Source organism: Opisthocomus hoazin, chromosome Z (genome assembly GCF_030867145.1).
Source record: "Opisthocomus hoazin isolate bOpiHoa1 chromosome Z, bOpiHoa1.hap1, whole genome shotgun sequence".
NCBI classification, from domain to species: Eukaryota; Metazoa; Chordata; class Aves; order Opisthocomiformes; family Opisthocomidae; genus Opisthocomus; species Opisthocomus hoazin.
The window spans coordinates 60,958,734-61,247,091 of NC_134454.1; the positions used below are offsets into that span (position 1 = coordinate 60,958,734).

The following is a 288,358-nucleotide window of genomic DNA, read 5'->3' on the forward strand; positions in this document are numbered from 1 at the left end:
GATTTGAAGTGATTGTACACATACTTTGGCTATTTTCAGCACCAATAAACTGCAAATTGAAACAGAATATAAAGTTTTCATACCTTAACTCCATTTCAATACACATTTTCCCTTCTCATGCAGATTGGCCTTTGGTTGGTTTGACTTCTTCTTTGACCAGTATATGACAAATTGGAAAGCTGATAATCCATTTTGTGCAAATTTTAAAATATTTTTTAATTAAAAATCAAATAGAAATGAACTACATTTTCAGTCAGGCAGTTGTTCCTTGCCATAGTCTAAAACTCTCATAGCCCAGGTGAAATATTCACCATGTAAGTTTTAAAGAAGTCCTTTTCTGACTCAAAACACCCTCATCTGCTGCAGATTGAGCTGGCCAAATATACTGCTCTACCTAACCTTCTAGAATAAAAATAGGGTTTGGGAGGAAAGCAAAGCTCTGATGAAAATATTGTTTCCATCTCACAGCACTAGCAGAATTCCTCTTCCCTCTAAATACTGAAGGCTCAAGAAAGCACAGGCATTTGCCATCACTTGCTCCAGCCATTTATCTTTCTCAGATTTTCTTTCAGCTCCTATCTCAACCCCTCTGTAAAATCACCAGAGAAAGGCTGTAGCAGAGCTACCTTCAACAAGGAATATCCCAATGTAGGTGTAACCTTGTTTTACCTGAAGAGAGGAGAGACAGTTCGAGAGGGAGAATTAAAAATCTTGTTTGAGATTTTTTAACTGGGGCTGTTAATGCTTGCCTCAGACCTCCTGGGATGTCAATACACAGGACAGCATTGTGCCAGCATTTTCCAGTAGCCTTCATTGAAGTCCTGTTTTCAAGAGAGCTTTATGAGGCCTAGATCATCCATGGTACTTCTGGAAGAAAGTTAAATGAAGACATTAAAACTGACTTAGGACAAACAATGGTGAGTATCATTGCACCCAGATTTTCATTTAGAAGTTTAATATCTGTCCCAAGCACATAGTCTGTGCCTCCACTGCTGTCAATGAAGGATCGAGAGCTTGCAGTAGGGCTAATCATTGCATCCCAGGACAAGTGTCTGAGAAGTAGAACACTAATGCACCTCCGTAACTGAAGTGAGTTTTCACCAGAACCACCCATGATATGCCTTCTGATTTCTTCTTGTATTGTTCTCCTCTGGAGAATGTTTTACCTGACAAAGTGTACTTTTAAAGTGGAAAAATGTAGATTGCATCAGCTTCACCCCTGGAATTATCCTTCTGTATCTTTTTAATAAGAAGGCAGAAGCTGTTTGCAAAGAATAATTTACTTCCATTGCAAAACGAAGTTTGTCAAAATCACCTGCTTTCCTTCTTTGGTATCTGAACCCTATCCTCTGATCCCAGTGGTCTGACATGATTAGTCTGGTTCCCTTGGGCTGGCTGTTTCTTAGGTGAACCAGTGGAATATACTTCCTTGCCCTGTTATCTTCCTCAAACACAGGTGTTGCCTGGAACTTGGAGTAAATGAAGAGCCTGCCCTTGAGCTCACACGCTGTAGTAACACTAGTGTGTGTTGGCCTTGGTAGTGCTGGGATAAAAGTCCGAGTAGGTGTTACGGAATGTAAATAATAGGGGTTGATTACCTGTGACAGTCCTGTGGCTGCTTCTGTTAGATAAAAAAACCCCACCAAATCACCATGTAATGGTCCTAAGGAAGAGCTTTCCTAGCAGAAAGAGCATCAGCAATTCCTAGGAAATGTATGGTTATTTCTCTTTCTAACATTATGCAGTGTTTTTATGCTCAAAATAATAACTACTGATTTGTCCCTAATCAAGTAAAACAAGGTTTAGCTGTGTGCAGCTTGCCACCCGAAGAGTTTCATATATATCACAAATTCTGGATCCAGAGATATATTTGATGTCATTGCAAATCAGCTTTTTACCTTTTTTTAATTTAAGATCCAAACATATTCTCACTAAAAAATAGTTAGATGCCTGTGTTTCTTTAAAAGGAATGTAATTCTGCTCTTCCTAAGGAAAACTAATTCCTAACAGCAAAACTTACTTAAAATATAATAATCACCTGTAGATGTCAAACCTCATCAGTGTTTTTGACAAATGAAAGAATGAACAGATCTATTAAAACAATATCCACATTTCTCCTTGATTTTTTTACCATGCTATTTGTATATCAGCATCCATACTTTGATTTCCAAGTGTAGCCTGGTAGGAATTTCACAGGAAAGCATTGCAAAAAATGTATGAAATCACCGGGTATTTTATTGGCTGTGATTCCATTTCAGAAGAACATCATACCATTTACCCATATCATGCAGGAAGAAGTAGCAGGCAAGTAACAAATTAAATTCACATTCACAAAGTCTCTTTAAATCACCTTCTAGTTTCTTGGAGAGTATTGCATGCATCTGAAAGAAAGCTGGGGAGCATTTCTACTAGAAAATGCATGGCCAAGTTGAATTTTGCTCTGCGTGTGTGAGAAAGAGAGAAAACGACCGATTTTTTAATGACAGTACTGAAACATTTTACCAACTTAGTGCATGAAGAAACAGATCTCTTGATAACAAATATTCAGAACAGACACAGACAATTTTCATATACATAAGACATTACAGTGAGGTCACAACAGCTAATTTCTAACACTGCTTATTCTAGCACAGTAAGCTTGCCAAAAAGATGTATTCAGCAGCATTGGTATGGTCTTTCTTGATGAAGGAGAGGGGCTGGGAGGGACCTAAGCCAATGTATGGTACTGGGAAACACAGACAGAGGAACTCCAAAATGATTCAGCATACGATCTTATATTTTGTTTTATTTATTTTAAACACAAGAGTAGCATTTATAATTAATATTGCAGTTGGATTTCATATGGCTTTCTCTAAATATAAATGTTAGTTCACAAGGTCAATGGCAAACTAAATCATTTACCGTCCAAATGTGGAGGCCCTTTGACTGATTTTTACTAACCAGTAAGGTCTTGGAGCTGTGAAGGAAAGTGGCTGCAGTGTCTAGCCACCAACCTTTCTGTGTAAATAAAAACTAGTTAAAAAAAATCAGAAGACCTCATTTACCTGAGATTGAACAGACCAGTGATGGAAAAAAAACAATGGCATGGAAGTCAAAGAGATATTCAGAATCCAAACAATGAACCATGCTTCTCTTTGGTCTTGTTTACGTGCTTCAACACTGCTTGAGGGCTGAGGGGGAAAGTGTCTGAGACAATGCTTCTCACATCCACACATGAGCCAAAGGTGTCTGTGTCCCATGTTGCTAGTTCAGAGTGGGAAGGGAGCGGAGAGTGCCTGCTCTCAAGTCTGTTCAGCATGGCTTAGGCACTTTGGGGACAGTGGAATGACTGGAGGAGAGGTCCAGAAGTCATGCAAGGTGCCAAAAGTTACATGAGGCAAAACTAAGCAAAACCTGTCCAGTACCAGTGGTAGATCTTCTGTCATGTATCTTTACTGAAAGAAAAGGAAAATGAAAATAGAAACTACCAGCTCACACCTGGCTGAACTCTGCCGTCCACGGAGGAAGGGCTGCTGTGGATGCAGAGAGCTGAGGTACAGAAGAGATGGCATGGCTGGGCTGGGAAACTCCCACAATGAAAAAGACACAGCAAACATTATTTAATAAACCATCTTCCCTTTCCCTCCTGCTCTGTGAGCCTGGCAAGAGGCCTAAAAAACTCAGCAGACTTCTTATGGCCCTCTTCTGGGTTTGGATCCAGTTGTTCACACAGCTCAGGAGCTCAGCTCACAAAAGCAGTATTTTTAATGCTCTAAGTCCAGCGATAGCACTACCTGCTTGTGAAATTTGAGCACAGGCCACCCAAGATCCTGACTTTGACCAGCCATTCAGCGGCACAGCTGCTGAGGCACGCTTAGAAAAAATAATACCAAACACTCTTCCCTTCTCTCTTTTTTCCCTTTCTTTTCCCTTTTCCTCATCTTCTACACAGAAGTATACACAGATGCACATCCAGCTGACAGGGAGACTGTGAAAAATGACAAACAGTTGGCAGTACCATTCTGCAAAGAGGACACCAGGCCAAAAATTCTGATGCTATGTCAGAAAGAGTATTTGGCTGGATGAGGAAGTGAGTCCATGATGTGGGCTAGGGAAAGGTCAACAAGCAAGTGGCAGATAAAGGCCAAAGCAAAGTGGAATGAGCTCATCCTCTTTATTTATCTGTATGTATGCAGAGTTCTCCAGCACAAGACCAGGGGAAAATAAGAATGGATGTGTTTCTCTTAGCAGGGGCACATTTCTGGTGGTTCTACTCACATATTAAAGGGCACAGGCTACAGAGAGTTGTCAAAGTGTTTCAAAAGTATTGATGTCAGTGTGTCAGTGTGATCTGGGCTAAAAGATCTCACTACCAAAGAGTGGCTGAAGCAAAGAGCCAGCCTCTGCCTTTTAGCTTTCAGGGTTGTTGGATTTAGTTCCCTCTGTGGCAGAGCATCAAAAACAGCTGCTGCCTTTGTGACAGAAGAATTTTCAACTCTTTGAGGTTTACTTAAATAGGCTCAAATTACCAGTTGCTGAATTTGCATGGGGTGAGTAGGGTACTCTCCCTAGAAAATGGTAAATTGCTCAACATTGCTATGCTATACCCAAGCATTGATTCAGAGATAAAGAGTGCTCTGGGTCATTATAGTCTTAGAGGGGAGACACTCATCTTGCTTTAAATGAAAGTTACAGCAAAAAATCACTGACATTATCCAAAAGAGTAAAACCTGCCCTCTCTTTCCCCTGGGAAGCCCTTGGAAGCTTGTACTTTAATTGAATATATCTTGTTTGTACATACAGCCTGAAAAAACTTGCATCTTTATCAGGTAGTTCTGACTTGTAGGTCAGTCAAACTTTCTCAGTCTCCACCTTGGATTTGGTAGAAACTTATGGCTCAACTTTTTTGTGAAGAAGCAAAGACTATCATACTTCAATAAGAATTAGGTGAGGAAGGCAAAATAAATAGAAGTCTTCTCTTTTATGAAGGTGCTGCTAAAAGGCACAAAGTTCACAAGCTCACTGTCTTAACCATGGTGCAGATTTCTTCTGCTTACCTGAAAAGATGATAAATATTTTTAAAATTTCTTATTCAGGAAAGGACTGATATATTTACTTAGACTCAGTTCCACTGAGCAAATGCATCAAAGAAGTTCCATTGAAGTAAAATTCTTTATTTAGGTACATAATGAAGTGTTTGAGATTGCTTTCCTTTTTGTTGTCAGGTGAAAGCATGTACTTGCTTCCAAATCTCTTCCATGTACTTACAAAACTTTTATTGTTCCCATGATAGGGACAGGCAATGCTAGTTCTGCCAGACAAACCCTGATCCTCTTACAAGACAAACGGCACGATGCTCTCACTGCAGCAGCTACAGAGACCTAGCCACTATCAGCTCTTCAGATGACAAGCCAGATATCTGATCATGAGGGTCTGTATTCAAAGTATGTCTGTCTATAAGTCTGTGTATGTACTAGCAAGTTAACATTTTCATCAGAATTTGGTATATCTTGTGCAGTTACTCAATACCTACAGTGCTGTATTGAGAAGCCCTCTATCTGTGTCTGGGAAAGGCAACAAAGATAATGGTAAGAGAGAGTTTTCCTCCCACCCTATTAGCATCAAGGCATGCCACACACTGTTATAATATTAATTAGCTCCTGCACAGCACTGGAGAAGAATTCTCATGTCATGTCTTTTAAGTAGGTAGAGACTGCAAGCTACATTTTGCAGCTGGAGAAGCTGGTTGGGGCAGAAAAATAAATGACCTCCCCAAGGCAATGCAGTCATTTAGCATGATACATAGCAGGCATACTCTGAATTTCTGGATCTTCAGGGCCATGGCTAACATTAAGGCCATACGCTCTTCCACATACTGTTGGAAGGGGTGGGCAGGACACAGCCGCAGAAATACACTGGAAACCAGACATCCATCCTGCAAACACTGATGGGAATGGGACAGTTGAATATGGCACTGGGCTGAAAGATGGAGGTTAGTTAATCAGAGCAGCCTGTGCACTTGGCTTCAAAGCGGTTGAGGAGGTCCTCCACCAGAGCACCACGCACTCTCTTGTGGTTTCAGCTCCCTGTATGGCAATGGTCTGACTAAATCTGCTCTTTCAAGTGAAGTGTATGGCTAATTCCCAAAGTAACATAATTCTTGCTTAGATTCTGAGGCATTTAACTTCTATCAGCATATGAGGGCAGATGACTCACTGCTTCCACAGTTCTGAGTGATGTCAGATGTGACAGTCATGTGTGATTCTCCTTCCAAATGATCCCTTATTTATGCCAGTCACAGAATTAAAACAGAAAAGCTCTGCTTCCATGGGAGAACTGAGATATCCTTTCCAAGGGCAGTTATGCTCAACAAAAAATGGCTACTGTGAGCCAATCAACAAGAACATTAATAGTGATGACTAATAATTATTATCAGTAATCATAAAAACAGAATTAAAGAAAACTTAATAGGCCACTGTTCACACTTAGTGAACACTCTTTCATGCTTTGAATGGAAATGCATGTGAGATTGTTCCTTTTCTATGCTTAATGTACAGTTGCCTTATTTAACACACATAGTACTATGGCTTATAATAAAAGTTGTGTAGTCTGCAGCTTTTACATCTTTATATCCATTCAGAGGCATCTACTAGATGTGACTATGTACAAAAAAGGAATGGATGAGTCTTGCAGTGGTGGAAAGGGAAGGAGGCTGTCAGAAGGGAATGCGAAGCAAAGGGACTCCTACTGAGCAGTAGAGGGGCAGAGGTGGGGAGGGCTGCATGATGGATGGCAAGATTTTAAATCCCCATTGGGCAAAAGAGAAATCCTTTGCAGCACTGTTTATGCCCATCTAACAGTCTGCAGCTATTACTTCTTGAACATGTCCTGCAGGGGCCCTGGTAGGTATTTGATGACAGTGTCTAGAATGCTCTCTTCTTCCTCCTCCTCCTCATCCCCACAGCCAGGAGGGATTGCCTTCTTTGGGCGTGTCAGACTCCCTTCAGCGTGAGCTTCCAGTGCAGCCTGGGCCTCTGCTTCCTTTTCTTCTTTCTTCTTTATCCCATACTGTAGGGGAGAGAGAACACATTGTCAGTCACCCACTGAACAGGATGACTGATGAAGCCAGTCATCACACATGGTGCCTCATATTCTGCAGTATGAACATCACTGTCAATATTCTACTTTTGCTCTTTTACACAAGACATTCAGATTATCAATCCTAACAATTCCCCACTAAGTACAGCCCAGTGGATGGACAGGTCTCCCAAGACAAGACGGTCAGATGCTCAGATCACTCAGAAACAAGCACAAGGAAGAATCTAGGACTATACAGCTGGGGTCTAGCAAAGACCATATAATCTCTGTGTTAGTAAAGTTTTGGGGTGGTATTCTACTGATGGTGATCCTCCTCTTTCTTGTTAACAAGTCTGATGCTGAAGTCCATCACCCACAATGATTTTAAAGTTCCATCTGCAGCATTTTATAATAAAGGTTTATGGATGTGGCAAAACTTCAGCAAAAAATAATTACCAACAAAATAAAGCAAACTGGACAGGACAGACAGACAGACCTGAGTGAAAATTACAGCTTTAGATATTCTCCTGTGGGAGATATCCTACACAGCCTTATCCCTGTTCTCTTGGTATAAGTGGGACAGAAAGATGTCTTAGTGAAAACAAACCTTCACGAGAAACTCCGTCTGTTTTTGCACACTGACCTCTGCACTTCTGTGAGTAAAGCTGACTCTCTGAACAGAAACATCCTTAAGCCTGCGAGTAGAATGGATACCTGAAATTTGCTACTCTTGTAAAGAATTAAAGACATAGCACTAAGACTTTATATGAGTAACCAGAATCTCATTTTACAGTTTTGGATTCAAAATGCTAGATTTAACAGAGACACGCCTCAATGGATCAGACTGTGGAGAGAAGTGCAGCTCCCACAGTGACTAGGAATTTCTTTCCAACTCCTAGTTTGAAGGCATATCCAAGGAAAATAATTTCTGCACCACCAACCCCCATCAAACCTCTGCTTTCATACATTTAGTAACTCCCAGGTTTTGCTGTTATTTCCGTAAGTATTTGCACAGAAATTTTGGAGATTATGGTGATACATGATTAAAAAAAATGAACACAGACTGTCACATACAGCAACAAACATGCCTGCAAGCTACCCTCTTCATCACAGAATCATAGAATGTTTTGGGTTAGAAGGGCCCTTCAGAGGTCATCTAGTCCAACTGGCCTGCAACAAGCAGGGACATCTTCAACTAGATCAGGTTGCTCAGAAATCTGCTCTGTTTACTCAGACCAATTTAAGTTTCCCAGACTAATTCCACTTCTGGTGATAAATGGAGGTTAAACTCTCTTGGTTTTGTGATCATCGATGCACCTCAGGAGGTGTCCTGTTTCTTAGTGCCCAGCTGCACAATTCAAAGACGCCTCTGGTCCCCAAGCTCACAGGTCCCAGGCTGGCAGGAACATTCTTCTGCTCAGTCACCTCCCCTCCAAACCATCTGCCTTCATGGTTGTTCACACCTGCCTGCTCCTGCCCTGTCAGCTACTCAGCCACCAATGACCTCACAAGTATCTGCACAATTACTTAGAATCATTTCACTTCAGCCTCTTTAGGGAGGCATTTGACCTTTCTGAGGAAGAGGAAAGGCATTCAGGTTTGCTGTAGTAGCTATCAGCTTCAAAATTATTGCTCTGTTAAAGTGATTCTTTTACTTGTGCCTAAATTTTAATTAAAGCACCAAGTGGAATTAAGATTACTCTCTGTACATCAGAACCATAAAGTAACTAACCTAACCCCAAGCAAAAGCCATCAAAACATTTTGGATAAATAACCTTGAAAAGAACTCTGTAACGAAAATTCGATGTGATTTCAAAAATGTCGAAGAATTATGTTGGTACAAAGTACTCAGTATTTTTTAGTATCAGTAGTGCGGTACTGCTGAAGTGGACATGAAGACATGAAGTAGATGCTGTTTTGATGATTTTTACTTTTCTTTTTTTTCATTAAGAATAGACCAAATTGTTTACCGGTGAAGAAAAAAATGCAATGCTGCAGTTATGACTTTCTAATTTCAGGTTTGACAAGAAACTCCTAAACATTTCTGAACAGATGCAATATTATTTCTTCCTTTTTCTATCATCATTAGGATTTAGGATGACATCCTGCAAGGTTGAAACCAGTAACTTCAAAAAACCCTAGTTCTCATAAATCAAGTCTTTCAAGCCAAAATGTTCATTAAGGACAATTCTCTCATGATTTTTATACCTAGTGGATGCCAGTCATACAAGGTTTCACGGGAGAGATGTTTGAGACAAATGATATCTCCATTCACATCTGAGACAGAGGAAGCATTTGATCAACTTGTAGTTACAGGGCTGAACACCACAGGAAGATCAAACGAAGGACCAGTAAAAACTGCAGGGAGAATGACACACACTGCTAGGCTTTGAACAGTCTTTATGGCTGGCTGATACTCATTCTACCTCTCAAGTCCTAGGTAGATGTCTCTAAGTGATTCCCAGTGTAATTTATCTACAGACTTTACCTTCCTTTGCCAGCTAGAGGAGAAGAGCTGTAGTGGAGACAACACAAATCATACTAACACAAAGGTCCCCTGCATGCTTTCAAATATTCCATCTCAAAATAAGTTATCACCTCATGGTGGGTTGACTTTCTAGCTTGTGAACTTGTTGAACAAACGTCCAGGCCACGGGAAACTGTGGAACAAAAACCACCACTCAAGCGCTACTGTGTGTTTAGGACAGAGGGAAGCTCAAAGATTATATGAAAGAATTAGCACTGTACTTGTCAGCCTGTGCTGACACGTTTCCTTAGGAAGCCTCTACCTATTGCCCTCAGAGAATTGCACAGTGCTAGACAGACCATAGCTCTTACAAGATATGGCCAGTCTTATAGGGCAGCTGCAGAATGGGGCAATACATGTACTGGAAAGAGATTTTTCACTGTTAAAAAGCATTAGGGAAAACCAGATTCTATTGTTCTAGCTTACTGGCACAAATTGAAGTACAGAAATTAATTTTTCTTGGTTCCTACCCGTAGGGATGCTACAGCATGTAGAAACAAGCCATTTCCCCCTAGTACATGTGTAACATCCAAATACAAATTTATTTCGGACAAAAGCATTCTGTTCTTGGAGAAAGACAATATTGCATCAAAAGCAATTTTTGTAAGAAAGCATCAGTTTTGAGTATTCAGTGTCATTTAAACTTGGTGGTATTTTTTATTGCTTTACATTAATGAAAATGTAATGCTGTGATAATTCATAGGTGAATAAAATCACATTTTTCAGGTTTGAAATTGTCTCATAGGAAATCAAATTACAAAAAGGAAAGTCTTAATATGAACAAAATTTTAAAACAGCTTCTTAGTGTCTTCATAGGAAATCTTTTATGTGAAGTCAACAAATAATTTTAAAAAATATAACCGAAAATAATGAACATTTTTTGTGCTCTGGCTGTCCTGAGGATGGGAAATTATGCATTACCCCCAACAAATTTGAAGGATGAGAACAATGTCATTTTTTTTCAAGATCCAACCCCACAAAATTTAATACCAGACCTGCAGGGTCCTGCACCTGAGGACGAACAACCCCATGCATCAGTACAGGCTTGGGGTGGACCTGCTGGAGAGCAGCTCTGTGGAGAGGGACCTGGGAGTGCTGGTGGACAACGGGTTGACCGTGAGCCAGCAGTGTGCCCTGGCTGCCAAGAAGGCCAATGGCATTCTGGGGTGCATTAGGAGGAGTGTGGCCAGCAGGACGAGGGAGGTTCTCCTTCCCCTCTACACTGCCCTGGTGAGGCCTCATCTGGAGTACTGTGTCCAGTTCTGGGCTCCCCAGTTCAAGAAAGATGAGGAACTACTGGAGAGAGTCCAGCGGAGGGCTACGAGGATGATGAGGCGACTACAGCATCTCTCCTACGAGGAGAGGCTGAGGGAGCTGGGCTTGTTCAGCCTGAAGAAGAGAAGGCTGAGAGGGGACCTAATATATACTTACAAATATCTGAAGGGTGGGTGTCAGGAGGATGGGGCCAAGCTCTTTTCAGTAGTGCCCAGCGACAGGACAAGGGGCAATGGGCACAAACTGAGGCACAGGAAGTTCTGTCTGAACATAAGGAAGAATTTCTTCCCTCTGAGGGTGACAGAGCACTGGAACAGGCTGCCCAGGGAGGTTGTGGAGTCTCCTTCTCTGGAGATATTCAAGACCCGCCTGGACAAGGTCCTGTGCAGCCTGCTGTAGGTGACCCTGCTTCGGCAGGACGGTTGGACTAGATGATCCACAGAGGTCCCTTCCAACCCCTACCATTCTGTGATTCTGTGATTCTGTGATTTGTATTATTATCTGCTTGGCCTTCACTCCTGCAACCATATAGTTAATAAAGTAGAATTATGGACCTAACCTAGCAAGATACTGAAACATTTTATGTGAAGCACTTTGCTGCTCCTAAAGTCATTACCATTACTATTACATGAGGATTGTTTTCATTTGGTCATATGCTGGTGAAATACTAGCAGGCTGCAGTCAGCCATCAACTGGAAAAAGCAGGGAAAAAATACTGTGGCCCTTAGTTTACTGCGCACTCACTGACTGCACGTCAGGAAAAGACCAGACCAACAATGCTGCCATCATCAACTTCCTCCCCATCTCTTACGTTCGATATTCCTTCCCTATTCTGTATCCACAGGAAGTCAAAGTAAGTGCACGAAGTAAAAACATGCTAGAAGTTCAGTCGAAGTGTAATGGCAGTAAGGGTGTCAAGGAATAGGAGGACAGTTGAGCCAAGGTGGATCACCAGCTAAAATGTCAATCCACCACAAATATAGTTACATTTCTTATGGCAAGCTAAACATCACTCACTAAAAATGAACATATCTTTCTAGCAAATACCTAGGCCACAGAATGAATAAAGCAGTGGCATCACAATTACTACTTGCAGAAATAACTGCTTATCTCTGGGTCAGTTGTGGAACTGACTTTCCAGGAAGACAGCTGCAATCAAGGTGCAAGTGAGTGGTTATCTTTTGATCAGATTTGAAACTAACCTTTCAGGAACAACAAGTGATTTATCTGGAGAAGCTAAGGAAATACAGAAGGAGTTTTGTGGGGAATACAAAGACAACTCAAAGATTGCGTGTTGCGACCAGCAGAAGATATCAGTGCAGAGGATCCTGGAGTCTGAGAATAAACCGTTGTCAGGATGAATGTGTTTGCCATTGACAGGCCAGGCAGGATGCCCCTGGGACTCCCATACTTTGGATGGGGATTCAGAAGACCAACAGAGTGGTCTTGCTGATATTAGCAGGTTGGATTAACCATAACACAATAGTCAAAACATTATGCTACTAATATTTATCATGATTGTATGCTGCTAAGATTAGTACAGTTAAGATTATTATAGTTACTCACATAATTGTATCTGCTATTGCCATGGTTGAAGTACCATATTTTAGAGTCTCTATAAAATATTAAATATCACTATGTATATACTTCCTATATTCACAGCTTCTTTCATTACTGGATGTTTTCATTGCACACTTTTCTTCCCTTCTAATACATGGATAAGCAGGCAATAAGGACTGGTGATTTTGGTACTACACACCTGTCCTGCAGCCTAGAATTCTAGTATCAGCTGCTGGGAATATAAAGAAGATAAAAAAAGGCATGTTTCTGTCCTTGGAGCAGAGAAATGAACTGTGTTCCCTTGACTAACTTGACACGTCTACAACTCTGACTAACACAAGGTTCAGCTGACTTAGGGAGTGTGTGTGAAGCCTAGAGCAGGTAGTGAGATGCAAGTAAATGTAATGCCCTGTTAAGATAAACCCATGCAGGTCTGGATAGCACGAATTTTGCAATGGAACACCATGTCCTAGGTGGAACTGTCTGGCCAGTATTTTTCATGGCTGATAGCAGCTGTCAACCAAGTCTTCTCCATTGCATTTCAGTGATTGAAATCTGAAGGCCTATATATAGGAACCTCACAACACAGCCGTGCACCCATGGCACTAGGAACTGGTCATGGCTGATTGTTTTCACTGTGGACAACTGGCAAAGTTGCTCTTCTTTCACTCAGGAAACACCTCTCCCTCCAAAGGTGCTCTGAGAGCCTGAAATTTGTCTTCAGTCTGTATCCCAAGAAATAATACTGCATATCAGCCAACACTGCATTTTATTTTCTGGGAAAACATTGGCATACTGGTTACATTTCTCTTCAACGAATTATTCTACTCAGTGTTTTTGTGTAGCTGCAGGTGGTACTGAATCTATGTTTGAGCTGATGTGGCAGATGCAGACATCTCTGGAATTACTATTTTATTTACCAACTGAGCTTTTAAAAGCTACTGAGAGATTTCAATGCTTGTTCCTTATGTTGCTGCATATACAAACTAGGAGAGACCTTGTTCTCTTCTTACACATCCCTGTCTATTACATTTCATTCACATTCCCACCCACAACATGATAAAAAAAGAACACAATTATCTGCCAGACTTGAAAGCATATGGTTAGAGGAGATGCTGAGAGGGCAACTTGCCCACCCTTCCACATCAAGGCTTAACTTGACCTGAACCAGTCTTTTTCTCAGACACCTCAGCTGGTGAAGAACTCTCATCTGCTCTTGTAACTGTCCTTTACAATTTAAATATTTCTTGCCATGTCTAACCTGATTCTTTCTGAAACACCTTTTTCAAAGAAAAAAATCTGGAAAACTGAACAGACACAGCTACTGCAAAAAGATTTATCTTTCAACTGCCCTTTTAGGCTTCATTTACTATGTGTGCTAAGTTACTTTTTTCTCTTCCATTACCAAAGAGAACACCAGCCCAGTTAAGATCTTCCCATCATTACCTTGTGGAACCTTCTCCCAGAACCATATGTAGGACTGAAACAAATTGAGAGCCATAGGCAGAGTTTAGCACTGTCTTTTATCTCCACAACTGTGAGTGTCGGGGGTACAGAAAAAGACTCCATGTGTCTTTCATTTATACAAGTCTGAAGTTTTTCTACACAATTTCTTTGGTCTTTCTGTGAGTGGGCAGGCTGCTCAGCATACCTTTGCCTTTAGTTTTCAGGTGAAGATGAGGCAGTTTTCAGTCAGAGGCTTAGGAACATATCTGCCATTGTGATGGCCTGTGGTCTGGTTTTGTCTTTTTACTGATGCTACAGTATTGCTCACAGATCTTCCTGTGGTGGGAGTGCTGCTGTGTGTTTATGTGGCAATGGAAACAGCGTATTTTTCTTCCGCTACCTCTATTGTCTCCAAGCCCCTGAGTTGGGGATGATACAGAGTGAGAGAAGGGTTTTCCTACAGGAAGACAGGACTGAAACCCAGACCCTAAGTACTCTCTTCTCCACACACAAAGCCTGCTTTGACATGGATCTCATCCACCAATGTGCACTGGCTCTTCTTCCACCTCAACATTAGGAATCTCATGATTTCATTTTTGTGTGAGCTTTGGTTCTTGTCTGTTTGTTTAGATTTTTCTTTGTTTGTTTTTGTCGGTCTACTTGTCTTTCTGATCAGTTAATTTACCCCTGGCATGATGTCCAATGAGTTGCTATGGAGAGGGAGAGATGATTAGTCCCCAGAAAAATTCTGAGGAAGCCTTTTAGCACTTTTGAAAGGAGGACAGTATCTTTGTCCCTCAGTTTCTCCATTTGAATCTGAGCTCTGCCATGCACTGTCAGAATTACCCAGACTGCCTCAGGCACCTCAGCCATGCTGACCCTGGATAACCTCCATGCTTTGTGAGGAGTAATAAACAAAGAATATAAGGAACCCTGCATCTTTCAAGCTGTGGTAGAGGATGAAAGGTAAGAGAAAGAGTGCTGAGTATCTCAGTCCCTGCCACTCTATGGGTCGGGGGGTGTGTGTGTCTCTGAGTGTTCTTGTCACCACACACTGCTGCAAAGCTCTGCTGACCAGGACCCTGTCACTGTGTTAGTAGAAAAGGACTGATTAATAATAGAAAAGAACAAGGCAAAGTCTGGAAGCTGCAGTTCTAAACTACATTGTTCAATTGCGTGTGAGCCAAACAGGACCACAACTGAGGAGAGAGGTGACAAACAGAGAAAGCAGGACAAGAAAACTTTGGGAAGGGGTACTTAAAAGGCAAAGGCAAAGCTATGGATATATGAGCAGTTTCTGCTTCATGCCTTGTCTCTCCTGGAATAGATCTTCCCAAGCCATCTCCTTGGGGGCCATCAGAGTTTTTCAGCCAGCTTTCCTGCAGAGGTTATTTGTAGACATGGCTTCTGTCCTTTGAGTCCTTTACTTTATCCAAGGCTCCACCTCCCCAGAAGTTCTCTGTGGCTGCATGTGCCTTGCTTCTTTCTGCTAGCTCAGGCTTTCACCTCTGTCACAAGCACAGCTGGCAGAAACACAGAGGCCTTCAGTTTTCAGCTTGCATGATATGCACAGATCAGATGCAGATGTGGATTTCAAAGGTCTCATCTGATCTTTATCTGCCTCCTATCAGCATCTTCTGGTGACACCTGGGGGGGATATGGCAGCCACTTCCTTCTCCCCCATGGCAACACCACTGCCTGAGAACCACACACCTGTTTTCCATTCTGATTAGCTGTGGGATTGCCACACTTTCCTATGGGACTATCCATTGCCCCCAGCATCTAAGAGTAATACTGCCCAAGTCAATAGACATGAAAGTTGCCTTTCTGCTGCCACACAGTGGGGAGAGTGGAAGATAAAGGACTGGTCTCCTGAGCAGATCTGATAAGTACTCAAGCCTTGCTACTTCACCTTGATTGGAAGTGACATCGCATCTGTCCAATGTTTTCTCCTTATGTAAATGGAAGTGAAAAAGAGAGCTGCATCTGGCTCCTGGTTGCAGAGCACACTGTGAATTTGCTGCAAACTCAGATCAAGGAGAATCTTTCCACTGGTCTCAATGGAGGCAGGACAAGACATATGGTTAAAAGAGAGAGATAGGAAACACGTTTTGGCTTGATCCACTACGGTTGCTGACTCTATGCTGAAGCAAATTGGCCATTCTGCTCACTGCTCAACTGCCTGGACTGTGCTAGGTTGTCCCAGTCAAAATGCTTCTTTTCCATTACTACATGCAGGTGGTGTGAACTACAATTTGTGAACTAATGTACTTCTTTTTGGAAGCAGGACTCTATGAGAGAGAAAAGGCTTAGGTATCACATAACATGAATTTTTCAGAATACTCAGCAGAAAAACATGTTTTCTTTTTCTCTGTGTTTGCAAATATGTTAATTTGCTTCCTCTTGTGTACATAGCATCCATATTAAAACAATGTCTTACTGCATGATGGTAAGCCTCAGTGAGAGGGAATAAGGTTTAGAAAGTTTCAGGAGTGGAGGTAATTAAATCACTGCTGAATAACAAAGACTTCAATTTCGTAATCAGAGAAGAAATCTCCAGAGTAAGCAGAGAATACCTGACTTAAGAAGAAAAGCAGAGGATCAGCGGCTCCAAAATATTGATTTTAGGTACCTGGAGGGTTGACTGAAATCACCACACTGACTCATGACTACAGGGGCCAAGACAACTACTCTACATTTTGTACTCCTAAGCCTGTTAGGTCCTTTGGAAAAATCTCTCCCCCAGAACCTGACTTGCAGTTTCAGTTAGGAAAATCTGAGTCAATTCTATTCTTCAAAGCAGCTGAGACAGGATAAGCAGAACGAAAAGTTACAAATTCCATGCTAACAATTACAGTTTAATTGCTTATAGGTTACTGTGAAAATTTAGTTTTGCTACATGATCACCAGGATGGGATCAAGCTGTGGAAGGTTCCCATGAGAACAAAGGCATTTTCCAGTGATGCAGAGCAAGTGTGCTCCTAGCCAAAGTGGGATATGATTTCTTGTGTTTCCAATGTCTGCACTTAGATTTTTACAAGAAAAACTTCCCAGAAGCCAATGACAGGGACCCTGGAACTGCACAAATGCAGTCACTTGTATAAGTTTAGAAAAAATTATGTTACGGCTATGTATCTGACAGCATAAATAAATCCACAGGATATATCTGTGTCTATGTGGGCACTTTGCAAGATCAGAACACGGAGTATAAGCTGCTCATTCTCCTTCCTGCCTCCTGCAATTTTTTCCTTTGCCAAAGGAAAGTCTTCCTTTTAGTAAAAGGCTGGTAAAATTAATTCCCCACAACACTTCAGTAATTTAGATTATAGCTATTCATTTTCCATAGTCTCTGTTTATCATATGTGAAAAACTTTTTTTCTTCTTCTTTTTTTTTTTTTACTTTTTCTTCTTGTATTATTTAATCTTCTTTAGTCCAGTGAGTGAAGGTCTGCCCTTGTGTTTCTACAAGAACCTAACACAAGTGCTCCAGTGGATAAGGAGTTGTTCACTGCAGCATGAGCAGTCAGCTTTGTCTTACAGTGCAAAGTGCGGTGAAGATCCAGATAACTGCCAAAAGAAATGTTTGTCCTCTTCAGGGGCACAGGGAACTCATTGACTGTTCATGTGTCTTAGAAATTATTATCATCCTGCATTGCTTGGTTTGTGCTTGCTAGGTTTCACCATTTCATTGCCTAATAGATCACAAGCACTTTGACAGACTGGAGGTTGAAGCCAGCTGAAATTCAAAGCTGATTCATTTCAAGTTCAGCTTTTAGTAGATAAACCACATGAGGTCTCTGTATCCGACCTCTTTGCAAATCTCTGGGAGGCCAGTAAAAGTAGATTTTTTTAAAAAAAGTTTTGGAGTGCTAGTTTTGTTTCTAGAATGTTGCCTTCATTTCTCTGTGCACATAGCTCTTGCTATTATGAACTTTAGGTTGTCCTTGGCATCTTGTAGTACAGCAAAAAGTGCACTTCAATATGTAGCAGTGTGATACCAGCAAAGAAAAGCGGCAGGTAACAGAGCTCATCACAGCAGATCAAGAAGGAACTTAGAAAGCATTCTGGAAGTGACATTGTACATGACTGAAAGTAAGCTCCAGCTCAATTTATGTTCCCTACTGTACTTCAGCACTGTGAGGGATAGTTGCATTCAATCATACTCTTCTATTGGACAGCAGATTTGAGAGAAATTAAAAAGATTAAATTATATCTGAACAAAGACAACAGATCATATACATAGCTTAATTGTTACATAAGCTAAAACACAGAGAATCCAAAATATTAGAAGAGATCCAGCTAAGAGTCCCAGAAATAAAGTGAGCACTCATATCGCCACTGCTGAGAATCCTGGGGACTAACCTGGAAGGAAAATAGTCCCCTAGACTGACATTTACATATGTATCTGCACTTTCTTCCCAGCTCTCTGTGTGACTTGTATGGGAGAGAATTCATTTCTTTTTGGTGGATAGAGGGGCTATACTGAGAAAGTCTGCTCTGAAACACAGTCATTGCTTATAATGATGCCACACTTAAATATAACAAATTGCTTCCACGCCATTCTTATAAGGTTATTCTTTCCTCAGTAACACGCCTCGATTGATAGGGTGAATTTGACAGGACGTTAAGCTCCCTCAAATTTTTCACTAAGAATTTTTTTACCTTCAGGAGCCTACACCAATGTTTTTAATGCTGACTTTGATGACAGCACAAGACTATGTAATTCTGCAATAGTAAGAGCTCAAGAAAGATTAGTTACGTGATTTATCTTTAGTCTTTGCTGTGAGACTATTTTATTGTTGTCACCATCTCCTTGGAGATCCTTCTGTGTGGAATAAATCCTGCCATACCCCATTGTGGCTAAGGTTGAACTAACACACCCACCCTGACAGTACATCTGTGGAGACCAAGGCATCGCCACAAGCTCAGGGCCAAGACTGAGTAAAATCAAAGGTAGTTAATCAATTAGTTTCAAACCTTTGACATACACTTCCCTCTGAAGTACAAAAAGTACTTCTCAATCCCATTAGCTGGCAACAGAAAGAAGAACTCTGTCATCAAAATGCTTTTAAAATGGGAAGAAACACTTCTGACACCCAAAAAGAGGAAGTAAGAAAGTATGAGTGTTTGTTCACATGCTGTAGCCCTTTGAAGGGACCTGAAAAAGTTGCAGGGCAAACCAATTATCTTTCTCTAGCCTTTTTTGATCTGGCACACCAGTCTCTCCCTTTTGTAATTCAGGGTAGTTTTCTTGCTCCCCAAGAAGCTGTGGAAGTCATCTTTGTAGTGAATGAAAGTTGGTAAGGGAGAATATCTGATTCATCTTAACAACCCTATTGAATAGTATTAATGTTGTTACAGTGCCAGAGGGACCCACTGAGGCTCCACAGCACTGCAAGGCTGCATTGCTATTACAAATTTGGAGAACTGCTGTCACCTCTAAACATTCACTGCGTAATAAAGCTCCCATCATTGCAACAGCCTGCAACCAGCTTGGGCTGACAGGTCAAAACCCACACTAAAGACAAAGTACATGTTTCACAGTTCTTGCAGATGGAAACAGCTGTTAACCTTTTCTCAAGCTTTCTGTTGACTGGCCATGGTCAGGGAAAAAATATTTAAGCGTTGTCACTGATATGTGAGCAGGGGCAGATCCCATAAAGCTCACAACCCACATCAAGCTATGAGCTGTACAGCTAAAAGGAGAGACAAATCTTGTACACAAGACCTTGCTGACTCTACTGTATGTTTCCTATAGGCATGCCTTTCTTTTATAGCAACAGGATAAAAAAGTTTTACTCCTACCAGCTTCTATTTACAAAAGTAAGGAAAGAAGCCTTTTCAAGGGAGAACAGTTACTACCATAATTTTCAAAGGTCCTTTAGCTCTTGGTTGTGACCTGCAGTTTTTCTTGCTCTCTCAATATATGCAGGACCTCAGAGCAATTCAGACAAGATGGAATGGAACTGCTGAAATGTTAACCTCTTGCTGGGTGGAGGCATTCATGCTCCAGACAGTGAGTCACGAGAGGAGTCACAAGCCTATTTTCTTTCTCGGTCTGACTAAGTGCTTTTTTTCTGACACAGAAACAAATGGGTTCCTTTGCAGTGGCATGTTGGCTTTTTTTGTGTCCATTCAAAAAAGCAGCAGTTCTAAGTTCTCACTTCTAGGATAAGTCTGAGCACTTTGGCATCATTAATGAGACTTCCAGTACTCTTTGGCGGGGGCGGGGAGTGGGGAGAGGAGGATGCAGAAAGGGGTGAGAGAGCACCAAAATTTAGCCTTGGATGATGTGAAATGGCAAGGAATGTTGGAAGCAAACACATCAGTAACTGAGCCTGCACTTGCCTCTGACCACTCACATCAAAAGCAAGCTCAGCTGATCATACTGTTCTATGCCCCCAATCACTATTTAGCACCTTCCCATAATTTTCCCTTCATAAAACATCTGTGCATGCCTAACACAGCCATGAACCAGTGGCAATGCTATCACTTCAGAAATTTCCATCTCTACAGGCTATTAATGAACAGTTATTCTTCAAATGTAAAAGGAGTTATTAAAAAGAACAACTAAGAACACACTTCACTAAAACATACATGAGCTTCTTTGGATCAGATGGGTTGGTTTTTTTTTTTGCCAAAGCCTGAGCACATTTGGGCAAAGGCCCTAGTTATACAAATAGCTGCTAAAACCTGGAATCTTTTCATGCAATAACTTTTTCAGAGAAGCTGGGAGAAAACCCTTTTCAAATCTCAGTGTTTGCTGCCCTGAAAGAAGTCCTGTGTTAGTGGAAGTGTCTCTCACTAACAGTTGAGTACTTCAGGAATGACTACCATGCAAGTACACACAGAAGAAGCTAGCACAAATGCAGTGAAGAAAACAGAAACTCTGATACTGGTAGAAGGAATATTGTTGCCTCTGAAAAGCATGAGAAAGAAAGGGCTCTCTGTGTGCAAAACAGAGAAGCCAGCAATCAGTTCAGCCCAAGCTAAACCCAGGGCAGGACAAGCGAAAAGTAGAAATGATGATCTGTGTCTGAGGTGGCTGGGTTGCAGAACTGAAAGGATATATTGTGTCATGCCCACTGATGGGCAGCTCCTGGGACCATGTCAACAGGTAGAGCAGGTATATTACCTTGTGATTACCTTTCAGATCTTGCTTAGCAGATGCTGAGGTATGTGTTTGAGTTCTGGCACTTGCTTCTCTTGACCTGATGTGCTTTGAGGGTGGAAATACCCAATCTGCACTGCCCCAGGGGCTTGTAGAGTGTGGGAGCATAGGAAATTTGCACATTGGAAAAAACTTGTGTGCATATTTTTAAGCTGGGCACAAGCTTCTAATTCTGGAGTTCTTTCAAAGAGAGTGGGAAACATTGTGTGAGTTTTCTTGCTGATATAAAATTTCCCTCCTATTTACATATTCACACATTCTGGGCATCCTTACTGGTAACAGCTTGCCTTTCACTTTCCCAGTGTGACAGGTTTCTCAGCCCCAGTTCCTGCTCTTGTTTGACTTGGTTCTCTCTCCACAAAGAAACCAGCCCCTCCCTCAGGTGTGTCAGGAGAAAAAAGCAGCAGCCTTAGAGACACACAGTCTCTAATTGTCTGAAGATAGAACAACTCACTGACAGCATGATCATAGCTGGCTCTAAAAAGCACCTCCTTGCTCTCTACCCATTAATATTCCATCACACACCGGCTTCCCAGCACAGCACAGCAAGCGTCAGGAGATTGTGCTATTATTCAGTAATACTGTGTGGAAATGCTATTTACCTGGCTGTTCAGGCTTGTGTTTAGAAAATTACTTTTCTGTGGTGCTAACTTCAGCAGCCTTTACAAGAGCAGCTGTGGGGCTCCCAAAAGAAGAAGGTGCCAGCTCTTGCTGGAGGAGGGACAGCAGCGCTGCAGACAATCAAGAACACAGGAAGCAGGAAGCTACTTTGTTTCAGTAAAATTAATTAGAAGACATTAACAATATTTTTCCCACTTTGCTCTGTAGCTTTTCATGATGGGATATCGTCTGGAAAGTACAGTAAAAACAAAAAGCAAAACTTCAGACACTACAGCAACTCACCTCTGCACCACGCTTTAAAAACGCAGGGCATTTCTACAGCACAAAGGACAAGGCCTGGGAAGCCACACTGTGTTGGGTTTACATGTCCAGGTTCTGACATCAGGCGTCTACAGGGGTGGCCTCTGTGAGAGGAGGCCAGGCACTGCCCTGTGCCGCACACCGCCAGTTCCAGCAGCAGAGGGAGACATGGACTGCAAACTGGTAACTGGTTTAATGCCGTGATTACAGGAACTAAGTCGATTATTTAGCATGACCCATAGGATCATTCAATGGTTTGGGCTGGAAGGGACCTTAAAGATCACCTACTTCCAAATCCCCCTGCTATGGGCAGGGACACCTTCCACTAGACCAGGTTGCTCAAAGACCCATCCAACACGGCGTTGAACACTTCCAGGGAGGGGGCAGCCACAAATTCTCTAGGCAGCCTGTGCCAGTGCCTCACCACTGTCATAGTGAATAATTTTTTTCTTACATCTAGTTGAAATCTACCCTCCCTTAGTTTAAAGCCATTACCCCTTGTCCTATCATTACATGCCCTCGTAAAAAGAACCTCTCTAGCTTTCTTGTAGGCCCCCTTCATGTATTGAAAGGCTGCTATAAGGTTACCCATCAGCCTTCTCTTCTCCAGGCTGAACAAATCCAACTCTCTCAGCCTTTCCTCATAGGAGAGATCTTCCAGCCCTCTGACCATTTTTGTCCATGCCTCTGGACCTGCTCCAACAGGCCCATATCTTTCCTGTGCTGAGGGCTCCAGAGCTGGACACAGGACTTGAGGTACGCTCTCACCAGAGCAGAGTAGAGTGGCAGAATCACCTCCATTGACCTGCTGGCCATGCTTCTCTTGATGCAGTCCAGGATGTGGTTGGCTTTCTAGGTTGCAAGTGCACATTGTTGGGTCATGTTAAAATTCTCATCAACCAGCACTCCAAGTCCTTCTCCTCAGAACTGCTCTCAACCCGTTCTCTGTCCAGCCTGTATTGTGCTTGGGAGTGCCCTGACCCAGATTCAGGACCTTGCACTTGGCCTCGTCGAACTTCATGAGGTTTGCACAGGCTCACTTCTCAAGTCTATCAAGGTCCCTCTGAATGGCATCCCTTCCCTCCAGCGTGTCGACCGCACCACACAGCTTAGTGTCATCAGCAGACTTGCTGACAGTGCACTCAATTCCACTGTCTATGTCACCAACAAAGATGTTAAACAGCAGTGGACCCAATACTGACCCCTGAGGAATGTCACTCGTCACTGATCTCTACTTAGACATTGAGCCGCTGATGGCAACTTTTAAGTGCAACCATCCAGCCAAATCCTTATCCACCGAGTGGTCCATCCATCAAATCCATGTCTCTCCATTTGAGAAATAAGGATGTTGTGCAGGACAGAGTCAAATGCTTTGCTTATGAGCAGGTGCATGACATCAGTTGCTCTTCCCTTATCCACCAATCCATTGTAGAAGGCCACCAAACTTGTCAGGCACAATTTGCCCTCAGTGAAGCCATGTTGGCTGTCACCAATCACCTCCTTATTTTCCATGGGCCTTAGCATAGTTTCCAGGAGGAAACACTTCCACACACTGCAGGAGGATCTGCTCCATGATCTTGCCAGGTGACACTGACTGGGCTGTAGTTCACCGGGTCTTCCTTTTTACCTTTTTTAAAAATGGGGATTATGTTTCCCCTTTTGCAACCAGTGGGAGCTTCACTGGACTGCCAAGACTTCTCACATATGATGGATGGTGGCTTAGCAACTTCCTCTGCCAGTTCCCTCAAAACCCGCAAATGCAGCTCATCAGGTCCCACGGACATGTGTGTCTGCAGATTCTTTAGATAGCCTTGAACCTGATCTTCTCCTACAGTGGGCAGTTCATCATTTTCCCAGTCCCTGTCTATTCTGTCTCCGACTTAGGCAGTGTGCCTGGAGCACTTGCTGGTGAAGACTGAGACAAAATAGTCATTTAGTACCTCAGCCTTCCCCATATCCTGGGTAACCACGTCTCCTGTTTCCTTCCATAGAGGGCCCACATTTTCCCTAGTCTCTCTTTTATCATCAACATACCTATAGAAGCTTTTCTTGTTGCTCCTGACATTCCTGGCCAGATTAAATTCTATCAGGGCTTTAGCTTTCCTAACCCAATCCCTGGCTGCTTGGACAATTTCTCTATATTCCTCCAGGCTACCTGTCCTTGCTTCCACCTTCTGCAGGCTTCCTTTTTGTGCCTGAGTTTGTCCAGGAGCTCCTTGTTCATCCACACAGGCCTCCTGGCATTTTTGCCTGACTTCCTCTTTGTTGGAATGCATCACTCCTGAGCTTGAGGGAGGTGATCCTTGAGTATTAACTAGCTTTCTTGGGCCCCTCCTCCATCCAGGGCTTTACCCCATGGCACTCATACTGAGCAGATCCCTGCAGATGCCAGAGTCTTCTCTCCTGAAGTCCAGGGCAGTGAGCTTGCTGTGCACCCTCCTTGCTGCCCTAAGGATCCTGAACTCCATCATTTAATGGTCACTGTAGCCAATGCTGCCCTTGAGCTTCACGTTTCCCATCACAGAGTCACAGAATCACACAGAATGTTCAGGGTTGGAAGGGACCTCTGTGAGTCATCTAGTCCAACCCTCCTGCCGAAGCAGGGTCACCTACAGTAGGCTGCACAAGACCTTGTCCAGGCGGGTCTTGAATATCTCCAGAGAGGGAGACTCCACAACCTCCCTGGGCAGCCTGTTCCAGTGCTCCGTCACCCTCAGAGGGAAGAAGTTCTTTCTCCTGTTCAGATGGAACTTCCTGTGATTCAGTTTGTGCCCATTGCCCCTTGTCCTGTCGCTGGGCACCACTGAAGAGAGTCTGGCCCCATCCTCCTGACACCCACCCTTCAGATATTTATAAACGTTTATAAGGTCCCCTTGCAGCCTTCTCTTCTTCAGGCTGAACAAGCCCAGCTCCCTCAGCCTCTCTTCATAGGAGAGATACTCCAGTCCCCTCATCATCCTCGTAGCCCTCCGCTGGACTCTCTCCAGTAGCTCTTCATCTTTCTTGAACTGGGGAGCCCAGAACTGGAGAGTACTCCAGATGGGGCCTCACTAGGGCAGTGTAGAGGGGAAGGAGAACCTCCCTCGTCCTGCTGGCCACACTCCTCCTAATGCACCCCAGGATCCCATTAGCTTTCTTGGCAGCCAGGGCACACTGCTGGCTCATGGTCAACCCGTCATCCACCAGCACTCCCAGGTCCCCCTCTGCAGAGCTGCTCTCCAGCAGGTCCGCCCCAAGCCTGTACTGATGCATAGGGTTCCTCCCCAGGTGCAGGACCCTGCATTTGCCCATGTTGAACCTCATCAGGTTCCTCTCTGCCCAACTTTCCAGCCTGTCCAGGTCACGCTGAATGGCAGCAAGGCCTTCTGGTGTATCTACCACACCTCCCAGTTTTGTGTCATCAGCAAACTTGCTGAGGGTACATTCTAACTCTTCATCCAGGTCATTGATGAAGAAGTTAAACAAGACTGGGCCCAGTACTGACCCCTGGGGGACACCACTAGTTACCGGCCTCCAACTAGAATCAGCACCGCTGGTGACAACCCTCTGAGTTCTGCCATTCAGCCAGTTCTCAATCCACCTCACTGACCTCATCAGCCCCTCCCTGTTAGTGAGAACAAGGTCCAGCGTAGCATCTCTCCTCATGGGCTCCTCTATCACTTGGAGAAGGAAGTTATCATCAACTCAGTCCAGGAATGTCTGAGATTGTTTATGCCCTGCTGTGCTGTCCTGCCAACATATATCGGGTTGGCTGAATTCCCCAGTGAAGACCAGGGCTTGTGAACTTGAGGCTGCCCCTGTCTGTCTATAAAGGGCCTCATCCGCTCGGTCTTCCTGGCCAGGTGGCCTGTAGCAGACCCCCACTATAATGCCACTTGTCCTTGCTCTGCCTTTAATCCTGCCCCATAAGCTCTTGGTTGGCTGCTCATCCATATCCAGCCGGAGCTCCATGTACTCCAGCTGGTCACTAACATAGAGGGAGACACCGCCTCCAAATCTCCCCTGCCTATCCTTCCTCAGCAGCCTGTATGCTTCCATTCCAACACTCCAGTCACAGGAGCCACCTCACCACATCTCCATGATGCCAATGAGATCATAGCCCTGCAGGTATGCGCACATCTCTAACTCCTCTTGTTTATTCCCCATGCTGCATGCGTTTGAATAGCGGCATTTAAGTTGGGCCCCCTATGAAGCTGTGTTACTGTATCTAGTTCCTTTGAGCTGCCCTTAAGGTGCTCCCCTGCTGACCTGTGATCCTTCTCCAGGCTTTTGCCATCCATTGCTGGCACGGGTATCAGACTGGTAGCAGTGGGATGGACTGAGCTTCCTCTCCCGCAGTAACTTTAGTTTAAAGCCCTCTTCACCAGCTTGGCAAGCTTATGACCAAAGATGCTCTTCCATTTCTCTGTCAGATGGACCCCACCAGTCCCCAGTAAACCATTTTATTCAAAGCAATTCCTATGGCCTAAGTAACCAAATCCCTGTCTGTGGCACCAGTCCTGTAACCATTTGTTGATTTGCCCTTTCAAACCCCTTATGACATTAAGATGTTCTCCCATTTGGGGAACTCCTCTCCACAAAGGCTTTGCAATGAGTCTGGTAATAGAAGAAGAGGCTCTCCATGACCACCTTGCTCAGTTTGATAGCTACAAATTAAGTATCTGTTCTGAGCTTTTACAGCCAGTGAGGAGAGACATACCCTGTGGACAGCAATACATCCTGTCCCAAGGCAGGCACCTAGAACATCATCCTCTGAGGTATGCATTTCTACCAGCTGAGTACTGAGGAAGAGCTGGCCACCAGCTCAGGTGGGGGTAATGAACAGTTTGCTAGCTAAAGCTTGACACGGCAAACCCACTTCATGAACCCGGCTATCCCCCAAATGACAGCAAAATATTCCCAGGGCTCCCTCCTCAGCTGAATTAATTTCCCTCTTACTCTGAAATCTGTAGGTGCCCTTTGTGAAACTCTTTTTTTTTAAAAAATAGATATTTAATTACCTGTTCCCATTCTGATTCAGTAAAATCAGAAAGAAGTAAGGTTTCTCTTCCTTTTTCTCCCCCTCTCTCTCAACCTTCCTTCCTTTAGGCATAATCAATTTCTTCTGCAGAAATGGAAACAGCCTGGCAATACATTTTGGTTCTGCTAATCAAAGCTGGCAACAGCTGTGAGTTTCACCATAGCATGTCCCAACTAGTTCCAATGTCACCCACTATTATTTCACACCTAACAGCTAGTACAAAGAAAAAGATTCTTTTAAAATGAAGGCCAAACTACCTTCAATAACTGCTCACTGAATATACTTCTTGGCTTAGTGACACATGGATTCAATTTAGACCTAGTTTCAGGATAGGATAGTCTTCCTTTTGCTGCACGCCAGATCTTAGCTCTTTTTAAATGTGGGGCCTATCCCTCTGAGGAACCAAAGATCAGTTTCACTAGGTTCTGGTTTTGCTCTCTTTGAGAAAAGGAAGATACGTGTCCCCTGACAAATATGTAAGACCTTCCACAGAGTTAATGGCTTCTCAGTCAGGATGATAATACTTGCTACCTGCCCCCCAGTTGAGAGATCATGCACAAAATGATCATTTCGGCTTGGGAATGTGCAGCAGGAATAGATGAGCTCTTGTGACATCAAGCCTGATTCCCCACCTCACTAGCTATCCCTGTTTCCCTCAGTGACCTGTGGACCTTTTTGAGTTATGCTGCTAAGCTGGAGAGTTCATGCAGGCAAAAGTTCAGGGAATAAGCTTTGGCTGTTTTTCTCGGCACATCCTCAGCCACAGTGCAATAGGGTCATCTCCAACAGGTCTTTTCTTTTAGTACTGGTCTACCACCGCTACTTTCCTGACATTGGAGGCCCTCCCAAACTGACTCCTTGAAGGGAGCTAGAGGGACTTCAGCTTTGGCTGGTTGCAAGGTACTTCAATCTCACCAGCCAGTGGAGAATATTTTCAGCTTCTAGGGAGAATTAACATTTTGCCACAAGGATGAGGTTTCATCAGGTATCACTTTATGACAGTCTGAAGAAATGATGTCAGTAGCTGTGTGTTGGGACAATCTGTGAAATTGAACACTGTAGGTTTCTGGCAGCAGAGATGGAGAAATAGCAGGTAGGGGGACAAGACTGAAAGACAAAGGAGCCTTGGGCAGGGTGTGTGGAGGTCAATAGTTGGTGGAGTGAAGTGTAGAATGATAGAGCACCATGCTGTGCAAGTATCTCATCCCCATAGTATTTTTCTGGCATGTAGTATCTAGAAAACTACAGTGACTTTCTTTGTCCTCCAGCCAATAACTTTATATTTCTACAGCCCTATTCCAGTGTCCAAAGTTCTTCCCTACCCTGGCATTCTTCTAGCAACAGCCCCTTTCACTGCAGAATATTCAAATAACAATATAGCCTTCTGCTGGGCTTTGAGCAGAATAGTTGTGCTGTGGTTTGAACAAGAGACCCTGTTCAAGCTTTTTCCTTTCTGCCTTCCAGTACGACACAAGGCCCAGACATATCACCTAAAGTCAGAATGAATCAGGATGAAGTTTGAAGCAGAAAACATTTGTGGCAGAGTAATCTCTCTGCCCACCAAAAGCAGAACTTTTGTCTTTGAGTTTGTTCTTAAACAAATTTAAACAAATTTTGGGCAAAACTTCCAATGAGGATGATGAAAAATGCTAGGAGTCCACATCCCAGACTAAGAATGGGCAATGATTAGTATGAGCCAGGACGGAGACGAGAGGGGAAGGGGAAAGACACCACCATGAGTGCGAACAGCCCAGAGTTGCTCACTTCTTTGTATGTAGTAGAGAGAAGTCACAGCCTGGGCTTACATGCAAAAGAAAAAGAAATAAACCATTGAGCAAAATCAGTAGAAGGAATGCAATGTTACTGCAGACCTGTAATACTGTGTTAGGTCCAGTTAGCCAGCCAGAAGTAGCTGCTTTGAAAAGAACTGTAAAAATTAGGGTAAAATTAAGTGATCCTGACCATGGTATCAACTACTTTCAACTGTCAGCAGTTTAGGGTTATCATGAAACCAAGCTTGCATTTGGGCTGTCATATTTAGCTCTTCTTCATGAATGGATGTAATGTTTATGCTTTTTTACAGAATGACAGAATCACAGAATCACAGAATGGTAGGGGTTGCAAGGGACCTCTGTGGGTCATCTAGTCCAGCCCTCCTAAATCCTGCTATATTTGTTCATTTCCAATTCTGTTAAAAGACTCCAGGTATGATGCTTGAAAATGGATGCAACCTGCACATAGAGCACTGCAACACACCTGAAACTGTGGCAAGGATTTTGTAAGGCCTGCAAAACCCTACATCCCTTGTCCTTCTCTGATGAATTGCTGTGGTGACTTGCCAAATCCAACCCTTACTGGGCATCTCCGTGAGAATTTGTTGAGATGGATGCAAGCGTCATACATTCTTCTGAGCTTCCATGTTGCAACATCACATCTTGGGTTCTCTTTCAGTCACAGCTAGAGACTGAAGTACTGCATAGAGATTAAATTCCAGAGAGAGTGAATGCTGTGAGCAGACATGACCATTCTTTAGTCTGAAGAGGCACTTTTTCACTAAGAAAGTTATTATTCAACCAAACGCAGCACAGCTAGATACTCTGCTAACTGTTAGATATATTTAAAGCCTTGTGCATACAGGTAACTCTACAGCCACGTGGCAATCAGAGGTCTACCTTTATTTGGACTCAGCAAAGAAGTCTGAGTCCTGGAGAACATGCTTGCTAACTGGCTTCTCTTGTTCAAAGCTGTAGTGCAGATTTCAGACAACATATGCTTAGAGGAATACCTTTGTGCACAGTCTTGCCATTCTGTGTGTTTTCAGTTTTCAAGGCTTTTTAAAAAATCAAGCAACTCTTCAATAGTTAGTGAAATCACTTCTTCACAATCCCTCAGTTGGCTTCTGTGCCTCTTTTCTAGGCAACACTGAAATGTGCTATGAATGCTCTTCCAGTTTGTGCATGTCATAACTACTGGTAATTTACAATTGGCAAAGAGCTCAGAAATGTGTCAGCTCTTCATTATATTTTGAAGTGTACCATTAGAGAATAAAAAAAAAAGATCTTGAGACCTCATGAAATACATACCAGATAAAAATAAAATACATCCTGTATTTCACTATGCTGGTCTTTATGACAGAGATAAACCTGTTGTCATAATGAGACTTTACTGAGCTTACTTACAGTGATCTGAAGATACAGGTCAGACCTGAAAATTACAAAATATTCTATTCTGTGAATGTACTAGAAGTATTTATTTCTAATTGCTCTGCTTAGCCCTTTCTGAGTTAATCACATTCATGCCCTTTGCCAATTTACATTCTATAAAACTTAAAGGTACTGGGGTCATATTGTATTTTTTACTTTGTGTCCTCTGATCATAATATAAACTTACATTTCTTAATATAAGATTGCATTTTCAACTGTGATTTCTAGCAAACTTAATGATCCTGAAAAGATCAATCCATTCCAATTAACAGTAATAAAAGACTCTCACTGATCTCTCCAAGCAGGGGATCAGGCTTGGGACTGTCTTTTCTTCTCCTCATCTCTATTAAATTGAATAAATTTTACAAATATTACTCTGCTAATCACTTCAGAGCATTTGCACAAGGGAGTCTTTTGCCTATTCTGTCAGGGTCTAAATTACACGAGTGCTTTGTTTTTCTCCACAACACATGAACAGTGTCTCAGTCAGATTTCTTATCTTCTTACAGCATTGGAAATCAGTGGGATTACCTTCTCGTGCTGAAAAGCCAAGTTAAGCAGATAGAGGAAATCAATGAACATGGATTTTTACCAGCTTTGCCACTAAATTGCTGTGTCATCTTGATGATGTCACTTAACCCATTTTGCCTTCTTGTTCTTTGTCTTTTCTCTGCTATCCTGAGCTCTTTATGACCAGCTGTTTAGGTCTTAGCTATTTAGACCTTATCTGGCACTGCAGAAGACAATGGTGGTTCTCCTATTGGCTTTAACAAAAACTCAAAGGGCACAATACTTTTGCTGGTTTGGAAGAAGCTCCCCATGTTTGGTTATTATCTCCGTCACTGAAATTGTTTTTTATTTTATAAAAAAATGAAGCTGTACTACATGAAAATGCATTCCAAACAGAGGCTGATTTGTTCCATTTTTCTAAAATGAAGACATTCCACTTACACTGGTCTTCTCACTCACTCCCAACAATGAGTCCTTGTTTCAAGAGCTATTTCAATCTTAAAGAAAGATATTTCTTGAGATAGGGCTGTTTCATCAGGCCAGAAACATTTGGTTCTTCTGTTACCAGATGAAATCTCTTTCAAATTAATGTATTTTCTTCCAAGGTCCTCAACAACAGAAGTGTTTCAATGTGTTTTCAGCAACATTTTCTTCTCTGACAATCAGTTCATGGGACTTTCAGAGCTACCCAGAGCACACATTCTTCTCACTTAGCAGTGATTTTGCTTCAGGTCTATAATGCTCCACTGACTAAAACAGAGATAAACTTTTGGCAGTCAGCATAAATTTGCCTAAAATTCACCTTGCAGCTGTCTGTTTCTCTGGTTGAGGGGAAAGTTTTTGTCTAGGGAAGTTGCAAGCTTTTAGCTCCCTCCCTCTCCTCACTCCTTCCAGGAAAGGGGAAAGAAAGCAACCTGACATCCATTCAGATTTCAGATAACTTGGTGATTCAATTCTGCCAGCATCAGTGGCTTCGGGTTAGCTAAATGAAGCGGAGTCACTAGCAAGCAGAGCTGTGCTCCTACCCTAACATCATCCAAAGCACAATTAAGTGGATCATTCTTGCCTTTAATTGTCTTAGAGAATTCAAAGCAACTTCCAAATGTAGAAAACATATTTTTAACATCAAATGCTTTCTTTCTCTTTTCTTTCTTTTTAAAAAGAAGTATTATTTTAATAAGGTTCAACAACGTTTCTGAATAAAGTTGCAATTTTTGAAAGAATTGGATCTGCCTTTATTTCCATCACTGAACTACAGGCTTGATGGCTGAAATGAACTGTGCCTACAGCATTGTTATTCTCACATGATAAGTCATGTGAATTTTTTGTAGGATGTTATTTCTTGCTCTTAATCTGACCTGCAGAAAAGGAAACAGATTTTCTGTTCTTTCTATACACAACTGACTTTATCTCCTTAATAAAAACATTCATTAGGTCTAGGGCCAAGGAATAATAATTCACAACACTTCAAAGCTACCTATTTGACAAGGATTCTGTTTGCAAAACCTTTATCTCTTTAATATGTATTTAAGGCTAACTATTCAGAAGTGGTATTGTGCCAGCCCTAAAAATGTCCTGTTATATTATGAACCAAACTTCTAACTGCACACAAGAACCATTTTTGTCTTCCAGTCTCACATTGTCAAATGTAGGTCAACTGGTATGGTCTTACCAGTTTTTCTTTTTCTGACCTAATTAGCTCAGTCTTTAGTATCTACAGTACAAGTCACCTAAGTTCGCTCTTTCACGTTAGAGCTGTTATCTTGCATCATCTTTGGCTGTGAAAGACTTCTTAAAATTTTCATCTCATATAAATTGTTCATGTCTCCCATACCCAGAAAAAGTTTTTCAGCATTAGTAACTGTTGTGCGGAATTCATTTAATAGTAGATCAATATTATTGGAAGTATTCTTTCTTGGTCCATTAAAAAAATAATCATATTATTGTCTTTAATTCTTCCAGTTCTGAAGTCCTGGTTTTGCTTTTTTTCTTCTGGTATTTTTACCATCTTGATTGTGTTATTCTTCCGCAATCTCTTCATTCCAGTGTGTTTTCTATTTTTAATGACAACTTTTGTTCCCCCTTGGGATCATTTGCCTCGGACCTGCCTCAGAAAGTACAGGCAATGCACCATGTCAGAGGAAGGGTGGGGAATTCAGCACATGATGCTAAGGAAGGAGTGACCAGGATTTAACCTTACAGGCTCTCCACTTGCTATTAGGGAACATTGCTGTTCCCAGACAATCTAGATGACAGGCACAGCAAGTTGATAGCATGTTATCCAAGCTGATTCCTTGCACTAGAGCAGTGTGGACATCTGTATGTATAGAGCCCTGGAGAGGGGCCAAGCAAGGTGGAAATCCTCTGGCTAATACGGGACAAATTTGGCAGAGTACTGTTTTTACATTAGTTTATAAGTACTATTACTTTTCTATACAGATAACAAAGGAGACCCAGGAACTGCTCGCTAGCAGCCAGGAGACATGGAAGCATCTCATGTTCTTAACTTTACATGGAGTAAAGGAGACTATGGTAACATGCTCATGGTCTGAAGTACAATTGTGAAGTAAACATGTGATACTTCACATCGCAGGATTGTAGGGCTGAGAGGTGTCACCAGAGCCTCTGTAGTGTTTAAGCTCTCCCAGTAAGCACTTCACTTTGTCCAGAAATGTGCTGAGGGCTAGAGTGACAAGCAGCTGCACAACTGGCCTCAGGAATGGGTGGCAGAGATATACCACCATCTGCACACACATTTCAGTTCCTTTTTTATGGAGAAAATGCTTTTAAATCTTGGCCTGACTTTTGCATTTTGCTCCTTTATCTTGCACAAGTTAATGGTATAAGTTAAGCAAAATGTAAGTTATGACTCAGAGTCAAAGGACAGAGCAAATATTGTCAACTCGATTTCAAACATAGTGAATGTTTCTAGTCATGTAAGAAGATATTACATACAATATCAGGCATTCTTACCACTTGACATTCAGTGATACTGTTTCAAGAAAGAAAAACCACCTACAGGCTGTGTGAAAAGCAGTCATGGAGCAGGAAGGCTGACATGTAAACCACAAAAAACAATCCTATGCACACATATGCAAACAAAAAAAGGTTAACTAACCACAAATTGCAAAGCTTCCTCCCTTATATTTTGTGCAATATCCACAGCAAAACAACCTTACAGTTTTCCCAAAGAATACTTTTGTTGGTTCAGAACAAAGACTTAGAGCATGCCAGCTCTTGCAGAAGCAAAACAAAGGGAAAATCAGCTTTTAGTGGAACAGACGCAAAATGTTGTAATTAGCATAACAATATCATTGTTCCTGTATTAATCTGTATATTTGCATTCAAACAAGTTAAATACTGTGGGACATTTCTCTGCAGTTTAGAAGTTCTGAATAAAATTGTCTGTTACTTTAATTTGTAGCTAACATTTTGGGTGTTTTTTTAAGTGAAAAACAAAAAGCCATGCATCTATTATCTTGTTTAAGCTTATAACCAGCAACCTACTGTGACTTTGAATTAATTTGGTTTCTATTTTTTTTTTCTGGGGGTGGAAGGGAGAGGGTGGTGTGGAATCCAAATTCAGTAAGGGACATCGACTCAAAAGAAGCTTGCTATGCTCTCTGTTCACAGTGGGATGATCCTTAAATGAACAGTGTAGCACAAGGGATAGGAAGCATGATAAATTTAAGTTCTGCTGTCAACATTAGGATAGCAATCTACAGCAGAATCATTAACAACACTTCTCTACCCCAGTGTATTTTTCTCTTAGCTGTGGTATCATCTTCCTAAAATGTACTGCCTCCAGTTAAAGGCAACTGACTGAGTAAAGGAGCCAGACAAGAACCTGTAGTATCACAAACCAATTTTTCAAGCAGGATGGAGGAAACCACCCTGGAATATACCTAGTCCACACCACACCCCCTCTCTGCATCTGCATTTCCTTTCACTTTTGCACATCCGTCTAGCAGCGTCCTCAGGACAGGGATAAACCTGACACCAAGTGCGTGCTGCCCTCCCCATGCAGGACTGTGGAGACCAAACACCCATCTTATAGCCCTAACTCAGACAATGGCTGGAAATAGAAGCCAGGCTGCTTCTTGAGACTGACATCTTCTTCTCAAGGCTGTACTGGAGGTGAATTTATCCTTATTGTTATGTGTTACTTCACTTTTCACCCTGTCACAAGAGCATCACCGTAATTTCTGTTTTAAAAAGCATGAGGCTGCTTATTGAGTTTTGTAGATTCCCAGGCCACTGCAACTCGAATTTTCCCAAACACTACCCATAACTACAAATGAGGTTCTTGCCTTTGAGTTGTACTTTTGTAAACCAGGAACCATCACAAGTTTTAGCCACTGTGATCAGGACTATATTTCATGCAAAACAGGAAGTTTTTACAGGAAGGGAGCATCATTTAAGAGCATTATCACGAGAAAGTGCATAGATTACCCAGTTTCATCAGACTTGTGAAAAGCGTATTGTGTTTTATTAATCAAAATAATGATAAATAAATCATATGTAGCTTTTTGTTAGCTCTGCACCAACTTAGAAATTAGTCTGTTTCCACAAGCACCACATTGTGGAGCTTCCATTATGATTTTTCATTCATATTGTGAAGTTGTTCAGTGTGCTTTTGACTACAGTAAAGCCAGAGAAACCCAGCATCTCCTAGCAAGACCCAGGTGCTTTACTAACTATTACCTCACTTATCCAACACTTCAGAGCTTTCAGGTCTGATTTTAATTAGAGGAGATGTGACATTTTTAGTAGCTTTTAAACAACTGCCTTACTTCACAATCATGATGCTCTGATTACAAAAGAGTGGGGGAACTGTGCACTGTTGTTGCAAGGTAGCTGCACTAGGAAGAGCTATAGTTTTGTCCTGTGGGGTTGTTAGAAAACTCCTTCAAAGCTGTGCTTAACTAGTGTTGAAGCTTTCAACTTTTTATTTCTGACTTCTTTGTCAGAATCGTGTACAAACTTCTACGTGCACAACAGTGCAAGGCTTACCACATTGTTTCTGAGTCACCACTGAGCAAATGTCAAGAAATTCGCCTAAAAAATCCGAGCTACATTTTGTGTTAAAAGCTAGCAAGGTGCATGTGTGAGATATGCAAATGGATTTCATGCTGTTTGGTGCTATCAGGACAGACAAAGAACCTTTAGTGGTCTCTCCACTCTGAATTACCCCCACTCTCAGTAAATCAATAGCTGGTTCCTCAACTCCATTTCACATTAGACTTGGGAGAAACTGATGAATTTTTACACTTAGTTCCCGAACAAAAAATTCAAATTTCTTTCTAAACTACTTCAGGCCACTAGAGGAAAAGTCCATGTAAGTCAAACAAATCATTTCACTAATCCTGAAGTGTACTTTTTTATTTCTGGGCATCCTTACTGAAAGCAGAAAATAAATCACAGACATACAGTTACATCTATCACAAATGGTACACACAGACATCTAGCTTTTATAGAGCTATTGTGGTTATGCCGGTGCTCTTATTCACACTGCTTTGTGGTTAAAAAACTTGACAAGATATGTATTGTAGAAATAGGCAGGGAGGAACTTCAAACTACCATCTCCTGTCAGGATTTCCAATATTGTTTCTGCCTGCTTCAATAATATATACGAACAATACAGGAAAAACACAAGGGGTGCCAAAATTACTGTGACTGGAAACAAAGATGTCTCAAAACATCCAAATGGTGAGACTTCTTAAAAAATATAATGTCATCGAGCCTAAAATCTTTCACCAAAGAAGTTTTATCAAGGATATGGTTTCATAACTGTGTTAAGCAGATCTAAATTATTTTAATGGGTTCAAACTCTGTGCTACTGCTGGATATTTGCTCTTGTTACCTGTCATGTGGTACTTCTAATGCTTGTGTATCCATGTGAATCATTAAGTTGAAAAGAAGAAACAGAAAGCTTTTACGTAGGTCAGTTTCCAGTTCTAACACAATGCAGGAGTGCTGAATCTAAGGCAAGGCACCCTGCCTTCTCTCCTTTGCCTGATGCCTCTGTAAGTGCTCTCAGCATTCAAAAATCCCAGGTTTGCTCTTCAGAAGTAGCTGTATTTTGTAGGGAGAAGACACCTTTTGGAAACTCGGGACCTATCAGTGGAAGGAGAAAACAATCTTTTTGTTTGTTTTAAAATCTTTTTCTGCATTTTTGAGGGAAGCAGAGATAAAAAGCAGTACTGGGAACATGAACTGACCATTTTATTTAAACAGCCAGAAGGCGGAAGAGAAAAATCAATACAAATGTTGGTGTGTTGAGTTGTCCCATAATCTGTGGTTGCTTTTGCCCGATCACTGTGATTGTTTTCGACAACCAAATTCACTCAGAGATTCTTGCCAAAAAAGTCAGTGAACAGACCTGCCAGTCCAGCTTCTGGAAGGGCCTGGAGGGTGTAGAGTGCCTTTTACACATGCTCTAATGTCACATATCAGAGTGAGAGGCAGATTATGACTAGCATAAGTAACAGGCCTTTCTCCTTGACACTCACTGAGCCTGTCAGACGAGGTCAAGTCCTAAATCTCTGAGAAAATGGAAGCTTAAACAAGGGACCACACACACTTGTCAAGGGAAAGGGCCTCCACAGTAGTTCTGAGCCAGTCAGACACCCGCTCCTTACCTCACAATAGCAGATGACCTACAGGAGCAGGGATATCCCTATCTCTGGGAATACCTTGCCAGTTTCTCATTTGAGATTGTCCCACTACCTGTCGAAAGTGAAGCCCTGAAGCACCCCCCATCTCCCTCCATACGCAAATCCACACCTACAGCATATGACAGCGCAAAATCAGCTTAAACCACTTGCCAAACACACAGTCTGAATGACAGAAGAGTGGCTATTTATCCAAAAGCAGACCAGTGCTTTTCCATTTGATTCTGCTTGCAGCTCACACTTCCCTAGTAAATCTCTTGGAGGAGGAAGGCACTCTTTCACCATGCCTTGAAATTTAACAGCATGTTATTTTCCTTTGCAGCAATCTGTAAGAAATAGAACATATACTCTCACCCTACCCCTAAATTGAAAACCATTGGTTTGGGGATCGGATGACAGCTTTTCAGATGCTTGTAGAGGCATGAGTCCACAGCCCTCTCACTGTCCAAGTCAGACTTCCCCAGGAAGAATTCAACACAAAGCCTCCCTTGCAGCTCTCATCTTGATCTGTGGTCCTCAGTTCCTCTTCTGGAATCTGCCTCCTTTCTCAAGACATGGGAGAAAGGCAAATGAAGAGTGAAAGCACTCATCAAGACTGAGAGGCTGTTTCAAGAGCACATACAGGTTATTGCCTCTTTTATTGAAGGAGACAGCATAGTTGGGAGTGAGAACTGGTTCTCTAAATTAGAAAGGACGATTTGCAAAGGCTAGAAGTCCAGCTGGCACATGGATAGAAGGCATTTGTGTTGTACTTCCTAACTTATACAGCACTGTTAAGCTTTCAGGAGTGAACTAAAGTAAGTCTGCTTCTGTTAAATGGTGTCAGACTGGCAGGGCCCTGTGTGAAGTCAGGGAACTGTTCACTCAGAATTCAAGAATGCTCTCCATCGTGTCCAAGGCTTTGTGGAGATCCAAGCGTGGCTCAGAAACATCTTTTCCTGTGTCTGCTTTAAATATTCTCATTCATCTCTCCTATCAGAGCTGGTCAGGAGCAAAAACACTGTAGAGAAGAGCTCTAGTGGTAGCAATGAGGTATGGATGGAGAATATTGCAGAAGCCTTGCTCTCCTAAAACTCCCAGCCTCAATTCCAGATAAAATTCAACTAAATTCAAGCCACAGATTTGAATTCCCACCTTGAGCAAAAAAACTACATCATGTGAAAAAAGGTAGGCAGGGGCAGAAAATTCTTCCTTGTCATTCAGCTAGAGATTGACTGTAGAAAGTGGAGGTGCTGTCCTTCACCTCACTGAAGACAGTTTACTAGCTTCTTCCCTTCTAAACTAACCAAATACTCCCTGCAAAATACAGGGCATGGAAATCTGTAATTACAACATCTGAGCACAGGAAATATGAAGATAGCAAGAGAGAATTTTCTAGCCAGATACACAGCTGGACCTAGCACATAGACATGATGAAGCTGATCCTCTGCTTCTCTGCATCACCGTTTTGCCACTTTTGCCTTTGTTGGCCAGGTTCATAGTTTAAATTGGTAGGTTCTGCCTATAGCATCTTCAGTGGTACAAGCTGCTCATTAGAGAGAGGAAAGAAATGCTTTCCTCACCACCCATAAGTCAATAACCATGGATTCATCAGAAATATCAGAATATGACAAAATCTGGCATGGATTTTCAAGAAAACTACACTGGGATGTCTCTATGCCCAAAACTCCTTGGCAGTAGCTGGAATAAACTTCCAAGAAGGAAATCAGGCATACATGCTTTTGTTGCCGGCCGCAGCCAAACCATAACATCAGGTTACACAACTACCACAAGCAAAGCATGCTCCGAACTTTATCATCCTGCCCCATGAATGACCTCAGCTCTGGCCTTGTATCAGCTCTTCTTCTTTCAAGCATGTGGGGTGGCCAATTCTCCCTTACAGTCTTAAATCCCAGGCTGATGAAACTGAAAGTAACATCAGAACAGATGCAGGGCTTCATGGTGAGGTCAGCACAAAGTCACATCTCACTTCAAGGAAGTGGCAGCATTTCAAAGGCTGAGCTTGGCTCTGGTAACTTTTAACAGAAAAGAATGATGCTTCCCTTAGCTAATCCATGAAGGCATCAGGCTGCATTCTCAAGTAGAACTCCACTGGTCTCACTAAATCCTGGTGAATTATCTGATCGTTCAAGACTCATAACAAACCGCCAATATAAGAGACATAATGTGGCTAGTGCCCGATTTTAAGCAAAACGGGAAATCTTTGGCTGCAGCAAAAAGGGAACAGACCTTTAAATCCTGTTTGGTGACCTTCACAGTCCTTGAATTAGCTTAACATAAAAAAGAACCAACAACGGTACAAGCCCTCCCCTTGCATATGATTTGTAAGCTGGGGAAAAAAAAAACCAAGTTACATGAAAAAAAAGGTGTAGCTCTACTTATTACAGGCAATGGTACTGACCAAATTATTCTCATGCCATCGTCTGCATTTTGAGGCTGACACAGCAGCATGATCCACAACAGCACTGTCTATCTTTAAAGATGAGATGAATCAAAAGATTTGAAGAGAGTGTGCTGGAAAAAGCTCAGAGCTCCTCCAGCCACTTAGCCAAATTTTATACCATCCTAAGGGGTTTTTCCATTGAGGAATGAATATTTTAGTCCCCACAGCAGCAGAGCAGAAAATTAGCTATTCTGCCTTTTGATGCAGAGACATGCATTATGTCCTTCTTGGGATTTAGTCAAGAAATGATTCCATGTGGTCTTGGCTCTACTGGCTAAAGAAATTCCAGCCGGAAGCGTGTGGGCATGGCAGCCACTTCTAGAGATCACTGGCAATGGGAACATGGGTCATACAGGCCCTGGGATGGTCTCCACTTCTGTCTTAAACTTCTGCCATGGACTGCCACCTGTGGAGGTGCCCAGGTTCTCAGGAGGGACCCCCCATTTACCAAGGGGTCAGATTATCCCTAGGCCTCTAGCTCAGGAAATCAAGTCCTTCCTCATTCACTGCATGATTTTGGGCAAGTTGCTCAGTTTCTCTACCTGTAAATCTCCACCTGTAAATGCTAAGTAAAAATTAATAATAATAATTAAATTATGTCATTAACATATTAGCTAACATATAATACACATATGCATTATTTAATTAATATATAATGCATATAACATAAGTACTTAAATTAATTAACAATAATTTAAAAATTAGGTTTTGGAGTTGTCTTGGGAAAAATCCCTTCCTCTGTGCGGCTTGGTCTTGCTGGCTGATGTGAACAAGAAACATCATTTGGCCACACTCCCAATTGTGAAGAATCATTAAAAAGGCAGAAACAGAGCTAATTAGTATTTCAAAGGTGATTGCATGCTGTTACCTTTAGGTTTCTCACACGGAGTCCAGGCAGAAATCCACTGAAAAGACCTACTATTGTTTTCTTCATACAGGTTCTCAGTTCCAATCGTACAGACTTGGGCAGTTCCTGTGCTGCAGACCCAGCACAAATGATTCCAGCCAAAACTCGGGTAGACAGTGGGCTGTGCCTGCTCTGCTAAGGAAGTAGGCTAAGATAAGTCTGCAGCCTTTGTAAAAAGAGAATTTTGGATTGGCATGCATGTAGGTAGCTTTCCATCCTTCTTCATGTAGTGGATTTGAGTTGTCACCAGAGGGGTGACTGTGAATGTTACTGTCTAGTAAGCTATAACTCAATGGCCTCTTTATGAAGGTGTTAAACTTTGCTAGTCCCCTGAAGAGCAGGGCAGGTCCTTCACAGACTTCCTCAAGCTGTGGACTAGACATGGTGAAGAGTGAATGCAGACTGACACTGACACTGGAATGAAGTAAGGATTTGTCCATGATGCAGACATTCCCTTTGCATTCATCTTCTCCTATGTGTAAAGAAAAAAATCTTTCAAATTAAAGAAAATCTATTCATACTCTTTTTATCTACATTTCTCTGTGTGTAGGTGCACACAAACTTGGCAATATACAATGGCTGTGTATACTGTTTCCTACAGTTATGATGTTCTTTAGAAATAAAGCAGTGCTTCATAGATCACATATTCTTGCTCTGCAATGTAGTTAGACTATGCTGGCTCTGAAAAACAGGAAATCTCCTAAAACATCAGGTCTGCTAGGAAAAAATAAAGGCACAAGGGAAAGAGAGGGAGGATGTACTGTGTGATTAGACAATAAATTACAAATAGCTACTGCCTTCGCACCTTTCTTGTCCTCTGAATGATAACATAAATAAATAACTGATGGAGTGAAGGAGGGCTGTACTGAAGAGTTCCTTATTATGAATACAGAATAATTTGTCAATTAAAATTGTTGCGTTAGTTTCCAAACAGACCTTCTTGTAATGGCGCACCCTGGTATGAGGGCCGGAAGCGTAGACTGTGAGGGGCGAACAGCACCTCCAGCAGACTAGTAATGTCTGGCTGTTCAGAAACAGATTCTCAGTTGCAATGGTACTGGAAGAGAACTTGCAACAGGCCATTTGTAGGGGTCCATATTTCTTGGCTTTCCAAATACATGAGCCAAAGGCTTGGAGTTTCAATAAGTCACAGCCAGGAAGGCTTGAGACGCCATTCAAATGCCCTTCCTAGCTGAACTCCAGCTAATGTCATCTTCTTGAGTTTGTTTTGCACCCAGTCCTGAGTTGGTGAATCTGCTTAGCCCTGTGCCAGCAATGTACATAGGTTTTGCCAGCCATTTCAGTGAGACAGAAGTTGTTTAAGTAAGGATTTCAGCTGAATGACTCTACAAGACACCCGAGTCTGCACAATAGTAAAAAAACCTACATTTCAAGAGACATTGCAATCACTCCAGAAGCCTCACCCAGTGGGATCTCGTTAGCAAGTATCCAAAGTGACATCTACTGGTGTAGATTTGGATTAGCGTGAAACGAAGAAATGAAGTTAGAGCAAGGCAGAGCTGCACAAAGAAACTGACTAATGAGCCCCAAAAGGTATTAGTGAGGGAATCAGCAGCTGGAAACTGAACCTGCTGAGTGCTGCTAAATAATTGAACCTCAAACTATTACGGAAGCAGATGAAAAAGATGTACATTTGCTTCCAAGTTGCAATGATTTGCTAATGGTGCCTCCCTTTTCTGAATTTAAAAAAGTGCCTAAGGTTAGAGTACAGGAAGCAATCCACGCAGCTTTTCCCATCAGGGAAGCTCTGTTAGTCTAAAGCCAAGAGACAAGACCTGGCACACACACTTTCATTCAGACCACCTAGAGAATACTATACATGTAGGTGGCTAGACTCACAAAGACCAAGACATGCTAAAAGTGTTAAAGAAGTGGGTGATTTAGTAAAATTGCAAAGGGCTGTAGTCCAGAAATAGGTTTGGTGTTTAAGATCTGTAGCCTAAGCTATGGAGAAAACTGATACGGAAACTCAAGAATCTGGCTTAGAGGCAACACAGGCCAGTCAGGACATCCTTGCATACAATTGATTGGGGGACAAGTTCTGGCAGGAGGTCAGAAGTCTGATTCAGGTCAAATCACTTTATGAATCAATATGAAAATGACCTGCGGGGTTATGGTGCTCTTCAATCAACCTGCAAATGTCGTTTCTGACTCTTCTTGGGCTTACTCCAGGTTCTGCTGTCCTCATTAACCAATGAATCAAATGTGTCCAGAACACAGTAAACACTGCAGCACATTGCCCTTGCAGCCTTCTTCACCCAGAACAGCCCTTGATTTAATTGCTGCAAAGGGTGTAATTCTTCTCAGTTGTCATCATTCCCACGCAGCCCCAAGCCCACTTCTTGGAAGGCACAATATAATTTCTGTCTTGCAAAGCATCACACTGGGAGTGCCATAGCCAGGCCTATTCCTTCCTCACCGCCAAAGGGTCTATAGCACAAAGGGTATCTGCACTGAGCTAAACTAAGCAAGGAATTTTTTTCTTAGTTTTTTATCCTGAATTATCAAAAGCCACTGCAGAAGCAGGGGAAGAGTCAAATTAATGATAAGTCTCTGTTTGCGCAATACATATGCATCTTTGAAAATCTATTTTAAGGCCCACACACTGAACAGTAGCCACAGCTTCTTTAGATCACAAGTGCTGGATACGAATTCACATCACTGGTTTCAGTGTGAAATCAATTCTTTCAAAAGGAAGAGATCAGACAGAGTGTTTCTGTTCATTGTGATATGAATTTTATTATTTGAATTAAAGAACATGATTCATTGCTGAGGGAATTCTTTTCTTTGTTTGAGATCCTTCAGCTTTTGACACGCAAAGAATACAATTTCTGCACTTTTTTCAGTTGTCAAGTCTCCATTGAAAAACATATAGTATATTTCTTCTTCACAGGAAGACTGCACCTTCAAAATTGCATTTTCAGGCAGTGAAATTTCATTCCTTTATACAGGAATTTTTAAAACCCTTGGCAATATCTGCATCTGAAGTTAGACAAGAATGAACCACCCCCTAGATGTACTAACACTGAAGAGTTTAGCTAACATTGTGAAGCTGTTTTATAGCAACAAAGTTTTATCAAAGTTAAATTTGCACTCCTGAGCTTGGAGCTTAGTTTCAAAGGTCTGATATTGCTGGAGAACAGAGTCAATTCACATTCTGGTATTTCTCCATCCCTAAGACAGGATTCTCACAGTTATGCACCTTTTACTTATGGAAATATGCAAATGAAATATTAAATGTAAATAATTATATGATGTTGCATATTGATTATCCCACATAAGAATCTAGGACTGCAGCTATAAATCTTGATTGCCTTTTTGTCTGAGTGATTAGTGCCAAAAGGGAGTTCATCAATCAGATTTAAAAAAAAAAAAGGCAAAAGAAAAAAAAAGCAGCATTATGAGAACACTTTCCCACTGGCAAGAACAAAGGCCCAAACTTAGCACATCTCCCATTGCCAGCAACCTAAATGTTCTTACTTTTCTGGAAGTAAATTCTAATATCACCTACCTTAAAACATAGAAGATCTTGAAATTACGTCTTCAGTATCTACAGAGAACTGAATAGTTTTCATGGTTTTCCTGGAACATGGACAATTCTAAATATTGCAGAGAATCTTGCTGCCTAAACCACGGAGACCACTTAATGGCACAGTAAAAAAAATGGGAAGAATTAATTGCACACATCCAGAAACAGAAGGACTCGCCCTTAAACAGAATAAAGATTGCACATTCTCCTGCTGTGTGACCTGCTGCTTGTAGGAACAAACATCAAGCCCCAGACTTCACCATTTCACTATTGCCAGTAAAGGGACAAGAAAGCCCTGAGTATTTCTTACTGTGGCAGAGGCTCACTGATGCAACAAGATGTTAACATTCTTCTGCAACCAAGACTTTAATCACATAATGACCCTTCTGCTTTTGTACTTTGCAAATAGAAAAAACTCAACAAAACTCTTTGTCTGCCACCCACATAAATCCCAGAAGAAACCATGGTTGGAATGAACTTATCAATTACATTAGTGAAAGCATAACAATAATAACAACAAAGAATTAAACCCTCAAATGAGGACATACATTATATTGCCATTAGAATTTGGATACTGCATAGTAAATGATCTTGATAAGACATGTTGTAAGGTGTGGCAGAGATGAAATACTGAACATCTGCTTATTAAGAAAACAGTTGATGACATTTTGTGCAATGGGAGAGCTGAGGTTACTAGAAGAATAAACCTATGACCACGCAGCCAAGCACCGTGCCACAATCTTTACACAGCGCCCAGCAGGGTCAACTACAATTGTAGAGACAACCTTAATTCTTCCCCTTGAATTTTCCATTTGCCACCTTTCCATTTTTCTCATGCAGATTTCACGCTCGATTTGGAGGGTAGGAATCGTTATCAACATAACTAAACTTCTGCTTTGCTTCTCACAGCACATAAGGCTCATCAAAGACAAACTGAGTCAGAGGCACTTCCCCCTTTCACTAGGAGAAATGAGTATACAACAGCTAGCAAAGCAGTTCATGCTCTGTCTCAAGCATGGCCTAAATTCAAACCTAAATTCTATCTTGAAGCCAAGTGATTTGGACAGAGGAACATGCTTACATCTTTTTTGGTTGAAGTCCACCATTGTGAGGATAGCCTTGAGCTCTTGCTGCTTTTCAGAATGGGCTCAGCAATGACAACTCTCTAAAGCACGTGTGAGATTCGCAGGAAGCCAGGCTACAGACATTGTCTCATCAGCAGCCATGACAGGTAGCATGTTAATTACAGAGCACATACTAGGGCTCTCTCAGGCCTGGGTTCTACAACAGTGGCGGAAATAATTAATTATGTAAATAATTAATTATGGATCATTACATCAAGAAAGTAATTAGCTTTCACTGTTGAGGTGTGCAGGTATATAACACAAACAAAGTCAACTTGTAATAGAAGGCAATATTCCACACAAGAGCATTGGAGACAAGATGGCTGCTCTGGCACAGCAAGCGGATAGTACTTGGTATTAGCAAGGTAACAGGGATATTAGCTTTCCACAGCCTCATGACTGGGATGTTGGCAACAGCCTCTGACCCACCAAACACAGGGCACTGAAGGTCTCTTGGAAGTCTTGCCTGTGTTGGTCAGGTGTGGCACCTCTCCCCAGAGATAGCTGTGATAAGGTGCAGAAGATCTGTGAGGCAGTAGTGTTGAGATCAAGCCCAGATCAGGTCAGCAAGTAAGCTGCATTCATGCTTCCTGGGGTAGAAGGAAGCTGGAGTATACCCCAGTTATGTTCTTTACATTCCTTCAAACAATTTTCAGTATCAGATGCTGGACTTTAATATTGGGCAGGAGCTGGTAGACAATTGGTGGTCCAGTTATTTCAAAATGTCATGTCCGAATGTCATCCATAAAAATTCATGTCCAAATGAAAATGCTGCATGATTTTTATGAAAAAATATTTGATTGCTGCACAATTCATTCTACCCTTTCTGTAAGTCATTTCTGTGCCCAGCTGCCTTGCTGGGCTGAGGGCGTATGTATCTCAGTTTAACAGATTGGATTTAAAACCTGAAGTTAGCACATACTGGAACATATTTGTGGTATCTATCATCATTCCCTTCAAGCTCTGCCATATCTTCCACATTTTCTGAAGCCCTAAACAAGACACTGTGTTCATCACACTAGTTGAAGACCCAGGACAAAGAGTCCAAAACAATAAACAAGATGAGTCTGTCCTTTCTGTAGGCCTTAACTAGAGTCACATTAGCTAACCAGTGAAGCTGTGATCCCCTTGCTTGTTTCCCCAACATCCTGCAGCTCACAACAGTGGGTTTGAGACATAGGACACAGACTTTCAAACTTGTATTCTTCGTAAATAATCTGTTCCTACTCACTCACTCCACTCCGTGCTCACTCTTTTATGTGAGAAATGAGCAAACAGCATCAGGGAGATCTCTAATACATAAAGCTTCTTGAATTTAATTCATACCTGCTAACAACAACTTCTGTATATATACATACCAGACAGAATCTCTGTTTCGTCTTCTTTGTATTTCTGCTTTTACCGGAGTTGGCAAAGAAATTAAGTTAATTTACAAACAAACAACTAATAGAAGAAATAATCCAGCCCTTTTTTCTTTTCCTTCAACATTTGTTTCACATTTCCAGCCACCAATTCACAATACTTGGAGACAGTGTCTTGTATATCATCAAATCCACCTCTTTGTCAGGAAAAAGTAATCTCTCTCTTACACAGAACTCTCAAGCTTAAAAAAAAATAAAAAACATACAACTCCTTTCTACAGCTTTATCCATCTCTTCTGATTCTTCAGAAAACAGCTTTTTCTTTCAAATGCATGCCACCTGGGATTATCCCCAGGAGAAAGAAAACCCCTTGAAATTGAACTCTTGTGTTTTCACAGGCCGGGTGCACTCCCCAGTGCAGGACTTCCTGTTGCTAAACCCAAAGGTAACCTACCACATTACTGCAATTCTTTGGCTAAGGTGAAGTAACATTCCTCCAAGTATCCCTTACTCTCTCTGCAGAGATAGCCCTTTGTCATGTCACTCAGGAGTCAATGCATTTCCAAGAGACTTCACCACCCAGTACTTAGCCTCACTCAGCAAAGTCTAGATAGCTGACAGTACCTTAGGGAAATCCCCAGTGGCTGGATGCTTCATCCAAGATTAGTATGCATCCAACTCACGAACACATGAATTCTAGTCCAGATTGCCTTGGGTTTGTAACAGAGGGCATCTCAGATTTCTTAAATGCTTTTACAGCAGTTTTCCCAACAGCAGAAATACGCAATTCCCCCATCTACCTCTGGGAATACTTCAATGGTCTAGCAGAAGAGACAGCAACCAGTGAAAACAGGGCATTAGCTCATCTGCCTGCAACTCAGAAATTCATTACTCTTTCTTTTCCCTCATGTCTAATGCAGACCTATGTCATTACTTACAAACAGTTCTAGTTATAAACACACATTAAACATATACTACACACATTGATATGTTTATATTAATATATTACACTATCTAGATATATATATGCCTTAAGTACATCATAAAATAACGAATTTTGACCAGGTAGGCATTCTGAATCTGCCTGTCTGGTAACTAATAACCCCTTTTAAATGATCATATAATGACCTTTCTCTGGCAGTGTGACAGGTAGACAATTCCCTGTAAATACTTTCTTTTCTTAGAAGAATAATCCTAAATTTCTTTATTTACAGAACAATTCTCGATACCTCTTTACAAGCTGCACTATGCTACCACAATTCATCCTCATCCATGCTTCCCTCCTGAATTATAAAGATTGAGTCAGAAATTTGTCCCAGTACATAGTTGGTTTTTTTTATGGACAGCTGTTGTGATGAGACTTTGAAGCTTTACCCCAGACATGTTCTTAGGGCATTGTAACCTGCGCAGAGGAAGGCACTGCACAGTGAACACCTCTTATTCTGAGCAGGACTTCCTCATTCTGTCTACAGGTATTTTCTATTGTTCTTTGGCATGTGGTGTAAGTCAACACACAGGACTTCATTATCAGAAACCCCTCCTCCAACCAATACCCACATTTCTTTCCAAGTTATCTGAGCTCCAGGATCTTTAGTTATTCTGAAGAGACAATTTTGACACAGTCTTGACCGTGAGGCAGCAGAACTGCCTTCTCCCTCCACACATCAATCTCTAAAAGATAATATACAGTAACAATGGGTTCAGCTACCTCAAATCAAGTTCATTTCTCTACTAAAGTTTTGTTTTGTACATTTCTTTTCAACCTTTCTCTGAATCCTCACAATTATTTGTTTCCTTCTCATGCCAAATTGTATCACTACAAGAACCAATTTAAGTAGAAGAGAGTGCTTCCCAAAGGTCAAGGCCCTGAGATAAATGAAACCCTCTTTCTTTCAGATGAATCCCCTGTGAGTAGTGGAAGCCTAAATATGAAAAGCAGAGTAGATTTTTCACATTTCACCTGTCAACAAAAAGAAAGCCTTGGTAGCAATATAGAGCATACTTGGGATGTCTCTCTCAGAAACACACTGGATTATGACTCTTTTCACGAAGCACAAATGCGAGCTTGGAAAGCACTCACATACCGGCAGAGAAACCTCCAACATTAAAAATAATGTGAGCATGTAACAGATTATGAGAAAAATAGACATTCATATTTCAATTTTGCAGGGCTTTTCAGTGCGGGAGGTGTGTTTAAACAGGGACAGAGCTCGAGGGACAGTTCACAAGATTAGAAAATTCAGTGTGGCAAAGTAATTACCTGGCTCTATCCAGGTGCTCAGGGAACTGGTGACAAATCATCTGAAAACAATAGATCACTGAGCATTGAGATGCCCAGTATGTGACGAAAGCCAGATCCCTACCTTGTCTCGAATCCCTTGTCTCATAACTTCTCTTTCAGCCTCCATCTTGGCATATTTGGCTTTCCTCTCTTCCTCTTCTTGTCTGAGGGCTTCCTGTCGTTCCTCTTCTTTCTTGGCAGCATCTGGGTCTTTCTCCTCATCCCCACCCAGCATCTTCCCCATGTCTTTGGTAGCCCCTAGAGAAAGCACAAGAGAAAGTCAGCCCCGTAAGAATGTGGGAAAACCACCATGATGCCAACTTTCTCCTTCCCCACACTCAGGACCTCCTTCACTCCCTCTGCATCTGGAAAAGTTTCTTCTTCCACCAAGGAGAAGGTACTTTCCCCACAGATGCAGGAAGTGGGCAAAGCACCCAGCCTGACTGGGAGGGTTACTTGGCAGTAGTGGGAGAAGCATAGCAGCAAGAGGAAGAGATTACACTGTCAGACTTGCATGATGGCAAAACAATTGGTTTGCAGTTCTGAAGGGGGCAAGCTTCCATTCACACGTTGTTTTCAATCCATCAGCTCAGTCAAGTGACTGAAGATTGATTTTGGATAGTCTTTACTGCAACAGGCAGCTGATACATCCAGAAAGAAATGACACCAGGGGTAGCAAAGGAATTTCAAATCTCGATTGCAGGGATGAGTAATCACAGTCTTTATTGTTGAGAGAAATTAAACATTCTATGACAGATAGGAGCACAGAGCATTAGCAAACATTTGGAGTTGCTGATGATTTCTAGGCTCCTACCATGGATCAGAAAGAAGCAGCATTTTGGCATGTCTCTTACCTACCCTTGAACACCACTGCCTCTAATGCTTAGTATGCAGGTGGGATCCTGCCTCTGCCTAGTCCTTTTCCTACCCCTGCATGCACATTGGTCCCAAATTTTCATCCCCTGTGTGCTCCTGAGCCAGCTCTCTGTTATTGCGCAAAACCCTTTCACTACCATGGAAACGAGGAGACTTCTTGCATGCCCCTCTGTCCCCACAGGGCTGCATAAAGCCATTTACTCAGTATTTCAGAGGCACCTTTATTGGCAAATGACTGGCAATCATCCAGCTAGGAAAGTAGGCATGAGCTGGGGAAAGCAGAAGGTATTTACTATGACACTTTATCATCAAGGCACTGAAGGGCTGCAGCAGGATCAAGCCTGGTTACATGGATGAAGTGAAGACACACATCCTTTGGGAGTTGTGTTGGACTTTTCCCAGAACAGGAAAACACCCTGCGTTGTTTACTAAAAAAGGTACCTTCACCCTGGAACTGTAGAAGGCTGGCTACTGACCTTAGTTCCCAGGTCAGGACAGCTCCAGATTGGCTCCTTGCTGGCTGAGATTTAACTGAGTTAATCTGAGACAGCCTTGTTGTAACACACACTCGCATGCACACACACATATACATATTTAACTTCTCTTGCCTTGCATAAGGCAAAGTTATGTGGCCTTTTCAAAGGTTTAGGATGGAAGAAGATACTGTCAAAGTCCTTCCAAATAATTGCTTGTTGGCATTGTTAGAGGTGAAGTGAAGGGAAGAGGTTTTCACAACTTCTTATCAGTACCTTATAAATTACCTTTTCATTGTGTGAACAGTAGACAACTGAATTTGCTCTTGCTTTCCACATCAGTTCTTGGGATGGCGGTGGTGGAACATTGGTTCTTACAGGGAGAAGCATCTGCAACCTGTCAGGATGATATCTCCTGAATTGCCCCAGAGGTGACAGTTATCAGATTAACTATAGCTTCTAACAACCACCAAGGAACTGAGCAGATTCTGTGGCTTTTCCCCTCCACATACCTTTTCCAGGTCACATGTTTTCACAGAGCCCTGAATTGAAAACAGCCCTGAACCAAAAGCAACCCTCCAATTGGCCAAAATGTGACAGAGAAATGGATCCTTAACACCTCACATACAGAAGCATGAAGAAACTGATCATTTTAAGCCTGACGTGATCTGTTTGTTATAGTTTTTTTTTGCCAGGTTGGAAATAATAACAGTAAACTTGACTGTCTCCATTCACCTAGCTAACCACAAGCCTCTTGACACTTCCATCCTGTTGGGAAACCTGTGGATAAAAAGAGGAAGACACTCAGGGACCCCAAACGAACCCCAGCTGGAATATTCACGGTCCCTAGTTACTGTCAGCTTTCCTCGACTTTTGTTTTGCATCCTTCTCTGCAGGGTCAGAGTAATACAGGAATTCTTGCATTTTGAGGGAAAATTTACTCAAGCCATCTGGTGATTTCTTCCTGGTGATGCATGGAAGGCTAACTGAAATTGCAAGCAAGCTGGAGTTTCAAAGCAAGTGGGAAGGCAATGCAGACTAGTTGGGTCACATATCCCTATTGCAGGGACCTCCCTGTGCATAAATCATTGGTGACCAATGCCAGTAACACCATTAATTTCTTGATTCCCTTCAACAAATATTTCCACTGATGATCAAACTGATTTGGGTTCAATAATCTATCAAGTTTATCTCTTTTTAGCTTCTCTTCACTTAGAGCTACCCAGAGAGTGTACTATGCTATTTAATTATGAAGCAGAATTCAGCAACAGAAAGAGATATTTTTTCCCTCTAGGCACTACTTCTAAGCTGTCATTAAGTTATAATGTCAGCTCAGCTCATCATGTAAGGAATGAAATTGCGTAGACATTCTTTTATCTCTTAGACAAGGCCAAAATTTTGAATACTTTAGGTATTTGATTTTGCAGCTATTCAGCACACAGGACACCTACAAGACTAAGAATGTAGTTTCAGGATCCTCACAGACTCTCTTAATTCACCCCTGACTTCAAAGTCACCTTCTAAATGTGTGGAATGCTGCACTGTGGTACCACTTTGAACTAATTAGAAAGAAACGTATTCTGAGAAGCAAAATTTTACACTACATTTTAACCCCAATCTCTTGTGTTACTTTTGGTATAGAAAAGCTTTTTTTCTGTCTCATTTGTTCTTCATCCTAAACTTTAGGCTTTGTTGTGAATATTTCCTAGACTGCAGCTTCTAGTTTTAGCAGTTCAGCAGTGGAGACCCCAGATAAATCATCTGTGTGCAACTGAGATGCTTTGGTTACAGGCACAAGCAGAAGGAAAGAGCAGAAGTTCTGTCCTCAAGCCTAATTTTGAAGCTTCCAAAGATACAGAGAGGAAGGACACACTTACTGAATCTATTCATATGATAAACCTGGGTCTTTTTGTCTGCTTTCACATCCCAAGCATACTATCTACCTTGATATAAAGAGAAGTCAGAGAATCCTAAAGCAATCACTAACCAGTAACGAGCTTCAATCAATATTATTTCAACCCTCTTGAGACAAGGCCACAGGAAGAACACAGACACCTCCAGGACAACATGTGCAAACCATCACCTTTCTGGCTATAATAAATAGCCCTTCCCCCTGAAGGATAAAAAACTTCCATGAGGGAAGACATCTCAGAGGTGGTTTGTTTAAAAGACAAGTGGCATGGCAGACTTTCCAAACTAATAGTCATTCCCTTGATCAATATGGGCTAAAGATCTAGGCAATCAGGTGTTAAGCCAAATATTATGAGCACACTCAGATATACTTTCATGTGAGATTTGCTGGTGTAAGTTGTCATCACCTATCTGAAAAACAGTAATTCAGTTGTTCAGGACCACGTGGGAGACATTACCCAGTGAAGCAGTTGGAAAGCAGGTCAGTTGTCTGGAAAGCAGTTTTGCAGTAAAGGCCTTGGGGTCCTGGTGGATGACAAGCTGACCATGAGTCAGCAATGTGACCTTGCAGAGAAGAAGGTGAACAGCCTCCTGGGCTTCATTAGCAGGAGTGCTGTCAGCAGGCTGAGGGATCCTTCTCTTTTACTCAGCTGTGGTGAGACCTGGAGTGATGTGCCCAGGTCTAGGCTCCCAGATACAAGGGAGACACGGAGCTACTCGAGTGAGCCAGAAAAGGCTCATGAAGACGATTAGGAGACTCAGTCTCTCGTATGAGGAGAGGCTGAGAGAGGTGGAACTGTTTAGCGTGGAGAAGGTTCAGGAGGTTCTCAGTAGTGTGTGTAAGTACCTGATGAAGGCAACAAATAAGAGGGAGCCAGACTTTTCTCACTGGTGTCCAGTAACAGGAGAAGAGATAACGTGTACAAAATAAAATATGGAGAATCCCACTTAAACATAAGAAAAAAAATTTGGTGAGTTGCAGAAAGAGGCTGTGGAGTCTCTGTCTGTGGAGGTATTCTAAACTTCACAGGCTGCAGCCCCAAACAACCTGTTCCAGGTCACCCTGTTTAAGAACGCGACTGGACTAGACAACTTCTGTAGATCCCTGCCAACTTCACATGTTCTGTGACCTCACAAGTAAGTGGTTTAAATGATACCTGAATGTGATTGAAGTGAATTTTGCAAGGAAAAGGGTGAAGAGCACATATCCAAACAGATCCTGCATCTGAATGGAAGGAAAGGAAATTCTGAAACTGCCTGACCTTTGTCACAGGAGCACCACCTCCTATGACCTAACTCTTCAATTGCTGACTGACAGCAATCTGGCGTTCACACAAAAAAACATAAACTCACAGAATCAACTTGCAGAAGCAGTGCTCAATTTGTTACTTGTTAATAAAAAAAGAACAGAAAAATTATCCCATGCAAAGTTCTTTACTGCAAAAGTTATATGGAACATAGGATAAGGATATTTATGGATAACTTACAGTGAAAGAGATTAATAGGAACATCTTGGGCATTTCTAACTGAGCAAAGAATGATGGAAATTTGCACACACCACTGCTTCAGGGAAGGTAATTAAGTGAAAGCAGAAGAATCTTTCGCACAAATCTCCTTTCATATTGCAAATAGCACCCTATACCTGTCTTTCAAGAGTGCTGCATATGGGTGTGCTTAGGTCTCAGACGATGTTGCCGAAGTTCCCCTCTCAGTTACAGATAACAGAGGAAGCAGTGAGAGGTTTTACCTGAAACAGGCATGTCCTGAGGAAATTTCACAGGTGGTTTTTCGGTAGTATTATTTGTGGCTGAGCCATATTGAGATTGAACAGACAGGACAACTGACGCCTCAGAGTTTCTAAATCACAGCATGATTTTTATTTCATCACCCAAATATCTGGAGCTAATCACAGAGTACTGTCCTGGAGCAGGAATGGGTCACTCATTTTTGCAGTATCACTTCAGAAGCAGAACTAAGAATGTTTTACTGATATCATTGGAGAAAGACGTTTCTCATCAAGGCCATAATGCAAAGCTTTTGTCTGGTATACAAGAAGACCTTTCCCCATTTTAAAGCTCAAGAAAAAGGTGAATTTGCTATTAAGAAAAAAGCCTTATAGTGATCATTATGAGACTCCCTACTCTGTCGAGAAGTCAAGATACTCAATCACTGATTTGTCAGGAAAGTCTAGACTGGCATTTATATGAAGACTTCATTAAATAAAGGGCTTTCGTATGCAATTTTTCCTCCAATATGAATCCTATCTAAAGGAATCAAATCTTGTCCAAGTGTTTTTGTCCAAATCTCTTAGATGGTACAGAGATTCTTTTTAAATTATTCCCCTGGCTGCTCTGACATAAACTTCATCATCTGTTAAAGCCAAAATACATACCAGTAGGTGAGATTCTTTTAGACAAAATACAAACTGATTCTCTGTTCCCCCTGTCCTCAAAATACGGTGCTATATTTGCAACCCATTTACCTTCCTCCAGCAAAGTCATTACATCTACTGACTACACCTGAACAAACTAAACTGGCTGAGAGAGCAGTTCTCACCATCAGGGTGAAATCCAGTTCCCAACAGGGATTGTGAGATTCAGGTTTCTGCTCAGACAAGTGTCCATGTGTGCTGAGTATCTGCTTTTCTGTTACAGTAAATGGAAGGCCACTGTGACCTTCGGTTTGCCTTTGTCTACCACTTAAGAGTGAGGCTTTCTACAGAGCCTGCATCACAGTCCAGTAAATGGAGCCCAACGCTGCATTAAACTTCAGGTAAAGCACACTCCACCTTTGGTGAGTTTAGACACTTATTTGCCGTATCAATACTTCATGTAGATTCCTTGGCCTATGAGTCTTACACAGCAGGATGCATCTCCACCTGTTCTGATCTAGTAAATACTCAGGTAAGCATCATGCTGAGATCCAAATCTGTATATGTATCGTAGTCGGGGACAGAGTAAAAATCCAAAGCTACTGTCTACAGGAGCAGAATGCTGGGGAGAGGTGAGTGTAACTTCTCCCCAGGATAAAATACACACAGGAAACAGCAGGCTCCCAAAGATTTTATGCTGGACAGCAATCCCATTTTAATGTACATCCTTTCACCCTTAAAGAAGAAAAAGGTGATTCCAGCATGCCACCAACCTCCCCAGCAGCTAAGAAAAATTGATAGACAAATGATCACTAAAGAGCATTATAAGAAGAGGCTAGTTCAGTCTCCAGGAAAGTGGAAAGTAAGGAGCATGTATTCTACAGCCAGACCTAACCCACTGATTCTAGAAGCTGACTGGATTTTTTCGGTGCTGCTGCAACACACTTCTGTTCCACAATGCCTTGCAAAATCAGCCGAGTCATCCATGAGTTTTTGTGACTCCCAAAAATTAAACAGCCTTAAATAACACAAATAACTCCTGCAGCTTTGTTTAAACTCAGCAGGAATGTAAATTCTCCTTCTTAGGACTGGGTGAAAACAAAACAATGGGCCTTGGGACTTTTAGCAACCAGATGGTCCAAGCAGGAAGGAATAACGAGCAGTCGATGATCGATGAGCTGCACAACCTCATTTTTGTCTTTCACTCTGAGAGTTCTTGACGTTACAAGATAGTGTTGGTGATTTGCACGTTCCCGTAGTTTTTTGTCTCTCATTTCTTTGAAAATGACACTTGGAAATAATGCGTGAACTGAGCTCTTCAGGATTTCTACCTGGTAAGATCTCCTGTGCTCCTGTTTGGGTTCTTTTCTGAGACTTATGGTCTGTATATTGTGAGCTTTTCAGACATACCCTGCTGCATCATCTTTCTTCACACTCCCCATCTGTAAAGCAGCAAGAAATCTAGATGCCAATCTCGCTCCAAGACTTTGTGTTCCTCAGAAGTGCACAATGTTAGGCAGATCTTGATTTTTTTACATTTTTTGAGACAGCTTCCACCAGGCAACGCCTGTTGCAATGCAGAGTTTGGTATGACTCAATGGGAAAGCTACCAGAGTTCACATGAGCATAAGAGGTTACAAACTACGTAATCTAAAATCACTGTATTCAAACTAGGACAGTTCAAGAACCCTTAATTGCATGGACAAATTTTTTTCTTGTCAAGGATGAGATCAAAATAACTCATCCACAAAGAACCAGTACATACTGTCAGCTAATCAGAATAAAGCCTTTGACTTTCCCATACCACAGGGGCAGCCTGGTTGTCTGCCTGGTCTTTCTGTCCCATTGACAAAAAGGCAAAGGGAAGAGAAGGGCCTAGGACACAAGGATCCAGGCCATCACACCAGTTTTGGAAGCAAAAAAACTCCCTCATATCAGTACAATAAGACAATAGGAAGGAATGATTTTGTCGCCTGTGTCCACATTAACCTGCTGCTTTTTGCGAGTACAAAAGATAGACCTGCCTCTGCTCTTCATCCATTTTGGAGCAGAACACAGCAATGCTTTCAGGATTGTTTTGGAAACAAGAGTGCAGCTCCTTGCTTCCTGTAGAAAGCTGTTTTCCTGCAAATGTTCACACATTTCTTCTTTGACTCTACTGTCTGCCTCCTACTCCTCCCACTGAGAGACAAAGGTGAAGGGTCTTTTCCTTCTGCATTTTCCTTCTTTATTAGCCACCAGATTACTATTTTCCATCAAAAAATAAATGCCACACCAATCCTTTCAGCTGAAAAAAACCCTGACTGCCTCCTGTTCAAGTTTCAACAAAAATGTAAAAGCCCTTCAGGAGGGTATCACATGATATTCCAAAGTGGTGCTTGCATGAACGAAATACTGTGTTGATACATTAGTACTGAATAGCTCCAAAGGAACCATTCCAATTTATTAATTAACTATAACTAATACACCTACTGGAACGCATAGTGCTTCCTCTTTTGTAAACAAAGAACTGATACCAAGTTCACTTGAGAAGCTCACTTGAGAAATTGTAATATCTCTGAAAATGCCAGTTTCTGGTCTTTTTGGTACAGTGGGGATCTCTGACAAGGATCATTAACACTGTATTAAATGAAGAAATCCTTAATGAAATTCATACCTCAAAGTAGACATGGAACTCTGTTTACTTTTCCCGATCCACTCAGCACAAGTGGCTTACACAACCGAGAAGGGGCATATTTAGACGTATTTCTGCTCCCCGGGCCAATCTATGGTTTTAGGCTTATTTCCAGGTCAGTAAAATGCCTGTCCATTTCAGCATTAAGTTTTCTGAGATATCACAGAAAAATAATATCTTCCTCCCATCTGAGGTCCATCTGAACATATCACATGATAAGCCTTGGATTATGGGTACTGTGAAAGTTATGTAGTGGCAGAACACAGATCGGCATGATGAAGGAGTAGAAAAGGAGCACTCAAAGCTTCTGTTGACATTGTTTATAAATCAGCACTCTTGAGAAAAGCTGTATAGGAAAGTATGGATTTGTGTTTTTTTTTATTTTGTGCCTTTTCCCCACACAAAATAGTTAGATTATCTTCCAAATAAATGAGAATGCAAGACACCAGTCCGGTCTATCCCTTGCCCCAAGGATCAGCCTTACACCGTTCCTGTCAGCTCTTTTTCTGATCTTCAGTCAAAGAACTGTTGAGTTGAAGGCAAAGCAGTGACTACGACTGTGGTCAACAGCTAGCTGGCCACCGAAATTCTTACCAACACTGCAATACAGATTTGGTCTGTTTTTTCAGTCTTCTCATTTTTCCTTCCTCGCCATTTTCTAGGTTGATGGTCAGCTTGTTGTTTTCTCAGCATCTGTGGTAATTCTTATTCCTGAACCTAGTGGAACTCACTGACTCAGTCCCTTCTGTTCTCTGAGTGCTCATGCTGGAATCTAAAATATTCCTTACCATCAACTAACCAGGAAAGACATGGTCTGAGGATACCCAGTACCTAGAATAAAGGCTTCACTGAGATCTGTAACAGGTACCAAGACAGAGGTAATAGTGAGAAGTTATTCACAGAACCTGCACTGTGGCAAGACATCAGTTCATCATTTGGGTGATCAGGCCAAAAGGGTGATAATCAGCACAATAACTATTGTCCAGCTTTCTTTCTTCCAGATTCTCGGATTTTTTTTATCACACCTTGTACTGTGTTCATGGTGTAATGCCAAAAAACTCTCAAACCTTGCCATCCCCTGCTCCTTTTTCAGAATAGGGTCCTGAATAAGTAGGCATTTGTCCTGGGAGAACTCTATTTTACAGTTCCTGGGGACCTTTGCTTCAGCCATTCCCTCTTCCAGACTCAGTTTTCTCTATCTCTGGTATTCTATTTCAGTCTTTCTCTCTCCCTCTGTATCTAGCCAGAAAAACCGAATTGCTCAGAGGTCTTCTTGTTCAGAAACAAACTGGTAAGTTACGCAAACTCTGTGTGAAGGTACTTGAAATATTGATCGACATTTGGAGGTATTCGGAACTCTAGCCATTTGGAGACAAATGGCTCTTCTCACCACTACAGTAATGTTTCATTTCGCTTACGCACCCCAAGGCAGACTTTAAAGATTGAAAGGCCTTTTTAAAACTTGGTACAAATCCATGTGGCTTAGTACATACAGCTTTCCAGGAACGAATTTTCCCTCATTTTTCTGAGATAGCAGTAGGTTCCAACATGTGCAAGAGCAATGTTTTACTCTTTATATGGATATTGAAGCCAAAAACTGGATGATGTACATAGCCCTATTAGCAGAACGTAATGATTTTCCTAATTTACAAGCTGCTGGAGGGTCTCCTTTGGCAAACAAAAGAAAGTACTCTTTTTAGAGCAAGACCCTGCAGCCACATCAGCATCATTTCTTTGGCTAAAGTCATAGTCTCTCTGTTTTTATTTCTGCGAAGTCTCCATCTCTGCACAATGACAGTTTCTCTCTAGCTGTGTAGAACAGTATAGTATTTTCACACAAACCAACATCTAAAATCCGTGGTATTTGTGCAACAAATGGATGTTATAAGTCCCTCTTCTATTTTCGCTTTCTATCTTACAACTATCAACGCAAGTAGTTAAGTGAATTCTTCAGTTAAAATATGATTTATTCTTTTGTAGTGGTGCTAAGTCCTTTTTATACTGCTTGAACTAAAACAATAAAGTTGCCTGTGCAACACATGCAGAGAAATAATTCATCTGATCTGACCTCAGATCCACAGCAACACTATCCCGCACATACAGGGCACTCTTTTCTTGTTTTTCATAGAGTCATAGAATCATTTAGGCAGCAAAAGACCTTTAAGGTTATTGAGTCCAATCGCTAACCTAACACTGACAAGTACCTGATGAGGTTCAACAAGGGCAAGTGCAGGGTCCTGCACCTGGGGAGGAACAACCCAATGCATCAGTACAGGCTTGGGGCAGACCTGCTGGAGTGCAGCTCTGTGGAGAGGGACCTGGGTGTCCTGGTGGACGACGGGTTGACCATGAGACAGCAGTGTGCCCTGGCTGCCAAGAAAGCTAATGGGATCCTAGGATGCATTAGGAGGAGTGTGGCCAGTAGGTCGAGGGAGGTTCTCCTTCCCCTCTACACCACCCTAGTGAGGCCCCATCTGGAGTACTCTCCAGTTCTGGGCTCCCCAGTTCAAGAAAGATGAAGAGCTACTGGATAGTGTCCAGCGGAGGGCTACGAGGATGGTGAGGGGACTAGAGCATCTCTTCTATGAGGAGAGGCTGAGGAGGCTGGGCTTGTTCAGCCTGAAGAAGAGAAGGCTGAGAGGGAACCTAATATATGCTTATAAATATCTCAAGGGCGGGTGTCAGGAGGATGGGGCCAAACTCTTATCAGTAGTGCCCAGAGACAGGACAAAGGGCAACGGGCACAAACTGAAGCATAGGAAGTTCCATCTGAACATGAGGAAGAGCTTCTTCACTCTGAGGGTGACGGAGCACTGGAACAGGCTGCCCAGGGAGGTTGTGGAGTCTCCTTCTCTGGAGATATTCAGGACCCGCCTGGACAAGCTCCTGTGCAGCCTGCTGTAGGTGACCCTGCTTCGGCAGGAGGGTTGGACTAGATGACTCACAGAGGTCCCTTCCAACCCCTACCATTCTGTGATTCTGTAAACCATATCACTAACTGAAACAACTACACATCTTTTAAGTAGCTCCAGAGATGGTGACTCCGCCACTTCCCTGGGCAGTGTGTTCCAGTGCTTAATAACCCTTTTGGTAAATAAATTTTTCCTAATGTCCATTCTAAACCCCCCCCCCCCCCGGTGCAACCTGAGCCTGTGTCCTCTTGTTCTATCACTTCTTACTTAGGAAAAGAGACCAACACCCACTTCACTACAATCTCCTTTCAGGTAGTTGTAGAGAGTGATAAGATCTTCCCTCAGCCTCCTTTTTTCCAGAGTAAACAGCCCCAGTTCCCTCAGATACTCCTTATAAGACTTGTGGTCCAGAGCCTTCACCAGCTTCCTTGCCCTTCTTTGGACACGCTCCAGCACCTCAATGTCTTTCTTGTAGGGAGGTGCCCAAAACTGAACACAGTATTCAAGGTGCAGCCTCACCAGTACAGTACGGTACAGGGACATGATCACTGCCCTTCTCCTGCTGGCCACACCATTTCTAACACAAGCCAGGGTGCCGCTGGACTTCTTGGCCATGTGGGGACACTGCTGGCTCATGTTCAGCCAGCTGTCGACCAGCACCCCCACATCCTTTTCTGCTAGGCATGTTTTCAGGCACTTTTCCCCAAGCCTGTAGCATTGCATGGGGCTGTTGTGATGCAAGTACAGAACCCCACACTTTGTCTTGTTGTTTATTACTGATTTGTTTGGTTTTTGTAATTGCCAATCACAATTTCCATTTAATGACAAACTAGAAACAGCCACTGGGCTAATACGCATCTGTTATTCAGAATGATCTGATAGGGCTTTTTCCAGGTTGAAACAGGTACTCCATTTTATAATCAATTTGTGAAAGATGTCAAACACTGTTGATGGCTTATCAGTGGTATTTCATTTTTATGCATCAGAGTTGGTGTTCTTACCTCTTCTTGTGCCATAAACATTCAATTTAGTATACTTAGTATCTCTGAGCTGTGAAATGTTTGCTTCAGTTGATTCATCAGCTTGTAGACCTCCTCTGCTATAAAAAATAAGCACACTTCCTAGTTGAAATAGCTATATTCCCTACTGGGCTTTCATTCATTCTTTTTCTGCTCTGTGACCTCTTGTGAAACATCCAAGGCAGCATGAAAAATTATATTCTGATACATAAGCATATGGAATGCTAAACAGCTATTAATATAATAAGATGACTCCATTTCCTGTCTGGAACTACAAGATGGCGGTACATGATGAGATGATTGAGATGAATGTGTAACACATATGGAAAGACAGAAGCTGCAGAAAGGTTATCACCTATCTCTGACCTGGGGGTGAGGTCTTGTAGCAGAAAGAAACCTAAGGCTAGCAGAGTTACCTTGATACAGTGTGCTGCACTTTGATTTTGAAAGGTTAAAAAAAATCTCAGTTCCACACAAAACACACATCTTACATTCTGCAGGAGACTGGTTTCCTTTTCATGCGAGTGCATCATTCTGCAACACTGAAACCACAATGAAGCACTTCCATCATTGTCTTTGTAGACACACAGGCCTTTAGGAAAGGCTGACCATTGCTTCAATCACTGGTAAAAGTAATACTCCTGTTGATTGCAAGTAGACTATCTGGAAAAGTGAACTCACCAAAGCAGATCCTGTTGAAGATGAGACCAAAAAACCAGCTCAAAGAATAGAGTTTTTCTGCAATAGTTCAAACTATTTTATACTACTGATCCTATAATTTATATTCCAGTATTGTTACAAAAGGTTTCACTGCAATGTGCGTATGTGTGTTTAAGTAGCACACCTGCAACTCCAACCTTGTCATACAAGCGAACATCTGGTGATGTACATGCAAAGCTCAATGTAAGCAGGGCCAATGTGTCCCGGTCAGCCTGACCCAAAGAGACGCCTTGGTTTGGGGACACACTGTCAGACTAACCCAGCTCATCACCTTCCTGGCCCAGATCCCTCCAAAGGTGAAATTTCGGCTTTCACTCCCACATAATTTACCCAGACATTTTCACAAACAGGTATCTTGAAGGAGCATTCTTCCTTCCCCATCCCACACTGATGCCTGTATCCACTGCTGAAGAGCACCAAAAGAGCTGTCAAAGTCCTGCAAGTGTATATGCAGCTGCATTACACCACAATAACAAGCCATTCACTGTGTGAACTGTTCTTTAAAACTGTCATATTATACAACTCTTTTCCCTAAACGAAAAGACGGTGCCTTTTATGACTGGGCAAGGGATTAAGAGACAGATTAACAGAATTAACAGACATTAATCAACAGGAGGTTCTGTTGCTGTCTCTGTTTCAGAGCTGCTGTATGCACCTTTGGGAGGCACCCTCATTTCTCCTTCTTACAGAATTTGCTCATCTTCACTGTCTGCATTGTGAACCCTCTGGAGGCAGGCATTTTTGAGCCAGACTTCAAGGGTGCAATCCCATTCTCACGGTGCAGTCTCATTCTCAGGGGGACAATGCATGCAAACCCACAGTCAAAAAGCAGGGACAATTTCCTGTATTCCATAAATGCAGTGACTTCTCTTCCTGTCCACGGCAAATGCTTCTTGTCCTCCTGACCCCTATGACCCAGCTAGGGTGTAGCTATAAATAACCTCTGCTAGCCAGATGTCACAAAACAGCTGCCCAAGCTCCCTTCCTAGACCATGGATATCTGCTCCAGGTAGACATAGACCTTGGGATGAGATTCTTCTGGCCAAGTGGAAGCATCTACTTTAGAAGGCAAAAAATCCTCTGGACTTGCTGGCTGGATATCTACTGATGGAGAAGAGGACCTACACACCTGCTTCACATGAGTCCACCTACACTGCAGCATCCTGGCATTAGTCATACGCAGTTATTAGTTCCAACAGAAAAAAGAAGTTGAAAACAGTTCTGCTTGCCATAATATTTATTTGCCTGAGATTTATGATTGTTTCAGTCCCGTTCCCTTGCTTCACAGAAATTGTTCACTTTGGCACAGAAAGAACAGCTAATCAAAAAAAACATTGCTAAGTGTGCAGACCTCCGCTGCTCTAATAGATTTCCTAATTCGTGCTGGTGACAGATTCCAGACCTCCTCTGTTGCCTTGGAAAATGACAGTCTTCCCCGTGGTTTCTGATTGACGAGGATGATGAGCCTATCCAGGAAGCCCAGACAACATCAGCCTGTCAAACAATCCTGGTGACTGGAATCTCCCTGCTGTTTTAAAGAAAAGCTAACACTGGAGCAAACACCATACAACAGTAACTTTGGTGATATGTTTAATACATATACACACAGTGTTTCACAAATGGCAGCAGGCTCAAACCCATCTAAACAGAGCAGAGAGACCACAGCAGTCAGAACAACATGACTTCTCCCTCTGGTGGAAGGCAAGTCACCTATCTCCGCTGCCACATAGGTGCATTTAATGCTGCTCCCTATGTGGACTTCTGTGTTCCAGGTTACTCACATTACACCGGTTAGCTTCAAAACATTATGCTAGCACTGAAGTCAGACGAAGTTGCTTAATAGTATTAAGAGCAAGGAAACAAACAAAAAAAATTTACGTAAAAACAACAAAAAGACCAAACCAAACCAGAACAAATCAAAACTAGAAGACCAGACATTTTAGCAAGATGTTACGCCTGCCTCAGTTGCTTCCTCAGTGGCTGGGTGGGAGCTTGCAAACTGTTCCTGCCACTTCAGTAGATTCCCCAGGAAGGCATGTCTGCTTGAAGGAGACCCCTGTAGGAGCCTATTGGCAGGAAGACATGATATTGCATAAGGGCACTGAGACTAGCCATGAGATAAACCATCACTTAAGCACAACAGCCTCCCATGGCAAAGTTCTAAAGGGACTGCAGTCAGATCTTGAATAATCATTATGAGCCTTTCCCAAGTAGCTGAGCTCTTCTGATGATCATTGTGAACATCTTCATAGCAGCAAGAGATGTTTACACAGCTTTAACACACTAACTGGTGAAATAACTTACCTACCAGAAAATGTATGAACTCCTTAGAAATAATTAATGCATCTTCACTTATTCTCTTAATATACTTCAGGAAATGTATATTCTTGGTAACAGCAGCATAGCAATACACTGGTGCCATTATACTTCTTGGCATCTACAGTGGTGTCAGTGGGGTAGTACTATACCAGGCAGAGAAAAACGCTCTTTGCATGGGCTGTTACTCAAATTAGGTGCTTGTAAACCTCAGCTTACTGCATACAATCAGATTCTGCTTGAAGAAATGTTAACATCTTTTCTGTCAGTGATTTGTCATGTTCTCTCAAGCCTGAGGATTAATAGGTAGACTGTGAGTAGAGGAGACAGAGTTTTCATGAGAAGTTGTGGAACTTCCATAGCCAAGAAATAACAGTGATTGCAGACACACCAGTCCCAGAAAAACTCTTTAAATTTGGTTTGCTCTCAGCAGTTTCTCCACACACCCACAGTCAGAAACACAACATACACACTCACACACACACAAACATTGTATCTGCTAGCCAGAATAGCGCTCTCTTCTCTCTGCAGCTTAGGCTATTTCTGTTCTATGTGGGAGTTTCACCTACAATGCAGCACTGATGGAACATATATAAAACCCCAAACAGACAAATTTATCTGGAAGGAAAAAATTTGGATAGAAAAAGGCAAAACGTTCCTCCAGGACTTTCGGAATTAGAAGCTATCAAAAAACATCACCTTCTGTCAATTATTTAAAAAAAAAAAAAAAGGAAAATTACTTCAGAGATGTGACTCCTTCTGAAATCATCCATGCCACAACCCCAACAGGCTTCTTAACAGATTTGACGTCATTTGAGGTGACAGGATTCTTTGTCAATGCCTGAAAAGTTTGCTTGACAAAAGGAGTTGTGTGGTAACTTTCACAGTCCTTGTCCTTGCAGAGCACTGCCAAAGCTGGCCCAGAGTCAGCAAAGGGGTACACACACACATCCCTCCAGAACAGGAACCGTGTAATTTGAAATGTCTGTTGTACGGAGGTGCAAATGAGGAACCCCAGACTGCAAGGGCTTCCCTGGTGAAATGGAAGCTGAGAAGTGTGGTTTTGGCTTCACTTGAGAGGTGCTTCAAAGCCCTGCACTTGCACTGAGTGACTTCTGACCCAGAAGTCTCAGCGTCACCTGCTGCAGAGCCTTAGGCCATTCCCTCCTCTGGGGTCACTTGACGAGGCACTCCTGCCCGCATCCCTCCAGCAGCCATGCCCAGTCTAACCCTTCCCTGCCACTCATCCCTGGACTTGCCCATCACTGTGGCTTGAGGAAGCTATCTCTGTACTACCATTAGGCTATGCTGTCCCAGCCCATTCTCACCTCCTGACTCTCACAGTCTTTGAATCACACAGAAATTACACAGCGTGAATAGCCTCCTCTGTTTCCCCACAGACACAGACGCCTTGTAGCCTTTCCACTGGGTCAACAGTGAAACTTTAGCAGCAGGATTTCCTGAAACAAGTTCATGATGTGCTGCTACCTGCAGGCAAGCTTAGAATGCGGCACTGAGTATCCCAGTCTGCTGAAACAGACATGCAACGGATAAACTCGATTTTCTGTCCACCTGTCTCCATAATTTAGAGCTATTAGCAACTGCAGATGAATCAGTTCATGAAAGAAGTAGCACATTCTGTCCAGTGTTTTCTAAACACTGTTACCTGTCCAATGGCCTTGAGTCTGGTTGCTACTAAGGAACTTAGCAAGATGGTTGCCTGGCCTTTTCAAATATCCCATGCAGGTCACTAAGTAGACTGTTTTCAGACCGCTGCAAAAGCCAAAAAGATCCCCAAAAGGTGGAGAGGAAGCAATGCTGGAGGAGTTGGACCCTGTTGAGTTCAAAGCTTCCAAGAAATCTGAGATGTCAAAACTTTGCCATGAGAAACAAAGAACTGAAGTCTCTTTCAGCCTGAGACATAGGCTTCACTTGTAAAAACATAACAAAAAAAATCACAATGGCAAGCAGTCATTAACATATTACATTGTTTCATACCCTAAGAGACTGGAAATGCAAATGGAAGGCTGAAAATACATTTCAGAAAACTAGAGAATAAAAAAATAAAACGAGAAATAATTGTCTTAACGTCTAACTGTTGTTCATGCTTCAAGTCTGATAATTAGGTAAGATGTGTGATGTTATTTTCAAAACTGTCATTGCTGGATTATTCTGTGATGACTGTATCTCACCCAGAAACCTTAAAATCTTTGTCCTGGCAAGAAGCAGATTCAGTATGAAATGTTTGATCTGCAAGTCCTTTGAATTCTGTATCCATAGAAGTGAGACCTGAAGAAGTTGCCTTCACAAGCATGTAGCTAGAGAGACTCAGAATCTGGATCCCTATTCCTTCTATGCAGTAAATAGAGCTCCTGCATTTGGCCTGGCTTTTGTCTCTTTTCAGATGCACCACACTCTTGTTTAGCATTTAGTGTTCATTAACACAGCTCTGAACTCCAGATCACTATCTTCCCTTCTACCAAAGTAACCTTACACTTCTGTCACTGTCTGCAAATGCTTTTCAAGAATCTCATTGCACAGTCTGCAACTCAGACCTTTGACCACCTCAGCAATAAAACTTTGTCCATTTTTCCTGACAAATTATAAGCAGTAAATCTACTCTGACATCCAGAACAGCATCTCCAAGGAATAAGAACATTCCAAGGTAAGTAAAATACCTTCATATATCTGGAAAGAATAAGAAATATCTTCTATTCCCAAACCAACAAATGTAGAATTTCTGTTGCACATATTCCTACCCTGGAGGTACACCTTCTCTTTCACCCCAACATTTGTGATTCTGGGTCCTGCAGACCCCAGTGGGTAACACCCTCAAAACAAAGGCTGCTCTTTCTTTTTGTATTGACAGAAACAGATATGTGAGATAGTTCATAAGGTGGCTTTTGTCATTTGCTGGCAAATCTAAGGACATTCCAGCTATCTCACACTAGTTAAGTTTGTACTATAGGCTATTCTGAGAATGCCAAGATCAAGCTGTCTCCCTTTTTCAAAGCAAAAGTCACGAAAGTAGCTTGAGTGAGAAAGACCCATATGGCCACCTGAAGTACCACCAGAGCTTGGCCACATGTTAACCCAATACCAAAGACAATCCTTTCCTGTCCAAACAGCTCAAAAAAGGTAAGGGAAACACAGTAGTGCTGTTAATACATTCAAAAGAACTTCCATTTATACTTTAATCTAAACATTTACCACATCTGAAAGCAAGAACAAGGCAGGACTTCCTCCTGTCAGGCAGGACATCAAAGGACTCATTGAACTACCCCAAGGCAGGGCCATCAGGACGAGAGGCCACAATGGCTGCCCAGCCTGCCATCAACTTCTGTTAGTCTTCCATCAAGACCAGGCTACACAACCCTGTCTCATATAACACTGCCAGGCTGCATAACACTGAATCATATAAAATCCTGATTCAGCAGAACTCTTCATGCAGCACTCAGAATAGAACCCACACACATGGAGAACATATGAGAATAGTCTAATCAGCTTTGTTCTTGGTGCCTCTTTCATGTCCTGGTGTCTCCATCATAGTGAGACCTGCACAGCTCTTCTAGAACATGCAGATGTCAGCACAAATGTTCTCAAAAGAAGGGAGCTAAAGTTTCTTGCAGAATTTTATAGTAATTTACTTCAGAAGACAAAAGCCCCGCAGTGCTGTTAAACACCAAGGGAGTAAAAACCTCTTGCAAGTCATCTTACAGCCTTGATTGTCAAGATGTACTTGTGCTATTTTCAGTCTTCCATCAATAGCTCTTTCTCTCACCCTTTTTAACATATAGGCCATGCTTGCTATTGATCCATGCATTTTTCAGCATGGTATGGAGCTACCTCACTCTATAGAATTACTCAGAAAAGCTCAAGGGATCAGGAGATAATTGGGCAAGAAAAAGAATTGATGTCATTTCTGTACCTTCTTTTTACTGCAGGAGAGTCAAAAGAAAATTGAAGGGCATGAAACACTTCTGAACCAGAAGAAAATGTTTATTGGAAACTTTTCTATAGAATATTTTTAAGTGTTACCCAAATTGAGAATTTACATCCTCCTTTAGGGATGAAAGATGAGGATAGCAAGGCTTTAATGGCTCACAGCTCTAGATAAACCTCAACTCAGAGAAATATTACATAAATGAAAGAGCCAGCAATGCAGTCCTAAAACAAAATGTATTTTTGTAAATGCCTATCTATCTGGTGAATAAGACAAGGAAATTATTGTGTAACACCGTCGCTCTGACTGCTTGAATTCATCTGGATTTGCATGGGAACAGCTTACTATCTAAGCAGCACAGTTTCATTCACCCTACATTTGTTACTTGTCTGAATGTTACCTTCTCTTGGGCTCTAGAGCAAGTATTGCAAATGGTGGTCAGAATTGCTCAGATACCAACTATACCACACAGAAATGTAGTTTTTTCCTTTGGGAACTGCTGTCTGTTGTTGTAGGTCTACTAACCTGTTCCACAGTAACAACCTGCCTCTCTTGTTGTCCTGAAGAATGGAAGGTACAGCAGATGGGTACAAAGCAGCCCACCACAAGTCTTTTGCTGCATGGCCAGCAGGTCAAAGGAAGTGATACTACCCCTTTACTCCGCTCTCGTGAGACCCCACCTGGAGTACTGCATCCAGCTCTGGAGCCCCCAACATAAGGAGGACACGGATGTGTTGGAGTGGGTCCAGAGGAGGGCCACAAAGATGATCAGAGGGCTGGAGTATCTCTCCTACAAGGACAGGCTGAGGGAGTCGGGGCTGTTCAGCCTGGAGAAGAGAAGGCTCCGGGGTGACCTTCTGGCAGCCTTCCAGTACCTGAAGGGGGCCTACAGGAAGGATGGAGAGGGACTTTTCACAAGGGTGTGTAGTGATAGGATAAGAGGGAATGGCTGTAAACTAAAAGAGGGCAGATTTAGATTCGACATTAGGAAGAAATTCTTCACCACGAAGGTGGTGAAACACTGGAACAGATTGCCCAGAGAAGCTGTGGATGCCCCCTTCCTGAAAGTGTTCAAGGCCAGGTTGGATGGAGCTCTGACCAACCTGGTCTAGTGGAAGATGTCCCTGCTCATGGCAGGGGGGTTGGAATTAGATGATCTTTAAGGTCCCTTCCAACCCTTACCATTCTATGATTCTATGAAAGAGACTCTGAGGGGACAGCCATGTCCAAAAACTTGATTACTACACTATGGTACAGGTTTGCCCTGCGCAAGGTTGTAAACATCCTCGCAGCCAATCCAGCACTATCAATTGGGACTGCATCCTGCTCTTTAATCATTTTCTTAAAATGGGGAGAGAGGTATCACTCATAGCCATGAAGAAAGGACCGCTACATTCACTTGGTATATAAATTTACTGCTTCCTAATCTGATACTTCAATACCATCCTAAAAACCTGCATTTTTTTTTTCTTGTGGTAAACAGATATTCTGTGCAGGCACACTCTTTTCATTGGATTCTTGTATTCACAGATCTGCATCTGAATTGTTACCAAACTGTATCATATTAGAAGTGTGCAATATTCAATGGCTTGTTCAAGCAGCTTAATCCAGTCATGGAAGCGTCACAATGAGGTGTCTTACCTAGAGAAATGACAACCATTAAATTTTCCTATTCCATTTTTTTTTCCCAGTCCATCCCCTAAGGACTGTGCTGAATGCAAATATGACCCAGTATGTCATTACCACCAAAACAGAACCAGAAGTAGTCTGATGGCAGACTTACAAGTGGAGTAATTCGAAGGTAACATGAGCTGACTTTGAATGCAAAATTCTTCAGCTCTGAATTTGGTCCTAGTGTTTTTGCCTCCTCTCCTCTGGACTGAGGGAGAATCCACACACAGCTCATTAGCTACGCTGACCTCTCTTTGCTGTGAGCCTGAGCACCACAGTATTTGCTGTAGGCAAGAAGAGAGAAAACCGCCATCACGTCGGGCCAATATTTTTGGTCACAGCAGAGCTCATGTACCTGGTTAGATATGTGCTCATAACTGATGCACCTGGATGAACTCAGCTGGGATTTATTCAAGGTAGGTCTCGCACCACACGCCCTTCCAAGCTCTTGATGGTGTTAGCAGTGCTGCTGAATATAGGCAGTTCACAAGCTGTTCCCAGCCAGTTGGGAGACCTCCAGCCACCCGACCCCTCCATCAGAGGGCACAGGAATTCCTAAAAGTGTCTCAACACATCTGTGGCTATCTACAAAATGTCATCAGGATCCAGAACCAGAGTGTTTACTGTGCATTAAGAGTGCTGTTTTTCCCTACCCCAGGCCAAGAGAGAAAATGAGTGGCTTTTTACTACCTACTTGCTATGGTAGAATGGGGAATTAGCATCTCATAAAAACCCCTGATCCCCAGAGGGAGTACTGTTATTACACCACTGTGCCATTCCCCGTGCACACAAGCCCTGAGACCCAAGGGAGCTCAAGGACCAAACCTAAAGCTTTCAATACCAAAAAACATAGCCTGATACACAGACACCCCAAGTCCTCAAGCTTCAACTGGGGTAAGCTAGTGCTGGAGAAAGAGACTGTTTTTAACTCCATGGTCACCAATGCGGTAAAGATACACTTCTGCAGTGTAACCCAGTGCTGACAACCACATACATCATTTACTATGAGGGAACCAGTTCAGGCTAAGTCTTTTCTATCCTCAGTACTTGCTCTGGAATCAATAGTCACTAGAGGAAGGCTGACATGATAGCACTAACAGCATGCTTTCAAGACTGTAGCTTGCTTGCTGTTAAAGACATAATTTAATGTGTGGCTTGTTGTACTTGGCCCTGTGCTTGCTGATCCGTAATGCTGTAGTGATACACAGCAACCATATGCAGGGGAAAGGAGGGAAAGGCACAATTAAAAGCTTTAGAGAAACAAATATTGTTCACTTCAACAGCCAATCAAATACATTTAGGATCTTCATTTACAATTCAGAGCTGCAGGAGTAAGGAAGGACAGCAAAAGGACAGTTTCAGCATTGAGATATTTAACAAATGCACTCCAGAAGAATTAGTAGGAGGAACTTCTATTTTCAATCCATCTGCAACCTCAACTGCAACTGGATTCAGTCGCATTTTTTCAGACAGATGTGCTGCAATACTGAGAATCTGCCCGTTTTTTCCTGTGAAAAGCTGAGAGCTCACCACTCACTCTATGCATAGTAAAAAAAGGATAAAAAAAAGATTTTGAAAGAATATATTCTCAGCTATAGGAAGCAAACATCTTTTAAATAAGGTCAAAAGAAACTTGATAATCAAACGTTAGAAAGATCTTCTAGCAGTGAAACAATGTTTGTCGATGTCCACTAACAGAAATAGTCTGAAGTGGTAACCAGAGAGAAGTACAGTGCATTTTGTGCTCTGTGTATGCAGGCAGCATTTGTCGTGAATAGGTGTAGGTTCACATAAATATATAATTTAGACTCCACTTGCACTGCAGGAAAGGTCTGTGCAGCTTGTAAAGGTGAGGTGACATGAAAGTAGGTCATCAAAGATGATAGGTATGGGACAGCTTCAATTCAAGAAACTATTAATCGAGTGGAACTTTCCAGACAGGGAAAAAGACATGTTGCTGGAGGTGTACAGATTCAGAAATGACTGGGAAATGGAATGACTCTTCACTGTTTCTTTATATATAAGACTAAGTAAAGATAAAGACTAAGCAGGAACTAAGGAGGAAGCAAGTTTCAAACTAAGTTACTCTGAGGAAAACTCCAGAGAAGAAGAACATGGTTATCCATAAAGCAAATAACTGACCTGTGAAACTCTTTGACACAGGATATCCCACAAATTTTCATAGCATGGAGAGGAGAACAGAGAAGATCAAGAAGAAAAAGAGGACCGCTAACATAAAGAAACTACTTTCTGTTCAGGAAGTTCCTGAACCAGCATTGTTGGAAGCTGGCGAAATATTTGGGGAAACATGATTCTAAACTTCTTGTATTTTTCAACCTTCATTGGCTACTCTTGCAGCAACAGGATAGTGATGCACAGTGCAGTGCGTGATGTTGAGCCTAGATAGGATTAAGGTACAACTGGAGTTTATACCCATAGATTATTAGGTTTCAGCACTAGGCTGGGGGCAGGGGAATGAATGAAAATTGAGGCCTTTGTGCAAGAGTCCTTTAAAAACAAAGTCTACTACAATTCCCGGAAGCTGAGGCACATCACATTCCCTGATGTCCTATCAAGACATGATTTCCTTTGTTTCCTTTTATTCCACACAGTGAAAGCAGCACGTGGGTATTTCTATGTGTATTTTACAATGCTACTACATGGTATGGGTAATTTTTTTGGTGGCTGAAAGTTACCATTACAAGATTTAGACATACCAAGTCTGTTCCACCTGCAAGACCGTTTAGAAAGTAAAATGAGATATTCCTAATTATAACATACTAAATTATTGCACTCTCTTCCATTCCTTCCCTAGCTGGGGAAGAATTCCTTCAGGACACAAAAATGGACTCTGCCAAGGAAAGAATACCTGATCTCTTGCTGATACCACTTTCACAGATGAACCGAGTGCTGCAATGAAAGTCTCTTCCTAAAAGTTGAACTAGTCCTTCTTGCCCCCCAAATACACCCACTTCTAATGGAATGATTTTGTGCTTCCTGTTCAGGAAGAAACTGTAACCCAACACTTGGATGCAGTGTAAGGAAGATGTATTGACAGCCAGACTTTACATAGCTAAGATGGACCTCCATCTTTTCAGCATGATGAGAATAATCTTCCAGGTTTCTTTTTTCCCCTTCACATAAATGAATAGCATGTGTGGACAACGAAGCAGAGAAACAGGCTGTAAACCATGTACTAGTCACATAATGGTTACTGAAGGAGAAAATAGAGCTAGACCAAAAAGCATATCATCCTTTAACAGGTGGAGCGTGTCTAACTATTGGTTTCTGAGTTTAACAAGGTACAGCATACTGCTCAAGGTCAACAGCTCTTTGGTTGCAGACATTCAAAATAAGCATTTGGATATTTATTTCTGCTAGCAATTTAAGGGTACAAGCAACATATTCACTCTGGGAAGGCATTTGGGAGATAGTATCCCCAAAGCCAAATAGAGCCATTTTAAAAGTTCACATAATTTTGTTTTGCTTTGAGAACTCACACATCGTCTTTCTCTGTTACTTGAGCAATGTGCTTTTATCCAACTAGGAGCTTCGAAATAACTAGATCAACCAGATACCCAGTTATGATTCAAGCTTTTGGAGTTCAGTACACAGACTAACACGGCACTTCAGTGTAAAATTTAAAGTCACAATAGAAATTAAAAATGCCATCTGACTTTGCAGCAGGACAAGGAGATCTTTCCAAGCCCATCATCAAACACTTTCTTTATCATAACTAGAGACTTTATCCTGGAACAGAAAAAAGGTAAGTTGCTTATTCTTTACAACTTCATTCTTTTGCAAGAACATAAATGTATCCTCTTTAATCCCAAGAAGTTTGAAAACATTCCACTAAAAAAACCACCTCTCTTAATATAAACTTACTGTTTCAACACGCTACATTTTGCTTCATCAGTATTTTTCCATTAGCAGTTGTCAAACTTCAGCTGCGAGGGTTCATCTGTGATGTGCAACGTGCTATCTATATGAAATACAGCAAGCAATAATCCTTCATCTCCCCATCTGTTCAGTGACAGAATTACAGGGCACCCCGCTGGTCATGCTTTGTCAAACACTGACACAAGTACTTTTCCTTTGAATTGCAGATTCTGTGGAGCTATTTTTCTATCACAAGTTCTCTTCAAAGAGGCATTTGCAGCTAGTCTACTCTTGCTTGCAGAGGGAAGAAGGAAAATATGTATACTCAAGAATTTTACATTTTATTTAGGCCTCTGCCTAACTCCCAAGTTCTATCCATGAGCGTGTGTGTGACACTTGACTGCAGATCATGCTACTGTACTGAATGCTGCACCACAGTGCTGCTGAGATATATGGATGCAGAAGCACTTGCCATGACAGGGCCTGCTGCCTGCAACCTTCCTTCTGTTCTGGGAGCAGGTAAAGAGTCTCCTGCCAGACTAAAAATTTCTGCTGTTACTCATGAAATTATACACACAGGCTCAGATTTGGTCTTCAATCACAGAGTCGGACTAAGTGTTTTCAACCTCCTACTTCATTCCTCTTACTCTGTCTTCACACTGTAATCCCAAATGTCCCTGTGCAAATCTTTGCAAGGCTTCTCTGAAGATGGATAGCAATCTACAACAGAAGGAATTGCTACTTTGAGGACTGCCATCATCTACCATTCCTGGACCCACAGCTTATACTATTTGCTTCACAACATGTGATGCTGAACATAAAACCGGACCATTTTTCAAAAGCCTCAAGAATCCCACAGCCAATTAGCCCTTCGTTTCGTTTCAAAAAGCAAGCCTCTTTGCTGCGTACAGATGACATACATATTTCTAGGACTCACTATGTTCAGCCATTCATTCTTGACCCTTCTTTTTCCTACCAGAAATTATCTTCCTAAACTCTTCAATTCCATCCATGTGGCTGTGATCCAAAGTGAATCAATGCAACCATACTGGCCAATTTAATTGGTCTTAAAGGCCTGAAGTGTCAACAAAGCACACCAAGCAATACTTTTCTGACCCTTCAATAAATTCAGCTGTCAAGGAATCTCATCATGAAACAGACACTAGTATAAAGGTGTTTCCAATCGTCACTCGATCCCAGGCCAGGAAAAGATCAGATTAAAAGAGTATAAGGCACTTTTATACAAAGACTCATTGTGTCTTTGAGTGCAGTCATAACACCAGAGTAATTGTGCAAACATATAATTAGGTAATTACACTGGTATCCTCCCATAATCCTTGACCGATTTTTATTTGACACCACAGTCCAAGAGTACTAGGACTACACAAAAAACAGTTGCCTAATAATAGACTTTGAGTTACCTTTATTGTACAGTCCAGGCTACAATAATAAGAGACTCTAGGCTAGTATTAAGACCATCTCCCTCAGCCTCTCCTCATAGGAGAAATGTTCCAGTCCCCTCACCATCCTTGTAGCCCTCCGCTGGACTCTCTCCAGTAGCTCCTCATCTTTCTGGAACTGGGGAGCCCAGAACTGGACAGAGTACTCCAGATGAGGCCTCACTAGGGCAGTGTAGAGGGGAAGGAGAACCTCCCTCGACCTGCTGGCCACACTCTTCTTAATGCACCCCAGGATCCCATTGGCTTTCTTGGCAGCCAGGGCACACTGCTGTCTCATGGTTAACCTGTCGTCCACCAGGACACCCAAGTCCCTCTCTGCAGAGCTGCTCTCCAGCAGGTCCGCCCCAAGCCTGTAGTGGTGCATGGGGTTATTCCTCCCCAGGTGCAGGACCCTGCATTTGCCTTTGTTGAACCTCATCAAGTTCCTCTCTGCCCAACTCTCCAGCCTATCCAGGTCACGCTGAATGGTAGCACAGCCTTCCAGTGTGTCTACCACACCTCCCAGTTTGGTGTCATCAGCAAACTTGCTGATGGTACATTCCAACTCTTCATCCAGGTCGTTGACAAAGAAGTTGAACAACACTGGGCCCAGTACTGACCCCTGAGGGACACCACTAGTTACCAGCCTCCAATTAGACTCAGCGCCGCTGACGACAACCCTCTGAGTTCTGCCATTCAGCCAGTTCTCAATCCACTTCACCGACCACTCATCTAGCCCATACTTCCTGAGCTTCCCTAGGAGGATATTATGGGAGACTGTGTTGAAAGCCTTGCTGAAGTCTACGTAGACAACATCCACGGCTCTCCATTCGTCTACCCAGCCAGTGATGTCATTATAGAAAGCTATCAGATTGGTCATGCATGATTTCCCCTTGGTGAATCCATGCTGACTACTCCTGATAACTTTCTTTTCCTCCACTTGCTTGAGGATGGCCTCCAGGATAAGCTGCTCCATCACCTTTCCCGGGATGGAGGTGAGGCTGACCGGCCTGTAGTTCCCTGGGTCCTCCTTCTTGCCCTTTTTGAAGACTGGAGTGACACTGGCCTTTCTCCAGTCCTCGGGCACCTCTCCTGTCCTCCAGGGCCTCTCAAAGATGATAGAGAGTGGCTCAGCAATGACATCCGCCAGCTCCCTCAGCACTCGTGGGTGAATTCCATCAGGGCCCATGGATTTGTGGACGTCCAGATCGCTTAAGCGATCCCTCACACAGTCCTCCTCGACCAAGGGAAAGTCGTCCTCTCTGTAGGCTTCTTCTCTTACCTCCGGCGCCTGGGATTCCTGAGGGCCAGTCTTAGCACTGAAGACTGAAGCAAAGAAGGCATTCAGTAGCTCTGCCTTCTCTGCATCCTCCGTCACCAGGACACCCGCCTCATTCAGCAGCGGCCCCACGTTGTCCCTAGCCTTCCTTTTGCTGCTGATGTAGTTGAAGAAGCTCTTCTTGTTGTTTTTGACATCCCTTGCCAGCTTCAATTCCAGGTGGGCTTTGGCCTTCCTCGTTGCATCCCTGCACAATCTGACCATATTCCTGTACTCTTCCCAAGTGGCCTGCCCCTCTTTCCACATTCCATGGACCTTTCTCTTCCACCTGATCTCCACTAGAAGCTCCTTGTTTAACCATGCAGGTCTCCTGCCTCATTTGCTCGATTTCTTTCTCAGGGGTTGCATTGCTCCTGAGCATGGAGGAAGTGTCGTTTAAAGAGCAACCAGCACTCATGGACCCTCCTGCCTTCAAGAGCCCTAGCCCACGTGATTCCTCCCAGTAGCTCCTTGAAGAGGGCAAAGTCAGCCCTCCCGAGGTCCAAGGTTTTGATCCTGCTTATCGTCCTGCTTCCTCCACGCAGGATCCTGAACTCGACCATTTCATGGTCACTGCAGCCAAGTCTACCTCTGACCTTCACATCCTCCACCAGTCCCTCCTTGTTTGTTAACACAAGGTCCAGCAGAGTGCCTTTCCTTGTTGGTTCCTCCACCACTTGCATCAGAAAGTTATCATCGATGCTCTGTAGGAACCTCCTGGATTGCGCCTGCCTAGCTGTATGGTCTTCCCAGCTGATGTCAGGGTGGTGGAAGTCCCCCATGAGAACCAGGGCCTGTGATTGTGAGGCTGCTTGTAGCTGCCTGTAGAAGGCCTCATCAATTTCCTCCTCCTGGTCAGGTGGCCTGTACTACACACCCACCGTAATGTCACCTGTGTGAGCCTGTCCCTTAATTCTAATGCACAAGCTCTCAACTCGTTCCTCATTTGCCCCCAGGCCAAGCTCAATGCATTCCAGTTGCTGTCTCACATATAGAGCAACTCCACCACCTCTCCTTGTTGGCCTGTCTTTCCTAAAGAGTCTGTAGCCATCCATGACAGCATGCCAGTTGTGCGAGTTGTCCCACCATGTTTCTGTGATGGCGACCAAGTTGTAGCCGTCCTGCTGCATAATGGCTTCCAGCTCCTCCTGTTTATTGCCCATGCTACGTGCGTTGGTATAGACACACTTGAGCTGGGCTGTTAATCTCACCCCTGGCCCTGGCACGCCAAGCCTAGGCTCATCCCTAGTGAGCTGGGCAATGTTCTCTTCCCCCTTCGAACCTAGTTTAAAGCCCTCTCAATGAGCCCCGCCAGCTCATGGCCAAGAATCCTTTTTCCCCTTTGAGATAGCTGCAATGCACCTGTTGCCAGCAGGCCTGGTGCTGTGTACACCTCCCCATGATCAAAGAAGCCAAAATTTGACCAATGGCACCAGTCCCTGAGCCACCTGTTAACCAGGTGAGTTTTCCTGCCCCTTTCAGTGCTGTTCCCTGCCACTGATGGGATGGAGAAAAACACCACCTGCGCCCCTGATCCCTCAACCAGTCGCCCCAGTGCCCTGAAGTCCCTTTTGATGGCTTTGGGACTTCTCTCCACTATCTCGTCTGCACTAACCTGCATTACCAAGAGCGGGTAATAATAAGAAGAAGGCCGCACCAGACCAGGGAGTTTCTTCGCAACATCCCTAACCCGGGCCCCAGGGAGGCAGCAGACTTCCCTGCGGGATGGGTCCGGTCGGCAGATCGGGCCCTTTGTTCCCCTCAGAAGGGAATCACCTATGACAATTACCCTCCTTTTTTTCTTAGCCGAGGTAGTCGTAATACGTGGGGCTGACTGACTCATCCTGGGCAACCCCCTGGATGAAGCTTCACCTTCACCCACTTCCTCTGTGGCCGGTCCCTCACATTTCAGGGGCCCAAAACTGAACACAGTATCCGAGGCGTGCCCTCACCAGTGCTGAGTACAAGGGCACGATCACCTCCCTACTCCTGCTGGCCACACCATTCCTGACACAAGCCAGGATGCCGTTGGCCTTCTTGGCCACCTGGGCACACTGCTGGCTCATGTTCAGCTGGCTGTCGACCAACACCCCTAGGTCCTTTTCCACTAGGCAGCTTTCCAGCCTATAGTGTTGCATGTGGTTGTTGTGACCCAAGTGCAGGACCACGCACTTAGCCTTGTTGAACCTCATGCAAACAGCCTTGGCCCATTGTTCCAGCCTGCCCAGATGCCTCTGTAAAGCCTTTCTACCCTCAAGCAGATCAACACTTTTCTTCTGTTCCATCTCATTTGCTGCTACCAAAATACACAAAGCCTTGAACATCTTCTAGACTTGACACACAGGCTGTTTTCTTTTGCCTGACACTTCTCAGAACATATTTGTTCTTACCAAATTCAGCAAAAATCACAACTTTCATGCTTGTCCAATCACAACCTTCCTTCTTGTCCAAACTGCATAATGAAGGGATTCCCCCTGATATGCCCCAGCTCTCTTTTTACAAAATAAACATAATTTCTTGATCATTTCATTTAGCTGACAAACTCCATCAATCTTTCTGCTGATCTCCCTGCATTGTTAGCTTTCTTTTACTCCTTTATTGTACAAGCTCGAATTTTTCTTGTGCATAATATAAAAGAGAAATAAGGTCTCAGAGTGACTTGACAGCAGCTTTATTTACAGTGTAGGTAAGACTTGTATGCAGCCATCAAAGAAATCTACTCTGAATATTAATCTGATGTTGCTAAAAACTAAATCATGAGTACAGCCTATTTTAAAGCTGCGGTACATATTACACTCAAAAATCCATGCAATGAACTTGTCAACATTTATTACAGTAAATTAACCGTCAGAATAGTTCTAAATATAATCCTTTTGCTGGATTTTAGGCTGCATTCAATCAACAAACTACACTGGCCTGGCGCAGTCTGGTCTACCACTAGCCGGACTGTAGCTCACAACATGCAAAGGCCCAGCTTCTTTTCACAGAGCCCCTAGCTTCCACCAATATTTCTAGCCTTTCTTGTATACCCCTTCAGGTACCTTGAAATATATCAGTCAACAATGTTGGTCGGAGTTTAATGTTGATTGTGATGTAGTATCCAGGATAAGCAAGGAAAAGAGATCCCTTCTTACACACTTGCGCGGACTATCCCATCTTACTGCTAGCTCAAATCATAGGAAGCTGATAATATTTACTGTGATACTGATCAAGAACATCTTTCATCCTCAGGTTGCAGAAAGGTGAGCAAGGAGGCAGAGAGGATGGGCGATACTTATCTGCTGTCCTATTCTGAACATGCTGAAAGTACAATCTAACTCTAAATGAGGAGGTTTGTGAAATTTTTGGCTTAAACCTGAGTACAGAACTCAGTTGTTTCCACCACTAAGCATGGGCACACGGTTGACTACAGTTCAACCCTTGGGAAGAATACTAGGCCTGTTTAAGCTATTATCAAGTACACAGTCCATCCTGAAACATTCCTACAGAGTGATCATCTTGCTGCCTCTCCCAAATCTCAAAGCAGCCATTAGGAGGCTAACTACAGGTTCCCCTGCTGTTCTAGGCTGGGCAACAGTCGACCCCACCAGCAGCAAGATGAACACATGAATATGAACACAGAATCTGAGCTTTCTGTTACGGACTCCACTGTGCACCACTCCCAAGTTGTGTGCCTTTTCACCTCCAACACCCTAGCAAAGTTGCACGAACTTTCCTGGATAAATCACTCATTAAAAAGACTGGTTAAAAAGCAAATGGGCACCATGCATGTGGAAAGGATATTACCCATAATGTGCAGAGGGTCTTGGCATACAAGCATACAAGCAGCCTTAATCGTCTCTGAAAGCCATTACTCTATATCTGGAATCAGTGTGCCACCAGAATAATGCAGATTTCCTTATGATCTCTGAGGCACTTTACTGGGTCTTGGGGCCAGCTGGACACCCAGCAGGATGGTGATCTGGCCCACAGCATCTAATTCCCGTCAGTTCAGCACAGGCTCATCAGCCCTTGCCTTGCCAGCCACATAACAGCACACATTGTAAGCCCACGGTTTCTGTCTAAAAGGACATTCTGAGCCTGACATCGGACACAGCTTTAATCCATTCAGGATTATGCATGGCCAGAGTCACACAGGCTACAAAGAAGTCTTGATGGGCTCCCAGAACTGCTTTTAACTGCACTATTTCTCATCTATATACCAGCTCAACCATTTTTCTTCACACATCTCAAGAACAGGCAGAGGCTGAGTACACAGTCAGTACTCAGCAGGAGGTAATACAGAAGACATTAGCAGAAAATCTCCTTATGTTCCAGAACTTTTTAATGGTATTGGGGCTTTTGGAAAGCTCAATTAAAGACCGATACATCCAGTTTGCAAGTCCAAGCATAGAGCCTCTGACATATCAGACCATGAAGGTTTTTCAGTTTGGTACTGATAAACCTCTGCAGTCCCTTGACTTTCTGCTGTCTTTTGAGTGTGAATTCTTCTCAAAACATAAATCCAAATCCACATTCTATGTTTCTGCCTTCCTTACCTGGTAACATGTTGATTACAGCTCACTAAATGCAGAACTTCCTTTTCAGATAACCCCATTTTACATGTTTGGTCTGAGGTACTCTAGGCACTCTCAGCAGTCCATGAATTTCTGTGTAGCAAGGAGGAAAGTGTCTGCATTCATTATCCTGGCTCTGCACACTGGATCCACAAGACCATGTTCCTGGGAACCTCCCCAGGATCATCTGACAAAAGAGGGTAGTGTCTAGTTTGTAGGATGATATAGGCAGGGGGAAATGCAAGCACATGCAGCCAAGCTCTGCAGTGATGGACAGAGCTTTTCTCAAGGAGGAGAGGAAAGTGTAAAATGTCTTCAGCAGTATGGCAGAGAATAGAGTCAGATTGAAATCCAGGCTTGACAGACAACACATCTCATAAGGACAGAGGCAGGGGAGAGATATTTATAATGTTTTTTATTACCTATTCATTTTAAGTAGTGCTTTTGAAAGTCGTTCATTCAAGAGAAGGAAGCCATCTATTTTAAAGTCTTGTCGTCCACATCTGTGTCCTGGGTTTGGCCAGAACAGGGTTAATTTTCACCGGACTCCAGGAAGGGGCACAGCCGGGGGGTGTGGGGGCTGACCCCACCTGGCCAAACAAAGCCCGGTATTCCATACCATGTGTTGTCACGCTGGGTTCCGGTGGGGGGGGGGGGGGCGGTGCGGTGGGAACTCACTTGCGGCTTGGGAGGGCGCGGCGCCGGTCCTGTTCGGGAGAAAGGGTCTGTTGTGCGAGTTTGTTTCGTGTTTTCTCCTTATCTGTACCGTTGTTGTTACTGTTCCATTTGTGTGCTGTTCTGTTAAACTGCCCTTATCCCGACCCACCAGTTTCTGCCTGTTTCTTTCCATTCTCCTCTGCACGCCAGCGGGGGGAGGGGCGGCCGCGTGGCGCTTTTGTTCCCGGCCACAGACAAAACCAAAATATTAAATTTGGCGCCCAAGCGTGGGGCAGGGATAACGGCAGGGCTGAGCAGCGGGTGTTAAAACTGCTTTCTTACATTTTGTTAAATATTGTTATATGCATTTTTCTGTGTTAAAATAGTCGCCGGTAAAAATGTTTCTGTCTTTCATCAGATGGTTGTGGTTTTTGAATTCGTACTTGCTGTACTTGTTCCCTGTGGTGCTATTCATCGTCACGGGGAAAAGGATCAGGATTATGATTTTACTGTACTGTACGATATCGACTTATGACATGATAACGTCAATGTGCATGAAATTAGGCTTGTATTTGCATGCGGCACTGTGCTCATTTCCATACCTCAGACCCTATGTCTTGGAATTTGTTAATAATCGAACCCAGCCTGTGGGGAAAACCGGAGGGGATACCTTCCCCCACTCTTTCGCCCCCCCTCTCTCCTTCAGGCTAGTCCTAAGGGCTTTCGAGAATTTCGAGTACCCGAGTACCCGTGGGATGCTCAGGCCAGCACTCTTCTTTTGTTCTGCCTCCTGAATGGGTTTAAGCTTTTGTTTAGGGTTAAACAAGTCGTTAAGAACATCGTGCAGAGACCTGCCCCGGGGCTGGATAGCTGTGAGTGGCTGGGTGTTTGGGACAGCATGGGCAAGTACCTAGCGCAGTGGACACCCCCGGTGTGTTTTAAACTCACCCTTGAACAAATACAGAATCCGGACAAACTAGTAAAATATCTGCAAAAAGTGTGCTGCCACCCTGGGAACTCCAGAGAGACACAAATCACCGCAATGTGCTGGGGTCTGGCCCACACCTACCGAGCTTCCGTGTTCAACTCTGTTCAGCGCCTTAAAGGGGAAGGCGGGGGAAACGAAGCGGCAGGCACTGGCGCTGCCCCCCCAGCCGGCCCCGCAGGCCCTCCAGCCCAGCAGGCAGCCACAGCCCACCTCCCGACCAGCATCGCCGCTGCCACAGCTGCAGGGTCTGCCTCGGTTTCCCCGGCGGGCACGGCAGCTGCTCCAGCCCCAGCTCCAGCAGCAGGCATCACGGCTGAGCCCAATGACCAACCTGCGCAGGTAGCAGTCGCCCCCGTAAAACTAAAGAAAGATGCAAAGAGAGCAGATCGCTGCAGGAGGGATGACAATGAGCCGGGGTCATCGCGAGAGATAGAGACAGAGATCATCACCCGGTCCCTGTCCCTGGGCGAGCTGCGAGACATGCGGAAAGATTTCAGCTACCACCCAGGCGAGCACATTGCCACCTGGCTGCTGCGGTGCTGGGATAATGGGGCCAGCAGCTTGGAATTAGAGGGCAAGGAAGCCAAGCAGCTGGGATCCCTGGCCAGGGATGGGGGCATTGACAAAGCCACTGGGAAAAAGGAACAAGTCCTCAGCCTCTGGAGGAGACTTCTGTCGGGCGTGAGGGAGAGGTACCCCTTCAGTGACGATTTTGTATGCTATCCTGGCAAGTGAACCAATATGGAAAGGGGTATTCAGTACTTAAGGGAATTAGCTGTGCGGGAGCTGGTTTACTGTGACACAGACGATGAGCAGGTACCCACAGACCCAGATGAACTCCAGTGCTCACAATCCACATGGAGGTAGTTTGTGCGGAGCGCACCCTCCTCATATGCCAACTCACTGGCAGTTGTAAATTGGAAAGGTAAGGAGGCACCAACAGTGGATGAGGTGGCTGTCAGACTCCAGCAATATGAGGAAAGTCTCTCTTCCTCCCTTGTCTCAGCCATGGAGAAACTGGTCAAGCGACTAGAAAAGAATATGTCCTACTCCCCACCTGTACGGGCCAGTGTCTCAGCTATTACGGGCAAGCGTTTCTCTGCTCACGAGAGGGAATACAGAGGCTATACACCCCAGGGCACCCTGTGGTTCTACCTGTGTGACCACGGAGAGGACATGAGGAAGTGGGATGGAAAACCCACCTCAAGTCTTGAGGCACGAGTGCGTGAGTTGCGAGGTAAAACAATCACAAAAGGGGATTCTGTTAGGAAAAACGCTGCTCCAGTTTCCAGCAGCCAGCTCTCCAGACCAGGTAGACAGTTTGATCTTGATTCCGATCCTCTGGAGGGGACCTCCAAGTCATTTTTACAGCAGGTGAGCAGAAAAGTCTCTGACGAGGATTAGAGGGGCCCTGCCTCCAGCCAGGTGGAGGAAAGGGACAACCGTGTTTATTGGACGGTGTGGATTCGGTGACCTGGCACGTCAGATCCACAAGAGTATAAAGCTCTAGTGGACACTGGTGCACACTGTACTTTAATGCCATTAGAGTTCAAAGGGTCAGAGTCCATTTGCATTTCTGGACTGACAGGGGGGTCCTAAGAGCTGAGTGTACTGGAGGCTGAAGTAAGCCTCACAGGGCAGGACTGGCAAAAGCACCCCATTGTAACTGGCCCCAAGGCTCCATGCATCCTTGGCATAGACTATCTTAGGAGAGGGTATTTCAAGCACCCAAAGTGGTATCGGTGGGCTTTTGGCATAGCTGCTGTGGAGACAGAAGAAATTAAACAGCTGTCCATTTTGCCTGGTCTCTCGGAGGATCCTTCTGTTGTGTGGTTGCTGAGGGTTGAAGAACAACAGGTGCCAATCGCAACCACAACGGTGCACCAGCGACAGCATCGTATCAACCAAGACTCCCTTATTCCCATTCATCAGCTGATCCGCCAGCTAGAGAGTCAAGGAGTGATCACCAAAACTCGATCACCCTTTAATAGTCCCATATGGCCAGTGAGAAAATCTACTGGAGAGTGGAGACTGACTATAGACTACCGTGGCCCGAATGAAGTCACACCACCGCTGAGTGCTGCCGTGCCAGACATGCTAGAACTTCAGTATCAGCTGGAGTCAAAGGCAGCCAAGTCGTATGCTACAACTGACATCGCTAATGCATTCTTCTCCATCCCTTTGGCAGCAGAGTGCAGGCCACAGTTTGCTTTCACCTGGAGGGGCATCCAGTACACCTGGAATCGACTGCCCCAAGGGTGGAAACACAGTCCCACCATTTGCCATGGACTAATCCAGACTGCACTGGAAAAGGGTGAAGCTCCAGAACATCTGCAGTACATCGATGACATCATTGTCTGGGGTGACACAGTGGAGGAGGTTTTTGAGAAAGGGCAGAAAATAGTTCAGATCCTTCTGAAAGCTGGTTTCGCCATTAAGCGAAGTAAAGTCAAGGGACCTGTGCAAGAGATCCAGTTTTTGGGAATAAAATGGCAGGATGGGCGCCGTCAAATCCCAATGGATGTCATCAACAAAATAGCAGCCACGTCTCCACCAACCAGCAAAAAGGAAGCACAGGCCTTCTTAGGTGTTGTGGGTTTTTGGAGGATGCACATCCCAAATTACAGCCAAATTGTAAATCCCCTGTACCACGTGACCCAGAAGAAGAACGATTTTGAATGGGGCCCTGAGCAACGACACGCATTTGAACAGATTAAACGGGAGATAGTTCATGCCGTAGCCCTTGGTCCAGTCCGGTCAGGGCAAGATGTTAAAAACATACTCTACACTGCAGCCGGGGAGAATGGCCCAAACTGGAGTCTCTGGCAGAAAGCACCAGGGGAGACTCGAGGTCGACCCCTGGGGTTTTGGAGCCAGAGATACAAAGGATCTGAGGCCCGCTATATTCCCACTGAAAAAGAGATTCTGGTAGCATATGAAGGCGTTCGAGCTGCTTCAGAAGTGGTCGGCACTGAAGCACAGCTCCTCCTAGCTTCACAATTGCCGGTCCTGGGCTGGATGTTCAAAGAGAGGGTCCCCTCTACGCATCATGCCACCGATGCTACGTGGAGTAAGTGGGTCGCGCTGATCACCCAGCGCGCCCGAATGGGAAACCCCAGTCGCCCAGGAATTCTGGAGGTAATCATAGACTGGCCAGAAGGCAAAGATTTTGGAGCATCGCCAGAGGAGGAGGTGACACGTGCTGAGGAGGCCCCACTGTATAACAAGCTGCCAGAAGATAAGAAACAGTATGCCCTGTTCATGGATGGGACCTTTCACATTGTGGGGAAGCAGCGGAGGTGGAAGGCTGCTGTATGGAGCCCTACACGACAAGTCGCGGAAACTGCCGAAGAAGGTGGTGAGTCCAGACAGTTTGCAGAGGTGAAAGACATCCAGCTGGCTTTAGACATTGCCAGTCGAGAGAAGTGGCCAGTGCTCTATCTTTACACTGACTCTTGGATGGTGGCCAATGCCTTGTGGGGGTGGCTGCAGCAATGGAAGAAGAACAACTGGCAGCACAGAGGCAAACCTATCTGGGCTGCCCCATTGTGGAAAGATATTGCTGCCCGGCTGGAGCAGTTGGTTGTAAAAGTGCGTCACGTGGACGCCCACGTCCCTAAGAGTCGGGCCACTGAGGAACATCAAAACAACCACCAGCTAGATCAGGCTGCTAAGATTGAAGTGGCTCAGGTGGATCTGGACTGGCAACATAAGGGTGAACTCTTTATACCTCGGCGGGCCCATGTCACCTCGGGCCACCAAGGAAGAGACGCGACATACCAATGGGCTCGTGACCGGGGGGTGGACTTGACCATGGACACCATTGCACAGGTTATCCATGAATGTGAAGCATGTGCTGCGATCAAGCAAGCCAAGCGGGTAAAGCCTCAGTGGTATGGAGGACGATGGCTAAAATATAAATATGGGGAGGCTTGGCAGATTGACTACATCACACTGCCACAAACCCGCCAAGGCAAGTGCTATGTGCTCACAATGGTGGAGGCCACCACCGGATGGCTGGAAACCTACCCTGTGCCCCATGCCACCGCCCGGAATACCATCCTGGGCCTGGAAAAACAAGTCCTGTGGCGACATGGCACTCCCGAAAGAATCGAGTCAGACAACGGGACTCACTTTTGTAACAGCTTCATGGACACCTGGGCCAAAGAACACAGTATTGAGTGGGTGTATCACATCCCCTACCATGCACCAGCCTCTGAAAAGATCAAGGGGTACAATGGGCTGCTAAAAACCACTTTGAGGGCAATGGAGGGTGGGACTTTCAAAAACTGGGATACTCATTTAGCAAAGGCCACCTGGTTGGTTAACACCAGAGGGTCCACCAACCGGGCTGGTCCTGCCCAGTCAAAACCTCAGCGCCCCGAGGAAGGAGATAAAGTCCCCGTAGTAGACATGCGCAACATGTTAGGGAAGACAATTTGGGTTAATCCTGCCTCGGGCAAAGGCAAGCCTGTCCGCGGGATTGCTTTTTCTCAAGGACCTGGGTGTACCTGGTGGGTAATGCGGAAGGATGGGGAAGTCCGATGTGTACCTCATGGGGAATTAATTTTGGGCGAGAATAGTCCATAAATAAATTGTATAAAGTTAATTGTTAAATAACCCTGTCACTGTCTGTTAGCACTGTTATAATTGTTATATTTTGTACCAGTAGTAGCATGGTAAGAATCGTCCACATTAAAGAAGGATGGACTTTTTCGATGAAAACATAGCAGAGCACAGCGATGATGGGACTGGACCTGCTTTTCAACAACTGGCATCCAACAACTTCATCAAGATCAACATCTCCTGCAGACTGTGGGCACGGGCCGCACCAGATACATCAGCTGTGAGCTCCAGATGCAGCAAGTGACCGCCCATCACCACACATCACCTCTCCTGCCACGGAAGACCATTACGACAGATGGAGCCTGAAGTCATGGATTAAATGAACTCAATGGACACTTTAGAGTGATGATCCATAGAGTAAGGGAATGATATCTGGAGACAGGAGAAGTGGTGGTGATCAATTGGACAATGGGGGACCTGGGCATGACGTACATGGTATGGAATAAGGGGTGGATAATGTCCTGGGTTTGGCCAGGACAGGGTTAATTTTCACCGGACTCCAGGAAGGGGCACAGCGGGGGGGGTGGGGGCTGACCCCACCTGGCCAAACAGAGCCCGGTATTCCATACCATGTGTTGTCACGCTGGGTTCCGGTGGGGGGGGCGGTGCGGTGGGAACTCACTTGCGGCTTGGGAGGGCGCGGCGCCGGTCCTGTTCGGGAGAGAGGGTCTGTTGTGCGAGTTTGTGTCGTGTTTTCTCCTTATCTGTACCGTTGTTGTTACTGTTCCATTTGTGTGCTGTTCTGTTAAACTGCCCTTATCCCGACCCACCAGTTTCTGCCTGTTTCTTTCCATTCTCCTCTGCACGCCAGCGGGGGGAGGGGCGGCCGCGTGGCGCTTTTGTTGCCGGCCGCAGGCAAAAGCAAAACAATCTGAAATGAAGAAAACACACGTGCTCTCTATCCTGCATTCAAAGTCATCACATCAAACCTCCAGGACTGAAAAATATCCTCCAAAGGAGAATTTAAGTTTCAGTCTCTTGCTTTTGTGGCTCATAAACTGCCTGAGAGTGATCTGAACTCCTGCTGAAATCAAGGCCATGTCTTCATCAGAATAAAGTAGCATCTACCCAGTGTTTACAGTCAGAAGAGTAAATGACTGACAAAATCCGGGCTCCAGAAAAATAAAACCAAAAGGTTCCTTGTTGATGTTTTCAACTATAGAGCAATATTCACATCTTATGATATGCTTAGCTTTTGCCCTCTCCAAAATGCTTTACATTTTAGAAGCCTCCTATGCCCAGTTTATTAAGCAGGAGATAACACTGCAACGTAAAGTCATTAGAAGCAATGATTCAACACAGTCTTAAGTTTCTCTGACAACCCTGTTTCAGCACAAGTAAATCACTGCTGTGCTTAATAATTTAGTCTTCCATGTTAGCCTTGTAATTACCTCTGAACACGTACCTTACTACCCCATACCCTGAAAGCACTAGTTTTCCAATTTAGATAAAGGTACAGTTTGTACAACGATCAGTGCCCTGCAACCCACCTCTTTTCTCTGTGTTAGTATTTCAGCTCAGTTGTGGTGTGAGAGGAACTGCCCTTCAATATTCCCCTGTTGCACTTTGGGAGCTTCACAACTCATTCCTCTGCAGGTCCAGTGTTTTTTGTTTTTTAAAAATTGAGAAAGATATCCATGAGAAAGGCAGTGGCTTTCAAGCATGGTATCTAGCAGTAAGAGACCTATGAAAAAGTCCAGAATACTTTCAAATGCCTCTGATCAGCACCCCTCTTAACACTGTAAGCTGGAATGGATCTCTGGAGGTCTTTAGCACAGTCTTCTTCTCCAAGCAAGGCTAGCTACAAAGTTAAATCAGTCTGCTCACAGTCTTGTCCACTCACATTTTGGAAATCTCCAAGCAGGGGGATACCACAGCCTCTACATTTAAAGTTGTTTTCTAACTGAAGATGAGCAAGAACCATACAAGTACTAAGAGGGTGCTTACTCACCCAAAATAACTGAAGGGCAAGGCCTTTTCTTCATCCAGATATCTGGTATTCTCCAGTATTAAGGGTCATAACTTCCATGACCAAAACACAGAATCACAGCAAGATCCTCAAGAATGCTCAGAGATGCTCAGATCTGCAAACTTTGTATTATGTCCCCGGGAACCTTGAACAACTTTGACTCTCTTTGCAGAAGCAGTGTAAAGCGCTGTTTTGAAATTACAACAGACTGGCTGACTCTTAATCTTGGTTATTTCCAGATCTTCACCCTTCTGTGGAGCACTGCACTTGTACTGTTCCCACGATTTACTGATATTATTTGCCTCCAGTTTGATTTTATCCTATACAGCTGTCTATCATACTTAAGAAAACACTATCACCCAATGTGCCCCCAGCTCTGCCCCCTTATGTTTTGTGCTTAGATTAAGGACTCCAAAAAGAAGAGCTAGGAAAGGGATGAGGGTCTTTCTTTTCAACTTTCCCTCCTATTGCTGTCAGATCTGGTTTGATGCTGGCATATGCATTTTGGCACCCCCAAAACAATAAATAACAGCACACCACTAGCAGCACCATGTTGCTCACAGAGTCACTTAACTTCTTAATACCTCAGAGAAAATACTTGTTTGGGAACTGACAAAAAGTCTCAGCCGTGCAAGAGAGCTTCCACTGCTTCTGCAGGATGCTGGCTTCTTTGCAGGATTTTCTTTTCATGCTTGCATAAGTACTGCTAGTCTACGAACATAAAGACTACCTGACCTCCAATTTCATATTTCAGTATTGACAGAACAGTCATATTTGCTTCCCATTTTAAGATTCAGTATACTCCGGAAGGACAAAGTAAGATTATTTGACTTAATTGTATTTAAATAAACACGAGAATTTCTCAAAATTAGCAAGGTTGTTTGGGGTTTTTTTCGCATCCTATCATACAGGTATTGAGCTTTTGTAGAGCTAACCCTTAAAAACCCAGAAATTTGTTAGAGTCTTGTCTCTCTCTCTCTGAAATTCACTGAAGTTATACTTGGTGAAAATGTGTTCTGTGCTCCAGTGAGCTTCCAAAAGCTCTCACTATTTCACCATCCACACAAGAGTGATTTTGTGCACTACCAAAGTCTCCTTTCTTGGGTCTCAGTGGGTGGAAATACTACATTTTCTTGTATGGTTTCCAAGAAAGAATGTCTGAACAAGCAGTTAACCCCACATTGTGTCATACTGGTCATGAAGAGGGAAGCTCTTACAAGTTCACTGCAGGTCTCCCATCACATTGATGCTATTTCTAAAGCATTCTTGTAGTCGTGTGATGGGAGATGGGTGTTTTTTTTAATTGTGCACTGGGAAAAAGACATTCCAAGTAGCCCTTTAATGGCTTAGTAACTGGTAAGCACAATGAATCAAAAATTACCTTCATATGACTTCTACATTCCTTTCACAATAGGCTGAGACATATGATTCAGCCCTCTGAATCCTAAACTGCCTGCTGGAGTGACTTGGCTCAGGAGATCAGGAGCCATCTGCCCTGCTGCTGTCACAGCTTATTCCACAGCTTCGGTGGGACCCTAGAGGAGGACTAAGATTTTAAAGTGCTGTGGAGGCAGTAGCAGGCAGAATTGCTACCTTCCACCCCTTTCACATGTATCTTCTTTCTGCTGCAGAGCAGGCCCAGCTAACGTAGAGGTCAGCAAACACTTCTAACAAAGCTAGTGTCAAGCTTAATATAAGGATTTCTGCTCCATACGAGGAGCCATGCAGAAGTCTTGGGAGGGGCAAGGGTTCATCAAACCAACCACACCTCCCATCCTTACAGCAATCCGTCTTTTGGACAGACTGCTTTGCAGCCACGTATAACCTATGCAAAGGTGCATCTTAGATCTGGCAGTAGATAACATCTACTGACAAGGGACACGGCCAGTGCAATACCCTCTGCCCTCTTGAATTTGGCCACCAACAATAAAGCAGTAAAAGCAAATCCTGAACCCCTCAGTGTTCACCCAGTGAAGAAAGCCTTGCTTAAGAGCTTTTCTCATAAGTAATTTTTGCCCACATATTTTCCTCCCGCTACTCTCATTTATTCTTTATCTTGCACTTTTCTGGGGCATGACATGAGGCTACACAGACTTTGTTATACAAATAATACAAAATGGCCTTTAGCAGGGAGAAAATACAAGTGTTAAGGCAAAGGCGAGGATATCTGAGGTCCAAGCTTCAGCATCCAGTCTGCAAGCTGGGCCTGTGTCAATGTCTCATACATTTATACACTAAGTAAGCTGAGTGGATCATTCAGGCCTGCACACAGCTTAATGTGCAAGTCATCACAGTGGACTTATCCATACTTGCACTGCTTAGTCTTCTAAATACATGGAATTTACATCCTAGCTGTGAAATCCTAGATAGATGCAGGGTCAGAATGGAGAACAAGTTGCTTTTTTATCAATAGTGAATATCATGGGAGGTTTGATTTTGAGAAAAAGGGTTTCCAGAAAACAGCCTGCCTTTGGAGTGCCCTGTGATGATCAAAACTATGGCAAAAGAAGCTGAGCACTGCACTAGCTTTTTGCAGCAAGAACCTTGGTGTTCCCTTAGCTGCCAAGCAAGCAGGCTCATAACAGCTCTGTTCTCACTCAGCACACCTCCTTTAAACTCAGAAGGAAGATCCGCCATATTTTCCAAAAGGGTAGGAAATGGGTGGAAGGTATGACTCATTTGAGTCCTCAGCTTTGGCAGAGGTCTCCTGGTCTCTAGACAGCAGCACAAGCGGGTGAGCAGAGCAGTGTCCATATTACTGTGAGTATAAATGAACGCAGATACATTTCTACCCCGCAGAAAAGTCCAGACTGCCAATTCCTTCTAGTTCAAAACAGGATAAAATGACTTGGGTATGACACTAGGTCTGTTTGACTTCAGGTCTTACGGCTTATTGCAGAAACCAGCTTTAAGAATTTGAACCAGTGCTGTCTCTGGAGGTTGCAACAAGCACCTTCTGCAAGTTTTTCCAGACAGGAGGCTGATAAGGGCTTGCAAAGTAAATTGCCGTTCTATACATATAAAGAAACACACACACAATACAAAGACACAAGGCTACTATTTTTGCAGAATCTTATTTGTTCATTAATGCGGACAGAACAGGCCAACGGTATTTTGACATGCAAGTGGATGACCAGGCAGCCTATAGCTCATCTGTCTCCACCCTGCTTGTCTTCATATCTGCCAGTCCTCCTCTCTGGCTTATTAGCTGGGTAACACACCTGACACTTTCTCTTCTTCTGCCTCCACTTGAGAGAAGTCACACATGCCTCTCAAATGAGGCATCCATTCTCCACAACTTTTACATCTCAAGCACAAGAGTGTGCTCAAGTGGCTGTTTTTCTAATGGCTTGTGGTATTCTTCAACGACAAGCAAGTAGGTGTTAGGCAGACGATCTCTTTCCCACCAACAGACAAACGACCTTCAGCCCAGGTCTTCTGAGGATTTGGGATTAAAACCCATTTCTAGCAATGGAAGAATTTATCCACCAAAGTGCCATTTTGTGTCCCTGGAAGGGACCAGGAAGACAGGAGCACAGCATCACGCACAATGACAAATCCAGTCCTGTCTTGGGAGCTCATTTTTCCACAGTCATTTGTCTCTTAACTTCTGTGACAAAAAAACAAACCACTTGAAAGATTAACTCTGCAAGTTTTATGACTGGCAAAAATTATTCTTTATTTCCCTGATCATGCAGGCTGGGAACCTGGGCATTTCATGAAACGTAGTCTCTCTTTGAAATTCGGAAAAAAAGAAATTATAGTCTGGTAGAGTCCTTAAATTTCCCCATGGCAGGAGGGCTAGGATTCAGTGAACCTACTGACCGTGCTTGAAGTTTTGAGAAGACTCATTTGATTTTCTGGGTAGGGCCTGAGCCTCTAAAGCGTCTTTCTCATTGTCCTCCTACTTTGATTTCAGACTCTCCTATGGAAATCAGATCTGAGCAGGCCAGGAAAAAAATCTAACTTCATTCAAATTATCTATGACAATTTTTCTTTCCCCACTTTAAATGAGAACAAGTTGGAAAGCAAGCAGCAAGACTAATAAAGAAAACTTTGCAATCTAATCATAAAATATTTCTGTATATCCATATGTTCAAAGAACTGTGGCAAGGGCCCTGGTTACCAAAATACAGCAAACCCCTGCAACAAATAATAATATTTCAATCAGTGTTCCTTAACAAGATATTGACAAACTAGTTGGTTTACTCATCCAAAGGCTTTTTCCTATATCTTCAAGTGATTACTTGCTACTACAGAATTACTTTCTGGGGAATCCTGAGCAGCGGTCAAAAATGAGTACATATTCAGTAAAAATCTCTGGATTGGAGTATTCCCAAACTTTTTTGAAATACTTCCCTTGGCAGGGCTGGATAGGACATCTTTAAATCCTTGGAAAAATACAAACTGTATTACCTACTGCATCTCTTGGTTTGGGGTTTCTTTCCTGATTTTTAAGCTTGCTTCCTTGGAACACTATTTGTATGCCACCACATGTGGTATATAAATATGCCACACTGACCCTCTCTCTGCTTTCCTATTGACAGGAAGACATGCACAGTTTCAGCCCTGTTTCTAGTTGGAAACAGATTAGATGAAGCAGGCCAGCTTGAAAGCTCTTGACATGTTGCCTAAAAAGCTGAAGATAGGGAAAGATTGATGAACTGAAATTAGCACCCACAGGGACAGAGATGATGACCTTCCCTATCGCAAGGGGCAATGATCAGAAGATCAGACAGCATTTCTTTTGACACCAATGCTGGCCATATAGATGGCCAATATAAGCAAAAGCAAAGAAAACTGGAATGGGAGCAAAAAGGATATGAGAGGTAGCTGGAGTACTGTTAGAAAACTAGAGCCCGAGGTGGTGAACTGAGGGGATTGCAAGGAAGCAGAGATAGGTTAGCTACGAAATGAGAGAAAAACATGAGTTCACAGGAGGTAAGGCTTTATTCTGCTGATTCCCAAGCCATTTTGATGACCACATATACTCAAAAGGCACTGGTCTTTGCATATTATTTAAAGAGTTTTGTATCCTTCAGAATGACCAACTGTTCTTGGGAGTGTCACTGGTTTTCCTGAAGTGGGCAGAGGATCCCCAAACCTACAAGGAATTATTGATTCTAGCATTGCAGAACTTTTTGGGGTAGGGGCTACTCAGTCCGTGGAGTAAAGTCTTTTTAATATCCAGTCTTCAGCATTTTGTAAGTGCAAGAAAGGACAAGAAAAACACTGAACATAAATTGAAGTTGATTATTCCCTCCAATCACCTTTACATCATACTTAACTGTGGATATTTTTTCACTCCATCAAGCAAATTGCTTGATTATTTAAATGAATTACATGCTCCCCTTTTTTTTCAGAGGGATAATACAGGTGACCAAGATTCCCTTAACTTTGTAAGCTCCACTGTGGTTATCTCCTAGTCTATGTTATAGCAAGGAGCTGAGGCATAACAAACCTGAAAAGAAGCCAAAGCAGATAGGAAAGTTGTTCCAGGCAAGTCAGACTCTGCTCAGTGCAGGATGCAGTCTTGCTCAGGCAGTCTTCATCGTCTGGCTATAGCTTTACCTTGCTACAGACAGCCACAGACCTGCTACCCACAGATGTACGTGCAAGGGAAAGATTTACACCGGAAGAGAAGTTCAGAGTATGCATCCCTATCAACATTTTCAAAAGCAGGAACAATCCCTGAATCATTTACCAATCAACATCCCTCCATGATCTACTTCCAGTAGGAAGATTTTGCAGCCAAACTCACTCCCTTGCAAATCTCTGCAGGACCTGAAATATTCTTGAACAGCCAAGTAGTTACACACCGATTGCTTTCCCCAGTGCTCACTGTTGGCTCATGCTCCCTTGCAATTGGTTCAGACAGCAAAGATCTGAGGGGTAACTCATGTTACATCTTCTAAAGTTAACAATGACATAATTGAGCAGTATTACTATAACACGTGGAGGTCTTGTTTTGAACAACTGTACTTTGATCAGCAAGTACTTCCTAAGAATTTCAAGGAATTATGTGCTTGGTATTACCTCCCTGTCTGGGAATAAGGCAATGTGAAATCCATCCAGCAATGGAGCCAGGAAGTAATTCCACTCTCCTCATAATCGGCTGAGCTATGTCGCTGCCACAGAAACAACTACAGTAGGAGCTGAGCTGGACTCCTAATTTCACGTCATGACAGCTTACCAAACTTCACTGAATAACCCAAGCCATGTGTCTATGTACTGGGAACTCAAGAGCCTTGGAGATGACATGCCAAATCAACTCACAGAACACTGCAACCATTCCAGCAGAACAGCAGTATCCAAGGGAAAAAAACACAACCACCACCACCCCCAAAACCCTAAACCACTCCTTAAATACATTTGAAGATAACAAAAAACATGTGACACCAGGTGCATTTAATGGCATGACTCAGGCTAACTCTACACACAGGGTGAGAGGTTTCCCATTCACATGGCTCTTGCAGCAATGTTTGGAAGTCATTCCTCATTTTTACAGTCAGTCCATCATAGGTCCAGCCTCCTTCTTGCACCCATGACCCACTTACTCAGAAACAAACGAGCAGGGGGAAGAAACAGAGTGCAATTTCTATGTATCAGGTGAAAATGCATCACCCAAACTGCATAGTGAGAACAGGAAACACATCTGAAGGAAAAAAATCAATGGCAAACAAACAACTAGAAATAAAAGTACTATAATTCCCAAAGAACATCTTAATTATCACTAATAAAGTAATTAACATATTTTAAAACCTTTGAAAAATGAAATTGGCTATGCAAGTTCTAATTAATACTGTAATAATTTATCACAACCTAAAATGAGAAATCTGTGCTCCTCATTAAAGCAATAATTCAGCAGAATTTTTTCAGGGAAAAATAACCATAGAAAATAGGGCTAGAAAGGTCCCAAAAAAATCACACACTCCATCCTCCTACCATGACTAGGAAGCTGTTTCTGCATCAGTTTATCTGATGGATTATTTTCTCACCTGTTTCTAGTCCTTCAGAGGAAGAAATTCTATGCCAGCCCACCGCCAAAAAGGAATTTAGATTCTCTCTACTAGATATCTAGACCCTGGCCACTTTCTCCCTCGCCCTCCTGAAGTCAGTATAAACCAGTACTTTGTTATCATCACATGCATGGAGATCAATTTCTCTCTGCCTCCAAGTGCAGATATGAAGATATTCCAAACCTGCCTGTGCACAGTCCTGGGCACTGCAAGCTGACGCTCCCTGCTTGAGTGAGGGAGTTGGAGTAGAAGTCTCAAGAAGTCCCGTTCAATTTCAGCGATTCTGTGCTTCTAAGAGTACTCCTGCTAAGTGTAGGAGTCAAGATTCAAACCTGCAGACACTATCCTTCAGGTAAAGGTTTGCTCTAAGACATAGCGTTGTGATTTTCTGGGATGCAAAGAAGCTACTGAAGACTTAATTACTTCTCATTGCCTGACACTCCTGATAAATTCTGTCAGACAGATCTGTCTCTATGTATTCATAGACACCTCATCCTGGAAACTGCCTCAGTTCAAGATATTGTGACGATATGTCAGCAAAAACAGAGTTCCAAAAGGCAGCCATCATCTCCATGTCCACTTTGTGCAGCAAGGGACTGTGCTGTCATTGCTATGACACACCACCTCAGAAAATGAACATAGCACATGACCCAGCTGACAACTATGCTCACAGCTGAAAAGACAAGAGCCATAGAAGGACAAATAAAGATTCACAAAGCCTTTTCCTGAGTGCTAGGGAAATTCTGTACTGTTGGTTGTCTCACAAATGCCAGTTTGCTGTGTGCCTGCAATAACAGAATCACACAATCACAGAATGTTAGGGGTTGGAAGGGACCTCTGGGGATCATCTAGTCCAACCCCTCTGCCAAAGCAGGGTCACCTACAGCAGGCTGCACAAGACCTTGTCCAGGCAGGTCTTGAATATCTCCAGAGAAGGAGACTCCACAACCTCCCTCGGCAGCCTGTTCCAGTGCTCTGTCACCCTCAGAGGGAAGAAGTTCTTCCTCCTGTTCAGATGGAACTTCCTATGCTTCAGTTTGTGCCCATTGCCCCTTGTCCTGTCGCTGGGCACCACTGAAAAGAGTCTGGCCCCATCCTCTTGACACCCACCCTTCAGACATTTATAAGCATTTCTAAGGTCCCCTCTCAGCCTTCTCTTCTTCAGGCTAAACAAGCTCAGCTCCCTCAGCCCTTCCTCATAGGAGAGATGCTCCAGTCCCCTCATCATCCTCGTAGCCCTCCACTGGACTCTCTCCAGTAGCTCCTCATCTTTCTTGAACTGGGAAGCCCAGAACTGGACACAGTACTCCACATGGGGCCCTACTAGGGCAGAGTAGAGGGGGAAGGTAAAGCTATAGCCAGACCATAAAGACTGCCTGAGCAAGACTGCATACTGTTAGTCAGGACACTGTAGCCTGCAGAACAATGTGTCACTGATGGGATTTTCTCTGGGGGAGAATACCAGTTCAAAAGGCACATACAGCACAGGCCCCTGAGACTCTCGAACAGTTTGGCAATGACAAGTGTGGGCTACAGACTGAGGCTGTTTTACAAGGCAAACATCATCTGTGCTTACCCCAAAGAAGCTTGCTAGCACATCTGATGAACTAAATTTCACCCTGCAACATCTTCTCCATAGAACACATGTCTCAAATCTGGTGAATTTAACGCCATGAAATTCATTTAAACTGAAATATTTCTGCTCCCAATAGCAGGACCTACTACCATCTTGGTAAACTCTTTCTTACATACTTCGGCTAGAAGAAGGCAAGAGAAGCCAGTTCTACAACCTGCACAAAACACAGACTCCTGGCAAAAAAAAAAAAGTACATGTACATTAGACTTATAGGCAGAGTTTCTATTTTTAATGTCAGAAGTATTCCTACAGCTAGATCTGGCACAAAGCCAAGGCTTGGCACGTCCCAAACACCATCCTTATAGCAAATGATTTACAAGTGTCTGGCACTAAAACTGTTATACTGAGTTGAAGAAGAAAGGAAGTCTGAATTCCAAGCCCATGGAAGTGTTTAGTGGCTTAAGATACGATTTCACTAACTGGAGAGTTTCCTTGAACTTTTTTAGGTCTCACAGCAACCCACATTCCGTGTTGATATTTGTGCATAGTCATGAGTCTGATTTTACCAACCAAGGCAGGAGGTTATGAATAAATTTGTGCTGACAAAGGTGGGGGGTTGTGTTATACCATCCCCATTTTCTGAGTGCAGAGGTCCAGGTGTTTCTCAGCTACTACCTTTAACACTGCAGTCATTCAGTTGCAAAACTACGAATGGTCCAGAGCTTCAGCTCTCAGGCAAGTTAACACACAGTTTATCTGCACTGGAGCATAGGGTAGGAAAGCAAAAGGAAATTCAGTTAACCCATGCTAACCCTACAAAGCACAAGCACTCCTTCATGCAGAAGCGATTTGCAACATACAGATGGCTCTCACACAAAGCACTGCAGAGGGAAGATGAAACTTCCATTTTCTACTGTTTTGTAAACACTTTCCCTCCTCAGCATCAATCATTTGATTTACCCATCTGTTGTCAGCACAAGAGCTGATCCTTTTTCTCCATTTTTTCATTTATGCTAATTTCCCCAGACTAACTTAAAAACTTTAAGTAATAAGAATAATAGCAATAATAGTTTAAAATGACCAAGAGGGAACTGTACCTTTAATCCAAAGGCAAAAAAGATAGAGATAGCTAACGTATCTTTTTTTCTTTTCTTCAAGCACCTTCTTTCTAATCACACAGGTGGGGCTGTGACATGGGTTCTTACCTCAAGCCATGCTCAGACTTCTATGAAATCAGCTCACCCTACCTGAGCAAGTCAAGGAAAGAATAAACCAGTGAGCCCTAATCTAATTATTCGCAATACATCTTTTTTGCTGCAAGCTTAGCAGTATCACTCAGTCTTCCTTTTAATTTCTGAGGGTGCTGCTGTTAATTCTTCACATTGCCAGCAGACCATGGACAGAGAATTGACAGGTGATGGAATCTTCCGAACCTTTCATTCATACTTATGCTGCTTCTTTCTTGCATCAGAAAGCTAATTATTTTCTTCAGTCACACAGCATTTTCTATCACTCCTTAACTGACATATTGAATATTTAGAGACACCATTGCAGAAATAGAAAGGTTTATGGCAGTCAGACAAATATCATTGCAGAAATACAAAGGTTTATGGCAGTTAGAGAAATATCAATCCATTTCTTTATGAAGGATAAGCTTGCTTTTGTATAGCAATAAAACCGTACAGAGGTTGTGCTCTTGATTGATCAAATTCAGCCACTGCTCAGGATCAGAGCTAACGCTTTCAAGAGTCTGTTTACTACAAGAGACTTTCAAGTGTCTTTGCAATTTTGCTCCAATGGCACAACAGTGCTACCACTCCCAAGATTACCCTGTTCCTTTCACAAATCTTCTCAAACTGCTAGAAGACAATATAGACTTTGTCAGCATGTAATTTCCACTTTTGATTATGCAACTATCTTTAGCAACAAGTTCTTGAATGCTTGAGATGTGCACTGGGAACGACGCCTGTCAGAAGAATTTCTTTAGGTGTGGGGTCACAGGAAACAACAGACCTCCTCACTGCAGGAAAACACAATGCTTTTCTCCTGTCCCATAGACTTCAATAGCAGAAAATCAGCTGAGAGTGCAAATGAAGGCACAAGGAGCAAGATTCAAAGCCACCAGAATGAACTGGATCTTCCTGCAACATGTAGCAGGCTGGTGGAACATCTGCACTAAGGGCTGTGGACAGGAGAAGGTGCCACATGTTCAAAGATAAACTGGATATGCTCAAGGTGGATAATTCCACTGAGGATCATTACAGAAACTACTTCTAGCTCAGGAAGCCCCTGGATGAAAAATAGAGAATAACAGAGATGAGAGAATATTAGGGGAAGTTATTGTTTTGCCCTGTACTTACACTTTCATAACATATCTACCTTTGGCCAGTACTGGAGACTGGATAGTAAAAGAGGCAAACCATTGGTTTGATCCAATGTAGACCTGCCCTCCTACACATATTTCTGGCATACTGGATCCCAGAACAGTAAATAGGCCCTAGTGTGAGCAGATGATGTGAGACACTGGTAAAACAAACAGTGTGAGATGCCCACACCACATATAGGATCAGAAAGGTCTGTGGGTTTTTGCTCAGCCTTTTCAGAACTTAAAAAAAACCACGTTAAATTCAGGGGCGCAGGATGTAGGCAGAAATCTGCCTACCTCTTTGCAGAAAAGGACAGCCAATGCTAGCATCTAAATGACAGCAGGCAACAGCTTTTTGGTAAGATTTTCTAAATATTATGTATCCTAGTTACACAAATGGACAGCCAACGAGTTTTAGATTCTCCAGTAGAGTCTGCCCAGCACAAGACCTTTTAATTTCACTCTTCAAGTGAGTGATTTCCAGGAAATACGCTACAGATTTCAGTGCTGACTGCAATCAGGCCCTTTATCTTTACAATGAGAGTAATTTATAGCAATTTTAGGCTGATAGCCTTCACCCATCATTATCACAACAAGAGAGAGTATATGTCAAAATTCTTTATTCAGCCCAAATCATATATTACCCAGGTTTTCTGTCCAATAGCTTTGAGTCTTTGATTGGGACCTACAAAAGAAAAAGGTGTAGAGTGCTCCACACAATGACTTTCACAGCCTTTTAAACTCTGCTAATGCTATGAACAGCCTATAATATGGCAAAGCTTTGTTCTGAATGACAAATCCAGTTCAATACAAAATGCAGGTTTAGGGATGGATCCAGTTTTACAAGACCAATGAGTAACAAAATTTTCTCTCTATTCAAATACCATATAAAATTAATTTTTGATATAAACACTCCCTTGCACCCAAATAGAGAATCCTCATGTTTGTCAAATACATACAGAGATAACACGTCTGGATCTGAAAGCCACAGCTACTGGAGGCTAGACAGTGTTCTGGGGTAGATCCCCACTACGCTACCCAGTTGCTGTCTTCCCAACACATCCACTGTTGGAGCAAGACCGGCCTAGATGGTCCTTTGACTTCATCTGCTAGAGTCCCGACATCTAATATCCTCTTGAACTGACTATAAACAACAGTGACACTGATTCCACATACTTCTGCTGTGACCACTGTTTCAAAGAAAGGATTAAACTTACAGCATAAGGAAGTACAACAGGAACTGAATCTTCAGGGAATTTCAGTCATGGAAGGCACAAAGCAGTTGCTAGGAACTAACAGAAGCTAGGACACAGAACAAGACTTTGCTGTATTAAGATTTGTCTTCCCAGTGCTTATTCCAGTTGAATTTGTAGTGAAGATTTTCAGCTTACATTACTGCAACTGTGTTGGTTTCAATGATTCAGGCCCATCCCACTGCACAGTGAACAGCACTGAATGCCACAAGGCAGTATCTTTCTTGCTCAGCACTTTTTCAGTTCCTATCATGGTCCACTCTGTGTTCTTTCTAGGTTTACTTATAACAAATACCCACCCATAGGCCTGCTACGCCAAATACCAAAAACTGCTCCAAACCACTGCAAGGCAGAACCGTGTCCTGGGCTGCATCAAGAGAAGCGTGGCCAGCAGGTTGAGAGAGGTGATTCTGCCCCTCTACTCTGCTCTGGTGAGACCTCACCTGGAGTACTGCGTTCAGCTCTGGAGCCCTCAGCACAAGAAGGACATGGAACTGTTGGAGCGGATCCAAAGGAGGGCTACAAAAATGATCCGAGGGCTGGAGCACCTCTCCTATGAGGACAAGCTGAGAGAGTTGGGCTTGCGCAGCCTGGAGAAGAGAAGGCTGCGGGGAGACCTGATTGCAGCATTTCAGTACTTAAAGGGAGCCTATAGGAAAGATGGGGACAATCTTTTTAGTAGAGACAGAAGTGACAGGACGAGGGGTAATGGTTTTAAACTAAAACAGGGTAGGTTTAGGCTGGATATAAGGAAGAAATTCTTTACAATGAGGGTTGTGAAACACTGGAATGGGTTGCCCAGAGAGGTAGTGGAGGCCCCATCCCTGGAAACATTCAAGACCAGGTTGGACAGGGCTCTGAGCAACCTGATCTAGTTAGCGGTGTCCCTGCTCGCTGCTGGGGGGTCGGACTAGATGACCTCTAGGGGTCCCTTCCGATCCAAAACTTTCTATGATTCTATGATTCTATAAGGCAGAAGTTCTGTCTTAACATCTCTAACCTGGAGTACAGAGCAGATTCAACCATTTGCAACCTTTCACCATTTTCAGATACAGAATCATAGAGTCATATAATGTTTTGGGTTAGAAGAGCCCTTTAGAGGTCATCTAGTCCAAGCCTCCTGCAGTCACCAAGGACATCTTCAACTAGATTAGGTTGCTGAGAGCCCCATCCAACCCAACCTTGAATGTTTCCAGGGATGGGTCCTCCACTACCTCTCTGGGCAACTTGTGACAGTGTTTCACCACCTTCATTATAAAAATTTTCTTCCTTATATCCAGTCTAAATCCACCCTCCCTTAATTTAAAACAATTACTCCTGGGCCTGTCACAACAGGCCTTGCTAAAAAGATAGCATGTGTACCATACTAATATCCTCCCACATACATTAAGTCAGCTTGCATCACCAGTGTGTGTGTCAGGGACACTGCTGTTTCTGAGCCCTACAGGTGAAAGCTGAGTTCTTACATTCTGCAGTTCTGTGAAGCCAGTATCAATGCAGAATATGTCCTGGTGATTAAAGACCTGTGATCTATTTCGGTACATGTCAGAACAAGTGCAGGACAGGCAAACTACATGCACAGTGAGAGTAAAAATTGTAGTTCATCCTCAGAAAGAAACCCTGTCTTCAGACATGTGTCCTTGTTGCATAAAACTTTGGACTGGTTCTGGCTGATTGGTAACGTAATTAGTGTTTGATCAAGAGGCTATGTATATCCTTCCTGGGATAGCCTTCCTGGTCATTCATTACCAGTATTCATATCCATTTCATTACCCTCCACTTTTTCTTTTTAATCCTTTCCAGCTAGATTTTGGATGCTGCTTGCTCATGCATACATAAGTTTCCTTCTTCAATGCTCTAAGCTTCCACACCAGAACTGGGCTTTCTCTCAAATTCACAGATAGCTGCCTTAGGAGTCCCTACCACACGTCGCCTGAGATGAGGTTCTGCTGCATCTCACACGAAAACAAATGACAACAATAAGTCAATGCAATACACACATTTTGATTAATATGGCAAACACAGGATTCTGCAAATGCTACAGAACTCCATGTATTGTTTCCTACACAATATAATGCATTGTGCTTGTTCCATGTATGCTTGCTCCATAGCAAGATCTTGGTAACAAATACTGGCAGATTCAAGTTGCTGTTGATTATGGCTGTCATGGAATATTTACAATGTGCCTTTGCTAAGCATTAAAACAAGTGTCAAAAAAAAAAATCTGAGCCCTAGACCACATGTACATGGGTGTAATCCTCATCTGTATGAATGATAGGTCAGCATGGAGAAACCAAGTCATTAAAATGCAAATGAAATTAAATTTGTGGTAGATCTGAAATTTCCCTCAAGAGAGCTGAAGAAAAGAGCTGTTAATAACACTGTAAGAGTAAGATGTCCACATTGTATATTATGCTATACAAAGTGCAGCTGGCAACAGTAAACCTGAGAAAATGATCAGGTCCAAGCCATCTAGGTAGAAGGTGAGAGTCAGGCAGGTAGCCACAACAGCCAGAGACCATGCATCCCAGTTCACTCTGGCTAAAGACTTGTGGCTGACACAGGCAGTACCAGAGCATCAATTGTGTAGTGAGTCTGTGTGGCCTCAGGGCTGGGGCTTGGCAGGCCTTCTTTGTTTAAACTCGTTTTGATCCTCTTGGAGTTACAGTTATGCTAGGTTTAGCTCTAACAGCAGTTTTTCTAATGATCAGGTGTCTATAGCTAATTTGTCTTACTTTTGCTTATCCTTCTACAGCAAAAACACAATTTTTAAAAAGGTAGTAGAAGCAGGCAGCTATTCTGTGTAGTTGTATCTATGACTCTAGCATAATTTGGCATAGTTTAGCAGAGAACAGAAAGCAGGGGCTTTGAGAAGTGGAGACACAGGTTTTTGTAAAGAAGAGCTGATGTGAGCAGCCATAAAGGTAACCAAGTAAACCTACTGACAAAGACAGATATCTACTTAACCATGCTGCCCCACCCCAAGGCCTCCCTGACAAGCTCAGTGCTCTGGTGAACTCAGCAGGAGTCCGAGATATTCCTGATGAGCTTAGTGAGAGCCCAGGATATCCCTGACAAGCTCTCCAGGAGCTGAGACATACCTGATAGGGTACCGCTGGCAGAATAAAGAAACCATGAAGATGACAAAAGCTGGGAACCACGTCCCATGCCCACTTACATGTCTACACCAAAACAGTCTAGAAATTTAACTGGCTATCTACCCCCGATGAGCTTCTTTGTGGGAGCTTTCCTGCATGATCTTCTCTACAAAAGCTTCTCTGCATGACATCTCCCAGACTGGACCCTCACTGGTGATGCCCAGCTGACTCCAAACTCCGTGATGTGGATCATCTATGAAGAGACACTTCTCCATCATTGATTAGCCATACTCCTGGGAGTGCTTTGGCGAGTGTTGTACCAGTAAAATCTCTCATAAGTTATATAGGTGAGCATAAAGGTAAATGATCATAAGTATATACTTCGTCTTGTTAATTCTGTAACAAGAACAGGTTGCCCAAAGAAGCTGTGGACGCCCCACCATTAGAAGTGTTCAAAGTCAGGTTGGATGGGGCTTTGAGCAATCTGATGTAGTAGAAGGCAGAGAGGCTGGAAACAGATGATCTTTGAAGTTCCATTCAAATGCAAAACATTCTATGATTCTAAGAACTTGTTTTATACGTATATATACACACACTACCAATCATTTTGTACTAACTTTAATGTATACTTGGCTTTACTAGTAGTAATTTGTTGTAATCTATAATAAAGACATTCACAGAAACCCAAACCTCAATGTCCTTGCGTGTTACAGAATCCTGAGAACCCCAGAGTCGCTATCTTACATACTCGAAGGGCAGGTAAAGCCTTGTAAGTGATGTCTGTGACTGCTACAGGAGCATGCAACAGAAGATGTGGTACAGGTTAGGACTGGAGATACTGTAACTCACTAACAGTCGGGTAAGAAATGCAGACCTGGAGATCATAGAATCATAGAATGTTAAGGGTTGGAAGAAGCCTTAAAGATCATCTAGTTCCAACCCTCCTGCCATGAGCTGGGACATATTCCACTAGACTAGGTTGGCCAGAGCTCCATCCAACCTGGTATTGAACACTTTCAGGGAGGGGGCATGATAACAGAACAAAGCATGTACGTGTATGGCATCATACCTAGTTTATCTGAATATAGACTAAAAGCAAAAGATCTAAAAGCGTGCTAGGAAACACATAAAAATTACTCCAGCTGGATGCTTGAGTGAGGAGGAAGAAGTTAACATCACCATCATGTTTCTCCTGGTGAAGGACTCCCAGTACTGACAACTCAACACCACTCTCAACCACATTGAAGTTTTCCTCCTCAGGACCTCAGGAAGCAGTGGAACAGCAAGCATAGCATCACATAATGGGATAGGAAGATAGTCATGCTAGTATCTATTTTAACTGTATTGTTACTACAACTGAGAAATTTTCCGTATAGCAGTATTCTTTTCTGGTTTCCTTTTTCTGTAAGAATGAAACCTGCAGTAATAATACATCTTTGATTAGACAGTTAAGTTTTCAGTTGTACTAATAATACATTCTTGGCTTTAGATACGTAACATACAGTTCCTTTGTGCCCACAATAAGCTTTTGAGATTAATAGAAGGGCATGCTGTATTTCTACTCAGGCTGTAAAACAGCACATCAGACAAGAGGCAATTTCTCATCTCCAGTTTGTATTCATTGTGCTCTTTCCAGGCGGATTGACATGAACCAGCACTGGGCACACTTCACACACCACAGGATCACAAAATCACGTGGGTGGGAAGGGAACGTGAGAGCTCTCTAGTCGAATTTCTACTAAAAGCATGTCTGAAATCAGACCTGCATCCTACTAAAGCATATTTGCTGAATTTTAGTTTCTAGCCAGAGAAACTTCAGAATATCTCCATTCTTGTCTCCTTCGCTCATATGATGTTCCTTTTTCCTTCCCCACTCCTTTTTGCTGGCTGCAGACACTCCTATCATAGGGATGCTATCCCAGGTGTCTTGGTGACTAGTTCATTTCAAAGCCAGTCAGTCTACCAGCTGCTGTTTCAAAGGCTAATACCTAGGGCTGAATATAGGAGCAGAAGAAAATCATCTTCCAAGCCTGCGTCAGCCTCTATCACTTCACACATACAACAGGACAGAGAAGCACTGGGGGCACAGCTGGTTCTTAGTCAGGATGGCAAGTTTATTCCACTCACATCCCAGTGAGTGGGCTTTACCTTGAGCCTTAGCTCTTTCTTCTGTGAAAAGCAGTAAAGACCTTCTCACCCTCTGGAAAATACCTTGCAGTCCAATGAGTTCTAAAGAAGCAGGATCCATTGTTACTACTGAAGAGGTGTCCCAATACATGCCGGAAGGATAGAGAGGGTACCACCTCTATGGCTGCCAATGGCACAAGATATCTAGCTGCTTTCAAAACAAAGGGTTAATTTTGCTGCTGCTTGTCCGATGAGCAGAAAAGCAGTGGCTAGTCAGCCCCAGGAGGATGGAGAGCAGCCTTCAGACATTGTAACTACAGGGTATCATAAGCTTCCCTAAAATGCAAATGAAAATGTAAGTGTCTCTGTGAGCTAATGAACCCGTAAGCCTCAATACCAACTAGCAGCTGCTTATTACAGTTTTAAATCCGCTATGCAAAAGAACCCAGAAGCATAGCTGCATCTGAAGCAATACTGGAGACAGAGAACTGATGCAAAGAAAGATGACACATGACGTAAAAGAGTGGCTGGAAAAAATTTGTGACCGCACTCTTCAAATGGGCCAAACACCAAATGTTTAAAATGAGGGGCAAACAGGGCTTTCTGCTGCCAAGAATAAATGTCAGTGGCTGCAAGAAACAAGATTTAAAGACTGTCTTATAAAGGGAGGTAGCAATTGATGACTGTAGCATTGGTCTCCTCACAAGTCTCAACACGTCATGATTCTCACTGATGCTCTTGACGGCTGTCAATAGCTCTGTACTCCTGTTCAGCTTTCTGTTGTACACAGACCTCAGTCTAGGCCAAGACAACAAGGAAAGAGTGGCTATGAAGACTAAGTAAGTTTCAGTTTTCTCCTTGTGCACAAAAAATGATAGAGCACCAACCTAGCAAAGGAGCTATACATATGCTTAAATTTTAGCCCATGCTTTCTACTGTACTGATGACAAGGGTGAATTTTTGAAATGCTTCTTTCAGCTAGGGAATTGGATATAATGTGAAGCATCTCCAAATTAAAGCCGTAAATAATCAGCCAGGATCACAGGAATCCCATTGAACTTCATCTTCTTATGCCAAACGTCCCAGTTATTCAGACTGCAGAGAAAGTCATGCCTTAATGTTGAGTTAAAACTCACACTGTTAAGGCAAGAACCAATGCAACTTCTAAAAGCTGATGCTTTTTTTCCCCCACATTTGTAAGTCTGTGGCAAGGCTGACAGACAGTGACTTAGAGACAGACAGAGACATGGGGGTAGATGGGGAACAGGTAGCAGCACCAAAATAGCTCTTTGAAGTGTCTTTTTTGCTTAGAGCCAAAAAAAAACCAGCTTCAAACATGATGAAAAAAGAGAGAAGGCCACTGATAAAAAACAGTATGAATGCTCTTGAGGTAAACCTTTGCTGAGTGCCATGCCTCAACTATGACTACCAACACAAACAGGACAATCTGATTAATGCTTGAGCGACTTCTGTTTTTTTCCTGTTGTCAACAACAAATTTCCAGTTATCCAATTTTAAAAGAACAGAACAGGTTCACTTCCTTGTGAACTCAGTGCACTGTTCTCCAGTACAGAAAGAACTCTTCTCCCATCACCATGTAGGCAACCTACTCTTAAGAGGACTCTACATTGGCCACAACAGCTGGGAAATCACACGTCCTCCTATCAGCTGGCATGAAAAAAAAAAAAGATATTAAATGCCAAAGCTGCTAGAAGAACGCTCAGACATGGTCCCGAATCAGCACACACCTGAAGACTGCCATGGGTTTAGATGCTTTTGCAGAACAGAAGACATAATTAAGAAGAGCTTCCTGCCTCTTTAGGCTGCAAACTTGAAGTGCTGTTAGACTGGTGGGCATATTGAAAATGAATGTGTCACATACAAGTTTATGCCAGTTACTCCTATTCAAGGAAAGTGCAACTGTGATGGATAGTTAGAAAGAGGGGCAGCATATCTTATTCACAGCAGCTTCAGGCAACTGTTCAAGGGACCTACTCCTATTGCGAGCTACTGCACTCTTTTTTCAGCTCCTGTAAACGATACTTCTCTTGTGAACACGGCATCTCAGATACTTTACCCTATACCCTCACCTCTCACCTTCATTATGTTGCCCCTGTATAAGATCAGTCCCTTGTTGATTCTGACAAGGGTTCTGAACTTGTCCCAGAAGCACAGCTAATGATCCAGTTGGGAAGGAAAAAGGAAAAACAGGACTATCACCGTTGTTGCTCCCACAGACCAGCTACACAAACATCCATCCTATACTTGCCTTGTCAGATAACTTGCCTTTGCATTCACAAAGTTGACACAACCAAAAGAAGTCCAACACATGACATCTCATTTTCATTCCTGCCCTGGGGGGAGTTTCCAGTTGTGCTGCGCTGTGTCCTTGTGTGGCCACACTCTCAACGGGAAGGTGTAAGTACACAGAAAGGACAATGCAGATGATGAAAACGTAAACAGACTTGTAGGAAACATTTCCTTGAACTGCTTTCAGTTCAACAGCTTCAATTCTAACTTCTTGGTTAATTCTAACCTCTAATCTGGGCCTCTTGGACACACCATGGAGCATAAAATCTGCTGCATCTCTGTGCTTTCAGCTCATCACTGATTTGCCCAAACAGTGTGGCTGTGGAAGATGACTCCCATAAAAGAGACTGGAGGGAATTTGTCTGGTATCTGGCTAACATTCACAGACTTCCTTCCAGCTTTGGAAGAGAAAACTACATGAGGGGCCTTTTCCTCCCGCTTCACCTACCTTAACTTTATAAGATGTCTGCAGTGCAGAAACACTCCCTGTACTGTTTCAGGAAAAAACCTCCCCTGCTCGTTGCTATAATTTCTCCAGGTGACTGGTATATGTATGCAGCACTGAAAAAGTTAAAGGGAGCCACGGCACATAGAAATGGCTCATGCTGGCTATGTCTTCCTTTCTATTAAAATACAAAGCAATGTTCTTGACATATGTGAGTCCACATCCATGCTGCCTCTTGCATACAGAATTAAGGCTCAGATGCCTCCTGCTCTAAATGCTACACTATATAAACACAGTACTCCTTTGAAAGGACTTCCATGCTGATAGAAGGCTTTAGTTTTCTCAAGAAAAGAGGACCAACATCCACCAAACCAGACTGAAGAGCACACTGGGAGAGGTAACGGCAACGGTGCTAACATGCACTACCTGTTGGTTGAACCTGTAAAGGATGCAATACATTAGAAGACATAACACAGATAACAACTTGGTTTATTCGCTTGAGTATAACACCATTTACAAACCTTATAGATGCTTTGCCAGCATTATTATCTAAATTCTAGAAGATTAGGGGCATGTCTCAGTTGCAGGATACCCGCAGCTCTGAGGCAGATAATACAAGACCAGTAAAACTCCAAACTCTGCTGGCAGGATACCTCCTCATTCCTCTCAAAACTTTCTCTAGTCTCACAGCACCCCTCCTTGTTCCATTTGTCTACCAAGTTTTAACGGGAGCAAGAAAAAGAATAAAAGAGTAAACTGTTGCAATGAAGCTATAAAGCTGACTGTCGGTCAGCAGACATGAAAGTAAGAACAGACCCTCTTTTTTTGGCAAACATTTCGAGCCAAGCTAAATAGGGCCTGTAGCTGTGACCATTTAGGGCCTTCTCCCAGGAAGACAATCCTAATGGGATCCATCTTAGCGAATATGGATATCCAGAAGATATGGTGAAGGAACATGCCTGTGGTCTCTCTATTCTGCTAAAGGGAAGACAGTGCCTCTGGGAGGTCACTTAGAAGATCAGTCAGTGTTACTTCTTTGAGTGGACCTCAGAATCTGCTGGTTAGCTGTGTTAGTTTCATCCATTAGTATGTTTGCAGAAGCAACAACAAAAAGGCTCCCAGAGACCACTTCTAATGCTTTGTTAAGTCTGGAAGCTGATGCACAATTGATTTGCTGTCAGGTTGGAAGGATATGGTGTAGGGAAAGTGTTCTGCAAGGTCTATCCCTCATTTTAATTAATCACTTGAATGACAACATGGATGCTTATTCCATTGTTGCAGTAATGCAAGTGTAAATTAGGTAATGTAAGGAAGTAAGAGATGCATGGCTTGTCAGGGGACAGAATACTTTGCATTACCAGGGAAAAAAACTGACCAGCGTTGAAGCACACCAGCCTTTCTGCAGTTCTTTATCTGGATGACGGCAAGCTAAAAGGGGCTGCCATACAGGGCAAAATTAACATTACAAGTGCTCTCAAGTAATAGCATGAAAGAGCTGGGGTGTAAAATCAAAATTGTCTACAATACGAGGAATATTCAAATGCACAAGTACAAGTACACTCCCTGTACTTGGGACTGGGGACCCACCAGTAGTTCTGCTGAAAGGGAGACAACAGAGATCTAAACTACAGTCACAGCTAAGGCATGGAAGACATTAGAAAAACAAGAGTAGATTAAGTTTTGTCCTGCCTCTACAGTTATTACAAGATCACGATTAGACAAAAATCAATGCAATGTGCCAGGAAATAGTTCATATTGCAAATTAAAGAGAAGAGCTACTAAGTGCAGCTCTCCTTCATCCTGACGTTGAGTGTATCAGGCAGTAAATCATCCCAATGTTGTTCTGAGTGACTGTGTTCTGCTGAAAATGTTTAAATGACCTTCACCCTTTTCCTTTTATTGGTGACCGGAATATACACCAATGCTGTATTTCATCCTTCTCTGTGAAAGAACCACCACAGATCCTGTTAAAGACTTCATTATCACATTTTGAGCCAGAGAAGGAACATGCGCTTACTTATAGGAAGAATTTGTAAATGTTCCCCAGAGGTGCTCAGATCTGCTTGAGGAAAGCAGATTTTTAAAGTGTTACATAATGAAGCAGTCTCTAGTTAAAATGATATGTATTACTTCCCATTGTCAAGCTGGTCTGTCCATCTGAATGCTGTAATAAGCTTGTTCAGGAACGTCAATGCTTCAGCTGGAAAGTTACACAGACAAGCCTGTCACAAGTTAATTAAGCTGAAGTTTAGATAACGATGAACAGCTTTTAGTGACAAGTATATTCATCCAGCAAAACCAGTTCAACTCTCTGCATGCTTCAATGTCATGGTGGCTCACTGATTTGTCACACAGAGTCACATAACTGCTTGTACTTATCTGTCTGACATAGATCATGCAGTAGCCAAACCATAGCACCACTGTGTTTTCGATAGACCATCACAGCTGAACTCCAACCTACTTCTGACATGACACTGCACTGGCAAACTAAAGGCCACGCCCAAAAAAGCAGGAACAATGTCACTGCCTGTCCGATTGATTTCCTCTCACATATTTGCGGCTACAGACACAATCTGTAGAAAGGCACGTTGGGTTCAGACATACACTCTGCACTCATCAAATGACCAAACACAACCATACTGATACACATAAAGCTCAATGTAAGTACAAGCCAGACTGAGCCTGTTAAAACCCAGAGGCCTAGTGACAGTACATGGACAGTGTTGAGAGAATGTCTAACAATTAACTGTCACTTGGGACCAGAAGTCAATACACGCCAGGAATGAGAGCTAAAGGAGAAGTAGCTCTGCTTCTGATAGTGGGCTAAGGTTACGGTGGACAAGGAGAAGAAAGCTCTCTGCTCACAGCTTCTGTTCCCCAATATCCCTCAGGGGCCTAGAAGACACTGGGAAATGAATGGGACTTCTCATATTGCCTGTGAAAAATTACATTACCCAACAGGCCAGAGAGGGAGAAAAGTCCTTGGACAGGCAATTCTGCTTCATCTACCAAACCGTCATGTGCTCATGACCACAGAATCAGCCAAAAGTCAGCAAGGACTCCAAGTGGCTGATTACATGTGTTATACTGTCTATCCTTGCTCAACAAAGGCTGCAAGGGTAGGTCAAGCTCTCCAAGGAGAAGACAAATTATGCCAGTATTCCTCTCTCCTCTCACACTTGCCCTAGTGTGTGCTTGGTTTGTTTTTAGGGGTACAGGAGTGGATTTGAAAACGAGAAAAAAAAAAAAAAAGAACAAACCCAGCTCTGCCCAACACAATTTCTTCTTTTTCAGAGAGAAATTATTGCCAGTTTTAACACGTCTTAATAAAGACTGACTCATGAGTTGGATCCCTCATAAAAGCTTTGTAGTCAAAGAGAATGGGAATAGGGACCTTGTTAAAATTAAAGCTCTATTGAGTGTTTTGCATTTCAAGCCACTTACCTCTAATCACTTTCTTTATTTAGTTCTCTAATTAAAAGGTTAACTAACATGAACAGTGAGCATTTGCCAGAACATAAGTAACCTCAGGTCTTTCTGTTTGAACCCTGAACTGAATTTAACTACTCGGAGACTGTCAGTGATACAAGCATGGCAAGTCTCTTTGATTCCCTGGTACAAGCTTGCACATGGAATGAAAATTATGGGGAATGGTGGATAACAGGGATTGTACTCCTGCCTCTGAGTTTACTGTTCTCCTATAATCAATACAGTCATCGAAGGGTTTCTTCTTGCTCGTATTCAATGCCCTGTACAATGGTACTCTGCAGTTACTGTGTGCAAACACTAGTGGGAGGTACAGACAGATCACCTTCTCAGCGAGGCCAGCAGTTTAGTAAAGCCAGCCTAGTGTTTTTTCTGTGTGGCAACGAGGCCATCTAACAGACGGGTAGGGAGAGTGAACGCTCTCTCAGCACAGAATGGCTCTTCAAAGGGTGCCATGAGCTTTCTGAGAGGAGAGATCTGCTGGAATTGAGGTTGTAAGCAGGCTGCACCAGCTGTCATCCATGGTGCAGTACAACCAGCAGCAGTACATGGTATTCTGCCACCATGTGAACAAGGTCCTGTGCTTACTGCTGGGAGCTCTGAATCATGCCCCATGAATAAAGGATCTCATTCTCTCCACATCCTAGGTCAGGATGCACATTTCTGCCAAAGGTCACCATGCTTTCTCATTAAAGTCAAGGCCAGGTCTTTCTAAGGGAGATCTGCACTTATATAGCCCCAGTATAAACTGCTAGAATTCCAGTCTGAGTCCAGTTCATCACAAAATTACTGTGTCATCATGAGCAGAGACAGAACCGAAGCTCACTGGATGAAAGTCACTGATACCATTAACCGCTACAAGTACACTCCACAGACAGTACATGCCAGCTCTTTCACCAGCGCCGTGTGAATATTGGCCCTATAATCCAGACTGCTGAACTGTGTAAATTCATACGGTATCATTTATTTGTCTTTAACTTCACTGCTGGGACAAAGAAGAACCCAGCTTTAGATAACAGCAAGTACCACAATCTAGGCACATGGTTGTGGGAAAGAAGCTGCAGCAGTCTAAAGAAGGGTAGCAAGTTTATTGGTGGATAACTGGAGTGCTGAGCCCTGAAACAAGATTTGTTATTTGATTTTCTTCCTTCCATCATTGTCCTGATAAGAAGTCACCAGGAAGAATAGACCCCAGCATTCCTGTGTAACACAGACAGCAACTCTGGCCATACCAAACAGCATTAGGAAAATGTCAGTGGATTCATGGTGTTCAACCCTACCAGCTGCACCATCAAAAAATGTCTTCTCCTAAGGAGTACATGACAAGGGGATCCCCACCTGTGCCACGCAGGTAGACAAGGGTGATTTACTGCTCTGGGCAGGGTGACAACATGGGTATGAATCACTAGGTGCCTTTAGAAACAAGTTAGACAGGAGCTTGTGTAACAAGGAAGACAGGAAAGAAAGCATTATCAAGGCCAAGGCCTGCCAGTCTTTCTCACACGGACTATGTACAGCATTCCTGGTCTTGTGGGAGTGACTAAAACAGATCCACTCTGCGCATCAGAGCACAGCAACAGTCCTGAAGTAGCTGAAACAAGCAACACCAATGAGATCCTTCCACTAGGCACCACATATTAGACGAGGAATACCACACAGATAATCTGATCCTGGTGGATACATCTCAAGAAATGGTTCCTAAGCTCTCCTATTATATGATTTTAGAGCTATCTTAGCACCAAAGTAAAATGAAGACAGACAACATTCTGACAGGAAGGTTCATGAAATGAGGAAAAAAAGATGACCGTAAGATAGGCCAATGTTCATATCCTTGTATGTTAGCCATTGAAAGAGGACAGAAAATTAACCATGAAAGTCAATACAAAAGCACAGCATGGAGAAGATGCAGAAAGACATCTGAAATCACGTACAAGCATGTCTCAGATGCTTTAATTTCAAATGGCACTCAGACCATTTGAAATCAAGTGTGGCCTTCCCCTTGATGTCAGTCATCTTTAAGTCAAGGTCTTCTAGGGCCTTCAAGGCCTTCAATTTACACAACTGGCTTTATCATCTGTGGTATTTCTGATAAATCCTTCCCAATGGAGGGAAATTTCCCTGTAAAGATAACAGCGCTTCATTCTTACAAACTGTTTGAAGATAGAAGCGTGTAATCTTTCTCTTTCACTCTAAGGGAGCTGCACTTCGAGCTCTTGTCATAACCAATGAACTCAGCCATCAGCCTGGTATAGTGTCTCCCAGAATATTTGTATACTGCTGTCAGGGACAGAAATAAGAGCAGAATACTAGTTGCTTTTTCCCCTGGCAAAGCTGTCATGTTTGAATGTGCAGGTGGCAACAGTGTGAAGGCACACTGCTCAGCTGCAGGTGATGCGATAATACAGCAAGAAACCACACTAAGCATCCAGCCCAAAGAGACAGAAGGTACTCCTCCCACCACCTGGAGTCCATATATAAATTCGGTGCTGGGTTCCATCCACAGCTTCTTCCCTGCTGCAGATCTCTACCTAGAGATATCTACCTAGAGATACCTACCTAGGACTGCAGTTTGACTCTATATGTCTTCAGGAATTAAGAGGTCTCACTGGATCCTTTCCCTCCTTGAACTTCATGGGAAGAGGAATTCTACTTTCCAGGCTGTCCTGCACTGAACTAATTTGCTTTTGTTTTGTTCCCTGAGCTTTAAGTGAGACGAGAAAATGGATGAAGCAACAAACACAACACTGAGCCAATGTCAGTTTCTACTAAATACATTTTTTTTTAGCATGGACCACATGTTACCTGGCTGTCATGTCCTTAAACTAAAGGATAATTCTGTCACCAAACGTAAGATGTAGAACCCACTGTGTAGGATGGGTTTTTTTTAGCTGCGGTTTGGTCACCTGCTTTGCAAACTCTGCCTGGATGACTTATTTGCCCTCCTGATGCCTCTGATGATTTATTAGAAAATTTGCAGGTGCACTAAAAATATAAAAAAATGCACAAGTGTCAATGTGGTTTATGTATTCTCTTCAAACAAAATATGACCCATGCTGTCACTGCATGTGTTGACTTTGAGCTTACTGTGGATTTAAAACTTATTTCCAATCTTTTATGAATTCGACCATTACCTTTTTCTTCTTACCATTAAACGCACAACTACTCATTGAATCACTTTTGCATTCCCTACTGCCAGCCAAGGCTATTTTGAGATGTTTGTTATCCAAAAGAAACTAAAACTAATGCTTGTCACTTAATCCCAACCATAAATTCCAGCTAACCTGCAAGGCAAAAAATAAATTACTTTATCAACCCTAGTCTCTTTACATCTGCTTTATTCCCAGCTGTAACACAAGCAGTTCTAATTCAGTTGCATTTTAATCAACTAAGTGGGCCACCCCATGAGGAAACAGGAAAAAAGAAAACAGAAAAAGAGAAAAAGGAAAAGAGAATCTAGGTCACTGTGTTCTTAAGACAACAAAATACATAATTGCTTCACTCCAAAGGGCCCATGCTGCACTTGTGGTATGTTTGAGATCTGCTGTAACTAATACCATCTCCGGATTAGCCAGTCACAAATGCCTCTTCCATGCACATTCAGCAGTGGAGATGGTAGATCTAACCCATCCCTTTCAGACTGTGTAGAAACAAGAAATACTCCAACCCATGAGATTTTGAAGGGATTTTTGTGAATTTTTAAGAAGTGAAGAAAAATACTGTGATTATTTTACTTTTGTCTGCAAGAAACTAGTAGAAAACTTGGACTTCAACTGCTGTACATTGACAGATATCTGTCAAAAAAGACATGTTTAGAACAGATGAAAAGTGTAAATTACATTACGCTGTATCAGAGCAGTGCCCATGTGGGCTCAGGACCCTGTTGTCCAGAATCAAGCCCTGGGTTTCACCAGTCACACAGAGTTTATCTCTATTGGGCTAGATTAGCTCAGTTGCTGTCTTTTAATTAGGACTAAGTTTTTAAGCACATAATAAGGACCTACTCTTCTACAGTACAAAGCAAAATACACACCGAGCCTTAAATAAATATCAGACAAATAGCCACCTAAGAAGAAGCAATAAGACAGCATATCTACAACTGAGAGAAAAAATAATGGGTGTTCTTAACTCAGGGTGGCCAATTCAAAATAGTTGACTGCAGTTAAAACAGCATTGAAGATGACATACCCTGCACTTAACCATGGGAGAGGATCTAAGATGTGAAGCAGAGTTAAAACTGCAGCAGCTGTGTCTTCACTTTAGCTGGTGTGGAAGCAGAACACTCTCATCTGTGGTGGTGATTAAGAGGACGTGTTTTACCCACTATTTTAAGCAACTACTGGCACAGCTGCCAGCATAGCAGGAACACATGCATACTGTCTTAAAGGAGAGGAACTGAGGTCCAGGTGGAAGCAGTGCCACCTGAAGAGTTTTACCAGATAACAGTTAAAAAGCAAAAACAGAAGTCTCCATCAAGCATCTTAGCCAGGAGGCAAGTTAATTGTCTCCATGACAAGGAAAAACTCATGACCAGAAAAGCCACATAACAAGAAAAGGAAGCATCTTGACATGGTGTTCAGACACACATGAATTGCACTGGGGTCTCCACCTGGCAGAGCGCTCACTGGCACTACAAGAAGATGCACAGTGAGCATCAGTGACAGGGATGGCATGTTCCTGTTCTCTTCCATAAGCCAACACCTTGCTATGGCAGTAATCTGGTGTCCTACCCTCTGCCCTGGATGAAGGTTTCGTTTGGGTAGACAATCCTGAAGTAGTCAGGCAGTTTTAAGGAGACTCTGCTGGAAACTTAACAGCCATGGGGACAGAGGCTGACAATGCTACAGGAGACATTTGAGCTCAAGGGATTGAGTCCTGCATATAAAACATGTCTCTTTCCCTGGGTGCTAAGCCAGCATAAGGCACCCTCCTAAAGTGTCTATTTAGGTAGAGATTTAAGTCCTATTGCAATATGAGCCTGAGTCCAGGTTATTGCCAGGGTGGAGAGCAGGAGCATGAAGTGAGAAACATAAACTGAATCTAACAATTTGCCATCACAAGTGACATAGTAAATATTGGTACTGAAGAAGACAGAATAGCTTGTTGTCAGACAACTGTTCAAAACTGTGAGGGGATTCCAGGGAAACACTTAGCTCTGAAATTATTTATTTCTTCACTGTAGCATAAAATAAATGAACAAATATATTGAAAACAGCTTCTTCCATGTGAACGGCAGGTAGAAGTTACCATGGAGGGAATTTCAAGCTATGCTTGCTACGTGAAACTCAAAATCTCTGCCTGGGCTGAAGCACCACAGCTAGAAAAACATCCAGTGTAGCTGTGAGTTTGTGTTATTCAGAAGCAACCTGACCAGCTATTCTAGAAATTAGTTTGTAAACCCACCAGGTCCTTTGAAATAAAATCATTTTCATCCGATAGTTGATTTCAGATAATCCTTGAAGCAGTGAGATGATATAGCTGGCAGACCTCTCCTCCTCTCATAAGGTTACAATAGGGCTAAAAAGTTTTCAGAAAAGAGAAAATTAACCACAGCTCTGACAACCTCACCCAGAGGCACACACTGCTGGTTCCCACTGAGTTGGGATAGATCCCTGGATCCCTTCAGAGACTATGACATATTGTAACAGCATCAAAATTGAATGTAAAAACTAAACCTCTTTTAAAGGTGATTTTGTTATTATGAACATCTTACAAGTGAAGAGTCAAAGATGTTGTCTGCTTTCTGTAGATAGAATATTGTTTACTGCCTCACTGGCCCTGTCTCTCTGGGCACGCACAATTACACTGATAAGTTATCTGAAACCCACCTGAGACCCAGCCTCCATTTCTCCCTGTTTCCCCCAGCAGCAGGTTCTCCCAGCACCTCTCTCCTCTTCTGCTAGTCACTAATTCCTGACTCAAATCTGTTCATGGCTAATTTATTCACATTCTTTTATCAATATTGTCCTTCACTTTAAGAAGCAATTCCTGCACTGCGGAGTTTACCTTTCTCATGTATAGAGAGAGAGCAGTTGTGTCCCTTATTAACCTTTTTCCTCAGCATTTTAATGCATCTTTATGTAACTAAATTTCTTCTTTCGTGATCCTTTTCATATGTCACTGTGCAGCTTGGCTGACATGGAACAGGAACTGCTGATATTTAAACTGTGTAGTAAGACAAATACAGCAGAGATAGTTGCAATTGTCACACGAAAAGTGTTCTAAATATACAGAATGCAAAAAAAAACCCTAAAAAAAAAAAAAAAAAGAGTTGTGTATTTCTGATGGAGACTGGGGCTTTTCTATACACTCTCTCAAGCAGTTTTATTCCCAGCTAGAACTGTGCATAGTAGCAGCTATGATGTGCTGGCGGTTACCAAAACCTTTGAATATTTTCCCCTTCTCCTCAACTTTTTGTTATTATTTTGTCTGGTTTTTTTAAATAAAATTTATTTACCAAAAAATTAAATGTGAAGCAAACCACAAAGAGAAATTAGTTCACTCCCAAAAAACAAAACAATTTACTCAGAGTCACATATTGATTCAGGGAAGAGTAGCATGCATACACTTAACTCGAGCATAAAATAAATGGCTGTCATGGATTAAAAATACATCTGTCTGGATAGGATGTCTTAGTCTCATGCAGTCATTCAAGTTTGTGATGAGTCTTTCTCTTCTTGATTACGGAGAGAATACAAACTGTGTGTTTAAAAGCTTCTCGCGAAAAAAAAACCTGTGTTTTAGTAGAACCTTCCAAATTCCTCTTGCAAATTAAAATTATAGTTAACGCATGCATTTTCAATAAATTTAATGGACATATACACTAGGACAGGCACCGGAACAGAGACCAAGCAGTCCCACACACTTTCTGCCCCTGCAGGGGCACATAGAAAGTCTCACACTATATGCAATAACATACTAGAAGGGAGGCAGAATGAACAGGAAAGTATCACTGCCAATGTCAAGTTAAGGACAAAATTTTAAGTCCGTTAAGTATGCAAGTTCAGCTCTGCCAAGCATAATCAAGCAGAAAAAGCAGTGACAAAAGGGAAAAAGAATGCTATTCCCTTCCCATGAAGGGAAGGGCAATGTTCAGGTGCCCATGAGTCACACTTGACTGTCCTGCTCTTGGGCTAATGAAGCCATGTGCCACGTACTGCTTCCTATGCAAGGAGAATGGGAGAGATACCATCTAATCTAGAGAGCAAGTGACCTTCCCAAGCACACCCAGGGTTTGCCCATAGGTGAGGGCAGTAGTTGAGACAATGATCTCCCACTAAGTTACCTTGAAAACAAGGTTCAAAACTTCTTTTCCACTGGTCAACTTTGCCTGTGCTCACCAGCTAAAAAGAAAAGGTGGATCCAGGGGCACAGAGACATGGCAGTTCAGCTATCTGCCAGCCTAAGCATTGACATACATTTCTTTGCCATGCTTTTTCCTTCAATTGTTGTCTGCCTTCCCCTTCATTGCTCCCATTCTCTCAAGGGACGAGAGTTATCAGAACAGGTCCACCATTCCAGACTTGGGTTTCTCTGCTTCTTTCCTTATTTTCCACAGAAGATAATTCACAGCCATTTGAATCCCAAAATTCTTTTGATATTGCATGTTTGACATTCCTTCAAGGTCAGTCTCACTGCAAAAAAGCCACAAGACTCAAATCATGCTGGAAAACCATAAGTAGCTGCTAAGGAGCTTCATTTTTTGTAGGTAATGACAAATTCCAATTGTAAAAAGATGCACAAAGTCAGCAGATTAAATTTGTTTGTATTAATGCAATTCTGCAGTTACATCATCCACCCAATTTGAAATTAGGTCATTTAAAACCGCAGGGGGGAAAAAAGTCAATTCTGGAATTTCAGTGTGATCACTGATTTGTCCCTAGTAGAGACATGATTTGTTTAAAGTATTTTGTTTCTAATATGCACTGTGATTTGTACCAGTGATAGCAAGATCACTCGTAACCTTTGTCATGTCTGCAATTGCAGCTGTTACTCTTCAGCAAACCACACAATCATCTGCTCAGCAACCTGTGGAAATTCTCAGCCTCTCAAAGCTCTACATCCTTTGAGACACGTATTCCAGCCACTAAATACAGCCTGCAAGAAACTATATACAAGCTCTCATTATCAGTCTGCAGGTGAGAAAATAAGATGGCAACTAACATAGTCCTCAAAGCCATAACTTAGCAGATGTTTAAGGTTCCGTGTAGCCTTGAACAAGCACTTGATTTCAGCACATGGAATGAGCCTACAAAAGTAGTGCAAAGCTGTAACCTCCCAAAGACTGTTGTCCAGGTTAAGGCAGAGTGCTCTCTTCCCCTCCACTGAAAGAGGAGAGTCTAAGAACTTGGAAGAGGCTCAGCATGCTGCATCTGCAGCTGTTGGAAGTGGAAGTTGATATTCTGCAGCTTTTAGGGACTAACACCCTTTAGTCACCAGTTTATGAACTACATCCCCTCTCCAAAGGCCTTAAAAAATGTGGATTCCCATTCCAGAGAACACTAGAACATGTATCTGTCTCCAAGTTTCAGCACCAGCCTCTATTCCCTCTTTCCTCTCTAAGCACTATCACATGATGTTCGAAGAGGACACCATGGCATTCAGACAGAAGAGCATGCATTTGCATGTTGCCCTATGACATGAGACAAACCAGTGGCAATACACTAGAGATCTGTCGCTTTCTTTCTGCCAGCCTTTCCTGCTTACTGCCGTTCTTCTTCCAGGTGTCCTCCACAAATTGGTGGCCTTCAAAAACTGCTGGAGAACTTCTAATCTCCATGCAGCTGCCACAGATTTCATACTGCAATTTCCCATGCAAACATCTTGCTGCTAGAATGGATTCTGTGCTGTTGGCCTTGCGGGTGCTCCAGAATGAAAGAGACATTCCTATCCTCCATAAACGCAGGGTGCTTGTCTTCCCTTAAGAATGCAGAGCCTTTGCAGAGATTACTTAGGCCTTTTTGGAGCCCTGTACATTACTGGAGTGATAACAGCTTCAAATTGTCTGTACACTCTCAACCTAACTCATCAAGATTTCTAACCCCATGTTAGCCCTCATGGATTTGACTTCATAGTATTATCTTTGTTTCTAATCAAAGCACAAAGTCTTCCCATGTACATCAGCTTTCATATACACCAGCCTTCTCTAATGGCTGTCCTTTTGCCAGCACATGACCAAGTGAATAGGTCTCCACAGCTAACAGCTGAACTACAGTCTGAACTTCCCTCTAAGAACCAACACAAAAGCAAACCAATAGCTTATATTTTCAGAGTCCCATTTCACCCAAAAGGTCTGAATAACTGCAGTGCATCATGCATTAGACTCCTGCCCAGCTCCAAATTCATTGCTGCAGGTAGTGCTTCCTATGCAACACAGGCCAAAATTTCAGCACTGACACTCTATTCGTGCCAGAAGTATGCAGTGCGAAAAAACCCACCACTTTTCTTTGCCTCCATGAGGACCAACTTCAATTATGAAAGATACAAAAAAAAAGCCAGAAAGGTTCAGGTGTACAGCAATAGATATTAAAATGAAAAGTATGCAGACCTTCCTTCAAAGCGGACAGACAATTAAAGAGAAGCCTCTTTTGTTCTGCCATGAAGGAATCCTAGACAAACTCCTTACTGCATGTGAAATTTCCTTTTTTCTCCCTCTTAGAGAGAAAACTTCCTGCTTATCCATGTCACTCAGGCAGGCTTTTGGCAAGTAGATACTCAGCAGGAGAAATCTCAGTTAAGCTCTTTGTGGCGCACCTCTACAATCAGCAGGCTGAAGGTTGCTCATTTCCTCCAAGGATACTAAATAAGTACACTCTGCTCTCAGTGCCTGCTTACAAATAAGACAGAAGTAAGATGCCAGCAGACACAAGTGAAAGCATTTGTATGATTCTAACAGCAACACGCCCAACAGAGGCAAGAAAACATAATAGGAAGGTTTCTCAAGAAAGGCACAGGAAGGAAGAACCTGGCCAGTTATCCTCCTCCGGGTTTGGCTCACAGATGGAATAAATCAGCAGACCCTCATTGTACTTGTTTCACTGGTATGATCTCCACAGTCAATGGTCTGCTTCCTTGGAAGACATCTTGCTCCCTCATTTTAATGGGAATTCTTGAAGAACAAGCTAAGCCCTACAGGTTGCCATCTGAGGATCTGGCGTCAAATTAATGAACAAAGAGAATCAAAGGCAGGTATAGATTAACCAGCCTTGAACAGCTACAGAACCCATGTTTGTTCTGTCTTTCTGGAAGCACTGACACATCTACATGGCATTTTTCTTTTTGTCCTTGTCTCAGCAACAGACACCATGATTGCATGCAATTTAATCCAATTTCTTGAAGAAAACCTCTTTGCCAGCAGTACAGAAAAAAAAGTCCTCTAAAACCACTCCTTGTGAAAAATGTATCCAGCAGATATCAACACTATCTCTTCATCTTCAAAATGTCATTCAAATACATATACTCAAAGCATCAGACAAAGAAAAAACAATCAAGAAGACAATAGCTCAATAACACAACCATACCACAAACTGGAGCTGCAGAATTCATCTTCTACTCTTAAGAATTTATAGGACAGAATAGTTCAGTTGTTAGCAGGGACCTAAAACGATCATGTAGAACTGCCTGAGCACTTCAGGGCTGAACAAAAGTTAAAGCTTGCTATTAAGGGTATTGTCCAAAGGCTTCTGAAATACTGACAAGCATGGGGCATTTACCACCTGTCTAGAAACCCTGTTTCAGTGTTTAACCACCCTCCTAGTAAAAAAGTGTTTCCTAAGGTCAAGTGTGAACCTCCCCTGAAGCAATTTCGAATCATCCCCATGCATCCTGTCACTGGATCCCCGGGAGAAGAGATCAGCACCTCCCTTTCCACTTTCACCTCCTCAAGAAGCTGTAGAGAAGAATGAGGTCACCCCTCAGCCTCCTTTTCTCCAAACTAGACAAACCCAGAGTCCTCAGCCACTCCTCGTAGGACGTGCCTTCCAGGCCTTTCACCAGTTTTGTTGCCCTCGTCTGGATACATTCAAGCGCCTTAACAGTCTTTTTAAAATTGTTGGGCCCAGAATTTCACACAATACAGGCAGAAGTTATCTGAGAACAAAGGTAGATGGTCCCCCAACATCTACCACATGCTACAGTGAGCTGGAGACTGCCTGCCTCATCTCATATTCTTCAGTCTTTGTGATCTGGAAGCAACTGACTACAAAACAAAAGACTTAATGTGTCACAAGTTTCAGGGATTACAGGCAAAAGAGATCTCAGAAGTAAATACCAGAACTACTTGTTGGCACTACAACTTGCAGTTGTGTGTTACAGTTTCCCTCCTGCTCCAGGACTTCACATATTAACATAAGCAGTGGAGCACAGTCTAGCTGATGTATGAGGTCCCAGAGCAACTGCAATTGTGAGAAACAAGAAGCCAAGTTGGAGGAGGATAAGGCAGAAACCACTGCATTTAATTCACTCTGTTCCACCCTGGACTGGTTTGTACTGCCTCTAATTGCACTCAATCTCACTGACTTCTCCAGGGGAAATCAAGGACTTAGTCCCCACATCACAAGGAAGTAAAGTGAGGCAAATGCAGCAGCAAAATACACCCTTCATAAGTCACACAGAAGGCCGCTGCTAAGGTGTTGTTAAACACTAGTACAGTTTCCATTCAGGCTTATCTGGCATTCATACACACATCTTCACTAATGTAAGCTTAGCACAGGGGCTGTTTTTCAGAGCTGATGGACAGTGACTTAAATCCCATTATCTTCAGTAGTATTTAAATCTCTGCCCAGCTTCAAGAACAAGGGGACTCCCTCTGGACTGTGTTTTGTGGTATACCTAGCTGAACAAAAGCTGCTAGTAAGGGACATGAAGTAGGCAGTATCCTCCTGCTGATATACTGCAGATGGCAATCTGGTTGCATTTGTCTTCTGCCCACAGTATTTGAAGACTCCTTATGAACCAAAACAAGGCTCTGCTGAATCTTGACAGCAAAAAGTGAATGCCAAGCAGTGGTCTTCACTCCAAGCTGCTGCTAATAAAACAGAAAATCATGCCTGTAATATAACCTGATGAATATATATTCAGAAACTCAAATGTACCCTTCCTCCTGATGGGGATTGCACTATTTAAGGCAGGCATCCCAGCTAGACATTTCTCCTTTCCATAGTAATAAAAGGATTACATTAACAGAGCCCTTTGCAACACCATATAATACAGAGTTCAAGCTGTTGTGTTCAGCTGTGAACATCTCAACAGCTGTGTTGTTCTGTATGTCCATATCTTCACAGCATTCTGGTCTGCACACTGCTAGTTTCTGCAGTAACAAATCTCTTGCTCTTCAACCACATCATGAACCCACCTCAGACAAGTCCTCATCACCTTCCCATGGGCTTTCACCTTCTCTTTTTCCCATATGAAAATGCCCAAGACCCTTGGTCCTCAAGTCTCCCACTAGTAACATGACAACCAGCAAACTTCATGAAGTTCGTCGTCTTCCACTTCAGTCCAGTTTCCTTACTTGTCCAAGCCACCAGTGACAGAGGAAGTGAGACAGTGTAGTAGGACATGAGAGTCAGGTGTTAATGCATCCCTCACTTTCACACATACCTCTGAAGAAATAAACAATGCCCTCTGAAAAACAGTCTGGCTAAATTCCTCCAAGGGCCATTTCAGGTCCTTCACTTCCAGTTTTTTCCTGGGAAGTCATACACCTTGGTCATGATGACAGTGCTCCAGAGCTCTAACCTGGCTTGTTAAAGAGCACTCTAACATAAAATGCAATCATGAAATCACTTTGGTTGTCTACATCTAGTGAACTCTCATACGAACTGCGAAGTGACCAATCACACTGGCTACACACTTACGTCAATGCCTGCTGGTGTGACAGAGTCATAGGTACAAAATAGCCCTTTGCTGTCTCTGTTGCTTCTGTGGAAGAAGCAGCAATTTTAAGCCTCTAGGTTTCTCCTTGCTATTTATTTTATTTTTCTTCTCCTACACAGCTAATCAGCATTATGACTGCGTTTCATCTCTATGGCTTCTGTCACTGTCAGACAATAGAGTGACTTTCACACAGGGTGTTGAAAGGTCCGAGGAGCACAAAAAAAAGCCACAGAAGCAAATTGGTCAAATATGTTTATATTTTGTACTGCTTTTCCCAAACCACAGTCCCCACTGCTAATGAAAGGGTCAAGGGTCTCACACTGAAGAGGTCATGGATTTGCAAAGACACATTTCAAACTTGTCAACCATCAGACAAAGACTCTGCTGCCAACACCAGCATCAAAATCCCAGTGCTGGCAGGATAGCAGAGGATGGCTTTCCACTGCACAGAAACAGCAGGCTTCTGCAGACCCCCTTTAACAACAAGTCAGGGAAATGTTGCTATTCTACCTCATTCTACCTCAGCAACACAATCTGTCAAACTGATTTCACAAAACCTAAATCCCCTAGTCACACAGACTTCCAAACAAAGCAAGTTTACACAACATAGCTGCCTTTCCTTGCTTGCTAACTTAGGTCACCTACCTTACAAAACACCTTGCTGCCTTCTTCCCCTATGACTGATAAAACTCCAAGGAAAAACAAATCTGATTGTCCTGTGCCATTAGAGACAAAGGAAATGTCTTCATGGACTGCTTCCAAGGCAATGGGAAAAATCCCACAGGAGTGTTCTGCTAATGCTACTGTTCATCATTAATTAGGCAAAGTGTGAGACCTCCTATTCCTCAAGAAGGTGAGTGAGGGAGTGGGACAGCAATGACATTTTCCTTCCCAGTACATCTTCTGATCACTCCGGTATGATAAAACCTGGTCCCAAAGTCCTCATATGTTTCAAAGCCCTGCACGGCCCTGTCCAACAGCCAAAGAGCAAAAGCATCGCATTCGCAAACCGTTCTCAAATCCAGGCTCTTAGCTACCATAAGCTCTGGCCTAAGCCCCACTGTGGTGCTGTAAACTGTGAAGAGAAAATGCCATGTCCATAACACTCAAACAAGGAAACCCAATTGGCCCTTGGCCTTTGTGAAGTGGTTCCATCTGAGATAGTGAAAGGGTTAAGCTATCACAGCTGTAGGTCTGCAAGCAGTTTCTATAGCAAGTGTGATTCCCTATAAATTGGACAGGGCCTTACTGACAAAATGGCAATATTGTTTTTCTTTCTTCCAGGAGTGACAGAAGAAATTTTGAGGATAGGCTAAGCACTTCTGCCCCATTCAAAAAATCCCTAGCAAACAGCAAAATTAATTCAGAGGTGTTCTGGGAAAAACCACATAAAACTAAAATCAAGAAGCCATGAAATCCACAGGAAGATCTCCCTGAAACTGGGCATAACAGAAAAGCTCACAAGCAGATCACATCATGTATCCTAGACAAAGCAAGCCTGTCACCCACCAGAGGTTTGGTGGCTTGCTCAGTTTGGGCACCACGCTTTGGATGTCAGAATTGGCAGACAAAAAGGGTTCTGGCTACATAATTAAGGAAACAAACCGTAACCCTTAGTCCTTGGCTTGCTGTGCTCGTGCGGCCAGACTTCATGCTTGCATCAGTTTGGGCTTTAACTCCAGTGGGAAACAAGAGTCTAAAGCTACCTTTACTTCCCATGTTATATTTGTCCTGGGAGACCTTGTTTTTCTTCTTTGAAACTATTTCTAGTTCAAAGAAAGGTCTCTGCTTAATGAAATAAGACTTCCTGGACTTCACCATTCTGCAGAGACTTCTCCTTTATCAAGCAAGTGAACAAGTTACAAACACATTTTGCTAATACATTAAGTCAACTGGCAGAAAAGCTGGTGCCTTGGGCAGCACCTTGACAGACATCAGAAACTCAGGCTTCACCAAACAATGGTTTTAGAATTTGCCTTCTCAGCAACTTCTGTTATAATGCAAATCCTGACCCTGGCATGCAACATTATGTTAGAATGAATGTCTGCCCAGAGTGTTAGAGATTGGTTATAAAGATTGATTCTAGAATAGAATAAAATCATAGAACTAGAACGTAGATTCAGCTGTGTAAACACAGCTGTGTTAAGAAACCGTACAATTGGTATGTTGCAATTGGGACAGAAATCAAACAGAATTCACAAAAGAAGCCGAGACGACCCTGAAACCAAGCAAGGCCTGAAACCAGCGAGGGAGAATTCTACGAAGACAGAAGAATAGAAAGAACTTAATAAATGATGTACTTAAAGGAACGGAGCGGTTGCTTAGAAACTTATGAAGATTCTAGACTTGATGTAATTGGTTTAATACATGTATATAAACTGGTCTAGCGAGTTAAGCTTTGCCACTCACTGAGGTGATGGCCCAACTCTGAGTTGTGAATAAAGCAATACCTAGTGTAACCCATTTGTGTAATGATAAAATTTTTGACACAGAGTAAATGCTATTAAGCACAGGCAGGCACTGCTTCCAACTCAGGTCAGTCACTAAGCTGCAAGAAAAGGCATGCATCCCAGCTGTTAGTCCTTTGCTGCAGCCCTCCTCCCCCTGCCTTTAACTGCAGCCTTTAAGCAGTTATTTCCCTTTAGTGGATTCACAGATCTCTAGCTGCAGTGGCTAGGTCTCCAGTTTGCAGGGACACTTGTTCATTTCTGCACAAGCAACCTTATTCACACCGTAGCAAACAGTGCAAAATCTGCTCTTCTCAAAACTATTTCTCCTTCAAAACACGCACTGAAAAGTAATGAATTGTAACACTACTACCATACAAACTGCTATCTTCTCACATAGATATCTTCATATCTTGCTATTTTGTGCAGTAAAATTAGACCCTTTCTTCTCCAGTTTGATTTTCCATTCAAAACACTTCAACTAAAACTTTGGTTGCTTGCCCTATTCTTAACTGTGGGAATTTTGCTCCCTTGTTGAAAAAAAAAAAAAAAAAGAAACACCAAACCACAGTTCCTTTGCTTTCAAAGATGAAAATCATGTTTCCACGCCATGGCAAAGAGTCCTGTAAATGTTGAAGCTGCATATGATATCAACAACACCATGCATGAAACATTCCCACAGTCCCACGACTCTACAGTTTCTCCAAAGGAAAACGAATGGAAAACACACACATGAGATACAGTACAAGAGAGAATGATCAGAACCACCTTGTTGACTTCCTCTGAGGCCAACTATTCCAGTTCCCAACAACAGCCAGCATTCAACATCACCTCAGTGACAGCCTTGTTTTGCCTGAACGTTCAGGCCAAACATCCCAAAAATGCAGCATAACTGCAACAGAATGAAAAAAAACTCATGCCCAAATACTTCCACATCATTTTCAATTTCTCTCCCCCCACACCACGGCCTTTTCTATTTTCCACAATTAGGTTAAAACAATTCATCACACATGGAAGGAAATACATTGAAACCATATGAAACATTGGCCTCAAATCCAGGTAGGGAATGTGGGGGATACTTTATTACTGTTTCCCTGCTTATTGCAGCAATATTCTTATTAAAAATAACTCTCCAAATACTACGTGCAAAAATTTCTCCACTGTCTGTTTTTTGGTCAAGGTCTGGCCAACATTTGACAGGAGCATGAAAGAGGTGCTCATACACATACACAAAATGCTGCTTTTCCTCTGGCTAAATCTGTCTGCAGCCTTTGTAATACCTGCCACAGTGACATGGCACAGCATGAAGCAGAGCAAAACCCGCACACTGTACAGCAGGATATGCAGCCAGCTGGTACGCTGCCAGATTAGGCATCACCCAGGGCCTGCACACCTTGTGTGGGAGGTCTCTCCGCTGACATAGGTCTCTGGTTGTTGCTGCCCTCTCCTGCTCAGATTCTTCAAACACTTGGCTCTGGGATCATGAATCAGTGGCAGGCATGCCCTTCCGGGTCCCCAAACAGCTCTTCCAGCTGCAGACCCTACCAGAGCTTCATACCAGTCCATCTCATCTCTTGCCAGGTGCAAAGCAGAAGGGGGGGGGGGGAAGGGGTGCAAGGCCCCTCACGGGCCAACCGCACTTACCTCCAAGAGCTTGTTTCATGACAAAATCCATGGTAACGGCTTAGGGGTGCTGACCACCTCCACACCTCACATGCACAGAGACCAGGAATCCTTGTAGGACAGCCTGCAGAGAGGCACAACCAGAAGAGGAATGGTGTCTCTAGGAGCAGAAAAGGCTGATGCCTGGTCTTTCTTAGCTCTTTCCTCGCAGCTTTTCTCCCCTTGTCTGAGTGCGTGCAACTTTTCAATGCCCCATCCCTGCAGACCCTAGCTTTGCAGGACAAGGCACCTGGGGAGCAGAGCTGCATGCTGGCGGGCGGGGAACTGACAGAAGAAGAAGGAAGGAAGGGGACACGGTGGTTCACCCAGGCAGGGCAGGTGGCCCGGAGTGGAGGGAAGCAGACGGGCAGGAAGGCGTTAAACCTCTGAACTTTCATATTTCCCCGCCTGTTTCTCGCCCTCTCTGTTTTCGGAGAGCTAGCTCCGGAGCGGCAGCTCCGCCGGGGACCGCCGAGGGGCATTTGAAGGTGAAGCGCTCAGCAAGTGCCCGGGAGGGCAAGCGGGGGAACTCGGTTGCGGACGCAGCCCGGGTGGCGGGACGGGCAGCACGGAGTGGGGCAAGCCCCCCCCCACCCCAGCCCCTCAGAAACGTCGCCCAGAAAGCCCCCAGCGCAAAGACAGCGCGGGCTGCACCTCCTCGGAAGAGCCGGGACGGCTCAAGGTTGAGACAGGCCGGCCCCGGGCGCGGCCCCGGGCGCAGACCCACCGCGCGGGCTGCCACCTCCCGCTGCTGGCCCCGGCCGCGGGGACCGGCCCCGGGGCGGGCTGCCAGCCCCCGCCCGGCACCAGCTCGCAGCCGTGCCCGAGGCTGCGCGGCCCGCCAGCACCCCGTCCGCGCGTTCCCACACCTCGCCTCTCCTCGCTGCCCTTCCGCACTTCGGCCGGCACGGCCCGTCCGCCCCGGCGCCGGTACCGGTACCTCGCTCGGCGGCGGGCGCTGCGCCGGGCCGGGAGCAGGTGGCTGCGGCGGCGGCGGCTCCGCTCCGCTGCTAGAGGCCCCGGCCGGCGCCCATGTGCCTGAGGACTGCCAGGGAAGGTGCGCGGTGTGCGCAAAAGAACAAGTGCACAGCTTCTCCCTACTTTTCCCCCGCGCCCCTCTTTTTATCACAGGATTTCCGGACCATCCCACCGACAAGATCCCTCCTCCCTCCTCCCCTCGTTGCGGGAGCTGGGCTCTCCTCCTCCCCCCGCCTCCGGCTCCCCCGCCCCTTCCCTGCGCCGCCCTCGCCCCTCGATGCCCGCCACGGAGGAGGCCCCCGGCGCTCCCCAGCCCCTCGGAGGGGTGCGTGTGTTTGCGTGCGTGACCCCCATCCCGTCCCCGGCCGTCTGCAGCAGCCAGGTGTCCTTGCGCTTTGCTGCGGGGGGAGGAGGGGAGGCTGTCAGCCCGCTATTGGGTTCTGCAGTTGCTTCCGTGCATCTTCTCGGGAGTCAGTGTGCGTGTGACAGGGGAAATCTCTGCGAACACGGCTTCCTGTGAAAGGCGGAGGGCGGGAGAGCCATCCGCGTCCTCCGCTATGGTTCCTTCCCGGAGACCCCCTCTCGTCCCTTAGGCCCTGCAAGGAGTTGGAGAGGCAAGGATAGCGAGGGACCAGAGCCTTTTCCGCCCAGCTCCTTCGTCTCGGAAATTACTGTGGCCGGAGAAGAATCGCTGGCTGCTCGGCTCGGTTCTCGCTATCCCGTGGTGTTCGCAAGGGGGGAGGAGGCCCAGTCCCCTCCCGGCGGTTGCCGGCTGAAGGCGCCCAGGGAACACAGGGATCTGTTGTCCATCCCAGGTTCGGGACGGCATCTGCAGGTGAAGAGGAAGGAGCAGCGTGCGGTGCGAGCGCTGCGTGGTGCGGCAGAGTAATACCCCCACCACGGCACCGGCACCCACGCTTAGGGATGCCGGCAGCCGGTTTGGGGCTGGGTGCGGAGGGGAAGAGCTCTGCTATTGATCCGCCCTCCTGCCGCCAGCAAGGAGGGCTGGGAGATCAGCTCGCAAAGCAACCGATATGGGACTAAAAGGCGGGGGGGGGGGGGGGGGGGGGGGAGGGAGCAGAATGGTCCTGGCGGAAGTGGGATGCTGGGGCTCGGGGAGCAGCGGCACTGGCACCCCGGGAAGGCGCTGGGGCGGCCCATTGGGAGACCTCGTCTGAAGGTCAGGGCGGGCACCGGGACCGCAGCTGCATCGCGGGGAATGCGTGGAGGTCCCCCAGGCACGGCAGGTCAGCCGACTCCTCTCGGGTCAGTGATGCCGGCCCGCGGGGCTCCGCAGCCTGCAAAGCGCTCGGGTGCCGGCTGCAGATGTGGGAGGGCGTGCTTCTACGCTCAGGACAGTGTCTACCCACTTGGGTCTGCCTCAGTGCCCCAAGCCTGTCGGTGTTTAATTGGACAAAGCCGTTAATAACATACTGTAACTTTTGGTCAGCCCGGGAATGCTCAGGCAGTTGGAGCAGAGGATTATTGTAGGTCCCTTCCACCAAACCTATTCTATTCTATTCTATTCTATTCTGTTCTGTTCTGTTCTGTTCTGTTCTATGCTATGCTATGCTATGCTATGCTACGCTATGCTATTCAAAGAGCTCCCAGAAAGCCACTTTTCAAACAGACACTAGTGTCAGTCTTGGACACTCAGCTGGGTAGACATGTGCTGCACTTTTACCAACAAAATTCAGAAAGAAAAAGTTAGTACCAAGAGGGGGTGGGGAACCCTCTTGTTTTAAGCCTGGAGTCACCCCCAGCATTTCCAGTCCAAAGGGCATATTAGTACCTTTTGATGCTCTCTTTTCCATACATACCATAGCAGTGGCTCAGCAGAGATGGCTGTGCAAACCTTGCCCTTATATCTTGGAGTCTGGGAAGGAACAATTCAAATGCCCTCAAACACAAGGATCAGGGAAGTGTGGGATAACAGTTAAAACACCTAATGGCTTAAAACCAGGTTTCTCCTCCCTGCTTTGGGGATCCTGGAGCACAATTTGTCAAGGAACTCCCATAGCAGCCAAGAGTCAGCACATCCAAGTTGTATTTCTGAGAAATGTCATCCTTCTGTCCCATAGGTTCCTTACAAGCTTTGCAATGGCAAACGTCTTCATTTGTCCACAGAGAATAAAGTGATGTCATCCACAAGGGCTTTCACAAGCCAGGTGAAACAACAGGCACATCGAGCACACCCTGAGAAGTCCTTGAGCATCTCATTGACCTGTTTAGAGCTGCTGGTCTGTCCCCAGAGCCAGCTAACTTTCCAAAGGTCATGTACCCGTGGTTCTGCCCTAAACTACTCCCACTTTTTCCAAATTATATAGCTGCCATGGGAAATCTAGACACGTGAGGCAGTGCAACATGACCCCAACATCTGCTACTTCACAACTCCCTCTTCTTCAGGAGAACAAGGCACAGGATCACCTAATTACAAACGCCACTGAGATATTCCTAGTCCCAGCTTCAGCATCTCTTCCCTGCCCCAAGTGCCAGGATGGACCCACAGAATGTACCTTCAAAATAAAAACCCAGATGCTTGGAAACCTGATTTGGGTACCTCCTGTCTGGGTGGTACCCTGACCTATCAGTCAAGAAAGATCCCATCAGTACCCTCCCCACCACACAGGTTTCAGGCACACAGGCAAGAAAGGACATGGTCAAAAAGAGGTGATGTAGTCTATAGATCTGTGTCTGATAATGGTCTCAGAAAGGCTACCGAAGAAGGATTTTAGCATGGAAATTGAACAGAGGTGTTCTGACACAACTGTACCTCAATTTGCTGCGAAACTCAACTGGACAGATGGACTCAAGAGAATCTGTTAACTGAGTTACCTGAGATGCATGACTTCTGCTACGAGAGAAGTAACAGTTTGACCAGCCATGGTAACGTTATATGCAATACCCCAAGGGTCTTCTTTCTGCTGGCTTATAGCAATAGATTATGTCCAGAATACTTTACAAATATGAATCTGGCAGTAATGCAATTTGACAGCGTATTTACTGGACAGCAACAAATCTCAGAAAAAGCAATGTTTTCTGATTGGGGTGAGGGATAGAGATCAGTACACTCACACGTGGGCTATCTCAGAACCATGGACAGAGGAGAACCTCTGCACACACCGAGGCGACCACGGACAGCTCCAAAGCTCCCCAAAATATCAAAGCCAGTTCTTAGTGTGTCTTACACTGTGTGGCTGACGTACGCCTGCTCCTGGCTGTAGCAACAGGCTAATTCTTCCTTTGCAGAAGCAAAAAAATAGGAATCCACTCTGTGACCTTGCTTGGTGCAGATGAAGAATACAGAAAACTCAGAGCAAAGATATGCACCGTGGAGCTTTGTCCATGGAACTCAGAATCCTTGGCCACCAGCTGGTAATCTGTGCCTTTACTCACGTCTGTGTAAGAATCATAGAATCGTAGGTTGGAAAAGACCTAGAAAAGATCATCAAGTCCAACCATACGCCCAACACCACCATGCCTACTAAACCATTTCCCGAAATGCCACATCTACACATTTTTGTAAACACCTTCAGGGATGGTGACTCAACCACTTCCCTCGGTACCCTCTTCCAGTGTCTGACCACTCTTGCAGTAAAGAAACTTTTCCTAATATCCAATCTAAACCTCCCCTGACGCAACTTGAGGCCATTGCCTCACATTCTGTGGCTAGTTACCTAGGAGAACTGACCAACACCCGCCTCACTACAACCTCCTTTCTAGTCATAGAGAGCAATAAGGTCTACCCTCAGCCTCCTCTTCTCCACACTAAACAGCCCGAGTTCCCTCAGTCGCTACTTGTAAGACTTGTTCTCTAGAATCTTCACCAGCTTCATTGCCCTTCTCTGGACATGCTCCAGCAACTCAATGTCCTTCTTCTAGTGAGCGGCCCAAAATTGAACGCAGTACTCGAGGTGCAGCCTCACCAGTGCCAAGTACAGGGGCACGATCACCTGCCTGCTCCTGCTGGCCACACTGTTCCTGATACAAACCAGGATGCCGTTGACCTGCTTGGCCACTGGGGCACACTGCTGGCTTATGTTCAGCTGGCTGTCGACCAACATCCCAAGGTCCTTTGCAGCCAGGCAGCTTTCCAGCCACTCCTCCCCAAGCCTGTAGTGTTGCATGCAGTTGTTGTGACCAAAGTGCAGGACCTGGCATTTGGCCTTGTTGAACCTCGTACAGTTGGCCTTGGCCCATCTATCCAGCCAGTCCAGATCCCTCTGCAGGACCTTCCTACCCTCAAGCAGATCGACACTCATGCCCAACTTGGTGTCATCTGTAAACTTACCGAGTGAGCAATCATTCCCCTCATCCAGGTGTTAAACATGACCGGACCCAAAACTGAGCCCTGGGGAACACCACTCATGACTGGCCATCAGCTGGATTTAACTCCATTCACTACCACTATCTGCACTCAGCCATTCAGCCAGTTCTTTATCCAGAGAAGAGTACATCCATGCAAACCATGGGCAGCTAGTTTCTCCAGGAGGTTGCTGTGGGAAACAGTGTCAAAGGCCTTACTAAAGTCCAGATAGATAAGATCCACAACATTTCCCTCATCCACTAGGTGGGTCACCTAGTTGTAGAAGATCAGGTTGGTCAAGCAGGGACCTGCCTTTCATGAATCCATGCTGGCTGGGCCTGATCCACTGGTTGTCCTTCACATGCCTGGTGAGCTCGCTCAGGATAAATCGCTCCATAATCTTGCCCGGCACTGAGGTCAGGCTGACAGGCCTATAGTTCCCAGGATCCTCCTTCTGGTCCTGCTTGTAGATGGGTGTTACATCAGTGATCCTCCAGTCATCTGGGACCTCCCCTGTTAGCCAGGAGTGCTGATGGATGGTGGAGAGTGGCTTGGTCAGCTACTCCGCCAGTTCCCTCAGCACTCTTGTGTCGATCCCATCCAGCCCCATAGACTTGTAAGTGTCCAGGTAGCATAGCAGATTGTTAACTTCTTCCTCCAGTATTACGTTCCACTCTCCTTCCCCATCTTCCAGCACTGGGGGCTGACTACCCTGGGAATAACCAGTCTGACTACTGAAGGCTGAGGCAAAGAAGGAATGAAGTACCTCAGCCTTTTCCTCATCCTTGGTGGCAATATTCCCCCTAGCCTCCAGTAAAGGATGGAGACTGTCCTTGGCTCTCTTTTTGATGTTCATGTATTTGTAAAAACATGTAAGATGGTGGAATAAGCCAGTAATCATGTTTGGCCACAGGTCTCCAAAAGAAAGGAAAAGTGTCTGTTTCCAGGAAAAAAAAAACAGAGTCAAGATATTTCATTTCAACATCTTTAAATGCCATTTTTGTTTTTTCATTTCCACATGGTGTTTGACTGCTAAACTGAAATCAATGCCATGTAAAAAGCATGCTAAGAAGAAAGCTCGCAAACCAAGAATGAAGGTAACAGAAAATACTTAAGCAGTTGTCCAAAATGAACTACTTTGTTTCTTTTCCTCCCCCGCTTTTTTTTTTTTTTTTTTTTTGGTCACCTTGTTATTAACTGCAGCACTGTTCAGTGTCCTGCAGACAGTACCTGGACAGCAGCGTGATGATTAGCTTTTAATCAATACAGCTACTGAGACAGAGGAGTTGAACACTTGCTAGCAGTAGTTTGTGGACAGCAGTTGCAGTCCCTCCAGTGGTTCAGTTCACTGAACAAAAACCTACTGCATGTTTCTGCTTGCTCTTCAGCTGTCAATTCTAGCTATAAAAATATTTAAAAATTCAAGCTTTTTGTCTCTTCAAAAGCATGGCTTTGTTTATGGTTGTTCCATTCAACTTATGGCAGGCTTTGAGTAAGTCCTTTACTTTCCAACCAAATAGAAAAAATGCATATATATTCTTTTAAAGAAGTATGTATTTCCCAGAAATCAAAACAGTGACTTTTCAACTATTTCTGCTAGCTCTGAAGAACAAGTTACTTCAGATTTCTTGAAGATTGACTTTCTAGGTGAGAATTTGCTGCATTCACAAGACCAAATTTTAACTGCCTGCACTTATGAAACCTGAAACAAACATGTATTCATTGCCCTGTTTCCATGACGTTCAGACACAGGCATCCATATTATGTTTTCTTTTTTGTAAGCACACGTGTCCAAGCCCTTGGCAGGCTGCCATTTACAGCTACTAGCTCCTAAGCTGGTGGTTTCTTGTTTGTACCTTCTGTTTTCTACTCCGCTTGTCGCTGTAGCTCCATCCCTTTCTCTGTTTCTTGTTCTCCAAACAAGCTCTTGCCTTGCCAGACGGATTGAGAATCCTGTCGCAGGAAGGATGTGATTCCTGCAGATAGAGATGATGGGATAATGATCCTGTAGCATGTATCTCCAGGATTTACTGCTCCACATCATAAAGCTTCTTTGGCAGACAGAAGTTGTCCACAAAGCTGAGGATCCATCTTTATCACTCAGGTGATGAAATCATGATGTGTCTAACCAAAGCATATCAAGATTTTGTTGTGAGATTACTATTTCAAGTATTTTCAACAGGAATATTTCCGTCAGTATATAAGAGTCATCCAAATTGGTGCATTCTATGGAAATGTGTCAATTTCTACAGAAATTTGAAGACAAACAAGCTAATGAAAATATTTTTACTTTCTTATATTTGGTGCTGTTCAGATGTTCTACTTTGATATGGCAAAAATGCTGCACTTTGGCAATGACTGAGTCATCTTGCTTTCACTCTTTTCTTCTAGCAATACATGTCAGTATCAAAACTAAACACATAATCATATTGAAGTACCTCTTTTTTAACATTTTCCATGTCGTGGAGGGGGGGAAAGAGTTCACATTTTTCCTCTTTGTTGTAATTTAAAGTGGAGACAAGATTCAAAATGTCAGACATACTTTCAAACAAAATTTTCATTTTTCCCAGATAGTGTGCCTTGCCTTCTTTTATTAGTCCACTTCTTGGCAAAGAAAAGGAACAGAGAGGAACAGCACAGTCAGCTGAGATGCTAGCTTGGTATCAGATGCTTTGGCCTGTAGTTCTTTTCCTGCATAAGAAGAGTAGTCCCAAGTTCTGAACTCAATTTTGAAGGGAGCTATTCACCTCAGTAGGCATAGTTTGCCAGCCATCACAACCAACCTAATTGTTTATTATTTTTAACATTTCATTAGTCATGAAGTTTATGTGTTGTCAAGATGTAGCCTGGCTGGATGCCAGGTGCCCACCAAAGCCGCCCTATCGCTCCCCCTCCTCAACATTTTTTTTTTTTCCTTCAGCAGGGGAGAAAAAATACTATGAAAGGCTCGTGGGTCAAGATAAGGACAGGGGAAATCACTCACCAATTGCCATCACAGGCAAAACAGATTCAGCTTGAGGAAAGCAGTTTAATTTCTCACCAATCAAATCAGAGTAGGATAATGAGAAATATGACCAACTCTTCAAAGCAGTCCTTCAGGGACAGACTGCTCCAGTGTGGGTCCCCCACAGGGTCACAAGTCCTGCCAGCAAACCCACTCCATTGTGGTCTCCTTTTTCCATGGCTCCAGAGGTCCTGCCAGGAGCCTGCTGCAGTGTGGGCTCTCCATGGGGTCGCACCCTCCTTCAGGCATCCACCTGCTCTGGCATGGGGTTTTCCACGGACTGCAGGTGGATATCTGCTCCACTGTGGGCCTCCATGGGCTGCAGGGGGACAGCCTGACTCACCATGGTCTTCACTACAAGCTGCTGGAGAACGTCTGCTCCAGCTCCTGGAGCACCTCCTCCCCCGCCTCCTTCTTCACTGACCTTCGTGTCTGCAGAGTCATTTTCTCTCACATATTCTACTCCTCTCTCCTGCTGCAAATTGCCGTTATGCAGTTGTTCTTAATTCTTTAAAAAGTTATCACAGAGGTGCTACGACTATCACTGATTGGCTCAGCCTTGACCAGCAGTGGGTTTTGTCTTGGAGCTGGCTGGCACTGGCTCCGCCGGACGCAGGGGAAGCTTCTACCAGCACAGAAACCACCCCTGTATCCCCCCTGCTACCAAAACCTTGCCATGTGGTCCCAGTACATGTGTGCATGTCTCTTTCAATACTTCAGATACTTGTAGACCAATTACTCTTAGATGTGATGTGTGATACTGGCAAATTAAGCTGTTACAATATTAGGCTCTTTACAGTCAGGTGTCTCCAAAGAGACCATAATAGTTAGACACAATCCAACAGCTCAAAAATCCCCATACCTTCCTATTTCAGTCTTCAGTTTGCTCTCCACCACCTGACTTTGATAAGGAACATAAGCATGTGATGAAGTAATTTTCTAGGCAGAGAGTATTTGCTGATCAGGATGAGGGAAATAGCAGTACCTGGAAATAACAAGTCTCTGTAATCCACAAAATATAGACATACATTTCACCTTAGGATAAGCACATTTTTCCCTCAGTGGAACTGTAAAAAGTAATTTGTAAAGTCATATAAATAAATAAATGTTTCCAATCAACTCATTCCCTGCCTTTACTGGCATGGTGTTCCTTGCACTGGTCCATTCAGTGTCAGTTAGCCAGCAGCTCCACAGGTATGGAAACAAGGTTACATGCAGGCAGCAATGTTGGAGATTCTGTCCCTTTGGATTGCACAACCAAACACAAGGTCCACCATGTAGTGAGCAAGCCTACCTACGAGAATGACCACATGAGCCTTATACAACAGGCTGTTCTTTCATCAGCTTCTCTCCAAGACACTCCAAGGATATCCACTACCATCCCTCTTCCTGCTTCATCCTTGTCTTGCCAGTTGATCATATGTCTTAGTCCCTACAATGTTTTATTTGTTCCTCTGATATTTTCTAAGACACCCACACCCTCGTGACAATAATGCAAGTTTGTATTTCATCTCTCTTGCTCTGCAAGTATCCACATGTGTGCAAAACAATGCAAGAGGAGCTAAAATGTTGCATCTTATCTTGATTCTTCTCTTACTAACATGTTTTTTACACTACATCTATTAGGCCTATAATGTTGTCCCACTGTCTTCTTGGGTTATAGCTATTAGTAAGTCAGACCCCATGGATTTATTCTGATCCTGTAATAACTTTTACAGCTAAAATTGATCAAAAAAAGACAGCTACACTTTTTATTCTTCCATTTCCACATCCTCCCTATGCCCAGTGCATGCAAGTGAATTCCTTAGCAAAAAGGAAAAAAGTTAGCTATGCTATGTTAGTGTCTGTGGAACGCAACAGCTGTGACCCTGTTAAACAGTCACAAAATGGATGGCTGACTACTGACCGGCAGAAGTGAGACTTCAGCAGCCATAAAAAAGTTCTTACATCTACATAAAATGAGTGTTAGAACAGAATGGCTAAAACACAGATTCCAATTTAAGCCAAAGCACTAGCAAAGGAGTCTGACTTAAGCACCTCACCCAGCAAAGCTGAAATAACTGGACTTAAGCAGATACTTCCATTAGTGCAAGTGTGTAGGTGCTTTGCTGAATTCAGATTAGATCCTTTAGGCCCGAACATCTCAAATGATAAGTTTTCCTGAATACAAATGATGTGATCTAGAAGCATGATCTGCCAGTTTTTAACTCTTACACAAGGCCTCCCTTTATGATCAGTCTTTGCTAAAACTAGTCATAGAGTAAATGAGAAAATTCACTGCATTTAGTGAATCTTCAGGAGATGCAGATATAAAAAGGAAAATGTCCTGTGTTGAGAGTCAAAGTGTTTCAGAATTCAATAACTCAAATGCTTAATCATTAACGTGACTGAATCTCTGTGAAATACAAGCATTGTTCCGTACGCTTCTCTGCCTTTTAATTTCACGTTGCTTGCCACTAATTGGTTACATGCCTTTTCTCATCTAATCCCCTTTTGTAAAATTTAATCTTCAGATGACAGCATTTATCAAACACAAAGCAGCTGAGCCACATCAAGCAAAGCAGCTAATTATTCTTGCAAATAAAAATGAATGTCTCTCTGCAAGATCCCCCTTGATGTGCCGGTTACAGTTCAGCAGGGTGAGGTTGTTTACCCACTCTCTGAAATTCAACTATCATGCAGAGGCAGGGCAGGGGGAGCGGAGCTGAAGCAGTCTTGTTCATGTGGCACTTATGTGTGGCCCATACAGGTCTAAGAAATGTGTGTTCAATGCAATCTTATGCAACCACACAGAAAATTTTGTTTTCCTATTCCATTTGTGTTATTTCTGACCCAGGTTTCCAAGCTGCCTGGGAATAGTGGCAAGTCCCCTGCTGCAACTTCCTCTATAAATGTTATTTGTTTCAGTCCCAAACAGTCTGTAACACAATGATATTTTGGACTAAACTGCTCATTTTGGAGAGTTTCCTATTTCAGTGTCATGGTGGAACAGTGATAAACATCCAAATCATGTGTTAGGACTCGGTGGTTGAACACACACTTAAGCAACCTGCCTGAAAAAAAGCTGTGGCTTGGTTCAGACCCCAAAAAAATAAGAAGGAACCAAAGGTTTGAAAGTGAAAATAGAACTTATACAACCTAATTGTGTGCTCCTTTGGTATTCTTTATCATCTACTCCATAATTTTTCAATCCATCAGCAACTTTCAACCTCACATAACACTGGAGTAAAAGTCTCAAACTATGAGTTTTGATGAATTTCACAGAAATTGTTGGCTTGGTAGACTAGAGAGAGTCAAATTTTTTAAGTCTTCGTGAGGGAAAAAGTGTCGTAAGAATTCCTACTAGGCAACAGAGAATCTACTCAGGAGAGTTTTTAAGGATTTCACATTATATTAGCTTGGTGGTGTGTTGGCTTTGTTTTGCTCTTCAGTCTGAAATGGTGAGGGACTCTAATGAACCCATCTTTTCCACACTCCATTCTCCACTTAAAGCTACTTCAGTCACAAAATGACTTTATAAGCTAAATTTAAAAGAATGTCTGCACATTTGTGTTGTCTGAGATTTGCCTTCTACTCTGTGCTATGTGACACTGCACCGACACTAGAAAATTAAATACAAACTAGAAATTGCACTTTGAGAGGCTCTAGAAGTCTGCTGCCTGTTATCTGCATGGATTTCAAATTGCCTCACTTCTTTATTGAAAATTCATTGAACATGTGTCTCTTTCACTGTTGATAAGGACACAGCCCATGAAGCCATCCTCACTGCATGGAGAGAAAAGGTAAGTTAAACAAAAAAGGCATCAGTTCTCTGCAGAAGCAGAAGTTTCCAGGAATGAATATAGAGTGAACTCTTACTCCTAATACGAACCAGCATCTTTAGTATCAACTTTGCATGGCACCACAAATACAGACATCTGAAGTTTATCAGCAAAGTCAAATGGAAGAAGTGTCGTGACAGTTGACCCATAAGAACCATAATAGTGTATCCAGAGGAAAATCTGTCCCAAACCACCTTAGTGATGGAGGCAGGAACAATAGCAAAGGAGGGCTTCCAATCACAAGACCACGTTTCTCTGGAAGTGCCCTTTCAATTCCAATTGATAAGTGTGATGTTCAGTGTCCTAGCACTGGACAAGGTGGCAGGCCCATAGGTTCCCCTTAGGAGTTTGTTTAACAGAGCAGATTCTAAAATACTGATCACACATGGATGGAGTCTTCTTCATGCACAGTGACCTCCAGGAGCAAGTGGGATTCCACTGCATATATAAGGCCAGAAGAGCCAATCACTGGATTTTGACTTGTGTCCCAAGGGAACTTTTGTCCAGATTAATTCATGTTCATTCATTGGCTAGCACAACTGATGTGGCTAGAAGTGTCTTCCTGTAAACTCAGAAGTGTGTGGATACCCAGGAAAGACCTGTGGTCCCTAAGGAGCTGATCACACTTCCTGAGACCATGCAGGACAGGATGCTGAGAGAATCAATATTGGCTAAGGTGGACAGTGGTGCAGTGGGGTTAATTTGCAGATTAGAACTAGTTCCTTCTCAGGTAGCTTCATCTTTACAGAAGCTTGGAATTTTTCTAGTCAAAAGAATAAAAATAATTATTTTCTGTACTGTGTCTTATAAAGTGAGGACGTTGGAAAATACGTAGGTATGTTCTCTTCACCCTGCTGAGTATTTACTTCCTTCCCTTGGCCGCAGGTCAAGCTATAAATGTATAGACACCCCAATGATATTAAGACAGTCATCAGGGGAAGAAAGATTTTAGGAGCTTTCATGGAGAATGACTCTTCTACAATGATGAGTAATTGTATATAGGGTATACAGGGTAAATCTTCCCACATGCTTGTAAGATGCTGCCATATTCTTTTGATCCTTGTCTGTACCACATCAAGTAACCTAGCTCCTGACCTCAGACCTCATAGCACATCCTGAAGAGTGCAGGCCATCTGTCCCTGAGATCCTGGGAGCACCTTGTTCTTGTGGAGGCGAAAAAGGCTGAGGTTCTGAAAAAATTAATGGATTCAGTGGTGGAGTACTGGAAATCACTGGGCAAAGTCAGTTGATCCTAGTGGACCCAAGTGAGATCTCTGAGACATTATGATGGAGTGGGTTGGGAGATCAGGCAACTGTACTGAAAAGTGCAGTGCTCTTCGTGCTCAGCATTGTGCCACCACAGACCAAGTATTCCATGCTTTCCAATGCCTGATTTTACTGTCGCTTCCCCACTTTACTTTTAGCAGCTCTCTGCAGGCCTAGTAAAGGAGAAAAAGGAACAAACAGGTACAAAGCTTGCATTTACAGGGTCCACTCTTTCTGCAGGAAATACTACCCTATTTCTACTACTACTGTTTCTGTAGTCTTGCTAGATTAGTTTTTATGACCAGTTTGCATGCCCTACTATGCTCTTATCCAGAGGGAGTCCATATTTCCTCAGAAACTGGCCCTTTTCTCTGTAGAAGGTCTTCCCACTGAAGCTGAAGCCGTACAGAAAAAAATCATCGCTAGTTTCTTCGTGTTCATCTTCTGGCTTAATTTTCTCTGCGTGCTGCGTGCTGATTTGGGAGACAGTTATCCACAGAAGTTCTGAAGGAGAGAGACTGAGTCCGATGGGCCTGGTGAAAATGCCTCGTTCTGAAGTGAGCACTCTCAGAATATTCCTTGACTAGGAAAAGTTACTTTCTGATAATTACGGGAGTCTTTTTGTGAGTCTGTGTTCACCAGGAACTTGTCATGCAGCAGAGTGGCTTCATGCCTGTGTGTGCATGCACATTGTTGAGGGCCCATTCAATGTCCTGTAAAACACGAGCTGAGGTGTTATAGATGCAGGCTGTTTTTTGCCAGAGGGAAAAACACTTTCCAGTAGGAACAGTGCCAGGATGGAGGGGATACAAAACTCAGCTACATCCAGGAATCCCATCCATACATCCTTGCTCTGTGATAAGCAGGCAGTGCATTCGTTATGACTGATAGCTGTTCCCTTTGAACGTGAATGGCCTATTCCCTCACATCCTCAACAGAACAAGAAAAGCAGCATCGGGGATAAAAACTAGCCAGCATTAGGGTGGAAATGAAAAAATAAAAGAAATACCTTTAAATTTGAGAGCTCACGACAGAGGGTTTCTTGAGGTGTTGCATGTTGCAGCCCACAGAAAGTTTTGAGTTCTTCCAGTGCTTGGGCAGTCATTGCTTCCAGGCGCTCTGAATCAGAGAATCACACAAGCATTTAGGTTTGAAGGGATGTCTTGACATTATCTAGTCCAAGACATCTGCTCAAGCTGGATCATCTACACTAAGTTACCCAGGACTATGTGCAGTCAGATTTTGAATACCTCCACAGATGGAGACTCCACAACCTCTCTGGGCAACTGGTTCCATTTTCAGTGTGTTCCATGGTAAAAAAGTGCTTTCTTGATTTGAGAATTTTATGCTTTAATTTGTCACTAATGTCTCTTGTACTGTCACAGGGTACCACTGAGAACCATCTGGCTCCCTCTTCTTTATTCGCTCTCATCAGGTTTTTATACAAATCCCCCTCAGCATTCTCTGAAGAGGCCAATCCTCAGTCTCTCAGTCATCTTTACGGCCCTTTGCTGCATTTGCTCTCGTAAGACAATGTACTTTCTTGTATTGGGAGCTCAGCACTGGATCCAGCACTCCAGATGCCTTCTCAAAAGCGCTGAGCAGAGAGGAATGATCATGTCCCTCAGCAGGCTGGCAGCACTGTTTCTAATACAGCTCAGGATGCTGTTGACCTTCTTTACTGCAAGGGCAGACTGGTAGCTCATGGTTAGCCTGCAGTCCACCAGGACCCCAGGATCCTTCTCTGCTGAGCTATGTTCCATCTGGTGGTCCCCCAGCACTTACTGCTTCCTGTGGTTATTGACTCTTCAGGTGCAGAAGTTCACCCTTCTATTTCTTGCACTTTGTGAGGTTTCTTTCTGCCCACTTTTGCAGATTATTGAGGTCATCAACCAGCTGCATGACTTTGCTTCTCTCTAGAACAATATCCTTTGGGATTCTTCCATGCAGATCTTTGAAGATATTAATGTGTGATCTCCTGAAGTCCAAGTTATGGTTCAGCTTTTTGCCCTGTTCCCTCCCTGCAGAATCTTTCACCATCTTATGGTCACTACAGAAAATTCTGCCCCTGATCTTCACATTCCTGACTAGCACCTATTCATGGACATGTCTCCAAATGGCAGAGTCTACCTTTAAGAATTTATTTTCTTTGGCATCAATGTGGGGCTGCTGCTGAATGAGGCGGGTGTCCTGGTGACAGAGGATGCAGAGAAGGCAGAGCTACTGAATGCCTTCTTTGCTTCAGTCTTCAGTGCCAAGGCAGGCCCTCAGGAATCCCAGGCCCCGGAGGTAAGAGAAGAAGCCTACAGAGAGGACGACTTTCCCTTGGTCGAGGAGGACTGTGTGAGGGATCGCTTAAGCGATCTGGATGTCCACAAATCCATGGGCCCTGATAGAATTCACCCATGAGTGCTGAGGGAGCTGGCGGATGTCATTGCTGAGCCACTCTCCACCATCTTTGAGAGGTCCTGGAGGACAGGAGAGGTGCCCGAGGACTGGAGAAAGGCCAATGTCACTCCAGTCTTCACAAAGGGCAAGAAGGAGGATCCAGGGAACTACAGACCAGTCAGCCTCACCTCCATCCCGGGAAAGGTGATGCAGCAGCTCATCCTGGAGGTCATCCTCAAGCAAGTGGAAGAAAAGAAGATTATCAGGAGTAGTCAACATGGATTCACCAAGGGGAAATCATGCATGACCAATCTGATAGCTTTTTAAAATGGCATGACTGGCTGGGTAGATGAGGGGAGAGCAGTGGGTGTTGTCTACCTCAACTTCAGCAAGGCTTTTGACACTGTCTCCCACAACATCCTCGTAGGCAAGCTCAGGAAGTGTGGGCTAGGTGGGTGGTCAGTGAGGTGGATTGAGAACTGGCTGAATGGCAGAGCTCAGAGGGCTGTCATCAGCAATACTGAGTCTAGTTGGAGGCTGGTAACTAGTGGTGTCCCCAGGGGTCTGTACTGGGCCCAGTCTTATTTTAACTTCTTCATCAATGACCTGGATGAAGAGTTAGAATGTACCCTCAGCAAGTTTGCTGATGACACAAAACTGGGAGGAGTGGTGGAGACACTAGCAGGCTGTGCTGCCATTCAGCAAGACCTGGACAGGCTGGAGAGTTGGGCAGAGAGGAACCTGATGAGGTTCAACAAAGGCAAGTGCAGGGTCCTGCACCTGGGGAGGAACAACCCCATGCACCACTACAGGCTTGGGGTGGACCTGCTGGAGAGCAGCTCTGTGGAGAGGGACCTGGGAGTGCTGGTGGATGACAGATTGACCATGAGCCAGCAGCGTGCCCTGGCTGCCAAGATGGCCAATGGGATCCTGGGATGCATTAGGAGGAGTGAGGCCAGTAGGTCGAGGGAGGTTCTCCTTCCCCTCTACACTGCCCTAGTGAGGCCCCATCTGGAGTACTCTGTCCAATTCTGGGCTCCCCAATTCAAGAAAGATGAGGAGCTACTGGAGAGAGTCCAGCGGAGGGCTACAATGATGGTGAGGGGACTGGAGCATCTCTCCTATGAGGAGAGTCTGAGGGAGCTGGGCTTGTTCAGCCTGAAGAAGAGAAGGTTGCGAGGGGACCTAATAAATGCTTATAAATATCTGAAGGGTGGGTGTCAGGAGGATGGGGCCAAACTCTTTTCAGTGGTGGCCATCAACAGGACAAGGGGCAACGGGCACAGACTGAAGCACAGGAAGTTCCATCTGAACAGGAGGAAGAACTTCTTCACTCTGAGGGTGACAGAGCACTGGAACAGGCTGCCCAGAGAGGTTATGGAGTCTCCTTCTCTGGAGATATTCAAGACCTGCCTGGACAAGCTCCTGTGCAGCCTGCTGTATGTGACCCTGCTTCGGCAGGAGGGTTGGACTAGATGACCCACAGCGGTCCCTTCCAACCCTGAACATTCTGTGATTCTGTGATTCTGTGATCCCTGGAGACAGCGTGTGCTGACTGTTGTCACTTTGCACTTAAGCCCTGGTCAGAGAGCTGCCAGAGGATTTTATGAGGGAATGTGGTTACAGTGGAGGGATTTTCAAACAGTAGCTTATGCACCAGAAGAAAAGTCCAGTTGTGCAAAACAAAGGGGAGGTGGCAGTCAGGCGCTGTCACATCGGCACCCAGAGTGTAATCAATGGAGTATAGGAATCTGAGATGCCAACTGCACCCACTGTTGCATGTGAAAATATGTGTTTGACTAAACTGCCACTGGATTGTACCACTGTTTGAGTACTAGAGAAATACGTGATTTGACCAAGAGGACCAAGCTGCCTGGGGAAACAGAATAACCTTTTTCCCACTTGACCCCTTTGTACGTCTTGCCCATGGAGACTGAGTCAGGTTGTTGTGAAGCACCTGATACCAATGACTCCACACACATCTGATGTTCTCCCACAATGCCCAATGTTTGCCCATAGGTGCATCACTATTTCCTCACTAGTCCATGCAATTAAATGTGTTGTTTTGTTTGGCTAGTCTTTAAAAGCCCAGTGTCTCTAGGAAGCTTTACTGCTTCAGTCATCACTGACAGCTATGTCAAATGTTTCATGTTTCAGTCAGCAGTCCAACTGACTCTGCTTCAGTCTGTGGGGCACTTCAAGTTCCACTGCAACACTAATGACCACCTTCCATCATCACAGATTCAGAAGGAGGATTAAGGAGGATTTATTACCCTTCTCTTCCCCCCACAACCACCTTCCCATCACATCAAAAAGTCATGGCCTTGCAGAATTCTTAGACATCAAGCTGCCATCATTCCTTGAGCTCTAAATGACCTTTGCTTTCAGTCTTGCTTTGTGGACACCAAGGTATCTGGTTACCAGTCCACATGAAGAGCAGATTACATTGACTAGTGGAGACTGCTTGAGTTCCTTGCCTGGCTCTGCCAAATAAATCCTGAAAGACCTCAGGTGAACCACTTCTCTCCGTATGGACACTATTCCATCTTGTAGTGTCCCTTGGATTTGAAATGTGTTGTTTACAGACACATCATTTTTAGTACGACTTCTCAGCCCAACTGCTGATCAGCAGTTCTTCCTCAAGAGGAAAACGTACTACACCACCACTTTTATTGTTACCATGTTCGCAGCCACCCCCCAACCTGACAGGTCTGCATGTGAGCTGAATGTACTCCACTCAAAGCTCTTACACAGAGGTACATTTTGAGACAATGTCAGTGAGTTGCTTTTCAACTACAGGGCTACTTTTCTGCAACTGGCTATTCTGAGTATCCTGGGACATTATACAGTCATCACTTTGAGACCATAACCATAGTCTATGGGTGAGGAAGATTTCGGAGTTAGCTGTTACTTCACACCACTGCATTTCCTACACAAATTTTACCCTAAAAACTGACACATTGTAGTGATCAGGATTTTTTTTTGTTAGAAGTCGCGAGAAATTTCTGGCAGTCTGACCTCAGCATCATGAGTTACATCAGCAGGTTCACGTAAGATGTCTTCTAATTAGTCTTCATTATTATATTTAAATACTGGCCTCGGAAAACTGCCAAAAAAAGCCCTAGACCTCTTCCAGCAACCCTGGAGAAGTGACGCTACTCAGTGTCTCATGGAAGCAGAAAACACTTGATCAAAAGTCCTGATGTATGCTAATATTTTCCAAAGCATTAGGAGAGATTACTCCTATCAGAACATTTTCTGAGACCTGTTTCTCAAAGGTCTCAGTAGGAAGGCAGGAAGACACCTGTTCCTCACTGCATGGGACACAGAGGTTTTAAGCCTTTTTTCTCCCCTTTCTGGGCCACATCTTCCCCAGAGTGTGTGACCACCTGGTGTGGTGGCCATCATCAGAGTGTGGCGCCTAGCAGCTCTGATTCTTGTAGCAGTATGAAGAGCTTTTATCTTCTGACTATCATGACCCACACAGGGTGCTCCTGGCAACATAAGTGATGATAGAATAGGAAGAAGTGAATGTCAGAGCAGGAAGTGTAGCTATTTTAACCAGCCTCTTCGTGTTTGGTAAACTCTTCCCTCTAATGGGACACAGGCTCCTAAGCTGAACACACAGATCATAAGACCCCTTTGGAAACATAGCCTGAAAACGAATGCTTGCTTCTTCAGCCTCCTGCAGCAGCAGCAAAAACATAATATGACATACAAAGAGATTTCACTTGATCAGATAACATCAGTGTGAAGTATCAGGGCACCATTACTCTCCATGCCTCAGAGGCACTCACAGTGAGAGTCCAAGAACAATGCAGTCAGATATAACATGAGAGTGACCTGCGACAGCCTTGAATTGTACAGCTGTTGATGGATGATCAGGTTTTGAGATTGTTCTATAAAGATTTTTAACGGAAAATAATAACTGGTCTGAAAGAACAGCTGATGATAAGGTATGTATTTTTATGTGTGTGTGCATGCGCGCATGCACCTAAAAGCACCAGAGCAAAGTTTTACAACAACAGACTGTAGCAGTATCCAAGGACATAAGAGACAACAATCAAACTGCTAAACACTGGCAAACGGGCTTTTTGTGTTGATTCCATAAGGTAAGTGCCCTTGTAAGGTGACAGCCCATGACAAGTCACTGACATCTTTCTTAACAGGAAGATGGCAACATGATTATAGCACATCCTATGCTGGTTATCTTCCTTCGGTCTCAACAAGAAAACAGACTGCAGTCATAACATGATCGAAAAGTCAGGGCTGGTCTTCTTTAGTATTCATGGAGGATGGAGTAAGCAAGTCTCAATGTAAAACAGCTGATGATTCCTGAAGGGTATGAAAGACCTATCCAAAAGCCAGTTTGTCCAAGAACCTATGAAGACAAACCCAAGAGATGTAATGAAGACTCAGCAGGGAGCATCCCTTGTCCTCTGTGTCACACATAACTGATCTTAGCCAGAGCAGCTGGGCGTACTCATCTCAGTGGCTGGATGTGAAAGTGTAAGTGCATAGCTTTAACCTCCTTAGAGATTATTTAACTAGACTCCCTCCATTTCCATAAGGTCTTGCACTGAGTTTTGTTACATTTACCTCCTGCAGTATATATTAGTCAAAAAGTATAGAATAATCTGGTGTAGACTTCCTGAAGACCCAAGAATAAGATGAGTGGGACAAATCAAGTCACTTCAGGACAGGAAAACAGCAGAAATGTCATAATTAATAGTTGACCAGATCCCTCCTTGGCTCCCTGCATAGGATAGAACTTTGTAATAAGCAGACAAACAAGTTTGGGAAACCTTGTTACAGTTCTGGAACTGAATAATTTTCAGGCTAGAACGAAATGAGTATTCAGCAAGTAAGGGTCAAGGTTTCACAACTGTACATCAGTCCAGAGGGAATGGAGAAACCCATCCATTCAATTCACAAATCCCACATGAAAATTCAAGTCATGGGGATATATTTAGCTGGCTGAAAAGTGCACTCCCTGAGACGCAGCTGGGATAAGAACTCTTCTGACTTCATGGAGATAGCAGCTTAAAATATCACAGGAGGCAGAAACTGAAACAAATGAAGCAGCATTTACCAAGCAAACACTAATGAGAGCTTAACTCCAAGGAAAATAAAAGCAACTTGTGAGAACAGTGTTAACCTCCAACCCTAGAAAACAGGATTGAAATAAAACCCACAGGATGATAGTATGTTTCTTTAGAGTTTCTGCAGAAGGACTTTATTGCTTTAGTTTGCTGGTGCTTTTCTCCTTTGTTTTTGTCAGATTTTCATTCAAATTGGTTTTGCTCACGTTTTCAAAAAAGTTTGAGAAACATTGAACTGAAAAAAAAAAAACAAACCACCCCAAAAAAACCCCAAACACAACTTCTGTTTTTCAAAGCAAATTTTTAATTAAAAATAGTGGTAATTTAATTTCTGAAAACAGTTTTTGGTATAAAAAAAGAAATCAGCCCCATGCATTTCTGGCAAAACCACCTGAAAATAAAAGACTTCAGCAGAAAATGTTACAGACATAACCTGACATTTTTAAAAGTTATTACTCATTTCTGCTTCCAGTTTCTAGAAGAAAAAATACTTTCAACCACAAAAGAAAGTTTGCTTCACAAAATGTTTCTCTTAATCTTACAAGGGATTACTTTTATCACCAAGAAGTCTAAAATACCTTCACTTTTGTAAAGGGATTCTATGGAGCAAAAGGTAAAATTTTGATATCTTTTTTCCTAGGAAAGTTTGCTAAAATACAATTAACTTTTAGAGAGGAAAAAAGGATAGGAACACAGTGTTCTTCCTTTTAAACTAAAGGTGAAGACATGGATGCTGTCGGAAACCCAATTCTCGTGAGAGTTCAGGGGAGATAAAAATGTCTTCTACCAGTTCAACAGTAAGAATGGGCCTGAGACTTACCTGGAAAGTAGTTCTGTCTTCTGACAGGATATTTAAACCTTGCTTGTTTCTTCCCAGAAATTCCAAAATTGAGGGGCTTAATAACTGAACAACACTTTCCACGTGATTACCAAATTGTATGCAGGGCTGCGATTGAGTTATTGCTTGATCACACTACAGTTGCATGTGGGCCCCATTTTAGGCTGATTACTTGTATTGCTTAATTATAAGGTATATCACTGCTTGAACTGATTTACTCTTTTGATTATTTCATCATGTGATTGCCTGGTTCACAAAAACAATTACACTCAAATGAAATTACCACCAGAAGCCTGGAGGACTGAACCCGTGCAGGGAGCAAACTGTGTCTTCCCATGTGGGTTTTGCTTGTTGTGAAATTTTTTCTTTACCCTTTTCATTTTTAAGCCTTGTGTTTCTTAGGAAAGACAAATATGGAATAGCACATTGATAATTTTCTCTGAATTGATTGTGTGAGTTTATCTTTTATGATGCATAAAGCAGCACAGGTGAAAGATAACCTCTCAGCTGTCAGCTGAAATCAGACAGGTCTGACATTCTTGTCAGTGTGTCAGGAATGCGTGGTGCATGTCAGCACTTACAGACTGTCATGTTGCCACCCCTTCTCACAGGAATCTGCGGTGACATTTTCATCTGTGCACTCCTGCATGAGGTTAGAAGAGATTATGTACAAGAGAGGAATTGTCACATAACGTTCAAACACAGGTTTCCCTTATCGCAGTCTCCACTATAAATGTGCTAATTTTTAATTTAAAAGAGGAAATTCCAGGGACATTTTTGGCATAAAATTGTCATCCTCATGTGCACGCTCAACTTCCTGTAGGAACCATTCTGCTTTTTGTCTTCCTTTGTGTCATGGTTGCTGTCAGCAGTCAGCAACTAGGACCACACAATCCCTCACTCCTCTCACCCCCAGTGGGATGGGGAGGAGAATAGACAAATGGAAAAGAGTTCCTGCACCCCAGCCAACCCCTGTTTGTATACTGAGTGTGACGTCTATGGTATAGAATCTTTCCGTTGGCCAGCCTGGGCTAGCTGCCTGGCTGTGCTCCCTCCCAGCTCTTGTATACTTGCTCATTAGCCAAATGCGGGAAACAGAAAAAAGTCCTTGATTTCATAGCAACAACTAAAAACATCAGCATATTATGAACATTCTTCTCATACTAAATCCAAAATACAGCAGCTACTGGGAGGAAAATTAACTTTGCCCCAGCTGAAAAGAGGACACCTTAAAAAAGTTTTTCAGAACCTCAGGAAAGGTGCTAGTGTGATGCATGTTTTGTCCCTTTGTTTTTGAGAAAAAGGAATGAATGTTTCATGTTGGGGGAAGCAGGTAGAGGTAAACCAATTCTTCAGTACCAAACATTTATCGTGAGAAACTGCCTCCCCTTCTTCACCCCCCACCCCCCCCCCCAAGCAACAATACCCAATTTTCAAATGTAGAGAAGAGTCTACCATTTGGTAGGCTCCCTTTGAAGAGAGACTGGAGCATAGTCTGGGAAGAATTTGGCCTAAGAAAACTGAAGATGAAGTTACTACTAAAGCCAAATGTGATGTTGCACACTTCGGCTGTGGTGGACAGATGTCTGTATTGTCACACCAAAGGTTAAATCCAGTCTTAGGAGCAGATGCTGGCCTTTATCAGGGAAGACAGCCACAGTAGGGGAAGGAGGGAATGAATTGCTGAATCCTTTGATGTCACTGAAATTAAGCTACCTGCAGTACTAATCCTCAGGAAACTGCCTGTCTCCTACATCCCAGACTGTTCCATCTGCCTTGCGAGCAGCATTTCAACCAGGATTCACAAATGTATCACGCAGGGAGGCACAACACCAAAAAAATAATGCCAGTGGACAGGGGAGTAGGGTTTCAAACAATACATGCTACAAGCAGGGCTTTGTTTAATGAATCCCCCTTTGAATTTGCCATCCATGCAAAAAGTGGCAGGTGGCATGTGCTCAGGATGGATTATTTCTGGTACAGGCACAACCCTGAGTCTTTGTCGCATAAAGTTATCTGCTAGTAGGTTTTCCAACTGCAACTGTTAATGCTGACTCTGTGGTGAGAGTGCACCAGGCATCCGGAGAGAAGAAATTACAGTGCATTTAGATGTGGAGGAGTTGCGGAGAACAGAAAGACCCACCCCCTGTATTACTACCACATCCACAAGGAAGAAGAGAAGGGTCATAGCTGTAGGAGACCGTCTGCTGAAGGGCACAGAGGGTCCAATATGCTGGGCAGATCCTCCTCATAGGGAAGTCTGCTGCCTCCCTGAAGCCCGGGTGAGATATCACCAGGAAACTTCCTAGCCTAGTGCAGCCCTCAGACTACTACCCTTTACTGCTCTTCCACGCAGGTAAGGACAAAGTTGGAGTACATAGCCCAAGGGTGATCAAAAGAGACTTCAGGGCCTTGGGGCTGCTAGTGAGGGAATTTGGGGCACAGGTCATCTTTTCCTCACTCCTTCCAGTTGCAGGTGGTGAAGTTCCAAGGAACAGGCAGACCCAATCTATTAATACATGGCTCTGTGGGTGCTGTCACCGACACAGCCTTGGCGTTTTTGACAACAGGATGGCCTACACAGCACCAGACTTGCTGGCATCAGACAGGATTCACCTTTCTCAAAGGCGAAAGAGGAATTTTGCTCAGGAGCTTGTGGGGCTCATTGGTAGGTCTTTAAACTGGATGTGAAGGGGTAGGAAGAATACACTGGGCCTGCCAGTGACAAACTGTGGGGTGATACACAATGGTTGGAGGGATGGGGTGCTAGTACAGGCCCTCAGCCTGTTGCCCAGAAGAGTGCTGGGGACACTGCAGCGCAGTCAAAGTCTTGCAGAGATGAGCTGGGAGCTCCTGAGGTAGTAGGTGACGACGAGGAAGCTTCTGTGAAACATCCCAAGGGAAACAAGGGGTGTTCCTCTGTGAAGATGATGCAGCCAGCAGCCCAGATGAAGTGCTTCTACACAAATTCACGCTGCATGGGAAACAAACAGGAAGAGCTGGAAGCTACCGTGCTGCTAGAAAGCTACGATCTGATTGCCCTTACTGAAACTTGGTGGGACTGGAGCGTGGCTATCTACAGCTACAAGCTGTTTAGAAGGGACAGGTGGGGGAAGAGGGGTGGAGGCGTTGCCTTCTACATCAAGAAACGCGCACAGTGTGAAGAGCTGTCCCTGAAGAATAGCCACGAGCAGGTCAAATGCCTATGGGTGAGAATCAGAGACAGAGGCAACAAAGGGAACCTGGTTGTGGGTGCCAACTACAGGCCACCTGATCAAGGGGAGTCTGCCAAGGAAGTCTGCTTCCTCCAGCTCCAGCAGGCTTCGTGCTCATAGTCTGTCATCCTGCTGGGGGACTTCAACCACCCTGACATGTGCTGGAAAAGTAGTACGGCGAGTGGCAGGCAATCCAGAAGATTCCTAGAATGCATTGAGTATAACTTTTTAAGCCAGACAATTGACATGCCTACCTGAGGGAATGCAATACTGGACCTAATGGTCGCCAATGCAAGCGAGCTCATCGGTGGCATCAAGACTGGAGGCAGCCTGGGCTGCAGTAACCATGCATTGGTGGAGTTCACAGTCCTGAGGGATATGGGAAAAGAGAGGAGTATAGTCAGGACCCTAAACTTTAGGAACCCCAACTTCCAGCTCTTCAAGGAGTTAGCCAGCAGGGAAACATTTCCCCTGGGAAACGGTCCTCAGAGATGGGGGGGCAGAACAGAGCTGCCAGATCTTTAAGGACACTTTCCATAGAGCACAGGAGCTCTCAGTCCCCAGGTGTAAGAAGTCAGACAAGGAGGGCAAGAGACCTGCATGGCTCAGTCGAGACCTGCTGGTCAAACTAAAGGGCAAGAGGGAACTGCACAGAGAGTAGAAGCGGGGACAGGTATCCTGGGAAGAGTATAGGGATGCTGCCTGGTTGTGTAGGGATGAGGTCAGGAGGGCCAAGGTGTTGCTGGAGCTGAACTTGGCAAGGGATGTAAAGAATGACAAGAAGGGCTTCTACAGGTATGTCAGCCAGCAAAGGAAGGTTAAAGAAAGCATACACACGCCACCTCCCCCTCGATGAGCGAGAATGGCAACCTCATATCAACAGAGGAGGAGAAGGCTGAGGTACTCAACAACTTTTTTGCCTCAGTCTTCACTGGCAACCTTTCTCCTCACCCCACCCCAGTGGATGGACTGCAAGATGGGGTCCAGAGGGGCAAAGCCCTTCCCACTGTAACGGAAGACCAGGTTCAGGGCCACCTGAGGAACCTGAACATACATAAGTCTATGGGACCTCATGCAGTGCACCCCGGAGTCCTGAGGGAATTGGCTGATGTCATTGCCAAGCCATTCTCCATCATATTTGAAAGTCCTGGCAGTCAGGCAAAATCCCTGGTGACTGGAAGAGGAGAAACTTTGTGCCTATTTTTAAAAAGGGTAGGAAGGAGGATTCTGGGAACTACCAACCTGTCAGCCTCACCTCTGTGCCTGGGAAGTTCATGGAGCAAAGCCTCTGGGAAGCTATGCTAAGGTACATGGAGGACAGGGAGGTGATTTGAGACAGCCAGTATGGCTTCACCGAGGGTAAATCTTGCCTGACCAACCTAGTGGCTTTCTATGATGGCATGACTAGATCGGTGGACAAGGGGAGAGCTATAGATGTGATCTATCTGGAAATCCGTAAAGCCTTCGACACAGTCGCTCACAACACCCTTCTCTCTAAATTGGAGAAATATGGATTTCATGGGTGAGCTATTTGGTGGCTAAGGAATTGGTTGGAAGGTCGCAGCTAGAGGGTAGTGGTCAACAGCTCAATGTCCAAGTGAATGCCGGTGCGGAGTGGTGTCCCTCAGGGGTCCTTATGCTGTTTAACATTTTCATCAATGACTTACACAGCGAGACTGAGTGCACCCTCAGCAAGTTTGCAGACGAAACCAGGCTGAGTGGTGCAGTTGACACACCAGAGGACAGGATGCCATCCAGAGGGACCTGGACAAGCTCGAGAAATGGGCCTGTTTGAACATCATGAGGTTCAACAAGGCAAAGTGCAAGGTCCTGCACATGTGTCGGGGCAATCCGCTCTATCAGTAATACAGGCTGGGGTATGAGAGGATTGAGAGAAGCCTTGCTAAGAAGGACTTGGGTGTCCTGGTGGATGAACAGATGGACATGAGCCACCAATGTGCACTTACATCCCAGAAGGCCAACTGTATCCTGGGCTGCATCAAGAGAAGCGTGGCCAGCAGATCAAGGGAGGTGATTCTGCTACTCTGCTCTACTCTGGTGAGACCCCACCTCGAGTACTGCATCCAGCTCTGAAGTCCCCTGCACGAGAAGGACATGGAGCTGTTGGAGTGGGTCCAGAGGATGGCCACAAAGATGATCTGAGGGCTGGAGAACCTCTCCTGTGAAGAAAGGCTGAGAGAGTTGGGGCTGTTCAGCCTGGAGAAGAGAAGGCTGCAGGGAGACCTTCTGGCAGCCTTTCAGTACCTGAAGGGGGCCTATAGGAAAGATGGGGAAAGTATTTTCAGCAGCGCTTGCTGTGATAGGACAAGGAGCAATGGCTTTGAACTAAGGGAGGATAGATATAGACTAAATATAAGGAAGACATTTTTTGCCATGAGGGTGGTGAAACACTGGAACAGATTGCCCAGAGAGATAGTAGAGGCCCCATCCCTGGAAACATTCAATGCCAGTTTGCACAGGGCTCTGAGCAACCTGGTCTAGTTGAAGATATCTCTGCTCACTGCAGCAGGGTTGCACTACATGACCTCGAAAGGTCCCTTCCAACCCAAAGCATTCTATGATTCTATGATTCTGTGTCATAGGGGAAACATTTCGTGTTCCACTTGGGAGACTTTGCTGCAAGGCATACATTAAAGCATGTGCAAAAACCTGCTGAAATTTTCACAGCTAAGGTGATAAAAGGAAACACATGCTGAGGATGATGTTAAAGGGGAGAAGACTTGTCTATACTTTCAAGAAAACTCTATTCTTGCACTCTTGATACCTGGACTGAGTTCCAGATGGCCAGTGCTGGTGCACTGGTTTTCGGTGGGATGGAGTTAATTTTCCTCATAGCAGTGCATATGGATGTTTTGGATATGTTTTGGATTTGTGACTGAAAAAGTTTTGATAATATACAGGTGTTTTGGTTATCTCTGAACAGTGCTTACACAATGTCAAGACCTTCTCTTTTTCACATACTACACCACTGGAAGCAGGCTGGGGATGCACAAGAAGTTGGGAAGGAATACAGCTGGGACAGCTGACCCCGACTGACCAAAGGGATATTCCACACCATATGACATCACACTCTGCAATAAAAACTGAGGGAAAGAAGGAGGAAGGTGGGGATGTTTGCAGTTATGGAGTTTGTCTTCCCAAGTAACAGTGAAGTATGGTGGAGCCCTCCTTTCCTGGACATGGCTGAACACCTGCCTGCTACTGGGAAATAGAAACTGATTTCCTTATTTTGCTTTGCTTGTGCACACAGCTTTTATTTTACCTGTTAAAATGTCTTTATCTCAATCCATGAGTTTTCTCATGTCTACGCTTCTGATTCTCTTCCGCATCCCACTTAGAGGGGAGTGAGCAAATGGCTGTGTGGGGCTAACCACTACAACTGGTTATGTAAATGTGGGCATATCACCTAACCCTGATGTTGTGAGGTCCATGACTAACCCTGTTGCTTTTGTTACACACAGTGCCATTTGTCTAGGCTATGTATCACCTGCATGCATGGAGGTAGTCGTATGTTGGCAGTTTGTTGCAGGTTCAGGGCCAATGCATCTCCACATTTGCAAAATGATGTGATGCTGCATTCCTCCCCTTGTCTGTCTTCTGTGCTTCTGTAGAAACCTCTCATGTATAATCAAAGGAAAGCTCTCATGTGCCACATGACACAAGAGTGTACAGCTCCTGACACAGACAGCCAAGAGAAGCAAACTATGATGTCTTTTACCATGTACTAGAAGCAGCAGTCACAAGAGAAGAATCTTGTCTTATCAGTCTTGCTGAGTTGATCTTCACCCACTTCTGAGTTTTCCAGCACTGATGAAAACAAGAAATGACAGCATGGGGCTCTGTCCCCCTGCCTTGATGCAAAGAAAACCAGCTTACTACTTAGACAAGTTGGTGTTGCACACACAGGGCCTGTGCAAGCCACCCTTGTGCTAGTACCCATGGAAGTCAAGGTCCCTCTGAATAGCAGCACAACTATATTGGCTAGTCCCAGTTTTGTATTGTCTGAAAACTTGCTGAGGATTCGTTTAGCCCCTTAGTTGCAGACAGCATTGCAGATATTAGAGTGTCAGCCTCAGTAACACATTCACAAACACTTAAAATCAAACTTTTTCACAGTCACCAGGACAAATGAGTTGTCCTAGGCCAGCCATTCCCACCCTTGGGCCCACCCAGCTAGGACCTTGCTGATATGCAGAGACAGAGACACGCAGGCTGAAGACATTTGCTAGGCACACAGCTCTCAGGGATGTCACTGAACTTTACTGGTACCTCTTGTCTTTCCTGCCGAATCCTGTGTTCAGGACAATGGACCAGTTTTGCAGAGGTCTTCAAGTGAATCCTGATTAATCCTGAACCACACAGCTTCTCCCCGTGTGCCATGATAACACAGATCTGCTGCTGTTATTTAATTATTTCTGTACTCATCTACACAACAGTCAGGTCAAACATTGCCAGTTACGCTGACACACCAAGAGAAGATGGAGTAATCAGAAACACTAATTAATTTAAGAACTTTGCTACTAGTCCCTCCTCCAGAGACACAAAACTTCTCAAGGATTTGTGTCCAGACAAAATTCCTGAAAACAGTTTCTGGGGGAACACACAGTGTTACCAACTTATTGTTTCTTTGACAAAGCCTCTCTTTCTGACATAATGTGACCAAGAAGATTGAGAGGTGGATGTCTCTGTACACTTCCACTCTTAACATGACAGTGGGAAGCATGAAATCCATGCTTGATTCACCAAGACTGAAGAGAAAGAAGACTGTATGCTTCTGTGGTGTTCTTGTTTGGGACAAAGACTTGTGATGGGAGCAGCTAAAATTCCCTTTGTTTCTAACCCTTTCAAAACTTCAGTAGATCCCGTTTGATTTAGTGTTTCTTGCAACACTGTCTCCTCTGTAATCATAGATACCACTCTCATCAGCTTGCTTCTAATAAACAATTTGAAGTGGGTGGATTACTGAGATTACACATTTTCCCCTTCAAGCATTATAAAAGGAAAGTGACATATTCTTCCACCTTTGTGCAGATAAACCAATACCAAAGACCATCACCCGCTGCCCAGCTAGGCTGGGTCAGCTAAGACCACATCTAGGAAACCATATTCCAGTCAGTTCATTTCGTATTAACTGGATCTGGAGGATAAGCAAAGGAAAAGGGCAGTTCTTGTTAATTTTTTGATACTGCACTTTTAAGGAACTTCTGTATGAGTTATTCTACTGGGGAGCTTTAATATCCAATTAACTACAGTTGAAGAGCATTTTGAAATTAAAATCTCACCTTTTACAAAACAAACATGCAAAAATGCTTCAGAATTTTTCCACTCTTTAAAAGTTTATTAAATCTAAAAAGGACCATTTATTATAAAACTGGAGCAAGCAGAGAATAAATATATGAAGCTTTGATCACTGCCAAGTTGTTCAGGGTTATGTAAAGCTGACCTTTCCCCTCAATTTGAGTTTCCCAAAGTCTATATTAAAGCAAGGGTTTGGTACCTGTGAACTTAAAAGCTAATTAAAAAGAAAATAATTGTAGATGTAAAGACATTTGGCTTTGCCAAACAAATTGACAAGTCAGGTATTAACACAGCAGAAGAAAGCTGTCCCATGACTCATCCCCAGTTGCTTTACAAACTTTTACTTTTCTTTTTTTTCTAAAGCAAGTAGTTAACAATATTCTCTGTAAGTTTATCTCAATAAACTTCCTTGGGGTAATATCCATGGCATTCAACTGCATAGTGTAAGGGTACGAGGAAAAAGAATGTTCGTTCCTTCAGGGGTATCTGGTCAAAGGAGCCGTAAATAAGAATATACAGAGACAGAAACCTGACTGAAAAATTATAAGGGAGGTCACAGTAAGACCAGACCTGGTCAGTGACACCTGTAGAGCATGAGAATGTTTACTTTCTCGGCTGTGACAATAAGGAAAGGGAGGGAGACAACCAGAGTCATAAAATCTGAGCAATGAGTGTTACTGAAGACAACTACCAGAAACAAACCTGGTTAGTCACAACAGCTGCCAGGCTATTAAGAGACTGCAGCAAACTTGGAATGTTGCAACGGATAAGGATGCAAACCTGAGGGTCCAGGTTGTTGGGGGGGTCAGTGGGACTACGCCAGCCAAGGGGGCAATGTGCAGGGGAAGAGAGCAGGAAGGAATGAAGAGGTGATGTAGACACACAAGGGTACAAAAGGGGCCAGTGTCCTGTAAACTGTGGCCGGTCAGTATGCCTGTGCAGCTGAGCCTCGTGCCTGATCACCGCAGTCTGTCCTGTCTGCTCTTAACTGTGCGTCATCTCACTCTCTGTCCCATGAGCAGAGTGCTGCAGGGACCCAGTGCCAGCTGCTGGGGGACCAGCGTGAGAGGCGTGGGGGCCAGCGGCTGGAGTCAGACCACGGGTGTGGGCAGCTCTGGGCTGCGGTGTTGGCTGCTAGAGCAACTGGGGGTCTCAGTGCCAGCGATTGGAGCCAGGAGGAGTCTTTGTCTTTAACCTGCAGCCAGTGGGTTGGGAAGAGTTTGTGTCCTGAAGACCAGCTGCTGGCAGGACATGTGTGAGTGAGGGGCTCGGCACTGGCAGCTGAAGCGGGACCGTGGGTCACAGCCTGTGTGCCTGGTGCTGGCTGCTGGAGGGGACAAGTGTCTGCATCTTCCCCAAACCTGCTGTGCATGGCAGGGTGCGGTGTTTCTGCTGGAAATCTTGAAGCTGGATCAACCGGTGAGCAGGGGAGCCTCAGATCCAGACTGGGCTATCAGGTGGGTGAGGGGTCCATGCTGGTATTCGAGGGGACCTGCAGGTGTGGGGTGCCTGTAGGATGAGTGGTGGTGCCTGTGGGATGAGCATGTGAGTGCCGTGTGTCTGCAGCGAGCACCAAGCTGGACCAGCTGGCGAGTCAGGGACCTGTGGGGCAGGTAAGAGGGCCTGGGATTGGGACAGGGGTGCTGGGTGGGCAAAGAGACCATGATGGTACTTGGGATATCCATGAAGGTGTGTGTGTTTGTGAACCTGGAGAGTGCTATGTGCATGTGCCTGCACTAGTGACCTTCTGTCTCTGCCAGCCCATGAGGAGGAGGGGACTTGGCTGTCAACCCTTGTGTTTGTGTGTGTCCTGTATGTGGGTGCTGTTGCAGGCAGTGCCTTGTCCATGGCAGTGCGTGTGACCAGCTGTGTCAGTGTCCTCTGTGTGTGTGTCTGCATGCATCTGGGATATGTGTTGGTCTGTTTGAAAGTGCAAATGGGAAGCAGCAGCCACATGCCTTACTTACCCCGGGCAGAAACAGCTGCTGCAATGTCAACTGTATGGATTAGGTAACAGCAAGATTTGCATACTGTCTGAGGATTTCTGATTCAGAGTGCGCTGGAAGGAGGTAAGATTTTTCATGGTTTCTGGAGGAGATATGGTCACCCAGATTCAATCACTGAGACAACTGGAAAAATAGCTCTCTCTTAACTGGTGTGTGTCTGTACTTAGCTTGATTACACCAAGCCTCACCTACCTGTGCGGGCAAAGGGACCTTTGGCCAAATGGTCAATGAGAGAAAAGCAGACCCATTCTTGCCAGAAGTCATCTTAGTTCCAAGCCTCAGGCAGCATGCAGCGGAGACTCAGATCTTTTCATTCCCACAGTCATCTTCTTTCCGGAAACAGCTTTAGCAGCAGATCGAACAAGACACTGGGGTGAACTAAGTCAAAACAGTGAAGAGCCATCAACTTACCTCTTGTCTCATCTTGCAGTGCACTGCAGATCGTAGTCAGTAATTTCCAGCCTGTAAGTTGTTTCTGGCCTGTGGATCCTTTCCCATCAGTTTTTTTTTCCTCCAACGAAAGGGTGTTTTCCTTGGCACTTGTACCCTATGCTGCCCTGAATGGCAAGTCAGGACCCTGTCAGCAGATGAAGAGCCTGCTGATTTGGCTAGTTCATGGACGCCGGGCAACAGAATCAGCCTTGGACGGAGGCTTCTGTGTGCTGTGTAAAAGAGCTCCATCTCTACGGCAGGAGGAGACAGGATGCAGTGACATGTTCTTTCTCTTACTTCTCACCCATGTTTTTAACCTGTGAGGCTCTTTGTGATGAGAAAACATCTTCAGAGGCTCTTCACATCAAGCTCAAATTTTCAAGGCATCCTTGTTTTGGTTAAAACAGAACTGATTCTCTTTTAGTGAATCTTCCTTACAGCTAAGTTCTTCTAAGTAACAGCATTTTTCTGAAGCTGCATATTTTACAGACAGTGTTCGCTCCAGAGGTGATAACACCTAATGTTTACAGTTATACTGAGCTAACGGTGGGATTGGAATACAGAAAAAGGCCCCCGTTTAGAGTTATTACTATAGCAGCCAAAGTCACCGATAGACATTTTAGGTCCCATAAGTGAGGAATTGCAAAGGGTCGCACTTGCGGGGAGGGGCGGACAGGACAGGTGAGCCGATACTGACCAGTATGGCATTGCATGCCATGCACATCAGACTCAGTTTAAAGCTGGGGGATCACGAGGCTCTTGCTCTCTTTGTCCAAGGCTGCTTTCTGAAGAGGACCCTGCTCGTTCTTCTACCTGCAATACTCATCCACGTTCTGATCCGTGCACTCCTGAGTCCAGTTCCTGTCTACTGCTGAATCCAGTCTGGGACTTCCTGGTGCTACTCGGCAGCTGCAGGTGGGATGCCAGCGCCCAGCACCCATCTCCGGGAAACTCAGTGTTGATTATGTATATTTTGCATTATTTCTCTTACTACTAATATTATTAGTGTCTGTGAGCCTGGAGAGTGCCATGTGGGTGTGCCTGCACTAGTGACCTTCTGTCTCTGCCAGCCCATGAGGAGAAGGGGACTTGGCTGTCCACCCTTCTGTTTTTGTGTGTCTTGTATGTGGGTGTTGTATGTGTTGAGGGCAGTGCCTTGTCTTGGCAGCGTGTGTGACCAGCCATGTCAGTGTCCCCTCAATGTCTCTGTGTCTGTGGGCACCTGTGTATGTGTGTCTATGTCTCTGGTATATGTACTCAGCTTCACTATTGTTTGAACCTGCAAACAGGCAAGAAGCATCTGTATCCCTCAACCTGGGCAGAAAACCTTGTTCCCAGGTGCTGGGCTGGGCTCCAGCAAGGCTTTGGGCAGGAGGGTCCTGGGCCAGAGCAGCTGAAAGAGGCACCCCTTATAACATGCCTTAATATCTGGAGTAGTTCATGGGATCATCTTTAGCATTCCTCAGCAACTCTTAACACATACTAGAAAAGAAAACATATGATCGGTTTTATATTTTTACTAAATATTAATTTACAACTTCGTGTTAGGAAGCAACAAAGAGGCTGCTTTTCAAAAGAAAGTGACCTGAGAGCAGAGCACAATAACAAGGCAGACGTGAGCAAGTACCTCACCAACAAGGAGCCACGATGCAGAGGAGTAAGTCCAGGTCAGGACCAGGGCCAGAGACACTGGTGAAGGTCAAATACAGTCCAGATCAATTAGCATTTCTGTAGTGATGAGGCAGGTCTGACCTCAAATGAGGAAACCAAGCTGTTTGGTCTGTTTCAGGGTCAGGGCTGAGACCAGGCACAGATCTGGCTGTTGCACAGTTGTGGTGCAGAGGGCAGACAGGGGACTGCAGCTTCAGCTTAGAAGTAGAACCCAAGGAAGAAGTGGGGCAGGCCCTTGTTTCTAGCTTTTCTCACAAGAGCTCTGATCAGTGAAGGAGCTGACCTGGGATTCAGTCAGCTACGCTCTTTAAGTAGCCCAGCTAAACTAGAAGGCGGATGTGCTCACATCATTTTAGGTCACTCAGGTTTAGCCAGGCTTTGCAGACTTAAAATGTGCTGATGTACTGAATGTTGTCAGACAACACTTGGCACCAAACGGAAAGGACACTCTTCACACCTTGGAGACATGGCTGGCAAGGGCTCTAAACACTTTCTTCCTTGCATTTGCAAAGTTGCCTCCATGGAAAGCATTTGAGATCAGACCTAATCAGCTGGGTTCACCGTGCATTAAAAATTGGGTGTTGTGGTGCATTTACCTTTGCATTTACCTTTTGGTCAGAAGGCTTGTCTCTGGAGCATGTTCATCTTTGCCCAGCAGTAGATTTCTGACCCACCAGCATGTTGCCAACTCTGCTTCTTACAGAAGCACTTCCAAGGAGTAGCAAAGCAATCAGTAAGTGCTTGGGGATGATAGTATTTGACTAGCTCCATAGCACGAAACACAGGGAGAAACCATGTCTCTAATCCCTGCGCCAAAAAGCTATGGGTATGATTTTTTCTCAGCATGGTGGAAAGCATAGCAGGGACACAAAGTTGAACTAGGACTGCCACAGGCTTCTTGGGCCCAGCAATTCAAGGAGGCAAGGCACAGAAGTAGCTTTTCAAGGCCACCCATACAGCTAATAGCAGAAAATGGAGTTAACCTACTTGTTTTATGAATTGGCTACCTGCACCAGCTGATTTTTGAAACATTTAAGGGTCACCTCTCAGCTACAGGATAGGCCTGAGTAGCTCCACAGAACACAGGTCTTTGTCTTTGCCCCTTTTGTCCTACAAAGGACATAAAAATTCTTAGGCCACAAGATGAAAATGATGATAGATGCCCCATAGACAGCCCACAGCTCTCCAGATCAGCCAGATCTTTGGTCTCAGTAGGACCCCTCCCACATCCCTCCCAGTCCAAGAAGCCTTGCAGACAAGAAGCAGAGGAAAGAGACTAAGTGTATTAAAGCACAGTCTTCTCCCCATCTCCATTGTCTCCAACTATGGATTCTATACAAGTCCAGATGGTCCAAGGAATACAACTTCGAATAATGTACCAGCTTCTTCCCCTCTACTCAGTCTAAGCAATAGCCTTAGTGTGGGAGAGAAGCTCTACTTCACTCTAAAGACAGGCTGGACTCAAAGAAGCTCTTAGGCTAATCAATAAACTTTTTATATTCATCTCAGAAAAGATTTCAAAATTGCAAAGCAGTCCAAAAGCAAGAAGGGAAGTCCTAGCTGCTTTTCAGTGAGGTCCCACTGACTGATTCTGTAGCAAGGGCTGAAATTTCCCGCTGATGGCTTGTTTCTGTACCTGGATAGTACTGAGACAGCAAGGTGCAGAGCAGCTCAATAAATTGTTGTTTTGGTACCAGCAAACCTTATTTCTCCTTATTAAGAAAACTTTTTAAGCAGTGCTAAATGAAGTTGCAGGAGACAGACTAAGCACAGCAATGCTGCTGTAGACCTTGCTGACCCTCATCTCTTTCTCCAGCTGGTGATGAAAACAGATGCGACCAGATATAGGCTCTACGTCAGAGAGGCTATAATTAGTCAGTTCTCATTTGTGTGGTGAATTCACATTAATCTGGAATAATGACATTGCTTCTCTTCTGAGACTAAGAGGAGCAAGACAAGAGGTTGGAAAATTTCCAGTTCTAGAAGTCAACAAAAAGGAGAAGTACTTGCAGTAGAAATATTTTTAAAACTAAATTACATGGAAACTCCTCTAGATGACTATATGAATATCGCCAATACACATGTACTAATATTTATATTTATATTTTTATTTGTATTTATAATTCATTATATCTATTTGTATACTTACATATCTATTTATACATTTTCCACAAATATTTTCCACTTCTTGAAAATGAAGTGACAAGCTCAGAAAGCATCCTTAAAGGAGGTCAAATATGTCAACCAACTTTCAGGTAAACCCAGCTGAAAAGGGAGAACGGCTTAATACAAATTGACACTGGCCACAAAAGTATTTCTAACTCAGAGTAGTTGAAATGTCTAGTTTCACCTCTCAGAGAACAATGTAAGAAGAGGCATTTCTGTGTTGCTGCCATAACTGCCAGAAGTACTGCAGTGGCATAAACGATGTGTTCTACTAGCACAGAATGCTTTTCTTGCAGGCAGTTCAGTGTAAATCTGACCATGAGCACACTTGCTTTCAACTTGTGAGTTTTACGTTCCTCTTCATCTTATCTGGTTGCAATGTGTCAGACTCTTTACTGATGTCCTCTTTACCTACAGCTTTAGCTATGATTCATAGATATGCAAAGGAACTTATCTGAAGAAAGGATTCCCGGTGAAGCATTGTGATTATTTCTTTAGATGTGATTCCTGGTAACAAGGAGTGTCAAAAAGAACCTGTCCCCTTTACAGCATAGCAAAAATTCACTTATGGATTTCAGGAAAGCAAAATATCAGCCTATCCACTCAGACTGTTGCCTACTTCTCGTTCTAGTTTCCTAAGTATGGTTGTTGTGGTTGCATCAAGGTGGGTGGAAAGAGTACTCTGAGGATACTGTGTCTTTTTCTTACCTCTGCAAATGTGGGCTGCATGCCCTGCTTTGCCTTAATTTGTGTGAGCTTGGGAAAAACCCTTTGCTTATCCACTAACAAGACAATAACATCAAAGAGTATCTTCACCTCTATCAGGAGGATAAAAATGAAGTACTATAGAGCAGATTCACTCGCATGAAGTAACAGGAGTTATTAGGAAGAGAAGAGATAGGACGAGTTCTACAGGAAGGACTATTTTTCTCTGTTCCCTGCTGTTTAACTCTGCCTTTGATAGTAGCAGTACAGAAAGTTATTTTCCTCTCTGAGCCTTGTTGTATTTCTTGTTGCCCACCAGTAGTGAGGTACCAGTTCTTTTATTAGTGAAAACAGCTCTGAATCTCCACAAGCTGCACACATTTTTAATTGAGTGATGCACATCAGAAATCCACTCACATTTCCATGATATTTTTGATTCACTGTTTCATGGGGAGTGTGAAGCAGTTAACCCCAGAACTATGGATTCAGTAAAGACCCGAGAAAAAAACTGATAAAAATGTCATACACTGAGAAAGGAGACCAGCACACAAATTGAATTTTTTTACAACTGATATACAGCACAAAAGAAAGCGCTCAGTAATTCATCCATCTTGAAGGATGTAGCTAGTTCTAGCTGGAAACTGTTTCTTACAGTACCATGGTGTCACTCGTAACCTAAACTACCAAAAAAAATCTAAATAAAAATGACAGGTATTTCAAAATGCTCAGAGCAAATTAAGCTATTGTGTCTGTTTTGGAGAGCAAGGGCTCAGCCTTCAGCCAGTGTTTAAATTAATCCCGTCTGGTTTGTGAACTGCACATCAGAACCTTCACTGGACATTACCCACTCCCATTATGTCATTAATGGCAGATGAGCACTTGAATAGCTCCCTTGTATTCTGCACTTTCTTTCCCTTGATTGATTTCTTCTATGTTTTCAGGTGAACAGGTACTATCTCCAGTAATTTTGGCATTGCTGCAGGGCTTCAACTATTCTTTCCTAATCAATCCAGACAGGTAAAGCACCGACGTGTTTTGCAATCTTTTCGTTCTGAAGATGTCTGCAGCTGAGCCCTGCTCCATATCTTTCATACAACACTACTCAAAAAGAGACAGACTGAGCTTTACAGACAACTACATTACTAGTTTTGAAAAATCCAACAGCCTGGAGGACATAAACATAGTAACAGCAACAAGAGAAGAAATAATTTTCATACACATAAGAACAGTTCCAACTGTAGCTCAGCACCTTGGTTAACAAGCCTTTCAAATGTCACCATGAAGATATTAACTTCTTCATTTTACCATTAGAAAATAAACACTTCTTCCCAGCCTTATGTCCGGAAAAGGGAGTGCATATGTTGGCATCTGCAGTGTTCCTTTCTCTGCAGCAATGGGACGCCATTCAGCTACACAAAAATGCCTGAGTGCTTAGCTCTAAAACTCAGTGAAAGAGTTGCAGGAGGTCACCGTACCACACTGCATCAGAAAGAGTAAGAAAAAGAAGAGCTGGATCATGTCTAAGACACTCCAACTTCAAGAGCCTCAACGATCAGTGGAGCAGAAGGGCAGGAAGATCCTGTGCCTACGAAGTAAAAGTGAAAACTCTGGTCATGATGAAGGCTGGAAGCTGCTGACTGCTGACATTAAGAGGAAGGTCCTGCCCCACCCAAAGACTTGCAGCTACAGACCACATTCACTGTCCTCATTGCTGGTGAGGAGCTGGGAGTGCTGCCAAATAGATCTTTTCCTGCAGCTGAGTCTGAGCTAGTCAGGAACACCAGAAGGAAGCTGTGAGTCGTAGTGGTAGGAGACTACTGCACATGATGAAGGCCCTCAACCTGCTTTGCCACCAAGGAAGGCTTGCTGTTTGCTGGAGGGTCAAATTCAGGAAGATGTGTAAAAGCTACTAATGGTCATCCAGCTATTAACTGTGGCTGCTATTCTACATAAGCACTGCTGGGGGTGACCTAGGAAGTAACTACCAGGGCTCTGGGGACAGTGATCAGGGGCATGGGGAGCCAGGTGGTGCTCTCCCAAATCTTGCTAGTGAGGGTCAAGGGCATGAGGAGGACTGGATGGATCCTACAGATCAACAGATGATTGCTCAGGTGGTGTTGGCAGCAGGATTTCAGTGTCTGTGACCTTAGGACTCTCTTTGAAAGTCAACAGCCGCTTGGAAGAGGCAGAATCCACCTGACAAGGTGGGGCAAAAGGATCTTTGCCAACAGGCTTGCCAACCTGACAATAGGCATGTACAGAAGAAACTGCCTGCAGAACATCTTTAAGGGGAAAACTCTCATGCCTGTTCTGGGGAATCAGCATGCTTTGGTATCTCTCTGAAATGTCTCTACACTGATGCATGCAGCATGGGAAACAGACAGAAGGAATTAGAAGTCTGTGTGCAGTTACAGGGCTATGACCTCACTGAGATTATGAGGATATTTTGCAATAATTCAGATGACTGAAGTGCTGTGATGGATGGATAAAGGTTTTTCAGCAAGGACAGGCCAGGAAGGCAAGGAGGGGCAGTTGCCCTCAATGTGCGAGAGCAGCCAGAATGCGTGGAGCCCTGCCTGGGTATGGGTCAGGATTAAGTCAAGACCTGATGGGCCTAGATTAATGGGCTGAATAACATGCGTGAGTTTGCAGTGGGTGTCTGCTGTGGATGTCCTAATCAAGAAGAAGTAGGTAAGGCTTGCAGCAAATAACTGGAAGAAGCCTCTCATTCACAGGGCCTGGTCCTCATGGTGAACTTTAACCACTCTCATATCTGCTGGAAAGAGACACTAGCTGACAGCCTGCCAGGAAGAAAGTGAGTTTGCATATGCTTGTCCATCTATTAAGGCTATGTTGTAGTTTAACTGCAGCCGGCAACTAAGCACCACACAGCCTCTTGCTTACTCCCTTCCGGTGGGATGGAGAGAGAATTGGAAGAGTAGAAGTGAGAAAACTCATGGGTTGAGATAAAGGCAGTTAATCCAGTAAGGTGAAAGCCATGTGCACAAGCAAGGCAAAATAAGGAATTCATTCACAACTACTCATCGGCAGGCAAGTGTTCAACCATTTCCAGGAAAGCAGGGCTCGATGACATGTAACTGTTACTTGGGAAGACAAAGGCCATCACTTTGAACATCCATCCCTTCTTCGTCCCCCAGATTTATATGCTGACATGACATCATATGGTATGGTATATCCCTGTGGTCAGTTCAGGTCAGCTGCCCCTGCTGTATTCCCTCCTAACTTCTTTCGCACTCCCAGCCTACTCACTGGTGGGGTGGTGTGAGAAACAGAAAAGGTCTTAACTCTGTGTAAACGCTGCTCAGCAATAACAAAAAGACCCATGTGTTATTAATGCTGTTTTCAGAAAAAACCCAGAACATACCCCTTTATTAGATACTATGACAAAAACTAACTCTATCCCAGTCAAAACCAGCACAGGGTATCAAAGAATGAAAATGCCTAAAATATTTAAATGAAATACGTACCATCTAGTTTCTTTAAACATGTATTTGTCACAGCCTAAATTTATTCGAATTGAAGAAAGAAAAAGACAAACTTCAATATTGACTACAACACACTCAAGCACAGCTAAAGTTCTAGCCACAGCATGGAATCTCACTTCTCTTTCCTCCATCACACATAAGCACAAATTAAAGGAAAGAAAAGCACACATAAGTAATATTATCTCTCTGAAGACATCTATATGCCATAGAATATTACATAGCCTCAGCTTTAGGCAATGCTAATGAAGTACTGTTTCATTTTAACCATTATTTTTCATGTAAAACATTTTCCCCGCTCAAATTATGGTCACGTAAGAAGTTCAGATAAAGGAGAAACAAAATCCACACCTATCCTTCTCTTTAAAAATTCATTCAAAATATTTCAACTAATTTAATCACAAATTCTATACCAGGATCTCAGCTGCCCTGTAATCAGGACTTCAAGTGCACCAGAAGTGTTATTTATGTCAAACCAAGCTTGGACAAGAGACGAGGAAAACACAAAAAAGAATCAGACATTGGTTACACTACACCTAAATGCCCATGGTTCTTGACTGTGCTAAAAGATTAGCTATTATACGTTCAACGCAGCAACAGGATCATAACATTTTTGTATACATTTTCAAAGTTAATAGATCTTTAGGCAAAGCTGGCTTAGAAATACTGTCTCCAGAAAGGCTTCAAATTTGGACAGTCTCAGCAAACAATTTATTTTTTTTAAACTTAACTCTTAAAATAAGGTTGAATTCCAGAGAACAGGTGTGTGTGAAGAAGAAATAGAGAGACAGGAAACTTGAACAATTCAAGCTAAGATTCAGCAAATCTAAAAATCTTGCCTAGTCAAGTTTGCTTGATGAAGGTGAGAACATCACTTCTAAGCTAGCCTTGTCTACCTACTTCTGTCTTGCGACTCAAATGGCAGCTTAATGTTGACCCCACACACTTATTGGAAATTTGGTGCCTTCAATAGCAGCTGAGCTGACCAGTTTAAGCTTGGGAAATATTAGTAGAGGCAACTAGGCACCAAGTGGGGTATTGAGGATTCCAGATGTGCAGGCATCACAAAATCTCTGGCTGAGTTGTTACCTAGTCATGAAAATGTGTGTACTAAGGGAAAATAATTGTGCCTAGTATGTGCATCCTGAGATATGAGGAAGAAGGTAAATTTGCTGGATCAAATATCTACTGGAGTTTATTCATAACTATTGCTTAGCTTTTGCTAAATATCTGATAAGTGGGTTTTATAATAGCAAAGTTGACAAGACCTTAATTATAGCAGCACGGATAGGTACCATAGGAATAAATTACATCCCTGCTTCATTTCAAAGACAGGAGGAGATACAGCTTTACCCATTGTAAAAAAGTCTGCATTTGCTGTTGGTGCCTGAGTATTTCTTGATGGTAACCACTGCAAAACAGCACCCACATCACCGACATTACTTCTGATACTGCCCGTGACTGTCTCTGCATTAGATGGAGTCCTTGAAAGGCCCTAGTTTATTGTACTTGTTTTCTATGACCTGTACAGGCCATATTTCCCATAAACTTTACAGGCTGTATCTTGTTTTTTTTCTGCAAAAGAAGAGGAACTCTATTGTTCCCATGGTGTGGGAGGGAATTGAAAGAAAAATAATGTAGTGTGGATTGTTTCTGGGATTTGGAGGATAATGGCTATGCCTAGTGTGTCACAGGACAGCAGTCCCGCCCCTCAAGAACTTGCTAACTAAATAGGATAGATTTGGCAACCAGAGTGAAAGTCCAGGATGCAAAAGAGTTCCCCAAAATCCTTTCCCACACCTGATTCTCTTTTAAAGAAGGCTTCTTTCCGTTGCACTGATGGCACTGCTTATTATACACAGTGAGGTTTTTCTATCCCAGGCATATGTCACAGCCGTGTTATGAGATTCCTAAAACTCAGCTGGATGCCTGCCATAGCAGAAGAATAGTAGAGAGACTCTATCATCACACCATACAGACCAGTTGACACCAGGACAAGATCTATGGACACCAGGCTTTGGACCAAGACCAGTCAATGCTGCTTCCAGGGAGGAAGGGAAAGTCATGGTCCTGATCCAGTCCTGGTCCATGACATTGAACCTTTATGTCACTGCCCTAGTTCCTACAATGAGGTTGTGTCCTCTTTGGGGATCTTTAATATCGTATTGCATTCTCTTCCTTCTTAGGCTACCTAGCACAGTTCAATGCACCTGTACGATGTGTAGCAACAAGACTCATAAAAATTCTACAGCACTTCTGGACTCCAGCCCCACTTCTTACACACACACATGTACACACACACAAACACACACACACACAAACACAAACACACAGACACAGACACAGACACAGACACACAGACACACAGACACACACAGACACACACACATACACACACCCCCCCCAGCAGCACTGACCCAGCAGTCAGTAGGTTCAAAATGGAAAATGTCCTTGCATTGCAGATGTCCTTTGGATTTAATGTCCACTGAGTTTCTTTGCCCACTGTGGTGTGTGGTGGTTCACTCACTATTAACAGAAAGTTACGGTTTTCGTAGAAAACAAGACGCTCCCAACAATTCTGTGACCTGGGAAAACTGCAGTCTTCAGCTTGAGGTATTGCTCTTTCTGCCAAGATCAGGCAGCCTTTGATAGACTTAATGTCTCCAGAGCAGCAAGTGGGAAGAGAATCAGACCCATATGCCCACACTTTTAATTTTATGACTATTTAGTTTCCAAAATTCTTCCACAAGGAAAAGCCAGATCAGAGATGTGCACAAAATTGGGATCCCAGATATCCCTTCAGAGCTGCTATGGTCCCTTCTCCATAAAAAAGCTCCATGTTCAATCTGTCTAAAATCTGCCATCAATTCAAATAAAGCACAAACTCCTCAGAAGCTGACTCCTCCTGCTCAGAGCCAATTCTTGTCAGAGTTTGTTGGAATATGAGGGAGGAATTATGAGCCTGGATGGGCCATGAGTGTCATAGTGGTGACCATATGAGTTGAAATGGTAATGACAGGTTGTTTGTAGAGTTTTTGTTCTTAAGACTGATAAGCCATGTGGAATATCCAAGTTTATTTTATCCAGAAATGATTATTTATTTAATTTTTGGTGGTGATCTCATCCCAAGTGAAATATATAAACAAGTGAGAGCTTCCCTATGCCTTGAACTTCTTTTCAAATACTGACAGAAGTTTGTGGTATTGATTCACTTTAACGCAGTAATATTGTCTGCTCCTTCTTAAAACTTAGAGACTATTTTGTCTGCAGATGCAAAAGTGAAAATGAACACCAGTCTACCTGTATTCTGTAAATGACTGAAAGGCCCAAAGTCCCATATGTACTTCTAGCACACTTTGCTAGATACCAAACAAATATTTCCCAAGCTTCCTCCTAAGCCAAACTTGCTGTTTCTCATGTACATTACAGAGTGCTCTTCATAGAGACACATTTACTGCTGAAATTTGGAACAGAGGTGTTTCTATCTGAGAAAAATCCCTCCCTCCAAGTCTCTGTTCAGTACTTCATTCACCCTTCCTTTTGTGCCAGCCCACAGTGTCAACTGTGACTCTGTGCAGATAACTTTCTCAGTTGCAAGCAGTTACTGCACAACCCCGTGAGATTTTTTTAAGTTGTTTTCACTCACAAACCCTTTTATTATCTGGTTTCTTTGTAATTTTCCTCTTCCTTCTTGTTGGTCCTGCTGAAGTAGTCAACAGGAAGACCAAGCCCACATCTTTATGGCCTACCAGCAGAGAACTGCTAAACAGGTGAGGAGTCCAGGCTGGTAGAAAGTTAAGATGTCTGGACATCAACATGCATAAGAAAGACAGAAGTATACCATAGTACTCAGCTGAGAACTGCAGTTCTTCAGAAAGTCAAGCTATCTCCTCTGTTTTCCACCTGGCAGCTGCAGACTTTTCTACGTCTGATTGGAAGTACCAATAGAGAAGTTTATGAACACATGCTGATAATAATTCGGAAGTGCAGGCACTCCAGAAACCTTTGGAAGACGGTTTTATCAAGCACATAAACTCTAGAGCAATAATAGAAAGTTTCTAAGCAGAAGTTTTTACTTCCTTTAGGGGCAGGTTAACATTGGTGGGCTGCCAGACCTCCACCCAGCCACTCTGTCACTTTGCCGCCTTAACAGGACAGGGGAAGAAAATAAGTTGAAAAAGTTCCTGAGTTGAAATAAAGATGTGGAAGATCACTTACCAATTACCATAACAGGCAAAACAGACTTGACTTGGAGAATTCAATTCAATTTATTGTTGATTAAAAATAGAGTAGGATGGTGAGAAACAAAGACAAAACTAAAACACCTTCCCGCTATCCCACCCCTTCTTCTCATGTTCAGCTTCTCTCCTTCACTCTCAACATTTCAACCTCCTTCCCTTGTGAATGGCACAGGGCAGTGGCGGCTATGGTCAGTCCATAATGGTTCCTATCTGATACTTCTTCTAACTCACACTTTCCCCCTTATTCAATATGGGGTCCCTCCACGGAAGATGCAGACTTTCTTGAACTGGTCCTGAGTGGGTTCCCCACAGGCTGCAGCTTGTGCCGGAACACCTGTTCATGCATGCACTTCCCTCCATGGACTGCAGCTCCTGCCAAGAATCTGCTCTGGTGTGGGCTCTTCATGGGCTGCCGCTTCTTTCAGGACGTCATCACCTGCTGTGGTGTGGGGTTCTCCACGAACTGCAGTGTGGATATCTGCTCCACCATGGTCCTTCACAGCTACAGGGAAATCTCTGCTTGTGTGCCTGGAGAACCTCCTTCCCCTCCTCATTCTCTCACTTTGGTGTCTACAATGCTGTTTCTCTTGTATTTTTCTCACTCTTCACTCTCACAGCTGCTGTGCAGCATTTTTTGCCCTTTCTTAACTACATACCCAGAACTTCCCCTGGCTTGGCTGAGGAGCCCAGCGGTGGGGCTCAGCTGTGCTCTGCAGTGAGTCCGGCACAAGGCAGCCCCAGACCCCCCTCACAGGCGCCACCCCTGCAGACCTCCTATCCCCTCTCTACCAAAACCTGGACATTTAAACCCAACACACATTTCTAACGCCTTCCTCCTTTCACACAAAGCTAGCATAGGAAATGTCAGAACTCACTTTCTTTTGTTCAATCCCTGGCCATGAAAACATTGCGGAAAATAGCAGTGTTAGAATGGGGGGGACTAAAGACAAAATTATTTCCTCTTAGGGAGAAAAAATTATGAAGAGATTTCTTCTTTTCCTGACTCACTTCTTAACCACGCAAAGAAATGTTTATAAAGTAGGGGTTCCAGTCTGGTTTGCTTTCCAGGGAGAAGTTATTTATTTCTCTCAGAAAGAGCAGATATCAGCAGGAAGCTCACCTTCTTTCAGAGGTCTTCAAAAAAATGTGTTGTCCTAAAAAAGTTAGTAAAATATAACTCCATAGACATGTTTTGTTAAAAAACTTTGGATATTATTGATTCTGTTGAAACCATTGTCTTTTTGTATATAGCAGAGAACGAGTCAGAAGTACATATTAAAGAGGGATCTCAATATAGCACACCAGGCTATCAAACAATTCTGCTCCAGTTTGCTGTCTGCACAAGTCAGGGATATGTAACATAACTGTAGGTTAATATACCATTTCCAAAAAGATGGAAGGGCAAAAGAAGACTGTTGGGATTGATGTAGCTTGAGAGTTAGCATGACTAGGTTGCTTAAGCAAACTGAACAGGCCGCTGGAAAGGACAGCTAAGAATAGCCATTGAGAAAGTTCTGATAGTGCACATGATGTGGGTTAGCAAAAATAAGATGTGTTCAAGGACGTGGAGGCAGTCTGTTGCTATTGGTGTTAGTGCATAGTTACCAATCATAAGGGAATGTGGGACGTGTGAACAGCGTGTGATTTATGTCTGTAGCATTATCTGAATAAGAGTAATCACGTGTACAGATATGAAAAATGTATATAACCACAAAAGCGGAGCAATAAAGTGAACCGACTGTGCATTGCATCGGTGTGTGAGAGTCGTTCCTGTCCCTGCACGGATGCTGAAACTTGGCAGAAGACGTATAAATAAGTCAGATTTGTGTCTTGAACACAAGTTAAAGTCCTTTGCTCTTCCTAGAAGTAAGATCATACTGTAAGTACCCTGTATCTTGCCTGGGAGCATCATCTGTGTGCTGCCAAATTAGCATGGTGGGGCATTATCACTTTCACCTTTCTGTAACACTGCCTTGAAATCCACTGGGGCAAACTGTCTTATGCCAAATTGTGTGCTCTCCTACTAATGAGTCAGCCTTTTCAAAGCAAGACAGTGCATGAGTTAGCAGAATAAATCAGGACAGTGTCCATTTATGTCCACGTCCCTTTCATAAACAAACACAAGCAACTATAATGAAACCTTTTCTAGCTAAACTTACTCATGGAAATATGTGTTCTGTATGAGTTTTTTCTCCACCACGTTTCAAATTTAGCAGCCAACTCAGGGTTTCTTTACTTCTTGAGGCTGGGGTTTTAGGAGTAGGGCTTCGTACAGTTGATGGCTTGTTCAAGGATACTGATATCACCATGTACAGCTTCTGCTTCAGTCACATGGCAAAGTGGATGGAAAAGCATTGAGGCTGTAGGAATGTGGCTCAGACAAAGCAGATAATATTCTGCAAACAGTTTATGTCAGTCAGTATGAAACCGGCCACAGGCAAGGATTTTAATAGCTTCCATCTGTCTCCATGTAACTTCTAGTGGGAGAGATTTGCTCTTTTATGTGGATGAGACCAGGTTCCCCCCTTCACATTCAAAAAGGGAGTTTGTTCTCGCTACAGCTTTTCAAGGCTGCAATATCTAAACACCTTGCTGCTAGGAAAGGGTTCTTCACTGAGAAGGTAGTCAGTCACTGGAAAAGGCTCCCTGGGAAATGGTCACAGCACCAAGTCTGTCAGAGTTCATGGAGCATTTGGATGATGCTCATAGTCATATGGTTTAGTTTTAGGTAGTCCTGCAAGCAGCAGTGAGCTGGACTTGATGATCCTTGTGGGTGTCTTTCAACTTGAGATATTCTGTGATTCTATGATTCTATGAGCCAGGCGACAAATTCCACTTCTTCCTATCGGCGACGCTTGTTGTTTTCGTAAAAGCTGCGGCTACTCAGCAAAAGAAACACGCACTTTGTCTGAGTTCGTCTCATACTTCATTTTTGCACAGGCAGGGAATTATTGTCTTCTAATTTTAATACTGGAGATTGGTGGAATTCCCATGGGTGGATCTTCCAGTGCCTTCAGGGGATGCCCTGTAAAACACAGGAAGAGATAAGAATATGTGGGGAGGCTTCATACCAGTTGGGATTCAGCTAGATACTCCAAACACAGTCCCAAGACAGTCAGAAAATGTGACCTTGAGAATGACACCAGAGATGTTGCAATATGGGCCAAAGAAACTGAGTGATTTGCAGACATCACTGAGAGACAAGGAAATGCTTTTATGCACACAGGCATACAAACACAAAACTCATGTACACACGTAGCTAGTTTTCAAGTCAAATTTCATCACTATTAAGGCCTGGCAACACAAATAGCAGGATAATTCTTCAAGAAAAAGGACAATATAGTATTACATCCATGACTGAAAGCATAAAAATCAACTAGAAGTACAGGAAAGGAAAATATGTATCAAGTGTGTTTTCCAAATGAAACCAGACCTGGCAGACTCTCTCTCTGTTAGATTTACCATCAGTGTTGATTAGGAAAACACAGAGTCAGATCTCCTTTCCAGGCAGCCCAACCACTGGGCCCCTTCATTCATTTAAGCCACTCTCACTGTGGTGAGTTGTGGTACTACCCAGGTACAACCCCAGCTGAGATGGGCAAGAAAAGTAGAGGGTGCTGAGTTTGGGTGGCATGGATTTAATTTTCCTCACAGCAGCTTGTAAGGTGCCATGTTTTGGATTTGTGACTAAAAAAGTATCAATAACATCAGGTGTTTTAGTTGCGGCTGAGGAGTGCTTGCACAGCGTCAAGACATTTTCTGCTTCTCACACTGCCCTGCCAGCGAGTAAGCTGTGGGTGCACAAGAAGGTGGGAGGGGATACAGCTGGGACAGCTGACCTCAACTGACCAAAGGGATGTCCCATACCAAATGGTGTCAGGTACAGCAAAAAAACCTGAGTGAAAGAACAAAGAAGGGGCTTGATTCAGAATTGTGAAGTTTGTCTTCCTAATTAACCATTGTGAATGGTGAACACCTGCTTTCCTGGAAATGGCTGAATGCCTGCTGATGGGAAGTACTGAATTAATTCCTTATTTTTCTTTTGTTTGTTCATGAAAGTTGTGCTTTGTCTTATGATACGTCTTTATCTCAACCCAGGAGTTTTATCACTTTTATCATTCTTTTCCCCGTTCTACCTGGTGGGGAGTGAGAAAGCAAGCAGCTGTGTCTACCATCGCTGCCCACCAGGGTTAACCCACACCACGGGGTTTTGTCAGGAAATGCAACAGCTTATTTCTGGGACAAAGATGGACTTCGTCAATTTTCACTGCTGACTGGCATGCCATAGTGAGCAACTAGGAAGACAGCTGAACTGCACTGGAGCAGCTAGCGACACTATCCTGTGGACAATGGAACACAGTAGGCACTGTGGAGGAGGATCTGTACTCCTAATAGGTGCAGAATGAAGGGCCCCACTTGCCTGCTACTCCATTACAGAGCTAGCTGCAAGAAAAGAGCCTGAAGCCGCTCTCCGCTTCTCCTGACAACGGCAAAAAATTCTGCTTCTCCACTCGTTTCCAACTCACCAAGCACTGTAGGAGCTCTAATCATATTGAAGTGGAAAATGAGTGTTTAGCACTTACTAGGTAGGCATCTGCTACTTGCAGCAAACTAATTTATAGTGGCGTAAACACCACTGCAATCAGAAGGAACCTGCCACGAACAACTCTTCTTTATGCAACACTCTGCAGAAATCCTACACTCCTAAAAGCCATGTTTTGTCATTGACAGTTTTGAATGTGTGTATGTCCCTATTGTGTTATTGGATAGACAGGGCTGGATGTGGCAGTGTTTGACACTTCAGTCTTTGTCCTGTCACACAAAGACAAAAAATAGTACTCAAAACATTATTTTTTAAATCAGAAGCGCCCCTCTCCCCCCTTCATAAGCAATTACAGTGCACGCAGTATGTGTGCTTTCCAGATGGGACTTTACCATTCAGTCTGTCCCACCTTCAGTGAGCTCAACAGATTACAGCATCAGTGTTCATACTGACTTTTTTTGCAAGTCCAGTAATACCAGGTGAAGGAACCACAGAAAAAAGTAGGAGTCACCCCATGGTATATGTATTCTACTTACTAGGGCACTGATGAAGATGAAATTTTACTCCTAGCATTAGGGAACCAGACTAAGCCCTTGCAATGACTGCCCACCACCTGGCCCACGAGCTGCTAGTCACTTCTTGATTGTCACATCCATGCCTCTGGTTTCAAAACCAGATTCATTTAAGAACTGAGAACCCAGAAAATTTAGTTGAGCACTGGAAAAATCTGCAGAATTGCAGTTGCAGTTTTGATCAGTCAACATTTCTGAAGATACGTGGCTATGCTGGGAAGCTACCCAGTAGCCTAATATTGATAGATCCCTAGCAGATGAGCCAGAGAGTTCATTCCATGACAAATATAGCATGACAAACCAAGGCGATAAGGACAATCTTCCCTCAGAGAACTGAGGTGAGCACACAGAAGATTAAACATCATTTAAATGTTTGGTTTATATTGGCTGTTACACTAATTTCTCAGCTAACAGGCAACAGTAATCACAACTTATAACTTGCAAACACACTTTAAGAAGTCATTGCTCTGATGGAGGTTGGCAGAGAAGAGAAGGTAGAGGATTTGTAAATTTCAGCTGGAAGACCTTAGCAACCTCCTTTTCACAGATGAAAGGAGAAAAGTATTTGGGATTGGAAGGAACAAACAATTCAGCAACCAGAGATGATACTATTAGCAGAAGAAAGAGCAGAGTCAGGAGGCTGTAGTAGAGGAAAGCAATATAGATTCTGAATGACATTGAAGATTCTTCACAGTGAACAGGAGTGAGACAGTGAAGTGGATTACAGAAGTGTTAAGCTGGAGATGTGAGTGAGAACCAGCCTCAGCAGCAGTATATTTAGTAGCCTGCTGTCGCTGGCGTGCTCCCAGCCCACACTGGGCTTTGGTCAGAGGTTCCAGCTGTTGAAACCAGTAACCAACAATGCCGTTTCCTTGCCGAGGACACAGCAAAGACGACTGAAGCAAGGATCAGTCAACAACAGGCAAAAACACTCAGGTCTGAAGAACAAGGGAAACGGGATGGATTGGAAGGCATTTGCAGCATGAAGGCTGTGGGCCAGCATACGTCATAGAATGAACAGTGTTTTAAGTAGTATCATTCTCCAGTTCACAATCACATTCTTTTCCACAGACAGAGATGTTCAATGGCTCCCAAAGGAGCTCATTTGTGTGTGAGATGGACTGAGAGCACACAGTCCCACGCTTCAGGGCAAGTTCCTGGTTGGAGAAAGTCTTGCAGAAGACCAAGATACTAAGTATGTGAAACACCAAGGTGATGTCCCATTTTACAAGGACTCACTTGCCTGATTTGTGTACACTATTCTGCCTGGACTTGGTTCAAATGTGAATTACAAAACTAGATTCAGAAGATTTCTTTCCTACCTACATGCTCTGACTTAGAAAGTGACTTAGAATCCACTCGTAAAAGCCCACACTTATAAGATTGGATTCAAGTGATTAGTCTGGTCCATTGAATAGTTTCTTTAGAAAGTTAAACACAACATCAGTGTATCCACATTCTACAGGGTAGTGAGTAGGGGAAATGTTGAGAATTACAGCTCTTCCAGGCTAACTAGAAGCTACACCAAAAACTGAACCCTGGTCTCTCTAGCAGGTCTGTAGAGACACTGTACTCAGCAGGCCTTGGCAGGAGCAACAGCTACTGGCGCAAGTGCTTTGTCTCCCACTATTAGCACTCCCATTTCCTTTTGAACAGAAGGCCAGCAGCGTGTTCAAAAACAGCCCTGCAATGCACAAACCACTGCTTTGTTACCCTTTAGGAGAAGGAGGTTGCTGTCTGGCAGTAATGGGCCTCAGCCTTTACTGAACAAAGCAGTTTTCCGATCTGGGTTGCTGATTCCCAGAATTTCTGAAAGTCATTTCTACCCAGAGCTAGTATAAGAAGGAGCTCACGCAAGCCTACTACTCCTCCACCTCAGTGCACCAGGAATGTTCCTGTAAAGACTGTGCCAAGAGGGAGGTGTCCTTCACCTCCTGTCTGTGCCAAAGATCTCACACCAGCGGACTACAGCTTTCAACACCTGACCTTCACTCAGAAGGAGGCTCTGGAAAACCAGAACTGTAATATAATCTAATAATTTTATGTGTTGGAATCTCTAGGGTATACAGAATGCAAAGCAGACAGTGGCGTAGATAGACAAATACGGGTGAGGAGGGACCAGGCAACACCAGATCTGTAGCAATGTGTTTGAAAAGGGCTTTGAAGACCAGTGTCAGCACTATGCATCAGATGGCAGGATGTGATTACAAGATTCAAACTCCAATTACAGTGCCATTACACTAAATATGCTTTTTTGGTAATGCACTACTAATTAATCCAAACTAGAATATTAATTACATTTGCAAGACTAATTCTACTTTGCTTTCATACTTGACTGGAATATTCACTGGAGCTTAAATGTTTTCCTGGAGCTTAAATGTTTTCCTTTAAGAGACTGGAGGGGCTAGGCAAATCTTAGCCTAGATTTAGGTGTCTTAGGATCACAAACCATACTGTATTGACAACAGAAACAGATTTTCACCATGAGGTCAATTTTCTGGTTTTGTGAAACCTCTAGCAACTGGGACTATCGAAAACCAGGTTACAGCATAGTTAGACACTGTCTTGTAGAGGAAAAGCAGAAACGTACACTATGTAATTTTTGTGCCACGTCCTCTGCGTGACACCAAGTTCCCTCACCATTGAAACACAACAAAAACCAGACACTCTTAAATACCATGTTTCAGATATAGATACAGTCACAAGCAATCATGTCCCAAGTCCTTCTAGATGCAAAGAAGTTACTTTAGTTTTGAACTGGAAAGGCAGCATATGAGAAACAAGGCCACAACCTTTTAAAAGGCCTGCAATAAGAGAGCGATGGATTTTCAGCCTTGCTCAGCCACTGCAGAGTAAAGGCAAGACAAAGAAGCTCTGGTCTGGACAGGGTTATCCTCAGTTACCATCACTCGCTTTTGCTCATGGTCTGTGAAAGGTGGTGAGGAGAAATCCACAGAGCACACTGGCTTGGGGACCGCAGGCAGTTCTTTGAAAGCAGCAGATGTGCATGACTGTTTGTAATGGAAAGCCAGCTTTCCATAGGTCTGGGCTGTGAGTATCTGCTGTACAGCAAGACTGCTCTGACAGCCAGTCTCTTCTGGGGGCTTGGTTTGTTCTTCTGCAGAGGCAATACTCTTTTCTTCTAAAGAATGATTGTCTCATACCTGTTTATTCAAAAAGACCAAAGAAAATTCCATTGAACTTCAGCCTTTTAAAGCCTTTAAAAAAAAACTTATCTAGTGTTGTTATTTTAAAGTGGCTCATACTTGCTCCCCAGACAAGCCATTCCTTCATTCGTTTTTTTCTGACAACCCTTTCATTCTTGGGACAATAAGTTAGTCTTAGCTGGACTTGCAGCTAGCAGTCTGTTTCTGGTTTCTGTTCAGCGAGGACCAGAAGCTGGCTGGTGACATTTTCTGTAGGAAACATTTGTCCAGCTTTTGTGACAGCACAGAGAGGAAAGGTAATCACCCTTCAAAATATTTGCTGTGCTTTCATCAGAAGAGGCAAGGGATCGACCATCTGATTCTCCTTCATGCCGAGCGATGGAAATCTTCTCTTAGGGTCCCTTTTAGGTCTATCTTCCAACACCTGGAAATCTTACAGAGATGAAGCCAAATAAAATTTTCATTTGAAGGGGCATTCCAGTGAAGAACTGGTTGAAGCTCGAATTATTTGGTAGTTAGCTGACAATCTCAATGTTTAGATTTTCCCCCACTGTAGATAGTTCCCTTGATGGGAAGGTACCCATAAGAATGAATGTTTTGTGCTGTGGTCAGAGAAGAGGGATGGGAAGACTGCCAGGGAAAAGTAGTTTCTTCTACAAGTCTCCCATGCATCCAGCTATCACAGACCCTGAGCTTCTTTTTACATCTCAGCAGCAACATTTTTGATGTCTCAGGCTAATTCTAACTTAGCTTAAGTATCCAAATTCCCAAGAAGTTGAATTATGTTTATCATTCCAAATAAAATTCCCTGAAAGGACAGAGTCTTTAATTATGATCACATTTGCTTTGACAGCACAATGGTGCATTATATGTAACCTGATTATTGTTCTGATTACCAGTAAGGAGGATTAAACCATTTTTCTACACAAGTGAAATAAAGCTGCCCAAGGCTATTGGGTTCTGGTTATTTATTTTCTCATTAAGGACATTACTTGGCAAGTCTAAGCTGCTAACAGTAATCAAATTCTCCTCTTGCTCTATCATAATTAATATGAAATAGATACTCCTAATATTCTCCTGATTAGCCCACAAAGCTGAGGCACTGCATGGCATGAATAAACACAACATAGCTTTCCATCCTCTTTTACAGCTGATTGCTTCATAAACCCTATCACACTGTTTGTTTTATGCAATTGTCTGAGTGCTTCTCTGATAGATCAGAGTAGACCTCTGATCAGACCTCTGCTGCACTCATGTGGACTTTGCTCACGTTTGGTTTGGGGGAGAGAATTCTAAAAACAAGTCGCATAATGGAACTTGGGCCAGCACTGTGTTTTCCATCAGAAAGTTTCTCTTCATATCTTCTTGAACTATCCTTCTGATTTTAAAAATTTCTTTCTAGTTCTCTATCCCCACTGAAGACAGAGAACAGCTGATTCCTTTACTCATTACACCAGTCTTCCATAATGGCCGTATCTCTACACCATAGTGTGCAGATGAGCAGTCTCTGGCTTAGATGGCAGCATGTTCCCAGCTTTGAAGAACTACCTGGGACACAGCCTATCCACACTTGCTGGATTCCTGCAGAAGTGTTAATGTAAAGGAAAATCAGGAGAGAGTTTGTAAGAATGAAAACCAGAGAATGTGCACCACTGCAAACTTGATTTTAGAGCAAGATACCAGCAAAATGTTTTGAAAATGGAGGGAGAGTTAAGTGTGCCAAATTGTCACTTGCCTGTTTTGGATGTCTGCATTTTACCTGAGTTTATGCCACTGAAAATGCAATGTTTTCTCACTGCTTATGCCACAGGTAAGGAAAACAAATTGCTCCTAGATAGCTGCATCTCTCAGTGAATCAGGGGAATAATGTGAAAAAAGAAGTACTACGCAAAAAGATAGACTCATTATGTGAAATGACCCTGAAAATAAAAATACATAGTATCTATATTTGATTGGCCAGGTCATGTTGGAAGCAAGTGAGAGAAAGCTCAGGGAAAGTGGATTCTTCTGCAGCATTAAACCAGACTTCCTGTGCCCAGCCAAGTCCTTCCTGCACAAGGCCTTATGGCAGGAATCTCACAGAGACCCACACCACAGCCTTGATGAGAGGCATCTCTCCATAAACAGAACTGTCCCCCAGCGCTCAGGGCCCTGCGACTCTTTGTGTAAACACTCTCTACTTTGAGGTCAGTTGCAAGCCTCCAAAATCAGGCTTGTTTGTTTTTTTCTTCTCCCTCCTTCAAGCTGTGTACTAGAGAGGGGAAATGTGGGGAGAGTGGTTATCACTGGGATTTGACTGAATATTTCTTCAAAAGCAGATTGGGTGGGGGAAGGGAAAGGGACCAAGTGCTTCATCTGAGCCACCTGTAAAAAAGGTAAAGGTGAAAATGGCTGAATAAAACGTAGGACCAAGCACTGCAGCTCAGAGGTAAAAAGAGAAGTCTGGAATGAGGGTAGACCTGTAATGCTCATAATCTACACAACAGGTATGAAGCTCTGGAATTGAACGGAGACAGACGTGATGAGGTGGATAATGATCCATCTGTGTTAGAAGAGTCACGAAGGCCAAGTCAGCCTATTCCCTGCATCATGACCACTTCTGTGAAGAAAAAATAGTGGATTATTGTCTTCAGTGACACCCTTTGGACAGAAACAGAGAGTCTGTCAACGAGAACTCCCTTTCAGTGAAGTTTGCTGCCTCCTTGGGACTTGAGTTAAGTATAGTAACAGGAAATCTCCTAACCTGGTACACTCCTCACATTTTTATCTGCTATTGCTTTGTCATGTGGGTGCCAATGAAGTCACAGTGAGAAGTCCAAGGGCGATCAAAAGAGAGTTCAAAGCCTTGGCAAGACTGCTAAAGGCGTCAGGAATACAGGTAGTATTCTCCTCTGTCCTCCCTGTTCTAGGGATTGACACCAAAAGACAGATCCAGCTTATCAATACCTGGCTCTGAGGCTGGTGTCACAACCAGAAATCTGGGGGCTTTGATCATGAGATCACCTGTACAACACCAGGCCTGCTGGGCCTGACAGGATTCACATTTCTCAATGGGTGAAAAATATTTATCTCACAGGTTAGCAGGGCTGATTGAAAGACCTTTAGATTAGGTTAAAAGGGGGAAACTGATAAAATCAGGCTTACTAGTAATAAGCAATGGGATGCCATGATAATATTTGAGGGATGGTGTTCTAGTGAAGGCTTTCACCGTGCTCCACAATGTACTGAGTACACTGGAGCACCTTTGAAATGTTTGTGGACTAATGCATGCTGTATAAGGAATAAACAAGAGGAACTAGACGTTTTGGCTCAGTTACAAAGCTACAGCATCATTGGTATAAGTAAGACTTAGTGGGAAGAGTCCTGCAATTGTACTGCTGTGACAGACTGTTACAAGCACTTCAGGAGAGACAGGCAGGGCAGGTGAGGCAGAGGGGTAGTAGCACTATATGTAAAAGAGAGGTTCAACTGTACAACATTTGCGGTTGGGGACTAAATGGTTGAGAGCCTTGGGGTAAAGAACAGGGGAAAAACTAATAAAATAGATGTTATTGTGGGGCTCTACTATAGATCACCCAGCCAGGCAGGTGAAAATGAGGTATGATTATTCTATAAAGAATTAAAGAAAATCTCTAGATCAGTTGTCCTTGTCCTTACGGGCAACTTCAACTTCCAAGATGTTAACTGGGACTAACATACAGCAGACGCAAACGGGTCCAGGAATTTACTGAATAATGTTGAAGATAGGCTTTTGATACAGGTACTAAAAGAGCTGACTAGGAAAGGTGATCTCCTAAATCTATTGTTTCTAAATAGAGATTGTCTTGTGGGTGATGTAATGATAGATCGCTGTCTTGGCCACAGGGATCATTAAATAGTTAAGCTTAAAGCCTTCGGTGGCATGAGAAAAACTGTCAGCAGTACCCTCGATTTTGAAAGAGGAGAATTTATACTGCTTAAGAAACTAGTTATTAAGGCCCCCTGGGAATTTGTTTTCAAGGTTATTGGGTTTCCTTAATGCCGGTTGCTTTTTAAGAGTCATCTTTTAAGAACACAAGAGCAGGCAATTCCCATATATAAAGAATCAAGCAAACAGCACAGAAGGCCAGTTTGTCTGAACAAGGATCTCATTCTGCAACTTAGGAGGGAAAAGTGTGTGGATTTTGGAAGCAAAGTCAGGCTACACTGGAGCACTACTGAGATGCTGTAGAGAGAAAAATCATACTTCCAAAGCTCCGCTGGAGCTGAAGACAGACTCTACCATGGTGGATAACGAAAAAAAGCTTTTAAAAGTATGTTAACAGCAAAAATAGGACTAAAGGAAACATTGGTCCATTACATGATGAGGCTGGTCACATCACAAATAGAGATGGAAATAAAACAGAGACATTTAATGCCATTTTCACCTCTGTCTCTAACATCAATGATAGGCTATGCGACCCCCAGAACCCTGGGTGGAGGACTACAACTGTGGGAGTTATATGCTCCCAGTCAACTTCGAAATTCTACAGGATTTGCTGCTGCAACCAAACCTACCTAAGTCCATGTGGCCCAATGGGATTCATCCCAGACTACTGAAAAGGTTGGCCAATGTTGTTGCAAGAACTCACTCAGTTGTTTATCAAAGGTCTTGGGAATGTGAAGAGGTCCCAGGTGACTGGAAGATAGCAAATCTTACTCCCGTTTTCAAGAAGGGCAAGAAAGAAGATGCTGGTAATTACCAGTCTGTCAGTCTCTCTTCAGTGTCTGGTAAAATTATGGAGAAGATTATTCTGGGAGTTCTTGAAAAACACTTCAAAGAAAATGCAGTCATTGGTCAAAGCCAACATGGGTTCATGAAGGGAAAGTCATGCCATACTAACTTAATATCCTTTTATGACAAGGTTACCCATTTAGTGGACAAATGGAAAGCAGTGGATGTGTGGGGGGTTTTATTTTAGCAAAACTTTTGATACTGTCTCTCACAGTATTCTTCTAGACAAAATGCCCATCATACAGCTGGACATGTACGCAGTATGATTCGTGAACCACTGGCTTAAGTGTTGGGCTCAAAGAGTTGTAGTAAACAGGGTAATATCTGACTGGTGACCAGTCACTACTAGTGTTCCCCAGGGCTCAATTTTAGGGCCAGTTCTCTTCAATGTTTTTATCAATCACCTGGAAACAGGAGTTGAGTGAACATTAAGCAAGTTTGCCAACAATACATAATTAGGAGAACCTGTTGTTTACCTCAAGTGTAGAGAGGCCTTACAAGGAGATCTTGATAGATTAGAGCACTGGGAATCACAAACCCTATGTAATTAAACAAGGTTCTTGTTACATCTATTCCTGCTCCTGTGATGGTGTAATCCTGGATGTATGTATAAATCTGCGGATTTGAGGCTGGGATGCAGCCCTGCAGAAAGGGATCTAGCTGGTCTTGTTGATGGTTGTACTGGGTTTGCATGGGAAGGTTTTGGTAGCAAGATTGCTACGGAGGTGGCTTGTGTGAGAAACTGGTTGAAGCTTCCCTTGTGTCCAAGAGAGCCAGTGCCAGTCGGCTCCAAGATGGACCCGCCAGTTCTCAAGGCTGAGCCAATCAGTGACAGTGGTTTCTGTAATAACTTGTTAAAGAGGAGAAGGAAAAACCCTGTGTAATGGCATTTTGCAGCAAGAGAGAGGCGTGAGAATATGTGAGAGAAACACCTCTGCAGACACCAAGGTCAGTGAAGAAGGAGGGGGAGGAGGTGCTCCAGGCACTGGAGCAGAGGTTCCCCAGCAGCTTGTGGTGAAGACTATGGTGAAGCAGGCTGTCCCCCTGCAGCCCATGGAGGTCCATGGTGTAGCAGATATCCACCTGCAGCCTGCAGAATACCCCACACCAGAGCAGGTGGATGTCTGAAGGAGGGTGTGACCCCATGGTGAGCCCACACTACAGCTGGTTTCTGGAAGGACCTGTGGACCCATGGAGCCCACACTGCAGCAGGTTTGCTGGCAGGACTTGTGATCCCATGGGGGACCCACGCTGGAGCAGTCTGTTCCTGAAAAACTGCACGCCATGGAAGGGACCCATGCTGGAGCAGTTCATGGAGAACTGCAGCCTGTGGGAAGGACTCACACTGGAGAAGTTTGTGGTGAAGGTCTGTTGTGGGAGGAGCCACACACTGGAGCAGGGGAGGAGTGTGAGGAGGAAGGAGCAGCAGAGAAAACAAGTGATGAATTGACTGCAACCCCCATTCCCCGTCCCACTGTGCCACTTCAGGGGAGGAGGCAGAGAATACAGGAGTGAAGTTAAGCCCAGAAAAAAGGGAGGGGTGGGGGAAAAATATTTTAAGATTTGGTTTTATTTCTGATTGTCCTGCTCTGATTTGATTGGTCATATATTAAATTAATTTCCCCAAATTAAGTCTGTTTTGCCCGTGACAGTAATTACCAACTGATCTCCTTCTGTCCTTATCTCGACCCACAAACCTTTCACCATATTTTTTATTCTTCACTGTCTATTTGAGGAAGAGAAGTGATAGAGAGGTTTTTGTGGGCACCTGGCATCCAGCCAGGTTAAACCATGACAATGGTTACCTCAGTGTGAGTCAACAATGTGCTGTGGAGGCCAAAAGGGCATTAAGGGGTACATTACGCACACCATAGCTAGGTGGTCAAAAGTAGTGATTGTCCCATGATACTCAGATTGTTGCAGCCTCATCTCAAGTGCTGTGTGCAGTTTTGGGCTCCAGAATAGAAGGAGGATATAAAAATAACAGTCTGTCCAAAGGAGAGCAAGAATCATGGTGAAAGAACTAGAGGGCATGCTTTTGCAGAGCAGCTGAGGCTACTAGGCTTTTTTCAGCTTAAATAAGAGGAGACTGTGCAGTGACCTCATTGTTGTCTACAAATTCTTCATGAGGGGGGAGCAGAGAGGGAGGTGATGATCTCTTCACTCTGGTGTCCAGCAATAAGATGTGAGGGAATGGCTTAAAGATGCAGCAGGGGAAGCTCGTATTGGCTGTTAGAAAAAGATTCTCTACTGAGAGGGTGGTCAAGCACTGGAACAAGACCCTAGGAAAGTGGTCAAGTCCTCAAGCCTGTCAGCATTCAAGAAGTGTTTGGACAATGCTCTTAGATACATGGTTTAAATTTTCAGTTGCTCTGTGTGGAGTCTTAATGATCCTTGTAGGTCCCTTACAACTCAAGATATTCTATGGTTCTGTAATAACTTAGGTGAAAGACCGTTTCCCCCATTGTCAGCTGGTTACATTTCTGTAGGACCCATATGAGAAATACGTCATCAGACTTTCCCACCTTCCAGCCCACGTGGTCCCTCAGGTTTCACCAGGGCAGATGTCATAAGTCTGGTGGGTAAAGGCCTAATCTGGTGCTCAGTTACTGCTGCACTTCACAACAGTACCATTGCCCTGTGAATCTGGATCTCAGACCTCAGTGGGCTGAGTAATTCAGTTTCTTGTGTGAGGAGAATCTGCGGGACCAGCATCCAACCTGCAGCACAATATGGCCCCCATTGTCTCCCAGTCCCAGGAGAAGATGTCCTGTTCTATCCAAAGTGTTTCTTCTATAACTCTTCATGGAAACCAGGGGAAAGCAGTTTCTGGAGCCTCTTCACCTACCTCCTCTTTGCTTGAGACAGCATTTGCTGGCATGTATCTATGTTCACAGAGGTGTCCGTGAAAACATTTCTGAGATCTGTCTCCAAACCATCCTAACTGGCTGCTTTATCTGAGCTAGCAAAGGTGTATTTCCCCAGCAGGACAGTCCTTTTCCGGGTCCCAGTTCTGTGCTAACACAGGCTAGGAGACATCCTTTCACTTGACACGATACCATGCCAGATGTTTCTTGCTTTTACCCTGGCTGTGTCTGGTTAGGCTTATGCATGTGTACCCAAGATAAGTTCCAAGGAAAGACTACTGATAATGGAGAATTGAACACAGGCCTTGGTGAAATACTCTTCCTGTTAAACTGACAGCAGGCAGAAAAAGAACATATGCCAGTTAAGCAAAGAATGGAAGAAAAGGGCCCATTTGAGCATATTGGTTTGAGCTGGCACAAGAGGCATTTGCTCCATGGCAGAGATCATAGAATCATAGAATCATAGAATAGTTGGGCCGTAAGGGATCTTTAAAGCTCGTTTAGTCCAAACCCCTTGCCATGGATGGGAACATATTTCACCAGACCAGGTTGCTCAAAGCACTTTCCTACCTGATCCTGAACACTTCCTATTATGGGGCAGCATGTTCCAGTGTCTCACCAGTCTCATAGCAAGAATTTCTTCTTTATATCTAATTTAATTCTAATTTAATTCTGCCCTCTTTTAGTTTAAAAAGATTGCCCCTTGTCCTATCACTTCAGGCCTCGGTAGTAAGTCTGACTTCAGCTTTCTTATAAGCTCCTTTTATATACTGAAAGACCGCAACAAGGTCTCCCCAGAGCCTTCTCTTCTCCAGGCTGAACAACTCCAACTCTTTCAGCCTTCCTCTGTAGCAGAGGTCTTCCAGCCCTCTGATCATCTTTGTGGTCCTCCTCTGGACTCACTCTAACAGGTCCATTTCTTTCTTGTACTAAGGGGCACAGAGCTGGATGCAGTACTCCAGGTGGATTCTCACAAGAGCAGAGCAGAGGGGCAGAATCTTGACTGCAGCCCAGGATGGCATTGGCTTTCTGGGCTGCAAGCACATATTGTCAGCTCATAACTAACTTATCATCTACTGATATCCCCAGGTCATTCTCTGCGGGGCTGCTCTCAGTCTGTTCATCCCCCAGTCTGTATTGATATGGGCGAATTGCCCTCACCCATGTGCAGGACCTTGCACTTGTCCATGTTGAACTTCAGGAGATTCACATGGGCCCACTTGGTAAGCCTGTGAAGGTCCCTCTGATCGGCATCCCTTCCCTCAATCATATCAACTACACCACTCAACTTGGTATCATCCACAAACTTGCTAAGGATACACCCAGTCCCACTGTCTATATCATTACTAAAGTTGTTGAACTGTACTGGTCCCAATACAGAACACTGCGGGACACCATTTTTTCCTGGTCTCGATTTGGACAACAGAGAGCTGTCCAAATGAGATGGCAGAGGTGTTTGAATTGAGAGGTGTCTAGAAGAGATGGCAGAGGTGTTTAAAACTCCTGAGTGCCACTTTAGATTTTCTTAAACAGCTTTCAAACCATAGAATACATGATGTGGTGAATCTGTTCCGAGTAGGTGGCTGAGATTGGGGAAAACAGCTAAGTGGGATTGAGCACATGCATGCATCTCTCTGTCTGCAGGTGAGCAGATGAGCTTACGATGGGAACACGGGAGAGTAAATTCTTGGCAGCAAAAGACCATGTTCTGGAGTTTCACAGTCTGTCACCTCCAGAGTGAAAAGGTGAGGCAGGAGGCAGTGTTTGTAGATTACTCTGCTGACTCTCTAATCATCTCAAAATCAATCAAGTGAGGAATGCCAGGGAAAGATGCAAAGGACTAAACAGACACAGAGACAGCTACATTTTTTCTAGAACATTTTGTCTAGAGATGAGAAAAGTGAGATGCCTTGGTCTCTAAATCATCTCAAAGGCCCAAGTTCCAAGAAAGCAGCGGCTGAGAACAGCTAAAATAATACAGCTAGCTGAGGAGAATGGAGTAAAGAGTGATTCAAGGAAGTGTTTCTAAGGATTGTATATGCTTACTTTCCACTGGCTTCTTTGTCTGGGATTACTAAAACATGAGATAGATAGGTGTTGTGGTTTGGCCCCAGCTGGCAGCAAAGGACCATGCAGTCACTCTATCCCTCCTGCCCCTGCTGGGGTGGGGAGGAGAATGGGAAGGAAAAGGCAAAACACCTGTGTCAGGATAAGGACAGTTTAACTGAAAAGCAAAGGAAGCAAATAGTAACAACAATAATACTGATAAGAAGAATATACAAAACCAACAGAATACTCAGGGCAACTGTCTCTCACCACCGATGCGCAGCGCAACCCCCGCAGCGATTACTCTCCCCCCTCCCCCCAACCAAGCATGATGCCACATGGCATTGAAATACCCCGTTTGTTTGGGTCAGCCATCCTGGTTGTGTCCCCTCCTGGCTTACGGTGAAACTCAGCCCTATCCCAGCCGCACCCAGGACAACAGGGCGTTCTCAAATCCTGAATCAGAATCCACTATGTAGCTAAAAGATTGCCTGCAGGAAGAAAGCCTTATTTTGTTTCTGAGAAATGTCAAACAGTGAAGGCTAAAGCTCTTCCCCCTAGTGTGCAAATACATTTAAAACACAGACTTTATTTATTATAAACAAGGAAAAAATTATTTATTTTACTTTCCTCGTAGCCTTTATCAGTACATATAAATATATACGTTGCTATGTCTGTATGAGCAAATATCAAGCTCATTAAAATCTCAGCCCAACAGAGAGAGACTTCACGAGTTAGGGCTATTAGTATGGAGGGATTCATACAGAAACATACTGCTCACTGCTCTCTCCAGCTGCCACTGCAGTAATAAATACTCTCTTGCCCTTGATGTTTTCTTGTCAGAACATCCTGAGACTGCCTTCGTTACTGGAAGCATTTGTCCTTCAAGCCATAGGTCAAATTTAATTCTAAGAAAAAACCTTGCAGCCCATTTAGGTGATGGGTGAGACAACAGGTGTTACTGAGGTCAGAGCAGCTCACACTTAACATTGTATCGGGACAATTTAAAAGCATCACCAACTTACTCCACAATGCTGACAAGCTGACCAGAATCAGTCTAATGGCTAGCACAGCTCTAAAAGAACGCAGTTTATGGGAAAGGGCTATTCTAGAAATTAAGTGCAAATAAATTCCCCTAGCAGGCAAACTTGGAGTGAAGTCAACTCTGGGAACAGCTGTTAAGTAACTTAATTGCTCATTTATAACACAGCAGAAGAAAAAAACTCAACTTTATGCCATCAGGTGTTTTGTGGTGTTGGAGTACATTATGGATTCCCACGTGAGTGGTATTAAGATGGAGTTAAAGGGCAGAGTACATATGGGTCAATTAAATTGCACAGATGGTGTAATTCCCCAGAAATAAGCATCAGAAACACAGGAAAGATAGTGTTGCACTTAAAATTAAAGCTTAATATATGTAAATGCAATTAAAGCACTCAAAAAGTCTTAACTCTGCCTTATAGTGACACTGGGAGGGAGAAAAGGGAAAGGGCAAAAAAGCACTAAATGAAATGTGCCTTCAATTTCACTTACAAAATCTACAATATTAAATGTGTTTGTCAGAAACATATGCACTTTCTCTTCCTGTGCAGCAAGAAAGGGGATCAACAACTTCCAGCTTTTCATCGCTGTTAGATTACAGACCTGACCCTTTCCCTGCTTTGGGAGACAGGTTATAAAATCTACAGGTCTTATGCAGGGGAATAGCTCTTCTTCCCAGTGCTAAATCCTGATACTTGTATTATGAGCATTCAGCACGAAGACATCTGCATTTCTAGTGACAGTACTTTTAAGTCTTAATTTTCAACAGGCACAGGAAATTATAGACAAGGAGCTGGTGGTGTCCCTGGAGAGACTGAAAAGTATGGTACTGGAGGCAAGGAAAAAGCCTGGGAAAGCAAGTATGCCATAATGAAGGCAGGATCACACTCGGTAGCTTTGTAGCACAGGCTACTGCTTGAGATGTTCTGGAGTCAAATAGCTGAAGGTCTGAAATGAAGGACTAATATCAGCTCAGCAGGCTGTTCTTTTCAAGGGCAGTGACTTGTGATATCCATCTGAATCAGTGGAGAGACAGAGCCTCAGATTTTTTATTAAACTCTTCAAAACTATGAAAAATGGCCAGCAGCAGACCCCAGATGAAAGAAATAACTTTTGAATCGAAGAAGGGGAAGGATATACCTCTTGCTAAATTCTATGAGTTCTTTGGTATCTAGGGTCATTGCTTCAGAGATTACAAGCATTTTGATTTATATCTGCCAGCTAATCAGGCTTCCTCACACCTCTGCTTATGAACAAGCTTCGATCTTCTAGTACAGAGAAGTTATGACAATACAGATTATCTCCTCTTGCAAGACGTTGCACGAACGAAGAGAAGATGCAATGAAGACCACAAGTGGACTGTCCACCAACCAGCCCTTCAGTGAGATTATATATGGAAAGTGGGAGAATTTTCTGGGGGGACAGGAAAGATCCCACACCACCTCCTACAGCTTCACTGCATGTTCATGAAGAAACTCTCAACAGGTTAGCAGTGTCCGATGTACTCCAGAAATTTCCTTTCCTTAGGTAATGATTCAAACAGTATCACCTCCCACTGGATGCACCCAGCTGCCATTTCTCTAGTTCCAATACTCTCTAACAAGGTAAGGCCTGTCCTTGGAAGACCTCGTGCAAAAACAGGTACTGGTAAAAGCCAGGGAGTCACTCAGCAGCTTGTGCACCTCTTGCCCAGCTGGATTAGCATTGCAGCATTTGGAAGGTGTTATGAGAACAGAAGAACAAGCCATTGGACCCTTAGAGCCTCAGGGGCATTTATATTGGCACCAGAAATCCTAAGTGAATTTCCACCCAGTAAATTCAGTTTGTATCTCATTATAATCATAGCTATCAGGTTCAGTTTTCATTCTTCCCAGAGGTAATTCTTCCTTCCTAGCTAAAACATCTGGACCATATAGGTTCACTTCCCTCCATGATAAGAGGTGTTTCAGATACTTGTCACCTAGCAAAGCACCCTCATGTGCCAGGATTTGTTTGTGAGGAGCAAGGAAAAGCACTGAGAGGTCACTAATTCTCACATGGGACTTGTGATTCAACCTTTGTTCCAGTGTATCGTCCAACTGCAGGCCTTGGAGATAACTTCAAGAGAAGGTGATAGGTTATGCCTTTAGAAATATGGAAACAGCTAAGTGTCCTGCAGAAAGAAGATTTCAAGACACACATGCTTGCAACCGCTTGCTGTTGTGGGTGTCTAACAAATCAGGAGGCCAGCTATCATGTGTGCTCCACTCTCTGAAGTACACAATGTATCTGCGCATCCTTCAAGTAACCTTCAAGTAATTCTATGTGCCAGAACCTGACCACTTGGATATCTTGCCTCTCGACACCCTGGAAAAGTTGGTCTTCATCTTTTTGAACCATGGTTCTCACCTGCAGATGGGATTAATAGCACTCTATCTTTTAGGGAGGACTAAATTCACTAGTGTAAGGAAGGAAGTGTGGTGAAAGAGACCAAGCAAAACCCTCCCTTAATCAAACACAAAGCAACTGCGAGAACTATGACCTCAAAACCAGAGAAGTATAGGTCAGGATTTGAGCAGCAATCTCACACAGAAATGCAATAAATACAACTGATGAAACGTGTGGGCACCATTCGTTAAACAATACTGCTGTCTTACTTTATTAATCTCAGCAGTCACAAGAACTAATCACAATAAAAGATGAGCTTTAAGGGGGGGAAAAAAAAAGAAAACTCCAGTTGATAGCTGCCTCCTTTTCTAAGATTAGGCCTTTCTTTGAATGTTAAATATGAGGACTTTTCATGTGCATTCATTGACCTTATCAAACTGTCTAGATGAAGGGAAGAGAATAAAATGATTAGCTACTGAATATGCTGATATAGGACTGAGAGAAAATTGTGTGTGATCTGAAACGGCTTTTTGACATTTTGAGTTTCTAATTTCATTTTTGTCTAACACGTCAGAAATACAATTTGTCCTGCAATCTGTGGTTTCAGTAATACCAATTAGCCAGCCTCAGGGCATGTGTGGCCATCAAGAGACGGGCATAACCTTTGGAAGATGAGAAGGTTTTTGTCTGTTTCTTGAACCCCTTCTGTGATATAATTATCTCTCTACAAGAGTGTCTTCTGCTATTAGTGCTACTTAGTAGTATTTTTGCAGAGTTCAGCAGAGATAGTTCGTGTAGAGAGAGTCACAGCCACAAGCACAAATCAATTTAAGCAAATATGACCTGTCAGCCTCACCTCTGTGCCTGGGAAGATCATGGAACAGATCCTCCTAGAAGATATGCTAAGGCACGTGGAGGCCAGGGAGGAGATTCGAGACACCCAGCATGGCTTCACCAAGGGCAAGTCCTGCCTCACCAACCTAGTGACTTTCTATGATGGTGCAACAACAAGGGTGGACAAGGGAAAACCTATGGATGTCATCTATTTGGATTTTTGTAAGCCTTTGACATGGTCCACCACAACATCCTTCTCTCTAAATTGGAGAGCCATGGATTTGATGGGTGGACCGTTCGGTGGATAAGGAATTGGTTGGATGGTTGCAGCCAAAGGCTAGTGGTCAACGGCTCAATGTCCAGATGGAGACCAGTGACGAGTGGAGTCCCTCAGGGGTCCGTACTGGGACCGGTGCTGTTCAATATATTTATCAATGACATGGACAGCGACATCGAGTGTACCCTCAGCAAGTTTGCAGATGACACCAAGCTGAGTGGTACGGTCGAGACACCAGAAGGAGAGGATGCCATCCAGAGGGACCTGGACAAGCTGGAGAGGTGGGCCTGTGTGAACCTCATGAGGTTCAACACGGCCAAGTGAAAGGTCCTACACCTGGGTCGGGGTAGTCCCTGCTATCAATACAGGCTGGGGGATGAAAGGATCGAGAGCAGCTCTGCTAAGAGGGACTTGGGGGTACTGATAGACAAAAAGCTGGACATGAGCCGGCAATGTGTGCTGGCAGCCCAGAAAGCCAACCGTATCCCGGGCTGCATCAAGAGAAGCGTGGCCAGCAGGTCAAGGGAGGTGATTCTGCCACTCTGTTCCGCTCTGGTGAGACCTCACCCAGTGTCCTGTGTCCAGCTCTGGAGCCCTCAGCACAAGAAGGACATGGAAGTTTTGGAGCGGATCCAAAAGAGGGCTACAAAAATGATCCGAGGGCTGGAGCACCTCTCCTATGAGGACAGGCTGAGAGAGTTGGGGCTGTTCAGCCTGGAGAAGAGAAGGCTGCGGGGAGACCTGATTGCAGCATTTCAGTACTTAAAGGGAGCCTATAGGAAAGATGGGGACAATCTTTTTAGTAGAGACAGCAGTGACAGGACGAGGGGTAATGGTTTTAAACTAAAACAGGGTAGGTTTAGGCTAGATATAAGGAAGAAATTCTTTACAATGAGGGTTGTGAAACACTGGAACGGGTTGCCCAGAGAGGCAGTGGAGGCCCCATCCCTGGAAACATTCAAGAACAGGTTGGACAGGGGTCTGAGCAACCTGATCTAGTTAGTGGTGTCCCTGCTCGCTGCGGGGAGGTTGGACTAGATGACCTCTACGGGTCCCTTCCAACCCAAAACTTTCTATGATTCTATGATTCTATGAAATACAGGAAGTTAATTTTATTCTTTGTGCCTCAACACAATAAAGTTAATGCTGTATTAGAGATCACAGATAACCAAGATCTCTGCTTGAGAAAAAGAATTTGCATATTACCTGTGCAGTCACAAAGGTGACAATTCCATCTGCAATCAGAATTTGCACCTGAGCTATCCTGGAAAAACCTTCTTCCTTCTCCAGTTATGAAAGACTCCCCTAAACCTTGGATCACTGTCAGCAAAAGGGCCACTCAAGCAACCCCAGTTCTGTGCGTAGCCTGTTCGTTTGGCAGAAGGTTGTAAATTATACCCTTCTTTTGACCTTCATGACCTGGAATTAAACCTGGCTACATTTCTTGTAAAGAGTCTTGAAGGAGACATTGCTCCAGAAGCCATACAATATAAGAAAATAGTGCCAGGAGTAACAGGGATTGTTTGCCCAAAACCAGGATGCTAGGAATTTTGCTGAGGGCAGGGCTTTTGTTTTAAGGCACTGTGAGTAATCCTGGCAAGCTACCTCGGAAACACCTGCTCACCAAATGCTGCTTTTGCTCTCTGGTTCTGAGTAACTGACTTCCCAAGTCCAAGCAGGATTTCCATCTGGTTTTGCTCTAATTAGTGCCAGGACTGTCAACTCCAGCAAGCACTCACATTTCCCAGATACCAGCTTGCATGATTTTAGGGAGCATCAGTTGAATGGCCCTTGTCTTGCACAGTTGCTGTCCGCATGCACGAATTGAATTAAGACAGATCTCAAGGAAGTGTGATATGTCATGAAAATTTCAAATAAGCCGGACCTGGACTATCATCACAGATGTTCCTCTGAGATCCTGAGATCAGATTGACATAGCAACCTCTCTGGAAAGAGAAGAGGATCCAAAATTTGGACTCTGTCTTGGGAGTCAAGACACGGAATTAAAGTCATCTTTACCTTCACTCCCCCAGACCTGGCAGATCCACAAAACTGGTAGTGCTTTCTTGCATTAAGCATTTTCCGCATTCATATGGACTTCCAGTCAGCAGCAGCAGAGACAATAATAAGCAAATGATTAATTAAAGGCCGCAAACGAAAAACTACCAGTCTCTTGTGAGAATTGATGGCTGAATATTAATAAAAGTTGTGCACTAGACCTCTTGAGATTCTAAGACTGCGCTTCTAGCTGCAAGAGTTATTTTCTCCTGTTACAAGTAACTCAGAGAAGGATTAGATTTTAAATAAATGCTGATCATTATATTTAAATCTTTATGAATTCATAATGCTCTCCTTTCTCGAGAGGATCCCAATCAGGACTGGAAGACTAATTTGAGAATATAAATCCTTATTATTATATAAGTATTTTTTTTAATTTGCAATAAAAGTGGGAAGAAAAGGTAAACATTCTGGTGAAGCAATTTCTCCAAGGAGACAAGAGCATTCTTCACAAAACACTGGGAGAGGACAGTGCAGGAAAGAGTTGACATGAAACATTTCACTTAATTACTGTCTTTCTTTAGCATACAGCCAGTCTCATCCCATGCAAATTATTTCAGAGACATTTGAAAGGCTTAGCAAACACCAGGGAATACCAGAAAGATAAACACAAATGTAAACTCATGGGTAATAAACTTAAGCTTGCAGTCTGAGATACCATGGCTGACATTAATGCGGTGTCAGAGAAAGTGAACAAGGAGATGTACATGGTCCAGCCTGACTGATCTGGTATGGAAACAACAGAAAGCTGTATCATGTCCCTTGTTGTGCTAGTATCTGTACAAACAATACCATAAATTTAATGTTACGGATAAAGAAACATCTAACAAAAAGTTCTACTACCAGTAGAAAAGCATCTGTATTTTCATAAACTTCTTTACTGCCAGTAGAAGATGTGTCTCATACATGAACACACACACACACACACCCCGCTTTTGTTCTTCCCGGATCCGTAGTGAGGGTTAGGTTGCCGATAAAACTCAGATACCAGAGGCATAGATGGGCATATTTCATGCAGCAGTCTCAGACCAGGGGTTTATGTTCCTTGCCAAGAGGACCTTGCTGAGAGTTGACATGTTCAGTCAAAAACAAAACCAAACCCAAGGATAATTATATTAAAGATTTAAAAAATTTATGGTGCCATTTTTGCTCTGTGCTCTTCACAATGCATCTTCCTCTTGAGATTAATGGTTTTTAGCTTGTTAAAAAAATAGTTCTTGAGAGAGATAAGATGAGAGGAAGTAGTCTTGTGTGACAGAACTCAAAAGCTTGCCAAAGAGGTATCTGTAGAAAGTAAGTTCCAAACATAAAGGTCCAATGCAAGAGCTGCTGAAGTCAGTGGAAACATTGCATTGAGACTGTTCAAGCTTCCCACTGGTAAGAAGGTATTCACTCAAAACCCACTCCAAAATACAGAGAGCTCAATTCAGAAACAAAGCACTTATGGCTCATCATTGTTTTGACCAATTAGACCAGAGATGTTAGAATTTTCTAGCCTGTCAATATGGCTCATCATTGTTTTGACCAATTAGACCAGAGATGTTAGAATTTTCTAGCCTGTCAACAGCATGCAGTTTCAATTTTTCCAAGAGAATGACCACTGTCGCAAAACTCCAAGACTCCTTTTCTTCTGACACAGACTAAAAATCATTATTAAAAGAGTCAGAGCAGGTTCCTGGTAGCTACCTAGAGATGGAAGGCTACCTAGAAATAAAAAGAACAAATACTGCCTTCCACTATACAAACCCATGGGAGAGAGAGTAAATTCCCGTTACCTAGAGTAGTGCGTTTAAAACGCAGCTTACTGTGCCTGATGGACAGTTCTGATACCAACTACGGTTGCTGCTTGGGTTGGTCTGGAGGCACAGGGCATAACACATAGAATAATCATTGCTGCCCAAAGAAGAATAGATGGGTGCATGGGCTAAGTTCTGCTCTTTGAAACAAGACAACTTTTGTTTATTTTTTCTTCTTCAATGATTCAATTCACTTGTGAACGTCCTAGGCAAAAAGATGCTTTTCAATGGACTCCAGCAGTTTGAAAAGCTGTCAAACTGATTGCTCTGTTGTTCATCTTATTCAGTTGACTTGGAGATCTAGCTTATTTCTAGATGCCATTGCTTGAATTTACTCTGAACGTATCTGTCAGCTTGGGTGATTGACTGTGGCCGTGTGTAGGCATTGCACAGAATAGTGTCTACTTGATTTGTAACGCTGACAACAGGCTGATAACACATGTTCTGTTAGTCATATGCATCAGCACAGGTTCTGACTACCTGTTGCCTCCTTGGAGATGGCTAGTTATGGTATGCAATAGCAAGCAATACCCATAGCTCTGACTGAAGTTGGGATGCTCGCACGATGCAGTGCTGGAGTCCTGGAAGGAGTAATGCATTGCCTTCAGTTCTGGAGATGGACAGGCCTCAACCTACTGCATCTCTGAAGAGAAAGGCACATGAGTCACTCTTTGTCACCATGTGCTCACCTGGTGTACTTAGGCTAGAAAAAGGTCTGCTACTTTAAGGATGCTGTTAATGCTTCATTTATTATTGTTTGACTTAATTAAATGTCCCTAAGTAGCAACTGCCTGGGCAATGAAGGTGAATGTGTTTTTAAGATGAATGCAAAAAAAATGGCCAGCAAGGTGTGTTAGAAAAGGTATAGTAAACTTCATTTACCTGCTTTTCTGGGGAGAAAGCTTGCCTTTAGTGCTCCAGACTTAATGGTAGAAGACTTGTGACTCAGGAGGACAGCATTGACACATAACTTGGGAAGGGACAGAATTTCTTGCTTACAGTCACGCAGCTTCCTGTTCGGTATGGTCCAAACTGGATTGAACTATAGTAATATCATTAGTGGTATTACTGCTGGAATAAGTACACTGTGCTCTGTCCCTCTCCATTCCCCATTGATTCATATTCTTTCAAATCAAATTGAAATCTACAAACTGACTGTAAAAAAATATAATAATCACGGTTTCTTGTTGTCCTTCTCCAAATAGTGTGTACTCTTGGGTAGATTTTCAACGCAGTCATCACATAAGTATTACAGACATAGCTCTCATTAAGTACACATTTAGAAGAAAAGTTTTGAGAAATTGTTGTCATATAGTTAGAGGGAAAAAAAATATTTTCTAACTCCATGAGTACTACTGTTTCTGCATCACTTTTAATTCTTTGACTTCCCTGGTTTTTGTCCACGACTTCAGGAGACTTTCTTGATTTATCAGCGATTGGAGTAGCATCCTCACCTTCTGCCAAAAACCTGGCCTGGCAAAAACAAGTACAGCTACAAGAATCACCCCAACCAGACAAGAGAAACTGATATTTCATTTTTTTATTTCTGAGGCACTGTACCATGGATGGGATTTACATGAAAATTTCTCACCACAGTAAGGAGTGTTTCAGTTTCAAAGATACATCAAAATTCAGTAGGGCAAGAGGTGCATGCCTTCATCCTAAAAGATGTGAACTAAGTCACCCTCTGAAGCCTCACAAATGACTCTGGAGGGCACTTGCCTTTTCTGTAGAGAGCTGAACTCTGTCCTCACAGCCTGAGGGCAGCCAAACATGCACCAGGAGCTGCTGACTTAGCAGAAGTGTCTCTGCACAGGTGGCCTGCTCTTATGGAGTTAGTCACCTTCATTCACAAGCCACTCTAATTCAACAAGAGGGATCACCTCCCTCATTTCTTGTATCTTTCTCAGCACCACAGGTATCAATATGCTCACATGTATTGATTCACCTCATATGTGCCTCCTCCTAACAGCATACACAGCACGCATACACAAAAAAAAACCCTCTTCCTGTATAATTTTTTGTGGGGACATGAAGTGCAGTCCCCTCAGGAAACAGTGGATTGGTAGATATGGTTGGCATTAGACTCTTTACAACGCATATGCAGGATGTGACTGTTCTGAGAGACAGATCTTCCAATTATTTTCACAAGGGAGTAACTTAATCTTCCCACTGAAGTCCATTTAACTATGAACCTGTAATCAATGTTCAATACTCATTAAATTTAAAGATTTCTGCCATTCACAAATTACTGTGCTACGGAAATATTGAAAAGAGAAACAGGAGAACTGGGACCCTGTCTCCCATTCTAAAATCATGACAGAGCTGTCTTTACCTAAGACTTTCCTCTGAAAAAAACATATCTAGCATGCTTTCCAGCAAGACTTTCATCATGCTTTCACCACTCCACCCCAGCACTCCCCTGTCTTTGTTGTAGAGTGCTTTTCTCAGGTCTAGGTTCTTTTGTTGCAACTTAATCCAGTCTTCATAATTTTTAGGAAATCATAGTATTTAAAACAGAACTCCTACCTGTGATTTTGAGCAAGCTGTCTTGGTTAAATCCATTGAGGAACAACAGAAGACTCTGACTCTAAGATAGTTTAGTTATTCCGCTTGGACTGGGTCAGGCATAATGGAGCAGAAGATTTTGGATGGGGAAGCAAGATATAACAATAGAAGTGTCAGCTTTGTTTTACCCTTGTAACAGTTGTTATCTTCTGAACTAGGGGGCTGGGTGTTTTTTTCATTTTTAATTTAATTATTGATAATCAGAAATCCATGGCAATTACGTAACATATAGAGAAAGCATGCTAGATACATATTTTTCAGAGGAAAGTCTTAGGTAAACCCAGCTCTGTCATGATTTCAGAATGGGAGACAGAGTCCCAGTTCTCCTGTCCCTCTTTTCAATATTTCCATAGCACAGTAATTTGTGAATGGCAGAAATCTTTAAATTTCATGACAATTTTCTTAACATGAATCCAGTTTTTACTAATGTCAGTATGTCAAGTTGTGTTTGAACAGAAACTGAAATTAAGAAGTCGTCTGCAAAACAGCTTTTAAATATCTGCTTTTATTTGTATTGTCTGCAAGAAGTCTGTTAAATGTACAAAGAGAAAAAAAGTTAATCAGAAAAGGTTTTACGTCCTGAAATTGATTTTTAAACAAAATAGACACAACTAATAAGCAAGTGGATTTAATTGCCCAGTTGCAATTACCATGGCTTTCAAGACCTCAAATTCAGTTCCCACTTAAATTACACAGGAAAAAATATATTCTGCTGCTCTTTCTCCCAACTTCAACCAGTTCCCTCAACTCCAAGTAAACCTGTCACTGAAATAAATTTGGTAAATAAATGAAAACCTGAAAGACATTCTTGCTGTAGTACGTACACGGGTACAGGATGAGTCTGCCTTCCTACACCAACATGGCCAGGTTTTTCACCAGAGCCTTTCACAGGCCAGGTTTAGCCAGTGTTTTGTCTCTGAAAATGTGTAATAGAGGTAAATTGTTTACTAGCAAATGCTAGTAAAGTTAGCCACCTCAAGAGTTTATTATAAGACAAAATTTATTTTCAATGAGTGAGTTTTCTATATTTATATTTAATATTTTCATTTGAATTTATAAGAAAAACTGCATTCACTTGGACCTACAAAGCAATATAATAGCCTGAGGAAGACAACAGAGACATCTTCTCTTTGGGCAGGACACCTGCCTTTCGCTGCAGATGTAGAGATTACACACAGAGTAGACTTTTGTAAGTAACAGCCATTTGTAAGTAGATGAGGTGTCCAAAAAAAGAATATATAGTGATAGATCATTTTTCTGATATTTTTTTTTTCTCTGTAGTTGTTATATCATGAAGTCATGATGCCTTTTTGGAAACTGTCTAACTGCCAGAGTCAGAATCCACAGAGTTGCTACAAAATTGTCATCTTGGTTCATGTGTTTTCCTGTGGCCATTTTCCAGTGGAGACTTTTTTCATTCCACTAACTCCATCTAGAAGTCTCTTTCAGGAAGTCTCAATGTTTAACCAAAAGAAGCACAGCTGCTTTTAGTTTCCAAGTGACCTTGTAAGAACCATTAGCTAGTTACACGAGAGAGAGGATAAAAGAGCATCTAAACAGCCTTAGGGTTTCTCGACACAGAAGGCCAAAAATAGATACACTTCTTTTTCTAAATATCTGCACTTCCAAACTTGTTAACATGACTGTATTTCAGGAAAAAATCACTTTCAGCTACAGAACCCCTCTATATCCTGCCTCCCTTTACCAACTCAAAGAAGGAGCTAGCTACAGAAAGGTGCAAGATTTGAGTGCATAAGACTCACTGGATGTTCTGTAAAGGATGCAGCTTCATGTCTACCACACCAACCCTGGTTATGAATCATGTGTCTCCACATGCAAGAATGGAACAGTTATCCAGCTATGCAATTTTTCAGGTTTGGTATTTTTCAAGTCTGCCTGTCACAGCAGTGTCAAAGCAGGATGTACTGCAATGCCATAAGCCTTTCAGCTCTGGTAATACCACTCAAGATGCAAGCTCAAGATGCTAGGCTACTGAGAAGAAAGTTCCTCCAATGTTCTCCAACCTCAAAATGCTCTGAAAGCACGGAACATGCATGTTGTAGAAAAGCCAGGCTCGTTACTGCTTTGCATACTACATGCAGGTCATCCTAAGGCCCTTGCTAATGAACAGTGTAGAACAAAGCCCTCTTCACCCACAATGCAGTCAATGTGTAACCTTCAGCTCACACTTCATCACTATCTTGGCTACATCCAGTATAAAAAACCTGGTCTGTAAAAAAGTCTAGCCTGAAATACAAAAGATTGCATGGCCCAGCATAATTCACATGTATGTTGCTACAAGAAACTGTTTGTAATTTAGAGCCAGCTCTCCCTGATATTTAGGATACAACTGTCTCCTCAAAGCCACAGACATACCGAGTCTGTGCTACATAATGTGCAGACTTTCAGAACAAGAAAACATACAGTCAGCACCTAAACAAATAGGAAACGAGACCATATCCTAGCAATAAAAATTGGTCTCCCAGATCAGGTCAGGGTTTCCATTCAAACACAGAGAGTACATACATATAAACAAACACACAGACACACACATAGATACAGGTTCAGAAACACATACAGGCTTAGATGGCTTGAAAGATAAAGATGAAAGCAAAAAAGCAAGAAAGCAAGCAAGAAAGCAAGCAAGACAGCAAGCAAGAAAGACAGAAAGACAGAAAGAAAGACAGAAAGACAGAAAGACAGAAAGAAAGACAGAAAGACAGAAAGAAAGAAAGACAGAAAGAAAGAAAGAAAGAAAGAAAGAAAGAAAGAAAGAAAGAAAGAAAGAAAGAGAAAGAAAAGAAAGAAAGAAAGAAAGAAAGAAAGAAAGAAAGAAAGAAAGAAAGAAAGAAAGAAAGAAAGAAAGAAAGAAAGAAAGAAAGAAAGAAAGAGAAAGAAAGAAAGAAAGAAAGAAAGAAAGAAAGAAAGAAAGAAAGAAAGAAAGAAAGAAAGAAAGAAAGAAAGAAAGAAAGAAAGAAAGAAAGAAAGAAAGAAAGAAAGAAAGAAAGAAAGAAAGAAAGAAAGAAAGAAAGAAAGAAAGAAAGAAAGAAAGAAAGAAAGAAAAAGAAAGAAAGAAAAGGAAGAAAATGAAGAAAAGGAAGAAAAGGAAGAAAAGACAGAAAGGAGGAAAAGACAGAAAGAAGTTACACAAGTGCAACATACAACACACATATTTCTTCCTCCCTGTAAAAAAAAACACCTGAAAGTCTACAGGGTCTCACAGCTTAAGAGGATTGCCTTGAGCCTTCCTTTGCAATTCTCTTGGATGCCAACTCTACAGAGATTTCTCTTCTCAAGGAAGTTAGGATGGGAGACAGAGTGCCACATCATCCTCAGAGAACCAAAAGACATCTCCCATAATGTGGATGAAGGTAGTTCAGCAGGCATTTCAGAAAAAATTCCTTGATACTTACTGTAATACTGGAGGACTGGTACATTAAAATATACTTGAATCCTCTCTGGGCAGCTCTGAACTCTCCTAAATTGTACCCCGTAGGAAACAAAGTGGAAAGATCAACATATTGAGCCAAAAATTCTGGTTTGTTTCGATGTGAGTCAGAGATTTTCTACAGCAGTGACTTTCCCCATAAATAGAAAAATCAGCTCTGTTCCATTACTGACAAGCATTGTTAGCAGATTTCAAGTATCACAGAGAGCCACGCATAGTGTGTTTGATTTCTACGAAACAGACACCAACTCCCTATGATATGTTTAGTACTCAGTGCACCAGAGATTGACTTCATGATTAAAAGGATAAAATGAAGAATCTCGAAGCTATTTTTTTAGCTGCAAGCAAAATCTTCAATACAGAGATGATGAATAAAGGAGTGCTTTTTGAAAACAAAACAAAACAAAACAACAACACCAAACACTTGGCAGAAGAATTTTATTTTTAAGAAATTGTACTTTTCCAGATTTTAGAAAGGGAAATTTATGCTTTAGTCTTTGATTTTAGTGGAAGATATGTCAGATTTTGACTTTCAAATACTGAAAAACACTTTACAACAGATTTTGGAAGAATAAACATCTTGCAGGTTGCATTTAACATACAGGCCATTTCTGATAGGGGTTTTCTTTGCATTTTGTTCTCACCGTTGGCTCATATTTACGTCCAGCAGCAATTTGCAAGGTCTCTCAGAACTGCAAGAAATTCAGCACTAGTGAACACTTTTTAAACATTTACTAGATTTTTTATTTTTCATTTTCAGCTTTAGAAACACAGTGACGTTTTCTGTGTTGACAAGTCTGTCCTGACACCAGGTCACACCTCTTCTGGAGGTGTTAATAATGGTCTATAGACTGGAAGCCCAGCACATATTATGTATTATGCACTCTGATGATGATATTCTAAAATTTCTTGTTAGAGATTTAGAATGCATTTGAGCTTTAAAATTATGACTTTTTAATAAAACCTGTAAGAGAGTAATGTATACACTGCACATACTCAGGATTTTTTCCATCACAGTGAAAAAAACTCAGCATAATTATTCAGAAAACACTGCATTTTCCTATCAACTGTCTATAAAAAAACAAATATGTTATCTCTTTCTGTAGGGTTCCAAGCAACATGTAAATATCCCGGCTTTATTCACCAAACTAAAATTGTCTTGCATGAGCCAGTTCTGGTTGCTCTGTTTGTTTACAATTTAGTATGGCAGTTCTTCAGACCTTTCATTTGCTTGCAGCTTGTGACTCTGCCCTGTCTCTCTCACACTTTCTGATTTGTGTTCCATGACTGGATTATGGATACCTTACTCTGAGAAAAGGTTGTTACTTATCTCAAGAATCTTAATTTGCAAAATTACAGAAAGTGGTGTTTAGGTAACATTGCTCAGATGTAATTATATTTATTCTCTCATCAAAGAAATTCCAAATATTTCAGCAATTCTAAAATGAATTGTTTCTTTTTAAACAGAGACAAAATATTTTGTTCCATCACTCTCATTTGCTGTAGAATGATATTTCACAACATTGACATTTCCCACGGGACTGACTTTTACAGAAAACTGTAGGTTGGGAGGGACTTCTAGAAGTTTCCAGTCCTCCCCGCTGCTCAAAGCAAGGGTCAACTAGATCAGCTTGTTAAGAGTCTTCTCCAGAGAAAGGTTGAATATCTCCAAGGATCTCCCCACTTCTCTTGTCCCTGCTCCAGGCCTGCACAACTGTCAAAAGAAAGAAGATTATCTATACATGAGCTGAGAATTTCTTTTGTTCTGTTTATGGCTATCATCTCTTGTTCTCTTACTGTGCAATTCCAGAAAAATTCTGTGCCCATCTATTCTATAGTTCTTCTGTGAGCACGACTACACACCCTGTCCCACCACACACCACCTTGGTAAAACTGCTAAAATATGAATGTGAGTGTAAAGAATGTGTGCACCTGACACACTCAAAATTGCCTGAGATGGCTTTTGTGCTAGCTGATAGCATTGAAGAGAAGGATGACCATCAGCCAGATTAAATCATAACCAGAGAATTACTCAGAGACTTTTGAACACAGGGAGAGCCAGATAGAAAAGCAGAAAAGAAGCATGAAAACATGATGGTGGGGAGCTACCTCGGAGCAGAGTAGTGAGGTCAGAGCAGCAGTCAGGCCAGATATGGAAGTTCCAGAAATAGCCCTGCTGGTGTCACACCCTCCATCACAAATGGAGGGGTCATCAGAGCCTGTAGATCAGCCTCCCCACAGCCATTGTCAGCAGCTTCTCTCCAGTTTGTGGGGTGCTCGATTCGGTGCAACACACGGGGACCAGCCCTGGGTGTGCACAGGGACCACACAGCAGCATTCCAACTGGTGTGGGCATGCACGGCCTGCATGGAGCAGCCTGGGCACACCTAAAGCTTAAGCACCTGCATCTCCTATAGCATGGAGAGGAACTGTGGTAGGAAAATCATGTTTCCAGGAAAGGGATGTCCGTATAATTCACATGTCCTGAGTGCCAGAGAGGGGTGCACATAACCATGTTAATGTGGAGGGGGTGAGGGCTTTGGGGGGTAATTTATCATTTTGGATATCAGAAAGTGTTTATTAATATTTAGTAGTTCATTTGTCACAATGCTGGTCATAGAATCACAGACTTACTGAATGGTTGATGTTGGAAGGGACCTCTGGAGATCATGTGGCCCAATCCCCCTGCTCAAGCAGGACCACCTAGACCCGGTTGCACCGGACCATGTCCAGATGGCTTTTGAAGACCTCCAAGGAGGCACAATCTACAACCTCTCTGCGCAACCTGTGCTAATGCTCTGTCACCCTAACAGTGAAAAATAATTTCCTGATGTTCAGGAGGAACCTCCTGTGTTTCAGTTTGTGCCCACTGCCACTAGTCCTGTCATTGGGCACCACTGAAAAGAGCCTGGCTCCACCTCTTTGCAGCCTCCCTTCAGGTGCATTGATAAGCTCCCTCCCCCGCTTCCCCAAGCCCTCTTTTCTCCAGGCTGAATGGTGCCAGCTGTCTCAGCCTTTCCTCACATGAGAAGTGCCCTAGTCCCCTAATCATCTTAATGGTCCTTTGCTGGACTCTCTCCAGCATGTGCATATCTCCCTGTTACTGGGCGGACCAGAAACGGACTTAGCACTCCAGCTGTGGCCTCACCAGTGCTGAGGAGAGGGGAATGATCCCCTTCCTCGACCTGCTGGCAACATTTCTCCTGATGCAGCCCAGGATACTGTCAACCTTCCTTGCTGCAAGGACACATTGCTGGCTCATGGTCAACTTGATTTCCACCAGGACCTCCAGGGCCTTTTTTGCAAAGCTGCTTTCTAGCTAGGTGGCCCCTAACGTGCGCTGGCACCTGGGGTTGTTCCTCTCCCTGGTGAGGAACTTTACACTTTCCATTGCTGCACTCCTTGAGGTTTCCACTAGCCCATTTCTCCAGCCTGTTAATGCCCCTCTGGATGTCAGCACAACCTTCTGGTAGATCAGCCACTCTTCCTAGTTCCATGTCACTTGCAAACTTGCTGAGAGTAGAGTCCAGGTCCTTACTGAAAATGTTTAACAAGATCAGACCCAGTATTTACACCACTAGATACTTGCCTTGAACTAGACTTCGTGCCACAAATCACCACCCTCTGGGCCTGGCTGTTCAGCCATTTTCAGCCCACCTCAGTCTCTGCTCATCCAGCCCATACTACATCAGTTTCTTTACAAGGATCTTACAGGAGGCAGTGTCAAAAGCCTTACTGAGTGCCTGAAGTGCCATATCTACACGTTTTTGGAACACCTCCAGGGATGGTGACTCAACCACTTCCCTGGGTAGCCTATTCCAATGCCTGATCACTCCTTCAGAAAAAGAAATTTTCCTAATATCTAATCTAAACTCCCCTGACGCAACTTGAAGCTTTGCCTCTCGTCCTATGGCTAGTTACTTAGGAAAAGAGACCAACACCCGCCTCACTACAACCTCTTTTCAGGTAGTTGTAGAGAGCAATAAGGTCTCCCCTCAGCCTCCTCTTCTCCAGACTAAACAGCCCCAGTTCCCTCAGCTGCTCCTCTTAAGACTTGTTCTCTAGACCCCTCATCAGCCTTGCTCCGCTTCTCTGGACACGCTCCATCACCTCAATGTCCTTCTTCTAGTGAGGGCCCAAAACTGAACACAGTACTTGAGGTGCGGCCTCACCAGTGCCGAGTACAGGGGTATGATCACCTCCCTACTCCTGCTGGCCCCACTATTCCTGATACAAACCAGGATGCTGTTGGCCTGCTTGGCCACCTGGGCACACTGCTGACTCATATTCAGCCAACTGTCAACCAACACCCCAAGGTCCTTTTCTGTCTGGCAGCTTTCCAGCCACTCTTCCCCAAGCCTGTAGTGTTGCATGGGGTTGTTGTGACCGAAGTGCAGGATCTGGCATTTGGCCTTGTTTAACCTCATACAGTTGGCCTCAGCCTATCAATGCAATCTGTCCAGATCCCTCCCAGTCTTGATAAATAAAGACTGAGGCAAAGTAGGCATTGAATACCTCAGGTTTTGCAATGTCCCATGTCAGCAGGACTCCCACCTCATTCAGCAGTAGGCCCACAGTTTCACTGCATTTTCTTTTGTCGCTATGTACTTATAGAAGCCCTTACAGAAGCCCCAGTCTGGATTCTGAATGTATCATTCCATGCTTAATTACATGTCCCTAATAAATCAATAAAACACTTGGATCTCAATTTGATAACAACTGAAAGAACTGATCAGTTTTCGCTTGAGATATCTGTCCAGGTAGATGTAGCAGCAATAAGAGCTCCCCTTCACATCCTGATTCCTAGGCTGAACAAGGGCTTTTCTCCCCTTTTGTCTTCAGACATCTCTCCAAGTCCGTCCTCATCTCAGTTCCCTTCACTGACTTGCCATGGGAATTATAAAATTCTTTCCTACTTTTCTGCTGTTTTCCAGCTAGAACTTACTAATGGAGATCTCTGTCCACATACCTGGAGACCCATGTTACCAGCCCCCCATACTACATGAGTTCAATTTGAAGTCCTGGGAATATGCAACAACTGGTAGAGCATATAGCACTCATGAGTACTTCAGTATCTGTTTATAATTTTGACACTCCCTAGGAAGTGGAGTAATTAGCATTTCTTGTCTCAGAGAGGGAATTTTATTCTCAATAAGGTTGAAGGCTAGAAGTGTATTTTACTCAGTCAAAATCAGGATTATAACAGACATTTGCACCAAATGGGAACAAACACAAAAGAAAGCACATAAAGAACATACAGATTATAAAGATATTTTAGCTGCTTAATTGCCTCACTCTAAGCTTATTCCTGTATCATCTTTCTACTGTTAGACATCCCTTGTCCAGGAGCAGCAGTGGTATTCTCAATTCCTTGCAAAGATTTAACTTTGTGGTGCTGGTGATGGGTATGGGATGTCACATGCCAATCCATACATTTCTACTTTTTCCTTTTTTTTTCTTGTTAAAATTTCTCTATTTGTGTGCTCACAGTATCCTTGTAAACATTTTTCTTCCCCAGCTGTAGATGTTTGCTGGATTATCTTGTCAAGATCTCTGAGACAGAGTATCAAAACATGATTTATGACGAAGAAACAAAACAATCCTTCTATAAATCACCTGATTTAACTCACAAACATTTTGTGAGCATTCTTTACAGAGCTGTCTTTAAAGAGCTGACACAAAGCAAACCATGGTGAGCTCAGGAAAGGAGTAGTCATACCTTCTCCTGCTTTTTATTTTCTACGTGTCGTGGAAGTGTTCCTGTGAAGGTGGAGAACTAGACGCTGAGCCATGGAAATTATCATAAAAACAGTGTTTACAAGTGCTGACTGTTTCTCCAAAAGTACAAGCTAAACTCTGCAGCAACTGGAACTGAACTGGCAGCCAAGTCTGATGAGGATACTGAAGTACCTGAAGAAGCAGTCCTGCAGACCACTGAGTATGGGTGTAAGCCCAAGACTAAAATGACTGGTTCTGATACAAAGAACACGGTCAGGTCTTTGAAATCAAGGCCTTCTCTATAGCCTGAGTACATCTGACAAGTTGGCCTGGGATGCTTTGCTTATTACAGCTTTGTTCTTTCTAAAAAAAAACGCTTTTCAGAGCTGTCCAAAGAGTCAGAAACAGGAACAGTTTTCCTGCCCTGGCTTTCATGGGTTTTTCTCCAAAACATCAGTGACATTTGATATTTGGCAGCTATTTAATCTGCTAATGTGTGCATGCCAGAAGAAAGAAATTTTTGAGTGAGAGGGGAAATCAGTCTGGAAGCGATGCTTTATGGAAAACACTGCTTGAAGGCTTCAGCAAAAATGTGGGAAACCGTACAAAAAGATTGCAAAGTAAAGGAGAACAGCAGCTACAAAAGCAGCACTCACCATCATAATAAAACTAAAAATATTCATTGTCCTAAATCCAATGGCCAGCCACTGTAATGAAGAACTCAAAGCAATCAGGACTTTCATGAGAACGGTCCGGGGTAGAGTGATGTCACTGATATCAGAGCTATTAGATGGAATCTGGTCCAGTATGACAGGGACCAAAGTAAGCAGGAAATCAGATGTTTCCAAAAATGTAGCAGGCAGGATGGGACAGCGATATAGCTGGAACTGCTCTGTGCAGTCATTCCACATTGACTATAAGCTACCTAGGTCAAAACAACATCTTCAAACCAGCTACAGGACAATCTCAAAGATCCTTCAGAGCAGGCATCATTTAGAAACCTGTTGATCCTTTTCTTTTAAATTCTAAGCTCTTGAGTCACTCTGAGAAAAACGGTATAGGGAACTTCAGTGAAATGAGCAAAGGCCAAAGAAGGGGGAAACTGTCCCATTGTCTAAAGCTGCTGTTCAAAGTCTTGTGGGAAATACCCTTGAAATTATTTTTATTCCTATACAAAGTCTTTATCTCTGAAATAAAACAGGAAAATAATCCTCAGTTTTAATTACATCAATTATTTCCTTTAGCCTTCCTCACAAATGCCTTAACACAGTTTAGCATCTAAGCAGGCTGCCCTTCTGCTGTCCCTCTGATCAGCTAATTCACTAGCTGGGAAAGGCAAAAAGGGAAACAGCACCATGTAAGGGAGCACTACTGTGCTCTAAATGCTTTTGTAACAGCTGCACCTGCAAGTATGATTAGAACAAATTTGCACAATATGTATACTCTGTTTTTACAAAACAGAGGGCAGAGGCAGATGCAGCCACAAGATATGAGAAGTTTGTGACTGAACTGGTCAGAATGAATAGCAGTTTGGGATCTTAAGGGTAGAACCAGAGATGTTTCTCACTTAAAGCCAAGGAGACTGTAATCTTATCGTCCAGTTCATGCAGGGATCTGAGTCAGAAGAGAAAAGGATATGAAATTCTATATAAAATCTACAGTTTCCTTGTTAAAAACAGCAACACTATTTCATTAAGAAGGCTAATAACAGGTTAGAGGAAAAGCAGCACCCCTTCCTGAAGTCTGCATTTATCCTGGCAGCAGCACAGCTATAAGCACGGTGAAAGTTAAAAAAGGCTCCCAAAGACATGCTGCTATTTAGCAGAGTTCATATGTCGTTTGAGCTTGCAAGAAGTAGTAATGCAGAACCTTCCCTGAGCAAGCAGCTTGGGATCCTGGCTCATGTCCTGCCAGTCAGAGAGAAAACAGGAAGAACTGTGGAGAAGGTTAGTGATGACAAAATTGATCAGTTGTCCAGCCTGGCAAGTGGTAAGAGCTCCACCATGCACATGCTATTTTCTCGTGTACAAAGTTCTCTGTAGGTGACTGGATTTCTACAGTTTGTTTTGCCTTCTGATTCCCAACCCAGAGAATTTTATTCCTGTAATTCATTTTAGACTTTCTTGTTGTTGTCTTGTCATTCTACACTGGGATTATCACTGCCCAATCCTTTCCATTAACTCTTGCAATCTAGCAATTCCAGTTTTGCAGCCTTTGGTGCACGACTTGGTTAACATAAGACTGTGGATCTAGCACAAAGAGAGAGATCTTTGCCGATGTAAATGAAAAGTGAACAAGTTATGTTTGCAGCAGACTGACTACAATCCTGTTTCATTTAGGGTGCTGGTGACCTGCTTTCTGGTCTCAGCTTTCTTTTTCGCATAGCTGACTACACTTTCTCCTCCTACCCCTATGCCTTTCTTCCTCATACTGTGATCTATAGACAGCTCTCTTGCTTTTTTCCCTCCCCCCCTCCACCTTCATACTCACTATATATGGGTTTTAAATACCTCTGATCCATGAAGTCGTTTGTAGGTGCTAGTACTAACACTGTCCGAAGGGACATGGATAAAGCCCATTAGAAAAATCAGAAAAGTGGTTCAACACTTCAACTCTGGGTGTTCCTACACAGAATGCACACTTTTCCCTAACCCAGTTTGGTCATATGCTGCTAACATATCACATCTCCTGTAAAGCTGAATGGTGGGAAAGCAATGACAGTCAGCAGAACCTGTCAGCAGCAGACCTGTATGAGAATCCTCATTTACTAGTGAACCTCATTTACTAGAGCCTGAGAAGGACAAGCAAAGGGACACAGAGAAAAGGAAGAAGGCTGCTGTTTAGCAAGGACGTTTTCCAACCAAATGGTTTCGAACCTAGAAATATCCAAAGTACCAGAAGCAAAAATATGGTGTGCAGACATGTCATTTCAAAGAGAGGAATAAATAATCTTGAATGGAAATCTGGAAAAAGTCTTTGTATCAGTGCAATACTTTCATTTTGACCGTTTTGAAACTAATAATCTGACATTCCTAACTGGGACATTTTTTTACTGCAGAATCTTCTGGAACATTTCTGAAAACGCAAAACTCAAGCTTAATTTGCTGTTTGCAGTGCTGTGTGTATTGCTGGATGGGAGAGGAAGACTGTCTGTCATGAAAAGCGTTAATTGCTTATGGTAAGGTGAACACTAAAAACAATTCATAGGAATATAACGAGGCAGAAAGAGAAGTATACCCCTGAAGGTGTTAAATCTCAATTTTTAACATTTTTGATCTATTTTGCTACAGAAATCAAACTCAAAAAGAAATAAATTATTCTTGCCCACTCAAACAGCCCACAGATTCAGTTCCTTCCCAGCACCCACAGCAAAGACAAACAAGAAGTAGAATTACAGTGAATATGTGTTTTCCAAAAAACTGAAGATAGGACAATGGGAGAAAGACTGTGAAAAGATTGAAGATTTCTCACAGGTCCACAGAAAAGTCAGTCCACTACGTGAAGAAACCAACAAAAATATTCTTATATGACCTCCAGTCTTTCTGCCTGGCAGGACAGGTGTTACAGATACTTCAGTAAGAAGTTATATCTAAATAAAAAATGGAAAAAATGTTTGACCCCTTCATTATTACTACCACCATTATAATCATTATCACTATCTTTATCTGAAACTAAAACCTTCCTGGGCAAGTGTACAAGGAGCTGGAATTTTTTGGCCCAAACCTTTGAATTTCTTCTGTTCTTTTCTGGTGTTGGAAAAACTAAACATCAGGCCAGAATTAGCAAGATAATTCTGAGAAACGTCTTCTACATACCTATAAAGTTGCCTGCTGGCAGTTCCACCTGATGTGAAGGTCTGAATAATGATTGAAATGCTGACTGATCTCACTGTTTCCACTGCATTCTTTCTTTGCACCACAGCCAAATCAAAGCCAGAGGAAAATTACCTTTTTTCAGCTGATTGTTGTGGAAGAAAGAGAAGCAGATCCATTCGCTGTATTTTGAGGACATAAATATCATACGGTTCCTGGCTTGATGAAGACTATTGCCTCCTTTCTTGCAGTAGCAAATATCCATGAGTCTATGAAAGAGACAGTATCCACAGTATTGTGAGAACCTGACATAAAAATTTAGGTACTGAGTGTGCATCCTGAAGATCTCCATAACATCCAAAGCTGGCAGAAAAGAGACAATGCATTTTAATATCTGATCAAACTACACAGCCACAATATATCAAACACAGAAATGGAATGTACTGCAGTAAAGATTAATGGACTGCCATCCATTCACCAAGATGTGAACACAAAATCAGCTTTCTTAAATCAAAGTAAAAGTGCACTAATTGTGTATGTTTTCCCCTGTTGTGACCTACAACAGATGTGTAAGTAAGTGAAGTGCAAAGTGACTTTTTCTTTTATTATACATTCTCAGCTTCCACCAAAAGCAGCCTTAAAAATCTTGCTGCACTGAAATATCTGGACTGTCATCATAACTTCATTTGTTAAAGTACCCAGGAATAAACACATGCTTCACTACAGCATTTAATTCCTTTCTGAGACCACTTCTTATTCTGACAAAATCCTGTGTCACTGAGTTCCACAACTGAAGTATGGTTTAAAATAGTTCATGAGATACAGGTGGGTTTTATTTAATAGAGACAGAGAAAAAAGTAAGTAGCTGAAATACAAGGGAGAAAGATTTTCATGGCTTAGTCATGACTTGAATAATGATAAGAAAAGAAAAAAAATTAATTGTAGTTGGTAGAAACTAACTGCATATTTCAGTGTTCAATTCAGTTAAATTTCTGCTGTGTCTTTGTAACAGTTTTCCAAACTGGTGATAAGTAGTCAGCTCTGCATCAATAACTCAGGTTCTGATGAGAAGAAAAACACTTGTAAAAGTCAGTTTAGCCAGTCTGAAATTAACTGTATGGGAGGCAACCCAAAGAAGTTCAATTTGAAACTAAATAAATTTTGTGTGTTCTAAGAAAAAGGTTTTAATGCATTTTAACAGTTTATTTATTTTTTAAAATCAGAATGTTGCAATGTAACATTTTGTTTTGAGCAACATCAGTATAAATAATGATGTGTCATGGCCTTTTTGTAATCCTTTGTCAATTTTCTTCCTGTTGAAAATGAAGCCAGAAACAAACTACATTTTTGAAGACCCTCAAAATTATTTTTTTCCCTCATTTGAAAAAAGTCACTCAAAATTTCATCTAGTTCATATTTCTTCTTCTCTGGTGTGAGGAGTCATACTTTGTTTTTTATTGCTTTACGTACAACATTATAATGTTGTACTAACAAAATATGGTTGGAATAATTTCGTTACTTAAGAACCTTTCTTTCTCCAGGTGTCTCTAAATGTTTTGCTTGCTTTCTTTTATGGTTTGTGAATAACTGAGCCTACTTCCATGCCTGTTTTGCACTTCCTGCAGAACTAAGAGCTTTTATCTTGTTTTCTTACATTGGGGTCTAGCACTGCTTGAGAGGCCTTCAAGCTTTTGTGTTGGATTATGGGGAGAAACCAGTCTGTGTCTTGCCATCATATAAAAGATTTTTCCTTTATGCATTCCAGGATGTCTTATTTAAAATCCTGTGGCCACCATTCTTAGTCTAAAACAAATCACAAAGCTAAGGCCAGTGAAAGCACTCCTTGATGTGCATCCCTTCAGGGACTAAAACCACACTAATTAGTAAACAGCCATTGAAGTAGTACATGGCTTGTATGTAAACCTCTCCCACAGGAGAGCAGGCAGTAAGAGAAAAATCCCATTCCTTTTAGCTACCAATTTGCAGTTCACTCAGTCCACAAAGAGAATGGTTTTGTTGGTTTTCCTCATCCTGCTTCCAAGACCTCAGTCAGCTCAGAGCAAGCAGCTGGCAGAAAGGGTGTTCTCCATCCCCTTCTCAACTTCTTTATTTTTGGAAGTGTAGGAGTGTCCTGGGTTTGGCCAGGACAGGGTTAATTTTCACCGGACTCCAGGAAGGGGCACAGCCGAGGGGTGGGGGCTGACCCCACCTGGCCAAACAGACCCCCGTATTCCATACCATGTGACGTCACGCTGGGTTCCGGTGGGGGGGCGGCGTGGCGGGGAGTCACTCGCGGCAACTCGGGAGGGCGCGGCGCCGGTCCTGTTCGGGAGAGAGGGTCTGTTGTGCGAGTTTGTGTCGTGTTTTCTCCTTATTTGTATCGTTGCTGTTACTGTTCCCTCTGTTTGCTGTTCTGTTAAACTGTCCTTATCCCAGCCCACCAGTTTCTGCCTCTTTCTTTCCATTCTCCTCCGCACGCCGGCAGGGGGAGGGGCGGCCGTGTGGCGCTTTTGTTGCCGGCGGCATCCGAAACCAAAACATTAAATTGGTGCCCATCGTGGGGCAGGGATAACGGCAGGGCTGAGCTAGCCGGGCGTTAAAACTGCTTTCTTAGATTTTGTTAAAATTTATTATACGCATTTTTCTGTGTTAAGTAGTCGCCGGTAAAAAAATAATGTTTCTGACTTTGATCAAGTGGCTCTGCTATGTAAATCCATACTTGCACTATGTGTTCATTGCCATGCTGTTCATCATGGCTGGGAAAAGGATCAGGATGATGATTTTCCTCTACTATACGATACTGACTTATGATATGATAACATCACTGTGCATGAAATTAGGCTTGTATTTGTATGCGGCACTGCGGTCATTTCCATACCTCGGATCTTATGTCTTAGTATTTGTTAATAATCAAACCCAATCTGTGGGGAAAACTGGAGGGGATACCTTCCCCTGCTCTTTCGCCCCCCCTCTCTCCTTCAGGCTAGTCCTAAGGGCTTTTGAGAATTTCGAGTACCCGTGGGATGCTCAGGCCAGCACTCTTCTTTTGTTCTGCCTCCTGAATGGGTTTAAGCTTTTGTTTAGGGTTAAACAAGTCGTTAAGAACATCGTGCAGAGACCTGCCCCGGGGCCGGATAGCTGTGAGTGGCTGGATGTGTGGGACAGCATGGGCAGGTGTCTAGAGCAGTGGGCACCACCGGTGTGTTTTAAACTCACCCCTGAACAAATACAGAATCCGGACAAACTAGTAAAATATCTGCAAAAAGTGTGCTGCCACCCTGGGAACTCCAGAGAGACACAAATCACCGCAATGTGCTGGGGTCTGGCCCGTGCCTACCGAGCCATGTTCAACCTGATTCAGTGCTCTAAAGGGGAAAGGGGGAGAAACGAAGTGGCAGGCACTGTGGCTGGCGCTGCCCCCCCAGCCGGCCCTGCAGCCCCTCCAGCCCAGCAGGCAGTAACAGCCCCCCCGACTGGCACCACGGCTGTTGCAGCCACTGGCGTGGTCCCGGCTGCCCCGGTGGGCACAGCAGCTGCTCCAGCTCCAGTTCCAGCAGCAGGCACAGTGACTGAGCCCAATGACCAACCTGTGCCCATAGCAGTCGCCCCTGTAAAACTAAAGAAAGACGCAAAGAGAGCAGATCGCTGCGGGAGGGATGACGATAAGCCAGGGTCATCACGGGAGATAGAGACAGAGGTCATCACCCGGTCCCTGTCCCTGGGTGAGCTGCGAGACATGCGAAAAGATTTCAGCCGCCACCCAGGCGAGCACATTGCCACCTGGCTGCTGCGGTGCTGGGATAACGGGGCCAGCAGCTTAGCTTGGAATTGGAGGGCAAGGAAGCCAAGCAGCTGGGATCCCTGGCCAGGGATGGGGGCATTGACAAGGCCATTGGGAAAAAGGAACAAATCCTCAGCCTCTGGAGGAGACTTCTGTCAGGTGTGAGGGAGAGGTACCCCTTCAGTGACGATTTTGTATGCTATCCTGGCAAGTGGACCAATATGGAAAGGGGTATTCAGTACTTGAGGGAATTAGCTGTGCGGGAGCTGGTTTACTGTGACACAGACGATGAGCAGGTACCCACAGACCCAGATGAACTCCAGTGCTCACAATCCATGTGGAGGAAGTGTGCGGAGCGCAACATCCTCATATTCCAACTCACTGGAAGTTGTAAATTGGAAAGTTAAAGACGCACCAACAGCGGATGAGGTGGCTGTCCGACTCCGGCAATATGAGGAAAGCCTCTCTTCCTCCCTTGTCTCAGCTGTGGAGAAACTGGCCCGAGAGGTCCGGCAAATGAAAGAGGGTAGGTCCTACTCCCCACCTGTACGGGCCAGTATCTCAGCTATTAGGGGCAAGTGTTTCTCTGCTCAGGAGAGAGAATACAGAGGCTACACACCCCAGGGCACCCTGTGGTTCTACCTGTGTGACCACGGAGAGGACATGAGGAAGTGGGATGGAAAACCCACCTCAAGTCTAGAGGCACGAGTACGTGAGTTGCGAGGTAAAACAATCACAAAAGGGGATTCTCTTAGGAAAAATGCCACTCCAGTTTCCAGCAGCCAGCTCTCCAGACCAGGCAGACAGTTTGATCTTGATTCCAATCCTCTGGAGGGGACCTCCAAGTCATTTTTACAGCAGGTGAGCAGAAAAGTCTCTGACCAGGATTAGAGGGGCCCTGCCTCCAGCCAGGTGGAGGAAAGGGACAACCGTGTTTATTGGACGGTGTGGATTCGGTGACCTGGCATGTCAGATCCACAAGAGTATAAAGCTCTAGTGGACACTGGTGCACAGTGTACTTTAATGCCATTAGATTTCAAAGGGTCAGAGTCCATTTGCATTTTGGGAGTAACAGGGGGTCCCAAGAGCTGAGTGTATTGGAGGCTGAAGTGAGCCTCACTGGGCAGGAGTGGCAGAAGCACCCCATTATAACTTGCCCCGAGGCTCCATGCATCCTTGGCATAGACTATCTTAGGAGTGGGTATTTCAAGCACCCAAAGTGGTATCGGTGGGCTTTTGGCATAGCTGCTGTGGAGATGGAAGAAATTAAACAGCTGTCCATTTTGCCTGATCTCTCGGAGGATCCTTCCGTTGTGGGGTTGCTGAGGGATGAAGAACAACAGGTACCCATCGCAACCACAACGGTGCACCGGCGACAGTATCGTACCAACCGAGACTCCCTTCTCCCCATTCATCAGCTGATCTGCCAGCTGGAGAGTCAAGGAGTGATCAGCAAAACTCGCTCGCCCTTTAATAGTCCCATATGGCCAGTGAGAAAATCTACTGGAGAGTGGAGACTGACTATAGACTACCGTGGCCTGAATGAAGTCACACCACCGCTGAGTGCTGCCGTGCCAGACATGTTAGAACTTCAATATCAGCTGGAGTCAAAGGCAGCCAAGTCGTATGCTACAATTGACATCGCTAATGCATTCTTCTCCATCCCTTTGGCAGCAGAGTGCAGGCCACAGTTTGCTTTCACCTGGAGGGGCATCCAGTACACCTGGAATCGACTGCACCAGGGGTGGAAACACAGTCCCACCATTTGCCATGGACTAATCCAGACTGCACTGGAAAAGGGTGAAGCTCCAGAACATCTGCAGTACATCGATGACATGATTGTCTGGGGTGACACAGCGGAGGAGGTTTTTGAGAAAGGGCAGAAAATAGTTCAGATCCTTCTGAAAGCTGGTTTTGCCATTAAGCAAAGTAAAGTCAAGGGACCCGCACAAGAGATCCAGTTTTCAGGAATAAAATGGCAGGATGGGCGCCGTCAAATCCCGATGGATGTCATCAACAAAATAGCAGCTATGTCTCCACCAACCAGCAAAAAGGAATCACAGGCCTTCCTGGGTGTTGTGGGTTTTTGGAGGATGCACATCCCAAATTACAGCCAGATTGTAAGTCCTCTGTACCACGTGACCCGGAAGAAGAATGATTTTGAATGGGGCCCTGAGCAACGATAGGCATTTGAACAGATTAAACGGGAGATAGTTCATGCCGTAGCCCTTGGTCCAGTCCAGTCAGGGCAAGATGTTAAAAACGTGCTCTACACCGCAGCCGGGGAGAATGGCCCAACCTGGAGTCTCTGGCAGAAAGCACCAGGGGAGACTTGAGGTCGACCCCTGGGGTTTTGGAGCCAGCGATACAAAGGATCCGAGGCCCGCTATACTCCCACTGAAAAAGAGATTCTGGCAGCATACGAAGGTATTCGAGCTGCTTCAGAAGTGGTCGGCACTGAAGCACAGCTCCTCCTAGCTCCATGTGTGCCGGTCCTGGGCTGGATGTTCAAAGAGAGGGTCCCCTCTACGTACCATGCCACCGATGCTACGTGGAGTAAGTGGGTCGCGCTGATCACCCAGCGCGCCCGAATAGGAAACCTCAGTCGCCCAGGAATTCTGGAGATAATCATGGACTGGCCAGAAGGCAAAGATTTTGGAGCATTGCCAGAGGAGGAGGTGACATGTGCTGAAGAGGCCCCACTGTATAACCAGCTGCCAGAAGAAACAGTATACCCTGTTCATGGATGGGTCCTGTCGCATTGTGGGGAAGCAGCGGAGGTGGAAGGCTGCTGTATGGAGCCCTACACGACAAGTCACAGAAACTGCCAAGGGAGAAGGTGAGTCCAGCCAGTTTGCAGAGGTGAAAGCCATCCAGCTGGCTTTAGACATTGCCAGTCGAGAGAAGTGGCCAGTGCTCTATCTTTACACCGACTCCTGGATGGTGGCCAATGCCTTGTGGGGGTGGCTGCAGCAATGGAAGAAGAACAACTGGCAGCGCAGAGGCAAACCTATCTGGGCTGCCCCATTGTGGAAAGATATTGCTGCCCGGCTGGAGCAGTTGGCTGTAAAAGTGCGTCACGTGGACGCCCACGTCCCTAAGAGTCGGGCCACTGAAGGACATCAAAACAACCACCAGGTAGATCAGGCTGCTAAGATTGAAGTGGTTCAGGTGGATCTGGACTGGCAACATAATGGTGAACTCTTTATAGCTCGGTGGGCCCATGACACCTCGGGCCACCAAGGAAGAGAATCGACATACCGATGGGCTCGTGACCTGGGGGTGGACTTGACCATGGACACCATCGCACAGGTTATCCATGAATGTGAAACATGCGCTGCAATCAAGCAAGCCAAGCAGGTAAAGCCTCAGTGGTATGGAGGACGATGGCTAAAATATAAATATGGGGAGGCTTGGCAGATTGACTACATCACACTGCCACAAACCCGCCAAGGCAAGCGCTATGTGCTCACAATGGTGGAGGCCACCACCGGATGGCTGGAAACCTACCCTGTGCCCCATGCCACTGCCCAGAATACCATCCTGGGCCTGGAAAAACAAGTCCTGTGGCGACATGGCACTCCCGAAAGAACAGAGTCAGACAAAGGGACTCACTTTCGCAACAGCCTCATAGACACCTGGACCAAGGAACACGGTACTGAGTGGGTGTATCACATCCCCTACCATGCACCAGCCTCGGGAAAGATCAAGTGGTACAATGAGCTGCTAAAAACCACTTTGAGGGCAATGGGGGGTGGGACTTTCAAATATTGGGATACTCATTTAGCAAAGGCCACCTGGTTGGTTAACACCAGAGGGTCCACCAACTGGGCTGGTCCTGCCCAGTCAAAACCTCAGCGCCCCGAGGAAGGAGATAAAGTCCCTGTAGTGCACATGCGGAACATTTTAGGGAAGACGGTTTGGATTCGTCCTGCCTCGGGCAAAGGCAAACCCATCCGTGGGACTGCTTTTTCTCAAGGACCTGGGTGTACCTGGTGGGTAATGCGGAAGGATGGGGAAGTCCGATGTGTACCTCATGGGGAATTAATTTTGGGCGAGAATAGTCCATAAATAAATTGTATAAAGTTAATTGTTAAATAACCCTGTCACTGTCTCTTATCACTGTTACAATTGTTATATTTTGTACCAGTAGTAGCATAGTAAGAATCGTCCACATTAAAGAAGGATGGACTTTTTTTGATGAAAACCTAGCAGAGCACAGCGATGATGGGACTGGACCTGGTTTTCAACAACTGGCACCCAGCAACTTCATCGAGATCGACATCTCCAACCTGCAGACTGTGGGCACGGGTCGCACCAGATACCTCAGCCGTGAGCTCCGGATGCAGCAAGTGACCGCTCATCACCACATCACCTCTCCTGCCATGGAAGACCATTACGACAGATGGAGCCTGAAGTCATGGATTAAATGAACTCAATGGACACTTTAGAGTGATGATCCATAGACTAAGGGAATGATATCTGGAGACAGGAGAAGTGGTGGTGATCAACTGGACAATGGGGGACCTGGGCATGACGTAGATGGTATGGAATAAGGGGTGGATAATGTTCTGGGTTTGGCCAGGACAGGGTTAATTTTCACCGGACTCCAGGAAGGGGCACAGCCGGGGGGTGGGGGCTAACCCCACCTGGCCAAACAGACCCCCGTATTCCATACCATGTGACGTCACGCTGGGTTCCGGTGGGGGGGGCGGCGCGGCGGGGAGTCACTCGCGGCAACTCGGGAGGGGGCGGCGCCAGTCCTGTTCGGGAGAGAGGGTCTGTTGTGTGAGTTTGTGTCGTGTTTTCTCCTTATCTGTATCATTGTTGTTACTGTTCCCTCTGTTTGCTGTTCTGTTAAACTGTCCTTATCCCGACCCACCAGTTTCTGCCTCTTTCTTTCCATTCTCCTCCGCATGCCGGCAGGGGGAGGGGCGGCCGTGTGGCGCTTTTGTTGCTGGCGGCAGCCGAAACCAAAACAAGGAGGATGAAGGTAACATCATTAAGCAACTTTTCTTCTGGAGGAAACCCAGTCAGATCTCATCTGCTTATGCTCTAAGCCTCACACTTCTGAAAGACAAGCTGTTATCCTGGAAGAGTTCACCAATGGAGCTGTGTGAACCAGCTCCAAGAAGAATCACAGTGTCTTCCTTGACAGGAAGTTCTCCCTGTATCTTCAAATGCTCACAAATTTTGGCACTCCAAGGCACAACAGAGAGGAGACCTTTCAGCACATCTACATGGTATCAGCAGTTCTGCCTCAAAGCAGAACAATTGAGAGGTTTGTGACACTAATGCTAGAGAACTTGCTCCCAGTGTTGCCTTATTCAGTGTCAGGAGTAGATTTAGATATCATTGTCCTTCCTGTCATTTAGAAAAAGCTCCAGATAATCAGGTAAAGACAGCAATAATGCAGAGAAAGGGAGGATGGGTCTTCTGCACAGCTACTCAGAGCACTCATTTGCTTTCTTGGGAGCCTGCTGAGACATTTCCTCTGTGTCTCCTGCATGAAAGCAGGACCAGGAAGCAAATCTCGAATGGCAGTTCTTCTGGATGTCTACTCTGCAAACTAACAGCTCCATGTTGGAGCTCCCAACTCCAAGATCTGGGGCACCATCCTGAAGACAGCAGACCTCAAAGACCTCTGCATCCTGTCTGCAGGCCCAGGTCACACTTGGCATGCTCCAGTCATCTCCATGGTATTCAGGAGCATGGTAGACAAAGCCACTTCTCTGGGGCTGGCAGCAGCAGTAGCATCAGTAACCAGACTCACAGACAGGTTTCAAAGGCCAGAAACAAGAACATAACAAGAAGCTGCCAGAAAAATGACAGAAGAGGAGCTAAATAGTGTCTGCCAGCCTTCCTGTTCTGGGTACAGGATGTTCTGTGGCAGTCATTTGCCTGTGGTAGGGCAGATGGTATGTACGTAACAGGGTCTGAAGGACTTTGGGAAATGCAGCAATATTGAGGATCGAGTCTTCTCTGTTCTGGAGTGAGAAGAGACTAACTGTGTGTGCATGAACTAGGCTATCAGGCCTTAGAAACAGGCATCTTTTACTTAGAGACATAGTCTAAAAGTCCTTCAGAAAAGTAGAGCTGTCTTTTTATGGAAAATATAGACAAAACAGTTGGAAATGCTTGTACAAGATTGTCTCTAAGACACTGAAAACTTCTTGGAATAAATTGTTTTCCATGACAGATGGGTGTGCTGTTGAAGGAGGGGTTACGTGTAGCAATGGCAAAAGTAACTTATCTGATCTGTCAGGTTTTTGCCTGTATTAAATAAAAGACACGAGAAGCTATCAGAAAAAAAAGAAACATTTCACTTGTTCAAAAAGTATTGAAAAATCACAGGAAAATCACATTTGGGTGTTTAAAAAAGTTCTAGTCATCATAAGTGCAATAACTTTGTCACTGCAGTAATTGGAGTTACTCAAACTTGGGAAAGAGTGGTTTGGGTTATTGTTTTAACATTGTGCAGAACTCACCAGCAGAAAAGAAAATTGCCGAATATACTGTCTCACGTTTTCAGACACAGCTGGCAACTTTGGATACCCAAGTGGTAAATCAGTGAAAGGCACAGAAAGTTTTGTGTTCAACACTATGGACTCCTAAGTATTTGTACAGCTGAATGATCTATTTCTCACACACAGCTATGGTTTAGCCACATGATGGGACACCAGGTGGAAATCTGCCTGTACATTGGATGAACAACCTCTCTCTGCTACATGGTGTATTTATTTCCAGTGAGGTATCCAAGCCAGTTTTGGAGTTCCAGCCCTGGCTTAGAGCTTGGCCAACAAATTATAGCAGCTGAAAATCAGACAGCCCTGGAGGATCCCTGAAAACTGTTGGTGCAAGGGCACTTGGACTCCCAAAGAGGATAGACAACTTTCCCTGGGCCAAGGGGTAAAGCAGACCCTTCAGGAAATATAAAATAATTGTGTCTGTCCTGACCAGAACAGACAGAGAGGTACCACTGGGACACTTGAGCCTACAGAGAAGAGAATACGGTTCCCACCATTGCCTAGACATATGCGTTGAGGAGTCCGATTTCTCTGGTTTACAGGAAGAACTAAAAGCCAAGGTATTCCCAGAGCCATGTGACAACAGCATCAGGTATCACTGCTCAGTTTCTCATTGTAATAGTCAGCTGCCACACAGTATAAAGTATCCTCCACATCTCTCTCCCTTGCTTGTCTTCCTTCTCACTGTCTCTCTTCCCTGCTTTCTTCTTTTTCATCTGTCTCTTTGTCTTTGCGTGTCATGTTTATGCTTTGCTCCAACTCTTGCCCAAACTCCACACCATTCCCCAAACCTATAATTTTATCCTCAACCCTCCAGCATCAGCCAAGGAAGAGGCTGAAGAGGCTTAAATTTTTGCTGGATGTTAGACCCGTATCATAGCTCCTCAGAGTTGTTCTACATGTTCTTCCACCCAGAATTACAGCAAGAAAAATCTGCAATTCGATTATTTTCCTGGAGCACTAAATATTCCCTCTGCCTGTTTCTCCAAAAGGTACGACATCTCCAATCTTCTTCTATTATTCTCTTGCTTTGTTGAAACTCCTTCTTGCCAAAGATCTAATGAAGCTATAAGATTGGATTGACAGAAGTGCAGTGGACTTTTTCACCCTGTTCTGTTCTGCTCAGTCTAATTAGTCTCCGCATACACTTATTTCCAGTATTTCCAACTGCACCTAGAAGTTTGCGTTTTGCAAACCTTTCCATGGAACAAAGGGGAAATTTTGACTTGTCTACCTTAAGGCCAAGAGTTTAATGAAATTTGTCAGGTCTTGAAGTTGCTACTTAAACAATACTTTGCTCATTCATTTACAGATTTACTACCAATTACCAGTTTTTAAATGCCTGAACTTAATAATTTTTACAACAAACAAGTCCATTAGTCTGTGACAAGGATTGTCCATAATCTTAGAGAAATTTCATAGCTAAATGCTTTTGCTGGAGTTTGCTGGGAAAAAAAAATGGGGTTTGTTTTTACTTTCCTTACATTGCAAAGTACATGGGGTGCAGGTGTCCAGGTTCTGGGAATGGGGAGCTGGAGGGTGGTCACTCTGAGCAGGAACCAGGGCTGCCCCATTCTGGACTCAGATGCTTCCAACCAGCTCCAGCAGAACCACTGCAGGACACAGGGTGAAGGAGTGAAGATGAGCCAGGGAAAAAGGGGAGGAAAAGTGTTTTCACTAGGTGGTAAATGGTTATGTCTTTTTTGTTTTTGTTTCCCAGTGTTCAAGTAATAATATATATGTATACACACACACAATAATATAATATAATGTAATAGTAATTTTGCAATTATATATAATTATGTCTACATAATACATATACTGCATAATGTGTGTATTTATATATTTATATATCAGAAAGCATATTTTTTTAAGTATAAATAAATTATTTAAATTTTTATATAAATTAACATTATAGCTAAACATGTATAATATACAATTTTTTTTTTTTAAATTGGCAAAAACTTAAGCTAATTACCCCAGGTCTATTTGGTTTTCCTCACAATGCTAACTGGTTAGCAGTCTCTCTGTCTTTACCTCAGGTCATGAGCTTTCTCACTCCTGTTCTTCCTATTCTCTCCCCTCTTCCCATTGGGGTGGTGGGAGTGAGCAAGAGGTTGGTTGAGAGTTTGGCTCCAGCGCCAACCCACTATACAATGAAAACTGATAACAGTCATCCCTTATGCTGCCTCAAGAAAAACGTGTGGTTTAAAGGACTGAAACTTAACTAGTTTCTGCTGTATTTTAACTTTAAAAATGGACTTATCTTATGGAATTTTGAAAAGTATTAATTTTCTCCCATTTAACTCCCTTCCTTCAGCTTTTATAGAATCATAGAATCATTAAGGTTGGAAAAGACCTGTAAGATCATCAAGTCTAACTGTCACCCTAGTGCCACCATGCCTACTAAACCATGCCCCAAAGTGCCACATCTACACATTTTTTGAACACCTCCAGGGATGGTGACTCAACCACTTCCCTGGGCAGCCTATCCCAATGCCTGACCACGCTTTCAGTAAAGCAATTTTTCCTAATAACCAATCTAAACTCCCCTCAGGCAACTTGAGGCCATTTCCTCTTACCCTATGGCTAGTTACTTAGGAGAAGAGACCAACACCCGCCTCACTACAACCTCTTTTCAGGTAGTTGTAGAGAGCAATAAGGTCCCCCGTCAGCCTCCTCTTCTCCAGACTAAACAGCCCCAGTTCCCTCAGCAGCTTCTCGCAAGACTTGCTCTCTAGAGCCTTCACCAGCTTCATTGCTCTTCTCTGGACATCGTCCAGCATCTCAGTGTCCTTGTAGTGAGAGGCCCAAAACTGAACACAGTATTTGAGGTGCAGCCTCACCAATGTCAAGTACAGGGGGACGATGACTTCATGAGTTCTGCTGGCTGTCAACCAGCACTCCCAAGTACTTTTCCTGCTTCATAACACACAGGAATGCATGCTTCATAAAAATTAACTATACCAGTAATCTTTTTTTTTAAATTAATACATCATTTTCTTGGTTTTGAACTGTGACCTGCAATTTTCTGGTGACCTTGCTTATAATTTGGAAGCAACTGGGATCAGTTCAACCACGTGCTGCATCACGCCAGTGTTACCCCCTGCTCATCAAACTGGCCTGTGCCTGAGATCATACCAGCCCACAGGTGGCTTATTAAAGAAGCTAACTAATGCCTCTTCTTGACCACATGATATCCCCATTGATATTGTATTAGTAACTGTTAAAGGCCCATTCCTCACCACTTCTTAGTCCCTACACCTCATTTGCACAAGATTTTCATATTTGATCTTCAGTTTGGTTTATTTCAAATCCTTCTGCAAGCAGAACATCACAGATCTTTCTCCCATCTTGCTTTCCATTATCCCCACATTAGAAAATGAGCTGATTTGCAGGAATTTGTGTTTACTGGCCGTGCTATAGCTAGTCCACATAGAAGCAGATTTTATTGCCAGTGCCTCTACTAAAAAAGTCCTCTCACTTAAAGATGTGAAGCACATGGATGCTTCTGAAAGCAGAACATAATCTCTGGTAAGGAATCACGTGTCCTGAATTTCTCCCAGGTAATGCAGGAGAGCTGGTGGTTTAATACAGTACATCTCTGTGACAGATGGACTGTTTCAGAGTTGTGACCATAGAAATAAACAAGCATAATTAGCTACGAGGGGATATGCAAGTACGAAATAGGTCATAAGCAGGCTATCCAGGACGCAACCAGGAAAAAAACGGACTGCAGCTCCTTCCTCTTCTGACAGAAAATGTATAGACAGATCCTGTCACAGAGCCCACTCCTTTCAAGCTGGAGGCAAAAGCCCACCCCAGCCCTACTGCTGCATTCAAATGACGTCTGCCATCAGAGGAGCAGGTTCTGCCAGGCATATCCTTCTCTCCCAGAGAAGACAGGAGAGCGAATGTACTACTTCTCAGTACAGCGTCAAGTAAAATTCAGCCCAACCCTTTCCTCACCAGTTCTGAGCCACAGAAATGTGTTTGAACAGCAGCAGCTTCTCCAGTAGTCGCTTGATGAGTCTGCATGCTCACTCTTCATTCCATAACTCCCACAGGCCTTTCTCTCTTCTCTTTTCTGACATGCATTGGTCAAGGAATCGGGGGGTTAGAGACAGGAAGGAGAGGAGACGGGACATTGTGTGCCTCCCCATGCCCAAGGCACAGGGATGCAAATCTGTAACAGCTAACACCTGATAGATACTTCTTTCCAACTTTACTAGCACCTTATTCAGTGCCACCTCATAGCCAGGCTAACATTAGTTATCTAAGCACTGAATTTTGTTTGTTTCACCCTCGATTCACATGGCGTCCATTAAGTTCTACCCACTGGGGAAAATGAGTTTGCATTAGTGTATGTTAAGGCAGTCTCAGGACAACAAGAAGAGAAGAGAAACTATTCACTTGCAGCAAGAGCTTCAGCCTCTTCCACTGCTGTGGCCCTTCGGGATCTTTGTTTTCATTCCCATCACAGATTTTTTGCCTAGCTTGGATATCATTCTATCATGTCATTTCTATAGGTGAAAGACTTCTCCCTGCAACACCATTTCATGTCCTAACAACTTTTCTCCATGTTGCGATGGAGAAATGTTTTTGCTTCTCTCCTGCATTTTCTGATAGTTTTCCACTCTGCCAACAGTCATCCAACCACATGGAGCAATCATGATTCTTCCTTACTAAAACAATGTGATGTTTACAGGAAAACAACAGCAAGAAAGTCACAAGAAACACTATAAAATAAGTCATATTCACTCCTCCCTCAATTTTGGTGGCAGCATCCACATTCAACAAACAGCAGCTCAAGCCCCAGACCACTACAGTCATTGTGAAAGCATGCCCTCATGTAGGGCAAACAAAAAGCTCAGATGAAACCTAGTACTACAGGTTAGATGAAGCAAGAGAATGAGAGTACAGAATAAGCCAGGACTCGGTTGCAGCTAAAGAGCCTCTGAGAGAACAGAGCTCGAAGGCTCTTTAGACTACCGGTTACCCTGTTAAATTAACTTAGCCCACACCTGAATCAAAGATTACATCAGACCTTTCACATCTCATTAGCAACTCCCACAGTGTCTGGTTAAATACATATATAAGTGCCCAAGAACAGTCAGCACAGCTAAGTTCCTTCACTGACTAAACCCCACTGCTTGACTGCAGAGGCCTTTCATACTCTCCATAAAGTTGTGGCTGCCAGGGACACATTGAGGCAACATGTGACTGATGAGAATATGGATCCTGGTACTGGAAGATTTGGGAAGAGAAAGGACAAAGGCGTTTCATTACACAGCCTCTCTCGTATACAGACAGCGCAACATTGTGTGGGAAAATTGTGGATTTTGTCGAATCTTTGTGCAGTTGGGTAATAAAATCAGTTTCTTCAGACCTGATTTCCAAACGAAAATGAAAAGGTCACAGATGAAAACTGCGAACGCAGGTCAGCTGGGAAACAAGTGTTTGAACAGCAGTAACAGGAATTCAAGACTTTGCAGGATCAAAGTACCACAGAAACCTCCATTCCCACCCGCTGGCTCCGGTGACTTAATTAGTGCTGCTAATGAGATCTGATTTTGACAATTATTTGTTTCAGAAGAGTACCTGTCCCTCTTGTGTTTGTGGCAGTAGCAGTTATTCCATAGTGCACTAATCACTCCGAGCTGCAGCATCTATCCTTTGCCCTCCAGTCCAATTGTGTATTTCTGGTTGACTTAAGGTTACAAAGCCTTGTAGCAACTCAGTGTGCTACTCAGCCCACACTGCTATGAGAATCCCTTTTTCACTTTTTTCTCAGTGCTGCCTACTCTAGCTGACTTAGTCCCTGTGCTCAAAGAGCACTGACTGACTTCTCTTTACTTCACTGCAATCCTTACACTGCAGCTGCCTAAATTACACATTACCTCCTCATCTTCATTCACTCAAGATGAATGCACATGCTTTCTGCAGAAAGGAACAGCTTGTACTTACTTCTACTCCTCCTTGTGAGCAAATTCTGCTCTCTGCTCTGTCATTGCCTGCCAGTAGTGTGACAGGCAGGGATTATTCAGGAACTACCATAGCTTACCACAGCTGGCATCTCACTAACAACTTGTACCTTGGGAGGAGGTTACAACTGTTCACTTTCTTTACTCTGACTCAGGCCTACACCATCTTGACAGAGATCAAGGACCCCCATGCAACAGGTACTTCTTCTTGACTGAGAGAAGCATAGTGTGCTTGCAGCATCAATCAGATTTAGTCTAATATCTGAAAATAAAGACCATCAGAATGGTGCTACAGACTCCTTTAGAGTGCTTGACAAAGTTGGTTGCTTCACATCTATTTGCCTGCTGAGAGTAGTTTGGTCAGCCATCAGACACAGCCTTGATGTTCAGTGCATTCCTGTGTGTTCTAAAACTCCTCCATCTGTTACTGCATGCATTTCTCTTACATCTTTGCAGTCACAGCAGAAACACTTCATGACATGACACCAAGATGGAGACAATTTCGGTGCAACATAGTAGTGACCAAAGAGCTTCATATGCTTCAGTGAGGCATTACAATAAGTGTAATGAGGAAAAAGCATTTTCTAAAAGCAAAAAACTGTTTAAAAATGGTAACCTGAAGAATAGCAGCAGATCTCCACTGAGCTTTCACAGTGAATGAACTAGGATGGGTCATCCTAGAGTGCAGCAGCATAACCCAGGACTAGCACAGCTAGTGGGGCTGACTCCCAAAGCTAGCAACAACAGACATGGGTAGTTTGCACTACTCAAAACAGGGATCTTTCTTCTGATCTCCTTCCCTCCTTTAGTCCTAATTTCTCCTCCCCCACAGACCAAGCAGTGGAAACTCCCTGTTGTGGAGTCAGAGGACTCTCAATCTGAAGACTGCCTTTTAGAATGACATTGTCTATCCAAAGAGTGTCCCCTCCTTTTCCTTCAGGGATATCCCCAGATGCTGTGTATATCGACCTGCAGAAAGAGAATTCTCATACTAAGACTTCATACCAGAGAAGGCAGTAAGAGCCCCAAAAATAACTACAAAGGTAAAAGTTTAGATAACATTTTAACTGGGGATGGAAGTGATTTTTTTTATTTTTATTTTTTTTTTTCACAAAATCACACAACCACAAAATGGTAAAGGCTGGAAGGGACCTCTGGTGGTTACCTTGTCCAAGCCTTCTGTTCAAGCAAGACAACTTAGCGCCAGCTGTCCAGAACCGTGTCCAGCAGACATTTGAATATGTCCAAGGATGGAGAATCCATGGCCTCTCTGGGAAATCTGTGCTAATGCTCTTTCACCCTCACAGCGAAAAAGTGTTTCCTTCTGTTCAGAAGGAACCTCCTGTGTTTTAGTTTGTGCCCATTCCCTCTCATCCTGTCACTGGGTGCCACCGAAAAGAGCCTGGCTTCACCTTTTTTAAACTCTCCCTTCATATATTTGTACATGGTGACAATATTCACCCTGAGCTTTCTTTTCCCCAGGCTAAACAGTGTCATCTCTCTCAGCCTTTCCTAATAGGAGAGACACGCCAGTCCCTCAATCAACTTAATGGCCCTTTGTTGGGCAACTGTCCCATCATCCAGACTGTAAATTAAGTTATTAAACAAGATTGGACTTGGTATTGTCCCTTGAGGCACAACATTAGTGACTAGACTTTGTGCCACTGACCACAATCCTCTGGGTTTTTTTATTCAGCCAGTTTTCAACTTGCTTCACTGTCTACTCATCAGCTTTGCTTTGAGGAACTAACAGGAGACAATGTCAGAGTCTTACTGAAGTCTGGGTAAACAGTATTCACTGCTCTCCCCCCATCTACCAAAGCAGTTATTTAATAGTAGAAGTTTTTAAAGTTGGTTAAGAATGATTTATGCCTCATAAACACATGCTAAGTACTCCCAATCACCTTCTTGTCCTTCATGCATCTGGAAACCGCATTAGTAGCTCCATCACCTTTCCAGGTACCAAGGTAAGGCTGAATGGAGTCCTCCTTCTTGCCACTCTTGAAGATAGAAGTGACATTTGCTTTCTTCCAGTCCTCAGGCACTGCTCCCAGTCACTATGATCTCCCAAAGATAATTGAGAACGGACACAAGATGGCATCAGCCAGATCTTTCAGAACTCAGTGGTATGTCCTATCAGCGCCCATGGACTTACATATTTCCAATTTGTTAAGTATTCCCTAACCTGAATCTCTTCCAACAAGAAAAGAACCAAGTACTTCTTGTTCCAGACTTGCCCCCTGGTCTCTGTGCCAATGATATCTGAAGGTCCACCTTACTGGCAAAGACTGAGGCAAATATTGCATTCAGTACTTCAGCCCTTTCCAAATCAAACGTCACCAGGACCTCTAACCCCATTCAGTGCTGAGCCCACACTTTCCCTAGTCTTCCCTTTGCTGCTTACATACTTATAGAAGGCCTCCTTGTTTCCTTTGACTTTCCTTGAGAAATTCGGCTGCAGTTCTTGCAGACTTGGGCTGTCCCATGTCTCTGCATGCTCAGACAGTGTCTCTGTATTCCCCTTAGGTTGCCTGTCCCGCTTCCATGGCCTGTATGCTTCCTTTTTGTGTTTGGGTGTTGCCAGGAGCATCTTGTTCATCCATGTAAGCCTCCTAGTATCTTTTCTTGACTTCCTGTTCATTGGCGTGACTGATCTTGTGATTGAAGGAGGTGATCTTTGTATATCAACCAGTTTTCTTAGATCTGATTCCCTCTAGGGCCTTCAAGAGGGCTTCTCTTTGAAGCAGATCCCTGGAGAGGCCAAATGCTGTTCTCCTGAAATCTGGGGTTGTGATCTTGCTTTTTGCTCTCAAGATCCTGGACACCACTATCTCCTGGTCATTGCAGGCAAAGCTGCTTTCTACTTTTATATCCCCAGTGACCCTTTCCTTGTTTGTAAGTATCAGGCCCAGCCGAGCACCTCTTCTCTTTGGCTCCTCTATCATTTGTGTCAGGAATTTGCGATTGCTGTTCTCCAGAAACCTCCTGGATGATTTATGACCTGCTGCGCCGAACAGATATTGGGGTGGTTAAAGTCCCCCGTGAAGACCAAGACCTGCAAACATAAAGCTACTTTTAGCTGTCTGTAGGAGACCTCATCCACTTGTTAAGCCTGGTCAGGCAGCCTATAAAAAACACTCGCTATAATGTCATCCGTACTGGACTGCTCTTTAATCCTTACCCATAAGTTCTCGTTTGGCCCACCATCCAACCACAATGTGGTCCATTCTGGATCAGAAGCAAGGATCAAAAATACATATAGTGTGGATAATGCACAATGCTAATTTCTAAGAGAAATAAAAACACCATGTGAATCAGGATACATCCACTGCTGTTCATTCCCTAAGTCAGGATGCAAAACAATCATCCTGATTCCCGTTTTTTTCTGATTTTCTACATGGTTTGACAACTGCTACTGAATTGAAGAGCATCCAGTCATTTCTGGGCTATGAACTGAAGCTAAAAATGTCCGTGTGTTTCCTAAGCCTGAGAACTGTGTAATACAGTTTGTCCTAGAAATTCAGCAGCTATAAAAATTCATCTTTTTTAGTCTTTCCCATTGAGCCTTACTATCTAATCACTAAGCAGGACATTACCAAAATTGAAAACAAAAAAATACCAATCACGTCACCTTAGGGACTCTTCTAGGAAAGAATGAAAGTCAAAACAATTTGTAAGAACCCACGGCAGTATAAACAACCACACCCATGTTGTACCAAAGAGGATATGTCTGTGGGCATAAATGTGTGAACGGATTAGTTCACAACTTAGATTTGCAAGGAATGTATAATGATTCAACAAGCAACAAGGATTCTCCTCAAGTCCATGCTCAGTCACCTAAATGAGCAAGTCTAGAGACACCACACTGCACAATCTCACTTGGATTTGTACCAGACAGCAGTGATTTGACCACTGGGACTCAGCGATTGTTACTGCAAGTCACCAACAGTATCTTACTAGAGAAGTATCAGGAAAACTGCATACTACTGCTATTGTGCTGTCTCTCTGCAGCACTGTCATGTGCTAAAAAGCATATTGCACTTTCGCACTTCTTGGAATTCCTCTTTTTCTTCACTTCTAAGACAAGATAGATCTGAAGCAGTGAAGACAGCAGAACAAGAATGAACGTGGTGTTTGTAAGAGTGAAATACAACTCTGCTGCCAAGATGAGTTTGAGCTGATTCTGCAGCAATTAGCTCTGCTCTTCGCAGTAGGAGTGTTCAGGGTGATGCCACATGATTTAATTTGTACATAACTCCATACATATATGATTTTAATAAAATATATCCTTTTAATTGATATCAGACTTGTTAAAAGAAGAAGAAATTGGTGTGAGGTTTGTCTGGCAGCTTCATATTCAAGAATATGGGTTCATCAGTTTGTTCAGCCACCTGCTTTGCTCATTATCTTTCTGGTCCAGATTTCTACAGGGGAGAAATCCCATGGGCAAGCTAAGAACCTGTCCTTTTCTTACAAGAAGGTAGTTCAATGTTGGAAGAACACAGCAAGAGAAGTTGACAGTCAGTGTCTGTCCAGTCCTTTGGGGAACCCATGGCAGATCCTTCACTGTAATCGCAATGCTCCTAGATTCTTGATGGACCACCTTGTCCAGTATCACAATATTACCCATGGAGGAAAATCAGACAAGTATTGACTGAGTTCCTTTTCACAGGGTCCAAGAGACAACCTGAATCCAAGACTGCTGGGATCCTGGCACATGTAATTGTTTCTTTCGGAGAGCATAAGTTTGTGGTTGTAAGGAATCTTATCTGCTCTGTCAATGGGCAACATCCAAGACCTTCTAGGAAGAACATCATACTACTGTCAAGGAAGAATGTTGGTCACCTGTGATGTTATGTATTGGCAGCTAAAGGGCAAATAGGAAAGCTGGAGACTGACAGGAGCTAGGACTTGCTGATGTTGCTGTGAATGGGCTTTGTAAAGACAATATTTCCAATCTCCAAGTGCCCTAACTTTTCCCCTGAATAAGACCAGCAACCATAATACCCCAACCCCAGCAACCAGAAACACCACTTCTATAGTTGGCCAGCGTGTGGCAAGGGGACCATTCTGCCTCAAAGGAAATTGTCTGGAGTGAATATTCTACATGTCAATGCAGATCCAGCCTTACAGAGCCATAAAACATGGTGGAAACAATTTCAAAGGAGAGAGACAGACAACAGTAAACCCCAAGATGAAGTGGCCTTAGTGGCCTTTATCCTGATGTGGTGCTCTTAGCCATATTCATCATACCCCAACAGTCTGATGCATTGTGGTTAAGCATATATAAACTTGTCATTGCCACCAGGGGTCATGAAATTCACCTGTACCCTGGCTATAGAACTATGAGTGATTCTTTACTTCGATAAATTACCTGCTATATACCATTGTTTCTGAAGTTTCTTTACCTTATATAAAACAATCACTGAGTTCATTCAAACAATATTATAAAATTTATTTCACAATCTGTGGGGTTTTACGACATCCAAGTTACACTCCTTGGATTTCCAAGGGAATATATTGTAACGATATAAAACAATCAATGACTTCATTCGAACAACATTATAAAATATATTTCACAATTTGTGGGGGTTTACGGAAGCCAAATTATACTCCTTGGATTTCCAAGGGAATATATTAAGTTAGGGTTCACTCTGACATAACACATGACTTCTCTTTTAAAAAAAGAGAAAAATATATGAACTAGACAAAGATTATAACTTAATCCCTTTCCATATCTGTCATTTTGTGTGATTTAATGTTTTTTCTTTAAATCAATTTGAAAATAATATTCTTCATGCGATATATACACAAATCTCGTATGAACTCCAGTTCAACTAATACGATTACAATCACTCCACAGCAGTTTTCCTTCTCTTGCTTTCCTTTTTTCGTTCTTTGCCTCCATATAAAAGATAAAAGTACAACATATCAAAACAAAAAGGCCAGTTTTATTCAAGACTTTCCTAAAACACAACAATACGCAGCATGCAAATCACTCCTCTTTTCTGATTTCCTCTTTAGAAGAAAATATACACTATTCATGCTCTCTCTGACATCGCACTGGACAAGCACTGGACAGGGGAAAAATTTTGGCAGAGTATTCCAGTTGTGCCTGGAGAAAGGCCATAAGTGAATACCTGGTACACCCCACAATGTCTCTTGCAGGCCACCATTTAGCCATTGCATTTGGGAATTACTTCATTCCCGTACAAATCATTACTTTACTCCCAAGTCTGCTGATGAATTTACCTCCAGATCTGAACACAGAATCACAGAACCACAGAATGTTAGGGGTTGGAAGGGACCGCTGTGGGTCATCTAGTCCAATGCCCCTGCCGTAGCAGGGTCACCTACAGAAGGCTGCACGGCATGTTGTCCAGGTGGGTCTTGAATATCTTCAGAGAAGAAGAATCTATTGCCTCTCAGGGCAACCTGTTCCAGTGCTCCATCACCCTCAGAGTGAAGAATTTCTTCCTCATGTTCAGACGGAACTTCCTATGCTTCAGTTTGTGCCCGTTGCCCCTTGTCCTGTTACTGAGCACCACTGAAAAGAGTCTGGCCCCATCCTCCTGACACCCACCCTTGAGATATTTATAAGCATTTATTAGGTCCCCTCGCAGCCTTCTCTTCTTCAGGCTGAGCAAGCCCAGCTCCCTCAGACTCTCCTCGTAGGAGAGATGCTCCAGTCCCCTCACCATCCTCGTAGCCCTCCGCTGGGCTCTCTCCAGTAGCTCCTCATATTTCTTGAACTTGGGAGCCCAGAACTGGACACAGTACTCCAGATGGGGCCTCACTAGGGCAGAGTGGAGGGAGAGAAGAACCTCCCTCGACCTACTGGCCACACTCCTCCTAATGCACCCCAGGGTACCATTGGCCTTCTTGGCAACCAGGGCACTCTGCTGGCTCATGGTTAACCTGTCATCCACCAGGACACCCACATCCCTCTCCACAGAGCTGCTCTCCAGCACATCAGCCCCAAGCCTGTACTGGTGCATGGGGTTGTTCCTCCCCAGGTGCAGGACCCTGCACTTGCCCTTGTTGAATGTCATCAGGTTCCTCTCTGCCCAACTTTCCAGCCTGTCCAGGTCACGCTGAATGGCAGCACAGCCTTCTGGTGTATCCACCACTTCTCCCAGTTTTGTGTCATCAGCAAACTTGCTGAGGGTGCACTCTAACTCTAGTATCTAAACAGCCATACAATTAGGTGTAATCACCTAGTGATTTTCACAGTTGAGACCCAAGCTCTATGCAAATGACACATCAGTGTTTCTAAAGACGTTATCTCTGCCAGAGACTAACTCCTTCCTCTTAAGCTGTGTGTAAACACTTGATTTCTATTATCTCATGTAATGCATCATCTCAGGGAGATACTGTTTACTGAACAGAAGTAGTCAAGGTGGGAAAAGAGAGTGCAGGAAGGGGACATGCTGCAAAGCTGCTATCACAGTGAGCCCAGGTGAGCAGGCCAACTCCAAAGTCCTCCTGAGGAAACACTGTTATTTCCCACCCTTTCTAGCAGTTTGGAGTGTCCCACAGATGCCGCTTCCCAAAACCATGTTTGCATGTGTAGGCATCACGGAATAAAAGATTTGCCCTGAAGCACATGCAGAGAACTGCAATTAATAATTTCTCTTGTCCTTATCATTGAGGTGATGCACTTTCCACAACAGCATTTGTAGGTTAGCAAAAAGTGATGTGCTGCTGCAGGTTTATAGGTGACTCATAGGGTTACCGACACCCTCCCTGCCTCATTAGCTGGATGTTTTTGTGTCCCTGCATTGCTCTGGCATGATGTTGTTCTTGCTATGCAAGCTTAAGTGAAATGACGTGTCTGAATAACCTTCCACTTTACAGCAGAGTTGATGACTCTGTGCTATCTTACTAAAGTCAGAGAGCACACAGTAGAGCTGGACAACATTTTGTAAAGACATAATTCACTGCAAAGTACCCTTTATGGGATACACAGCTTTTATATGAAGTTTTGTGAAGTGCAGGTTGATGTTACATTATGATTTTGGCTGAAATCATCACTGCACTGTTTTATTAATTTTGTAAAGAACGTGTTCCAGATGTTGATTTTGAGATAACAGTTTTGGTTTTAATATGGGTCTGAATGGAGGAAGAGGTACCAGGAAAATGGTATCAAATACTCAGAAAAAGGAAATAGAATGGTACAGTTTACGAAGAAGAAAATGCATTTGTCACTCAGAAAATAATTATTTTTCAATGTTTCTGATTTTGCCACCAGAACAAAATAATCCATTACTCCCAGAGGTGTAAAACTCAGCAACTTAGAGAGGCTGAATGCTTGGGTATCACAATAAAAGTCACAATTCTCATCTAGAAAAAAGAAATGTAATTAATTTTGACAAGAGAATACATATCTTTAGTGAAAAAATTGTCATAAGAACTTTGATCTAGGCAACAAAATTTATCTGTAGATTGGTAAACTGGACTATGTGCCTATGCTTTTGGGAGCTGTAATTTCCCAGCACTTTATTATGGAACTCATATTTTTTGATGTTTTTCTTTAAAACACCAGCTCCTAGATTCATAGGATTAAGTAAGAATCTAATCTCTCCATGTTTAACATGGTGAATTTTTCTTTTTGTACTGTTGGAGAAAATTTGCAACATGGCCCAAGGAAATCAAGGAAATAATTTAAGGTACATGCTCATCAGAATTCGGAAGTTTCACCCATAATTTAAAGGATGCTGTCAGATGATCATTTTGATTCCAGTTACGAGAAGAAGTTCTCACAGAAGAAGCAGCTTATGGAGACCAATGCCTACCATTTAAGTTAGACAGCAATATCCAGCAAAAAAAAGAGTCTCTAGTGGGCAACATACACTCACACACCTTCAGCAGCATGAGAAGGACTGTTTCCATGGTGCAGCCACTGTGTGTAGCAGCTGAGCTGCTGTGCATTATCCAGGCATGTCACAGGGTCACCACAACTGTAGAGTTCCCCTGGGTCTGTGGCATCAGTGAAGCCTGTACTGGAGGGGCAGGGACCTAGACAGTTGTACGTGTGTGTATGACAGAATAGCAATCTTACAAGAGATATTGCTAACAACCTGCTTTATGCATCCCGCTTCATAAAAAAATCTAAAGTTTATGTCACTAGTGGTGTGGTTTTGTTCTTGTGGTTACCTCACACCTAGATGTCAAGAGACAGACAATCCATTGCCTTCTAGACAGAGGGATGTACACAGGAGAGGCCCATGGCACTTTAATTCATTGGTTTGTCTCTGTTGGAAGGCAGAGACTTTGAAAAGAAACAAAATAGCCCACTGGTGAGGCCTGCGCATAAGGACAATTTGCCTCTTCTTCAGGAAAACAGCTTATTCTTCTGTCCTCATTCAGCAAGCAGCTTTTCTATTGGTGACAGTGGTGACAGTTTTAACAGTAGATAACTAAGCAGAATAGTCTTACTGAAAATGTTTTGCAACCTATACCTTTCTTCCCAAGGATTACATACCTTCTATAACATTTCAATGAGCTAGTTAATTAAACACTGTAATTATCCAGTAACAATCACTTAATTAATTAATCAGTTAAATTAATAGATTGTAGTGCTAATGAAGTGACAAACCAAAAGTAAGCCATTTGATGCTAGAGTAAAGGAGCTACTAAGACTCTTAATAAGAACATACTCTTAGGAAAGAGCTACTCCACACTTCACAGGGATCTGCCGAAGTCCTCAGTGAATTATCTCTTGCTGTTTTTTGTCCATTGTACAGCTTTCTTCCTTCACGTTTGAAACAAAGACTCAGAAAGCAAAGGCAGGATTGTAAAGTAAATACAAAACCAGCAATATATGATGCAGAAATACACAGGCAGAAAACAATCCACCAAGATCTCCCTCACTAAATAAATAAACCTAAATGCCAAAAAAAAAAAAAAAAATCCTCTCTTTTACCGGTCACCCAAGAACAGCTATTGCCTGTTGGAAACATAAATTTAAAACTTAAAACTTAAAACTGGAAACATAAAACTTAAAACAGATTTATTCAAACATATATCTTCTTGAAATGAAATAAAGAGTTGAAGTACTCTTTTAGTGCCTAGAAAATCCTGAAATTTATTTTCTTAGTAACCTCCAATTATTATTGTTAATAAATAGTCAAGCTGTGGATCCAAACTACAGAAGACAGAGGCTAAGAAATTATGAAGATTCTCTGAGGAAATATTGTGGTAGTGTTCATGTAAAGGTCATGTAGGAAGTGTACAAGGAGTATTAGAATCTTCAGTGTTAAAAAAAAAAATTTCTGGAAAAAGCATATTTCAAAGAAAATAAAATAATTTATGGCTATTAAAAGTATTTTTTACAAAGAGACCATGACAACTCTTGATTGTTTTCTATACAAAACAGTAACGATACAAAAAGTTTTTCTGGTTGCAGAATTTTCCACAGGCACAGTAACATGCGTGATATTGATATAGCATAAAATTTAAGGAAATTATTATGATTCACAGGATACTGCCAGGTCCAGGCCCTGCCAATATCTGAAGAGAGATTGCTGAGCTGAGATTGCACACATTCCAGCAGAGCTGGAATGCATCTCCTGCCCACCCCTCCTCCCATGGGTCTTATGCAATGAGCATTCACTCGTCTTGATTCTTCCACTCCAGTAGCCATGGGTGGCCCTTAGGAGGCTGTCACATTTCAAAGACAAACTTTCTGATAAATGACAGTGTGGCACAAGGAAAAGGAGACATGCTTATAGCAACAACCTCCTCTTTACCTTCATTGACAGTGCACTGTGTGCTAGGACATGAGGCAAAGGAACTGTGGAATTAACTTACTACAGACCTGCTCATTGTAGTCCCTTCAGTCCCTAAGACAATGATGTTTGTAATGCATCAGTGGGATATGCACTAGGAAAAGACCTCACTGTCTCTTTTCTACCACTGCCATCCCTCAGCCACTACCTGCAATTAACACTAAAGGTGCTCTTTAAATTTCTGTCTGAATTTAGTTCTGTAGAAATGGTTTTCAGATATACTTAGCCTGACAGACATCAATCTGTTCCTACTCCTTACTGCATTATCTTTTTTTTCCAATCATCTTTTTGACTCCTTTCTTAGCTCTGTGCATTCAACAGTAGCACTCAGAATAGAACAGTCTTTCACACAGAGACCTTAACTTCATCTCCAAACGTTGTTAACTAGACTCTTTGCTAAAATCTAGCCGTTGCTCCAAACACAGCTGACTTTAAGCACTTTTTCCAAAGAGAACATAGAAATCCTGCCTTCCCTTGTTTAAGAGCCCTGCCTGACAGGCCCTGAATTCCAAGGCTGAACTTTCAAGAAAAATCAAAAGGACATTTTCAGGAAAGTGAACAATCAAAGCCTCTGACAATTTGTCCATCTTGGGATTTCAGCAGGGAATTCCTTCTCTGTTGATGGGGATGCTTCTAATCATTCTCTGTCTCCGTTTCCCCCTTTCACCTCAGACTGCAATAAGAATAAGTAGTGGTCAAATCCCTTCCCCACTCTGAAATGGTAAGACCAGCCACAGCTGCTGTATGCTTTCAAAGAAGGGGTGGTGCTTGGCCTGCCTTGCTGCTTCTACCAAACAGGAGACTGAAGTGGAAGCTGCCTGTGGAAGAAAGTGATCTCCCCTGGGCATATCTCACGCTTTGAGAAGGGCAATAATTTCCTCAGGGTTTCTTGAATTTCAAGGGGTGGTGTTTCTGTCATCTGGGACAAAGAGTTACTTTCAGGTCCTCCAAGTCTATTCGCTCTCATGGGACCCAAATACCTGCTGAGGCCCATCATACTATGGCAGGTGAGTGGCATTATCCTACCTACATGTGCCTTACCAGTTATAGGGCACCTTGCTTTTACTTTCCAAGCCAAACAAAGAAAAACAACATACTTAGTACACTGTCTCAGCAAAAAGAGTGCTACCCTGGGCATCGAAAGCTGTTGTGACTTTCTGTTCATCTATGGGGCAGGTTGAAAAGCCTGACCAAGCAGTGGACTGGAAGCCATGAGCAGGGAAGACTGCAGGAATGAAGGATCAGTTTAAGAGCAATTAGGCATGCCTGAATTCACTGGAGGACAAGAAGAACACTATAGTCTGTAGATTCTCCCCTGGCAATCCCAAGAAAAGCCTAACTGTGTGTAATTAAGCCAGGACAGGACACAGCAGGAACTGCAGCCATCACACATGGGACACAGCTCTCAGTAGAGGCACAGCTGTCAGGAGGTCTGAGATGGGAAAACACAAGCTGCTTTGACAGAAAGGACACAGAAGAAGAGCAAAAGCATCCCACCTGGACAGGTGCAGAAGGTTTACAAAAGGAGTAACCTCTCCAAGACGACTAACAGGCTTCCATTGACTCTATGGGTCTTGGTTTTGTGTGTTGTGTCAGCTGAGCCCTTCATACAGGCACAGAGCAAAGCACCTCCAGACTTCCTCTGGAGAAGAAACATCTCATCTGAAGCTCCTGTACATCTCCATTTGTGTGCACTCATCTAGCAGATGAAGTGTGTGGGCCTAAATAAGCAGTTTCCATTATTCTATACCTTCTACTTACCTGCAAAGGGAGGAGATGGCTGTCTGCATTCTGCGCAGGAACATCTCATAAGCCTCTGCTTACATAGTGTGAAATCAATTATTAAAGCAGGTAGTACAAATTATATTAGTAGCCTGTCTCAGGCTGTTTGCCAACTGGGACTCATGAGCTACAGCCACAAGGGCTGAAAATGCATATTTAATAAAAAGATGTTGCTATTCAATATTAGTTCTTCCCTGTAACATTACATCTGATTGCTCATATGTCTCATGTCCTAAAGTCAACCTATGATGACTTAATTCCAGACACTTGTGTTCTTTTCCAGAAAATCTTTCCCATTCCCTGAAAGCTGGATGCATGTTGCAGGATTTTGATTTTGGGGGACTGTTTCTTCCTAGTTTCAGATTCACATGGTCTGGCATTTCACCAGAACTCCGCTTCCCACATACCAGTGTGCAGCAGGCAGAACTGAGTTTCTTGACAAGGCATCGATTCCTGTATCTAATTCCCACACTGGTTCCCCAGCTTGTAAAGTGAGTGTTATACTGCTCCGGTATTGGAAGTGCCTTAAGGGCTGCTGACAAGATGCTTTGATTAAAAGGCACAAATAACGATCACTGTTGAAGTGTTGCTATCGCCAGGCCCTTCCTTCACCAAGAAGGTAAAGTTTGTCTTGTGGAGATGTGCCAGACAGATGTTAAGTTCACGCTGAGATTTCAAGCACCCTAAATTCAGCTTTACACCTTGCATCGTGAAACCTATGAAAGCTCCCTCCTTGCAACTACTGTTGTCAGCCTGAGACCTGCGTGTGGAGACCCCCTTGTCCTTGAGTGGCTCATGGGGTGAGAAGACAAGAACACAAGAGCAGCATTCTGTCAGCTTTTGAGAAAGACATGAATGAAAAGGACTGAAGGACAAGAATGAGCAGACCTAATCTCCAGTCTTCGGGTGTAACAAAAAACAGATCTGTCACAGAGTTGGACAGATATATTTCAATGAAACCATAAGGCATGGTTGCATTGAAAGAAATATGGTCACCCAGCTCGGCTGAGATGTCCCCAGAGAGAGAGGTCACCTTAGTCTTTTGTTGTTGACAGCTACTTTGCAGGACATCTAGAACAAAGAGGGAGAATGGTTTCCGTTGGAGAAGTCTCATTTACTGCTAGAAACATGTGTGAATTCTCTACATCACTGTAGTCCAGATGAGGAGCTGCATTCTCTGAAGAGGATGTTATTGGGACCTCACAGAGCAAAACAAGTGGGACAATCAGGTGTGGCTACTGGCTACCAGCAGCTAGGAAGAATGGTTAACAAAAGCAGTAGCTCTGCTCTTCAGGGTGAACCAAACCTTAGGTGACACCTCTCAGGCCAGCAGCCTAACTGGTGAGAGCTGGTAGACTTCCACTGGTTGACATCTTAGTAGGCCATCTTAGTGGGGTATCGATGAAGAAGGCTGCATGGGAGCAGTGTCCTTGCCTTGACTTAAGCCAGCAAGCTGCTCAGGAGCATTGCCAGGGGCACTGCAATTCAGTCTGTTGAACTGGCTACAATCCCTGGCTCTAACACAAACTTCCAGGATGACCTTGACAAGTCACTTAATTTCTGCATGCCTCATCATTCAAATACTGCTTACTGAAGCTTGGATAGTGAAGTCCTTGCTATACCATTTCTAGACCTGGGACAGTTTTGCTGGGACAGTAATAATATGATTCACGTCTTAGCCTGGCCTGATTTGCGGAATACAGACTCCACAATCTGTAAGATTGTACAGTAGGTATGTTTATTCGGCGCCAGGCAGCATGGGGGGTAGTCCCACCAAAGTCGTGCGCGCCGAGCAGCAAATTGTCTCTTCAATTTATACAATCAAAAATTACGTATACATTAGATTTCCCAATACACCTATACATATGCATCTATCCCCTTTTCATATCAAAATCAGTTCCAAGAAATAATTTCCATATTATAATTAGTTCTAAGAATTAATTTCTATATTACAATCTGTTCCAAGAAGTAGTTTCCATAGACTCCTCCCAACTGCGCTTGCGCAGTGCCTCCTGGTGGTGGTCGTCAGGGGTCCCAAGATGAAGGCCCATCCTCTTCATCACGGTGTTCGCTGATTGACCTTTGTTTCTGTGCAAACTCAGTTCTCTTCTGGCTCCCATCCATACAGCAGGGTCGATCTTAACCGGTTCTAGGCGACTCCCAGCCCCTATCAGGAACTAAACCCTTTGTATGGAGATGCAAGACTCTCTGCTTCAGTTAATTTAGACAATAGGCACTATCAGTTCTCTTTAAATGCACCGCAACTATTAGATAGTGATACTTCAACTAAAATCTCTTTTAACCCCTTCCTTCAGGTCAAGACATCTCAGCTTGCATGTTACAACCTGCTAGTTGTAGGACATGCCTAAACTGCATGCACTTTGCAGTATTTCTGAGCCTGGGTTTCCTGATTGTCCAAAGCATGAGCATAACTGCTTCCTTCCATGGCATACACCTCTTTGGACTGCTTGGTCCTTCTGTTTAAACACTACATAAAAAACTTCTGCCGTTTTGTCTGGGCGAAACTGGAAAAGTTGCAAAAAGCAACTGAAAGGCACATTTCCTGTACTGAGCACAGGAAAATCCAGCTTCTATATTCAGTAAAAATTGTCATATTTCATTATTTACTTAAGCATAAGCATGCAAATCAGTATCAGTTCCAGCACTATGACCTGGAATTAATGAAGGCACCAGTTAAAAAAACAACAAAAGGAGAAGAAAAATCCTACGTTTACTTTGCACTAATATATTTTTTGCACTTCTGTGGTGAGTTAACTGGTGATTGATAAGTGATCTCCCTGTCTTTATCTCGACCCACAGATTTTTCATCTTCTTTTCTCCCTTTGTCTTGTTGAGGAGGTGAATTGAGTGAGTGTCTTGGTGGGCATTAGGCAGCCAGACAAAAGGTAACTCCCTACACCTTCAAACTGATTTCTTAAAAAAAACATTAACATTTATTTGATTGATTTTCCATTCTGTCCATAAATGACCAAGATTCATTCACAGGCAATAAATCTCAGTGTTAGAACTTCATTAAAGAGGCCACATTAGTACAAAATAATGATGCTTCTGCTGAACCTTTTCCTTTAACAGATTATATGCTCTATGATATGCATATTAACTCTGGAAAAGGGGACTGTAACTAATCTAAAAAAGCTAACAGTATTCCTGTACATTATAAAAGATTCAATTAGTTCCCTTCCACCCTAGTTAGTTCAGGTGCAAGAATTCTGTTAAATACACTTTTAAACTTACTGTGGGCTGTTGATGGGCCTGGATCTGTACATAAGACATTCCTACTACAGATGTGCAAAAGAACACACAAATGGAGATCAAACTCAGATTGAAATCAATTACTTTATCAGATTTGCAACTACTGTAAGTAAGCTGAGGTATTTGGGACTCCTTGAAAGTTTTGCTGTACATAGTCACAAAGAAAGTATGCTCTCATTTGAAGTAACACCATTACTCTGTTAGTCATTAGAGAGGACTGTTGTTCTTCTCTGTTCCTTTGGTCCAAACACAGGGACAATATTTCATACAAAGTATTTTACACTGAGTTAGTTTTCAAACTCCTAATGTCAGCAGATGAGAGAACTATCCCATGAGCAGTTTTGAAAAATGTCATTGAGCTCCACACTTGGTTGTAAGTATGTAGAACAGGTAACAAAACAAGGCACTTTGAAGATGCCTTCTATTTTGGTACTGTAGTAGACACTGTTATCTAACATGGGGATTACTCATCCTTCTCCAGGACAATCTCAATACCAGCAAGAGGCTGACCCTTGGAGGTCAAATAAACTCTCAGCACTGAGGAGGGTCAAGTTCCAGCTTTACAAGTTGTTCATGTTATATTTTAGGACTAAAACCTGTGTTAAGCTGAGAAAAAATTTCAAGGGAAGAAGACTTATAGGAAATGGTTGTAGGTTAAAGCAAGAAACTTTTGCCTTCACAAAAATAATGGATCAGTCTAGAGACAAAAAGAGAAGTGTATCCACCTGCCAGATTTGTAGAAACATTTGTACGTGGCTGGTGGTAGCCAACAAATCTGATATCTAATATCAGATATTTTGCATTCCCTAGGAGACAATTCAGCTCGGACTGTGGTCTTGGTTGCAGTAAGTATCCCTGGCTGACCAACACATTGGAAGTAGCATGGATACAGAAAAAGGAATATGCTATGCACCTTAAGTGCTTCAATGTCCCTATAACCACCTGCCCACTGGGAGTTGTACCACTCAGGCTACTGCACAAAAGAAAAAAGAAAATTCACCTGCCTCTGTTCAACAGAGTATACCTCAGATGTAATGGTTCTAAAACCTATCTGTGGTGTTAGAAAGTCAAGTAAGTATAACTGGAGATGGGAAAACCTGTTAAACTGTAGAGGTAGTCCAGAATAGGTACGCTTTATTGCTGAAATAATACAGCTTTTATCATCTTGTAGTCATGTAGTAAATACTTGCAGCTATTTGTTCTCTCAAGTCCTAAAGGAGGAAGTCAAAATAACACTTAAGGATGAGGCTGTGACTTGAGAAACAGGGCTGGTTTTATCTGCGTTTACATGTGCCTTGTACATGCAATAAAAACATAGAAATCTTTGATTGTGTCATAATCTACTTCTGAACATCTTTTCTGACTGTCAGCCTGGCTTTCTAAAAAGCAGGGACAGGTGGAACAAAACAGAGTGCAGACAGGTTTAGACAGACTGTCTCTGGTTTTGGAGAAGTAGATACTGATGCTTGTCTAGTAATCTCTGAGGATCTTTCTATCTGCACAGTAAATACTGAACAGAAACTGCTGTGAGAACTGGCACAGTCAAAAGCAGGAAATTAACCACGAGTCGTATGTGTACTAATAGTCTGGTAGAGGAAGTATTTTCTTTTGGATAATATTTTCAGGAATGTAGTGGAGACAATGTCATGGATATACGCAGATATCAGGAGGGATATTGATACAGGTAAGGCCAATTTTATCTGGCAGAAGTATTAGAATGAAGTGTTGAAATGCTGAAAAGAAGTCAGATTTCCCAGGTGCCTTGGAAATCCACACAGATTCTGTTAGTGTTGGGCTTTTAGCTCCCCATTTGTGATCCCAGTAGGAGCAGCTAGTATGCCTCTGCTTTGCTAAAGATTAGAGTTTGAATCCTTCCCAGCTGTCCAAGTTTTCTTATCCTGCCATTCTTTTCTTCAGTTGTTGTTTCTTTATTATCCAGACACTCATGGAAGGGTCACAAAATATGAAAACTGCTCCACAGTTCATAAAAAAACACAGGCTCTAGACAGATACATGGACCTCAGCTGCAAAAGCATGGCCTAGAGCTAAGTTCCCATTATGTTTAGCTCTGTTTGTCCTGAGGGGTGAAAAGCCCTTCTTTCTGACTAGGCCTACCCTTCTTTCTCCAGGTTTACTGTCATGGTTTAGCCCCAGACAGCAACAAAGCACCACGGGGTCACTCTATCACCCCTCCCACCACTGGGGTGGGGAGGAGAATCAGAAGACAATGACAAAACTCCCCGGTCAGGATAAGCACAGTTTAACAGAACAGCGAAAGAAGTGAACAGTAACAACAATAATACTGATAGAAGAATATCCAAAACAAGGGAAAACACAGTGCAACTCTCTCGCCGCCTGATGCCCAGCTAGCTTCCTGCAGCAATTACCCTCCTCCCAGTGAGCTCCCCCCTCAGAACCGAGCTCGAGGGCAAATGGCATTGTTCGGCCAGTTTGGGTGAGCCAGCATTTTATCCCTCATAAAATCCCATATTGTCACACTGCCCTTTCCAATACCATAACAAGCACACAGGTGTGCACACAATTAAGCAGAAGTAATGACACCATGATGTACTCTGCCATACAGTTAAAAAGGACAAAGCTGTTGCCAGAAGGTTTGGGCTTGGAAACAGAATGCACTTAAAGAAAGCAAATAAGAAAATATGTTGATCAGAAAAGATGGTCTCAGTGCACATCAGTACGAATATAGCGCACAGCACTACAAATATAAGTGAGACCCCCATCTGAGGCACACCTCAATGGCTTAAAATTTCTTTTTTGAGTGCCTGCACTCAGAGGTCAAAACACAGTTTCTGAACAGCAGGACTTAAACACCTGCTCAGCTCCATCTCAAGATGCGAACAGATACAACCTTGCTCAGCCCTCCCTCACTTCCATGGGGCAAAAAGGGGCAACAGCATTCTCTAGCAAGATTCTTGACCTAGACAATGCTGAACAAGACCACAACAAGTGCCAGCCCCTGTATCTGAGATTTCATCGAAAACACGTTTTGATAGTGAAGCTTGAGAGTTTAATATTTATGGTACAATCCAGTTATCATTGTCATGAAGGGAGACAGGGTCCTCCAGGTGGGATGGTGAGCGAACGACACAGTTGCCTGAAGTTAATAAAAGAGGGCCTGCAGTATTTTCACTCCCTTGTCCCATGGGACGGAGGACCCTGAGAGCCTGACACATTGATAACAGAGAGTCCTCATACATTATAAGATAAAGAGCAAAGTCCTTTCTTTCAAAATCAGGACTCTTTCTTGTTGTGTCCTCTTGTCTAACTGCAAGATTGACTGCTCTGACTTTAGGACTATCTGAAGATGTGACTAACATCTCCTCCTCTCTGTCAATGAGAGCAGAAAAACTGCCTGATTTCTACGCTGTTGAAACTGGTATAGTGCCTCTCAGAGGTTTTGGTTTTGATCTATTCAAATGCATTTCAGTGGCTCATTTAACAAACTTTGTTTCAAAATTATAACAATGAGATTATTGGAAAACTGAAGGCTTAGTAAAAATATTTGTGGAGATCCAAATGATTCTTCCAGGGCTCAGAGAATTGGATAGGGTGGTTTTGAGCAAGATGAGTTGTAAATTCATCTGGAGTAAAAAATCATTCCTATTGTAACTTAAGATCACTATAGCAACACAATCACACTTGCCAAGCATGCAACTTTACAAGAATTACAACACTCTTTGCAAAAAAAATCTGTAATATTCCCCTTTTTTATAAATAGATTTATATTTGTATTATGAAAGGGGCAGCAATTGTTCAGGATCAAGATCTGATAGATCTGATTTCATTCTGTCATTAAGGAAAAGATAGGAGAGTCATGCTAGTTAAATACTCAGCAGATATCTCCTGGAATATGGAACCAGCATGTTTTCTAAGGGATCCATGAATTCTTACATGGCAGAAACAGATGATACAGTAAGATCAGGATGAAAGGAGTGATACATGAAAACTGCGTTAAGTCTGTTGTGCAGTGGGACAGAAGACAGAGAAGCAATATGTGCTAAGGCAAACCCTTCCCTACAAACTTTCAGCCATTTGTGTTCAAGGGGAAGGTATACATTTCGCACAAATGACACCTTTGTTGTGGATTCTGCACAGTTCTTCTGGATACAGAGCTGAGGAGCCAGACAGGGTAGCAACCTTTAATTGTGCCCTGGGATGTGCACCACCCAATACCTCAGCTACAAATGAAGCTTCTCAGCTCATTTCTTCCTTGTCCTTTAAGCACAGACGAATTCCTGCAGAAAGGACTGTAAACAGTTCAGCCACACTCTTTCTTCTTTTTACAGCAGCTAAGCTCCATGGGCCTCAGTGGGAACACTGCTGGGAAGATCTCATCCACAGAACGCAGTGCTGACAGCACAATAAATGCAGCACTCTTATCAGGGCTGGCACACTCAGCTTCCTTGCACAGGAGTTTTACTGGCTTTACATAGCAGCATTGCTGCGGCCTAATAGGCATCTGTATCAACTAAACATATCTACCTGGGCTGGTGCCAAACCCAAAGATCACCTTGAACCTGTGCTAGACTTGAGAAAATCCTGCAGACTCATCTACATTTGCAATCAGGATTCAGGGTGTACAGGCACATATTTGTATTTACAGAAGCTTTGGGGAGCTCTGAATCTGGGATGTTCAGATGAAAAAGAGGGCTCCCAATTTTCTTGTGCTCCTCTAAGGAAAGTTCATTCCCTGGCAGCCACAGAACTGAGGATAAAACAGCCAGATCATTTCATACACCGCACCTTCCATCCCACTTTTCTTGTCACACAGGTGACACGGTGTGCACAAGAGTCTTGGGTAGCTCTGAAAACTGCCTTCCCATCTTGTAGAATGAAAAGAGGCTGGTATGGAAACCTACTAATCCTGAAGGCTGGATGAAGCACAGATTAATATTTGCAATATGTCAGCTTCTCTAGCAGGGGAGCGAGTGGCTCTAGAGGGAAGTGACTCAGGCAAGGTATTCTGGGCAGAGGGCTGGAAGATGAGCCTTGACAGCATGCTTTCAGCATCACTGATAGGACAGGGAGAAAGAAGGAGAAAGTGCCTCCCCCTCCAACCCTGCTGATGTCTTGCAGCAACAGACTTACCTGGATTTAACAGAAGACAAGAAAATCTATCAGACTTACCTGGATTTAACAGAAGACAAGAAAATCTATCCTATTATTGATGGGACTTCGTACTGAGGGGAAGCTGGTGTCATTCGCAGACACCCCTTCACTACACAACTAGTGCATCAGATGGTAATTTGTGGCTGTCAATACCATTCACAAGTGCAGCAGTGAGCTCTTCCATCAGTACTTCCCTTCCCACCTGTACAGAAATGACAATCCACCTGCAGACTGGATGGAATTGCTCTGTAAGCCTGGCCACCGCTGCCTGGATCCAACCATCCTGCAAGGGTCTGATGATCTTCAAATTATATTGGTTGGCTCCATTTTTTAACTTGAAGGACTTTGATTAAGCAGTGAACTTCATTATTCTCAAAATCCATTCATTTCAAGGTGTCAGTCTTTCTCCATACTCCTTTTTCCTGACTATATTCACTGGAATTTGTTTCTTAACACTAGCATTAAAAGTGTGAGTTTGCTGTGGCCCTCCTACATAGGTGCACAGTGTTGCAGAATGTATCTGCACCTTCGTAGTTATAGGAGACACAGATTCACCATCCATCATTGCCCTAATTTCTCTCTTCCGTGTTAGAGGCCTCTTCCACTTCCCTAAACACTCACAGCTTAGGGAATTCCTTGGAATCTCTTGTAACCAGGTGGGATCATCTGTTGGGAACCTCTGTTTTTCTGCTGTTCTCTTCCATGTTTTTGTAAGCGGTAATGGGTGGAAACAAGGAGGAAAGTAAAGATTTCATATTCAGATTTCCTCAGGACTGCTAATTATGTGAATAATTTCCCTTGTTTCGTGACTGATCTTTCCATAGATTAACATCATTACACCACAGATCTCTATCTGAAAGTCTTCCACCACCAGAATCTTCCTCAGAGCCTCACTTGGAGACAGCTGGTCAGCAGCACTCAGCTGCAGGGAGTCAGAGCACAGCATTTGCTTTGTGAAGCTTCAATCCCTTCCACCAAACACCAGCTGCTCACTTTTCCACTTGCCTTGCTGGAAGTAGGATCCTGGAGAGCAGCAGAGACTGGATGTTCTCCACCGTGTCTGGCATTCGGCTGTACTGAAGAACAGCATGCCATTGACACCATTCATACAGCCTCACACACTCTTCTTTCTTTGTCAGGATACAGAAAAGATGAGTCCAGACTGTTTGACTATCAAACATTGATTTATTTATCTCCCATCATAGTACAAGAGCAGTGCTGTTCTATTCAAAATTACACCCAGAGCTGTAGAAAGAGCATTTGTATCTGAAGTTGAGCAGGATTAGTGGGTGGAAAAGGATTTGTCAGAACAGCAACTGACTTACTGAAGGGCTTGAGGTATGATACGAAAGCCTGGACAGACTCTGTCTCTCCACCTGAACTGGTAGATCTAAATTACTTTTTTGCATTTTGAATGCACCATCAGCAACCTAAACTATATCCCAGATGCCTGAAGTGATGTGTACAAGGAGGCAGAGGTTCTTTCTGCTTGCACTGTACTTTTCTAGCACTCAGTCGTATCCCTGAAGACCAATGTTGAGTGAAAACATGTCACTGCTGCGCTTTCTCATACTACATGTAAATACAAGATCATAGAATTATAGAATGGTAAGGGTAGGAAGGGACCTTAAAGATCATCAGGTTCCAACTCCCCTTCCATGAGCAGGGACATGTTCCACCAGATCAGGTTGGTCAGAGCTCCATCCAACCTGGCCTTGAACACTTCCAGGGAGGGGGCATACACAGCTTCTCCGGGCAACCTGTTTCAGTGTTTCACCACCCTCATGGTGAAGAATTTCTTCCTAATATCGAATCTAAATCTGCCCTCTTCTAGTTTAAAGCCATTCCCCCTTGTCCTATCACTACACACCCTTGTAAAAAGTCCCTCTCCAAGATACAAGTACTCAGACTTCTACTGTCAGTAATGATCTAACTCATGCCAGACTTGCTCCTCTTTCTTTTGGCAAAGGAACAACTAGTCCACACAGAAAGTGGCAGCAGCAGACCCTCTGGGTCTAGTGCCCTCACACATCATCACAGCAGCCCAGGAAGAAGAAAAGCAGGAAAAATCTAGGAACTGCCTACAGTGAACCACAGAATCACAGAATCACAGAATGTTTGGGGTTGGAAGGGACCTCTGTGGGTCATCTAGTCCAACCCCTCTGCCGAAGCAGGGTCACCTACAGCAGGCTGCACAGGACCTTGTCCAGTCAGGTCTTGAATATCTCCAGAGAAGGAGACTCCACAACCTCCCTGGGCAGCCTGTTCCGGTGCTCCATCACCCTCAGAGTGAAACAGCCTAAGAAGTTAAGTCCGGGGCAAGTTGGAATCAGCAGCCATGTCACCCAGAGTCCCAAGAGCAAACCTTCTTGTCCTCTGTGGGACTGGAGAAGTGCTCTAGAGAAACTAGGTCGCTAATTGTGAGCAAAAGAGCAAAAATATTTTCTAAAATGGCTACTATTAAAATATCTACATGAAGAACAGCCATGTTTTGACCAAAATGCATGCTCTCATAGAAGTGTTTGTTTAGATCTAGCAATTTTTCTCCTCAAAACCTAGTAGAACCCTGAGAATTTTCAAGTATCTGGTTGCAGACAAAACACTAGAAATAAAAAACATTTTTCTGTTAAACCTGGACACCTGGTTAGTACATGCTGCAATAAATATCTCTTTAAACAGATAGCACAACTCTGCCACTTGAAGTAAGACATGCTTAGCTATTCTTGGTTGGGGACCTGAGAACTTTTAGCAGGATATTGAATAAGGATCTCGGCTGCTATCAACAGTACTAATCCATGGACATCAAGAAGCAAGCTGGCACAAATAATCTTCTTGATAGTGAACTATCTACTGCCTCTAGCTCCTTGTTGTGGTCTTTTACTGATGAGCATTTCTCTGCTGTCCTAACAAAGGAAACAGTAAATGAAAAGTTTTACTCAGCAGAAAAGATCTCCTAAGTGTCCCTGGTTTTGCCTAGCCATTTTCCCTCCTTGTTATTAGGCTGTACTCAAGCAAGCCAGATGGCTTTGCATTGTCCTGTTAAGTCTGACTACCATCAAAACTACTTCAATGCGACAGCTGATTTGTATAGTTAGATACTCAGAAATGACCATCATAAACCATTTCACTTCACACCAGGAGATTTTGTCCAAGATGAACCGTTTCTGTGTGCTTCTGTAGTCAAAAGACACATTATCTAATGTGGAAACTCCCTTCTTTGTCCGCACATGTGCTGAAAGATTTGTGTTGTATTAATAAACATACTGAAAATGTTCTCCCTAATGTCTAGTTGCTGCGAAGAATAGGTTATCAGAAAGAATGTGAAAAATTCTGTAGGCTGCTGTTTCTTCTGACGCCCTTTTTGCTATCCATTTAGAAATACACAAAGCACCGGAGCTGTGTTACGCTTAGGCCACTTTTTTTGGGTACCTTACGTAGCTCCAACAGCAACAGTCCAGAGTCCTGGAGATGATACAGAAACTGAGGCAGTATAGCTGGGCTCGCAGGCAGATCTTCAGTGTGGTCAGCTTGATATGCTACAACACTCCCATGGTCATGTATGTGGGCAGGACAGTTTCTGTGTGGGGAACCCAACACCAAGTTTTCCCAGAAAAATCCAAGTGTTCATGAAGGACAGAGAGAGGAGAGTGGAAGACTGAGATGGGTCCTGTCAGTATACTTGAATAAGATTGGCAAGAATATAATTCATAAATGTCCGTTTGTTCCACATTGATTTCTGTACAGTGAATGACTGCTGTGTATTTTATGTAGCTCAGGATATTACTTCTTCTGAGTACCAAACACTTTATTATCAAGAAACCTCTGATTTTCGATAAGAATGATATTGTTTGCCTGCCTGTCTGTCCACATTGAACTGCATTTCTTCTTCTCCTCACAAAGAAAAGCCAATCAAACAATCAAAAGACAAAGGAGGAACTTCACAACAGGTAAGGAGAAATGTTTTTAAGAGGAAGATTTTGTTTCATTTCATCTCATTGTTTACAAATAGCTGTCTGACTAAGCAGTGGTGTCAGCCACTTACCAGGTGCTCCTCAATGAAGAATATATGTCAAAAGAACATGGCCAAATGCACTGCATGCTGATGAGACAGGATGAGGATACGCAAGCAGTTGGCACACATGGGTTTCAGAGTGCCAGCAGAATGAAATGTGGGCAGGGAGGCAAGAGTTCCCAGTTCTGTAATGAAAACAGTTGTCTCCCAGCTCAGGAGGAGGCTGGCAAAGCACTTGTAGGTCCAAAGTCTCCTCTGCAGCGAAGTCTGTGCCTTCTGTCGGTATCCCAAAAGCTAGAGACATTCAGGTACTGCGATGACCCTGAATTAATATTTGGGCTGGGTCAGCTGTGATAACTCACATAATTGTAAGGAATATCAATAAGTCTGTTTCAGCAGAATGAGAGTGAGAGGTCCTTTTAACTATGCTTCTATCAAAAGTCAGTGTCTTCTCCTCTGTAACTGCCCTCTTTGCATTCATGACATCCGAGACTGTGGTTTCTCAGGAACTGAATCTGGCAGACACATCCCAGGGCCAGGGCAAAACTGTGGGTTGCGCTGATGCCTCCTCTTATTGATGTTATCACATGCTTTGAGTCTGCACGTTCTCCAGAGGAGCCATATAGGCATGACAATTGAATACCAGTAAGCTGCCAACCCCTTCCCCACATTTTAGCTTTGCGTGTGCTTGCACGTAGAGTGCATATGTGAAAACAGCTCACTCTCTGCAGTGATCAGAGACCTACACTGGACCTACTGCTGTCCTCCAGCCTCAGACCTAGTAGCTTTGGATATTCAGCTCACAACCAATCTCTGCATGTCAACAGCTCACTCTGGTGCTTCACAATGCATGGGCACGTCAGCTGCAGCATGCAGGTGACAGCATGAGAGCCTGTCTGGTGGACTGTGTTGACAGTAGGCCCCACACAGATGCAGGAGCAGAGATTATGGCCGTGTGAGAGTGGACAAAGCCCTCTTCTACTACCTGCACAGGCCTGGACTACCTGATCTGTTTCATGCAGCAGGGACTCTGCCCTTTTTCAGACACTTTCTAGTTAAGATGAAGAAATTGTAAAATGTGACTTCACTGGTGATGGCTTTTGCGGCTTATCTGCTAGCTGTCTTCTGATGAGCTCTGAATTCTCATGGAAAATACAGAGTTCAGTAGCACATACAAATCCATGCATTGTGCTATTCAAAGACCGACTACAGACCGCCTGGAAAACTATGTCACTGTGCAAATAGAAGATTGGCAGATTACGGAGACTGGGCAGAGAAAGAGCCATAGGGGACATTGCTTTTTGTTGGACAAGATGGTGCCAACAGAGGTTGATTGAAGTTGATGGCTCTTTCTCTCTCCAAGCCTGTCACAAATTGCAAGGTTTGAGAAAAGCTTTTTGCTCTATTCTACCACAGACACTAACTAAAGGCTTGGGTTTGCAAAGGAATTATATCCCTGTATGTATGTCTTTGTCACCACCACAATTTTTACTGAGTGCTGAAAGAAATAGGCTTTTTCTGTTGTTACTAAATGTGTGATTTCTCTGTCAACTTTCTTTCTAGATTCATAACTCAGGCACCATTTTGCTAACAAAAAGCTGATCCATTTTGAACTTGATTTACCATTCTTCTCATCACAGCTATAATTCTATTAAGTCAAGTATCAGGCTGATTATTCTACATATAACAGAAATTATGTGTCCTCATCTTTAGTAGAATAATGATGGTTTTATTGTCATGTTCCAGCCACTATTAATATCTTTCCTATATGTTTTATGTTGTCTTTGCTCCAAAGAATCTCGTTCCACGATTCCAAATATGTATACAGTTGTATGCAAATATAGAACAGACAGAAGAAGAGAGATCCTGACTGAAAATTGCTTTTCAATATCAAATATATTTTTTTCTTTCCAGTGAAATATATTATTTCAGTTCTTTTTGTATTGCATTACTTTCAGTGCAATGTCAATAACAACGACTGATAATAGTATGATTAATGCTATAAAAACTGCTGGTAATTATCTTTCTCATTGCAGAAGACACTTTGTCACCAGAAGCCAAGGCCCTGATGTCTGGAGGAAACAGAAAGCAAGTACTGTTGGTCCATGAGAACCAGAAGTTGTCTAGTGTCTGGGGGACACAAAGAGAGTAGACTGAACAGCTCCTGTGGGCACACTAATTAGGGTTTAATACATAGTGGTTATGAAATTTCTGCTAAACCAGCCAGGCTGTAGCACTGGAGGAAACACGATGTTTGTGATTCTTATGGGCACACTGCAGGAGCAGAAGCTGTCACTGAATGTTATCACAAGCAGCCTTGGGTGGAGAGAGGGGTTAGAAATAGCTAAAGAAAAGGTGAGGGAAAATCGGCTTCAGAACATCTCCATTTGATAGAGTTTTTAAGTTTCCTGTATATTGTGATTTTCTGCCTCAGCAGCAGAGATCACTAAGATGTGGCTAGCAGTGAGGTTCTTCTGGAACTACAGGGGTCGTAGCGGGAGCACCAAGGACGACTTGCACATTCAGGCCTTTGTTCTTACTTGTGTACCATGCACAGCATGGCTCCTTCCTAAACATGTCAAATTCATTCACTGACACAGCAGCCCTATCTGGGTGAACTAAGGCGCAGGGTAACACATCATACTAAGTGCTTAGGGATAAAACAGGAATTAATCCCAGGTCACTATTAAGCCTCCCTTTCCCCATACCCATAGTATCCCCTTCCTCCCGTGCACCTTTCTTCCTGATTAAAACATTGCATTGTGTTTTATAGTGCAGAGACTGTGACCTAAAATCAGGACCCAAGAGATGCCTTGCCAGGCTACTTTTTGAGACAGTCACCATCTAATGGGGGCCCCGGACGATGGCACATCCCCATCCACTGCACCACTTCCCTTCCCCTGGGAACTCTGTATCCCATGCATTCATTGTCTTGAAAGCCACAGATAAAGTTCCTCTCCCGTGGTACTATATGTTCCTTATCTGGTGCAAAGGGACACAACTATGGCATTGTTGCCTAGAGTTTGAGAGAAAGCTCTTTTATCTCTCCTGGGGTCTGATTATTGCCTCGTACCTTTGCTATACGAACTATGGCTTCTAGCTGTTCAAAGCTTCCTTCCACACATGGCAAGGAGCTTAGCATTTCCCAGAGTATATTTAACAGCTCCTGGTCCTGCCTTAGGTCTACCGTTTCTCTCCTGTTACTCTCCTGGTGGACATTCCCAGCAAATTCTTCTAAAAATGCCACAGGTGAAAGTCAGAATGCCCTGCCTTTACTGATGTCCCACGCACATCACAGTAATGATGGTGCAGCTGGGGGAGGGACTTCCTTCTTGTGCAGCAGGTGGAAGAGTTTCACTGCTCTGACCTTTGCTGTTCTGCAAAGAGCAGTAGCAGAATCACAAAGTCTTCTACTGTTTCCAGTGCAGCACCAAGCAGATATGACAAGTCAGAGAGAGCACAAGTGAGAAGATTTATTTTTAAGTACAATTTCTGCTAATAGTTCATGCTTTCAAGCCCAGCAATGTCTGCATCTACACAAATCATTGCTGAATTGCAATGGCCTACAGAGGAGGGAAAGGCATAGGGACCAACATCACCACTGCTTTCTACACTGCAGTCTCCAAAGGGAAAAGTTTGCCCAATGAATCCAAGGACCTGCTTCACCTTCATATTGCCCTGTCTCTGTCACTTGTAACATACAGGTTTTTTTCGATGCTGCTGGAATAGCCAAGACTGACAGGGTATGAAAGGAGGAGACTGTGCCTCTTACTGTCTGAGCAGTAAAAGACAAGTCAGGAATAACACATGCCACCTGATCCAAACTCTCCTTACACCCATGATTTGCTGTGAGCTGTGACTTTGATCCTTGTTTCTATGGTTTCATCTAAAAAATGATATAATTTCTCCCTGTCTGGGAGAAGGGTATATGTGGGAATATGACCCCTAGGAGGAAAGGTGATAATTCAAACCCATGTTTTAAAGCCAGCTCTGCATCCTCCTACTTTTTATTCTTAAGCAACGCAGTAGGGTCACTGCCCCCAAACTGCACAGCCTCTAACCTCTCAGCCAGACTCCAGGCAAAAGAGCAAACATCCCCAGCACCAAGCATCACATGTTTTATCCTATTCTTCCAGAGCCTTAGTTAAATCCTAGGTCACAAAAATGAATCTGTAGTAAAGATCATGCCCCAATATCCTGCCCTGTTTTACTGCCAATTTCCACCCAGGCACAGTTTCCACAAAATGCTGGTCTGCCACCTACACAAATGCTTTCTCCGCATCCGACAAGCTCAGATACAAGCTGGCCAGCCTCCACTGCTAAACACATAGCCAGGCTTTCCTCTGCTCAGTCTGAGTCAGTTTACACCTGTCTCTGGCCAGTTTCACTCACGACTTCAGTGCCTCAAGTTGCCCAACAGCCACTGCACAGAAGATTACATCCTAAAGGCATAGCCGTTGAGCATAAAGCTTTGGGCTCTGCCCAAATAATTCGCCAGCTGCTTCTTATCAGGCTGAAGCCTAAATCTAAGAACAGGCACTAAGACAAACCCAATCTTGTTATGAAGCTCTCTCCATGGCATAGGCATGCTTCATGTGTTTCTGATATTTATTACCTATCATCAAGGCACAAACTGTATTCTTCGCACACCAGCCAAAGCTATGGTTACAGCCACTTCTCAAAGGGTCCTTCACGACTACCTTAATTCTTTCCACCCTCTTTAGACCCACAAACGCACAGTTTCGGCCTTCACACCTGCGTGTTAGTATGCTCCTGTGAAATCAAAGCAAAAGGTAAACATAGGTGTAAATCATCAATGCCAAGAGCTTAGCCTAATTTGAATTCACATGTAAGCAATGAGATTTTAGGCTGAAAAAGCTGATCTCTGGGCTTTTTCTAAATATGTCACATAATTTTCTAGCTTAAGAAAGTCAGGGAAAATTGCATTAACTATCACGCAGTACCTTGAAAGAGGTAGAGGACTGCTGACAAAAGGGTGTTGCAAATTCAGTTGCCGAGACCAAGGAGCAAATACGAAAGATAGGTCTGCAAATACAAAGTTTAGTACAGGTCTGTGCGGAATTTTTGGACAAATACAATACAATAGCTTTTACAAATATGAGTCAGATTCCCTCAGTTTTCTGTATTTTAAAACAGATTTTTCCAAAACATTTGTTTAAATTAAAGATGGTATTTAATCTTGAAAGGTGCCACTTTACTCCTAAAGAAATCCTTTTAAGCAGATTTTTGCATTCCCTTTTTGTTTGATTAAAAAGTAAATTGGTTTCTTGGAAATGCAAAACAACTTACCAGGACCTTCTCCTCCCCACCCCATCCCCAGCTATTGCGTTTCCATTTCCTCATCATTCTAGTCAGCTGGAGCTTTCAGCTTTCCTCTGTGGAGATAAAAGATCACCTTGCCTCCTGCAGTTACTTGTATTAACTATTCTTTTCTAGGAGGCAGAAAAACAGAAGGGTAGTCAGAAAAGAGGGTTTCCCCTCATCAGTACAACCTCACAAGGCTCAACTCTGCTGGCAACCTACTCATTACAGCAAGGAATTAAGTGCTGCTAGCAACTGTGTAAACAACAGGGGAAGCTGCAAGAGAAGAGCCACATCCTCTGCACTACTCTTGCAAGCATAATTCAGTAGAAAGTGGATATCGCTTTTGTCAATTCTAGTAAGTAGAAAAGGTGGCTTATTAATAGAGCCTATTGCAGATAAGGAGCAACCCCCAGCTCACCCGTCAAACCATGGGGCTTTAAAGTTGATTTAGGCAGTCCTTCTGCTTTCAGAAACTTAAAGGGATAATGGCTTTGTGGAGTTAGTGACGAGAAGGATCTGCCTCCAAGCAGTGGGTAGTGGGTGTAAGGAATTCATCAAATGTACAGAAAAGGGATTTTATGGAAGATTAGCTGTAGAAACAGTCATATGTTTGTCTTCACGAAACAAGCAGCTGAAGAAGGGGTAAATATTTGTCTTTTTAGATCACTCTTCTTCCCTCAAGGCTTTTATCTTATGTAAATGAACATGAGGTATCTTGTGAATAATGTTTATAAACCACAAATGCATACAGCAAGGGCAGAAAGAAATGCCATGACCAGTCTTCAGGTCACTCAGCAAAAAGCATCACAGGTGCAGGGCTCTGCTTCTGAAGGTGCACAGCAAGACCAGCAGCTGCTTGCTGAAACTCTTGTAGCTCTTCGTAAGGTCACCTCAGTCTGACATGTGGCAGCTGCTCTTGGCACCAGAGAATCAAAGCAGGGTTTTAGCTGACTGAACCCTCTCCATTTTCCCATCACTGGTCTATGTTTCAGTAGAGGAAACTGACATAAAGGCATACATTGTAAATGAATAACGGGTTGTGAAGCAGTAGCAGTATCTGATACAATAGGCTTCCTTCAGTGGAAAAATTCCTTACCTTTAAAAAGGGTGATTGACTACCTTCAGTGTAACTACAGGAACATGAAGTAGATTTAAAGACTTTCCATGATGCTGAGTTTCTTTTAGCTCACAGCTGTTTGGCCACTGTGGAACAAATAATGATCTTCTTTAGAAGGACTTTCAGAACACATAGCATTAAGAAGAGTAAGAATTTGTTCAGGTGTCCTTGGAAAACAGGTTGAAAAAACATGGCATGCAGCATATTATTTTGTATATATTAAGCTGAGATTATCCAAAATCAAACCTTCTTGAAAAGTTACTTTAATCTCTTGAAATGATAGTGGATTCTTTACCAAGTGGTTATAAAGAGAAATGTGGCGTTATATAAACCTGCATGAAATGCAGAGGTTCAAAAATCCCTCCCACCAGAAAGTCAATTACTCTACACTGTTCTCATCTTCTATGAACAGCTAGTTCTTTTGCCGTGTTTTCTGCCTATAAATCTCCAAGAACATCTATAAGGATGAGACCCTTTTCTCAGCCAGGTACCCTTCCTTTTTGTAAGCTCATTGAATACAGTGCAATAACTTCTGAGTGACAGCTGAAGGAGTTTAGTGTCCATGTAAAGGGAAGTAAGCTCCCTATCATCTGCTTTCCTCTGACCAAGGCTTCATCATGACCTTTCCCTGGTAAGAAGCAAATCTACCAAGATCTAAGCCATCAACATAAAAAAGACAGTATGAATCTCTGGGTGCTGAGAAGCACTCATGCAAAGGTCTTGTAGAGCTAAACTAGGTGCTATAGACAGCAAAGACCCTTCCCCACAAAACATGCCACAAGAGTTTACGTGTTCTTTGCACAAAGATCTTCTTTCAGCAATTCTCCTTGCTAATTACTTGCAGCAATTATGTTAATACGTAGGGACACAGATACAAAAAGAAGATAATGTGATCTCAGCTTCCCATGTATTTAGAGTTTCACTTGTCAGCTACAGGAAGGAGAGGTAAACAAAAAGTCCAGCGAAGAAGACAAAAGGCATTGGTCATCAAGTATAATGAACACAGCACAACATAATTAATGCAACTGCACATGTATATGATGTGAAAATGCCAGACATCCAAGTGGAAAATATCAGCAATTTAAATTATCTTTAACTACATTTTCTTGTATTTTTCTCTGTTAAATCAAGTCAAGGTCTGCAGCTTCAACAAAAAGGGTTTAATCAGCGTGATTATCTGAGGTAAGGAGTAGGATGAAGTAATGATACCAGACTGGAAAGACATCTTAAGTTGCCTAGCATTGTTGTGCCAAATATAGACACCATGTGTCACATTCCAGCCCAAGTGATCCCAAAGCATCTTGTTCTGTAAAGTACTTTTCGGTTTGGGAAGACAACAGCTAAACACAGCCAGGTGAGGGAAGGAGAAGTACTTTCCACTGATTCTGGTGAATAATTGTCTATCTAAATTATGCTTCTCCAAAAGATAATGTCTATTGAGAAAAGGAGGTGTGCATATTGCTGGGAAGTTAAAAAGAAAAATATTCCATTTTTATATAACATTTCTGGGTTTGAAAAGGAAAAAGATATACATTTATTTTAAAAAGCCAGAAACAAAATATAATTTGTTTTCATTTTCCTCTCAAACAGAAAATAAATAAAATAAAAGCAAAATGTTTGATAATAAGTTCTCAGAAGATGTAAACTTTCACATTGACATGTTTACTAGTGTAGATTGACATTTTCAGGCTGTTTAATCAACAATTTAGGAACAGTCTGCTTCTGGAAAGTGCAGTGAAGAACATAACAGCCAAGAAAGAGGCAGCAGGTTCTTTCCGAACACATAATGAAGCATTCACCACACATGTGAACTAGCTTAGAAAGTGACTAGAGGCTGTCTGTCCCTCAGTAACTTCCCCCTGATTTCCATAAATCCCAGGTATTTCAGTGCTCCATTTTCACACTTCCACCAGTCTGTACACCATCTCCAAAGACTAAGATGTGTTTGAGATTCAAAATAGAGTATGACAAAAGGAAGGACAAGATTATTCTTTCTTTAGCAGTCACAAGTTGCCAGTTGCTGACCCATAGCAGGTTTTTATAGAAGTCTTTGGTACTTCTCAGTGCACAAGATATATTTTAAGGTACATTAAAAAAACTGACATCTCTGTCTTTCCTTGGATTATGTCTAAGTCACAAAGCCCAGGTACTGAGCACCACTGTGAGCAGAAATTAACTAGATTAACAGCAGGAGGCTTGGATATGCTTGATAAAATATTTCCTTGTGAATATTTAGGAAGTTTACAAAGGTTGTCATTGTTGGTGGAACAAAGTTCGAATCAGCCCCTTGGTATCTTCTGGGGAGAAAAAGGAGAGAGAGAAGGAGAAATCAAAACTGAGATCTCTTTATAACTGAAAATATATGTTAAAACAAACAAAAAGGTTGTTTTAAAAATGCTCACAAAATCCTCATTTGATTTCAAATCCAAATTCAGAATCCTCCCAAGCTATTCCAAAACAGAGCTGATTCTCCCACCTCCTCCTGAACTACTATGAGTCAACCACAGCATCTCAAAACTTTCTAGGTTTTGTAGATGCCTTTTAACACAGAGATCTCTCCGGCTTCTCACACCTGAAATTTAAGGTGAATTTTGTGCCCTTTACAACAGACTTAAGTTTTGGTTCCCAGACAGCATAAACTGGTAACAGTTTTCAGGTAGCTCCATTGATTGATCCCCACAGAAGAGCTGATCCTTACCTTTTACCTTTGTCATGTGCAGCAGAGCAGAAAAAGCAAAATATCTCAAACACGTTCACATCATTTCCAGGATCAGCTTTTATGCAATAATATGAACAGGTACAGAACAAATGCAGCCCTGTTACCCCAGACTTCTTCAAATGCAGCTACAGGGATCAGTGAATTTAATATTTCTTTATTAAGAATGAATCATATCCTTTTACTTTTGAAGCAGGCGATAGCTGATAGCCTTTGTGAGTCACGGGAAGCATCTTCTTGAGTCACAAACAAAGGATCCCTTGGTTACCAGAAGACTCAAGCATTTCCTCAGTGCTTCTTGCTAACTGTATAGGACACTAGCCTGAGAGTCAGGAGACTGCAGGGCTAGTCTCAGTTCTGTCCTGTTGGTGACCTCAGAGGAGTCACTTGCTCTGTGCTGCTATTTCACTACAGTGACATGGTGAACCCAATCTTTTGTAAACTATGTCTAGATTTAAAGGCAGGGAGGTCTATTCATGGCATAGGGATTTTTCTCAGTCAAAAAACAGGCTTGGCTTCCTAAGTATTAAAACAACCATCACAGCCAAACTAAATGTATTTCTAGTTCTATTTTGGTTCTACTTCCAGCGTATTTTATCTTTCAAGTGTTAAAAATAAGGAGTAAACCTACAAGGTACAATTTTTAATGTTTAACCATAATTAGTACAAGAAGGCTTAGATTATATCTGGTCTTCAGGTTGGTCATTTCTGTCCATATAAGCGCTTGTAAAAGGACACAAAAGCATTTGTTCTTCCTACCAGGACAAAACTTGAAAGTTCCAGTCCTGGATTTAAAAGATAGGAATTATTTCAGGGTGTCCTGGGTTCGGCCAGGACAGGGTTAATTTTGACTGGAATCCAGGAAGGGACACAGCCGGGTGGGCTGACCCAACTCCAACCTGGCCAAGCAGAACCGAGTATTCCATACCATGTGCCTTCATGGTGGGTTCCAGTGGGGGGGAGTGGAGCGGCGGGAACACAGGGGGACATATGGATTGGCAGGATCCAGGACATTAATGGGACACACACTTCAGATTTCTTACTCCTGCAGATACCTTCAGGGCAGCCTGGAGCCAGTATTTCCTGAGGTATTTGAATAGACAATGAAAGCACGTTGCTTTTCTTGCTCTTGTTACCCAAATGAAGTTGTCCGTTGACGCTGCTGGTAGAGACGTCCATTTTATAGCCCTATCCTTGCTGGCTTAATGCTAGACAAGGAATTGATCTCATCTAAACTATGCGCCTTAGTCTGATAAGGAGGAGATGGCTGTTGAGAGCAGATATTTAACTGATGTATTACTAACTCAGCTACTAAACCATGAAGAAATGCTTAGACGTGCCAAAAGCAACAAGTCACTAGGAGAAAGGTAATTCCAGTAGGTGGAGATCGCAACCACCAACTCACGGACCTCCTACTCCATTTCTACCACTGAATGAAATAATGAAGAAAAACAACTAAGCATGCATACTAATTTACACGGCTGGCAAAGAGATTTTAATCAATCCTGTAACAGAATAACAATGTATATGTATTAAGAACCTGAATATGCTAATGCTTTGTGTAGAAATAACCGTTAATTTGGAAGCTTGGGTGTGCTAACTTTGTGGAAAAGCCACCTAGCATCCAAGCTCGCACAACTCTGTAATAAAATCAGTATGTCTGCCCTTCTGAGTATTTTGGCTTATTGTACACCGGGTAACATACCCACTTTTGGACAATATTCTAGGAGAAAAGCACTTTTCACAGGCTTTATCTCATCTGGAAGCAGGAAGAAAACCACTATCTCATAACTAAGCCTGGAATGTCTACATTTAAAGGTGTAGGACCCTGCAAGTCCCCAGTGATAGCAGCTGAATGCAAGTGACATGCTCTGCTGATCAGGCAGCTAGTCTGGGAGTCTGGATATATAGTTTGGTTGTCATCAGTTTCCCATGCTGGATATTCTCAGATCAGTAGTGGTGTAACACACTAGGCATCACATTATACAACAAATGATTTATCACAGGGCAACAACAACAAAAAGTAGTAGTACAGGTCAAGATTTCTTAGAAATTGTACCATTTATAACACCAGGAAAACCAATAGTGCCAGTTTAGCAGCTGTCTTTTTAGAAATAAACTGTGATGACCGTTGTCTCAAAAGTACCAGAAAACAAGATGACTGCTGCCACAGTAAAAGAGTGGGAAACCCTGCTCAGAGCAGCAGTAGACACTAGAGTTAGTCTTAGGAGAATATCGCGGTAGGAAATGAATTTGTTTACTTAGGAAAACCTGCTGAGATCAATGACAGGTGAAAATCTGGCAGAAACTGTTATACTTCAGACCACATTCCCAAAAAAGAAATGTGCTTTTCTAAATGGTAATTCTGTATGTCGTACATGGTAGGGGCACCTATAACATTTATACGATTTATTCACAAGATTTCCTAGAGAAAGCCTAAACTAAAAAGATAGCATCTGATCGCTTCTGAGTCCTTCATAAATAATAGAACTGTCAGACCAAGCCAGACACATTGTCCGGGCCTGTGTCCAATGCAGTGCTGTAGGGTAATGAGGGAGGTGTGGTGGCCATGTGGCAGGATTTCAAGGCGTTACCTGCATTCTGCATACGTGTCAGCTAGCACAGCGGTGCACGGGGTGGGGGCTGCAGGCTGCATTCACTCATTCTCTTTACAACCTATTCCCTTGCCTCTGCTTCTCACCTTGCTTTCAGCTACAGGTGAGAAGTGAGATATCCACAGTAGTCACATGACAAGAAAAAGGTGCAAAAGACAAGGTCAGCACAAACTTAGAAAATAAACCTACCAAACTCAGCAAATGGCTTGTGCCCAAAAGCAGAGTGATTTACAGGCATCACCCTATCATGGCATGGGAGCTGGTGGTAAATGAGCTTGCAAAAATAGTGGGGAGTTCCTTGAGTAGCCTTAAAATTATGTGGTAAATCGCAGAGGAAGGCATGAAAAGAGGGGTGTATCCTCCTGTTCACCATGTAGCCTGTCCTTTGGGCTCTGCTGCCAGCTAGAAATAGAAGTTCAAGACTAGAGGATCACATCTCTCTTGCTTTGAGTGTCTACAAGATTTTCCAGGACCCCTGCATATCACCCTGCAGAAAAGCTCTGCTTAAAGTTGTTTACATGATGGAACTGAGGTCAGGCTTTTGTCAGGCTGGATCTGGGATGGGTGGAGAATTTGTAGCTCACATATCCCTGCTCCACAATGCTCACATATCACTGTTCACATGAGCAGGGCAGCTGCTTTACAGTTCTGCTATCAATTCTTCCTCTGCTCTCCTACACCCAGGCAGCAAGGCAGTTCTTGTAGCTTAGATGGGAACAAATGCAGTGGTACCAAAAATACTGAGCACAGCTCTCTCATCTGCATAATGTAGGGGATGAGGGTAGAGAACATACAGCTCCCTTCCAGTTCAAATTTCCGAAAATATTAAAGCAACTGGCAACTTTTATCTCTGTACTTTCCAAGGCTCAATGTAGAAGCATGACATTTTATATGAAAGAACCCTCTTCAATCAAGTGCTCATCATTTTCTGTTCTTTTTTACCTTTACTTTCTGTTAATACTGTCCTCCAGACCCTTGAATTTGAAGACAGGACCATGTTTTTTGACAGGCTTTTTAACCCAGTATGATCCATTGCACTCAAAGCAATTTATGTGGTCACAGGTAAGTAAGTGAACACCTTTAGAGAACTCAATGACACCTCAGCAGAAGGAAATTAACAGAAGGCATAATGCCTTGCAGGAAGCTAAGAACACCACGCCCTTGCATGGAGCACAGCATGAAACCATAGCACAGGAAATAGGCTAGGATCACAGTACGAGATCCCAATTATTTACTAGATAGATTGGCTCTTTCAGAGAGTAGCATGGCACCAATAAGGAAATCTGTATATTAGCTGGTTGAATCTCCATTCAGAGTGTCACCAGTATCTCAGCCTACGCTTGATTTTCCTTGCTGGAATGCTGGGAATGAATGCTGATGATCAGAGCCAGAGGCTTTGGCAAAAGCCACATGAATGTGACAGACCGCAGCATCAAAGCTAAACACCGAACATTTTGCTTGCAAAAATAATCCCACTGACAGAGGACATTGTATTCACCCAGAAGAAGCACTTTTCCTCCTTTTTTTGAAATCTCTGCAATTTCCACCTGACATTCAACAAAGCAGGGGAAGGTCTTTCATCTTCATTCACAAGCTGAAATACTTTTGGACTTGCCACTGTTGAGCTACCACTGCACCAATAGCCTCATGCCATAAAACAATACATCTTCTTCCCAGCAGGAGAGAAAATTTCATGAACACTCTAAAATCATTTCCAGATGTTGAGTGGCATGTCAAATCCAGTCTTGCTGAACAAAGTATTGCTCTGACTTCCTTGGAAAGGATGGTTTTCTTCAGGAATCTCATGCCTTCATTCCAATCATGGAGCCAATCCCACAGGTATGTCAAACATCTCTCATGAGATCACAGGTATATCTTTTCCTACAGCCAGCAACTAGCCAGTGACTAGTGGTGTCCCCAGGGTCAGAACTGGGCCCAGTCTTGTTTAACTTCTTCATCAATGACCTGGATGAAGAGTTAGAGTGTACCCTCAGCAAGTCTGCTGATGACACAAAACTGGGAGGAGTGGTAGATACACTGGAAGGCTGTGCTGCCATTCAGCGTGACCTGGACAGGCTGGAAAATTGGGCGCAGAGGAACCTGATGAGGTTCAACAAAGGCAAGTGCAGGGTCCTGCACCTGGGGAGGAACAACCCAATGCATCAGTACAGGCTTGGGGCAGACCTGCTGGAGTGCAGCTCTGCGGAGAGGGACCTGGGTGTCCTGGTGGACGACAAGTTGACCATGAGCCAGCAGTGTGCCCTGGTTGCCAAGAAAGCCAATGGGATCCTGGGATGCATTAGGAGGAGTGTGGCCAGTAGGTCAAGGGAGGTTTTCCTTCCCCTCTGCACTGCCCTAGTGAGGCCCTATCCGGAGCACTGTGTCCAATTCTGGGCTCCCAAGTTCAAGAAAGATGAGGAGCTACTGGAGAGAGTCCAGCGGAGGGCTACGAGGATGATGAGGGGACTGGAGCATCTCTCCTACGAGGAGAGTCTGAGGGAGCTGGGCTTGTTCAGCCTGAAGAAGAGAAGGCTGCGAGGGGATGGGACCAGACTCTTTTCAGTGGTGCCCAGAGACAGGACAAGGGTAATGGGCACAAACTGAAGCATAGGAAGTTCCGTCTGAACATGAGGAAGAGCTTCTTCACTCTGAGGGTGACGGAGCACTGAAACAGGCTGCCCAGGGAGGTAGTGGAGTCTCCTTCTCTGGAGATATTCAAGACCTGCCTGGACAACGTCCTGTGCAGCCTGCTGTAGGTGACCCTGCTTCAGCAGGGAGGTTGGACTAGATGACCCACAGAGGTCCCTTCCAACTCCTACCATTCTGTGATTCTGTGAGCAAAAGGAACCAGCAAACACAAAGAATTTCCTCCTCAGACACGGTCAGTCTTCTCTCAGTTCTGGTCCTCTGCCTGACATTACACTCTACCTACAGGTGGTTACTTCCAGTACTCAGACACATAATGCAAATTTTTTTGCAACGAAAACACCCTGCTTGGTACATTTTTTGTTCACTTAGGAGATACCTGTGCTATACCATGGCTGTCTCTCTGCACCTTCTAAGCAGCAAATTTATACTCTATGGCAGGAGATGGCATAAGGTGAGCTGATAGCCACAGAGACTGAAAACTTTCACATCTGCCTAGGCTATACTGCACCTTACTGTCTGGAGCTTCTGGCAGTGAATCTGTCATACCTTGTAACCACTATTTGGAGGAGATGAAATCACACTGTCAACAGAGAGAAAAAGGTGCTGGCTTGCTGGCTACAGAGTCACAGACATTGGACCTCAGCAGGCAAGGTGTCCTGCTCTTAGGAGATCACAATTCAAGGGGAAACTTTCCTTCCACACAATGCAAAAAATTCTTATATTTGTTGATAGTTCTGCAGAGTCATCTGCCCTTAAGGCATTCTGGTGAAGTCACTTCATAGCAGGAAAAAAGAAGACACAGAACTGATATGTTCTCTTTTCACTCTTCATCCACTGTTTGATTTCTTTACTTTAGGATTCACTTCTGCTGTTTGTATTATTCAAATAGATATGACCGATTACTTTGACAGACCTATCACTGGAACATCTTCCCTTATTGCAGATGTTCTTCCTTGTTTTATGTTAGAACTCTTCACCGTGTTCTACAATGAAAGGTGTGAAGGCTACAACTATACAGCAACAGCTTCCTCAGGTAGAAAAGGCAAATAGGTGAAGTGGGAGGGGAATTAGTTTCCCAGATTTTTGCTAAAGGTTTGGACAGCAGTGTAGACCCTCCCAACCTCATCTGATCTTGCCAGACCACCTGCATCCTCCCACTGGAAAACAGATTCAGCAGAAAGCCTAAGTTCCAATGTTTTAAAGGATTACAACTGAGAAAGCAAACAAAGCCTGCTGCAATCAGTGGGACCTTCTCCATCCACTCTCCAATGAGCTTTGGAGGAGGGCTAATCCAAAGTGAAAGATCTACTGTGTTCCTCCTGGCACCAGCAAAGAAACGCACACTCTGCTGCCTCCTAAATCTCGGCTTCTGAACTGCATGGGGTTAGCATAATTATAGTTCTGCTCGCTCAGAAATGTCAAGCTCAAGATTTCGTAAAGCCTCATCACCTGGATATGTGTGATCACACAGAAAACTCAGCTTCACCCAGCTTCTAGGTAGCACCGCAGCAGGCACAAAATAGGACTCAGAAAGCCTACAAGCTTCACCCTACTGATATATCTGCATTGACATTTGAAGAACATGATATTAATCCTGTCACCCAAGGCAGGAGTTCAACATGTTATTGTCTGTGTCAGGACCAGAAAGGCACCAGCAGGCCTGCCTGACGCTGCCCAGCCCGCTGGGGATCGTCCTGCCTGCCTGCAGGCCAGGGCCCCATGCCAACCCTAAGGGCCATCAGCCCCTCCCCAGTGACACCGCAGAAGATCCCATTTCCAGCTCCCCACAGCCCTGACTTGCCCAGCTGTTGGTTCCACCAAGCCAGGCCCTACCACAGACCCACGTCCTGGCCCAGCCTACGCCCATCCCTGTCCCCTGGAAGGTGCCTGATGCCTGCAGCTAGACTGCCCCCAGTGCCTCCAGCCACCCTGCTTCTGGCTGGGTCAGTGGGATGGGCCGGGCTGCCAGACCCTGAGCTTCTGGTGGTGTCATTCCCCTCAGGTCCCAGCCCCACTGCCCAAAGAGGCCTCAGCTCCCACCATACTCAGGCAGTCTGCACAGACAGGCATGGCAACTGTCCCCTTGCCAGCGCTGTACTGGACTGGGACTCGTGACACCCGAATGCTGCTCTGATTCAGCTCCTGGGCAGCCTGTGACATGCCCCTGCATCCACATTGGTGAGAAACAGCCGGGCTGCCTGGTCTTCTCTCCAAAATATTCCAGGCTTTCATATTGGAAAAAGACAGGCATGATTATTACCAGCTCTATCCTCTGCCTGACACAAACTGCTCATATTCTGCAACTGTGTCATCCGATGGTGGTGAGGCTAAGATGGGAGCGATGAAGTAATCCCTAACTCTTTCGGGTTCCCCATTTGCTAAAGAGAAGAAAGCAGACTGTACTGCCAGCCAAAGCTTATGGATCATTTGTCCAGGAAGGTATCATGAGGGCAGTGGGCACTGATCTGTGACTGAGCAGCCAAGAGGGTAGAAGACAGATGAGCACTGGGTGAGCAGATAGACGTAGAGCTCTCCCATGCAGTCCTGGAGATACAAGAGCAATATCTGCCTGCTTAGGGTAAGGCATTCAAGTCTCGTTCCACCTGTCCTTTCTCACCAGCTTCTTTGGCTGTGGAAAGGACATAATAAACCAGGAGCTTTCTTACCCAAAAATCTTCACAAGGGGCATCTCGTCTTCCAGGCACACAGAAGAAAAAAAGTAATGATAAAAAGACAAGCATTTACCATTTTCATAGGCTGTGTTTCAAAGACCAAACACCCTTGAAGACCCCACTTTCACTAATGGCCACTGAAGTTCAGAATCTGTCAAGAGCATCATGCTGTACCAAGCATGTTTTTCTATATATATTCTTGTGTACTCCTTTGGGTTGAAAAGGCAACCTGTCCAAAGAATTCAGTGAGTTGTTTGCAAAATTGGAACCACAGTTCTTGTCATGCCCAGTCCAGTACATTAACTAACTTCTTTGTCTAGGATCATGATTGTGAAATAAAAGCAGGATTGAAAGAAATCACTCTTTCCACCAACCTCAATTTCTCTCCCAAAATGATAAATCTGTACTTGCAACAAAACCCTGAGATTTTAAACACTCAATATAGCACCAAAGTCATTAGTTATTTGAATTCTAAAAAAGTAATCTGCTATTTAAATAACCCATCTGTTATTTAAATGATCCAAAGTCATTCGTTATTTTTATTAAAAAATAAAATGAAACATATGTGACTTTCATTTTTGTTCAGGATTTAATCAACCCTCCCAACTCTGCCAAGAGCATTTTAAATAAAAACTTTTTTTATAAATCAGAGATTTTAATAAGTATTACTAGATGCCAGCGTAATTCTGTTAATAACCACAGACAGAGCTCTGCCTCATGGCTTCAGAAAATTAGACAAAAATTGGTCTACATTGCACTTCAAAGCAGCCCTGAAACATCCTCAGAACCTGCTAAGCATCTCTCAGTTAATTTCAGGAAGCTGCCAGGGTAATCTATGTAATCCATGTAATTGAAAGGGTAATGAAATTACCAGTTCAAAACAGAAGTTAGAGGAAAAAAGGTCCCTGAATGTCACCTTTATCCGAACCCATGATCCTTAACATCACTTATCAGAGTGGTAATAGGCCATACATTTGAAACCGTTTCCCCTCACCCATGTCTCAGTGTCAGACATGAGAAGCTCAACACTCCTACTCAGGCAGACACCATGGGGCTGCAGGGGACACAAAGGTTCACTATTCTGTATGTCCACCCTGTTTCCCAGGCAAGATATCCCCTATCAGAGCATCACTGGCCAGGTGGCCAGCTCTTTCCAGACCACGTCACCAGACATCACCCTGAAGTGCTGTTTGTTGATGTCCTTCACATGGGCACCTCTACTTCCAGCATTTCTTTCCAGACTTGGGAACACATTATCCTATGCAGTTTACTTATTCGCTGACAAACTGTTCTCACTGTATGCTCAGTTTATTCTGGCTACTGATGTATCTAAAGGATGCCTGTGCTCCAGTTCAGTAGGTCTGCTCTCCTTCTTCTGAATCACTGCGAGGCCATAGGAGTTAAGAGATGCTCCTACCACCTCCAAATCAGCTGTTGCAAAGCCAGAATTTAATTCAGAATTCTGAATGAACTGTATCCTGCATAGGCATTGGTGCATACAGAATAGCGGCTCTTTTTTCAGGTTGCTTTCCTTCTCTTGCTTTTGCCTTATACCTAGTAGAGGAGTACAGGGGAACAGTACTTAAAGGACTTGAGCATTTGTCTGGGCACACGCGTGCTGTGCTTACTATGAACATGATCTGAAAGCAGACTCCAGTGGGCAGGGCTGTAAGTAGGAGACATGGTGTTAGACACACACGGGCCCCACTGAAGGGGAAAATACACACAAATATGCCTTGGAAGGTGCAAAACTACTAAGAATGCCTTCAGAGGACTGTAAGGTATGCATTTGCAACGTCATCAGGACACCTCAGGAAGTTCACCAGATCTACACTTGACTACAACTCTTGACCAACAGGCCAATAAACCTAAGAACCACCTAGAAGTTTTTGAGCCTGAGAAGCTCAGGGTTCTTGTTGGCCTTTGCCATTCTGGGGAACTTCAGGCTTTTCTCCACCTTAACCCAAATATAATAAGCTGTAGTGAGTCCAGATTTCTTTAACAGGGCTCTGACAGAAACTTCTAACAAAGGTGAAGCACGTACCTACCATCATCCAAATTGTCTCTGGTTATGACCAGTACCTCCTACTCTTAACCGCTGGTGTTCTGATTTGCATGACTAGTGCCGTCTGGTGAAGCAATTGGCCATTAGTCGTAGAAGAGACGGTGACACACCCACTCCTCCTTTAAAAGCATCCCGGGCACTAGAACAGTCAGGGTGACACATGTAGGTGAAAAGGGAAGCATAACATCATGTGGGCATTGCTTGTAAAAATGCAGGGTTGCAAGTCCCAGCTGGGAATAGGACCGGAGCTGCTGCTGGACAACAGACTTCCAGTGATCCCCCAGTGACCAGGGACACCTCCACCATGGGCTACTTCCTCCGATGACTGAGTGATTTTTTTTATTTGTACTTTGAGCTCAAGTTATGATTGATGTGTTAAAAAGACCCATTCTACAGAGGGTCCAGGTAAAATAAGGCTCTGATTGTAACGACAACTTTGTTGCATCACCATTCCACCGAGGATCACTAAAGAATCTGCCTGTCACCATCATGTTTGGTGATGCTGCTATGACAGGAAAGCATTGAGAACCAATATGGAGAAAACTATAATTCAACTGTGTTGCTTTCCAGGGTACTAGGAGAACAAATGTGTTTCTGCCTGCCACACCATGAACAACACTAGTGAAACAAAAAATTCAAAGCTGTTGAGAAATTCTCTGAAGTAGGGAGAAGGCATTAGGTATGGAAAGAAAAGCAGCTTCAGTTCCCCAATAATTTGCCTCAAGAGGGCTTGTTTAGCATAGGACCAGCTTGAATAGATTTCCTACACTCTAGGAAAAATGAGTTTTCCCTATATATGCAGTGGGTTTCATAAGAAAAGTGAAAGGCTGTAGCGGTCACCCTTTAGACTATTTTTGAAGTCAGGTATACGATTTAAGTTCCAACTCCCACTAAGGTCTCTGACTAGTAATTTTAATATGCTGCTTTGAAGATTGCTTAAATGACATTTCCAATTAAAAGATATTGTTAACATCCTCATTACAATGACGTTCTTCAAGTTATTAATAGTTACCAAAGAGGCAGTGCAAGTAGTTATGGAAAACCATTCAAAGCTGAGAGAATACTGCCATTTTCACCCAGTGTCAAAATTAATAGGCATTACTAAATTAGATTTGTGCATAATTCAGGTTATTCCTAATATAACTTGATCATTTTTAGCCATCTGTAAAAAGAGCAGGCTGCAGTTTAATTGGAAAACTTTTTTTCCCCACTTTATATATTTGCAGTGTATGTGAAAGTGCTCTACTGAAACAGAGGTAAAACCTACTTTCACTATAAGCAATACCACATATCCGTCAACTTCCCAGGGTCATGGAAAAATACAAAAGTACAAAATTACTGTTTGTCTTTGGCTTGATTTCACTCCAGAAAATGCCTACTCACAGCCATAAATGAGAGAGCAACAAAAGAAGGATTTTTCATTGAGCAAGTTGAGAGTCTTAGCTGGAGACAAATACACCGAGACCTTCCCAGAAAGGCGAGATTTAATATTCAGTGGGAAAGGGAGGGCAAGAAAGGGTACCCAGAGACAGGAGCTTGAAGAAGCTGAAAGAAGCCCAGGGAATGGTATTCTGAGGAAACCTCACAAGACTGGCAGCTGCTAATAAAGTAGTCCTTCCCTGGCACTCAGATTAATTCTATACTGGGGTTTGGTGTGAAGGTGCCGAAGTGCTCACAAAACCTGGCATCTTTATAGACTGTATAACTGGTGGCCAGCACCAGGCTATTCACCATTCCTCACAGGACCAAGCAATTACTCTTTGTTCAATGAAGGGAATTCCTTAAAGTGCATAGTTTGCTAGTTGTTTCCATCTTGACAGCGCTTGTGTTAACAGGTAGTTCAGTCAGTCTTTCTTCCCTATGGAAATTTCTTGTTTTCATCTCCTCAGCAAGCTTTGACCCACTAAAACAAACACCTAAGGGCACATGTAAGAGGCAGAGGCCCTGATTCCTTAAGCAGAAAAGAATTTAGCTGTCTGTCTATCTCAACATATTTCAACCATAGACAAATCCAAGATACAAGGTTTCTGCAGGTTCCTTGAAAATAAATACATTGATAGGGGTTTGCAAATTAGCGTTCCCATTGCCATAAAACCAGAGGCATAATTTTAATAATTATTGCTGTTCCATGAGCCAGCTCGTCAGTCTGTATGTGTTTGCCAGCCAGTCAGTGTACACATCAACAGAAGTTGCTGGAGAGAAAAGCTCATTCTTGCTTCTCTGTAAAAACAGTAAATCACACTGGCACAGAAGGTTAGATGTCTCTCATGTTAGAGACCTAGCAGGAAAAGAAAGACATGCAGTCAGCTGGAAAATGAAATTCAGGAACCTGAGTGCACCATTAGGCTCTTGCAATTTCTTGCTCTCCAAAGGTTTGTCTGCCTGTGTACAAATCCAGCTCTGACATGGTACATCCTTGTAACCTGGGACTGCTGGGAAAAAGCTGGATAAAAAGGACTGTGAAAAGCCTCATCTGGGACCTCCACCCACACACTGTTCACACCTTGGCTTGGGAACAGCATTGATCCTTGCCTAAGCTACTCCGTGTGTACACGTGTGCCTGACCATTTACATTGCTGACCCTGTGCCTGGCTTGACTTGAGACCTGCCTTATCAGTGTAGATTTGTCTGGCCAGCACTGGACTCTTCTCTGACTCTGGCTACTGCTCTCCTTCTTCAGATGTCCTGTGACAGCACCCTGTCAGGGACATCAGTGTCCCTGCCTGTGCTCTGCTCAGCCTCTGCTACAGGTATTCCTTTCCCTTGTGAAGCAGCCTCCCTTCTTGCTGCTCTTCGGACAGCAAGAGAGAAAGAATCATCACGAAAATTTCACCTTTTCACTCGCTTTTGCCAATGAACTTTCGTGACTTACAAAAGTTGGAAATGTGTCTTAGACCCTTGTGACTTCAGTCTCCCTGATTTTCACATTTCCCTGAAGCACACTAGTCTTGTTCTATTTACACTGCAGAAAATCCATTCAATTTAGAATACCTTAACATACATAGGAATACCGAATACAATGGGGAAAAAATACTGCTTTCATGATGCCTACAGCTGAAATTGCAATTTGGGTGCTAGTGGAATTAATTGATGAGGGATTCTGTGAGTGCAAAAAGTTGGCATATATTTAAAAGAAAAATGGGTAGGTATGTGCATGAGACTTACTAAATGGAAAAGCTACATAAGGTTCATGGAATTTCCTGAGCTAAAAATAGCAGGAAGCTGGGGAATCCTAAAGTGAAGTATCAGACATATGTGTCCTGTTCTTCTCTCAGTACATGCTTTTGTACATGATTAGAGACTGGTTGCTCAACTAGAGGTGCCTTCATCTGAGGTACCACTGACATACTTATGTTCCTATATTGTTATGCTTGGATTTGCAACAGAGAAATTGAATTGGTCTGCAGAGAGTAGACACTTCAAGTAAAACTAACTTGGTTATACTCAAAAAAAGAACAAAATATTTTTCATGCTAAACTAGTATTCCAGTGGAAAAAATATTACCATTTTTAATATCTTGAAGACAAGCTTCAGCAGATGCCAATAACAGCTTAGCAACTGTGATAAAAGTGCTTGTTTGTCAGCTTCCCGATGAGAATGATAAAGTAAGCAAATAAGACCAAGGTATTAGTCAAGGTTAAACTACATAAATTGTCATGGGAGGACCCCATTGTCCCTCCTAGGAAGGAAGTAATCCCTGTTAAACTGGAAAACTTAGAAAAATTAATAACCACAGACTAGAAGGCAGGATATCTGTCTGTCATCAGTTCTCCTGCATCACCAGCAAACTGAACAGGCCATTGCAGGCCTGATACAGGACTGAGTCTCCTAAATCACCGCTCCCTGCTGTCTGTGCATCTAATATACACCTGGACTTGTAAGGAATAAACAGTTTCAAAGGAATAAGCATCCTGCCTTCAACTGTCAGGTAAGATCCCATTTCCACAACTGAGCTTCATTTCTAATGTATCCCACTCACAACAGCCTGTGGAGCAACAGTGATCACGTAACTATTTGGGATGTTCCCACGTGTGTTCATCATGCCTTTCCTTAGCAGCAGACAGACCATTATGCCAGGTCACCCACTAGGAATGCCTGAGTGGGTTCTGATCCTGGATGAGGTACCAGCTTGCAGCTGAGTGACTGAATGTAGCAGACAGCCTGCAGAGCATTCACCACAGCCTTCCAACAGCAGAGCCCTGAGAATGATCAGCATATTGAAAGCCAGTGTTTGCCTCCTTTTTGTCAGTGCCCCGGTTGCATTCTTCACTCACTTGAAATGCTAGCAGAATGAGGCCAGAACATTCTGTCTTGGAAGGTAACGACCAAGTGCAGGGAGGAATTACAGGCCAGAGACAATCATAAAGCCAGCTTTCCCAGAAATAATAGGCTATTACAATGCAGGTATAACATCACAAGCCGCTCAGATCATCCCTCAACCCTTGCCACTTGCCCCAGAAGTATACAGATTTTTCCCCAGAGCCTGACTTCTTATGGTTATAATACCTGGTGCTGGCATTTCTCAGGATCTGTTGGGTCTGTAACTGACCAAGGGGGAAGAGACAGATTTAACAGGTGGGTTCGCTGTGGTGGAGGAGCTCAAGGGTTCCTCCTCAACATGGAGCCCAGCTCTGTCCTGTTATGCAACAAATCGATTTTGGCCCTGCTTCAAGGTTGCTTGAAAGTCAAGTTGGGATACAGATCCCATGATGTCATCTCCTTTGCCTATCCGCTCTTCCTTATCCCCTTCCCCAAGACTTGTTCTGCTTTATGACTTCAGGCAGTGTTAGAAAGAACACAGCACCCAGCCTAAATTTGACTGGCAGTGTATTTCAATTGCAGTGAAACACCATGAGGATTAGTTCCCTGGAGAATGCAGGCACAAAGCAAGACTAAATTATTAGAGGTGGGTAGCAAGATTACAAAGCAGAACTTAAAGGTCGAGGAGTTTAATACCTGTTACCCTGTAGGATTCCCAGCAGGGACTCTCTCTGCTATGATAACAGCACAAACATCCTCAAAACATGAGTATGGGAGTAAATGAAAACACAGTAGCAACTTCTCTGTCACTAAAGAAAAAAGGAGAAAATTTTCCACAGTACTGCAGGACTAACTAACTCTTGCTGCTTATTGCGTGAGACTGCATGGAGATGCTCTCCCTGCTGCAGACTCAAGCGTGACACTCACTGTGTCATGGGGAACAGCTTTCTAATGGATGGCTCTTGTTTAGTTACTATGTAGATTTATTGGCACACAGAGGACCAAGGAGAAGAAAAGCAATTTCCGTATCAAAACCAGTGGTACTCACTTGCACTCAGCTAGCTGAATTACTTTGCTTTCCAAATGTATCTTTTCAGAAAGCAAGCATATGTGAATGTGTGTGCACATATGCCTATACAAATATACATGTATGCATACATAACTGAAAAGATGCAAGAACACAAGATTTGGTAAATGGCTGGTCAGATGCTCTACTGACTTCTCAGCATGTACTCCTGAGGTAGATTTTCAGAGGAAAGATGCTTTCTTACCTCCCCCCAGCCCCAACTGCTTTTGGAAAAAAATAGGAGAAAGGTATTATTAGACTTCTTCAGCTTGACACTACCCCTTCCACAGCACTTTCTCTACTTAAGTATTTCCTATCAGCATGAAAGCAAATCTTCTTCCTTCCCCTGAATGTACCCCCAAAACTCTTATGAAAAGTACCTTCTGTTGCCCCAGGAAGTCTGCTTACCACTTACACATTGAAGGAACAGGGATACATCGGTGCTTCCACCTTGAGGCAATCCTTGTGTAGTCAAGAAGGGGTAAGCTGGATGTACCATGACCCCTGCTTCCTAAACTCACCAGTACTTTTTTCCCCATGTGTTGCTCACTTAGGTCACCTGTACAGAGCTCACAGCTGCCTGTGCAATGCCATCTATTCTGCACCAACAGGGTTGGGGGTGAGAGTGGCAGAGATGGTGCAGTGCTTTTTCTGAATCTCAATAAGAAAAGCCCAACAAGAAATGTGTGGTAAAATAGCTTTTTCAATAAGGTAGAATAAAAAGAGGAATAAAGATGGTGAGTAAATCTTATGTTTCCTCGTGTTTTGAAAACCCTGCATTCATGCAGCATTGAACAGACTCTGGGTGGATTTTCCCATAGCACACTATGCAGATCCCATCTGTGGAAAGAAGTTTTTGTCTTAATAGTCATTTGAGATACTATCTTCCTTTCTTACAAGAAAACAATTCTATCTGTAAAGGATGTTCTCATGAGAACATCTTGCTGCTCTGTTAGATAAAGGCAAGGCCGTGCTGCTGTAGTAATCACTGGTGCCAGTGGGAGCTGCCTGCAGTTACAATGAGCTGGCTGAGTTCATCCTGCAGCCAAGGGATTGTGCAGCACAACACAAGCATGGAGGGCACACTGTGTGTGCAGCTCAGCACAGCACAGCACAGGTGTGGGTGTGCTCAGGTTAACTGTATTGTGGATCACTAAATCCTCGACATACAATGGTCATCAGCGTTATAGGAGCTGCCTTTCTCTGTGGGATGGTTGTCTTATGAGATCTTAGCAGCTGTCAGCCTTTCCTGTTTTCAAACAAGCACAAGCTAAGCGCTTTCACAGCAGACCAACCTAGAAAATAACACACTGACACAGCCTCATCTTGTGGCACTGCGGGACTGCAGCTGTTTGATCTGCACTGCCAACATCAAGCCAGACACTCTCAGGCTTCCAGCCATAGTGCTTCCCTTGCCTTTGGAGGTCCAGTATGGATCTTGGAGGCAACCCACACAGCTGTGGCATCTCCATTGTCAACCTTGTATCCTGTCTTTTACCATCCCATACCTGTAGTCCTCTATACAACATCCTCTGTCTCCACTTCTCAAGGCCTCTGCTGTCATACGAACCCTGTATTTCTCTACACTACATAACTATTCTGCTCATTTTCAAAAAAGGTAGAAAGGATGACCCTGGGAACTTCCAAGCTGTCAGCCTCATCTCTGTGCCTGGGAAGATCATGGAACAGATCCTCCTGGAAGATATGCTAAGGTGCATGGAGGACAGGGAGTTGATTCAAGACAGCCAGCATGGCTTCACCAAGGGCAAGACCTGTCTGACCAATCTAGTGACCTTCTATGGAGTGACTACATCAATGGACAAGTGAAGAGCTATGGATGTCATCTATGTGGACTTCTGTAAGGCCTTTGACATGGTCCCCCACAACATCCTTCTCTAAATTGGAGAGACATGGACTAGATGAGCAGACACTTCAGTGGATGAGGAATTAGCTGGATGATAGCATCGAAGGTAGCAGTCAGCAGCTCAATGTCTAGATGGATGGCATCCAGAGGGACCTGGTGAAGCTCAAGAAATGGGCCCATGTGAACCTCATGAGGTTCAACAAGGCCAATTTCAAGGTCCTGCACACGGTTCGGGGCAATCCTCAGTATCAATATAGGCTTGGGGATGAAGGGATCAAGAGTCACTCTGCAGAGAAGGGGGTACTGGTGGATGAAAAGCTTTCCATGAGCCACCAATGTGCACTCACATCCCAGAAGCCCAATTGCATCCTGGGCTGCAGCAAAATCAGTGTGGCCAGCAGGTTGAGGGAGGTGATTCTTCTCCTCTTCTCTGGTGAGACCTCACCTGGAGTACTGCATCCAGCTCTGGAGCCCTCAGCACAGGAAAGACATGGACTTGTTGGAGCAGGGCCAGAGGAGGGCCACAAAAATGACGAGAGCGAGGGATCACCTCTCCTGTGAGGAAAAGCTGGGAGAGTTGGGGTTGTTCAGCCAGGAGAAGAGAAAGCTTCAGGCAGACCTTATCTTGGCCTTCCAGTACTTAAAGGGGGCTTGTAAGAAAGGTGGGGACAGACTCTTTAGCAGGGCTTGTGTGGGAAACTGTAGAACTTGAGACAGAACAACACTGTCTCATGACCCTGAAGGATCAGCGCATCCTGTGCCTTCCTTCTCTGTTCTCATGAGATAAGCTGTTTTCACACATTCAGCTGCAAAATACCCTGGAAAACAGTAACTATGAACTGGCATTCACAAAGCCACAAATCCAAAGCTGATTGGCTCTAGTAACTATTGTGTTAGTATATAAGGTATTCACTTGAGCAAATAAATGATTCTGATCAAGCACAAGACTGGGGTCCATGAAGTCATTCACCACAGGCTTGTTGCAACAGGACATGAGGTCATGGTTTTCAATGAAAAGAGGATAGATTTAGACTAGACATAAGGAAGAATTTTTTTACAATGAAGGTGGTGAAACAGTGCAACAGGTTTCCCAGAGAGGTGGTAGATGCCCCATCCTTGGAAACATTCAAGGTCAGGTTGGACAGGACTCTGAGCAACCTGATATAGTTGAACATGTCCCTGCTCATTGCAGGTGGGTTGGACTAGACGATCCTTGAAGGTCCCTTCCAACTCAAACTAGTCTATGATTCTGTGATTCTATGATTATATTATTCTATGATTATATGACTATATTATTATATTAGAGTGAAAAAAGCATACAAAGCTAAGCAAAAGTAAAACAAATCAGCAACTGGTCAATCAGAAAAATTGCTGTTACAGCTAAATCAGGTGAAACAAACTGCAGGCACATCTCATTAAGTTCAGGTAAAGCAATACTGGCAGTAACTTACTACCAAAGGTTACAAGGGTTATGGCCTATTACTAGCAATCACAATATGGTATTATGGGGCTACACAGTAACAAAGTGCAACATAATACCCCAATACTCTCTTGACCTTCTTGGTTAGAAGGTCATCTGGCCCAGGGTCTCATCTCCTATTGTGGCCAGAAGTGGATATCTGCAGGACAGCTCAAAAACAGGTGAAGCAAGAAACTGTACTTAGAATATTCTTCCAGCCTCCAAAAAGTTCTGTGTCAAGTCTTCCAGCAATGTTCAATAAAATCTACATGTCCTAAGGCTACTGGCATGAGCATTAACTTTCCATTTTCACTTGAGGGAAGAAAAAAGTTAAGGATGAGTCTTAAATTTTGTATTTACATTCCTTTCAGAGGGGTAAATAATAGGAGCTGTGTGTCATTTTCCCATGTCAGGGAGGTCATTGAAAGAGGATCTGTTTGGAGTTCTACTGCTGGTTTTCTATCTAAGCAGTTCCACGAGCTGCACACAGGCTTTTGGCTGGATTTAACCCATGTGCACTTTTGAGGACAAAGCTCTCCGCACAGTCAGCAACAGCTCAGCAGAGGAGACAGGCAGAAATAGCCAGGACTTGTATTTCACTGCTCATCTCCCTATGTTTGCAGGCCAGATATCCAAGGTCTTTCTAACAGAGACCTGAATTTCAAGCAGGAGTATTATGCCAGACTCACCGCAGCACCTGAGATTGACCTGAGGTTAAGGCATCATCTTTCATACACATATTGCTCTTTGCTCCTTTAAACCATCCATCTGCCTCTAGCACCAATCCCTATTTGGATTTCTCTACTGAGAAACATGAAGCAGGAATATAGGCTATGTAAGCCCCAAGTTGCTGAGGTCCCAATCTCCTCTTCACCTTTTTAGACAAAGAAAATACTATTACAGACAGAGAATTCAGTATTTCAGAATTCACTTTCAGAAGAAATCTCTCTGTGTAACTGAAATCACAAATTACCTGAGTGTCTTTTATTTTGTATCTTTGTTCTCAGGTAAGAAATGGCGTCCAGTGAGGAAGGCAACTTAGAGTTCTTACACAGGCAGCTTGATACAGTCCATGAATTAGATGGTTTGTATCCAAAGGAATTTCACATATCAACTGAAGTATCAGAAATCACAATCATAGCAGGATGTTAATGCCCTGGATAGAAAAATACAATTAGGTGTGGTGGTTGTCATGGTGAATTTCCATCACACTGGGCACTTGCAGATACCTGAGAATGATGCTTCAGAAGTTGAAATTCAATGTGCTGTTTCAGAAGAAGGTATTTTTAAAAGCCTCTTTTTCTCTGTGTTAAATAGGCTCTTTTATTCAGATTGTCTCTTCTGATTTACCATGGCAGCTTAAAAAAATAGACTGAATGTATTTGTAAAGAAGAAAATCCTCTCTTGATACTTCTGCCAACAGATCTCATCTTCCTGAATCTATAATTTCAGGAATTTTACTCTGTGGAAAGATTTAAGATATTTCTAATGTTATTTGGGCATGACATGAAACTTTTATGCATAGTTCACTTGAAGAACAGTAAAGAACAACAAATAACAGTTCCTTTTTGAAGTATCATCAAGTCTTTTTAACTTGGAAAAGTAGAAGGGACTCTGAGGACAAACTACGGTTTCCCTTATGAGAAAAGATGGGATTCATGTACAATGATAACAGCAATGAATTGTAACAGTGATAACTGTCCTATAAGGGTGACCTTGTCACTCTTCCAGACTTGTGTGATGATGTACCTCCGTACAAAATTCACAAAGTTGTTCGATGTCCTCTATACAATTTCACTGAAGATATATATCCTTCTGTGTTACTAGGACTTTCCAAGGTGTGACTTTTTTTCCTGACCAGCCACTGAAGGATGACCAGAGTTAATGTGACAAGCTGCATGCATGAAGAGTCTCCTGACAAATGCAAACTTGCATGACCATAACTGTAACATCTGCATATTTCTCTGACATTTGCCAACATGCATGTGGATGTGATCCATCCACGTGAGCAGACCACTGCTTTTACCTTGTCCTGCAGCAGAGTGCTGCTATCAGGAACACAAACAAAGCGTAGGAGGAAATATATGGGAAATATATAGGAAATATAGGAATCAGGGCCGCTATTTGCAGGTCAGTGGCAAGCTGGTACTTTATGTCCCAACAGTTCTGCATAACAGGTAACTTGTAGGTCTCAGCAGGGCCCCCAGTGTGGCACAATTAATAAAGGAGGACGTGCTGGAACTCGTTGGCCACAAGCCCTGGGAAGAAACGAGATAGTGTCAAGTCTTCCTGGAGGAGGGAGTATTGCCCTAGTTAAGACAAACTTAAGGAATGTGCCTGTTGAGATAAGCTTAAAGAATGTGTGTCTGCGCCAGCGTTTGTGTTAACCAATTAATGAGTGCCTAGTTTGAAACTTAACCAATCAGTTTAGAACA

The 288,358-nt window shown here is 43.4% G+C and overlaps 1 protein-coding gene across 2 annotated transcripts; it reads right to left on the reverse strand.

Annotated features, from left to right (window-relative positions):
* Window positions 1–2,215: 2,215 nt before the first annotated feature.
* On the reverse strand, window positions 2,216–131,134 carry CPLX1 (complexin 1). Of its 2 annotated transcripts, none has more exons than XM_075411211.1 (4): window positions 130,949–131,134; window positions 129,991–130,093; window positions 49,112–49,287; window positions 2,216–7,047 (listed from the first exon to the last, which is right to left on the reverse strand). In XM_075411211.1, the coding sequence occupies exons 2-4, from the start codon at window positions 130,019–130,021 to the stop codon at window positions 6,850–6,852; spliced, it is 405 nt and encodes a 134-aa protein (XP_075267326.1). In that variant the 5' UTR covers window positions 130,022–130,093; window positions 130,949–131,134; the 3' UTR covers window positions 2,216–6,849. The 2 variants fall into 2 exon arrangements, with proteins under 2 accessions (XP_075267326.1, XP_075267325.1); XM_075411210.1 differs by having other exon boundaries at window positions 130,878–131,134.
* Window positions 131,135–288,358: the final 157,224 nt, after the last annotated feature.

What these genes read in the sequence shown, in the direction of transcription:
- CPLX1 (XM_075411211.1), bottom strand. Translation starts at nt 130,021, where the DNA reads ATGGATTTTGTCATGAAACAAGCTCTTGGAG. An exon ending in CATGAAACAAGCTCTTGGAG is followed by an intron (nt 49,288 to 129,990) that starts GTAAGTGCGGTT and finishes TGCTTTCTCTAG; the next exon opens with GGGCTACCAAAGACATGGGG. An exon ending in GACAAGGGATTCGAGACAAG is followed by an intron (nt 7,048 to 49,111) that starts GTAGGGATCTGG and finishes TCTCCCCTACAG; the next exon opens with TATGGGATAAAGAAGAAAGA.